The sequence below is a fragment of the Microtus pennsylvanicus genome, chromosome 4 (assembly GCF_037038515.1).
Source record: "Microtus pennsylvanicus isolate mMicPen1 chromosome 4, mMicPen1.hap1, whole genome shotgun sequence".
In the NCBI taxonomy this organism is placed as follows: Eukaryota; Metazoa; Chordata; class Mammalia; order Rodentia; family Cricetidae; genus Microtus; species Microtus pennsylvanicus.
The window spans coordinates 1,409,510-1,697,867 of record NC_134582.1 but is presented as its reverse complement, the minus strand read 5'-3'; positions in this window follow the sequence as shown (position 1 = coordinate 1,697,867).

Sequence of the window (288,358 nt, the reverse complement as noted above, 5' to 3'; positions counted from 1 at the left end):
CATATTTCACAGACTTGAATTTTCAATGTGGTAAATATCTCATGAAAAATTAGAAAATCTTGGGTTAGACAAGATAATGACTATGTAGCCTATGCTCAAAACCTTTCATTTTCTGGTATTTTGAAAATACAAACTCCTCTTATATATCTTACAGCATAGTGCCATGTTCACTAAATAAAATATCCTAGGACTCTATTCAAATAATTCTGTATTGTATCACACTCTTGCTTCTATTTCAGATAATCAATTATTTCACATTTTATTTACCTCATTACGATGGCTATTTTAATCTTAGTCATCATATTCATGAACAAATCTAAAATATCAAAGTCATTTTCATTCTCACACTTAACTGTCCTCTTGTTCATATGAGCTATAATCATTTATAAATTTTAGGCATAATCTGAAAAATAAAAAGGGGAAAAGTCTCTGGGCCCAGGCATAACAAAGAAACAAAACCAAAGCATAATTGTGGTGGGTTTGAAAGAAAATGGTTCCCATAGGGAGTGGCACCATTAGGAGGTGTGGCTTATTGGAATGGGTGTTGCCTTTAGCAGGGAAGTGTGTCACTGTTGAGGTTGGCTTTGAGGTCAGATATGCTCAAGCCATGCCCAGTGTCTCAGTTTACTTTCTGTTGTCTGCAGTTCAAAGATGTAGAATTCTCAGCTTCTTCTCCAGCACCTATCTGTCTGCTTGCCACTATGTCCCACCATGGTGATAATAGACGGAACCTCTGAACTATAAGCCACACAATTAGTTTTTGTTTATAAGGATTTCTATGGTCATGCTGTTTCTTCGCAGCAACAGAAACAATAGTTATTAGCTTTTTATAGTAAAAATATTAACTCTATTGTAACAATTCTACAAATTATAACATCACACAACAAGATTAAGGAAGCAACTCAAACAAATGCTTGCTTGATCTGAAAGCCGTTCTGTACAATAAGACTTGCCATTCTGAAATTACAGTGTGTCACCTAGAATTTCACTCTTTGACTGTTGGTTACTGCCTATTATGCTTTTAAAAGCTTACCTAACACAAAGAGAAAGACAGAGAGACAGACAGACAAACAGATAGACAGAGACAGATAAAGATAGAGAGACAAAGCAACATAAATACAGACAGAGGAGAGAAAAGTGGAGAGAAATTACATAGAAAACAGCTAGCACTACTATATACTACTCTTCCTCTTTCTTGGTCTTCTTAAAAGTTATACTATACCTATACTTAGAGTTTTTGGCCCAGAGACTTATGATTAATTATGGATGCTTAGCCTTCAGTTTGTTTGTTCCCAATCAGTTCTTATAAATTAAATTAACCAGTTTTTATTAATCTATATTCTTTCATGTGACTTTTTACCTTTCCTTAATTCTGTATGCTTGACTCTCTCCATGTCTTGCTGGCATCTCTCATATTTCTGGATTCATCTCCAATTTCTAGCTCTCCCTGGAAGTTCCACCTATTTCTCCTGCATAGCTATTGACCATTCAGCTCTTTATTAAACCAACCAAAAGGTTTCTTGTCAAAGACACAACTATCCATAACAATACTAAGTGATCAGCACATGGAAAGTCTAAGGGTAAATGAAAATGACACCTCTGAATCTTGAACTCATTATACAATGATTAAATAATCTTATAATTAAGTCACTTTTGGTAGAAAAAACTTCATAAATGAACAGTCTAATTTTGTAATTAAGTTAAACATTTTGGAGCTTAAAATATTCTCTAAATTAAGAAATACATTATTGATGACCAATTTTATTCTGAGGATAAATATTTTGAGTATTATTTATTTCACTTATAAGTACTATAATGATATATTCAGATAACTTTGTGAAATCTGTATGCCAATGGATATGTTTATTCCCACCTTCTATTGCTTCTCTTTGTTTTATTTTGAGTTATTCTTATAACCTATTTTCACTGAGCTCTGAAATTGAGAACAGTTATGTGTAATTTAATACAATTTAAACTGGACTGTCTTAGAACTAATGCTCAGAGATTTTCTGGTGAGATGAAATGAACCACAGATCAGTAAGTTATTCAGATAACCTTGGCTTGGGTATTCAAATTCATCAATGACATATCTTTAAACTCATGTGTAGACTGTATCTGTTTTGCTATACAGCTGTCATTATGTATCTTGGTATGGAGAAGGAACACAAAATAAAAGACTAAGTAACCAGAGTAATAGAAATCAAAGCCTGCTGTGTCCATTTAATGCCATTCATCACTCTCTTCCAGCCCATACACAGCACAGCACCCCTTACACCTCACTATTCCCACCAGATCATGCACCTCCTTGCATTCTTTAGGTTTCACTAGCTTTTTGCTGATGCTGGTATATTGCTTCATTAAAATAATAAACCTACTATTTTTATATAAAATCTCCCTTCAAAATGTAGAGTTATTTTTCTGTTAGCTTAATTAGATGTGGGAGAGTCAGAAAATAATTACTTGTTTTTACAGTACGTATATTACAATTTACCTCAAGAGAAGCCAGAGCAGGGTCAGTAGAAAAAGAGAGACTCTTAATGGGGGCTATTGATCTGAGGGATAATGTATTGATTAAAATAGACCTTTGAATCTGAGTTGCAAAGACACACTGTGTTCTAATTGCTCTAACCTTTGGAATCCTCCAATAGATAATAGTTCTGCACAAAGGTTAGAATAGGCTTTAGGAAGGAGTTACTGAATAAAATGTAACTAATGTGATCCAAGAAACTGCACAAGAACAAAATATCAAACTGTGTAGGTTTTCCTCAAAAGAAAAGGCAGGTGAGTAAAGTAAAATTAAATAATTAAAGTTGTGAACATCATCAAACACGTATCTTATTACTCTTAAGTGTTCAAACTACAATTACCAGAGACAGCAGCCTGATAATTCAGTGTTTTATCTATGTAATGCTGGCAACAGTGTGGAAGCCATTTATAAGCAAATTGACTACAGAATCTTTTTGTTAGCTTAATTGTTCAACAATACCCTGTTTAATATCTTGACATGTTTTAGAATCTTGAAATATTAATTCATTTAAATGACAAAACTGAGAAGGGCTCTCGTCAGTACTTTCAATATTGTTATTGTAAGGACATCAACTTGTAAAGAGGCTGAACTGAATTAAACAAATGATCAAGTTCTCACACAAAATGGCTACCTGCTGTCAGTCAGAGAGTGAGGTCAATGTCATCTAGATAAAATACAGAGGGTCCTTAAAGATCTGAGTGAGCCAGTGAAGAATTTCTGTGGTGGATGAGAGGGTAGAGGTGAATGGTCAATGAGATTTGAACATCTGTGCTTGATAATTGGTGATAATAGGTTAGGCTCCACTTTGAGAAAGGAGAATTACCCGAGAGTTGAAGGTCCAGGAAAGGGATTCTAGGAACCTGAGAAAGAAGTCCTTAGGTTGTAAACTAAGAGAAATCTGGGGTATGACTTATATCTCAAAGAGCATAAAAGTTACAGTTGAACTATCTGAGACAAATTACTCCAAGTTTGTCATTTGGGTCAGCTGTAGTTATTTCCTATAAGTATTTACCATGTAAAACATAAGTCACTGAGACAAAATTCCTGAGCAAAAAAAAAATACAGAAAGGAATTAATTTTTGTCTCATTGTTTAGATTTTTTGTAAATTCCAGCAGGAAAATCAGGGTGAATAGCCACTGTCTATGTGACAGATACTATTGATATCATGATGGTCCAGAAAACAGAGAAAGTAGGACCTGAACCAAGGACCAAGTAGGACCTTCAAAATCCCACCACTCTCTGTGCTGGTGGTCACTTAAGACAAATGAAAACTGAAACCACTAAGTTTGGATTCTGGCACCAGACAGGAGACAGATGTCTTTTCTAACAGTTAAGTTTTAGGATCACAAATTTACCAGAGTAATGTAGAGAAGGAAACAAAACAAAAAATCCTCTCACACAGAGATTATTAGAGATTGCATGCATGTCAAATTAAATATTAACAACTTAACACATACTATGGTTTTGTTCGCAAGAGACCTAGAGCAAGTCAGGTTGGCAGACTGTTGCTGTGATCTTTTAGACAGAATACCTGAGACAGAGAAATTAAGGAAATCCCAAATTTGCCAGACTCCTTAAAACAAAAGTCCCTTTGAAGCAAGGCAGGCTAAACATTCTCACTCCTCTCGGATGAGAAGACAAAAACCGCCCTTCTGATAAAAAAAAAAGTCTGAGGACTTAAACACAATGACACAAAGAAAAATCACTATTGTTTTTTTTCCTTCTACAGTGATATACATACTGATTATAAGTCTATGTTCTGGTGAATCAATATTCTGCAATCTTTAACAGTAATTGCTTTTTAATTTGTACTATTTCCCTTATTTGTTCGGAATGCTAGTTATCAAGAAAACTAGATCCTAGCTTTTGAAAATGATTGTAAAACTCTGAAGATGGTCAGCTGCAAGGTGGAAGGAAAAAGAGGAGACAAAGAATGAGCAATAACCTTACTAAGAGTTACATTCTTTATGTCCTTTGTGTAAACGTACCAATAAGAAGTCAAATGTCATTAATGTGCTACAAAGAAAGTCTGAATATCCATGAAAACCAAGAGACTTCAATAGCAGTTTCATTTTATTTTATTTTATTTTGGGTAAACTTTATTTTTTTTTTACTTTAGAATTAACTGCACTGAGGCAGGAGGGTCTCAAATTGAAACACTCTAGATTTAGTGGCTAGACCTTGATATAGAAAATAAGCAAGAAAGAAACAAAACAAAAAGAACAAACAAACCATGGAAATCATTTAACAGTATTTTGAATTATAGTTCATTTTCCTTGGGGTTTTTGTAAACCAAAGTATGATGGGAAATTTTAAATGTGAAGTGTTTTTCTAAAGCCATTTCCCTTTGGTATTTTCCCACCATTTGCATTCTTATATGTTTTCTGCTAGAATGATGTAGAATAAATGACTTTTTAATGCTGACAAGTATTTACGTTTCATTCCATAACGAATTGTTCAGTTTCTGTGACTTTGTAAGCTTTCTGTTGTTTCTGTTGCTGTTGCAATCCAACTTTTTCCATGATTTTCAGATACAGCACATGGCATTATTTCAAATTTTCTTATTTTTTCTGAGACTTGTTTTGTGTCAAAGTATGTCGTCAGTTTTGGAGAACGTTCTATGAGGTGCTGAGAAGACACTATGTTTTTGTGTTTGGGTGAAATGTTCTGTAAATGTCGGTTAGCCTGTTTGTTTATAACTTCAGTTAGCTCCAGCATTTCTCTCTATACATTTTATTTTGTCTGAATGACTCATCTGTTGGCAAGAGTTTGGGTATTCAAGTCTCTCACTATCAGTGTGTAAAGGTCAATATGTGATTTTAGCCTTAACAGTGATTCTTTATGAACTTGGTATTTAGTGCATAGACATTTGCTATTGCAATGTCCTCTTGGTGGACTTTTCTTTCAGTATGTCGTGTCCTTCCCTGTTTCTTCTGATTAGTTTTTGTTTGATGTCTATTTTGTCAGATATTAAAATGGCTACCCAGACTTGTTTCCTGTATGCATTTTTTAGGATATCTTTTTCCTTCATTTTTCTTTGAGGTGATATTTATCTTTGATGTTAAGGTATGTTTGTTGGATGGGGCAGAGGGATGGATCCTGTTGTTTTAATCCAATTTGTTGGACTGTGCCTTTTTATTAGGGAATTGAGATCATAGGTGTTGGGAGTTATCAATGCACAGTGTTGGTGGATTCTCATTATTTCACAGGAGTTATATAATACTAAAATACTTAAAAGCTATTATATAGTAAGTGAATATGTTTAGAAAATGTTAACTTTCAATATTTGAAAAAATTATTCAAAAAATATGTACAGCATTATAAAAACTTAATTCCAATATATAATGAAGACCAATGTTCATCTGCAGGAGTTTGAGCCACATTGTTTCTTGTGGTCATTCTTGCGAGAGCTGATTTTTTTTCTTTTGATCATCCACTCACCACACAGACATTTCTGTCCTGAGAGAAGCTACGTAACTTGTGTGCCAATCACACTAATTGCCAGAGCAATTTGATGAGTGAGCTGTGGCTGTTAGTCACCCATCTTCCAAACCATCAAAAAAGTATGTGCCATGGAAGAGTTCTTCTGACCCTCGTGAAAGCCTTTGATCATTGGTCAGCCTAAACCTTCTTTGATGCTTTCAGTGATGATAAATTTTTACAGGCAAATTCTAATCTCCGGTTTTAAATGGAGGACAACTTATTTTATCTAAACAGGATGAAAAATAAAAATATGAACAACCAACAAAATTAAACACTTGGTAAAACACACATATCTGACACTTTTTAAGAATGCATTTAACAGTAACTAAATGGTTATGTGTAAATTGACAGACAAATGCAAATCAGTTTTAATAATAAAAAATAAATAAATAAAACCAAATCCATCGCACTATTTACTTTTTAGCATTTGAAATCATTCCAGCAATGAGAGGGTCTGAAAATAAGATAAATTTAAAGGTCGTCTTCACTTTAACATCTAGAAATTTATGGTTTATTAGTGTGTTTTAAGCAGGGAGTGGGTTATTAAGCGTCTGTGGAATCTATTAAGGAGGCATGTGTTAGGAAATAATGCATATACTCTAAAAGAACTCCTAAATGCCACATCATGTTCTTGCAGAGTGTGGGGCAGCTTTTTAATAGCCCAATGGTGACAGTGCATATGCATCTAAGGACAATGCACACGCAGAAGAAGCTAATTAACATGGAACACTAATTAGTCCCTCAGTATTTAGCAATGAAGTATCAGCAGCTGTCTTGGATGCCATATGCTAATTAGCATTAATAAACTTCAGAAATAATTGTCTCCATTGTTCTGTGTCATAATACTCCCTCTAATTGTACTTTGGAGAGCATTGCCTATAAATGGTAGCAAGTATTACATAGCATGGCTTGAAGTTTAATGAGCAATTTTCTGTGACTTGTGGCATTAGAAGAGAATATATACAGGAAAGAGAAAAGATTAATGCCAAATTTTAAAGTCCATAATTAAGTTGTTGGCTGGTACCTGTGTCTCTAGCTATTCAAATATTTAGATGAGATTGCTTCTTTGGCTCCAGATTCTTTTTAAGACAATAAAAATGTGAATCATATTCAAGATGTTCTGAATCACTGCCTCAGCCAGTTCACCGCACTTGTTTCAAAGTCTGGCTTCCTTCTTAGATACCATCTGTATCACCACACTGAATGGCGGGAAGTTAGGGGAGAAAGCAAGGCTTCACGTCTTCTGATGTTGGCTAAGCCAATCAGAATGTTTCAAATTAAATTAATTTTAAAATGATATGTAAAACATAAATTGTTCATTTTGTGCACATCATGTAGCACTTACATTCATTAACACACTGAATGCTAAATCAGGGGAACACATTTATTTCCTCATCCACCTATTTTTTATCATCATTAAAAATCCTTTCTTCTAGCTTTTTTAAATACATAGTATATTACTATTACCTACCTTCACCCTAATAGACAGTTACAGAAAAGGGCTTTCTACTCCTCACTATAAGTTTCCTTGTGCAAATGCCGATTCTAAAGGACAATTCACAAAAGTTAAAAAAAAAAGAATTCAAGTTTAGAAAGTAATTCGAATGCAAATTCAATGTATTTTCTGACCATTAAAGATAAAAAGGCAACTATTTAGTTTATATTTATATTCAGGATGAAGTATTTAAGCCATAAATAAAACTGAGGTTTGCCTTGAGGCTCTTAATCTTTATCAAGGAAAGAGTTTGTTATTTAGAGGCCAACCCAATTAAACAATTTCTTGATAGCCTTACAGAAACAAAATATTCATGAATGTATGTATTAAAAGCAAGTATTTATTTCTAAAATGTAGTCTGTCTTCAGTCTTTTTTGTAACCTATTTAACTCTATTGCCTTAACTGATGTTTCTGCTGGCAAAAGTTAGTTGGGGCTTTTATTCTTGCTACTTTTATACTAAAAACTGAATGTATAACTAACATTTTCTTAGCAAACATTCACATGTCATTCCTGATCAGTTGTTTATCTGCATATTTAGAAATTTCTATTATAAAATTGTCATTTTCAAATACTGTCTACTTTTAAACAATTATTCACAGTTTTGTTTAATGAACACATAAACATGAATTAATCAACATCAGTAGTGTTAAGTGAGTCTCCTTGTGAGTCAAGATGTAAATGATATAAGCAAGTATGGAGACCTTCAGAAATACCAAATAAATTCAACTGCTCATTAAGGGAGGTTACTGACTGTACATCTGTGAGTGTCTGAGGAATGATTTCATCTGACCTCTCAGATATGAGAAACACGTGACTTAACAGTGTAGAGCAGCTTCCCAATACCTTTTTAGTACTTAGAAATGACTAAATAAAATAAAAACCTAGACATCAACAATGAGAGAAAAAGGGGTTGATAATTCATTGTGACTAAAGCCTTTTTCCATCTTAGTTACTTTACAGAATCATATTTTGCATGGCTACATTGTATGGTTAAATCTACATTTTCATGACGGTAAAGAATTTTAATTTGAAAAACATAATAAGTCATAAATTTGAATTTGTACATATTTAGAAGTCATCGCATGATATTTTAATGAGTACATACTACATAATGTATATGGATCAACACGTATTGCTCATCTCTTCATGCTGAAAACTTTCAAGCTCCTTTTCTCTACGTGTTTTCTTTGCTTTCTTCGACACAGTCTCAGTATGTTGCCTTGTAGACCAGCTAGCCTCCAATTCACAGACACCTACTTGCTGGAATTAAAGGTACATGCCACCACAACTGTCCCTTCTAATTTTATAAAATATCTATATCGCATTATCATTGTCTCTATTGCTCTGCTATACAAGAACAAATCAAGAATGCCTTTTCCCAAATAACTTCCATTTCCTTACGCTCTTCTTTCTTTCTCCAGTCTCTGGCAGCCATCATTCTACTTTCAACTTCTAAGAATCGATGTTTAGTAAGTTCACAGTGAATGAATGCACGCTCTCTATGACTAATTAATATCAATTAGCATAAAGGCTTCAGTTTCTTCCATGTTCTTGTGAAAGGATCCCATTCATTTGTTTGGAAAATGAGTGTTCTGCTGTGTCTATGGGCCAAGTTTTCTTTATTAATTCAATTGATGAGCATACTGGTTGCTTCCAACTCTTACCTGCAGTAAATGTTTCAATAATGTTATAACTACAGGAATATTTTCAATATATTCATTTCATAAACTTTGGCACACCCAAGAGAGGGATGTTAAAATACTAGAAGAAACTCTATAAGTTTGCTTTCCATAAGTTCTTTACTAATTTACCTTCCCAGAGATGCTGTAAAAGTTTTTCCTCTTTGGCACGTTCTCATTAGTTCTCATGTTTTCCATCTTCTTGATGCTATCCATTCCTTCTAGATATGGAATATCTAGAAAGATAGATTTTAGAAATCAAGTAAAGAGATTTCTTGAGATTTGGGTTTCCATCATGCTCATTGAAGTTGCATCATTTTTCTTATAACTGTTGACCAATCACATATCTTCTGGGAGATTTCTCTATAAGTATAATTACAAGTGTTTCCTCCCAACTTATTGGTTGTCTATTTATTGTGGTATTTGTTTCCTTTACAGTTTGGAAGCTTTTTGGTTTGAGATAATCCTTTATGTTTATTTTTTGTTTAGTTTCCAATGCTCTAAGATCTTGAAAACAAAATAACTTGGGGAGAAAAAGAGAAAAAGAAAGGTTAAGAATACTTACTGCTCTTACAGAGGACCCAAGTTGAGTTACCAACTCCCATATGAAAACTCACAACTGTTCACTGCAATTGAGAGGATCTGATGCACCTTTTTTATTCTTGAGGCCACTGGAAGCATACAGTGTATACATACACACACATATACTAGAAGCATATTTTATTTTAATTTTTCTCTATAATATGTGTGTGTGTGTGAATATACAGGTAAACATTTATACAAAATAAAAGCAAACATTTTAAAAATAATACATACTGACCATTCAAAATCCTGAAACATTTCATTTGTGTTCCTATAGTATTTACGGAATTCCAGCACTTATACTTAAGGTTTTAATCCACTTTCACTGTGACCAATGTAGATAGAAATATAACATTTCCAGATAACAGAATTGAAATGATAAGCACTTTAATATTATACATCAGCTTATCTCTTTCTCGTACTAGAATAAATTCATCATGTTCAAGTCCCTTGGTGACATCACCGTGGCACTGCTCAGTTTTTCAAGGGAAAGGCTTAGCAGCCTCTATCACAACTAAGTCAGAATATAATAATGTTTCCCTGAACTTATAAATACCAACTAGCTGGAGTCACGCCCGAGCTATTAACTTGTAAAATGCGTTGCTTCCTGGAGAGAATAGATGAAATTCTGCGACATAAGAATTAAATGAAAGGACTACTAAGGTAAGAAGGGAGTCTACTGGGAGACAGAACGCCTGAACTGAGAATATTTAATCTCATGTAATGTAGGTCCTTTGAGCTTTATACATATGCTATCAAAAAAGCATTTTGAGCTACAATTCACACGTATTCTTAAAATTAATTTTTAAGTCACATAACAATTAAACTGCTAAGGGATTTTGTTTTCATTACAAGTAGAATATATCTTATACACTACAATAATACACAGAAAAAGCAAAGCTAACACTTTATTAGACCTTATAAGAAAATCAAGTATACAAATGTTTGTAATCCCAAAAATGAATTTTTCTGTTGAAATATTTTATTCTGTCAGTGTTTAAATAAGAACAGAAATTGTCATGGATTTTTATAAAACAATAATTTATTTTCTAAAAATATAGAACAGAAATTGTAGTTATTCTTTATATGATCTTCGAAGGCATTAACACTCAAAATACATGAAATAATATATCTCAAGTAAAATCACCCTACTGTTTATACACTGTGCTTCAGCAATTACGGAAAAATAAAACCTTGCAAAGTGAAATCTACATTCAAGTAAGACAATAAAATATTTGTCAGAAAATTAGAATACACATTTTTCGTAATCATTGTAAAAACCCCTGTTCTCCAATAAAACTAAAACTAAACAGAATGTATGCATGATTTCTTACGTGTATTAAGCAACTCAATGTGCTCTGACATAACGAAAACTTTATTTTTAACATTTATTTAGGTTTTAAAGGTTTATTATTTATACACTCAAAACAGGTTTTGAAAACATATTTATGAAATCAAGGAACTCTAATGTATGTGTGTGTGTATTTAAATGTCATGAAATAAGAGAACCAACATTTTTGAGATTATTAGCAATATTTTTTTAAATTCACAACATAATAAATTATTAAATCCATGATTATTGTACCTAAGCAATACCTGAATGAGAAGGCTGTGTATAAAAAAAGTATCAGAGAGAAGCAGCCAAAGGGCAGTAGACAGTCAGAGCATTTTGGCCTAAGTATTAAATAAAAGGGTCACTTTGTCTTTGTTCTTTTGTTATATTTTTTGAAGTAATAATTTAACTACATTATTTCTTCCACCTCCCTTTCCTCGCCAAACTCCTCCCATGTATTCCCATTGCTGTTTCTCTGATTAATGGCTACTTTTCAATTGCTGTTTCATGTGTTATTAAAAGAAGGCTCAATAACTAATCCAAACCGCTATTTAAATGTCTTTAATATCAATTGACAGTTTGCTACTGAACAACATTAAGTGTCAAGGATGACATCATCACCAGAATTAGTATTTTGTGTGGTCTTTAAAATGTTTTTTAAAGTATTAGTAAAAAGAAATGGTATGGATGTCTGTGAAACTCTTTCATATACATATCCTAGTAACCACTCTACTTTCGTTGTCTTGCTTTAATTGTCAGTATTTTATTATTATCATTATTATTAAAAATTATCGCTTTTAAAAGTAACATAGGAAACATCACCACTCCCTAAGGGACTATTGGCAATCAGTGGTTTTGAAGGAGGGAGGATAAACCATTTATTCAATGATATAAACAATAATATGCTGCATCTGCTCCAGCACATAACCCAACATCCATATCTTAGTTAGTTAAGGTTTCAATTGCTGTGAAGAGACACCGTGATCACAGCAACTCTTATAAGGAAAACAATTCACTGGAGTGGCTTACTTACAGTTTTAAAGTTTCAGTACATGCAGGCAGACATGGTGCTGGAGAAGTAACTGAGAGTCCTACATCTTGTAGGCAACAGAACTTGACTGAGACATTGGGCGGTATCCTGAACATGGAAAACTTCAAAGCCTGCCTATGCAGTGATACCCTTCCTCCAACAAGTTTGAACCCACTCCAGCAAAACCACACTTCTTATAGTGCCACTTCCTGTGAAATTATGGGGCCAATTACATTCATACTACCACATTTCAATTTCAGAAGTTTATTCCATTGTTATCATAGTGGGGAGCATGGCAGACATAGTGCTGGAGGCATATTTGAGAGTCCTACATTTTTCAAACAAGAGGAATTGGGCTGAGATACTGGGTGGTGTCCTGAAGAATAGGAAATTTCAAAGTCTGTCCTCATAGTTCCACACTTCCTCCAGCAAGTCTACACTAACCCCAACAAAGCCACAACTCCTAATAGTCCCACTACCTACAAAATTATTACAATTACATTCAGACTTCCACAACCCACATCTAACAATAAACTCTAATTAAACTCACAGCAAAAGATAGGCAATTAGGAGGGAGACATGGTGAAAGTGCTTCAGTGAGAGAGGGATTATTAGAAAAGAGGAAAGGGGCGAGTAAAATAATGAAATCAATCAGTAAAAGAAAGACATAAAGGTGAACAAGAATGCACTTTTTAATTGAAAAAACACATGCAAAAAGTATCCTTTTTTGCAATGAAAAGTTAAAGTTAGCACCCAGGTTTGAGTCCTTGGCTAATTTAAGTGGAGCCATGATTATTCTGCGTGAAAAAGCCTCTCCACTTACTCTACCCATGGCCTTATGTCCATTCCATCCTCAACATCAACTTTATTTTCTACTGTTTAAACAAAAATGAATCTTTTCCAAGACTGAACCAAAAACCAATCCTAAGGACTAAAGCTAAGGTACTTTAAACAATACATAAATAATTACTGCATAGCATTAACGCTTAAAAAATAAGTGTTTGTGAGTCTATATTGTTATAGAAATATAATCAATTAAAGAACACGAAGGAAGTAGGTGTCATGCCCAGGGAATATTTCTAAATAATAAATAGAAAAAGACTAAGAAAATAGCAAATTATCATTATACTTCAGTAATATTTGCTGCAGGTAATTTCTGTGCATTAGTATGTAAGCTTAATTCAATGGACAAAACTTTAATGATATTCAAGCAAATTTGCATAGCTTCAAGGTATTTTCTCCAGGATAATAATCTTAATTACTAATATATCCAAGTTCCTTACCATTTTCCTCTTTCGGGTAAGTAATTCTTGGTATCTTCTAGTTAAAGAAATAGAGTATAGGTGATCAAATATAGAAACATTACACTAGAAGAAACTAATAAAAAGAAAGTATTTCCATCAATTGATCATAATTGTCAAACTAGGAAAGAGTTAAATATATAGATTTTTTCCTTGATCATATGATGTATAAAAAAACACCTGTGTATGGCATTTTGAATCAAAAATATTAACCTAACCACAGGAAATCACAAGAAAGTTCAGAAAAAAAAACACTGAACTGTATTTTATAAAACACTAAGTAAATATTCATCACCAAACATAAAACATAACCAGTGAAAATCCAGATGTGTTCTTTGCTTCTGTGGAATAATCCTCATGCACTCATGTACATTGCAAAGGTTTGTCAGTCAGGTCGGTTTAATAAAACACTTCTTGGCCAGTAGCCAGGAAGGAAGTACATAGGTGGGGAGACCAAACGAAAAATTCTGGGAAGAAGAAGAGCAAAGAAGGGAAGCCTTCCAGAGGAAGCAAGATGAGAATGTCGTACTGAGAAAGGTACCAAGCCATGTGACAAAGCATAGAAATATGGGATAATTAAGTGTAAAAGTTAGCTAGCAACAAGTCTGAGCTTTCAGCTGAGCATTTATGTGTAATATTAAGCCTTTGAGTCAATTATTTTGGAAGCTGTCAAAAGCCAAAAGGTATTTGGGAACAGGTGGTCAGGACAGGAAATAACTGATAACACTTTGCCAGTTGTTTTGGTTGGAACTCACTACAGAAGAAGATCCAAGGGAATGAATATTTAGAATTTAAGTTCTTAGTAATATTTACTTTCACTTTTTATATGTATGAGTGTGTGTATGGTGTGTGTGTGTGTGTGTGTGTGTGTGTATGTGTTTGTATTTCTGTACATGAAAATGTCTGAAGATAACAGGAAGGCATTCCACGACCCAGAGTTACATGTGATTACTAGCTGCCCTGAAATGTCACTGAGAAGTAAACTTGGGTCCTCCAAACGAACAGTATATATTGTTAAACACGGAGCCATCTTGTCACCCCTTAAAATATTCTGTTAATTTAAAAAACTCCATTTTTGGTGATATAATTCATTGTCTCTCAGAATTAAAAATTTGTGACATTAATTATCTCTTAAGAGTTAAAATATTGTGACAGTAATTCATATAGATAAAAAGTTCTCTGCATTTTTGTGTCTATGGAGGTAGAAGTAGGGTGGCTAAGAATTTTTATTAGGAAAATATATACTCTATTATTTAAAGTTTCCAGCCAATCTTTATTTTAGGATGTCTTAATGGATCCTTAAAAAGCATTATGTTTTTATTTTACAGCAATGTTAACTAATTTTTATTTTTTTAATTATAAAATCTTCTCCCATTATATATTTTTAAACAGTATTCCTATAATTAACACTTTTCCATAAATAAGTAATATCAAGTCTACTATATTGGTTATTGTTATCCCAACAAACTTAAGTGTCTCATTTTTAATATAAAAATCAAGTCAGTCTAAATATATCACATGCAGTCTATCATGATAGCTTCACACTAGAATGCTATCCACTTCTTTCTAACAAGAAGGTTACTAAAGAAATGACATTTCCCCATTCTACATTTTAGTAAATCTACTAATAGTTTCATTCTATTAAATCAGTATTTATGTAAATAGAAATGATATATACTAAAAAATGAAAAGAAATATATATATATATATTAATATATCAATACAATTGAGTATTCTTTATTTTCAATTCAAATGAATATTTACATATTTAGTTCATAAATGAGTGTACTGCTATGGACATTCTAACAGTGCATCCATAACTAGTTGTCATTATCATTTTCATTATTATTGTCAATAGTACTAGTATTTATCCTATGCTTTCCCAGAAGATAAATACTTCTCTCTATTTGTTTACCACCTCCCTTCATTCATCTCTCTGTATCAAATCTACTTCTCCACTTAGTTATCAGGTTGCTAATTATTCCTTATATTGCTGGTAAAATCTTTTTACTTGTTTTGTAATCCTTTATATAGTTTGATTGGTAAACACTGTGTGTGTGTGCAAAAGAAAGAAAGAAAGAGAAGGAGACAGAGAAAGAAGATGGGAAAATGAAGAAAGAGGGAAGAAAGGGGGTGATAAGGAAAGGATAAATAGAGAAAATGAGAGACAGGAGATGTGGAAGAGTACAGGAGAATGAGATCTCTTTCATGTGCAAAGATCAGCCACTTTGAAAATAATGAAATCAACAGAAACTAGGTGGAACCTGTAGATAGAAGAGGAACATTAATTAGAAGTTTTCTATCAGTGACTAGGTTTTTCTAATAGTTTTCTAAATTTTATCAACACTGAGATTGAGTTTTTAAATGGTTTTCAAGGAAAAGAAAACACTGTCATACAGACAAATAATACACATTCATGTTATGTGTTCTGGTCTGGAATATTTACAGCCTGTCCTCTGTTTTTCTCTCTTTGTAACCAATACACATTTATTGTCCCAGGTTTTCTGCAGAGGAACTCTACATGGCAGTGTCTCCATACAGCAGGTACAGTCACAGAAGTGGTTCAGCTGATGTATCATCTTGAGATTCTAAAAGATTTCACTGAAGCTCACTCAAGTCATAGGACCCGGGTCCTGTGGCTGTGGGCTGAAAGTATTTCCTGATGTTTCTTGTTGCCTGGGAAAAATTATCACCTCCTCACAACACATGTAGCTCCATGTGATTGCCTGAGTAATTCACAACATTGGATTAATCCTTCAAAGCTAAAAGAGTCTTTGGTTCTGATGCAGAGTGCAGGGATGAATAAATGTAGACAAGAATTACAAATGTACGTATTTGTCTGTGAATCTGACCAACTCTTAAAATCATAATTATGTCATCACAACTTTACCATTTCATGTTCTATCTAAAAATGTTACTGTGTTTTAAGATAAAGACTCAAATTTAACAAGGTCTATATTCAGTATAGACCTTGTGATGGCTAATATTGATTGTCACCTTTACAGAATATAGAATCTTTGGATTTATTGTTGAAGAATTATAACAAATTGCTCAGTTGAGGTGGAAAACTCACTCTAATGTGGGCACAACATTTCATTGGCTGGGATATAGCTGAATAAAAAGGAGAAAACTGTAAGCATTAATTTTTATCTGCTGCTGGACTGCATATGGTATCTGACCAAATACCTCCCCAAACTCCAGTCATAACTTAGCCTCAATAACACACAGGTTGTACCTGTACCCTGGAACTGTGATACAAAATAAGCCTCTTATTGTTTAAGTTGTCCTCATCAGAGTTTTGTTAACAGCAATTATACATGTGACTAACACATTGGTATTCCCAACAAAAAGAAGAAATCAGCGCACAGACAGACACAGAGGTATGAATAAAAGAAAATACTACTATAGGCAACAAAATGTCGGGTCTCAAAAGAAAATTACCATGACTTCTTTCTCAGTTGTGGCCCCTAACTTGTTGGAAAGTGAAGAAGTAGTGTTGTTGAAGCCCTTCAGCTGTGTTGCTTTTGTACAAATCCTTAGCAGGTTTCACTCACTCAAACACATTGTTTCATGTCAATCTCATTACAAGATCTGTCACAAAGTTCTTGAATGATTACTTTAAATCCCTAAATCACATGCAAGAATTATAGCCTCATCCCATTCCCGGTGACTCCACCAAAATATGTCTCAAAGTGGTTGGATATCTGGTCTCCTTCAGCTATCAGTTTGTCCATTTGCACCATGATGAGCCTGTGGGATTAGGAGAGTGCACCTTGAGTATTTACAGAAACTGCGTCCCATTCTTCAGATACCAATCTCATTCAGTGCTGCGAAAAAATCACAGTTCTCTTCCATTACTACTTTACAACTCAGATTTTAGAGGCATTAGAAAAGTCTAGAGACGTCAATAGCATCTAGGATGCCAACGCCTCCTGAAGCTGAACATTCGGCTGAATTTCAAATGTAGAATCAAAAAGCATGGAACTTTGCTAGTTTTCCTGGCAATAATTGAATTATAATACATTATAAATGACATTATGAGAAGAAGAAAATATAGTAAAGCACTAATAATCTGAAACTGAGGATTATTTATTATTTCCCAGGACTCCTGAAGATTCTTATTATTTATATTCATAATTAAAAGCTATTTCTTTGGAAGATCCAGATTCTCTTGCGATAAACAGTGCTACGCTGCTGAAAAGGCGACAAAGTATTCAACTTGGTATTTATTTTGCTGAAAAGGCAACAAAGTATCCAACTTGCCGGCCACGTGTAGAGCAGCCTGAGTGTGCCCTGTCTCTCGTGGGTCCAATAGACAGGATCTGCAGCTCAGATACACTCAGGATTCTCAACACCCACTCTTCTCAATGCATCTCAGGCCCATTCCAGCTGTTCGAAGTTAACAGCTCCTTAATATAAATGATGAGACCAGCTGTGCATCTTTTCTGAAGTTCCTACACAGAATGCTGCCCTGGTAAAAGGGTTAGCTATCAGAACCATGGCAGTAATGAGCTGACTGGTATTTCCCTGCCTTATAGTGAAGTAGAGTTTTTCAAATGATGCTGACTTTTAACTGTTTTGCACGTAATTAATGTATCCGTGGATATTACAAACATCTAGTGAGAACAGGGATGATTTGCTTTTAAAATAAAAGAGTGAATTTAAAACTTAAATTTAAAATAGTGAATTTGTAAACAAACATACTTTTGTGATGGCATTGTTACCAGCCTGAACAAAACACCAGACACACAATTGTATGTGCTCAGTGTCTCAATCACAATGAATGAATTGGAAAGGACTATGCATTTTTTTTCTCAGATTTATCTTTGCGTTATTATTGAGGGAAGCATTGTTATCAGAATTATGTAAAGAAAAACTTATGAGAGTAGAGTTTTTCCTTACAATGCATGTCTAGCACTTCTTTGGCTTAAAATAGGATTTTAAATTTTATTTGAGTTCAAAATATATTTAAATTTGTTAAAGTTCATTAAGCTTATTAAAGATATTTGAGTTTAAATGTATTTGAATTTAAAATAAGGTAAGCTTTGCAAGATAACAAGTCGTATGTAAGAACATGTTCTTGAGATTGATGGTAGGATCACAAAACAGTAATGATTTTACTTCATTCATTGTTCTCAGTATCTTCCAGAGACAAGTAAATTAGAGAACAAGTGATTTTGTGGTTACACATAGGGTCTCGAATGCAGTCGTTGCTGTAATAATATCTTTACTCACAAATTTTGCAATAGTGAAGGCACCTGCACATAATCACTTGAATAAATAACATTTTCAAAATGGCAAAGTATACATGTTTACATTGATATTATTAATTATAATACAGAAAATATTTGGAAAGCAAATAAATTGTCATACCCATGGTTTCACATTTATTTCCTATATATAGGTTGAATATTCTCCATACTCTTGTGTAAAGATATGCCGTGTTTTCCAAAAATGTACAATAGAGGAAATTTTTATGACTTCTATACCTAAGGGCTTACAGTTGTGAAAATACTTGTATTCAATATCATTTAATATTCTATATATTTGAGGACTTACTTATACGTGAAATTGAAATCAAAAAGTGTGTTTTTGTTTTTCTCATCTCAAGGGTTGTAATTCAATTAATGCCTATTTAGGTGGATGATTCCCAATTCCTGGGCCTTTGAGGGTAATTTCTTATGTTTTGTTATGAAATTTCTCCACAGGTTTATACTTGCAGTGGCAAAATCTGGGTGAATTTAGCAGCAATGAAAAAGAGGTTAGTAGCTTAATAAGCAGCACGCTGGAAAATTCCTTGGCTAATGAAGAACCTGCTGTGTCTGAAGTTCTACAGACTAGGGACCATCCTGCTTGGTATGCAAATCCCTGACCTCCCTGTTTGTGCTCTGTCTTTCAATTATAACAAAATGCACTGTCCTTCTTGGAAAATAATACAAATTAAAATAAGTGTTAGGAAAATAGAACTGTGCTAATGTGTAATCATTGGATTTGATTATTTTCTTTGTTTAAAAATGTTTATACTTTATCAAGTTTTAGTAATATACATATATATATGTTAAATTTAGCCTCAGATTGTAAAGATTTTATCAACTTCTTCATATATCTGGCTGTAAGTCTGTATGGATATGCTGATGAAATATTGCAGAGTACAGTGTTCATCTTTTTAAAAATTAATTATGTCTAGTCTTTGTGATATAATCATGGTTAGAAAAAATCCTCAGGATTTGTTGGTATGGAAGGTCCTTCTGTCTATGTGTTGCTTTTATTGGTTAATGAATAAAGGAACTGCTTTGAGCCTATGGCAGGGAAGAACAGAACTAGGCAGGAAAAGCTGGGCTGCATGCTGGGAGAAAGAAGGGCAGAGTCAGAGAGGCGCCATGTTGCTGCTGCCAGAGACAGATGTGCTGAAACTTTGCTGGTAGGCCACGACCTCATGGTGATTCACAGATTAATGGAGATGGGCTAAATTAAGATATAAGAGTTATCCAATAAGAAGCTAGAGCTAATGGGTCAAGTAGTGATTTGATTACTACAGTTTCTGCATGATTATTTCAGGTCTAAGCTGGCTGGGTGTCTGAGAACCAACAAGCTCCCTTCTTGAACAATTTGTTGCTTATGAAAGAACAGAGTTGTGATTGAGTCATGACACTGAAGTCTACTAACCAGGACCATCATGGGCTTTAGTTTGAAAAGAGAAGTCAAAGTGAAATTTAAAAAAAAAAAAAAAAGGAAAGCAGAGGGAAATGCTGAATCTCACATTATCAATATTCTGTGTATTCACCTGGTTACTGAAGTCTTCTACCACAAATGTCCTTACAGACTCCGCAATTGTTCTAATGGTTAGCTAAGCATGCGATGATTGACAAATAAGGATGATTTTACTTACTAAACATTTAAAACATTCAGTAAAGCATGATTATCCTGACTGCAATCTTTTCTGTAGCCAAACTGATCTAGTATTAAAATATTTTACAGTTGCCTTTTGTGAAACATTATTTTCAGTGTTCCTTTCATTAAATGCCTAGTAGATATGCTGTTTCATGATAGATTTTACTTTGAGAAGTTATTCAATTTAGTACAAGTACTTTTATGAGCTCAGAAGCAAACAAATTAGCCTATCAGTTTCCAGAAAGGTCCAGATTTTCTAATTAAAATTTTAAAAATGTTGAACATGGAATGTATTTGATCGTGTAATTTTTACATCAATGTTAAACTGTAACCCATTATTCCCTACTGGAATTAAATTATTTGGTAGGCTAACAGATGGAGAGATAAGGTGAAATATACATTGTCATAGGCGGTAGGTTTCAAATCAAGTATTACAATCTGTTTAAATTGAAAATCGGTGTATTAAAGTTAGTTTTTGTTTAATCTTTCAAAATGAATTATTTATTCATTAATTACCTAAGTAAGATCTGCAGTTTCCAATTCAATCAGAGTGAATGACTCAAAATGTTCTTCACTTGCGCTGGGGTCAGGATGAGCAGATTCCACTTTTATCTTTATTAAGTTAATTAAACAAAAGAAATTCCCCAATCCATGTCATTATCAGGAAAAAAATAGATTAACCATCCCCAAGTTTAAATGAGCTCGTTTTTAAAAGCTCTATCAGCAATATAACATAATAATCTATCTTATTTAATTTGTCATAGCTAGCTAATTGATAGGTGCCTAAAGTTAAAATGTGGCCATCTTGCAGAAAAGTAGAGTGGATTTTCTACTAAGACAAACATACCAATTCGATTACCTGCCCTAATGAGAAAATGTGTTCTTCTGACTTAACATTCACAGGAACTCTTCTAGATAATCAACTTGATTTCAGCTTGGCAGATAATTGAGTCTCTCTCTCTTTCTCTCTCTCTCTCTCTCTCTCTCTCTCTCTCTCTCTCTTCTTTATGACTTGCCATCTTTTTTGCCTTTGTCTCTTTAAAAAGATCTTGAATTCCACACATATTAAGAATATACTTAGCCGGGCAGTAGGGGCACACACCTTTAATCCCAGCACTCAGGAGGCAGAAACAGGCAGATCTCTGCGAGTTCAACACCAGCCTGGTCTACAGAGTGAGTTCCAGGACAGGCACCAAAACTACACAGAGAATCCCTGACTTGAAAAAACAAAAAAACAAAGAAAAAAGAATATACTTACAATGATCCAGTTGCCCTCACCATTATTTAATTTAACCACTTTTTAATTTTGAAAACTTATTTTTACATTTATTCTTTTTATTTTTAATTTTTTGTTTACAATTTTAATTAAAAAGAACTAAGATCTAATAGTAATTCTGATCACCCTGACACAAATGCAAGTAAAGAACCCCAAGTCATAAGCCTTATGATAAGCATTGTGTCTTATGTACCACACATAACACCTTTCTGCTCCTTTAGCCATGGAGTCTACCATCTGTTAACATGTGTATGTGATTGTTGACACATAGACCAACTACAGTACCAAGCCCATTGCACTATGGAGCCGCTCAAACCTTCCACCTACCAATACAAATAATTTCTTACTGCTTACTGTCATTTACAACCAAGGTGAAATAGCTAATCCAGTTCTATAAATCTGACCATCTTTCTAACTACCTGCAGTAGAGTTTTCTAGGTAAGTGTGTTGCTGAAATGTCCTCCCAGGCTGACACATAAATGATATCTACCCCTTTAAGGTTGCAATGACAAACTGAGGTACAATTTCATCAAAGCCAGTTTGGGAAAAATTAATAAGTTGATTGGTCTTAACTTCAAGAGCATATGCTGTGTGGCAGACTTTTCCATGAGAAATGAGGCATAAAATCCAGAAAAGAGAACATACTCCCGTTAAATAGTAACAGTTGTACCAATGTCCAATTGTGTGAACAAATAAATACTTTGTTATTTGAGTTACTAACAAGAATATGGGTTGGCCGTGCGGTGGTGGCACACGCCTTTAATCCCAGCACGCAGGAGGCAGAGGAAGGCGGATCTTTGTGAGTTCGAAGCCAGCCTGGTCTACAAGAGCTAGTTTCAGGACAGAAACCAAAAGCTACGGAGAAACCCTGTCTCGAAAAAAAAAGAATATGGGTTGGGTTGATGTTACTTACAAGGAGCAGGAACCCTTCAGCTCTCCATACAGCCTCCAGACAGCTCCAGAAACTAGACATTTTTTTCTTTTGCATCATGTGGCTGTTAGATCCCAGCAACTGTGTACTTTCATTTGAACAGTTAGTAGGGATCCTCAAGATCTTTCAATCTTCTTTCAAAGATGATATACGATCTTTTGTTTAACTTCTGTTTACTAACCAAGGCTCCTGAGGCTCCCATTCTTTTCCTAGGGATTAAAAAAGCCCCAAATCATTGATCTTACTTGGCAAAAACTGTAGATGTGGAAGAGGTCAGTAATGCTGGTCTCTTCTTAATCACAGATGGTTTTTGTACCCATTTTGTGTGTATTTATCTCTGTAGTAGTTTTCTTTTTTCTATAGGGTCACTAGTTATATCAGATCAAAACTCCAGCTTTGTCAAGTGGTACCTTTTTAATATTAATGAATATCTGCAGCTATCTACTTTTAGATAAGGTTACTTTGTGAACTTCACATAGTTAGGATTTCAGTATACCTTTTGGGAAAACACAATTGAATCCATAGCAGATCCTTGAATAATTAATAATTAGATAAATAATACAGCAGTATATAAGTATTGGTTTAAAATATTTAGTATCTCACACAAATACAGTGTCTCTCTTTCAATGAATGGGAGGCAGATATAGCATGTTCCTTATGCGAGTAAAAGTAGACCTTTATAAATACAGACACTACAATACCAGCACAGGAGGGAGTCCTGGGTTTAAAAGTCAAGAGCTCAGTGTATCTTTGTTCCTAGCCTACTGCTCTTTGGATGATATTTTTTTTTTGAGATTATCCTGAGCCTCACACTCTGTGGAAGCCATCAGTGAGCCATGGTAGTATCCAATATGAGACTCCTTGCTGCTCTGAGGTCAACTAGTGCAGATATTACATTTCCTTCTTGCTAGTAAGCGAGGAACAATTATACTATGTGCAGAGGCAGATTTACTGTGAAACTAATGAAGATTAAGCTTCAGGGCCTTCCAATTGCATGGAGTCCTTCCAAGGACCTGTACCTAATTTAGTTTTAGTGACATTATATGCATTTTTTAAAAGATTACTCCCCAGATCACAAAAGCTTCAGGCCCTCACAAAATTTGGATGTACATTTGGACAAATTTTAAGGATGACCAATTAATTATCTTACATTTTGATTGGCAGGAGTTTTATTCTCCAGAAACGGTAAAACAGCTCAACAGAAATGGTAAAGTGAAAATAACACAGTATGCACTTGCATGGCTGTAATCAGAGGTGCAGCTCCAACAGAACACTAGCCTCTAAGGATTTTAGTGAACTGGAATGGAGCCACTGCTAGTTCCTGAAACAAGCACACGCAACATGGGAGGCTAGAGATTGGAGAACCCTTCACGGTTTCTGTGGTATTACAACGGAGAAAATGTGAACTTTAAATTCCTGAACAGTTGTTCAGGTCAGGTCTAGAAATCAAGGATAGAGGCAATTTCAACAAGAACAGAAAAGAAGATGCAAGGAGATGAATCTTATTACTGTGAGAGCTACTGGGAGATAGAGAAAATACCACACAAACACTTTAGGCGGTAAAGCTGTCAGCTAACTTAGGATCAAGTTAGGGGATAAAGTTATTGCTGATTTTTAAGTTATATGTGTGTGTATATATATGTATATATAGTCACATAATATATTTTGATCATAGCTTTCCCTTCCTCAGATCCTTCCCGATAATAACTATCGTTTCTTCCCCTCTTTCTTTAAAAACAAACAGGCAATCCAAAATGGGAGGAGAAAGAGAAAAGCACAAAAAGTGCAGTGGTGGTGGCTCACACCTTTAATCCCAGCACTCAAGAGGCAGAGGCAGTGGCAGGCAAATCTCAGTGAGTTTGAGGCAGGCTGGTCTACAAGAGCTAGTTCCAGGACAGGCTCCAAATCTACAGAGAAAATGTCTCAAAAAAAAAAAACTGGAATGCATAATATACTTGCAAGATCTAGCATGATGAAAAATTCCCAACCATAGGAATAAGAAACAAAGTTCATTCTGTGTTGGTCATCTGTTGCTGGACATGAGCCCCAACCTTAAGTGTGGTTGATACACTCAGTCAGACTACATTGGAGAAAACTGATTTTGTCTTTGTAAGCAGAAGTCATTGGAGAAAGGGTCTTGCCTAAGAATGAGAACCTATGTCTATTTTCCCTGGAAAATTTCTAGTTTCAACACTAGAACTCATTCCAGATTGATCCAGTGCAGGCCCTGTGCATACTGCCACAATCCCTGTGTGTTCATATGTGGGTCAGTCCTGTTGTGTTTGGAAGGCAGTTTCTTTGGAGTCACCCATCCTCTCTGGCTCTTGCAGTCTTTCCATATCCTCTTCCTTGTAGCTCCCTGAGCCCTGAGGGGAGAGGTCTGAGGAAGACATTCCATTTAGGACTGGGTCTTCCAAAAATCTGTCAGTCTCTGCACATTGCTACATTGTATTATCCCCATCTACTTCTAGATGAAGCATCTCTGCTTGATTTTATGTCTGAAGTGTTTTCTGCATTTTCTTTGGCATCTCACTCCAGGTGGAGTTTGTTTCCCTTAAAGTATTAATTTTATTAGGGAATATTTGATAAACTACGTCTTCTTGGAACTGAAATAGTAAGTGTAAAAAAGTAGAATTTCATATTTGAGTATGAAGAGAAACTCTTTCTGCAGGAGATAATGCTCAAGAAACCTTCTCCATTTGTTCCCACCAATCATTCAGCTCTCTCTGTTTATCTAGTGAGTTCCCTCCCTGTTTCTGATTTGTTATTCACCACAGTGTCACCATCCTTGCCTGATCTTCAACCCTGGCACTATATATCAAGACTTTGTTCCAAACACTGAAGGTCCCCAATTGGATCCTTCATCCATACTGTGATCCACTCCCAGTTTTGGCAAAGGTCTCTTTAATCTTCTCTTGTTACAGTAAACTGTCCCTCAAGTGCAACTCTGAGACTTAACGTTTTTTGTATTTTAGCCAATCTCCAATTCCTACTGAGGAGCAAAGAGATTTCATAGTTTACTTACATGTGTGAAACTGAGGCAGAAATTAGAACTAGCTTAATTATCTGCCTTATTTTCCTTTGAACTTTAGTGCTTTATGTAGAATATTTTACATGATTAATGGTTTCCATTTTTTATTTTTCCTACAGGATAGTCATTTCATAAAAGAGCCAGAATAGAACTGCTTATTCCAGTAGGGACCAGTATTCACACTGCCACTTCCGTCGGCTTCTAAGGGACACACGGGCATACTTTTTGCAAGGCAAAGTGCTTATTAGTCTTTATATGAATTGAACTGCTTACCCAGCATCAACATTATTACCTAAGTAGGAACAGATTTTTATCCTCAGTTTTTTTTCATAGATAACATTAGTGATTTAAATGTGTCCCTTCATTTTCACTTCTCCATTAAGTGTATTTTTGGAATTTTGTAAGTCTCATTTGAATTTTCTTGATTATTCATATCATATGCCACCATTTATATTGAGTAAGAAAGTTTTATAAGACAAATTGCTACTTTGAAGTTTAACAGTTCTAAAATGGAATTATAGATAAAATGTTTTCACAAACTGTGCTTTTAATTTCAAAGTTTCATTTTAATAAAATACTCAATGCTCAATTCCATAGTACTCCTGTACTATTCCTCAAGTTTCCTCCTTGAGACTGCATACCCATCTTAGTTTCTCTTTTAGTAATGTTAGTTACAGACACCAATCAAAAACATTATTGTATTTTTATATTCTGTACAAAAGTTCAAATTTGTGAGGGATGTCTATAATTTCACTCTAAATTTCTGAGCATCTTCTGAGAGCTTCAGTTCCACAAGCTCCTGGGTAAAGGAGGTGTTGCCTAATTTCCAATGTTAATTTGAAGTCTGGAACAATTCCTGGATAACAGTAGCTCCTTAATAAACTTGGTCAGTGGTTAAAAGTCAAAGGTAGTCTGAGCAGTTAGTATTGGAAACGTTTGCAAACAACTTAATTTCAACTCCACTCTTGAAATTTCTGGTTTCTTTTTCATAGCCACATCAAAACATGAAGCACACATCAATAGCCTGAATCTGGGGAGAATTTTACAGATCATGAGAGAACGAATGCCACAAAAAAAACTCTTAAATTTTTTCTAAGAAATACAATCAATAGAATCTTTCAGTAGAATACTCAGTAGAATCTATTCCATGAGTGTTTATGTGAGCTTCCAGCCATCAGATATTTTCACTGACTTCTATAAGAGATGAGAATTCTGGGGGGACCCAAAGCTTTGCTGAATTCTAAAACACGAAAACTCACTGTAAACACACACTCATATAACCTCTTAAAATATAAACCATCTACTGAAGTAAGAGATACTTGTGAAGTAATAAATTAATTTTCTTTTATATAAACAGACATAGATGCTAATTATACTTTTGTTTTTAACATTGCCGCAAAAATTCTGAAGGTTTCACTACAAAGAAATGATGAATAGTTATGAATCTGGTATCCTTACACTTATTCTAGGATTGCACTGTGTATATGTTTTTAAAAGAATCATATGATTCTTTTTAAGTATATACATTTAATGTACTAATTAGAATTAAATATAAAAGGGTGGGTGGAAAATACAGTCTTAATGACTTCAAGGTGCTATATAGCAGATTAAAATTCTTTGTGTTTGGAATTACAACACCCACACATGACAAAAGAATTAATTATGGATTTAGTTTCAAATAAGAATATCTGCTCCTATTTAAAAAGAAACGGTTTAGGCAAAATGAAAAGCTGCTTGCTCATTTGAAGAACTTTCCTAACTGGCTTTTGTGTGTCAGTGGGATTCAACCTGAACAGTTACGTGGATTAACCCTAAAGCCACGTGTGCTCCGCTTTGAAACTGATATGTAGGTAGACTTCAAACAGTTTAGCACTGAAGAAACACACAGGTTGCTCTTCTCCTGCATTGAATCCTATACCCAAAAGAATTGAATGCAATCATACAGGAATAGAACACACTGGATCTTGGTGTATAATTTTAGTATCACAGTAAAGTCTAGAAAACCTACATTAATCTTATTACCTGTCCCAATGAATACCCTATTTACACAAGTTTGAAATGAAAAGTCACTTTTAACTGACAAAATATCTATCTGGAAGAAAGTTATGAAGAGGAAAGCTTGGCGTGCATAAAAAAGTCACTTTGAAATAATGGGAAACAGATGGATAGAACCAAGGATGAGCAGTAACAGAAGAAAGAATGGAGTGATTTTACAAAATCCACTCATGTTTTAGAACTGTTTGGCTTAGAGTTGGTTTTCAAGTTAAGTGTATTGGTAACAGAAGCAAGTATATTTTAACTTTTAAGCAATTTTTAAGGTCAATGCTGTCATCTGCTGCAGAATAATGAGACTTAATAAACCATTTTTATATTTGACAATAGAAAAAACCATTGTCAGTGCCTGCTAACTTAATTTCAAATGAAGAAGGCAGATAGTACCTTTACTACAATTGCCTTTGGGGACCACCCAGTTAGGGGTTTTCCCTGATCAAAATGTAATTTAAAAATTTAGTGGATTCCAAATTAGAATGGATGTTAAATATGGATATTCTTGTTAAAATGTATACAGCTTGCAAAAATGATTGTTGAGTCATGTCTGTCTATAAGTTAGTATGTGTAGCTTCTAGGCACAGAAATAGCTAAATTATGGCTCATAGTTATGATTATGAGAGTATTATATTAAGATGTGTTCATTAGGAGATTAATAAACATTGAATAAATGTATTGCATTTTCTTTATACATTTTTCGACTGAGGGGCATCTAGGCTGTTTTCAGGTTCTGACAGTTATGAATAATGGTGCTATGAACATAGTTGAGAAAGTGTCCTCATAGTATTATTGAGCATCCTTTAAATATATGTCCAAGACTGATAATGTTTGGTCTTGAGGTAGAATTATTCCCAGTTTTCTGAGAAACCACCATACTGTTCTGCAAAGTGGTTATACAAGTTTACACTCCCACTAGTATTAGAGGAGTCTTCCTCCAACATAAATTGTCATCATTGTTTTTAAGCCTAGCCTTCTGACAGATGTAATATGGTTTATCAGAGTTGTTTTGATTTGCATTTCCCTGATGACTAAGGATGTTGAGCAATTCCTTAAATGTCTGTTGTGAATTCTTTGTTCAGATATGCACCCTGTTTTTATTGGATTACTTAGTATTTTGATATCTAATTTCTTGAGTTCTTTATATATTTTGGAGATCAGCCCTCTGTCAAATGTGGGGTTGGTGAAGATCTTTTTTCATTCTGTAGGCTGCTGTTTGGAGAAATGTGGTACCTTTGCACAATGGAGTATTAATCAGCTGTAAGAAAAATGATATCATGAAATTGACAGTCAAATCAATGGTCCTGGGAAAAAAATGAGTAGGGTAACCCAAACCTCATAATCAGCATAAGCATACCAAACTCCTCACTATTCATCATCATTTCTTTGTAGTGAAATCTTCAGAATCTCTGCAGCAATAATGAGAAGATATGATAGGATCTATGTCTGTTTATATAAAAGAAAATTAATTTATTACCCCACAATTATTCATTACTTCAATAGATGTTTTATATTTTAAGAAAGATAAACACAGTATGTACTCACTCATAAGTGGATATTCCATGTAAAATAAATGATAACTAGTCAGGCGGTGGTGGAGCACACCTTTAATCTCAGCACTCAAGAGGCAGAGGCACGAGGTTCTCTGTGAGTTCAAGGCCAGACTGATTTACAAGAGCAATTTCCAGAACAGGCTCCAAAGCTACAGAGAAACCCTGTCTTGAAAAAACAAACAAAAAAAAAAACCAAAAAACATTACACAAAGTAAATGATAATCACTTTAAAACCCACAGCTGGATAACAAGGAGGACCCTACACGAGCATGGATCACACTAGGAAGAGGAGCTAGATGAGAACTCCTGGGAAAATTGAGGTCAGGGAGTATAAGGGAGTGGATAGGAGATGGGAATATGAGGGAATGCGATGGGTGATTTGGGGAAGGAATGGAGTTAGGGAACAATATTTTTGGTTTTTGTTTGTTTGTTTGTTTTTGCGAAAGGGTTTCTCTGTGTAAAAGCCCTAGTTGTCCTGGAACTAGCTCTTGTATACCAGGCAAAGTTCAAACTCACAAAGATCTGTCTACTTCTGCCTCCCGAATGCTAGGATTAAAGGCATGCGCCACGACCATCCAGTGCCACCACCATCTAGCCCAAAGAGCTATCTTGACAAAAGGGTCCACTGTGCAGTTAGGGAGAAACTGGTGCTAGGGAAATTCCCATGAACTCATGATAATGACCTCACATAAGAATACTAGCAATAGTGGAGAGGGTGCCTGAACTGGCCTTCACCTTTAATCAGATTGTTGACTCCCCTAATTGCCATCATAGAACCTTTATCCAAAACTGATGGAAACAGATGCAGGGATTCACAGCTAAGCAATGGGCAGACATCTGAGAGTCCAGATGAAGAGAAGAAAGAGGGATTACATGAGCAAAGGGGGCTCAAGATCACAAAGAATAACTCACAGAGACATCTCTGAATGAAGGTGACAGTTGTGTAGACTGGTCTCTTTGTGGGGGCCCCCAAAAGTGGGACCAGGATCTATCCCTGATGTATAGCTGGCTTTTTGGAACCCATTCACTTTGGTGTGTCCCTTGCTTAGCCTTGATGCATGCTGAAGTGGCTTGGTCCTGCCTCAGCTTAATGTGCCAGGTTTCGTTGACTTCCATGGTAGGCCTTACTCTTTCTAGGAAGTATATGGGGGAAGTGGGAGGAGGGAAGGGAGGGAGAATTATGATTGGTATGTAAGATGGATAAAATATATTTTTAAAAAAGAATAAAATCAAAAAAAAATGTTGAGTCAGAGTCAGCTCAGGGACAGATCATACAGATACTTTCTCTGGTAATCATCAAACTCACTAGCATCTACTGCTCATCCAGTAATGTTCCAAATAAATATTCAGCCTGTTGATTAATGCTGGTTATGATTTTCCTTTAACGGTGTAAAGAAGGATGAATTATGGCATACTCTGATGTTGTAAAGGGGTATATGATGAGGGATTTGATAAAGAATTTTTTTCTTTGGGAAGCTGGCAGAATTCTGTACTTGTTGCAAGGCATTGGTTATAAAAGAGTGGGTGGAAGATAAAAGATATAAAAAAAACATAATGGAAACAATATTGACTTCAAGTTATAAGAAGTGTGTCTTCATCCCCAGATGTAGATTGGTGGATGAACCATGGGTTTTCTAAGCAAAGAAGAGCAGTTTATTGTGTAGATACCCCCAGCAAAATATGTGGTTTGGGAGTAAGTAAAGAAGCCAGGAGACACCAATAAATCACCATTGTGAAAGTCAGAAGGCAACTTGAAAGTGAAAGTTGCATGATTCTTCATACTAAGCAATTGTGAACTAGGTCAAACCCACACACACAAAAAAAAGGAGTTTTGTAATAGCTGGGAAAAAGATTACATACTTACCAGGGAGTCAATGATTAATTATGTTAATTACATTTATTAATATAATCCTGGGGCATCTTCAAAGTTACATTCTTGGGAATTCAATACCTGGAGAAAATCAGAACTAGCTATTATTACATAACTTTAAAATGAAATACTGAAAGGAGACATATATTGCTTCATATATTTAAACTAAAATAAATGAAACTCAAATTGCTTCTCAATAAACAACAGAACCATAGTTATAATCAACATAAGGGCAGAAGAGGAAGGTTGAGGAGAACTTGAGGGAATGGGATAGTCAAGATGAAGGAAGGACAGAGATGAGAACAAGGAAAGAGATATCTTGATTAAGGGAGCCATTATAGCGTTAGCAGAAACCTGATATTAGAGAAATTGCCAGAAATCCACAAGGATGACCCTGGCTAAGAACGTAAGCAAGAGAGGAGAGGGTCCCGATCTTGACTTGCCCTGTAGTGAGACTGGTCTTAAATATCACCATAGAACCTTCATCCAACAAAAAATGGAAACAGAGGCAGAGATCCACATCAGAGAACTGGACTAAGCTCCCAAAGTCCAGTTGAAAGTTGGGAGAAATAAGAGTATGAGCAAAGAGGTCAAGACCATGATGGGTTTACCCACTGAAACAGTTTACCTGAGCTAATAGGAGCTCACCAACTCCAGGTGGACTAGGAAGGAACAAGCATAGGAACAAACTAGTTGCTCTGAATGTAATTGGCAGTTGCATGTTTGGGGCAGACTGAAGGGTCACTGGTAGTGACACAAGGATTTATCCCTACTTCCTTTAGTGGCTTTTGGGGATCCTATTCTCTTTGGATGATACCTCGCTCAGCCTAGATATAGTAAAGAGGGGCTTGGACCTTCCACAAATCAGTGTGTCTTACCCTCTCTGATGATGGGATGGTGTGAGATGGGAAAATGTATGGAGGGAATAGGAGGAGAGGAAGGAATGGGAACTTGGATGGTATTTTTTAAAAATCTAATGAATAAAAAAAAACTTTAAAAAGCTACATTTTATGTCCTTTATCAAATTTGAAAGAAATTATTCTTATTGGCCAGGAAAACTCAAGGAGAACTTATTATTTCTATTCTGTATTATGGTAGATATTTATATATTCCCTAGATAATTGCTGAGAAAATGATAACTTCTAATACATTTATTACTTTCAAAAATAAACAATACAAAACCACTTCTTTTTTTTGTTTTTGTATTGTCCTATTTTTACTGTTTTCTCAAATCATCCCATAAAGAGAACATTAAATTTCATCTATAAAAAAATTCCTCTCTTAGACACTAATACTGAGTTGTGTAAGGTATTTCTTTCAAGTCTACCAGAAATTATTCTGCCTACTTCCCTCTCTACTTATACCCTGAAGAAATATATATATATATACATATATATATATATATTCCCCTTATGTCCTTTGTCATAACAAAATTTTTGTTGAAAAATATCTGTGGCATATATGACTGGAATATTCCTTTAGAATTGTGCCCACATGCACACATGGGATAAAGTCTAGTTGATCAAAGTTTCTTAATGGTAAGCAAACCTTGGAAGTAAATGAGCATTTCTAGAGTCATGTAATTCTTTTAAATTTCTGATTGCTCCTTATCTAGCGACTTGCTTTATTGTTGTATTCTCAGAACTTACATAACTCAGCATCAAAAGAGTAACTCCTAAAATCTAGAGAAAGTTCATAAGGACATGCTCCTTGAGATCCACCCTTGTCATCTGTTAGTCAGTGTGGTGTTTAATCTTGACGGTGAACTAGAAAACATCTGTAATTGATTGAGAAACTTTCTTCTTATTAAGTCTGTGAGGGTTTTAGGAAAGGAGTAAGGGAGAAAGCAAACCCTGTTTCATAATCTACAGCACTTTCCAATGTGTAGCTCAGGAATAAAGCAGGTTATGAGGAAGAGGCTGTCTACTGGCCTTGCCTTCCTGCTGCTATTGTTATCAGTGTTGCTCCCATGCATCATTGACTTCACATTCCATTTTCTTTGGCCCTGAAACATAAACTGAAGAACAGAAACCTGAGTGTTCTAAGCTTTCAACACCAGCTGGGGCTGCAGAGGAACCCAACAATTTAGATCGAGCTGTTACTGACATTACAATCTCTCTAAGGAACAGATAGATATTTTTGTAATACACAGCTCTTATCCAATCATATGAGGTTACTTTAGACAATACTCTTTCTCTCAATATCCTCCTCTACTTCTCTTTCTACTCCTTCATCCTTCTTCCTCATATAGAAAGGATGGTAATTATGATGGTTTGAATGAGAAATGTCCCATTTAGTTTTGGGCATTTGAATACTTGGTCTCAAATTGGTAGCACTGCTTAGGAAGGTTTAAGTAGTACAGTCTTAATTTTGGAAATATGCCACTGAGGGCAGGCTTTGAGAATAAAAGCCTCTGGCCACTTCAGGTTTACTTTCTGTGATTCATATCTGAATTGGATGGTATGAGCTCTTAGCTTCTCGTTTCTATCACCCTGTCTGCTACCAGCTATCTTGCTTCCAAACCATTACCCTGTGGTACTATAAGTCTAAATAAATTCTTTCTTACATAAGATTATTTTACTTTTATCACAGCAATAGAAAATTAACTAGCATGAAGTTGGTACCAGAAATTGGGCTACTGCTGTAAACAGAGACTGTGCTTTTGTTTCCCAGCCATCCAGACCAGAATAATCAACAAAACTTTATTAATTACAACACTGTTTGGCTGATGGCTCAGAAACATTTCTAGCTAGCTATTACATCTTAAATTAACCAATTTCTATTAATCTGCATATCACCACAAGGCTGTGGCTTACAGGTAAGGTTCCGGCACCTTTCTCCTTCAGCAGCTATATGGCATCTGCCTGATTCTTCCTTCTGTCTCCCTGCATTCAGTTTAGTTTTCCTGCCTACCTACATTCTGTCTTGAAATAAGCCAAAGCAGTTTCTTTAGTAACTAATGGTAATAAAATGTATTCATAGCGTGTAGATGGGAGTCTTACATCAACTACTATTTAAAAAACTGACCATGTTTGTTTGTTTGTGTTCGTTTGTTTTTTAATGTGGAAGAAATTAGAACTTTCACCTGAAACGTTAATTGAATGTTGTAAACAGAGCATACTGTGCCATTCTAGTAGAGCAATTTGTACGATAGAGGTCCAACTCAAGAGGTTTTAGAAAGAAGCCTGGGTGGATGAAAAAAGAGAATAGAAAGAAATAAGATTCAGAAATACTAGCAACTGGCCTGGAGGACATTTTCTTATGTTATTGCAAAGAATCTGGTCCCCCTCTTCATGTGTCCTCAGAAACTTTCTGAGACTAAATTTAAAAGTAATGGAGTAGTTTATTTACGAAAAGAAATTTTAAGACAGCATGACACTCAGTCAGCAGTGTTGTTACTGATAATGTTTATTCATGTCTACAATGAAAAAGGACAAGTGTGGCAGGAAAAAGACAGAATGTGTAGATTGGAGATAAAGAGAACACCAAGGAACTTAATACCGGAGCCAAGTCCTCTGCTTGAAGAGATGCTGGGGTTGTTTATGACATTATCACCATTAAGGAGAGGCCTTCTCTGCACTAGGGTAAAGGGGAAGTTGCCCTCAGCATAAGACGTCCTGTAACTGAAATTGGAAAAGGGAGCCAAAGGTGCTTTCTGCTCACAGAAAGGAACTAGATAAAAGTGCCTTTCATGGTGTGATTCATGGGGTTTGGGTCCTTCTGAATTAGCAATATAGGCCATGTGGTCCTATCTTTAGAGGCATGAAGGGTACCTTTGCTGTGTCAGAGAGGTACTGAAGCCAGGAACATATGGCCAGTAAATCCCTTAATCCTATGAGAGGATAGGAGGGCCTAAGAGGTCATTGTGGGAAACAGCTGAATTGAAGTCTGGGTTGCTGTGGAGAACACAAGTTAATGGAGATGCCAAAGCAGTGGAGGTTCTGCCAAAGAGACCAATGCATATAGCACTGGAGATAGCACAAGAGAGAGATGTATGCTGGAGCAGAGCCGCTTAACCTCCTCAACATAGATCACGAAGTTCCAGAATTTGATGTTTGTTTTCCTGAGTTTTGAACTTGCTTTCAGACAGTATTTCCTTACTATGTTCATATCCTTCCTCTTTGAGATTTTATAATAATATATATATATATATCAATAAAATAATATTATAATATATTAGGTTATAAAATATATGTTAATAACATTATATATCTTATATAATATATACATTATTATAAAATTCCAAATATATATTGCCTTAATCTCAGGGAGGATTTTGAATTTTGTACTTGGTATTGACATCGTGAAATATCATGGGGATATTAGAGATCAGACTACATCTTTTTTACATTATGATATGGCCATGTCATCTGAGGGCTAGGCAGTGGTGTGTTGTGTTTGGAGAGAAAAATGTCTCTCATAGTCTGAGGCATTGAAATTCTTGGTCCCCAGTTGGTGGGATATACCTCATTGCTTTGATATTTTGACATTAAATATTTCCAAAGCTATGCATTTCCTGTCAAGGCAATTCAAGATTTCCATTTTGTTTTAATCATCATAGAGTTTGTTGAGCCAGTTTACTATGTAATATACATATCTATCTAGCCTCCTACTATATTATCATGGTTTGACCCAGTTTGTCCCACAAAATGAGTGCCAGTGACATATTGAAGAGAATTTTTGGTCATTGTGTTCCACAGTCACGTTTGGAGAGATTTAGCAGTACAGCTATGTTACAGGAATGACTATGGGTCGGAGTTTGAGATTAAAAGTCTTTATACCAGTGTCATCTCACCCTTTTTGCTTTGTGCCTGAGCCTGAAGAGGAGCTCTTAGGTTATTTATCCGGTCACCATGCTCCTGCTTGCTTCTCTCTTCCCCATGCGATGAAATCATCTCTCTAGAGCTGTAAGCCCAAATAAACTCTTCTATGAGCTTCAATGATAAGTTTGTATCACAAAAATAGAACGTAAAGACAGTGGTATAGTATTTGTGTTTTAGTAAATAAAGCTTGCCTGAAGATCAGAATGCATGCAACTGCATTAGTCAGCCATACAAAAACCCAAAGACAGATATTGGGGTTCAAGTTGAAGATCAGAAGAGCAAAGCAGCCAGCCACTGGCTCATACCTCTACCTCAGACCAAAATGGGTGATCCTGTCTCCACAAATCCTCAGACTGAGACTGAACTTGACACTTGTCTCCTCTCTAGTGCTGGAATTAAAGGCATGCGCCACCACTGCCCAGCCTCTATTGCTAACTAGCTTGGCTGCTGGGACTGAAGGTGTGTGCCACCACTGCCTGGCCTGTATTGTGGGGGGAAAGAAATAGGGGGAGGAGAGGCAGAGTAGATATATCTATTAACAACATCTATAAAGCTAGAAAGGATAATAGGATCCATAACCTTTAGGCTAGGTGTTGTAGTATGAAAACAACTTCATAATGAACACTGACCTCTACAGGCTCAGTAACCGCAAAAAGATGGTTTGGAATCTGGTAGTCCTAATCCATGTTGTTTTGGCAACTTATCAAATGTTGGCATGACATAGTTTAGCTGGATCCATTCTGGAGAGCTGCATTCAGTGAATTGGGAAGACAGGGATATTTTGACCTGTATAATCTTGTCTTCATTGAAGATTTGTAGCCATAACTTCCCCAGTACATACAAGAACTATAGAACAGAGTTGTTTATTTTGAGTGTTAGTAAAGCATTATAAAGAGAAGTCCATGCCACTTTACTTCAGTCTGAGGCAAAGTAAGGGGATCAATATCAACATGGAGACCATGTCACTTGCAGCTTTCAAACTGATAAAGCAGTCATCACACACAAGGCTCAGTATTTAAATTTCAGCGAAGGCATTTTCAGGCTATGACAATTTCCAATGCCAATATCAGGCACTGATAGGAGTTTCTTGCAGTAAAACCTGAATGGCAGAGAGAATTCTCAGTGTTGAACTTTCTGAGCTTTAATAAGACATTATGTTTGGGTGAGGCAACCAACCTCAATATGTTCTATAGAGCTTATATAGATGACCAGTCACATAAATGATGTCTTAGCCTAAATATTTAAAGGATTTGAAGGAAGGAATAACAGTCAACTGTGATTAGTTTCTCTGAGAAAAATTTATATGACATTTACATGTATATCTGTGATTAAGATTGGGTAGCAACTACGAAAGAGAAAAAGCCCAGGAATTTAAACATAACTCTCTCTGCCCAACTGTAGGTACCTACATTTTCCTCTACTTTAGGGAAGTAAAATAGAAAGTCAGGTACAGAAATCATTGTCCTAGAATTTTCTTTTGTAATATTTCCATCATACTAGAAAAGAAGCAAAGACACAGGGCAAATCATACTCTATTTTAGAGGTCTCTCTTTCTCACATCCACCTTACCATTTGCTCCTTGGATGTTTTAAAAAATGGCAAGATTGGTTTTGAAAAGGAGGAAAATGAGTGCTTTTTTAGCTTGATATGCTTAGATAACAAACAATGGATTTTATATTAATCCAAAGGTACTTTACACTGAATGAATAAAACATTTGATCTCTATATTCACTGTAAAAATGAATTCTTCCATGAAAGTAATACACGATCACCATCTCAGTTATTACACGTAGCCACTATAATTACAGTTATCTTTTGGAGAATTACTCACTATCTCTTCCCAAACTGCTGTGCTCAAAAATCTTTATAAGCACTCTTTCAGAAATAAAATGTAGTTTCTGTCTGGTATAACAGGTAGTCACTTTTGTTAGGAATGGCATGGCAGATGCCAAAATAAAAATTCAATTATGAATAAAAAATTTTATCTTCTTTATCTTATAACTTCTATTTGATCATGCAATTTGGCCGATGTACTAATGTGATTATAAACACTACAAATTGTGCATTTTAAAGTGCTGATTAAGTGGCTACTCCATGAAAGGACTTTGTAATTCATTTTGCAACAGAGCTCCTTTTCCTAATTAAAATAAAATGAAGTGAATTGACAAAGTTTGCGGAATACTTTATTGGTAAATGTTCCATCAGTCATATCACTAAATGAATTTTAAAAAATTACACTCTGTCATAAAATTTTATTCATTTACAAAGAATATCATTAATGTAGAACTTAACCTTCAATACTTTATGAGAAATTATATTAAAGGAATCAAAAACACTTAGGACTAGATTTTGTGGGTAATATGAAGCTAAATCTTAAGCAGGAAATATGTGAAAAAGTTAGTTTTTGGAATTACTTTTTCCATGTCAATCTTACATGCTACGCTGGATTTTGTGTTCCCTTTCATTTTAATTACTTTTTTCATAGCACAAAATATATAATATCAGTATAGCATCAAAACTCTAAATCATAAACTTTGAGGTCAAAATACACTTTGAAAACAACATTCACCAAGTTGAAAACTCATGAGAATACAGTGGACAAAACACTGATTGCAAGTTCCGAGTGAAATAGGCATCTGTACAAAAGAGATATAAAGTGTGGAGAAATTACATAAGTTCCCCAAGGCTTTAATTTCCTTACCTTACAAGACTGAAATATTAAAAGCAGGTCACAGCCATGTAAGTTGAAGAATTTTCTAGGACAAGTTAGTTATTGCTAAGATGAAAATATTAAGCAAATGGGAGAAAAGTGAAAACACCTGGGATATCATTTTCTGACAGTCACTAACACCATTAACACTAATTAATTAGTAGTGGTCCAAATCTAAACAACACTAGAATCATTAATAGTGGGGTAAGACAATGTGCAACATTTGAAAGCTCACATACTCATTTTCCAAAGGCAGCTCTGGGGAAGGAGGAGTAATATTAGTACAGTGTATGCTCTTGTAAACATACTAAAGAAGGACCTCCCTGGAGATGACTCTACTTTCCGGAGAGTCCTTACTGGTGAATATTTTTAGCCAGAGATTCCTGGAATCTTACAATAAAAAACAATCCAATAACAAAACTACCTACAAAAAAAAGTAAATTTAATCTGAAGTATTATAATTATTATGAAAATACTAAACAAATATCAAGTAATTCAGGTGTATATGTACAAGTAGTGATGGTGCTTGATAAAATATTTCCTATGAGTACATTAAAGGGCCAAATGCGGAATAAAAACATTCGTGCTAAAGGTAAACAGAAGTTGCAAAACAAAGTGCAGAGCAGCTGGAGGAATATTGACCTCTTTAAGCTCGTGACTCCAATTTTCTATAAACTTACAAGCCTGAACTGACAAACTGATAACCTCTGTTATCTCAAATGCCTTGATGAAAGTAATTTTCTAGACAAATACTTCATAAAATTCCTAAGTGCTTATACTCATTATTGCCAATTACCATCTACAACTATTTGGTCACCTTTTGAGATAGGATTCTGGAAAACATATTTGCTAATTAATATTCTGATAGTGCTATTTTAATTATTCAGTTACAGTATGATTAAAGCAATGCAAATAGAACTCCAGACTCAAATTCATGTGAAACACTGCATCCATGTATGTCTTTACTGAGACACTCTTGATTTAATCCCCTCCATTCATGTCTACTAGCCATGGTGACCTAGCTTTCTGATATCTTCACTCCTCCACTAAAACATGAACCATATAATCCTGGAAGTCTCCAGTGAAGGATTCTTGTTTGTGTCATTGCATATTTGAATGTTATCAAGAATTTAACAAACTTAATGCCTAGTAAACCCGAGAAGAGATGAAAACTTAGAGAAAAATGAAATTACTATGTCAACAGTTACCATATGCTCAAAAGCAACATGGGAAAAGTCAAGCATGCCACAAGAAATGTTTCCAATTAATTTGAATGTAAATAAAATAAAATATGGATATTATTGATAAAATACTAACACTATCGCTAGGAGTCTTATTTGGGGCCATCTTGGAAACTTTCCAACCCACCCAACCCAATCACTCATTTCCACCCTCGAACCCCAATTTAACCAGATCTCTTCTATTTCCATTTCCCAGGAAAAATCCAAGCATCTTCTTTGGGCCCTCCTGTGCCATGCTTTGTTGATATCATGGCAGGCCTGCCCCTTCCTGAATGGAGACAGGAAGAATGGATGGTAGGATGGGGGTGGGGAGGTAGGTAGAAGGGAGATAGTGGGAGGAAGCAGGAAATACAATGATCATTATGGAAGATAAATAAAAATAAGAATAAGAATGCTAAGACTTTCCCACTCACCAGTTGACAGAGATGTGAACTTTTTTCATAATCCTGGTTCAGATACAGAGCCCTGTGGGGCAGTAGATTCAACAACAGTACACACTATTCTCAGAGTTAACAGTATTCCTTCTGGTCCTTGGTAGTCCAATATCCTATCACCACATAGCAACTTCACATTCCTCTTATTGTACTTCCTGAGACCAAATCTCCAGTGTTTCAGTCTCTCTGTGTGTATGTACACTTGTGTGCCTGTGTGGACTTATGAAAAAAGAAAAGTGAATATTGCTTTGAACTTTTCATTTAAAGTTGTCTACCCATTAACAGACCAAATAATCCAACAAAAATGGGGTAAATATTTAAATGAAGAATTCTCAATAAAGGAATCTCAAATGGCTGCAGAACAAACACTTAAAGAAAAGTTTACATCCTTTCTTAACCATCAGGTAAATTCAAATCAAAGTGAATCTGAGATTCCATCTTACACCTGTCAGAATGGCGAAGATCTATAACACAAATGACAGTTCATGCTAACAAGGATGTGGACCAGGGGAGATTTCTCCATTGCTTCTGGGAGGGCAGACTCGTGCAACTTCTATGGAAATCAATATGGCAACCCTTAAGAAAATGATGAATAGATCCACCTAAAGACCCAGCTATGTCAGTCTTAGACATTTGCCAAAGGATACTGCATCCTCCGTCAAGGACACTTGCTCAACTATATTCATATCTGCTTTACTCATTACAGCCAGAAACAGAAAAAGAAAAAAATAAATAAACCCTAGAAAGCCCTCAACCAAAGAATGGATCTTAAAAAAAAAATGTGGTATACTTAGTTGTTAAAAACAATGACATCAGGAAATTTGTGGGCAAATGGATGGAACTAAAAAAAAAAAAATTATCCAGAGTGAGATAATCCAGACTCAGGAAGGAAAATATGGTTTGTGTTCACTTATAAGTAGTTATTAGCTGTTACAGAAATGATAATAATGACCAAAAAACCAGAAAGGCCATGTAACAAGGAGGGCTATAAGGGAGATGCTTGGGTCTCCCTGAGGAAAAAAAAATAGGAATAGATTTGTGGGTGAACTGGGGGCAAGCAGAATTGGGAGCAGGAGAGATCAGGTTAGTGGTGGGCATAGAGGGAGAGATTATGAAAAGAGAGAACTGGAATTAGAGGTCATTTGGGGGAGTAATTTGGAAACCCAGTGCAGTAGAAACTCACAGAAATCTATTGGGTTACCGTAATGAGGACTCCTATAATGAAATCTCCAGAGCCTGAACTGGCAATCTTCTTTAACCAGGTAACTTCCAGTAGTGGAAATTGATTATCATCACAGCTACAAACATTTCCTCTACACTCTGCCCTGCCTTCTAGATGTGCAGGGACAAAGGAGGCACAGATCTTGTAGTAATGGCCAACTAATACCTGCTCTTATTTGAGAGTCACACCACAAAAGGCAACTCATGTTTGAAGCTGTCTGGATGACCACAGTCTGGATAGCCCAGTGACCTAGATTCGAAAGAGAAGTTAATAAAATGTGTCCTACTGCTTTTCTGCTATATATTCCATAGCTAGGTGTCTTGCCCAATTGTCACCAGAGAGATTTCCTTTGGCAACTGATAGAGCAGATGAAGAGACCCATAGCCAAACACTAGGCATAGAGAATGCCCAAGTTGGAGATCTTCATTGGGTCCCTTCCCTCCGAGCTTGAGGAACCCGATGGAAGTGGGACAGGAAGAATTGTATGTACCAGAGGAGTCAAGGACACAAGAAGAAGATGACCTGCAGAATGAACTAAATGACTGAGAAGCAGCAATTACAGATACTTCATAAATCTGCATGAGGTTATCTGCATATGTGTTATTGTTGTGTAGCTTGGTGTTTTGTGGGAATCCTAACTGTTGGGGAGGGAATGTCTCTGACTCTTTTGCTTGTTGTTGGGACACTTTTTCTCCTACTGGGATGCCTAACCAAGCCCTGATAGAGAGTTTGTGTCTAGTTATATCATAAATTGTTATGATATTTTAGCATATATTTATTTAATATAATATAATAATAGCATATATATTTAACTTGTTATGCTCTCCGGAGGCCCATTGTTTTCTGAAGGGAACTAAACTCAACTTGGAAAGGAATGGGTAATTTGAATTACAAGTTATTGTCTACTATCAAGGTAAGTCAAAGCAGAAAATCAATGCTGAACTCTAGAGGCAGGAATCAAAGTGGTGGTAGAGAAATTCAGCTTATTGAGTCACTCCTCTGCGTTGCTCAGTTGCTTTCTTATATATCCCAGGTGTAGCTGCTCACAGCAGGCCAGGCCCTTCCTCATTAATCATTAGATAAGAAAATGGCCCACGTATGTGCCTGCAGGACATTCCAATGGAAGTAATTATCTAATTGAAGTCATTCTAGTTTTGTTGAGTTGACAATAAACTAACAGCACAATATCTAATGTACACACACTACCCCACCACTACTCTAGATGAAAAGGATTGAGCTATTTCCCATCATTTTTGCCAAACTTCAAGCTTATAGTGAGACTGAATGGGTTGAAAATGAGCTCACCACACATCCATGATCTTACTGTGGGCCTCACCATCATAAACTGTATCTCCCACAAAAGACAGTTGTGAATGCTAAGAAGTGCATTTGGCAAGTGTTATGTGGCAAGCAGTATTTGTTACTTCTACGTGGATCACTAAGGGAAATCTTAAGCCTGCTTTTTGGATGCTCTTTGGTGGTATTTAAAGAACTTTCCCTTCTGTAAAGGTGAGCAAAGAAAACCCTTTATAAACTCCTTTAGAAAGTGTTTTCTCGTTGCAGAAGAGACAGAATTGTGTGAGTCTACAATAGCTTGGAAATTAATATCCATGTTTCATATTGCTTTTTTCTCATCCATGCATACACTTCTTTTATTCAGAAGTATTCCCCAGAGAATTATCCATGTTGCTCTTGGGAACAATATAGCATTTATATTCCTTGCAGAGTAGCGGGCCAGGGTGTAGATGTACCACAGTTTGTGAAAACATTCTCCGCTAGAAGGAAACAAAGACTGTTTTAGTTGTACCTATGTTGAATAAAGCTATGTTAATGTCATTGCCATTTTCATACAAAGATATATTGTTCATATAGTAGTTCATATAGTAAGCATGTACTTAGCGATATAAGAACAATAAGTTCTCTTTCAACATGGCTGTATAATCTGACATTCCCGCTAGTGATGCACTAAGGTTCTTTTATCTCGTCACACTTTCTCCATCAGTTGTAGGTCAACGGTTCACTGTTGGTCTTCCTTGTGTTTTTCTACGCGGCTGTGGGTACATTTATACTCTCATCTGTATAAATTATTTAACATTTTCTGATCGTTAGAAGTTAACATTTTTCAAAAGGAGTGAAAACTACTTGTAAGTGTCCAAATTTACTATTCATTTAGATGAGGGTTCTGCTTTATAAGTTCTGCATCTCACTAACAGGTATCTTGTTAGTTTTATTCATGTTCATTTTAAAAGTTACATAGTAAATAAGTTAGTGAGATACATAATTATGAAAATGTATCTAGTTTCTTCCTTAATACAGCATGGTAACCAACACAGGAACTGTGTTTTAGCAAAAATCCAAGCATATTAGCTTCTTTAGTCAGTGTTTTTCAGGGGTGGCTAGAAAACTCTTCAGTGTTTACCTCTCAGACAGCCTCAGTCTTCACTATGTAGTCATCGTTTTCACTTCCTTTCTTCCTCTAGTTCCCCTTCCCACAATACCGAGTGCTTAATAGTCTGTAAATATTTAATATATATATAAACAAATTTAAAAGCAACATTATTCTCACATAAGCCATTGCCTGTATCCAAGTAGCTTTGTTTTTAAAACATTGTTTTTAAAAAATGAAAGCCTAGGTACTTCAAAATTATGTAAGAGATAGGTATTTATATCTTATAGAAACTTGAAATTTAGACACTTCTGTCTCCATATTTCCCATGAGGATATATCTGTGACTCGTTTAACTTTCAACCCAGAGAATATAGAGAATCTTATCTCACTGCTGAGATAAAAACAACTCATAAAGAGAAACGAGCTAGGAAAGAATCAAAAGAAAGTAGTAGAATGAGGACAAAATAATCAGATAATTTTTCTGTCATCTAAAGTCTGTATTTGCAAGCTTTGCAAGCATTTGTGGGTATTTATGGTTTATCGGCAGTTTAGGTTAATAGAAAATTCCATGCTTATATAGGAATTGATCTTACAAAAATAAAAAATAGAAGATGATTTTTATTATATTCAAATTTCCAAATTTCCATGGGCTGAAATATAAATGCTTGATTTTCAAGTTTAGTTGTTCTTCAACTTATATGTATGCCTGTCTACAAATTTACTGTGTGGCTTTCAAACTTAAGAGAAATGCTTCACTAGATACAGTACATGGCAAGTGATGTGGGATTCCCCTCTGTGTGCTGTGAATACGTTTTTATGCCATTGGTTAATAAAGAAGCTGTTTTGACTTATAGCAAGGCAGAATATAGCAACTTGGGAATTCCACGCAAAGATAGAAGAGGAAAGAAGGTGGAGTCAGGGAGATGCCGTGTAAATGCAGAAGGAGATAATAAGGCATAAACACCACTAGGACCAAAAAATAAGAGATCAAAGAGAAAATAAATACAGTCACAAATGAGAAATTAGTATGGTCTATTATCACTTGCCTGATACTTGAGGATTCTGAAGAACACTAGGAGATAAAAGGTGAGAAGGGGCTAAGAAGGCTAACCAAAAACAAGAGGTCACAATGGAGTGATGTGGGATTCCCATCTGTAGGCCATGAATATGTCTCATTTCCATAGGTTTCAAAAGAAGCTGCTTCATCCTGTGGCACGGCAGGATAGAGCTAGGCAGGAAAACTAAACTGAGTGCAGGGAGAAAGAAGATTAAGTCAAAGAGACACCATGTAGCTGACAAAGGAGAAGGATGCCAGAATCTACCGGTAAAGCCCAGCCTCGTGGTAATACACAGATTAATAGAAATGGGTTAATTTAAGATGTAAGAGCTAGCTAGCGATACACTTGAGCCATTGGCCAAACAATGTTGTAATTAATATAATTTCTGTGTGATTATTCAGGTCTGGGTGGCTTGGAAATGTAGGTGCGGTCTCCTTTTACAGGCAAGCTTCCTGGTTCCAAGGAACCTTGAAAGTAATATTTGCCTTTCCTTTAGAAGTCAGCTTTCCATACTCAGAGTTTCTCTATAGGACAGTGATATCTATACAAAGTGGGTAAAATTCCTCATAATAAACTACAATCTTAGAATTGAAGGTATATGATCAGTTACTAACAGATCTCTTCCTTGACTGATGAGGCAAACTATACTCAGGGATTAATTACAGTTTGATCTTAGTATTACACATCCTGAGATACAGATATAATGAATATCATTCTAAGTCATTAAACATCAGACTTGTATCATATCAGCTGTCACATGATCATCTGTACTTCTAACATGTATTAGAAAAGGCTTTTAAAATGACAAGAAAAAACATGTGCATATCTCTAACTATTGCCAAACATGTGGTAAACATCCTTAGCTCATTCCCCCTAAATTATAAATACAGAATATTAATATTTTGTTGGAAATATTGGCAGCATGGACAGAGAGAGGTATGAACAGATATCAATAAAAAATAGTGGTCACATGAATATGTTTCAGAAGTTACTCATATTAGAGAACAGATGATGTACTGGGAATTTACAAAGGATTCCATTTTTTTCACATAGATGAAGCAGAAAGATAGTACAAATAATATTTAAAATTGTAGAAAAACCATGCTATATTTTGACAGTCTCAGAAAGTTTGTTAATTTTAACTGCAAGATCCTGTACTAGTACAGGATATCTCATTTCTGAAGGTGGATGAAGAATTTAAAGTACGTGAAAATCATGGTTTGGGTTGTATCTATTAACACACAGAACACAGATTTTCATATATAAGTAGTAAGAAACCCTAATAATGCGATTAGTACAATGTCTTTTAAAGTAAGAGTATGTCTGTATGCTGTAATATTGTTTACTCTCAGGGACCATAACCAAAGGGATAAGCATCTCTACAAAGTCTTGAGGGTCAACTGCAATAAATAAGAACATGTTTAGAAATAAAACTTTATTACAGATGTCATAAAGACTACTGTGCATTGATTGAAATAAATTGCATGTGGCAATAACCTATAACATGTTAGTAGACAATTTGCCTCTTTGTCAATAGAAAATTTACTTTGTAATTGTTATGCTGAAATTTTAGATTCAATTAGTGATAAAGACTTCCATAATGTTATTATATTCCATTTACCCAGATTCATTCAAAGCCAATTATATTGTATAAGGTGAGGATTTGGTATTAGACTCAGTATTTTGAAGTGCAAGTGCACAGATTATACAAAATTGAGATACACATGCCACATTTTATCTTTTCATTCAAAAAGGATTAGTATAAAGAAAAACCATATATATGTGTGTATATGTACATATATATGTATGCATATATGTGCATGTATATGTGTATATGTATAAATGTGTGTATATATGTGTGTCCACCATTAAGAACTGAATATATATTTTTCCTTTCAATAAGTAGGAATTACCCTTTCTTAAAATACAATACTTACAATACAAGACTTAAAAATACTAGGTAAAAAGTTGGAATGCAGTTCAGTGGTAAGAGTATTTGTGGTAATTACATAAACCTCTGGGTTTGAGCTCCAGCACAATGAAAATATAAATGCATAATCTAATGTATATACTGCTTGAAGATCCTAAATTTTTCTAAATTTCCTTAGATTGTATTTCAAATACTTACAGAGTCTTTATAAGAAATAAAGTTGTTAAAGTAGAATAAAGAATGGTCTGTGATGGCCCACATGTTTTTGATGCCAGCTCTCTCTATCTATAGAACATATAGTCTAGAAACAGGGCGATATATCACACTTACCTGAGAAAAGTATTTTATTGATACTGGCAGAGTCCTCAAAAGTCTTGAAACTCTGTTTATTTTGGGCAGAAAGAGCTTAACAAGCATCCCTGAAACATTGTGTCTCCTCTAACCAGCTCTTCTTTCTGGGTTTATAGATTTAATGACTCATTTAATAAAAACAACCTAACTATCCAAGCATAGTTAAGCCATATATCACTTGAAGTCCCTTGACCACAGGGATGATGCAAACTGTCTTACAAATAGGAATGAATTTGACCATTTCTTGCAAACTGAGCCTCCTATGGTACAAAAGCTTGTTAAGGGATACATAATAAATTTATTTCTTATCTTGGGCGTTTTCTAAATATTCTGTTCTCCAGTCTTATTATCCCAAGAAAACATTTTTTGTTGTTTTTATTTTTTTTGTGTGGTAAATCTGAAAATACAAGGCACAAGATTACTAAGTATTAACTAGGTTGGAAAAAGTGACTCACCTAAGCAAGAAAAAAAAATAAGAAATGAATTTGAGGAAGTTAATAGGAAAATGAACATATACAATGAGCAAATCATCTTAGGGGAGTAATACTGGTGCTAGTGGAGTAAAAAATAAAGGCTTGCACAAATTTGTGCAATGACAAAATAAGCTTTTTAAGATCAAAAAGAAGATATTTATTAAAAAGGGATCTACTCTCAAAAGTGACAATGAACCCCTTGAGTAAGTGTATTCTGGGGCTTCTGCTCACAGAGTTACTTGTTACAGTTGGTGTGGTTCTCTGTTTTATAATAATTTATATGTTCTCATTTCTCACTATATGTGCCCCTTCCCATGTTGTATCTTATTTTTCTCATGTGCACTCCCAATTATGAAAAGATATAAGATGGTAAATAGGGGGGTCTCCATTAAAGTTCACTTGAAGTACATATTTCACTTTGTGATATATGAACCCATAACTAGTTTAGATTGGCTTGGCTTTTCTCATCTTTCTACAGGATAAATTGTGAATATAAATTATAAACATTAACTGTCTAAGTTTGATTACTATTAGGCAATAAAATACTGAAAGCACTATTGTCTAAAGAGAGATGCACAGGTAGCTGGACACAGGTGGGGCTTGGAGGGGGCTAGGGAAGTGGTCTGATGCATTTAAAGAGAAGTATATGAGTGTTTAGAGCATAAAGATGAGGAAACCAATCTGCCAAGGAACTTATTAGAAGACAAGGGTGTGCATAACACAAATTGTACAGAGTCTCTGCTTACTAATGTGTGTAAGAGCCTCTGAGTGTGGCTACTTAGGAGTATCTATTAAAATTATGCATATTTAAGTGAGTTGGGACTCCAATTTCGCTAGTATCTTGTAGAGCTCTGGAAATAACACTTAAAGATGGAATGTTCACCAGGACATGAATGGAATTCTCTTAAATGTGATAACTTCAAAAGCCTCAGTGTGGAAGAACAGAGGGGACCCCCACTCTCATGCCATTTCGTAGGTTGTAATTTTTTTATAGAACTGATTAGGCTAGGATGAGTTGGTAAATTTTGAATAGGAGATATGGAGTAATTATGACATATTCCAGACTTTGAATAACAGATGTTTGTTCCATAAAATGAAAAGTAAGACAAAGTTCAACTGGCTTTTGTATCACTGGTGAAGGACTTAAAATGTTGGGTTAGAAACCTTGTTTCTGTCCACAGCTGTCTAGGTAACCCAGAAAGAACCAGGTAACATCTTCGGGCTTTACCTGTGGTGTCTCACTATTAGACTACTCATTTTGACATCTGAAGGTCTGTTAGAGAATAAAATGAATTATTTTTCAAATTGTCTTGAAGAAAGCTAAGTGTTGTACAAATCTGAGTTATCAAACCTCAAGCAAAAAGTTGAAGCTGATGAAGGAGGCAGAGATGAGTATTGAATTTTTATGAGAACACTCTGAAATTTATACAACCAAAATTAAAAGTCAAAATTACTACAAATTATTCTCTCAGTGAAAACTCTAGAATGATTCTAAGTAAATTTTGCCAATCAGTCCAACAGAGAAACCTCGAGGAACATTTTACATGCAAACCTCAACAAGAGAGTACGATGAAATTTAGTATTCCGAGGGAATTCTGTGATGAAACAAAGATAACCATAGCCTGGTAGGCACGTGTGCAATAAATCATCAGGGAGACATGTGATGAGCTGGACTTTCTTCACTGAAGGCCAAAATCAAAGTACAAATGAAGTAAAAATAAGACTATAACCCTGACATATGAATATGAAAAGGAGTATATGTCAAGGAAAATCATAACAAACCCATCATTGCGGGAGCCAAATAAAACAGTGGGGAAAAGGCAATAGTAAGATAATTTTTTAGGAAGATTTTCTTTTTCAAAAAAATCAAAAAGTGAGAAAAATGTGTTTTCACAGACAAAATAACCCATGCAAGCACTGAGGCAGTGGCAATAATTTTTTCCAGACGAGAGAATACTTCCTTTCTTTGCTCTTTCTCGTCTGATTCAATATCCTGGAACATCTAAAGACCTGTTTAATATTCAGCAGGGCTCCACTATTAATTTTCAGCCACAAAACCTTCGTCAAAGATCTTTGTCCATCATTATGAAAATGTTTTCTAGGCCAAATACTGGCTTCAAAGGCACTGTCAAAATATTGTTACAAGGCATGTAGTCTGTTAGAAATATTCCCTAATATAAGCATTTTAAGCTTTATTATTTTAGATCATATATCTTATAGAAAAAAATTCTGCTACAAAAATGTGGATCTAAAACTTCATATAGCAGTAACACATAGACATAGCATGATTTTGTGGAATTTTTTTCTACTAATTTGTAAAACAAATTCCAGAAAAAGTATGGAATACTCTTAAGGAAAAGTTTTAATATTAACAGTTTCTGGATGAATGGGTGTGTAGATAGATGATTTAAAACATACTGGGATACATGGCAGGGTGAGTAAAAGTTTGTATTGATAGATGAATGGATGGATAAATTGGTTGGTTGAATCAATAGCTAGGTGCATGAATCAATATTTAAATTATATATTATATTATAATAATATCATATAACTATTTGCTTTTGGGTATGATTGAAGAAGTGCTGTGGAGAGAAAAAGTTAACATGGTAGCTTGTTATGTTCTACAGGATGACCTGTCTTACCTCCTGTACATTTTTTCCTTTTGTATAAAGTGGGATTTGTTGGAATAGTATCAGAAGATCCCTGGACCCTGGTTCAGAATGTTCCTTGAAGTTCAGTGCCAGAGCGCTTGTTGGGTGTCATCACAAATACCCTCAGTGCCCAAGGACTGCTTGACCAGCCTAGTGTTCTCAGTGACTCTGTGCACATTGATTTCTCTCCAGCACCAGAACATGGAAGAGGACTAGTTTCTTGGAGTGAAATATTTTTTCACTTCAAATGAAGACCAATAGCAAATAACATAAAATAAAAACAAATGCATTTGATATTACCCAAAATGCCCTATCCCTACAAAGTGAAAAGAATTCCAAGGAAGATCCATGTATTCATAGATATCCTGGCATAGGGGGTTATGCAGATTATGTGAAAGTTCATTTATTCTTTCTGCTCCCACATACAAGTATACTTTCCTGCAGAGACAATAAAACTATAGAAAAAATTTCAGATATTAAAAGAAATAAAAAAACATATATATAATAGTATGAGTAAAAATTGAACTCATATAGGAATATATGTTCAACATATTTATTTCTCCAAAACTTTGTGACTCAATATATGGAAATTTATACCAGCATGCTCATTTCCACAATCTAGTGCCATAATTATATAATTAGTCTTTAGTGTCATTGAAATTTTATGAGGACATTGGCAATGCAAAGAAATTCCTTCAAAACCAGTTTTCGAAATATCAAACCAAGTCATAGAGGTAGTTAAATATGTAGAGAGGTGGAATATTTTGGATCCATTGCCAAATCATCTTGGACTACTTTTAGCCCCGTTAAGAGTTATTCACTGTTCTCACCTCTGAGTTTGACCTAACAGGTTTGTGACAATAATATGATATCTTTGGGCTATATTAACAGACTGCTACATTCCGAGATCCAAAACCTAAAAATTCTTATCAAAGTATCTCAAACTTACAGTAGATGTTTCCTCACTTTTCTATAAACTGACTGATAACCCCATCAGTGCATTTAAAATGGATTGTGATTAGAGCTTTCTGTTATGTTGTAAATAAAATAACTTCATGAAACATTGAAATATGATGTTTGAACTAAGCCAAGTCTGTTTCCAAGCAATGCCTACTTACATCTCACTCTAGAATAAACCCTCTTGTAATCCATTTGAAATAAGAGCTGTGAGGTGTGTGGAGACTATGCACCTTTAAATCTGGTTTTAAGCTTCTGACATGTATAGCGTGTAAACTTTGATTTTCTAGGTTGTAGTACATATAGCCATTGAGTTAATGTGCAACATATGGCAAGGAAAAATGGAAGACTATGGAATCCTTAATGACCGGTTATTGACTATATGATTTTCTGATCATTCATTCTTCTGAACATCATTCTTTTTACTCTATAAAATAGTAGCCAATAATATCTGTCCCTGAGATGTTTAGACAGCAGCAATTAATGTCTCTATTAAAGTGCCTGGAAGACATTGTATAAAGCTTCAGATTTCAAGTGTTTGCCAGTTTTTCATGACACATTTTTTATGGCTATTCCAGAACACAAGCACAAAGCAGAAATTGATTTGTCCCATGCAAGGAACAATATGCTGAGACTCTTGAACAGAAAAAAGATTCTGGAAGTGTAGAAGCCAGAAAAAAATACGCGGATCCAAGAGCTACACAGTGTATTACTTTAGAGGAACAGATAAAGGTGTTTAGCTTAATTAACTCTTCATGAAATGGAAAACCACCAGAGAATTTTAAACACAGCAAGAATCTAATTTAACACACATTTAACAAGGCTTCTCTGGCTTCTATATGCAAATTAAATTCTTAGCTTAGCAAGTTAAGAAGCATATGAAGTTGTCCAAAAACTAGAGAAGAAGCTACAGGGGATAGGATGTACAAGCTGGAAGACATGGAGGAGAAGAAAGAGGAAGACGTATCAACAAAAACAAATTATATTTTAAATAGTAAAGGAACCTAATACATTGACTAAATCTGTCCATACATTAGATGTATTTGATTTTCAAGAACAAAGCACACAGGATTAATATATCATACCGGATAACTGAAAAACGATTTTGAAATCCTGGATTCCCGTGAACTGAGATGGAGGGATCTGAAAGTTTTATTATAAAGCAGAAAACAAAAAGTTCTTTTGAGAATATCTTTTTCAAACGATATTGATAATTAGAACACACACACTGAGAATGAGAGAGAAAGAGACAAAGACAGAGAAGGACACTTGACTAACTCTTTCGAGATCTCCACTACAATGCCAACTGTTTTTGTTTACTATAATTTGGAGTTTGGTGTTTCCTCAATGCTGCCAGTCGTGAACTTCAAACTTTGACTAAAGTGAAGCCCCCCACACCTTCCAAGAGTTGAGAGAACACCTTTCAGAACATGCACATTGATCTTTCACAGTCTAGGCAACAAGTCTTGCAAACTACTTCTATCCCACAACAGTCCCTTGATCCATTCTCGGGTCACATTGGCTTATTTCATTTAAGTCAATGACTTTGGTTATTATTTTTTCTTGATAGAGAGAAAAACAGATTCTCTGCTGAGATATCCCAAAGAGGGCTTTGCTGTGATGTTCACTGGGGCATGCAGGTAAGACCCTGAGCTCTGCCTCTGCAAAGCCACACAGTTACTGCCACCATGGTTGCCACCAGCAGGGCCTTTCCATGTAAGGTAATAATGCACTGCTTCCTGGGTAGCCACAGGACTAAATGAGTTCTGTGGCCGCCTACTGACTCTGAAGTCTTTGCCTTTCAACTCCATAAATATTAAGCTAAAGTCAGTAAATAAATACTAGCCTGTGATAGATTTAACCATTTGATAATTTTAATTATTTGAACTATTACATACATTGGTTGGCATCTGCCAAGGAAGAGTATCAAGAAACACCACCTTAAAAAAAACTCGATGTATTTACTGGGGGCTGTGGACCATGCCTATGTTCCCAGTGGCTGGGAGATGTGGGAATAACACCTTGAAAAACAAACAAACAAAAACATATACAAAACTATCAGTTCTTCTGCATGGTCTTATACTTAATTTACTTCTAGTAGTTCTTATGATTGATATCACAAAGTCTTTATACTCAATGGTCATCTGACTGATATTGTGGAGAAAATTACTGATCATCGTGCATCCCCATAACTGTGCAAAGTCATGGAAAATGTTAGAAAATTAGGTCATCAGAATTTGTCTCCATGTTTAACATTTAAAGAGAAAAATTTAACCTAAATATTTTGAGATAAGATAAATTATCCAATTACTCTTAGTCAAATTAGGCAATTTTACAATATCTGTCATTTGTTTATGTTTTGCATATCACACTGTGAAAGTGCTCAGCATTAAACAGTAGCAACATATAGTGAAAAGACCAACAATAAAACTAGATTTTTAAAAAAACTAAAAGATGTATAATTTTACCAGATGAAAGCACAAACAGCTCAGGGAAAAACGAAAGTGATATCTTCTCATTGATGACTTACTTTTTATGCCTGAGTAAGTGAGGAGACGAGAGACTTAATATAAAGAATCCTGTTGTGCAACTGAAAGTTAATGACATTTACAAAGAAGACATCAATGTGATTGAAATTGGAAGGAATAAAAGTGATATTTTAAGGGGAAAAAGACTAATAAAATCCGAGCTGCCTACAGCAGAGCTATTATTTTCTGTTCACGTAAGAACAGAACCAGGATGCGAAGGGTAAGGTAAAAAGGTTGTCTTAAGGGTGGCCGTCACGTTAGTGTCGCTGTGTAGCCTTTTTCTCCCCACAGTAACTCTGTAAGGGTAATTAGGAACTTGAAGGATGATCTTTAAGGCAAAGATGACATCATCTTTTTGCAATATTAAAGCTGTGCCGGTGGCCAAGTCCTTTAATAACAACTCATCTTTCTTTTTAAATTGTCAACAAAAATCAAAGCTATGAAGTAAAACCAAAAATAGAAATAATGTTTTTTAGCATTCAATTATCCACTGCTTGTCCAGTCTCACATACAGCATTAAAAATCTTAGCCATTTTTAACTGAACATCATTAAGTATGAATACTGGATGACTCCCAGAATTAACATATAACATTTCAGATTGAAAGACCGTATATACGTGGTTAAGCAATGAGTCAGAAAGCAGTCAATTTCTTTTAATTTATTTATTTTTCCATTAAAAAAAATTTACACTTCCTCCCTTCTTCTCATTCCCTTCAGGCTCCTCAACTCACCCCCCACCCCTGCTTGAGAGAGGGCAGGGAACCCTGCCCTGTGGGAGGTCCAAGGCCCTCTCCCCCTACATCCAGGCCTAGGAAACTGCATCCAAATAGACTAGGGTCCCAAAAAGCCGGTACATGCAGAGAAACAAGACCCAGTGCCCTTATCAATGGCTTCTCAGTCAGCTCCCATTGTCAACATATGGCTTACTATATATTTCTCTAATTTGGTAGATAGGATATATCCAAATTATTTTTAAGTTAATGTAGAAGAAAAATACATTTTTGTTTGTTAGTGACTTTATCAATGTATAAATGAAAAACAATACACATTATATATATGTGGATATATGGATATATAAATAGATATATAGTATATATGAAGGGATATATAATTGTTTTATGTATAAATACATAAAATGTATATTTTTGTAAAAGTTCTTTTCTAAAGTCTTTACAGTCTCCCACATATTAATTTACACAGATAATTGAAGCTGAAAATAAATATAATTTACTTCTTTCCAAACAAAGATTCTTCAGGTTGAGCTAAAGGTTAAATGAAATATTAAATGATGGTTCAGATTGTATTCACAACAAACTATTTTTCCATTTAATTTGTTTCTGCTTTCCACATATAGCTTCATTCTCAGTCTTAAATTTCTTATTATGTCTTACTAAATAAAGTTGTAACTGATTCATGGATCCTGGTTGGGATGAAACAGCATTTGAACCACGTAGAATAACTAAGGAGCATAGCCACAACGAGAGAATTTTCACTTCAATAAATTCCTCATTGATCTTGGGAGGTGACTGTCTACAGGTGGCAGCTTCAGGTTAAAATTTGAGAAACAAACACTGCAGGGAGGGTATTAATCATTACGGAATTAAGTCATTGAAAGGATAAAATGCCCAAAAAGTTGTCAAATTAAGGATTGGGGTGAATGCAGTAAAATGTATGTGGGGCTGGTGGAATAACTCTCATATCTTATTATTGCAATTGGAGTTACCTTATTCAATTTAAAGAACAATAATGCAGCAAGCTCCATCACAGAATCATATCAGCACTGTGTATATCAGGCATAAACCTGTATATGTACTGCAGTACCCTACAAACCTGCAACACAGGATTGCTGTCTTAAAGACAGTGGGTCAGGCAGCAAATAATCTCAGATGGACTGTAGCAGTCAATGTCTAAAAATACTCACTGCCTATTTGCAGTTGGGCTAAAAATAAAGGATAAAATACGTGTAGTCAGGACTTACAATTACTTTTAGTTTTGCATGTATGTAGTTGTATATGAGGATATGTACGTGTGTGTGTGTGTGTGCAAATGTCTGTGGAATCATAAAGAGGAGACACCAAAATTCCTGGAGCTGGAGTTATATGGTTTGTGAGCAGTTCTACAAGGTTGATGGAAACATAATTTTAGACCTGTTCTATCTCTCCAGTCCCCTATCAGGAAGCAGAAAAGGTACTGTTTAATTATGAAGTAGAGTATTTGCTTTTATGTTAAAAAAAAATTGGACAAGCCTTCTTCTGAGGAGTGCATAGGGGGTGCATTGGGTGCAAGGTAGCTGGAGTGGGAGGTGAAAAGCAAGAGGTAACTGGGTTTGGTATGTAAAATGAGAAAAGATTGCTTTTAAAAAACAAATAAGTAAAAATAAAAAATGCCATAAAAATATTCTTTTAAAAATTTTAGAGAAAAATAGGAAGGATGATGTCAATCATTTTTCAGGCTTATTTTGTTGAAAGCGCTAAGAAGTGTATTGCTTTAGGAAAACCTTTTGTGGATAATATAGTTTTAAACAAATTAAATATTTTAAAGTTTTAGTAAATATTCCTCTTTTTAAATATATCTGAATGTTTTGACAGAACTAAAACATTCTGAGAGAAACTACCATATGCATAACAATGACATAAAATCACTAATAGAATATTGTAATAGCTGTGGGACACAATCAATTATCAACTACAAATTAAACTACTAAGTGGATTTTTTTAGCGATACATTTCTTGAAGGTTTGTTCGTTGTAGCAATCTATTATATTTTGACTTCCCATAATATAAAGTCTATTTTTCAAACTCATGCAAGGTACTTACTGATTTATCTCCAAAGTTATAAGGAAATTACTTGCTATATTTTAACCTTAATTCAGAAATTAGTAAAAGAAAGACATTAACATCAAAGAAATAGAATTTGTGAGTAGTTAATAAATTATCAATTGGTTTTGATTGCATAATGTATTCTCAGAATATCACAGTAGATGTAGGAGGATTGGGAGTTCAAATTCATTTTCAACTATACCGTGGGTTTAGGGCCTGTTTGGGCTACATGAGACCATGTACTCATTAGATGAGAGAGAGAGAGAGAGCGAGAGAGCGAGAGCGAGAGAGAGAGAGAGAGAGAGAGAGAGAGAGAGAGAGAGAGAGAGAGAGAAGAGGGAGGATGAATATGAAAACAAGGATTGAAACCAATTTAGTAACTTTCAGGTTGGTATAGTTGCATAAACCTTGACAAATATCATTTTTGAATATGCTATTTAATGCCCTGAATTCCAATTTAAAATGTCAACAACTGGCCTATAATATATCATAAGGATAGTGAATCTTGATTACAATTCTTCAGAATTGTCAACAGACTTTTGAGTTTTTTCATCCAAGTCATACAGAAACCAATGACAGAGAGGTAAGTCTTACAAAAGGTCTGTTTCTTTTAGAAGTACAGCCTGTTATATTACATTGTATTGTATTGTATTACATTATATTATATATTATACAGCATCACTCTGGAAAGCTATTAATTCTGAAATTTGTAATTATAAGGGATTTGCAAAACTCAGTCTTTCTAATAACTTCTGAAGCATATTGACTATAAACACATTTTCTTCTTATTTTACTTACCTGAAAGTGTTTATTTGAGAACATTCAATATTTAACTACTATTTTTTTAACTAAATCTCCATAGGGAAAACAAAATATGACTCAAAGGACCTAATTAGATCCAAGCTCTTTCAATAACTTCACATGCCTATGTAAAGAAAGCCTAATTTCCCTAGGGCTAAACTTACATATAATAGAACAGATTTTGGTGCATTCATCAATGTGAAATTCTCAGTTTACAACTCTGTTGCTCTAGGTTGGGACGATGGTTGAACAGTTAGGAGCGCACGCTGTTCTTGCACAGGACCTAAGCTTGCTTCACAGCAAGTGTCAGGAGGCTCACAGCTGCTTGTCACTCCAGCTCCAGGGCATCTGGTTCCCTTTCAGGATTCCACCAGCACCTGTGTTCAGATATGCAATATCAACCCTCACACAAATAATTATAAATAAGTAAATCTTTAAAATACTGTTATATAAACATATAGAAATAAGTTGTAGTAGAATAAGCTTTCAAGAAACCAGCCCAGAATCTCTTCTCCAATCAAGGTTGATGGTAAATATAAAACCATAAGGAAAGCAAAAGTTCAGGAAGTAGGTAGACTAAAATTTTCAAAGAAATAAAAATAGCAAGTGAGATAAATGGACACACAGGTTAGAGAGAGACACTAATAGATACACTATAACTTGCTGAGATCAAAATGTGCCAAGTAGTGTACATTTTGTAATTTGTATTGCTGCTGAAGACTCGATTTTCCTTTTGATCCAAGTTTTTATTCTATAAGTTAGTGATAGGTCCTCACCTCAAGTAGGTTTAGAAATGAAAGCCTGTATGCAAACCAACTAGTCCGATTCTGAACCACATATTTTTATTGCTTTGAGATCCATCAGCTCCCTTTCTATCCTTTAGAATTTTTTTAAACCAAAATTAACGAATAAATTGTCACTCAAGGAAAATATTTATAGGCTAATTAATGTTCATTGCAATATATTTCTAAGCAACCAATTAAATGCTACATAAAATCAAGCAGAGAGTGCTGAGCTCTTGGAACTCAGCATCCTCTCCCCTGGACAGCAGCCACAGCTGGTATCTGCAGTGAAATCCCCAGTTCCTGAGCAATTAGATTACATAAATTATCTATGCACGTGCCAGAGAGTCTGTAAAATGTGCGTTTTAATGAGGCATATAAGGCGTGCACACTATCATAGTGAGCATTAGCAGGGTAATTCATATTTAAACACCGTGCTTTTGATTTTTTAATCAGGAAAGCTCTTGTCTTTAGTTCATATAGTCATTTTTCTGCCTGTCTCTGCTTGCTGAGAATTTTCATGATCTCTTCCATGAGCTGTTAAAGTAAAACCTCATTTCATTTAGTGTTTTTTTTTTTCATCTGTGGTCTCATTACCACCTGCATCACAATGATTCAGTGTTCTTGTTGATAATGCTGCTTTGTCAACTTCAAGGAGACACTAAATGTTATTCTCAGGGAGGTGAGTTTAAAAAAATATTTTTAAACAAACCCTTGATGTGTGTTCTATGTAGAATCAGGATTCTTTCAATGTGCTACAGCGAGAGAGACAATGAACCAAGAATTCTAAAACCTTTGCATGTCTGAGCAAGGTGATTGTTTAAATGTGAGCAGGGTGAGTCATGTGGCCACACCAAGCAGCACTTCTTAGACATGAAAAATTAAATGCCCACAGTGGACAACTAGAAGCCATACATGTGTAACTGTCAATTTGAGTGTATTTTTCTTTTCTTTTTTTTTTTTTTTTTTTTTTTGGTTTTTCGAGACAGGGTTTCTCTGTGGTTTTGGAGCCTGTCCTGGAACTAGCTCTTGTAGACCAGGCTGGTCTCGAACTCACAGAGATCCGCCTGCCTCTGCCTCCCGAGTGCTGGGATTAAAGGCGTGCGCCACCACCGCCCGGCTGTATTTTTCATTTAGAAGGAAGTCTGGGTGAAATATAAGTTTGTTTTGCATGGAAGTGTTTAATTGTCCCAGTCGGTGAATATATTCTACATAAGCATTTGAGATTGTTCCACACTAGTGAAAGATGAAGAAGTCAGGGAGCAATGTTTATCTGCACGCTGTCCATTGCGTGTTCTGTGTTCACTTGAATAGCCCACACACTCATCGGAAGCAAGAGGGGGAAAACTGTCTCTTTTAGAATGGAGTTGTGGGAGAAATGGAGGAGTGAAGAGAAAAGGGAAAAGGTTGTTTTAGAAGCTGAAGGCACTTTAAAACACCATTGTTTTTGGTGTGGATCACTTGATATTGGATAACCAACAGGTGTGACCTTCTACGGGAAAGACTTTTTACTGCCCTCAGCATCCCTTAGCTGCCTACAGTTCTTTGTAAAGGGTTAAACAATGAGATTGGTAGTATACACACCATGAAATCCTTGGGCATATTTTAAACTTTAAAATTGCTTTGTTTGTATAGATCATTAATACATATATCTTAGGGCTTAGTTTTATTAAGAGCTAATTACTTTCTCCTGACTCCTCTGGGAAAGACCCCTCTCTCTCACACACACATACACAGACATACACACATGCAAGCACACACTCACACATTTATACATTGTACTCTGAAAAGTATATAATGCATGATTGCATACATAGTGGCAAGGGTGATGACTCAGATGCCAGAAAGGAGCCTAGTCATAGTGACTAGTTCTTAGGAAGAATATAATGAAGCCTAGTGGTCCCAGCAGGGCTCTGCAGAAGTGGTCTCTTCTACTGGCGATGCTTTGCTGTTGTTATTTTATGAAGAACATAGTAGAGTTTCTGCAATATTAACATTACACCTTGGCCATTTAGAGACCAACATGAATTCGGGAAAAAAAATCAGAAATAGAAAAGCCAAGTTATCCAAATGGGAAGTCCAAGGAAACTGTATGGGTGAATATGTCTGGGCTTGTGATGACCAGGGAGATTTATAAAATGTCTAACTAGGAAATTTTAAATTTGCAATTAACCAAGAATTTCATGGAACATATGTTAACAATTAGACTTGTAACCTTACTCAGACCCAGAAATTTTATATCAATGCATTTGCTTGCCAAACTAAACTAATAAACCATTTCTTTAATTTCTCACCTTCTTTATAATAACTGTGTAAAGAAGATACTTTCCAAACATATGAAGTGAATTGAGGGTTGAGGCATTACTACTCTGAGCATGATGCTTCAACTCACTCAGACTTAGAATGCATACACACTAAAATGCATCAAAAATAAATGTGTATTAGGAATCTATAAGAAAAGTGACTTAAACTTGTAAAATATACATGTACATCCACTACATTTCCATTAGTGTATAAAAATGAGAGTTGAAGGCTGTTCAGCTTTAAGGAGTCTCAAGCCAGAAGATGCCTCCTTATTGAATACTCATCATTATTGCAATAGATTATATCGTAAGATACTTTTATCAGGCCGATTTCTAAATGTAGAACCTTACGTTAGGTTGTGCTGAAGAAAGAAAAGAAGCAAGACTGATGTGGGATTCCCCTCTCTAAGCTGTGAATACCATTGGTTAAAAAAGAAACTGTTTTGGACCTGCACAGGGAATAGATGTAGGCCAGGAAAACTAAGCTGAGTGCTGGGAGAAAGAAGGCGGAGTCAGAGAGAAGCCATGAAGCTGCTGCCAGAGACATATGTGCTGAAACTTTACTGGTAGGCCATGACCTCGTGGTGATGCACAGATTAATTGAGATGGGTTAAGTTAAGATATAAAAGTTAGTCAATAAGAAGCTAAAGTTAATGGGCCAAGTTTCTGTGTGATTATTTTGGGGCTGAGTTGTTGAGCAGCCAGCAACCAACAAGTGGCCTCCTCCAACATAAGACTTGGGCCAATAACATCTAGAAGCACAAACTGTAAAATAATTTAACCTCAGCTGCAGTAGAATCATAACTCAGAGTCATATTAAATGATTTGGCATAAAACATCTAAATAATCAGTTCATGTTCAACTTTTAATAAAATCTCCAGCATAATCTTCATAAATACCCAATGTATACATGTTATTTCCAGCATTCACAATAATAGGACATATATATATATATATATATATATATATATATATATATATATATGATTCCCACTTTATTATTTCTCAAGAGCTGTTATATAGCAAACAAGAAGAGGGCTGGGAGGCAGGATGCTATAATTCTGGTCTGGAGATATCCCTAGCTGATAAGAAAATACTGAGGTTCTGTGATTGTTAACTAACAAAGGAAATGCTAATTGCTTCTAAATCTGTGGCTTGCAAGTCTCACTAGGTTAATTTCCTAGGTCCAGAACTTGCCCTGTAAAGGTGAATATTTTACTTGACTTGTGAATTTAAGATAAACAAAATATAGGTTTCAAAATACAGGTCTTTGCTTCTGGCACAGAAATTGTAGAGTACTAAATTCCTTAAAAGACTAGATGAGAGCTTTAAACCCACATCCACACTTCTGACAATGCTGCACATAGGGCCAAATAATCAATCCATTTGCCAGCAAAGACATCTGTGAGCAACATATCTGATCATTCCCTATGCAGGCAAAATAACACTGCCACAAGCGCCACCCACCAGTACTTCAGTGCCATGTTTAACAATTCAGTAACAGATAAGAGGGGGGTGACCCAAAATCTTTTATTAAGAAAATTCAAGGTAAAAGGATGAGAATAATGTTCTAAATTGAAATAGGATTTAGTATGTCTGTGTTCTTTGTAAACATTATCAACGAGAAATCTCAGTGAGAAAAAAGCAAAATAATCCAATGATTATTTATTCATTAATTAAGGCCAATTTTCACACTCCAACCCAGCCACTCTCTGTTCCTCTTCCCATCGGATGGCTATGAGAATCATGTATGGACTCCACAGCATCATTGAACATCTCCTTTCCCTGGGGGAAAATGGCTCTGTGGAAGTGCTCCACAGCAAAAGAAACACAGCCTGTTCTCACTGTCTTGCTTGTTTGCTGACGTGTATATATTTTAACTCTCTATTTTACTACCAAACACACTACCCATGGGTTTGGAGAGCATCTCTGCCTTCACATTCTGCAGAAAATTGTGTCTCACCAATAAATGTACTGTTTAGCAAATGAAATGAGTCAATGGCCAACATGCATGAAATTTGTTGTGTTATACTTGCAATCTATCATCTAAAGCAGTTGACCTGGTATGGTGTCAGAATGAACTTCTGAATGAACTTTGTATCTCACCAGCTAAGGAAGCCCATTGTACACCAAGAATAGATTTTCTAGGATGTAGTATATGCATGCATTCAGCAAGAACTGTGCGATGCTATTCCTCACATGGTCAATATCTATGGATTAAGGTATTTCAGGATATAAACACAATAAAAATGGTCTTTCCCTCTATTTGAACTAGAAAACACTTCACTTAATGGTGTGTGCTGATCAAGAAACTTTAGTTCCCAAGGGAATAATGCCTTCATCAAGAAACCCAGCAAGAGCTGTGTTAATCTATATGTCAAGATGAGTATCTGGACCTAATTGGTGATAAACCAATAGACAAGAGAATATTGTTAAAGTTATCTGCAGTTATTAAAGAGTACCCTGTCTGAGGTTAGTTAGAAACTCTAAATAAATGGAAATTCAGTTGCTGTTACATAGTAAATAGTAAAACTGGCATAGATTCCCTTTGTACAGTATTTAGAATGTTATACTATGATAAAAATTAATGGAAAGTTATAATATAAACATGCAGGTACACTGTAGTTTGACCCAAAATCTTTATTCATGAATGTTCAAGTCATACACCAAACAGAGCCACAAATGCTGGCTATGTGCTAAAATAAATTTGAATAGATTTTGAAGATATATATGTATTATATGTATGTATATGCCTTAGATGGTAAAGGCAGCCTTCACAAAGATAATGACCTGAATATGGTCCCCAGGGCTCACAATTTGTCTTTTGATCTTCACATGTTCACCCCATTATACAAACAGAAATTAAAAGAGAAACGTAAAATAAAATACATACTTACATGTTTCTAATGACCGATTTTTTTAACCTTTCAAATATCCTACTCTATTAAAGATTTCTCTCATTCCTAATCCATGCCATATTTTCTATGCTGTTCAATATATAGAGAGCTAATTCCTTTGTTAGGCATGCAAGTACAGACAAAGAACATATAGGCATAACTGACATCAGGCAACAGAGAGGCTACGGTCTAGTAACCACAGAGTATAGACGGATGGAAGACATGACAGAAGTAGAGAATTCAGATTTTAACATTGCTCCTGATCAAACTACTCCACTAGAAAGTGCTTTTCTTTCTTTCCTTAATTTCACAGCAATGCAGTTTGGTGCCCTCTAAGGTTATGTTTGTTTGTGTGTGTTGTTTTAATTAATTAATTTTTTAAAAACACAATCTTTTCTCATTTTATATACAAATCCCAGTTCCCACACCCTCTGCTCCTCCTCCTGATCCCTCTATTTTCCACCGACCCCACCCACATCTACTCCTCAGAGAGGATAAGGCTTTGCACAGGGAAGTCAACAAAGTCTAACACCATTTTGAGGCAGTACCAAGGCCCTCCACACTATACCTAGGCTGAGCAAGCTAATTATCCCTCCAAAGAGAATGGGATCCAAAAAGTCAGTACAGGAACTAGGAATAAATCCTGGTCTCACTGCCAGTGTTCCCACAGACTTCCCAGCGATACAACTCTTTGGTCCTATGCAGGTTCCCCATTGTCAGTCCTGATTCAATGAGTTTCCCTTCACTCAGGTAAGCTGATTCAGTGGGTAGTCCCAACAAGGTCTTGACCCCTTTGCTCATTTCTCCTCCCCCTCTTTAACTAGACTTTGAGAGCTCAAACCAGTGCTAGCTGTGAATCTCTCTGCATCTGCTTCCATCAGTTGCTGGATGAAGGTTCTATGATGACAATCTGATTACATGGGAAGGACAGTTTGTGCACTCTATCCACTATTGCTTAGGGTCTTAATTGAGGTCATCCTTGTGGATTCCTGGGAATCTTTTTAGTGTCAGATTTCTTACTAGCCCCATAATGGCTCCCTCAGTCAAGATTGCTGTTTTCCCAAGGGATATCTAAATTGTTTCCAGGTTCTGGCTATTATAAATAATGTTGCTAAGTAACGAGCACAGTTGAGCAATGTCAGTGTAGTATGACTGAGCATCCTTTGGGTATATGTCAAGAGAGGTATTGCTGAGTTTTGAGATATTTTGATTTCCAGTTTTCTGAGAAACTACCATATTGATTTCCAAAGTGGCTGCAACAGCTTCACTCTCACCAACAATGCAGGAGTGTTCCCCTTACTCTGCATTCTCTCTAGCATAAGCTATCATTGGTGGCTTTGATCTTAGCCATTCTGACTAATGTGAGATGGTATCTCAGTATTGTTTTGATTTGCATTTCCCTGATGTCTAAGGATATTGAGCAATTAGTCCCTTAAGTGTCTTTCAGTTATTTGAGATTCTTCTGTTGATAATTCTCTGTTTAGATCTGCACCCCATTTTTTTAATTGGTTTATTTGTTACTTGATGTCTAATTTCTTGAGTTCTCTATATACTTTAGAGATCAGTCCTCTGTCTCATGTGGTGTTGGTGAAGATCTTTTCCTATTGTGTAGGCTGCTGTTTTGTCTTATTGACTGTGTCTTGAGGTAATCTTTAATGTATTAACAGACACAGTCCCCATGTAATGTTTCCAAGTTTTCTTGCCCCTTCTCCTGAGGATCACTATGTGTAGCATATTATAATTATAATTGTAATCAAACAATTATGTTTGCAAGCAACACAAAATTCAGAGAGGATGAGAATTGTCTTCATTTTCCTTCCTTTAAAGAGAAAAGATGAATAGGTAAGATGTTACCCTAAGAGTATTTCCTTCAGGTGTGAGGTTGAGACATCACAGAATTAACAAAATGTGGGGAAATGTTTAAAAGCTTTGGGGAAAAATCCTGATTTTAAAAAAAAAAAGCAACTCATTTATGGGTGAGGAAATGAGGAAAGTACTCATCTGTGTGACTCTTCTTACAGATCCTCCACTGTTGTAGAATGAGACCTAGGAAAAAAGGAGACTGGTACTGTGTCTGGGCCTTTATCCCAACAAGTGCTATAACCTAGGTCTCCTGAGCTGCCCTGAACTCAACATCTACCTTCCGTGTCTCAGTCTGTAAGAAGGAATAAAGTGCTTTGTCAGAGAGAAATGTGTTCATTTCAGAGACATAAACCAATATAGGGGAGATAGGATAGGAAAGCTGGAGAAAACAGAGTAAGTGATGTGTGGATATTCTGAGTTACAAACCTTAGAAGAGAAGAGATGGTTTTGACAAAAAGTTAATGAGGCATAGTGGGCACCTGAGTTAGAATCACTGTGGGTGGCACAGCTAAGTGAGACAGTTTGAGATGAAAAGGCTGTCCATAAGGAAAACCAGCAATATGAGCAGGAGAGAAGACATGTTAAGTTGGTTTTGTTCTATATAAATTAATATTTAATATTCTATATAAATATTTAATAGAGTTCTAGCCATATTGCTTGAATTATTTAAAAAAGAAGTGAAATAAATGTGAGGGTTACACATTTCAAAAATGGTAACATAAGCCAGTGAAATGCCAGGCAATCGTGTGATGAAAAGGGCTGCAATCACTGAGTATCATGGAGAAAGAGAGAGGAAGTAGAATAGGAACTAATTATTAATGGCTAACTTGCACAATAAGCCTGCATTTATACCCACCCAGAATTTATGAATAATTTGCAAACTAAAGAAGAAACCAATGAGAATGAGTGTTGTGATATTTCTAGGACAATTCAGAGAAATGTTTCAAATTATTTTTATTAGTTGCTGTCTCACTGGTTTTTTAATGTGTGCCATAAAGAAAACCATGGCAAGATTATATTCAGTATTTTTGTTTATGTCTCCTGATGATATTACTTGGAAATCTTTGATTAAAACCAGTAATCAAAGGCACCACTAATGGACTAAGCGTTTAGATGATTGTGGGCTTATTATAATAGAGCTATATTTTTAAACTGATAACGTTGTATATATGAATTCCTCTAAAGAGGCATACAGAAATAATATCTTTAACATTTTAGCATAGTATAATGCATCGTCCATAAATAACTGTTAAATGCAATACTTTAAAATCGTAATTATGAGGCATTTAGAAAATGCATTTTATTTTAACCGTTTTAACTTAAAAATATCTGAAACCTTTATAGAATTTGAGTATAAAACAGTTTCAGTCAATAATGCCCATTCAAAGTGGGAATTACTTGCTGAAGGAGCTACATTTAGCAATTTATGCAGAGGCTTTAGGTCTGTGCTACCCTAAGTGGCATTTCTCTTACTGTACTTTAATTCACATTTACTTAAATCCTGAGTAAGATTTAAATAAGAAACTATCTGTCTGTTAAACACAAGTCTTGTGAGTTTTGAGAAAACATTAATCCAAGAATCCTTCCTTGGTGTTCTGGTTTCGGCGAATCTTTACATAACTTTAATCTGCTACTTATTTTCAGTCATATTCTGTCAGCAATATGGGAAAGACTGAAGTCCCGTGTTATCAGCTTTCTTCATTATGATAAAATAGACTACGATTATTGAGTACTGAGGAGAAGTAGGAAGTAGAATGGGAACTGATTATTAATAACCGGTTTCCAAAATAAGCCTTCCTGCTACCCTCACATGAGATTTATCAATAACTTGTTTCCGTCTTGTCAACTTGAAAAACTAAACTACTACAGTTCTTCCAGAACCTTTCCTCAGATGTTCTACAATGAATTCGATGATAGATGTTATTGTTAAAGGGGTTGACTTTTTATTTACATGTCTGTTTTATTTTAAGGCTTTATTTATTTATTTGAGTAGGCATATTTTATTAACTTTTTATCACTGAAATATATTTTCTGGGGAACAATTGCTATGTGCTGGAGGGAAGTTTTTACTTTGACTCACTATCTCACAGGGTTCAAAACATCATTCTTTCATCCTTTTTGTTCTGGGTGATAAACAAAGCTCTTGATCATATAGCTAGGAAGCAAAGAGCAGGGAACAAAATACATCCTTTCTAGTCCACACTCTGCTTCCTCCAAGTAGATCATACTTCCTAGTTTCCAGACCCATCATACTCTGGATGGGGCAGTACCTGCCACCCAATGAGAGCTGAAGTTATGGACATTATTTATGGACAGTCAATTATCCAGAAAGGCTTGGGCCTGTTTTCTGTATAGTGTAACCTCACTTTCTACACGGTCCAGTTCTCATTTGTGATCCTCACGTGCACCCCAGACACTCATCTGAATGAGGAAGGCAGGAAGGAACACATATTTAGTTTTTTGCCTTTTGTTTTTTTTTTTAATCCTATCAATGATTTCCACTTGCAAACTTTCAAATCACCTACTATTTCCTTTCTCTGGTACCCAGCCAGCCAGCGCACAGTGTATCTTAGGCCGAGACTTAGATTGCCAAAATATAGGTGATCTTGCTCTTCTAGCCCAAGACCAACCCACACAATTTGAGGCCTGCACCATAAAGGACTTAATATTTAATATTAAAATTATATTTTAATATTCTGAAAACTTCCATTGAAATATATATTAAAGAATGCTTTTTAAGAAACCAGACGAAAACCAGGGTGTTTCTGTGACTGTGGTTGTTGTTCCCACCCAGGTGAATGTGGAATGGAGCCAGATGCTGACACAGTTGGGCATCTTTCCACAAGGTTTCCACCTCAGAACTCAGACCAGTTCAGGACTTAACATGCAAAGCTAACCAAGGATTGAATATTATGGGTATATTATTGAACAAATGGGAGGACCCAGAGAACATTGCATATGTGAACTGACCCGACATCTAGGACTGGATGTAACATTTTAAGAAAAGAAATGTTTTTTTTTCTAGCTTCATTTATGATTTATCTAGAATCCCTTTAGCCAAATTATATCAAATTTATGGAAATATATATATATATATATATACTTGTATATTCTTATGAGCTGCAAAGATACTGAAAATTCTGTCAAGAAACTATTCTCCCAATATGTTGGAATACACTAATCTGATTCACATAATGAGTTTCTACACACACATGCATGCAGCCACACGCACAGAAACATATAATGAAGAAAAAAAGGAAAAGCCACAAAATTAATAACATTATTTCAAGTAGAATCCTTTTATTTAGCACTTTGATATTTACGCATATTCATGCAATTATGCTATTTCAAATAAATTAACAAAACCAATAATATTAGATCAAAGAGCAAGGTCTAGTTTTCAGGACTCTTTTAGTTTTAATTTTACTTTTCAGAATGCTGTGTGTATGTGTGTTTTGCCTTCATCTATAGCTGTGCAACGCCCTCTGTATGCCTAGTGTCTGTGGAGGAAAAAAAAGTGTGAGATCATCTGTAACTGGAGTGAGCCACCTGTGGGTGCTAGGAATTTAACCTGTGTATTCTGGAAGAAAAGCCAGTGCTCTTCAACTTTTGAGTCCTCTCTCTAGCCCTTCTCAGGAGAATATCTTTAAAGTTTAACTTTAAACAATGGATAATTTTAGTTTAATTAGACTTTCTCAAACACGATGTCTTAGTTACCCTTTTATTGCTGGGAAGCAACACCATGTTTAACATATCTCTTACAAAAGAAGACATTTAACTGGGACCTCCTGATAATTTTAGAGGGTTAGTCTGTGGTCTTCAGGACAGGGAGCAGATATGCATGGTACTGGAGCAGTAGCTGAGAGTTTTATATCCTGATTCCCACCCTGGGCCTATCATGGGCTTCTGAAATCTCGAATCCCACCCCAGTGACACACTTCTTCTAACAAGGCCACACCTATTCCAACAAGGCCACAACTCCTAATCTTTCCTATACAATTCCATAACTGGAGACCAAGCATTCAAATATATGAGCCTATAGGTGCAATCCTCATTCAAACCGCTGTAGTGATTTAATAGTATATATTTAGAATTAATTTATCTGTATATTACGTTTCTGGTAAAATTCCTAGAGTGGCCAATTAGCTGTGTTAGTTTATATTTAGCAACCAGGCATGGTGGTGTGTGCCTGTAATCTCATTGCCTGAGAAATGGCAGAAGGAGATTCAAGTTCTTGACTACAGAACAAATTAGCTTGAGCTACATGACTCCGTGTCTCTAATCAATGATGGTGATCATAATAACATATTTAAAGAGAAGAAACAATCTTGATCAGATATCAACATCAATGTAGTTGAAAAATTGTTTTAGGTTGTAGTACATTAATTAGAATAGCTATATTTTTATACATTTTAGCTTTCACTGTTCTCTTATTTTCATAGGTTCAATATTTTACCAATACATTGTACAAAAATAAGAGAAAGAAAAAAAGAATAGAATTTAATTGACCAATGTACTCATCACCAAATGATGTTTGGGACGGACAGGAATGGAGAGTTCACAGCTTGAGCATGATTATAATTCTCCATCTCCTGAATCACATGGTCAGGTTGAGGATAATACTTTTGCTTTCTTACTTCTTGGCACTAGATAAGCACTTTGTACGAGGGTTCATTAGGTATTCCCCATGAAAAGATGTTGCATTTCCTTAGTATCTCAAAATGTAATCCCACTTGGTTAGAAATATTCTTTCCAGAATTAATGAGGTTAGAAATGAGATCATTAGCATAAGTAGCAACCCAAGATAACTGATGTTTTAGGAAAATGGGAAACTTTAAACACAGAGCACACAGAGAGAACATTGGCTGATGATGAGATGCTGAGAGCAGAGATGGGGCTCGCAAACTGGGTGTACCCAAGAGAGCCCACCTGAAGTTCCTACCAACATGTTTAAAAGGAGTCTTGATTGATGACTTTACTTGTTCAGTTTACATATAAACTTCAGAAAATTGTCACCACCCTGGAATACAGTATTGATGGTCATGATCTCATATTTTAACTCCAGAATAAACTAGTTCCTGTACCCTATGAAATGAGTGCTGTGTTCCTGCTTTGAGAACCAACACATACGTGGCACATCTCTTTTCCTACAACTGGTTTTATTTATTTGTATTTGCATTTTACCATTTTATCTGGTTATTGCAGCTAAATGTTAATCAACTTTATCTCCATTTTGAAAAATGCAACTTGTATTTGTTTGTTTTATTACATTTATTTGTGTGAGGCACTTTCCCCTTGGATTCCAAGGCTGATTTTGAATGCTGGATCTTTCTACCTTAGCTTCCAGATTGTTGTGATTTTAACAGCAAAAACCTTTACTTCTGTTGACTTACCACATTCTTTCTTTATTTTCACTTATGTCTGCTCTTATTCTTATTAATTCTTCCCTTCTACTTTTCGGTTTCATTTCCCCATTTTAATATTTAAAATTGATTTTATATTTTTGTATGCATTCACCTGATTTTGCATATACTTCACTTCATGATTGGGTAATATTTGTACATTTTCTTTTTCCTAACTTAGCCACTATGTATCTCTTTTCTACTTTCTTATTGGCAGTTCATTCATATAAAGAATTTCAGGGTTTAGTTTGTTTTAATTTCCTAAGTCCTTGAAGTTCATTGTTATGCATTGTTAATAATTATGACATATTTTTGTTTCCATTTCAAATATTCCAACAGTTAAAGAATTTAATTATTGCATAAAACTATTTTAGCCTGAGAACCACATGTAAATGTATTATATTTTCTAAAAATAGTTATCATTACAATGAAATATTTATGCAAGGCTGCTTCTGCTTTTTTGGAACATTGATGACCATGGTTAATTTTCTGTGTGGACTTAGCTGATATAAGGTAGTAAATAAAACAATATTTATATGTGGGTACTTTGAGATTGCTTCTGGAAGAGATAAACATTTGAATCAATACTCTAATTAAAGAAGAATATCTTCTATGCGAGCAATCAACTTCCAATGCATTGGGGGTTTAAATGGGAAAAAGAAAGGTTGAGTGTTTTGTCTTCTGGGTCTGGACAATCAGGTCATTTGGTTTCTGGGGCCTGTGTACTTAGAATGAAGTACACCAGTCACTTCTTGGGGTTTCCGCCTTGCAAAAGCAGGCTAGTGAGGCTGTTGGCAGTGCAAGATCTTGTAAGCCTGCTCCTATAGTAAATTCTCCTACTGGGGTTTGTGTGCATGCTCTGGGTTCTGTTTGTCCAGAGAATCTTGACTCAAATCTTGTCGTTGCTGAGTATTTCAATGTCTGTGAGAAAAGATTCAGTGTAAGGACACATGAATACATCTGGATTTGATAGGCCCTTCTTAAATTTATTTGATGGTAGGGCTTTTATTTAAGTACTATCTTTTATACTTTTATAAATTTTATAAATTTATTTTCCAACTAATATAACTTCAAAACTTTAGGTAAAACTCAACAGTGTCTTAAATGGAAGTGAAAGAAACATATCATTTCTGATGCTGATAATGAAAGAATATTATTGTGTAACAGCCATTCTAGTATTAAAACATTAAGTGTGCACGTTGAATTTGAAAAAAATCATATGAGAGAATATTTTTAAATTAATATATTCTCTTTATAAACTCGCTTCTATACCAAAACAATAAACATTACAAAGTATCAAGCTTAGAAGCACAGGCAAGAGACTAAATTGCAGATAGAAACTCTTAGCGGAGGCCTGAGAGTGCTTTATTAATTAATGTATTATTTAAACATGATTACATGTGTGTGAGATCTAGAACTCTAAAATTTAATGCTACTATTTTGATCTATTTTATGCCTTTATCTTTTCAAAATTACTTTATGTGCTCTGCACTTTTTAGACATGGAAAGAACATCAACATGGTGGCTATCTTTAAATTATTGGAAGTGAATAATTATCTTCACAAAATAGAAAATGTGTAAATTTAGCTCCTCTCTTGATTATGTCATTTGACAATCATCTCATTATTCATGGGGATTAAGAGAGCATGGGACTGTTACTCATGTCTTTTATTTCTTCTATTCTGTAAATGTCATCTGTTTTCATCAAAGTAGATTATTGGATGTAACAATGTGCAGAATAGATACAAGGAACAAAATCACAACCCATGTTGCCACATTTCCTATAATATGACAGTTATGAGAACGAAATATATGTTTGTATATTTGTGTGTAGTGTGTCAAACTCTACTCCACATGAATGCCTATATTGTAGAACCAACAAAAATAAACCTACAAACCATTGATTAACGACTTGTCATACAAATATGAGTGCCTATATTTGATCTTCTGATGTATGTAAGCAACTATGAGCAGTTATCAGCAATCACAGGACTCAAGCATTGAAAATGGAGAGATTATTCACTGGATCTTGCTGGTCAGTTAGTTAAAACCAGTGAGCTTCAGGATCAATAAGAGACCATCTTTCTAAAATGTTTAGGTAGGCAGCTATTGACAAAGACACTAGTCACTTATGGCATTTAGGTTCATGTACATTTATGCACAAAAAGCCCAACATCTGACTTTGTGAACATACATGCAAAAATTAAAATTAAAAAATAAAGAAAATTGAATTTATATCTTTAAAGATAGACAGCACTATAGAAATGATAAAATATAGGTTCACATATAAATGAATAAAGTTAAAATGCCTAAATAATCACATCATTTACTATAGCAGCTACCAGGGATGATATTATTAGGAAGTAATAGTAGATAACATATCAGTCATGGATGAGCCATGTATTTTGGTCTTGGTTTCACGGCTGCTATTAACAATAGTTGTCTGTCTCCGATCAACCTAAGCCTTCATGTTTATTCACCATCTCTGAAAGCAACATGAAAGGACTGGCTGGGTGCTATGCCATGCTGATTACTTCCTTTGACCTACCTTCACCTCAGGGGCTGATTCTTTAAAACAGGAGTGCTCCTTTTTACTGCTGTGAGTGTCAGCTAAGAAGGGTTTAGAGGTCTGAGCCTCCATGGTGTCTCTATTTCTCAGTGATTTCTTTCTTAATATTATCTATTTTTCCTTCCTTGGACTTCTTTAACTTGTAAATTTAGGTTCAGTGTTGGACAAACAATTGGTATCATGATTTGCAAAACATTGTTCTTTTAGAAATCTGGATGGTATATAATTATCATTTTGGTTCTCAGGGAGTCAAACATGAAATTAAAGTCGTTCTTGCCTGTGAGGTAAAAAAAAAAAAAAAGGTGACTTGAGAGAGAACTGAAAAGAAGAAGAATTTGTTGGAAGGGAAAGATACAAAACAACAATGGGGGGAGAGGCTTGAATCAAAGTTTGTAATGTGTGTGTATGAAGTTATAAAATAGTAAATTTGTTGATTAATTTTAAGATCTATGCAACACAGTACTGTATCTGGCTATTGTCTAGTCTGTTAATAGAATTTCAGCCTAAGTCTCTTTATGACCAGAGCTAAACCTGTAGTGGGGGATGGGCTGATTAGCTGCTTTATTGCTCATTAGAGATCATCAGCTGCCTCCTTACTGAGGAGGAAGGAACTCTAACAACTCTCAGGGAAGAGACTATTTTCTTGCTTATCACTTGCAGTTAACTGTATTCTGGTTCCCACTTGCATATCAGTATTTTAAGTAATAGACACCAAATATAAATAAAGATAAGCAAAATGTTTAAATTTACAGGTTTACTCATTCAAAATCTGAAAGATATTGTGTATTCAGCAATTATTCAGATAATGTAACTAACATTTTTGCTTTCCTCTTCACACCTCTCTGTGGTATCGAACAATACGATCACATATAACTAACCATTTACATAGCTAAAATCAAGCTTGGCTGTTACTTGTAAGTGATGGGGTATCAAGTCTAATGAAGAGTTCTACCAAACTCTTCATAAGCAATTCCTATTATGTGAAACATTGACTTACACAAAGAAAAAAGCACTGTGTTCAAATAAGAACAGGCTCACATATGTGTCTTTGTAACCAAGTGGAAGGCAATAGAAGATAGGATTATGATTGATCAGCTCTTCAGTTGAACTTAGGGCTCATCAGACAAAAAGGATAGCATGTCTGTAACTGGGAACCCAACGGACTACTCAGTACTAATAAAATCATGTTTATTGGCTGAGAGTCTACAATGTCTATCATTAAACCAGCATAATCTTTAACAAAAATCTGTATGCATTTGCCCTTATACCTAAAGTTAAGTATAGTTTCCACCACTGATGAAGAAAATTTCTCTTTGCAACAAGTAGAGATTCTCTTTGCAACAGGTGGAAATTCTTACATAAACCAATCAAAATGCAGAGTGGTGGAGCCCAGTCCCAGAGGATACACCTACAAAATACTCCTGTATGAAAGACTCAGAAAACATTGCATAAGAGGGAGAGGAAAGATTGTAAGACCCAGAAGACCTAAGAATTTGCTGAACATTTGTGCCTCCTAGTAACATCAGAAGAGACACTTGTAAGCTCTCCCAACCCTGACCAACCAAGTGTGAGCTGCACAGGGATGACACCAACAGACACGCCAAACTGGATGAGGAAAAACCCATGGGGCCTCAGCTTACACAAGAACTACTGGCAGCTGAGGAAAGCTGGAGCCACGTAAGTAGGTGGTCAGACCAATTGGTTGTCCAGTGCCAAATGACCAGCCTTGCAAACATACATACAAGCAATGTTATATGAAATCAACAGGTTATATTTAGAAATATATGTATATTCAAAAACAACAATTAGTGAAAAAAGAGGCTATGAATTTGAAGGAGAGCAGTGATAGGTATGTGGGAAGGTTTCATAGACGGGAAGAGAAGGAAGAAATATTGTAATAAAATTATAATCTCAAATAAAATACAAAAACAGAAAAGCCAAAACCAGCATTTCTCTAGTTGGATGATTGGAATGGAAGTGAATATTTTTAATTAAGACCTACTGTAATCCAATTGTCAACAGTGTTCAGGATGGAGTCTCTGCTACATGGATATTTAGTCTAATTTAGCATGCTGTTTAACGTCTTTTGGCTAAAGATTTATAAACGTTAGTGTTTTAAACTCTTAAAAACTAAGCAGATTTGGTTCAGAGTCAAATACAGCTCTGTCATTAATTTAGAGTCCAGTCACACTGTCGGAGAGCTCCGTGCTTATTTATCTGTCTCCTTCATGGCCAATGATCCCTGGGACGTCTTGTCTCATTAGTATCCTCACCCTTTGGTAGTGGGCTTGGCAACTGGGAAGTGAACACTAAATGCTTGTTGCATAAAGAATAAAGAAACATCAGTGAAGAAGGAAACGGAGACAGGGAGATCAAAGCAGAGCTAAGGCAGAACCAAGCAAGCTGCTTATCTGCCAAGAGCCTCCTTCCCTCACAGAGCTCATAATTGGGGCTCCTGCATTGACTAGAATATGTGTTCTTTTCTTTGAAGTTATAGTTTAAAAAGGGCTTTTGTGTTAAACACATTTTATAATTTTCTGTAAGATAAATGTCTAAATTTGGTTTTGCTTGCTAATTTATGCCATATAAAAATAATAAAAATGCACAGTAAGTAAGATTAATTCTTGTTTCAGGCCCCTAAGACCACAGAATAAATAATAATAAAATATTTATAGTGCAATGAGCTTTTAGACTTAATCTAATTTTGATAGCTGAAGAAGGATACTGAAAGTAAACTGAAAATAACAGCTTAAAAATTGTCTCTGAAGGTTCAGTGTCAGAAAATTAGCTGGTATTTCCTGTTTGTCTTCAATAATCTTTGCAATTCTCTAAGCCTCCTAGATAGTTAAAAATTAATCTTGTCATAATTTTCACAGTGTTAATACCTTCATATAAAGTTTAATTTTATATATGCATGTTATGATTACATGATTTATAAGGAGTCTTAAGTGAAAGATAAATTTCTCAAACCAAGCAAAAGTTTAGTATGTGATGCTTGAAAGGTCAAGACCATGACTATACAAAATGCAGATGCTCGTCAACCTGATGAATTTATTGAAAGATGCCAGAGATCTTGTCAACGTTTGATAAGACTTTAAGTTGTAAAGATACACTTTCTAAATGTAACATAGAACACAGTATGCTGTAGAACTCTTGGTGCCATCCTTGTAATCATGGCTGGCTGGGAGTAATATAGCTCCCTACTTCTTCCAGCACAGCCAGAGTACATGTCCTTATCTACACAGCCACAAAGTTACTGCTGCTGCCCAGGACAGTCACAGAGTAGGGACTGTGTGTAACCAATGACTACATTGCTATAGAGTGGCAGAATGCATACAATTGTCTAGGGAATAAATAAAAACTTAAAGTATATTTTCTTCTGAACATACATTATTTCTCAACATTTTAGAGTCAAAATCTTCTAGAACAATCTTATGCCAAGAAGTCTGCAGAGAAGGACATGAGACAACAAGAATGGATTCTTCCTTAACAGATGAAATGATGGAGAAGAACAGAGGTAAGAAGGGCTTAGAAAAAGACTAGAGGGTGTGGCTAATTTATTGCTTCCCCTGTGGCATTCACAGGGACATTGTAAGTGTGGAGAATCCTTTGCCCTCTTTAATCAGGCAGGAAGCAGGATGATAAAACCACATAGCCACAAATACTTCAGAGAGCAGAATTGAAGATCTAGAAGATTGTTTTTTGGCCTTGAACTTTAGCTAAGAAAACATCAGCAATTACATTGCTAGATTTAAAATTTGTGCAGCCCAGGCACTTGGCATTTCTCTTCCTGCCTAGGAACTGTGGTACTTTGCCTATCTTGGGATCACACCTTAGGACTATGGGAGGAAAGCAACTGTTTTATTAATTTTTTTCAGCTAGCAAAAGAAATATTATGTTGAGTTTGATTTAATCATGGAGAATCTTTTAAAATGGGAGCATTTTGAAATGGTGAAATCTGTCCTTTCAAGAAAAAAAAAGTCAATTTATTGTGTCAGAGAGCAGCATCTGGAAATAGTGAGCTATTTGGGAGACCTGTGCTCTCCACACCTTCAACTTAACATTTTGAAGAGTGCCTGAAACCACACATGAAACCATTGGCCCACTTTATACTGTTGCTTTAGGTTTCTGAGTGTCTGAGCAAAGTGTACTGACGGATTTCATTCATAGCTCAAACCAAAAGAAAGTACAAGAAACAAGCCTAGTTTATCAATCTGTCAATCATATAGTGATATGAGGTTGTTGCACATACACATTGGCTATAGTTTTGAGGAGATATGCCTGAGCCACAGTCCAGCACCTGACACATACAAATAACATACAGTATGGGTTTATATAAAGAATATCTTCAGAAATTAAAAAAGGAGTGAAATACAGGTACTTACTTACTACAACTTCAATAAACTATGAAGACAGAGTGAAAAGGAAAAAAAATATCACTCTCTATAACTCCCAAATCTTCAAATTCTTCCTTTATAAAATGTCCAGATTAGGGCAAGGTTTAGAGTTATAAACAGTGGTCTCCTATATCTATGCCAGAGATTGCAGAGACAAAAGAACAATGACTAAGATATAAATGGTTTCTTCATAAAGTGAAGCTGTTCTGAAATTGTGGTGATGGCTGCACAACTCTAGAAAAAATGGTAAAAAGCACTAAACTCTCCAGTTTAGGTAATACATATGTACAGCAATTCTTTTCTGTTATTAGTATTTCACATATGTAAAAAGTAATTTCATTAAAGTTGTGAAACATTACAGGCAGAACATGTTTATCATGAAGCTAGACAAAGTTTCTGCTCTTCAAGTTCACCCTGCTTTTGTTTCCTTCTTAGTTTTCATGCTTTCAAGAATCTGCAAGTCTTTCACATGGTCTAGACTCACCAGAGTCTAGGCCAATAGGAAATCCTTTCCCCACCCAGCCATGACAAAATTTTCTGTTTTTAATTCTAATCAATCAACTATATCTCATGAAGGATTATTCTATATTGGTCTACTTGTTGTTTGATTAACATTGGAAATAAATGAAAAAGATTGGGTGTAATCTGAGCTGAAAGAGGAAAAGAGACAGATGAGAAAAGGTTCTGAACATTGAAAGGATAGAAAGGAGGCAACTGAAGAAGACACGCTGGTGACTTCACCTCTTTTCTGAAATATTAGCCCACTTTCCTATGAAAGATGAGAGCTTTAAGGAGAAAAGTATGAGGATACATGATAAATCCAGCCCTAGGCTAAAGGAGAGAAGGTTGAACATGCATGCTTGGATTCTACATGCACATCTATTGCTGCCCACGTAGGTCCTCTTCTGAATCTCTGCTCTTACCTGTTGTATTTGAGGATTCAGGACACCTGCTATGCAGGGCTGCTGAAAAATGGTCTCTGTTCCTTGGTGTTCTGAGCATTGTCAAGCCAGGCCTGTTGGCAGTATATAAATTGGAAGCCAAGCATTTATTTTTCTACTTTGGTCCAATCTGTGTATCCAATATTTGTATTTTTAAAAAACTACCTAATGTACGAATCATCTCTTTATTTTTATTCTCTCTTTGTTTTTAGACAAGGTCACACTTTGATCTATGTATGGTCTAGAACTGACGAAGAATCCACACTGACCTAAAACTCAGGACAGTACTCCTTTCTCAGTCTCCCCAGTGCTAGGGTCAAAAACAGATACCACTATACCAAACTTCCCTGTTTTCTAACATGACAAATTCAGAATTTATTCATGAAGGTCTTAGAAGGTCATGAATGTCACAAATATTACAAGAACCATGACTACAACTTAAAAAATATAAATTAAAAGTATTTTGTTTGATACACAAAAAGCAAAATTTACACATATGCACATGATGATGCTTTGAGACACCCATAGATTATGTACTATTTAAGATGGGCTAAGCATAGCTATATTCTCAAACATTTATCATTTCTGTATAGTGTAAACTTCCAGAATCTCTTCTAGCCTTTGGAATACCTAACACACAATGCTTAGGTATAACTAGTAGGGCACGAGAATCCTTCCACCCTACTTTACTAACCTCCAACCATCCCCCATTCTACTATAAACTCCCGTAAGAGAAATACTTTTATATTTCTAAATGCGAGTAAACATTGGTATGAAGACGGTCTCTTCAACTAATGATTCTGTAAAGTCTGAGGATCTACAGTTAAGGAAGTAAAACTAGATACAAATCAGCTTGCAGAAAAAGATAAAACATTCAAAATTAATCAAACACCATAAAGTAATACCTGAAACATTGAGAATTTTAAAGAAAAATGGAAAGTACCTCAAAATAGGCAATGTTTCTGATAATGTCTCTAAAACATTATCAGAATTAGAAAACAATCCCCAGAATCTATTAATGGAGTTACATAAACTGTAAAAGGTTGAGCCCGATTAAGCAGCTTTCAAATCGTTTGCATTATCAGATTTCCTTCCCCTCACATTTATACGTCTGTCTGTATGCTCTGTATTCCTTTGCTGGCTTACTGACAATGTCAGATCCAAATCTGCCTTCACTCTTCATGACACACCTAACACCAGGAAACAACTTAAGCCTGGGAGTTACAACAAGATAAAGTTTAGGCCTGGAATTCAGGCTTTCTGTTATTATTAAGACCCTTCCACCAATTGTGTTGATGGGGACACCACACCTTCGCCTCTCTCCTTGGGCTTCTACCTCCAATGGATAGTCAGGTTCTGGTAACGAAGGGAACACAGTGTTCCAAAGGAAAACTGACTGATCAAAACAAAGTCATCTTGAAGCATTCTCAGGTGGTCCTGAATAAAAATTAGAGCATAGACGGCAAGAGAACTTCAGTGGAATTTAATAAACTGAGGCTAGAACCAGGATTTATCAGCTTGCTAGTTCAATGATGATGCTTTGTAGAACGCCAGCCTCCATGATCTTCAGAGGCAGAAGATAAAATGCTTGCGGTACCTCATTCTTCTTTTGAGGTTTTGGAGATTGGCTGAGCTGGCTTAGATGAGCAGTTCAGGAGATGTGTTCAGCTTCACTTGGTCCCTCCTTACAGGTTCACTTCATTCTGCTCCTATTTCAGGGCCATGGTAACACAGAGAGGCTTTAGAGTACATGAAACAGTCACAGAATAGTAAGTCCAACTGGCTAGACCATGTCAAATTTTGACATATCTGTTGAGCATCCCCCTGCCCATCAAGACAGCATCAGTGCAGCAGTGCGTAGGAGCAGCAGAGCTGAAAATTGATTGTTGTGCTGTATCAGTTACTGTTCTCTTTTCTGTGAACTAGATCTGATGAATGTAACTTAAGGACGAAGGATTTTTTCTGGCTCACAGTTGAGAATGGAGGCCACCGTGGTAGTGGAGCCTTTCTGATGAAAGGGGCAGCTCTAACTATGGGAGCAGGGATATAAAGAAATTGGTCATGTCGTATCCATGTCAACAATCTCTTGTTTAACATTTTTTTAAAAGTCTAGTTTGCGACTCCAATAAGTGGGATAGCAACACAAGCATTCAGGGAGCGTCTTCATTCCCTAGTTAAGCTTCTCTGGAAACACCCCTTAGGAAATATCCAGAGGCGTGTCTCCTAGGTGATTCCAAATCCAGTCACATTGACAGCGAAGATGAACTATCACGAGTTAATCTACAAAACAGGAGAATTTAAATTACATTATTTCCAATCATATCATATGAGAAATACATGTGTCCACTATATAAAGTGTATTAACTGGAAGAAAAGTTATCTATGGCTCATTCATCTCCAAATTGAATGCTGACTCAAAAACTTTAGAAACAGCAAACAAATCTGAAAAATGCCCAGCGGGAGGGGAATGGGAGGAGGGGAGGAAGTGTAAATATTTTAATGGAAAAAATAATAAATAAATAAATAAATAAATAAATGTATTGTTTAGATATAGTATTTAGCTTTGTTAATGAGACTTGATTACGAGATAGGAACTAGGTAAGTCAGATAAAATTTTTAATAGCTTGTTTTACTAGTAAGTGCGATTTTTCACATTTAAATATTTCTGGAAACAATTAATGAATCAATTTTATTTGATGGAAATAAGAAAAAACTTCCAATAAGTATTTCCACTACAAAACTGTAGGGATAAGTCCCGCCCCTTAGGGGGCGTGTTCGCCTCAGGCTAATGTCTGCCTATAAATTTGGCGAGCGTGCTCAGAGCTTCCTCTTCTACTCTCCTGGTCTCCGCAGGAACGGTGGTTCTGTAAGTCTATTTCTACATTAAAACTATATATATCTTTACAAACTGTCTGCATTCGTTTACGCCGCTACATTTTGGCGTCCAACGTCGGGCTATTTTGCCCCCGACTCAAGCGGGTAGCCCGCTAGCTAACACAGCACCCTCCTGGGTGCTGTTTTTCAGTTCGTGACTCCGGCCCCAGTGCCGAGTCCGAGACATACTCGGCCACACAGGCCCATTCTGCCTGCCTTGGCTAAGTTTTACAGCGGAACCCCACTGCCTGAATTAGCTGAAGCTTAAGTACCTGCGGTTTTGCAACAAAAGCTGCCACAGCGGCAGATTTGGTCTGACACAAAGTGACTTGGCAGGGCAGTGGTGGCGCACGCTTTTGATACCAGCACTTGGGAGGCAAGGGCAGGCGGATCTCTGTGAGTTTGAGGCCGGCCAGGCAGTGGTAGCACACGCCTTTAATCCCGGCACTTGGGAAGCAGAGGCAGACGGATCTCTGTGAGTTTGAGGCCGGCCAGGCAGGTAGCACACGCCTTTAATCCCAGCACTTGGGAAGCAGAGGCAGACGGATCTCTGTGAGTTTGAGGCCTGCCAGGCCGTGGTAGTGCACGCCTTTAATCCCAGCACTTGGGAGGCAGAGACAGGCGGATCTCTGTGAGTTCGAGGCCAGCCTGGTCTACAAGAGCTAGTTCTAGGACAGGCTCCAAAAACACAGAGACCAACAACTGGCAGGAACCGATCATTGCAGGTAAAAAATTTTTTTTCTTTTATAAATAAAATGTCTGAACACATTACTGTTCAAGAATTTAACAGTTTTTTTAATTGTACCATGTGGGAGATTTTACAAGAGGTGTCTATCACGCCACCTCTATGGATCCTTCTGGGATTCGTAGTTTTCATTGGCACCAAATGGTTTGATAATAGAAATATGATAAAGTCTTTACGAGACGAATCCAGGATTCTTAAGGCAGAGATAGAACGCTTAAAAACAATTGAGAATGATAACAATCTTCTCAAGAATCAGTTTGAAGTTCTTCAGACTGATAACAATCTTCTCAAGAATCAGTTTGAAGTTCTCCAGACTGATAACAATCTTCTCAAGAATCAGTTTGAAGTTCTCCAGACTGATAACAATCTTCTCAAGAATCAGTTTGGAGTTCTCCAGACTGATAACAATCTTCTCGAGAATCGGTTTGAAGTTCTCCAGGCTGATAACAATCTTCTCAAGAATCAGTTTGAGGCTCTCCAGGCTGATGTTAAGGAGAAATTCATTACTATGGAAGAGGGAACAGCTGATCTGGATCGTAAGGTTCAGTCCCTCTCTGTAGGAACTGAAACATTAGTGGCTGATATTAAGGAGAAATTCATTACTATGGAAGAGGGAACAGCTGATTTGGACAATAAGATTCAGTCCCTTTCTGTAGGAAATGAAACATTAACTGAGAGAATCAAAACTGCTGAATGTGACAATTGGATTTTGTCTAAAGCTTATGACAAATTGATGGAAAGAGTGTCAATACAAGAAGGCACAGTTTATGCCATAAAAATTATGTCCAAAGATAAGATGTTATCTCTAACGGACAAACTTCATACTTTAGAATCCTCAATGAAGGCTTTGGAACATAATTCTGGACAGGAGATTCAGACATTGCAGAAGGCAATAGTGAATAGAATTGAAAAGATTGAGGAATTTCTAAATTCTGATGAAGAAGAGCAAAGGGTAGAAGGGCAAATTTTAACTACATCTGTGGGTAAATCTCTCCGGGACAATTTCCACAAAGCTCTACCGACAGCTCTACCTGCCTTTCCAGTAATAACAACAGAGAAGGTGGTTGGTTCCAGAAACCCTAGGGTCATCAAGGAGGATACATGGGAGCCTGTCCGTATGAATGACCTCAAGGAAATTAAACAGGCTGTCATGACTTTTGGGATGCAAGCCTCTTTTGTTAAAGAGATGCTAAGATCTTGGGCCACGACAAACAAAGCAACCCCCTTGGACTGGCTCCAGCTGAGCTCTGCAGTACTTGAGAGTGGACCACAATTGAAATGGCAATGCTTATTCAGGCAAGAGGCTAAACTCTTAGAACAGCAGGAAAAAACAAAGGGAATTGACATTTCCCTAGATAAAATTCTAGGTGAAGGGCTCTTTTCCGACCCTCAGGAACAAGCTAATTTGGATGAAAACACACTCTCCATGTGTACTACAGCAGCCTTAAGGGCTTGGGACAGGGTACAAGACCCAGGACAGAGAATAGAATCATTTGTCAGAGTTAAACAGGGTCAGAGAGAACCCTTTAGTGACTTTTTACAAAGATTAACTAAGGCTGTACAAATAGGGATATCTGACCCAGAAGCAAGACGTATAATGATTGAGTCTTTGGCTTATGAAAATGCAAATGTGGAATGCAAAAGGATTTTGGGGCCTTTAAAGCTCAGATCAGCGCCTTTGGAAGAATGGGTCTTGCATACACTCAATGTTGATACATTTGATTATGGCACTGAAGCATGGGTAGAAGAAGCAATTTCCAATGGTAAAAGGAGACACCAGAATACCAAATGTTTTAATTGTGGCAAAATGGGTCATATGAAAAGGAATTGTAGACAACGGATTTTCAGAAATAATAATAATAATAATGCATCTTTCAGAAATAATAATAATAATGCATCTTCTAGAAATAACAGAAATAGGAGGACTCAGCCTTCAGGTTTATGTAGAAGATGTGGAAAAGGCAGACATTGGACGAATGAATGCAGGTCTACAAGAGATAGACAAGGCAACCTGATACAGTCGGGAAACGTGAGAGGGGGGGCCTCACAGGCCCCCATGGCAAACATGGTTCAGTCATATCCAGTTTCTGCAGAGAACGTGCCTCATCAGGACAATTAGGAAGCCCCATGCCTACTGTTACAAGCAATAATGATCAGAAAGATAAGTTACGTGTGTTTTGGCAAACTTCTATAAATGATCAAAGACCTAAACTGAGAGTGTGTGTAAATGGCATTTTTATTACTGGCCTGCTGGACACAGGTGCTGATGTAAGTATCATTACCCCAGAATCTTGGCATCCGTATTGGCCTCTTCAGAATGTAAATGTTCAGCTCCTGGGAATTGGAACCCTATCTCGAGTAAGGCAGAGCACGAGATGGGTTGAATGTATAGGGCCAGAGGGACAAATAGGAAAATTAAAGCCATATGTAGCCAATATCGCAATGAATTTATGGGGTCGTGACCTATTACAACAATGGAATACCGAAATTAACATTCCTGCTACTTCTAGAGCCTATAGTTCTGAGAATAATATTAAAAGATATTACAAACGGAGAAAACCGGCCATTCGGGCTGTACAAGAACAAGCAATTGATGTCCCTTCAGAGATACCAACATCCTTGCCTCTAAAATGGTTGACTGAGAAACCAATATGGACAAAGCAATGGCCTTTAGCTGAGGAAAAGTTACAGGCTTTAGAACAGCTGGTACAAGAACAATTAGATGCTGGACATATAGAAGAATCTACCAGCCCTTGGAATTCTCCTGTATTTGTGGTTAAGAAAAAATCAGGTAAATGGAGAATGGTGACAGATCTCAGGGCCATCAACAAGGTTATTCAACCTATGGGCCCTCTGCAATCTGGAATTCCTTTGCCCTCTTTATTACCAAAAGGATGGCCTCTCATAGTTATTGATTTAAAGGATTGTTTTTTCACTATACCTTTGCAAAAAGAAGATAGAGAAAAATTTGCCTTCACAGTGCCTACTTATAACAATTCTCAACCTTCGAGGAGGTACCACTGGACCGTTCTCCCCCAGGGTATGTTAAATAGCCCCTCCCTGTGCCAATATTTTGTGAACCAACCATTGCAAATAATACGCAAGAAATTTCCCAAATCTATAGTATACCATTACATGGACGACATCTTGTTATCCGATTCAAACATGGATACCTTGAACAGACTGTTTGAAGAAATAAAGATACTTTTACCTAAATGGGGATTGCAAATCGCTCCTGAAAAGATTCAGAAGGGAGATTCTGTTAATTATTTAGGTTATAAAATAGGTTTGCAAAAAATTAAGACACAAAAAGCACAAATTAGGAGAGATCGCCTACGGACTCTTAATGACTTTCAAAGACTGTTAGGAGACATTTCCAGTCTACGACCAGCTATTGGAATAACACCTGATCTAATAATTCATTTGAACAAAACCTTGGATGGTGATAAAGATTTAAACAGTCCCAGAGAATTAACAGCTGAAGCAGAAAAGGAACTGACAATGATTGAGGAAAAACTACAACAGGCACATGTGGACAGGGTGAATCCAGAGCTCGATTGTATTCTTGTCATACTACCATCAAAAATTTCTCCTACAGGAATTTTAATGCAGAGAGATGATATTATTTTGGAATGGATCTTTTTACCACATAAACCAAGTAAGAAACTGAAAACTTATGTGGAAAAAGTCTCTGAGTTAATTATAAAAGGCAAGCTGAGACTTCGTCAACTAGCAGGCATAGACCCAGCAGAAATTATAGTGCCCTTCACTGCTGATGAACTAAAGAAATTATGGGAAGATAATGAACCATGGCAAAGAGCTTGTGCTAATTTTTTGGGAGACATTAATAACAACTATCCAAAAAGCAAGCGGCTTAACTTCATAAAGAGAACTTCTTGGAATCTTCCTCGAATCGTCCGTGATGCTCCAATAACTGGAGCCCGTACATTCTATACTGATGCCAATAAATCAGGGAAGGCAGGTTACAAATCAGAAGACTTGGATAAGGTGGAACAAAGTCCGTATAATTCTGTCCAGAAGGCAGAATTATATGCCATTCTTATGGTGCTAAGGGATTTTAAAGAACCTATTAATATAGTCACTGATTCACAATACGCAGAAAGAGTTATTTTACATATTGAAACTGCTGAATTTATACCTGATGATACTGAACTAACCTCATTGTTTCTCCAGGTTCAAGATTTGATCAGGAACAGGCTTTGCCCTATGTACATAACACACATCCGATCCCATACGGGTCTGCCAGGTCCTCTAGCACAAGGTAATGCAGAAATTGATCAATTACTGATTGGTAGTGTGCTACAAGCCTCTGAATTTCATAAAAAACATCATGTTAATAGCAAAGGTTTGAAGAAAGAGTTTTCAATTACATGGCAACAAGCTAAGGAGATTGTAAAGAAATGCCCTACTTGCTCTTTCTATAACCAAACGCCACTGCCTGCAGGGGCTAATCCAAAGGGCACCCAAAGGAATGAAATCTGGCAGATGGATGTGTTCCACTTTGCAGAATTTGGCAAATTAAAATATGTTCATCACACCATTGACACTTATTCAGGCTTTCAGTGGGCAACTGCTTTAAGTTCAGAAAAAGCTGATTCAGTAATCACTCATTTATTAGAAGTCATGGCTATCATGGGTATACCTACCCAAATAAAAACGGACAATGGTCCTGCTTATGTTTCTAGGAAAATGAAACGGTTTTTTGATTATTACAATATCAAGCATGTTACAGGTATACCATACAATCCTACAGGTCAAGCAGTCATAGAAAGATCAAATCGAACTATAAAAGATATGTTGAACAAACAGAAAGGGGTGGAAAACACCCCCAGAAATAGGCTACATAATGCTTTGTTAACCTTGAATTTTCTCAACGCTAATGAGAAAGGAACAACGGCTGCAGAAAGACATTGGATAATGGAAAAGTCTACTGAACTAAAACAACCAGTTTATTTCAAGGATGTGCTGACCTCACAATGGAAGCCAGGATATGTGCTACGTTGGGGAAGGGGTTTTGCTCTTATCTCCACAGGTGAGGAAAAATTGTGGATACCATCAAAATTAATAAAGGTTCGGTTTGAAGAAGAGAAGCCACTTGGAACAGATAAATAAAAATTCTTTCATAAGGATGGCGAACATACTGATGGTAAGAAATACAGATAGGTTGGAGGCAGGGTTCTTTTCTTATCTCCACAGGAAAATACTCATCTTTAAAGAAATTGAGGGACCCTGAATATTTAATTACTGATGGATGGACACATTTTGTAAGTATTAATTTTTATTTATATATCTTATTAAACATTTCTTTATAAATATATAGAGCTGGTTTTGAAGTTGGACTCTGGCTCAGTCCCTCTCCAATTCCAAGCCTGTTAGTAAGAGAAAAACCCAGAGTTTCTGGAGTTTCTGTCTCATGTCAAGAGCCATGATATGGGACAGAAAGAAATATGAGTTTAGAAAACATCCTTGCTTTTCTTCATATCTATCATACTTTTCATTGAATATATATATCATGCCTTTTATTGAATATATATATGTATGAATATATATGTCTATAAGATTAATGTTTAAGTTTTTCACAATGAATAATGAGTTTTTCCCGAAGTGACATTTGAAGTTTCCAGGAAGAAGATGGGGCCCCACAACAACAACTCTACCTGGTTGAGATGACGTCATGATACTGATAGCACTACTACAAGACCTGTTTTGGATACCAGCTGCACAAGACGATCCCAACTTGGTTAGCTGAAATGGTGCACATCTTATACAACATTCTGGCCAGACCTCCACAAAATACTCAGAGACTATTTGCAATTTTAAAAGACATTGATCTTGAAATTTAACCATCATTTTACTTTCACAGGATCCCCCAGAAAGAACGTCGCCCCCATGACAGCTGGAAGTAATTCTAGAGGACGACGTCCCCTCTCCCAGTAAAGTTTACCCCTGGGTTTAGGGACATCATTTAGGGGTTGGGAGGTTGGGGGAGGAATTTTATAAGCTCAGGGATCATTTTGAAAAAAAAAAAAAAAAAAGAGGGAATGATGGGATTATAGATTTATAATTGTGAGTTACTGCTTTTAGACAAATATATTGGTATCAATTCTTGTATATTGAAACAAAGTTAAATTATATTGACTATTGTATGCATGTATGTTTCTATGTCTGTTTAAAACATTTTTATGTATTGACATATATTGTATTGATATATATATTGTATACATTTACCATATTGCAATGTACATTTCTACCTCTGATTAAGATACTTATATAATGTTTGTGCATTGATATATATTTACCATATTGCAATGTATATTTGTACAGTGTTTATATTTGGAGGTCATTATCCTCATTTGTTACACAGTTGTTTATTGTCTTAGTCTTTAAGTTAGATAGATATTGAGAATTATATAGATAAATAGTCATCTAAGTTTGTCATTTATAATCAGACTAATCAGGTTCTTTAGATATATAGAAATTATACTCAGTATAGATAGATAATCTTCAACCTCTTCAAAGAGCTGTAGAAAATGGCCTTTAATCTAACTCAGAGTTTCGTGATAGTGAGACACAATTGCTCCTGGCAACACCACTCCATTCCCGAGAGAATGTTGAGCACCAAAGACACTCCACCTGGAGCCTTTCCTTTTGGCAGAACTGGCCTTTGGGCAAAGAAATGCCTATACCTCAACCACTGACACAGATACAGAGCGTGCATCAAAAGATAAAACAGGACTGTCATATCCTGCCAAGACAGGGTAAGATAGTTTTGAAAAGTTCCTTGCCTTTAATAATGGTATGTCAGTTATGTTAGGCCTTAGCCAAAATTGGTTGACTCAACATTGCAAACGAGACTTTGGGTGATTGCCCAGGTAGTCAGTTGTCTGTCAATTGTTGCACATTTTGGATATATCTCGTTTGTTGAGTAGTGTTTATTCCCTTCTCAGATCTTTGACTGAGTTGAAGATTATATAATTGTAGTTACTCTTTACATTATTTGGACTCCTTGAGATAGAATGTTTAGCAAAGCTTTTGTTCTCAATATTGTTTGTTATATTTATTATTTGTTGTTATTGTATGTAGTTGTATTTGGTTTAGTTCTGTCTTATTTAGACAAAAAGGGGAGATGTAGGGATAAGTCCCGCCCCTTAGGGGGCGTGTTCGCCTCAGGCTAATGTCTGCCTATAAATTTGGCGAGCGTGCTCAGAGCTTCCTCTTCTACTCTCCTGGTCTCCGCGGGAACGGTGGTTCTGTAAGTCTATTTCTACATTAAAACTATATATATCTTTACAAACTGTCTGCATTCGTTTACGCCGCTACACAAAACAGTTTCCATTTGTTAAAAATTTAATATCCACATTGTTTCCTACAATCTCTTAATGAAAACATTACAGATATTGTCAGACTACTAACATTTACCTGCCTATAACTTGCTCTCTGTCTAGAAAATGCTTAGTCAGTTTTCTGACTAATTTTTTTAATGTTATTCGTATTTGGCAACTGTTTGACAAAGCTGCCTTCCTCATTATGGAAACTCTTCTTGTAAGAAGAAGTCAACTGCAGCAAATGGGCTTATTGAATTATCCAGCTCACCAATTATATAGTATAAAATTATTCATCCTCATATAATTTGATTGAGAAAAATCATTTATCTCTTGCAAGTGTGTAACATTTGATATTAGGCCGCAAGAATGCTGCAGTTGTAAAGAGACTATAGTTAAACTTTTAAAATGCATTTGAACACTGAATTATTGCCAATTTTTGCATACACTATGTTAAAATAGAAAAGGTCAGGCTCTAAGTAATTGCTCCTCTGAGTCCACTTCTCTCAACACTTAAAAAGCATCATTTAAGTTGTTGAACTGCAAAGTGACTATCAGTTGCTACTGTTGGCTGTGCAGGTTCTGTAATCTCATCTTTATTATAGTTCAATGTTTATAAATCAATGACTTCAGAATTTTTTCTAATAAAATCAGCATAATTTAATTGGAAGTTGATGCGGTTATCATTATCATAGGTATACACACCAGAGGCACTGTGACAGAAGGTTTGTAGGGACCAGGCTGATACTCAGCTTTGTCCTTCATCATGCTTCATTTAGCATTATTAATTCCCAGTCTGTCCATATTCCTTTGTATCTTTCCATACTTAAAGACTCTGCTTGATGTAGTCAAAAATTGCTTTTCTGTTATAGTTAACCAAATGAATCTAAATAGGCTATCAACAAAAGTGGATATTCTAATAAAAGTGAGGCTCTCCACTACCATTGTCAGGCAAAACAGTTTAAATTTTGTTATTTGGTCTTTCTCCGTAGATCTCTTCTGAGTAGTGTATTATTCAGATAAGAGTTAAGAAGGAGCCAGGCAGTGGTGGTACACACCATTAATCTGATTGCCAGGGAGGCAGAAGCAAGCAGAACTCTGTGAGTTCAGGCCAACCTGCACTGCAATAGCTATTTCTGGGACAAGGCTCCAAACTACAGAGAAACCCTGTCTCAGAATAAAAGAAAAAAGAAAAAAAAGTGTTGAGAAGAATTATAACCACTCCACTACACAAAATTTACTTATCTACATTTTTCCTATCAGTCAGTCAATCTATTCAAGTTACTCCATATTATGTTTCCCTAATATTTAATCAATTTTCTCCTTTTTAATATTTTTCTTTTAATTCTGCCACCAGGAAATTCAAATGTCAAACAACCAAAATATTATTTAATTTAGTATATGCCATCTTCTAGAGCAATAGTACTCAGCCATCCTAAAGCTGCAATTTAAATAGAGTTCCCCAACCATGAAATTCTTTTCCTTACTACATCATAACTAATTTTGCTACTGTTATTCATTGTAATGTAAATATTTGCATTTTCCATTGGTCTTACATGACCTCTGTGAAAGGGTCATTTGACCCCTCAAGAGTGTCATGACCCTTGGGTTGAGAACTACTGCTCTAGAGAAGCTGAATAATATATACACATGTATATTCATGTATTTATGTTCCTAGTATTTGTTTTTGTTAATGTCTTAAGGCTCTTCTTTAGCGGTTTTAAACATATATATATATATATATATATATATATATATATATATATATATAATTCATTCTTATTTTCTCTTTCCATGCTCACAATAGAGTTGCTTTTGAAAATATATACAAAAAGAGAGAGAGGAAACAGACCTCAATAGAGTTTTCAGAAATTATAGTCTTATGTGAAACATATGCATCAGCACAGCCAACATCTGAAAATGACATTGATAGGAAAACAAAGGAATCAGGATAAGTTCATAGATTTGCTTAAACATGCAAAATTCGAAATAGTCAGCTTTATTCTAACTATTTTTAAATGATTTTATTTATGGATTAACTTTAATATTTGTTTAGTAAAAGAAAACTTATTCATACAAATCATCAAGATGAGAGCTTGAAAAGGGCCATAGGCCAATAGAATGTTAACATGTATGAGGTAAAAGTGAATTTTCATTTATAATACTAAATAAAGATTTCAAATGAGTTTTACTGAAACTTGGCAAGCAGATTCTGAAACAATTAAGAAAACGGGGCCAGGAAATATCAAGAGCATCTCAAAGAACACAGTGTGGCTGTTTGAGGGCCAGGTTTCTAAAACACAAAATATTCTACTAGCATGCTATTTAATGGTCCATGTTATTAGTTACATAAAATAATTTATTAGTTAAAATAGAAATAAGCATATAGAGACATTTTTCTCCTATAATTGCTTACATATTGAGGAAAAGAAACAAATCTCACTGTTAACTAGTGCAGCTGTCTAGGGATAGAATCGAGCTCTGTTATTATTGCTGCTTCCAATGTCAAGAGAAGGGACCACAACCATGAGGCCAAGTTTCCCATCATACCATTACCAACACAATCATTGTTGGGACCCACAGATCCATTTCTCTAAAAATAATGTTCAAGCTTATTTTTTAAAAATCATTAAGAAATCTAAACGATTCATACACATACCTCCAATGATATTGTATGCTAATGTCCATAATTATATCTCATGAAACATTCAATAGCTTCTTATATAATGCTGTCACCACAGTTATTATTCAGATGATAGAACCCATCTAATAGTATTTCCTTTCTGTAAACTCTAGTGACAATAATTAACTTCTTGTAGGTGATAGTGACTGTAAAATAAACACTCCATAGGAGTCAGTTATCATAACGATATGTGACACGATTTGTTTGGCACTCACTCAATTTCACTGTGTAAATGACATTACCCTCCTAACATCATTTAGTGAATAGATCCAGCTACTGTGGTATTTGACATTTGGCCAACAGTGAATGTTAAGACATTTCTCTAAGTAATTCAACATAAATTAATTATCTGGGGAACTGATAGCATCACAGAACTGAATATTGGCCATGAGAAGTTGATAAGGGTATTGGTTTCTTGGGAATCACTTTCATAGAGGGTTGTAGTAAGGGTCATTTTTGCCGTGTGCTACCAGCTTATGTGAAACTCTTACCAGGTTATACTCCAATATCCCCATAACCAGATCTAGAGATGATGAGAGAAGAAAGATGGCTTAGTGGAATTTTACATAGAACTAAGATGATCAGTGAATGACTGGGTAGACTTTAAGGCTCTCAGGTCAAGGTGGCTGGGGGGCAGATATGAGTAAACTCTCTAGTATCAAGAAGTAACCATAACCAGATAGTCTTTCTTTTGTAATCTACCATATGAAACAGGCTCATGGATGTGGATTTAAAGATGCTTGGATAAGAAAAAAGAAAGAAGAAATCGATAAACAGTACATTTCTCACATTTTCCATTCCTCACATGTATAGGCTTTTAGGTAGGACAACTTGGTGTATAATAATAATAAAGAAAGAAAAAGAAGACCTGACTTTGAGAGGGAGCAAGGGAGGGGACACGCAAAAGAGGTGAAATAGAAAAGGGGGAAAGGGTATAAATATAATACAAAAAGAAACCTAGAAAATACTTTAAACAGTTTTTTTTTACACTCAGAAATGCGTAAAAAGTCAATATATGGGATACATTATCTGAAAAGAAATCTGATAATGAAGAAAAAAATTTAACCCCGGAGCAAGGCATTAAACAGTTTTAAGTGTGTACTTACTAAGGAAATGTAACTTAGTATGGACGTATCTTAAAATCATTACATTACTTAAATCACATATAAAATATGTGTTAAATATAGACCAAATGTTTTAATCGTGAAAAGCATTTGAATAGCTTCAATCTGAGTTAATAAGAGAAACTGGGATGAGCCGAGTGGCTCCTGCAATCCTTGCTACTCTAGAGGCTGAAGGGAGAGTTTCACAAGTTTTATGCCCTATCTGGACTATAAATGCAAGAGCAATCTGAATGATACCATAAGACCCTTTCTCAAAAAACAGAAGGAGAAAAATAGCTATTATTGTCTGGTGCTGATTTAGACTGTCTGTGTTTTTGGTAAGATTTATTAAGATGCACAATCATAGAATTCTTGCTGATGGCACGAAATTAGACCAAAATCCATACACTTTAATACCTTATTCTGATTCCCCTAAGAACTTTGAATCTTACTTTTTCCCAATCCTTCTGATTGAAAAGTATCATGGACTCTAAGACATGCACTAAGCCGTACTACAAAATGTAATAAGCCCACTGTCAACAACATAGAAAACTGTATAAAGTAATAATTTATTTTGTGGTTATAGAACTGCATAGTCTCTCCTAAAATACACTTTTTCCTTTTAATTTTTTAATTATTAAGTTGTTAAGACATAGGAAAATTTTCTGGAGTTTTATTAGAAATGAATTTCACAGCTGATAATTATTACTAATTGTTAATATTTTTATTTTTATTACTATTTTATCTAAAATATTATGTTTTAGTTGTATCCCTCCCTACTATGGTTTTATAAATAAAATGTTAATGTCTCTCTGGATATCGAAACTTTTTAATGTAACTGAATATGTTTAATATTAAGGATTTAGAGATATAATGTGGTTCAGTGATTTAGTTCAAAAGATTTAATTCATTTAAATGAAACTTTTTGGGAATCTGAAGCCAAGAACAGGAGATCAAATTTAGCCTGAGAGACTATTTCTCAAAAAATAAAAGCAAACAAAGAAACAAAGAGAAAACAGTAAGTATTACTGAAAAAAAAGAGTGTATTTTTCTAAGTAGTTGATTAACTTTTGCATTCTCTTTAGTATGGAGACATAATAACACTTTTTTTAAAAAAAATCAAGAATTTTGTTTCCCTCAACAATTTTATGTTCCCTCATACCTTGTTACCTTTTCCTTTCTTTCCTCTAACTATTGTCAAGAGGGGGTGGGTTGTAGAGAAAAAGAGAGTATTAAGATGAAGACATCGCTAAATGTGGATGCAGAGTATAAATAAATGAAATTAAATTGTATTGCAAATTCTATCTTCTGAAATTGTCTGAGCCAGGGGTAGTGAAAGTTTAATACATATGATTCATTCATTGATGAGAACTCAGAGCTATTTATATTTAGTACGTTTGCCAGTTAGTAGTCTGCACTAACAACTAACCATTGCAAAAAGAAGCGTATCTGACCAAAATCTATAGGTATTTAAACAAATATTTAGAATTCAAGCTGAAAACATGCACATGTATAAAAACAACTGCATTAGGTTTCCTAAGATCTCCGGTCGTCAAAGACTTTTGATCTTGATAGGTGAAACACCACCTTATGCAGCAGGTAGGATGGGACAAGTCCTCAGCAGCTGCCAAGTTGTGTATAGGACTCAGACTGGAGAGAAGAATGTGCCCTGCAGATGAATGCCTGCCTTGCTCCTCTTGGGTATAGATCCCAGGCATGAGCCCTTGTCCTGGGGTTTCAGCCTGAGGCTTCTCTACTCCGGTGTTGCTGACCTCCTGAATATTTGCTGAGCTTGTCAGACAGATGACCTTTAAGCTCTGACCAGGATGTTCACCCCATAACCTTCCACTTAGGAAGATTTTCTACCATGAAGAAATTTTGTTTCATCTCCTGAATTGCCTTAGGGTGCCTGCTAGCAGCTTTTAGTCTCACGCTTTACTCAAAAACTCTTATTTGGCCTAGAGTGAGGCATTTCATTTCTCACTCGTATTTTTTCCCTTATAGTTTTATTATATTTCATCTCTTACTTCATTTCCCACTCTTAAAAATACACATGAAGAGTATCTCACTGGTGATCCAACACACAAATAAGTAGGCATCAGTAATATTTTATGTGGTTAGGCCTAAATATCAAATTAATTTCTTACTTAATCTCAAGAGTTCTTTTGGATACGCATGACAATATTCTAAGGACACACATAGTTCAACACCTATGAATCATGTCAACATATTGATAAATTACACTATTTAAAAGTTTGATTCTTTATCACTTCTGCATGTGTCCTGAAACTTTTTATTCAATCCTTTTTTTTTTTACTATCAAAGCCTACATTATTCAAAACCATACCTTCTGAAAACTGTCACAAAAACTTTTTAAGGATTTAGCCAGAAAGTGTTGCCCTGTTCCAAACCAAATGAAACAGCAGCATTCACAACCTCAGGACTCAGTCTATACATTCTCCTAGTCAAGTGTTTTTAGGCAATCTTTTCCAAATAACTTCCATTGGGATATTTTCAAACCACACCGTTCACAACCCTTTAGTGTCATTGTATTAATTATGTAGCATATGCCAAGGGAAGCAGGATAATATAGTATAGGTAAAGTAAAGGCAGAGAAGTGAAAATACTGAGTGAGGAGTATAGGTATATTACAAAAACCAATGAGTAGAAAGGATAACTATCCCAAAGGAAGGGAGTATTAAAACCCATATGGATACCCAGTATCTAAAAACCTATCTTCCAAAAATTATAGGGTTAGAAGAACATATGAGATGAAAGAAGATGGAATACTAAGGTCTAAAACATTAAAAAGGGAGTGGTCCCATGCAGGAGGTATGGGTAGAAGAAGCAAAATTAAGGACTAAACAAAAGTAGAAACCTATTAATAAACTAATCTTCAAATGGAACTACTTTTTACAAAGAGGTCTAATGGAAATATCCTACATGAGTAGATAATGTTAGTCTCATAAAACATAAATTATTACATGCAAATGTGAGTACAAAGCATAAGATAACTCCCTACAAGTTATTGCTCAGGGAAGGGCAGAGGTTTCCAAAGTAACACAGACTATTACTTTTACCTTTAGTTACCTCCATAACTATATGGTAAGATCCTATTGGTGAAGACACCACACACTTCAAATGCAAGGCATAGAGGAATCAATCACAAACCAACCAGGAAAACTTCTCCCTGATACCTAACTTCATAGCTTCAGAAGTACCATGCAGGATGATGGAGACAAAAGACATTTATGGTCCTACCCAGTGTTAGGCCTATATACTGCAGTACTTGCATGCCAGGAAAGGTTTGCCCACTAGGGAAACTAAGGCATAACTGTTATAAAGTGACTGTGTTTTGATTGAATTTGAGGACTGCTCCACAGGAGTTAATTTCATGCCCAGTACTGCAATGCTGGTCAACAGTCCAGGCATAGAGAGGTGATAGGCATAAGACAGAACCTTCTGTGGTTATTTGCTAAATTGTGAAAATATCTAGGGGCCTTCTAAGTATTTACATTTTTGGCTATAACAAAGCAGTTCTCTGTCTTAGTCATGGAAACATGAGTACTCATTTCTAAACTGCAACAAGGCATGGGGAGCACTGAAAAGGAGAAAAGAGTAAGAGCCAGAGAATGGGAAGACTTGCTATTAGATAATATTCCTGGATATTACATGTACATTTCATGCTGCAACTTACAGCATCTAGTGCACTTGCATGAAATCAAGCCAGCCAGCCAAAATTCAACATAGATCATGTATACGAACTCCAAAGCCCACCTTATTAAGGAGCTGTTGACAACTGATATTTGCTTGTAAGAGAAGACTGATGTGTGTGTGTGTGTGTGTGTGTGTGTGTGTGTGTGTGTGTGTGTGTGTCTGTTGAGGATATAGAAGTCAATAAGACTCCTGATCCAATGGATAGTCCCATGTACATATGGGTGACACTAACTGAATATGTAAATTATTTTAAAAAATACATGAAGTTAGGAGGTGACCATATTTGGGGAGATGTTTTTGGAGACGGAGGAAGGCAATGTAGAGTGAATATGATCATATTTCATTATATACATGTATGAAATTCTCAATAACAAAGAAAAATGTTTAAAAAATAAGGTGAAGCCTTTACCTTTTCAAATGTTCTCTATAATTCATCCAGTCTGACCTAACTCCTAACAGTCTGACTCTTCTGTTGTCTTTCTCCTTACACTGCATGCCATGATGAAGCTTTTACTTTTCATATTATAACTTTCCAGGCTCGTCCTGCCTTAGGACATTAGAACTAATTGTTTATTTGCTCAAAGTACTTACATACATGAAGGTCTGAGCTCAAATTATTGGTGTGTTTGAAAACTTCCCTTAAAAACCAGGATAAACACTGTGATACATCTGATGTATGGAACCTGCAGAAGATCATTTTATTGGTATTGGTCTTCAAAGTCCATAGCATCTCCAGGCTGAATAGTTTTATGTCAACTTGACTTAAGCTAAAGAACAGAACTTCAAATAAGAAAATGCATTCATAAAACCAAACCAGGCTATAGACAAGCCGATAGGGCGTTTTGTTAATTAGAGATTGATGGGGGAAGGGCCATCCCATGTGAGTGGTGCCATCCCTGGGCTGGTGGTCCTGGGTTCTTTATAAATGCAGGATGCGCAATCCAAGGGAAGAAAGCCAGTAAACAGCACTCCTCCAGGAGTAACTACACTAGCTCTTGCCTTCAGCTGTGTGAGTTCCTGTCCTGACTTCCTTCCGTGATGGACTATAGATGGATTATAGCAATAGAAATCCTAACTAAGTCAAACTCTTTGGGAATATGATACATATCTAAATTTTAAATGATTCCCCATGGAATCTTTTCAACTACATTGAAACTTGAATGAGAATGATCCCCATAGGCTCCTATCTTTGAATATTTGCCCCCTCAGTTATTGAAACCATTTAGGAAGAATTAGTCAGCAAGCCCCCCAATTAAATGCTTCATCTTATAAATGCCTTGGTCATGGTGTTTCATCACAGCCATAGGACTATAACTAAGGCAAACTATAAAAGAAGAACAACACAAATACACAAGAATCCAGTTTGCCATAAAATCCAAGGAGAGAATACAAGCTTCCGAGGACTTCCAAAGAAAATTATGGTACACAAAGAAAAATGTATGGCTCAATAGAGTCAATAAAAACAAAAATAAACACCATTGACTTTCTTTTGAATTTCTGAAATGTAGAAGAGTGAAAACACTAGGAGGTCTCTAGGAAGACTCCAGTGTCTCCAGGGAAAGAATCCTTCCTTCTTGTTCCAGTATTGCTGACCACCTAGGGTCTCCTTGACTTGCAGGTGCATCCTTATAAAAGCTCCCCCATCACCACACGATCTTCTTCCTGTATGTGACTTGTGCCTTTCAGCTTTGTTATAGTAACATCCATGATAGAACAATAACCTACCCTAATGCAATATGATCTCATTTTTACTTAATACGAGTTTATAAGATACTATTTCCAAAGATGACCTCATTGTGGGGAGTTAGTACCTAAATAGATATCTTTTCTGTAGGATGAAATTCTATCCACTGGCCAGAGTTTGCTAGAACCAGTCACATTTGTGGACAAACACAAAGAAGAACCTATGATCTATTTAGTCATGAGTTGTTGAGTTTAAAACAAAGCCAGGTTATGTAAATCTTTTTACTATGATTCACTCAGCTTTTCAGGTGGGGAAATTGAGGTTGTGAGATTTATTTTCATCTTTTATCACTGGGATTTTACTGCCTATTATAAAATAAAAAAATCTTGTAAATTATTTGGATCTACTGGTGTCCCTTCAATAAAAATATAAAGTGCTATGCTTATTAAAGTAACACTCTTGATTTTTATAAATGTCTTTTTCTTTAGAAGTAGCAAACACTGCCAGTAAAACCTTTATTAAAATAACAAGCAATTTTCAAAGATGACACTTGAATTCTTCTCCATTAGAGATTTTTTTCATTCTCAACTCTATTTAAGAGCCAGGCTGGTGAAAAAGCAGACACTTGGAAATGACTTTCCTGTGCTGTGAACATGAGGGAGTTAGAGTGTGCTGCAAGAACAGGAAATGCATCTGCTCGTGCTGAGGACTTCAGTGCATTTTTACAAAATACGTTCTGCTTTAGAAATGTAACTGCATTATATTTTTGAAAAAATATACTTCCTTATTTCTACTTTCTGCTCATGGGAAAGTGTGTTTCCTGGAGTTGGATCAAGGACTGAAGCACAAACGTAGAGATGAGATTGCATATTGAAGAAGTGGAGTTGAACAAATACCTTTTACCATATGTTTTTAGTTAAATGACATCATTCTACATTTTTACATGTTCTGTTTTGCATATCTGTGATTTTTTTCATAATCTGCTATCTCTCTTTTCTTGTTCATACACTAATCACTACCAATACTGCATATAAAACATGTCAATAATGTAGCATGTGTCATCAGAAATTTTTTACAGATTATAGTATTGTCTATTATTCATGCAAACACAAACACATATTTCATTATAGTTATAAAAATAAAGTGTATTTGGGTCCATAATTGTGAATTACCTCTTCTTAATTATTCATATACAGTAAAACTTCTAACCGAACAGCCAAAACGAACATGCTGCTGCTGAGTTTCCTATACAACTTTTATCCCCTCTTTCCCTTTTTCCTCCTTCCTTTTCTTCTTTCTACTCTTTCTTTTCTAATTAAATACGTTTTTATAAGTTTTAAAACCTTATCTGTATTTTAGTAGTAACTATATATATATATGTGTGTGTGTGTGTGTATGTGTGTGTTTGTGTGTGTATACATATGTATGTGTATATGTATATATATATATATATGTATACATGCATGCTATATATTAGTAGCTTCTGTGGTTTCACAGTTACTGATAGACAAGTGGAAATTTTCAAAAAATCACTAGTTTCAACTATCTTTGGAAGTAATATAGATTTATAATGATTCTAACTCATCGTTATTTAGAGTTACTAATCTCTTACAGTGTTTAACTGAGAAAATCGCCCATGCTTGTGCTTGGCTTGTAGACAAGATCTGATAGTTAAAAGGGTTTGTTTGTTTTTCCAGAGAACCCAAGTTCAATACTCAGCAGACATGAAAAGTGGCTTACGATTACCTTTAACTCCTCTTCTAAGATATCTGCAACCATTTTGCGGCCTCTGTAGGCATTTTCATATGCACACACACATAAATAAAAATAGTCTAAAATAAAAAATAAAACCTAATGTGGATATTTACCTATATAAAAAGAGAGTATACAATTTACAATATGCAACTTAGAATGATCTATAATTTCTACTATACTCTGTGGTGCTCTGAGGAATATTCCTCACGATAAAGGGGAGCTCTGTATGGAGCTCAATGTCTAGATGATATGTGTATCTTCTCTGGGATCAAATGATTTTGTGGGATATGATATGTAAAGATTATGGGAATCAAGACTTAGCATGAGTTATGAATCTAGGGAACATTTTACTTTAGTCATAGCAACAAAGTAAATATTCTTTCACCTTTTAGAAAAACTACATGCAGAATGTTCAACTCAGTAAAAATGCTCACAATCTGTAATTCAGTGATTCTGATTCAGATGTTACACCATAGCAATATCCCACACAGTACTCATGGGACATCAGAATTTCAAATGTTAACTCCTAGTTAGGAGACATGAGTTCATTCCAGTACTATGTGAGAAAAGCCAAAGGTGTTGGTAGTGGTGTGGTGTGTGATTTTTGTTTGTGTTCACACAAAGTTTGCCTAGTGATCAGAGGACAAATTTAGTCACAAGTTAACCAAAGAAACTGGGAAGTGATGGCTTGTGCCTTTAATCCCTGCACTTTGGAGATAGGAACTGATGAGGTGAAACTGAGACAAGACCTGAGCCTTTCTGTGTGGAGAAAGGAGATTTATAGGAAACAACTGGAGGCTGTTCCCAGTTCTCTGATCTTATAAGTTTTACTCCAATGTCTGACTCATGGATTTTGTTTTTGTTTTTGTTTTTCGAGACAGGGTTTCTCTGTAGGTTTAGAGCCTGTCCTGGAACCAGGCTGGCCTTGAACTCACAGAGATCGGCCTGTCTCTGCCTCCTGTGACTTATGGATTTTTATTGATTAACGTTAATTAGATTAACACTTCAGTGGTGGTTGTTTTTGTTGTTTAAAACAATGTTACAGAAACACCATGTAAAGACGTCCCACTGTTTCTGAGTCCAGTCATTTTTGAAGGGTAGGATGCTTTGCTTTGTTTTGTTTCACTTTAAAAAAATAAAAGATTAAGAATATAAGAACAAAACCTGAAAACTCACTAAGAAATATTAGAGTATGTATTTCAATGTTTTTAAAGAAAGGACCTTGAAGGATTTTGTTAAATCATTTAAAGTACACATTTTATCAAATTTCCTGTCACAGGCATAAGAGTCACCGTAGGAGCACCACTCTAAACCACCTCAAGCTACCTGTGCTGTGTCTGATGTGAAAGAAAACATGCAGGACCCTAGAGTGATCTTATCAGTTCCTACATTCTCAATGGAATCTGGGATATGGATAATTGCTTTTCAGCTTGGCACAACTTACTGTTCTTGTTTCAACCACCAAGACATTGAAGTTAACACTGAAACTGGACTGCAGAACTCAGTTTATTTCAAAATCTTAGTTTTTTTCAATAAAATATTTAAATTTAATATATATATTTATTTCCATCATTTATAAATAGATGTTTTGAAAGACACATATTCATTTATATCATTTATTGTTATAAAGGTTCATCACTTCTATTTTAAGTAAGATAGTACACAGCAAACATAAGCCCATTTTTTAAAACAATTGTGGACTGTCTGCCTTAGGTGTTTGTTCACAGTCCCATGGTGCTGATAGCAATAACCCATCCACACATGGCTAATTTCCATAGACAGAACAATTTAAGAATTTGTACATTAAAATAAAATTGATGTGTTGTTTCCTAGTTACTATCTTAAAACACTGAAGATTTAAATAAATCAGTAGATTGATTGATTTTTTTCCCACATAAACAGAGAATTGCAAACACTCATGCAGTCGGTGCAGTACTAAAATTAAAATAATATTATTCCCAGACCATGTAATAATGCTTTAACCATATGTTTGTGAAAACAAGCATGATCTTGTTTTCACATAAGAACAGTTTCACTTTAACTTCCTCAAGTTTGCATAGCAAGGACTGAGACCCATTGAAATGGGACCACTCTGCTCCCGCTCAGATGGAAGATTCATTGATCTATTTTGGCAATGAGACATATAATGAGGTAGGGAAAGACTCACAAAACTCAGAGCTTTGAAGCATATGCAGCTGCATATTAATGATCGCATCTGTTATGCTTTGCCTAGAGTTCTCTCTGTCTGCAGAAAGTTGCATAACCGCTGTCAAGAGATTTAAAAGGCTTCCATTAATTTGCGACGGCAGCAATTAGCAGGAATGGTGCTAAGGCAGGCTGGATCTCAAGCTGTCATTCCTGCCCATTTTTATTTACGGTTTTATTAGTGTGCACTGTCATTTGCTTAAAAGCATTAATTAAAACACACACTCATATGAACAATTCGGGGGGATCTTTTTCTTTTAAAATGTCATTTTATGCCCTCGAATTGGTCGCAAGTGAAATATACATGACCTTGTAAAGATAGGAATGAAATGTCGAATCACACATTAGAAGACTGTAAAAGCATTACAGATAATAGTTGCTGAAGTCATGGAAAGAGCAAATTCTTGGGATAAAAGGATGATGCAATACTCATAATGTAAAGGAAACATACAAACCAGTAGTCAGGAGATCAGACCTGAAGCTCTTGGCTTCTAGAAAGTGTGTTATGATAGAAAACCATTTTCCTAGCAGTTATTAATTTTCCCTTTGACAGAAAATATGAGGTTGAATTAGAAAATAGTTTCACATATGCCTACCTTTATCCTCAATAATTATGATATTCATAAATCCCAAAATGATTCTGTTTCCTACTCTTGAAATTAATGAATTTCTAGGACTCTTTCATTCCAATATTTTAGCACTGATAACAGCATTAAGTGCTTTTATTTTTTTCAAAAAATCCCTCCCCCCACACACACACTAAGGACATCATGGTATCTCCTCCTCAATTACTTCTTAAGGATGAGAAAAAATGTTCAGAGCCTAACTTGGTTGTCCTGAGGGAACAGCAGAAACAGCTGCAGTAATAGAAACTCAAACTTAAAATGAGAAAGACAAAGTGGTTTATCTGTCTCATGTTGTCAGAGGCCAGGAGGTGGCTCGCTCCTGGCCTTGGATGATATTTTAAATAATATCAGGGCCTAAGGCAGAGTTCAAGTTTTTGTAATTCTCCACTAAGGCACCGAGAAAGAGAAATAAGTTAGAAAAAATGGCTAGGTCAGACAGAGAGCTTTTTGCTAAAATCCAGACATGTCACTGACCCATGTACAGTTATGAAATTTCTTGCATCTGTAATAGGACCTAGGAGATATGAAAAAGTTGAAACTGGATGAAAAGTTCTTATAATTTTCATATGCAAGTATGCCTATGACTTTGTATAGAGGATAAAATTAATTGATTTAATATGCAGTAATATAATCTATTTTGGAACATAACATTTTATAGCTTTATTATATCCACATTAAGATTAAGATTAAAATCCTCACTAGACATAATAGAATCTTATTTATCAATGGAAACCTCAACACTCTAAGTTCATTTATTTTGTTAAAAAGCGGACACTCGCTCAACTGTGTTCATAGCAGCTTTATTCATAATAGCCAGAAACTGGAAACAACCTAGATGGCCATCAGCTGAAGAATGGATAAAACCTGACAGAGTATTACTCAGCTGCTAAAAACCATAACGGCATCATGAAATTTGCCAGCAAAATAAGTGGAACTAGAAAAGATCATCCTGAGTGAGGTAACCCAGACACAAAAAGACAAACATGGTTAAATATTTGCTTACAAGTAGACATTATCCATAAAGTAAATAATAACTATGTGTCAATCCACAGAAGCTAACAAGAAGGACTCAAGGAAGGACTCATGATCTCCCTGTGAAGTTGAAATGGAATAGACATCACTATTTCTTATAACTTACATTAGCCCATAATTCTTGTCTGAGTTATCCAGGTGGCTTGGTTCCTTTTTTGGTGAGGCAGTCACATCTCGCTTCCTCTGAGGCTGGGTCACGACTGCGGACTGCACTTCCCTCTTCCCAGAATTGTCTGCCCTGCCTCTACTTCCTGCCTGGTCACCCCATATCTACTTCCTGCTTGGTCATCCTGACTCTGCTTCCTGCCTAGCTAATGGCGAGTCAGCATTTATTGAGAATATAAGTGACGGGGTACAGACCATTGTCCCTAATGTTTGTCTAGTGGGCCAATCAGTTTATAACTAATGTAGATTTTTGTGTGATTACTTTGGGGTAAACTGCTGTGGGACCTGGTGGGACCTAAAACCTCAGTCAACAGAAGTGTTCAGGGAATGCTGTGGAAGATGGGTAAGAAAGATTTTGGGAGCCAGAGAGGTCAAGGATACCACAAGAAAACCCACAGAATGAACTAAACTTGGCTTTAGGGCTCACCGAGACTAAACCGGCAACCGGAGATTGACATAGGCCCTCTCCACATATGTTACAGGTATGTAGCTTGACCTCACGGGACTCCTAACAATAGGAGCTGAGATTGTCTCTGGCTCTGTTTTCTGCTTTCGGGACCCTTCCCTCCTGGGTCGATTATCCAGTATTAATGGGAAAAGAGGTAGTACTGCAACTTGATATGCCATGTACACTGGCTTGGGGCCGGGGTCTGGATGCATGTGGACATGTGAACAGGAGGGAAAGATGGGGGAAAGAGCTGAGAGAAAGATGGACAGAGCACTTGAAGAGACAACTGGACTCGGAGTCCATGTTATACATAGAAGGCCCGCCCTTTTCTGAAAAGAGGAGAGGTTTAAGGGAAGGAGCTGAAATTATTTATTTATTTAAGGAAACACAAATAGAATAATATTTTAAAACCAGAACGGTTATATTTATTATCTTCCATTTCAAATGTATGAAACTCTGGTGTGGCAGATCCATTTATCCACTATCTGTAGCTCTGAAATTTCAGTTTTGTAAGGTATTGGATGTTCAATAAAGAATTAATTGTTGAATGAATAAACCTTTGTAAATATTATCTTGTAAGCATCTGCCTCACCTCCTTGGAGTTGATAAGGAAGTAGCTGTTTTTGTTTTTGTTGTTGTTGTTGTTTTTTTTTTTTGCTTTCTTCAATTAAAGACTTTTGGGTCTACTACAGATCACGGTTACTCAGCACCTACGATAGCAATGCTCTGTCTACTCACAATGGTAAAGCCAGATCCTTACGAGAGGAAATTCTTATTTTAAAAAAACCCACTTCCTTTGTTTTCCAGAGGAGAAAATGAATTCTCCTCACAAATTCTCTGAAAGACCCACATCTGAAACAAGACTGCATATTGAAGGCATTAACACATTGGCATTGCCGATAAAACTAGAAGGCATGAGAGAGGATCAAAACACAGTTTCAGAATCTCTATGTTGCAGGGCCTCCTTCCAAAAGCCAAACAGCTAGTTCATTAGCAGAACCTCATTGGTTTCACTGCAGTCTAAGGACCAATGCTTCAGGTGAGATGTCTGACTCACTAACTAATTATGTGGTTCTATCTATTCTATCTTTTAGAAGGACTTGGGAAACTATTGTTCATTTTTTTTAAGTTAACACCAAGCACAATTACTTTAAAATGCTTTTTGAAATAATACCAAGATATGTGCAACATTGTGTTAGCTATACATATTCACCTGCAAGCATTAACTCATTGCTCTTTTACACTGCTGATTAATTCATAGAATAAATACAAAACTTAGATTGATGATTCTGCATTTTACAAAGTGTCCATGTCCAGTTACTGGAAATTATACTCTACAGTATAAATTTGGTTGACAGCTTAATAGGATATTGGTAAGTTTAAATGTATTTGTTCAGTTGGTTTCCCATGTGGATAATATTAATTATGCAGAACTTGGACATAGAAACAAGTCTTCACAGAAATAGTAATAAAGAGTGGATTTTATCTGTTAGGGTTGAATATAGCATCTGTGAGTCTGGAGTCAAAGGAAAGTTTCCAGGTAGTGCAGATGGAAGAGTAAGTCCTTTAAAATCTGCATCATTTTAATGAAGTGTATTTAATATTGCACAGTCCTTTTTAAACATAATGAAAAGAGATATACTACTTCAACTTTCTAAAATGTAAAATACATTTGCTCTAGACTTATTTACTGTGCAACCTCTTTTAGTATTTTGTTTGGTTTTGTTTTTTCTATACAGGGTTTCTCTATGTAGCTTTGGCACCTGTCCTGGAACTAGCTCTTGTAGCTCTTTTCTTCTGTACCAGCCTGCCTTTCAGGAGCCTGGTTAACAATCTTGACCAGTTAAGAATGCCAGTCTTTCTGGAATATCAACACTTACCGCACACCGTGCCCCCGTGTCTGCACTCTGTGCGCTATTACCCAGTTACCGAGCTTCAGGCAAGGGGCTGGAGGTTAAAATACACAAACATACACAGACAGAGAGACACCGACACAGGTCATCCTTGAATTCCCCAAGAATGCCCCTTTATTGTGTTCAGGGGCATATAGAGATAGCCATGCCCCAGCCAAACCCACCAGAAACCACTCTCCTGCCATCAGGAACTCCTGAAGGTCTCCTGCTCAGAGCAGCTGTAGGCACTCAGATCAGCGGATTACAAGAAATTCAGGATCTGGGGTTCCACTGCTCCCAACAAACACTCAGCATTTAATTGTTCAATCACACCAGTTTTCCTATCCTATCCATGCCTTTCCAACAATGTCTTTCAAGTTTCTCTCATTCTTTCCACTCCAGGTGATAGCCTATTTTTATTTAATTATAGTTGGTACAATCATATGTATTTGTATAGAAATATGTATAAATAAACCTGCTGATTCAATTCTTGTTTATGTGTATGCTCTGCATTGGCAAGCAATAAGAGGGCTCATCTCTGGGGAGGTTAAGTTTTGAGTAGTCATCTGAAGTTCTTTATCATTGGTAGGGTCCCGTTTCTACATTGACATGTTCATTGTTATTGTTCAGGTACTATTTATGCAGTCATATCTAGGAAAGACTGTCTCACAGAATAATTCTTTAGATTCTAGATTTTACAATCTTTCTGCCTCATCTTCCAAAATGTTCTCTGAACCATTGATGCAGGAGCCACAATATGATGTTTGCATTGGGGCTGGGATCCTGACAATTTGTTGATCTCTGCATTGTGACCATGTGTGGTCTTCTGTGATGGATTACACAAGGCTGCGTTGACGAAGAGTAGTGACTACACTTATCAATATGTATAAAGATAAGATTCAAAGTGCAGTAAGGAATTTTGCTCAGCTAGCAAAGTTTCAGGAGTCGATTATTTTCTAAGGTCCATGATCTCACTAAACCTGAAATACCTAGCCAGGTTTCCAGTACTAGAAATGACTTTCCTTCTATTGAGTGGGTCTGAACTCCAACCAGACAGCCATTTGTTGCTATTGACATGTGAGTGCTACTTATTGTACTTTCATGCATATCTTGTCATGTGGTTAATGTCTTGGTTTATAGATGTCAAAGCTGGGTAGGATTGTTATATTTTAATTTCTAGCTTTGGAAAAATTGAATAGTATTTTCCAGAACCATTGACACTAGACTACAAAAAAAATGTTCAGGTTAGATTCACCTCAGATTATATTACTCCTGTGTTCTAAGTGTGTTGTGTCTTCTGCCATACTGTTTCACCTTCAGTCCCTGGGAGGCAACCAAAGTGTCAAAGATAATCTATAATGTTAGGGAAGTCACCCTGACAATTAGGAGTTCTTTTCCCATTTATTATGGGTTAGGTGGTTAGTCAGTAGTTCTTATGCAGAACACTGACGATGCAAATTAGTTTACCTTCCTTTAAGATGTGTGTTTTTATATGTATGTATATGTATATATTATTCCTTGAGTTTTTACCAAATAGCCTTCGTGTTATTTGCTTCTACTCTCTTTCTATATTGAATCTTTCCTTCCTCCCCAATTTGAGTCCCTTCCCAATTATTCTGTTTCTCATTTCAATTATTCCATCTGCAATCTGCTATTTGTCTCCTAACACACCTGCCCCTTTATGATCTCTTTATACTTTCTTGTATCTATGATTACTCTATGTTGTACACTCACATCTGAGGATATTGAGGTGGAAACTGTAAATGAGAGAGAGCATGTATGTGGCATCTGTCTTTCTGGGTCTGGGTTATATTTCTCAGTATAATCTTTTTTAGGTTCATACACTTAGCTACAAATTTGATGATTTAATTTACAACTAAATAGTCTTCCATTGTGCATATGTACCACATTTCCATCATCTAGTCATATGTGAAAGAAAACTTAGGTTATTGTGAATGGTGTGACAATGAGTATTTCTCAGCAGTATCTGTGAAATAAGATGCTGAGTGTTTAAAGCACATGTCAAGGAGTGGTATATCTGTACTTTGTAAAGAAAACAATCTGTCATTCTCTTACTGCTTCTCTTAGAATCATATGAGTTAAACAATTAATCATAATAGATACAGGGATACATGACTATTCTCATCTAAGTTAGGCTTCCATGGAAAGAATGGAATCACAAAACTTTTATTAAGATATTAGCTTTCTCATTTTTATTAAGCATTGAAAACATTTTTGAATGCATTGAGTTCAAATAAGTAGTTTTATATAAATCTAGTAGAAATGAATTTACCACCTTCACTATTAAGGTCAAAATATAGTAAACATCTTTGCAAGCGCGTCATTCACATGAAATGAATGTTCATTTATTTTAATGTCAGTTTATATTTTGAGTGTTAATTCCTGGTCCTAAAGCTTTAGAAAAAAATTGTGAATCCTCCGTACTTTGAAACTAAGAAATATTTGATGGAGTCAATGCATCAAAATAATCATCCTTTATAGATATCTTTTTCCTGTCTTCGTTAAGCCTTACATATAGATTTTCAAATAACACCGTGTAGGTGAAACTTTATAACTGACTGTCCACGGTGGAAAAACAATTTCGTTGATTTAGCATTAGAAATGAGAACATAAAAATGAGGCTTTAAATTTATTACTATTTATATTTTATTGCTTTTAATTTTAACTGAAAAATGCAACTAATCATATATGATTTTTTTTCAGTAATTCAGCAGATGTAATAAAATAAAATAAAATGTGGTGTCAGCATGGTTTGTGCCCTGACAGACTACTTTCCCTAAAATTCTCAATTAAGGTCCCTCTGGGGTGAGCTGCTTTGAAGCACAATATTGCAGTTCGCCCTTGCTGTCTCTACTAAAGATATTTCTTAAAGTTAACTAACACTTTTTGCTTTGTAGCACTGTGTAGGAATACAGAAGGGCCAAAATCTTGAGATGTGTCAAATTACTTTTAGAAATAATGACTTGTTGCCATGGTAACTTTGAACCTAACGAATCCATCTCAAGATCTCAGTTCAGGTATAAAATGAACTGCACAGGAAATTTTAAAATAGTGACTCAGTTGCCTGTCTCAAGATATGTTTCATATTCTTTATTCTCCTTTAAATGTTAGGCAACAGAATATTATTTGGAAAATGAACCCTTGGCTCACATAAAATATTTTTTCTACAACTAGGAATTAATTTTAATATAAGGCATTTGTAGTATTGTCTTGGTAAGCTTTAGACACATCTCTTTTTTACATTTATTTTATTTTATTTATATGCATATGTGTGAGGCTGCATCAGTATATTCCATGTTTGTGGGTATTTTCAGAGCCCAGAAAAGGGTGTTGGAACCCCACAGCTGGAGTTACAGGTGGCAGTGAGCCACCTGGCAAGGTTGACACAGGAACAGAACTAATGTCCTATGGAAGAACAGCAAGTATTCCTAACTGCTGAACCCTCAATCTCCATAAAATATACCTTTCTTAAAACTATTTTTCCTAGGTACCTAACAAGAATAGGCACTTTCTGTAAAACAAGTGTTTTATGTAATATATATATGTGTGTGTGTGTGTATGTGTGTGTGTGTAGTTATATCTATACATGTATATGAAAGTACATGTAATTTAGAGTGTTAATTGAGTTATGAACAATAATTCAGAATTGAATAAAGGAGAGATGAGTTGACAAAGTACTATCTACTAATGTCTGGAGAATGAGACTGATGTCTATCTAACCGGGAAACAACTGGCTAAAATATATCTGTTTGAAGCAGTACAAGCAGGGTGTTCGCTGTGCATGCTCAAGAAAACAACACAAGATGGAAAACAATGTGCAACAGCCAACACAGCAGCATAAATCTCCCAGGCCCTGCTCCTACAGGTTGTGAGCTCTATGCGCTGTTTTTCTAATGGTAAAATTAACTCTTACTGAAATGATCAGCAAGTGTTGTGGCATGTCATAGAATTATTTAATTATCCAAAACGATTTCTGATATAAAATTCTAAACAAGCAGCTAGAATTCTTTATTGGCAAAGCATGAAGCTAGAGTGAAAATTAAATGCAAAAATACTTTAAGAACAAATAATATGAAAATCCTTCTGCCCTGAAAATTCTGGCAAATGTCTCCTTTGTGTAGCCAATAGCAAGTAAACACCAATCCTGTATCTCCCAAGAGACAGCCATCAGGATGTTCCAGCCACCACCAATTCCGCATAATTAGTCCAGAGAGCTTCAGCAGGGCCTCGTGGGTCATGTGGGAGGCCAGACATTCACTTATCTCAGTAGTTAAAGCTTCAACATCACACTGGGTTTTAGAAACGTAAGAACAAGACAACATTAACTTTCATTGCCCAGATGTAACATTCTTGTTTGCTTCAATGTTTGCACTAAAAAGTTCAAGCTAGAAAAGTTCTAACTAAACACACCACACAAGAATTCTTACAACTTCAGAGCAAGGTTCAAATCCTGAGCCACAAGTGCTCTGTTTTTCGAGTTATTCTCTTCTAATAAGCAATGAAACTTTTTATTATTTTTCACATTATATTAGATTCCATTTATATTTTGATGAATAGACACACTGAGCCAAGTGTGAATTGGCTGCATGTTTTGCTCTGCACATTCATCTTTTCTTGTTTAATCTCACATCCTGGAATATAGACTATAAAATGTATTATTATTACATGTCACCTCTAAACACAATAGCACACTACAATTGTCTTCAGCATAACTGTAGCTCTAAGATAATGCCATTGATAAGCTTTTATTCTGTTTTCAGTGAAGATAGATTCTTCCCTTATGCAATACATCCTAACCAGAGATTACCCTCCACCTGCTCTAGCTACTCCATATCTCAGCTCTCTATGAGATCCATTCCCACACCCTTTGCCTTTTCAGAAAAAGGAAGAACTCATTTTTCATATTATACTATAATTACATGATTTCTTTTTATTCCCTTCCTCCAAACCTTCCCATATGCTTCTACTTGCTCTTTTTCTTTTCCTTTTTTTTTCCTTTTTCTTTTTGGTTTTTCAAGACAGGGTTTCTCTGTAGCTTTGGAGCCTACAGAGAACTTGCTTTGTAGACCAGGCTGGCCTTGAACTCACAGAAATCCGCCTGCCTTTGCCTCCAGAGTGCTGGGATTAAAGGCGTGTGCCACCACCGTCCAGCTCTACTTGCTCGTTTTCAAACTAATGAAACCCTTTTCACATTGTCATTACATGTATGTGTGTGTGCGTATGTGTACGGAATATATACATACATACATGATGTATAATGTGTTTATGTGTATTGTAAACATATATTCCTAATTATAACATGCTCAGACTGTATAATGTTATTGCATGCATGTTTCCAGGGCTGACCATTTGGTATGGGATAAACAACTGATATGATCTCCTCTGAAGAAGACTATTTCCCCTCCTTCAGCATTCCTTAGTGGCCTGTAATTGTTGTATATTGTTGAGGCCTTGTGGGCTTTCCCCTGTATGCTTTGGAGTATCTATTGTTGTTTTCCTTGTTCTGCTCATGCCTAGGCAGTTATATTGATGAAACTTTATGGGTGTAGTTTTTCAGGTTCCTAGGAGGTACAGTCTCACTTCAAACTCTCTGATATGTTGGCTCTTACAGTCTTTGTGCCCTCTGTTCAGCAATGTCCCTTGACTGGGACTGAGCTCCACACCTCTGCATGTTGCTTGGTGGTGCCTTTTTGTAGTGGTCTCTGTTCATTGCAAAGAGGGAGAAAATACTATTGCAAGAGAAGATATGTATCATCTTATTGAAACTTAGAGCTGGTAGAGAGAAGCATGGAAATGGTATATAGGAAAAGGAAAGAAAATGCTAGTTATATATATTGCCTATGTGTGGAAAATCTGACAAATTCACAAAAAAAACTTTTGAAAATAGTTATAAGTAAAAATAGTGTTAACAAGTAAATTAGATTTTCAGAATAGTAATTGAGCATAAAACATTAATTATATATTCCAGCATTTCAGCATTTAAAAAGTTTAAATAATGAACTTTATGATAATTAAAATTGAACCTCCACAAAAAAGAAAAATTTAGGGGGCTCAGGATATATCTTCTCTGGTTGAGTACTTGCCTAATCTGATGAGGCCCTGGGTTTGATTTGTGGCACTGCATACACCTAGGGTGCAGGTGCACTTCTGTAAAGCTAACGTTTGGGAAGTGGTAGCAGGTGAATCAGAAAGCCAAGTTTAGCCCCAGCTATGTAGAAAGTTCAAGTACAGCCTGGACTACTACCACCGTTTTTTAAATAAATAAGTAAATAAATAATAGAAAGAAAAAGGAAAGGAAAAATGTAAATGCATGCTAACAGGGTATAAGTAGCTTACATATTCTTAAAACTAAGACATTTGTGATGAAATAACAAAGAGTATGTATTGAGGAGATATCTAATATAGTTTAAAATGATAAGACCCATCTTTGTTAATAAATCATTTTCAATAAATGCAAGCTATTTTATTCATAAAACACAAACCGACAAAACTGTTTTTCAAAATACCATTAGACAATAAGAGATAAACCGAACACTCAGTAAAAAATATTCACACATGTAATTTTTAAATTTGTTATTTATAACTTTAATAAAAAACAGTTGAAAATGATACAAATTAAATTTGACCTCACAGGAATGACGTAAATATCCAAATTTTAGTTGAGTAAATTTCTTATTAAAGAAAATAATATATACAACAAATGATGCAAATAATCACTCAAAAGAAAGTTTGTTAGCATTTGTTATCATTGAACACAAATGATAGTGAAATATGGCTATGCACTGTGGAAATTGAAGATGTACAAAATACTGGAAACAATTTGTTTGTTGGATTTGGAGTGACGCACTCTCCTGTTTGTTGCGGATGGACATTTGGGATGGATAGTCTATTTGGAGAAGAAATCTGAATCAACACAGTTAAACCGAGGCAGTATATGAGTCAACATTTAAAACATTTAAGTTTTGGTTCTACGAAGATTTCAGTACATGTCTACTAAGTAACCAAATATAAATATTGGTAGCACATTGCCCATATTTGCTAAAGCCTGTAACAAAGCAAAATATCCTTCAAATGGGAAGGAAAAATGGTATCTGTGTGATAAAAATCTATTTGGCAACATAGAGAATGAGGTATGGTTCACCTGGCCTGCAATAGCATTTTATGAAATACTACTCTCAGTTGGAGATAAGATTTCTAGTTCCTAGCCGGGCGGTGGTGGCGCACGCCTTTAATCCCAGCACTTGGGAGGCAGAGGCAGGCGGATCTCTGTGAGTTCGAGACCAGCCCGGTCTACAAGAGCTAGTTCCAGGACAGGCTCCAAAACCACAGAGAAACCCTGTCTCGAAAAAACCAAAAAAAAAAAAATATTTCTAGTTCCTCATCACCTGAAACATACCATATATGATCTTAACACTGTGCTGTTAGCTGTCTATAATATGAAAGTCATCACAAGTCTTCCAACATAGCAACATTTCTTGAGAGAGAAAATGTTTGGAGGAGATTGAATGGCAAGTAAGGGTTCTTACCACTGTGCCATCTCCCCTTCCTGGGAGGACAAATTTCTCTATTGATAGATGATGGCACAGCCAGCCACACCTGGACTTGGCTGTGCCGTTGGCTGGGAATTCTCCCCTTAGCAATGCTCAAGCTGCCTTTTTGTTGGTATCCACTTGAATAAGTCTTAGTCACTAAGTCTTTTTCAGGTCACCCTGTGGGAGGTTTATAGGGTTCTCTGGATTTCATGATATTATGGGGGAGAGCTTATGGTAGTGGCTTCTTATTTCACTCCCTGTAGAGTGGTTTGACTGCCATTTACCTTGCTCCAGAGTGTTAGATAATTGCACAGGATGTCTGGCCATCACTAGGTAATTTTGCATAATCTGTTTCACATTGCCTGTGGGTCCCTGAAGGTTTTTGGTGTCTTTGCTTATGGGCATTCTCCTCTTTTCTGTGGTTGGTGGTTGCAGAATTCTCACTTTATGATGCGGGCTTAGTTTGTCATTGCCTTTATTAATCTACCATTCCATATTAGCATATTTATTCTCTGACATTCTGTTGATTACGGTAACCCTGAATTGCATTTACATATTCCTTGCCTGTTTTTGACATTATATATCAGACTTATTTTTATCATATTTATGGAAGAAAGGTTGGTTATCCATACTCTGACATTTTCAAAACTCCAGAGAAAGTGCGAATGCTAAAATGATTTTAAACAATTGACTAGGATAGTATGAACAAAAGAACTATGCCAAAGTAACCAAACGTGAATGCTTGTTTGCACCAGGTACTGAAGGACATGGGGAGAGGGCACAATCAAATGCACTGCCAGAAGGGGCTTCTGATGGGATTGTAAGAACAATAGTTTAAAGATATGTGCAGGAACATCATTATACAGTCATTGCCTGGAGTTTCCCTCATGATGACATAGATTAAAACATCTGTAATTGCATTGTATGTGTGCTAAAGTTAAACTGAAAAGAAAATTGGTCAGAGAAATGTGTGCCAGATTTCTCAGCATAAAAAAAAAATCACAAAAAGCAAGACAGAGGACAGGAGAAATCCACTCTTGAGCCATATCATGGGGTTGGAGCTCAAAGTTCTGTGTTCTCATGTTTATCTCCCTGTCCCATAGTGCTTGACCCCCAGGAGTGTGTGTGTGTGTGTGTGTGTGTGTGCATGTATGCGTGCATGCTTCCCACATTATCACTTTAGTTGTTTAGCAGTGAAAAGTAATTTTAAATATGTCTAGATCACTTTCCTTAACATTGTGCACTTGAGTAATATATTTCATCCTTAAGTAACCTATTAAAAATTGAATCCTACATGCCAGCATTTAACTTTGGAAAGTTACTTTTGTGTACCTTATGTTGATAGTTGTAGGATGAAGGTGGTGTGAGTAGTTCCCAATTCATCCTCTTCTTTAAAAGGGATAGGATTAAAGTTCATCCTACTGAAGGTGATGTTTTTCAGTTTTGTCGGGAAATGTTTTAAAAGGCAAAAGGAACTTTCTATCACTAAAGCAGTCGCAATGTGGAACTAAGGCCATCTTGTTATAAAACATGCCTTTAATGCTTTATCAGCCAGTGCGATTGGGCCCACGGGATGAATCTCTACATTCTCCCACTCAGACGGCAAACACTGTTGAAAGTTGTTTCGCTCTGTAGAATGTCTGCTGCCTTGCTTAAAAAACTCAATACCCATTTAGAGATATAAAAACAGAAATGTGTGTGTGTGTGTATGTGTGTGTGTGTACACTGGTTTTCTTTTTTTAATTATTTTTTTTATTTTATGTTTATTGGTGTGAGGGTCAGATGCCCTGGAACTGGAGTTACAGACAGTTGTGAGCTGCCATGTGGGTGCTGGGAATTGAACTCAGGTCGTCTGGAAGAGCGGCCAGTGCTCTTAACCGCTGAGCCATCGCTCCAGCCACACACTGGTTTTCATATTACACACAGAGCCCTAGAGGACAGTACCTTATATTTTACTTTCCCCATCACCTATCAGTTAGTGAGGAAACTACTTGTCAGGCCTTAAGTACTTGGAGAAGAAACATGTCAATTTCTATTTATACCATAGTCTCCCTTAGAACAAGTAGGTCCATGACACTAGAGATATTTTGAAAGCCATTCTTTGTGGAATAGGAACAACCCTGTAGATACATCAGATGGTATGTTAATACCATGGAAAATCATGGTGTGTGTGGTGCCCCTAACCGATGTGATCCTGAGTAGAAATCAAAGTGCTCTGTTCATGAAACTATTCATACAACATCAACACCACTGTTAGTCAATAGTTCAATAGTCACCAGTCTTTATTTGAGTGTTTTTAGAACAAGTTCTCACTATGTAGCCTGGTTATTCTTGAACTTACTATGTAGTGCAGATGGTCACCACCTTGCAGTGATCCTCCTGCCTCGGGTGCTGGGATTACAGACTATGTTATCACTCCTAGGTCTTCACAATTTCTTTTGTTAGCAGACAATGCATACATTTGAAATCCGCATTGTGTCACTTTCACAGACACTGTTTGGCTCGGCCGTTCAGGATGGTATTATACCCCAATTAGTGTCAAAGGAACACACACAAAAAGAAAAATAAGATGTTTCAGAGACTCGGATTGAATTAGCTGAGAGGAGCGCACATTTCTGGTATCTTTACACATTGCTGATCCACGCACACTGCTCCTGGGTGTGGGGTCCAGATGATGGTGGCTTCACACATGGGAGCATCATCTTGTCCGTGTCATGAAATATGCTACATCCATAATATATAACATAGATATGAATGTCAGGATTTCAATGCATGTTCTTCCTAAACACCCTGCTCCTAGAACTCGGCGAGGGTGGAATGTGTGTGGAATTTTGTGGAGGGGTCAGAGTCAGTCAGAGATAATCATTTTAAAATGCTCATTAACACACGAGCCATCTGCTGCTGAGCAATTTGAGTGAAAAGTGAAGCTCGTATTTCCTGTTTTCTGTTTATTTAGCTGCAGCACATTTGTCCTGTCGTCTGAGACAGTGAAGCAGCTATATTTAGGAAGAAAACATTAGGTCAAGGTCTTATGGAAAGAGGGAAAGCGATGCTAAGTGAGGTAAAATCATTTTCATTAAATTGAAAGATATCTATTATTATCTAAAGTTTATCATTTTATAATTTTGCTCACTTGAAAATTATTGTATTTGATGAAAAAGAAAACTCTGGGTTTTTCTATAATTTATTTCTTTCTAAAAATATTTATGTTTTAATATTTGCTTCTGCTGTTCTTATTTTTTCTCGCATTCTTTGCATTCTATGTTTTTGTGATCATGTCTTTTCTTCTAGACTTCTTATTTAGTTATGATATGTGGTGATATGATATGAAAAAAATCTTATCACTTTTATAAAATTAGCTTAATATGTTCTTTTACTAGAATTAAAATAGGTAATAATTACTGGACTATTAATTGACTGGGCTTCTGGAATATGGTCAAGGTGGGTTTTTTCCTTATTAATTACCTTTCTGAATATTTTTAAACATCATCTGTGATGGCTATTATTGACTGTCAATGACTGCATTTTGAAATTAACTAAAACCCAAGTGACTGGGCCCATCTGTGAGTGATTTTTTTTTATTAATTAAATAATTTGAAGTTTGCAGATCCACTTTAAAAATGCATATTTTAAGGTGGGAGTTTTCACCTTTAATCTAAGCCACACCTCGGCCACAAACCTTAAGGAAATAAAAGGATGCTTGGTTTCTTTTCTTGCTTGCTCGGGCTTTTGCTGGCAAGTTCGTTTGTTCACTGATATTAGGGCCCTTTTTGGGGATTCTGGCATACTCTAGCAGCTAGCTGAGATATCCAGTCTCATGGACTAAACAGCTAGTGGATCTTTGGACTTGTTCATTGGTAGATAGCCATTATTGGACTAGCTGGACCACAGTCTGTAAGCTACTCTAATAAACCCTTTTTATACACTGCAATAAATCCCTATTTATAGATTCATTTTATATAGATTCACACTATGTCGATTTTCCCAGAGAACCTTGTCTATTACATCATCTATTTCCAAAAATGACTTTTTAATTCTCACTTAGAAACTGTCACAATGTACTGACAGATACATAGTTCCCATGTTGGACAATATGATAAGCATGTAAATCAATCCTTGGGAGACTTTCCTCTGTGTAACTTCTGTTCTCATTGGAGTCTCATCTACAGACTGTAAAAATGGTCCCATGCTACTCTTGCTTTGATTCAGCAGCAAAACTTGGGGATTAACAAACTCAGATGGATTCCCATCCAGTAGAGCTGAAGTTTGCATTGTACTCTTGGGAGTATGTATCGGTCTACAAATGTCGAGTGGTAAGACAACTGGCTTCCATTCCCTTTCCTTAGGCTAATGTGAGGCTTCCCTTTGATCCCTAGTTTAGGGGCAGACCAGTATTTGTTGTTGAGTGGGTTTAGAAACCTTCAAGTGATGTAGAGAAGAATAGGCTTCTTGCCTTATGTACGCCCAAGACCTGGCTTTTGTTTTTTCTTTTCTATATTTAAGGTTTAAAAATTAGATCCTATTACCAAGGCAAATTTACTCCAAAGTGTCAAAATCCACCGCAGGAAGCCTATTGTAGTCCTACAGGTTTTCTTCTGATGCTTCCAAGTTTATAAGAATGTTTAAATATTTGTCCCATTTTATCTGTCCTTCCTTTATAATCTTTAGTTCTAGTCCTACATAAGCTGAACTTTTAATTACTACCGCATATATTTTATGTATCTATTCTTGGATCCAGTTTTATTCTGTATTGTCAGCAACCTACTATTTTTAGGCACATATTTCATGAAAACAAAAAAACAAGAAAGAATTTTCAGTTAAGAAAATCTAAAAGGATAAAATTGCTAACTTTTATTGTATAGGATTGTTTTGGCTATCCTGGGTTTTTTGTTTTTCCATATAAAGTTGATTATTGTCCTCTCCAGATCTGTGAAGAATTTTGATGGGATCTTGATGGGGATTGCATTGAATCTATAAATTGCCTTTGGTAGAATTGCCATTTTTACTATGTTGATCCTCCCAATCCAAGAGCAAGGGATGTCCATCCATTTTTTGGTATCCTCTTCAATTTCTTTCTTCAATGCCTTAAAGTTCTTGTCAAATAGATCTTTCACTTCCTTGGTTAGATTTACCCCAAGATATTTTATGCTGTTTGTGGCTATCGTGAATGGAGAAGCTTCTCTGATTTCCCTCTCTGCTTCCATATCCTTTGTGTATAAGAGGGCTGATGAGACACCAAGGACAATGGCACGGGGTTTTGATCCTACTTAATGTACTGGCTTTGTGGGAGCCTAGCCAGTTTGAATGTTCACCTTCCTTGATATGGACGGAGGGGGGAGGACCTAGGACTTACCACTGGGCAGGGAACCCTGACTGCTCTTTGGACTGGAGAGGGAGAAGGAGAGGAGTGGGGGAAGGGGGAGGGAAATGGGAGGCTCAGAGGAGGTGGAATTTTTTTTATTCTCCTTTTATCAATAAAAAAAAAAATTGCTAACTTTTTTCACTCTCCATAGACCGTACTATAGAAATGCAGTTCTAAATTTTTACCAAAGACTTTGAATGCCAACAACATGGATTTGACTTTTAACTTTTGTACTATGTGACAGATTAATCTTGGTAATTATAATTTGGTAAAAGTAAATAAAATTTAAAAGCCTTTTCTGTATCTTAAAACTATTTCCATAGAAAATGTTACAAAACTGTGTTTCTTTCACTTACAATGGTTTGAAACTCAGCTTAAAAATCCCAGGGAATTTTGAAAGGACTAGAACTTTTCTTTTTTTTTTTTTTTTTTTTTTTTTTTTTTATGAATGAAGCTGTGACATTTAATTGAGAGAACACAACACACCAGACTCAGGAGTTAGAAACATCACAATACAAACAGCATAGAGCAACAAAGTCACTGCCACCGTACCCCAGAGATATATGTGACCTTTTACAGGTGACGATAGTGTGTTTAATTATGCTGGCATCATCTCAGAGACAAATGGGCCTCTTTGAAATAAGACTCAAAGCACAGTAGGAACTCACTGGTGCAGGGAAAAGACAGAAAAGACTGGAAATACATTTCAGAAAATAAACGTAGGTGTGAGGGCATCTCTGTCTGCTGGCCCTGTCTTCAAAGTGTCTGTATTGTCACTTCCCCCCAGGCCTGCATCAGGAACTTTCTCTTCTCTTTAATAAGCAAAACTCACACCCAGGCTGCTTCTTTGCATGGTGATAGGAACTAGAACTTTTCAAAGTTATTCTCAGGCTCTATTTCCTGACTGACTATAAACATGCTCTTTTTCTTTAACATAAAAGGTAAAACATCAACAAGTTAAAACATCAAAAGCTGTGAATATATGACGTGTGGTGTGATAGTATGAGTTATGGTTTTAAGTTTTAACAAAGAGAGACATTTTGTGAAAGGGTTCAAGAGACTGCATTCAGAAACAAGAGTCACCGTTCCCTTAACAGATAGTATGTGGATCAGCTGTGCACATCCACACTGATTCATTCGATTTTACAATTATCTAATAAGTGGGTAATGTAGTCTGCATTGTCAACAGTTGGCAGTTAAGACAAAAAGGCACAGAGCCATTTAGCAACCCGTACAGGCCAGCATACAAATTTTATAAATAAGATTATATAAGGATTGAAATTTAAGTAAAGTAACTCATTTAGTAAAGGAAACGTATGTGCCCCATTTGATCTCTCAGATATCAAATTCTAAAGTAAGTCTCTTGCTTATACGATATGTATATTACATGTAATATATAATATTACACATATAAATATATATAGTAACTATATATATATAATTCTAATGGCACACTAGTATTTTGCTTTTATAGTTAAATTATCATTATCTCCATCAACATCACCATCATCGTCTTATGTATGTGATGTGTATAAGTTACTTCAAGAACCAAAGCGCATGAGTGCAGTCAGAAGATAACTTTGGTTAGTTGATTCTTCTCCTTTACATGGTTTCAGGAACTCAGCCCAAGTTATCAGGGGTGCACAGTAAGTGTGGAGTTGAGCTGTTGTACTGGCTCAAAATACCAATACTTTGCTAATTAATAAATTAATTAATGTTACACATTATTAATAAAGGTAATACAGATAACAGATACCATGTACATGAAACTTAGTCTCTTTTCTCTATATCCTTTTCCTCGTGGGTTTTAGAGTCACTGTGGACCTGAGTGATAAAACAATATGTCTTGATAAATAAATCTCTTGTAATTAGCTTCAGTGTAATTTCTCTGTTTAAATATCATATAGAGTCATTGTTAGTTTATCATAACAGGAAGTCAAGATAGCAATGTGTGTTTTCCGCAAGTCATGACATTAATTCCAAATTTCTTTAAGTTCAGCAAAATAATTTTAATAGTCTTTCCTCATGAGCACAAACATTTCTACATACAAATAGAATCCTTGATGAAAAAGCTAATTATTTTATATTGATTTTTTTCCTGTTAATGTAATGGAAACTTCAGCTGTTTGGGAAAATGCTGATCTTTCTCATATACAATACAATTGCAACAATTTTATCAAATATGTAGAAAACAGAACTCTATATAATATTATCACAAACATATTAAAATGTGATATTGACAAATTCAGGACAATTCTTTTATTAGGTGCTTCTCAAAGAGAAAGAGAGAGAGACACCTGCTTATTTACTGTTTTTTATTGTCAAACTACAATGATGCTGTGGCCAGGGGATCTTAAACTGAAAATCAAGCAGCAAGGAGGTGTGTGTGTGTGCATGTGTGTATGTATGTTGTGTGGCCATGTTCATGTGTATATGCTCAATCAATCCATTTTTCTCTTTTGTTGCATAATTTTATCTTTGTTTTTATTTTTATCTAGTCAATTAGAATATATATGTTTATCCATTCCTGGTATCTAATTTCAAGGCCATAAACAATATATTTGAACATAAATTATTCTAATTATAAACAGCAGGAATGAACCATTGTTTCTTATTTTCCACTCATATGGGATGAATTATTCAGATCCATTTTCTTTACTTTCTCATCTAGAATCACTATTTTATGAATGATGTTTTTGATAATAAAAGCAAAAGAGAAAAATTGATGTTTTCTGCAATGATCAAATCATTAAGATTTTTCATTTTTATTGTTTTATGGTATTAGTTTCTTTTAAAGCCTTTCAGTCATGATTCATTGCATTTTTATAAAATTAATATACTATAAAATATAACCTCATTAATAATTCCCTTTAATTATTATTCCTCATAATTTTTATTAAAAAATTGTGAGATTTTTTTCAAAGAAAACAAACTATTTTTATTTTACATACCAATCCCAGTTCCCACTTTCTCCCTTCCTCCCATTCCCTCCACTTACTTTCCCAATTCCTTATCCACTCCTCAGAGAAGCTAAGGCACATTGCTTTGGGAAAGGTTCAAGGCCCTCCCTACTATATCTAGGCTGAGCAAGGTAATTGTTCAAAGTACAATTAGTAGAGATAAATCCTGGAGCCACTACCAATGTCCCCTCAATTTGCCCCAGCCATGCAACTATCAACCACATTCAGAGGGACTAGTTTGTTCCTTTGCTTATTCCTTCCTAGTCCCGCTGGTGTTGGTGAGCTCCCCTTAGCTCAGATGGACTGTACCCAGCATGGTGTTTGCTCATATTCTCATTCCTCTCACTCTTCAATTGGACTCTGGGAGGTCAGTCCATTGCTCTGATGCGGGTCTCTGCCTCTGTTTTCGTTAGTTGCTGGATAAAGGTCCTATGGTGATATTTAAGATATTCATACAGTGCAAGTCAAGATTGGGACCCCTCTCCTCTTTTGCATAGGGTCTCTGCTGGGGTCATCCTTGTAGATTCCTGGGAATTTCTCTAGAGCAAGGTTTCTTGCTAACTCCATAATGGCTCCCTCAATCAAGGTACCAGAAAATGGAAAGATCTCCCATATTCTTGGGTAAGTTGTGTTGGGGGCAGTGAGATCCCAGATCCTGAATTTCTTGTAAACAACTTGTTTTCCCCTTATCTGAGTGCCTACAGCTGCTCTGAGCAAGAGACATTCAGGAGTTCCTGATGGCAGGAGAGTGGTTTCTGGTGGGTTTGGCTGGGGCGTGGCTAACTCTATATAATCTGCCCCTGAACACAATAAAGGGACATTCTTGGGGAATTCAAGGATTACCCGTGTCGCTGTCTCTCTGTCTGTATGTGTCTGTGTATTTTAACCTCCAGCCCCCTTACCCAAAGCTCGCGAACTGGGTGCCAGTGCACAGAGCGCAGACACGGGGGTGCAGTGCCTGGCAAGTTGAATCAACATAATAAAAATGGCAATCATACCAAAATCAATCTATAGATTCAACGCAATCCCCATCAAAATCCCAAAGCAATTCTTCACAGACCTTGAAAGAGCAATAATCAACTTCGTCTGGAAAAAGAAAACAAAGCAAAACAAAAAAGCAGGATAGCCAAAACAATCCCGTACAATAAAGGAACTTCTGGATGCATCCCCATCCCTGACATCAAGCTCTATTACAGAGCTACAGTAATTGAAACAGCTTGATATTGGCACAAAAAAAAAGTGGTTGACCAATGGAATCTAACCAAAGACCCACATCAGACAAAGGACTGATCTACAAAATATATAAAGAACTCAAGAAATTAGACATCTAAATTTCAAATAACTCAATTTAAAAATGGGGTACAGAACCAAACAGAGAATTCTCAACAGTAGAATATAGGATTCTTACATCTTGATTCCTGTATTGGATATGTTTTCTTTGTTTTTCCCTAACAATATCAAACTAAGACTGTATTCTTGTTTTTACGTAAAATGTTTGTTCTATTTGTAGAAATCAAGGAAATCTCATTTTAATATTACATTTCATTCTGAAATATATTGAGATTTACATTAAATATTACATTGTTCAAAGAAAACAATTGAATTTTAAGAAACTATAAAGATATTAGTTGGTCAGTGTTCACATCACTAAACATTATTATTGATTTGTGCAGAGTGAATGGATAAAGTCACCACTCCATGTGAGAATGGTGTCCTAACAAAGTCTAGATATTATATTGGATATTGTTATTTAGTAATAGGTACAGCATGTAATATGCGAACAGAGCCTTCTTAAAAATAGTGGTTTGACACCCATGTATTCTGGAATACCATTCTGTAATTTAGTAAGTACCAAATTATTAAGAAAATATGAAAAGATAGACTGAGCAATAGTACTTGTTCTAAATGTCCCCTGGTGATAGCCAGGGGAAGTTTTTAGATCATAAATTACAAGACATCAGTGTTTGAATGTAATGTAATCAACCTAATCATGCTATTAAAAACATTTTGGAGTGTCATATCAAATTCGTTTCTTAATCTGTGAATGTCATTCACCTACACACATGAACACTAACTAATGTGTTCATGCAATGCATTTGTCACATCTTACTGCTTTAATGAAAGCAACTTTGATTTTTAGCTCACAGTTCCAGAAGATAGAGCACATTGTCCCCGAGAAGGTACTCTGGCCATAGCTGGTTACATCTCATCCTAATCCAAAGCACAGAGCAATGACTGGGTGTGTTTCACCTGCTTTCCCTTTTCTATTCAGTATATTGTTATACCCTGTGGAATGATATTTAATTTAGAGTGGGTCATCCCATTAAAATTAATTTAATCTCTACATTTTCTTGCCCAAAGAATTGTTTCCATTCTGATTTTAAATGCCATTTAAATTACCAATCTAAATCAAAACAATCTTTACCACAATGACACGGTATCATAATTTTGAAAAGCTGTAAAATGCAGGATACATATATAATATCACCTACTACATGCATCAAAATATCAAATTTCTCTCATAACTAATCAGCACAAATCATAAGATAGTCTCCAAAAACATGATTGTGCTTACTTTATTTTCTAGAAGCTTTGATTATTTCGTATTTATTATTTGATTATTTAATGATTATTAAGCTGTTAGGTGATATTTATTCGCTAAAAAAAACTAGCATCTTAATGCATGTTATTATACAGATATTTTTCCAGTCTCTGCTCGAACCCTGTGAAGTTTAATATGAAGGAAATTACTCCAAAAGTGCTTCTGATAATATATTTCTATAAACTCTAAAAGGGTTTTGCTTGCGCATTTGACACTATTTTGGTGAGTTAAGAATTTCTATAGAGTTGTATGTTTTATTTTTATCCAGACACTTGTGTGCTATTTCTGGAAAAATTATTCATTTAAGGGTATCAACTAGGGGCTCACTCCTTTTTTCTCGGCTATCGGACATCTTCTGTTTCCAAAATATAGTGAACATTGCTATTTAGACTCCAGTGATTCTTCTTTAGTTTGTGTAAGTTTGTGGCTATTGCTTCTTATTTCCCTGAGAGTTTGAACTCTGTGGCTTCGTCATTTCATATGCTAAGATACTTTGTTGAAGAATGCTTCTTCTTGTGGTAGATGAGCACATTGATCACTTTACAGATGAAGAAAGGTGACGTTTTTGTGTGATTTTAGTGACACCCAGTGCACTTTTGTCCAATACTTAACAGAGATTGTGTTTCTTTGGAATTCTCCATGTAGACCACAGGATGCACTGGTCACTTCCTTCCAGGAGTTTTAGAAAGCTGCCTGATCTGCAGAATGTGAGACTGATCTTAAATTCACATATTTGCAGTCCTTAGCTCCTGAAGACTCCAGGTAAAGATAATCTATATGTTCAATGTTGCTCAAGCCTCCATTTTATCATGAGTTTTGCAGAGTTCAGAGACCCTGTTCTGGAAACAATCCTGGGTACTCAGCCTCTCTCCGCCTTCACTTCCACTTCAAGAAACCCTCGAGAGAAAAAAAAAATCTGCAGAACTTCAATATTGTTACAAAATACTTTATTGTTAAATACTTTATTTAGAATCAAATAGACTGTTTATGTAATTTTCAATCTGAATTCAAATTATTTAACTAGTAAAACAAAAACAAAACTATAAAATTCCTAATAATGTTCTAACAAAGTGTTACACAAGACCATTAGAGATAAAAAATAAACCTGCATCCAAAACTTTAAAATAAGTAAACAGGTATAAAAGGTACTACCTGTTCCTGAAAAGGAAAATCAATTATGAAGATATATTTTCAAATTCAAAATTTATAAGTACATGAAGTAAAATTTTAATGAAACCCATAAAAAAATGTGTTAGTAGAAAGCATTAAAGATAGCCTCAGAGGCACCAAAATGCATCATTGTCAAATTAGGGAAAGAAAACAAAGCACTTCCCTTGGATTAATTTGACCAAGAGTATGGTAAATTTGAATTTCCTGCTTCTTTGTCTGTGTCTTCTCCTGAAGTCTCTAGTTTGTCTGTAATCTTTCTGTTGCATGTCTATCTCTAAACATTCTGCCTGGTGTCTGTTACCCTGTCTTCTGTAGTCTCTGGTTTGTCTGTAATCTTTCTGTTGTATGTCAATCTATAGACATTCTGCCTGGTGTCTGCGAATCAGTCTTGTTACTAACAAAGAGTTTTGTTCTGCATTTGCTGAACAGCATAGAAAGCATTGCATGGGGAAAAATTGATGGGATAATTTTTAAAAATATTTAATAGTATTATAGAATGTTGAGTGATTTACTCCAACTGACCCAAAGTACTTAGTACTCAAAACAACTTTTATCAAGGAGGTTTTGTGGTATTTCCAACATATGTTAAATTCACCAAATGACTATCCTAAGATACATGCATAACCCCTTCATTGCCCTGTGGCTCCTGGCTGTAAACAAAAACAAAATTTAAGATTAAAGCTATGCCTTGCCTTTGGATTGTAAACCCTGAATAGGTGGGAAGTCCACTCTGTTGTATTGCTCTCTTAAAGCTAAGTTAAGCAAACAGAATAAATACCAAACTTTGTTAAGGGATTTCAATATATACTAACTCAACTGAGGTGTCTAGCAAAATTCTGGTCTCTTTGGGTTTTGGAGATATGTACATAAAAATATCAACAAAAATGTTTTGGCTATTAACAACTTGATATTACTAAATACATTGATGAGCATTATTGACCCAGTCTGAGATCCTATACTAGACAGCAACAGACCAAATCAAAATAGCATCTCCCATGATAAAGTTCCACATCACTCATTAGAATCTCAGTTTTTTTATCCAGCTTTCCAAGAAATTAGGAGAGATAATATCAAGATTTCCAAAATGGATAATTTTAAACAATGTAAAGCTGAAGTGATGTTAATAAATTCACATTTTATATATTAAAATGGGTCTTCTTTCCCAATACAGCTGTTTGTCATGTTCCATGGAGATGTTTCCAATCTTTACATGAGTGGCAGCTATTATCCGAGTAATGAATTAGTAATACAACTTAACTGGTCTTTAAACCAATTTAATTTCAATTACTTTTTAATAGTAAAAGACTTATAATTAGATAGAGAGGAAAAAGAATAGCAGTGGTAAGAGAAAGAGAAGGAGGACCACAAAATAGAAAATTAGCATCTATAAGCTCACAACGAATATAGAGTGCTCATAGCTAATAGAGGCATTGTCCAACTAACCAATAGAAAAAAAAACAGATAACAGAACATAATGGTGATGAGAAGGGAGGAGGGAAAGAAAGGAAGATAAGGATGAGGAGGAGATTGGCCAAAGAGGAAGAACACAAAAAGGAGGAAGAGGGAGAAAAGGAGCATTGTCCATATTGGTGCCTTTTCAGGATTTAGGAAACAGGCGTTAAAAGGGCAGAAAGAAAGGCATGAACCTGCATATGAGGTTCCAGTTAGGCATAATTATGTTCAACTGATTTTTTAAAATGGTAACTACAAGAGAGTGAGCATAACTAAATGAACTACCCCAGTAGGAGTTTAGGCAATATGGGGCCAGAACCAAAGATTTTAGAGGAATAATATTAGCAACTGGAATATAGGTGGTTCCTTGTGACTTTTATGACAAAGGATGTTGAAGGCGTAAGTCACAAACAATGCCACACCAGTTTGGAATTATGATTAATAGGGTGGTATTTATTTAAAGGGGAAAAAACTTACAGATCACTGTCAGCCCTCTGCGTAACCAGGAAGGAAGTCAAGTCACTGGCGGAGCAGGAAGTGAAGAGAGAGAGGAGAGGGAAGTGGCCGCATTTTTAAAGGGAGAGAGACCACGCCCCAAGGGGCTGGTATCTCAGCGGCGATAGGCTGGAGGAGTGGGAGGACCTCCCGTAACACCTCCCCCTTTTGTTTAAATAAGAGAGTTCTAAACCTACTATGAAATTATATACAATAAGTACAAATATCCTATTCTAACTAGCTTAGGTCTTGTATAATAAATAACTTGGCCAAGTCATGAGAGAAAAGTAACTACATCTATATAGTCTTCAACCCCATCAAAGATCTGAGAAGGGAAATAATGTTACCTGGTTAATTAGGAAGTTCAATAAAACAACTTCCAAAACATGCAACAAATCACAGAGACAACTAGCTACCTAGGCAATCACCCAAAGTCACATTAGCAGCATTGAAGCAACCAACTTTGGCTAAGGCCTAACATAACTGACACACCATTTTCAAAGGCAAGCAACTTTTCAAAACTATCTTACCCTGTCTTGGCAGGATAAGACAGCCCTGTTTTATCCATTGATGCATGATCTGTATCTTTGTCAGTGGTTGAGGTATGGGCATTTCTTTGCCCCAAGGCCAGTTCTGCCAAAAGGAAAGGCTCCAGGTGGAGTGTCTTTGGTGCTCAACATTCTCTCGGGAATAGAGTGGTGTTGCCAGGAGCAATTGTGTCTCACTACCACAAAACTCTGAGTTAGATTAAAGGCCATTTTCTACAGCTCTTTGAAGAAGTTGAAGACTATCTATCTATACTGAGTATAATCTCTATATATCTAAAGAACCTGATTAGTCTAATTATAAATGACAAACTTAGATGACTATTAGTCTATATAATTCTCAATACTATCTAACTTAAAGATTAAGACAATAAACAACTGTGAAACAAATGAGGACAATGACCTCCAAATATAAACAATGTACAAATATACATTGCAGTAGGTAAATATATATCAATACACAAACATTATATAAGTATCTTAATCAGAGGTAGAAATGTACACAGCAATATGGTAAATGTATACAATACAATATATGTCAATACATAAAAATGTTTTAAACAAGGTAGAAACATGCATGCATACAATAGTCAATATAATTTAACTTTGTATCAATATACAAGAATCTATACCAATATATTTGTCTAAAAACAGTAACTCACAATTACAAATCTATTATCCCATCATCCCTCTTTTTTTTTTTTCAAAATGATCCCTGAGCTTATAAAATTCCTCCCCCAACCCTCAATCGTATACTAATTATAATCAACCCCTAAATGATGTCCCTAAACCCAAGGGCAAACTTTACTGGGAAAGGGGATGTCGTCCTCTAGAATTACTTCCAGCTGTCATGGGGGCGACGTTCTTTCTGGGGGATCCTGTGAAAGTAAAATGATGGTTAAATTTCAAGATCAATGTCTTTTAAAATTGCCAATAGTCTCTGAGTATTTAGTGCAGGTCTGGCCAAAATGTTGTATAAGATGTGTACCATTTCAGCTAACCAAGTTGGAACTGTCTTGTGCAGCTGGTACCCAAAGCAGGTCTTGTTGTAGCGCTATCAGTATCATGACGTCATATCAACCAGGTGGAGTTGTTGTTATGGGGCCCCATCTTCTTCCTGGAAACTTCAAATGTCACTTCAGGAAAAACTCATTGTTCATTATGAAAAACTTAAGCATTAATCATATAGACACACACATATATATATATATATATATTCAATGAAAGACATGATAGATATATTCAATGAAAAGTATGATAGATATGAAGAAAAGCAAAGATGTTTTCTAAACTCATATTTCTTTCTGTCCCACATCATGGCTCTTGACATGAGACAGAAACTCCAGAAACTCTGGGTTTTTCTCTTACTAACAGGCTTGGAATTGGAGAGGGACTGAGCCAGAGTCCAACTTCAAAACCAGCTTTATAAATTTAGAAATATGGTTTAATATTACTTACACAACCCATTCAGTTTTCTTGATATTTCCTATCGGGCAGGTATTTTTCCATCTGTCAGTATCCAAACATCCAGGGTCCCTTGAATTTCTCAAAGATGAGTGTTTTCCTGTGGAGATAAGAACAGAACCCTGCCCCCATTCTATATGTTTTTCTTACCACCTGTATGAATATCATCATTGTGGATGAGTTGTCATTTCTCCTTTCCAAGAGGTTTCTCCTCTTCAAATCGAAACTTTATTAATTTTGATGGTATCCACAATTTTTCTTCTCCTGTGGAAACAAGAGCAAAACCCCTTCCCCAACGTAGCACATCTCCTGGCTTCCACTGAGAGGTCAGCACATCTTTGAAATAAATCGGTTGATTTAGTTCAGCAGACTTTTCCATTATCCAATGTCTCTCTGCTGCTGTCGTTCCTTTCTCATTAGCGTTAAGAAAATTCAAGGTTAATAAAGCATTATGTAATCTATTTCTGGGGGTATTTTCGGTCCCTTTCTGTTTGTTCAGCATATCCTTTATAGTACGATTTGATCTTTCTATAACTGCCTGACCTGTAGGATTATTTGGTATACCTGTAATGTGTTTTATATTATAATAATCAAAAAAGCGTTTCATTTTCTTAGATACATATGCTGGACCATTATCTGTCTTTATTTGCGCAGGTATACCCATGATGGCCATAACTTCCAATAAATGTGTGATTACTGAATCAGCCTTTTCTGAGCTCAGGGCAGTAGCCCATTGAAACCCTGAATACGTGTCTATGGTGTGGTGTACATATTTTAATTTACCAAATTCTATAAAGTGGAACACATCCATCTGCCAGATTTCATTTCTCTTAGTGCCCTTTGGGTTACTCCCTGCAGGCAACGGTGTTTGATTATAGAAAGAACAAGTAGGACATCTCTTTATAATGTCCTTAGCTTGTTGCCAAGTAATGGAAAATTCTTTCTTTAGGCCTTTACTATTGACATGATGCTTCTTATGAAATTCTGAGGCCTGCAACACACTTCCAATCAATAATTGATCAATCTCAGCGTTGCCTTGGGCTAGAGGACCAGGCAGACCTGTATGGGAACGGATGTGTGTTATGTACATTGGACAAAGCCTGTTCCTGATTATGTCTTGTACCTGGATAAACAATGAAGTCAACTCTGTGTCATCTGGTATAAATTCAGCGGTTTCAATATGCAAGATAACTCTTTCTGCATATTGTGAATCTGTAACTATATTAAGAGGTTCTTTAAAATCCCTTAGCACCATAAGAATGGCATATAATTCTGCCTTCTGGACAGAATTATAAGGGCTTTGTTCCACCTTACTCAATTCATCTGACTTGTAACCTGCTTTCCCTGATTTATTTGCATCAGTATAGAATGTACGGGCTCCAGTTATTGGAGCATCACGTACAATTCTAGGAAGAATCCAAGAAGTTCTTTTTATAAGGTTAAGTCTACCACTTTTGGGATAGTTGCTATTAATTTCTCCCAAAAAATTAGCACAAGCTCTTTGCCACGGTTCATTGTCTTCCCATAACTTTTTTATTTCTTCTGTAGTAAAAGGCACTATAATTTCTGCTGGGTCTATACCTGCTAGTTGACGAAGTCTCAGCTTACCTTTTATAATTAATTCAGAGACTTTTTCCACATAAGTTTTTAATTTTTTACTTGGTTTATTAGGTATAAATATCCACTCTAAAATAATATCTTCCCTCTGCATTAGAATCCCTGTAGGAGAAATTCTGGAAGGCAATATGACTAGGATGCAGCTAAGATTTGGGTTCACCCTATCCACATGTGCCTCCTGTAATTTTTCCTCAATCATTGTCAGTTCCTTTTCTGCTTCAGCTGTCAGTTTTCTTGGACTATTCAAATCTTTATCACCATCTAAGGTTTTGTTTAAATGAACTATTAGATCAGGTGTTATCCCAACAGCTGGTCGTAGACTGGAAATGTCTCCTAACAATCTTTGGAAGTCATTAAGAGTCTTTAAGCGGTCTCTCCTAATTTGTGCCTTTTGCGTTTTAATTTTCTCTAACCCTATTCTGTAACCTAGGTAATTAATAGAATTTCCTCTTTGAATCTTTTCAGGGGCAATTTGTAATCCCCACCTAGGCAAGACTTTCTTTACTTCTTCAAACATCCTTTCTAAAGTATCTTTATTTGAATCAGATAACAAGATGTCATCCATGTAATGATAAATAATGGACTTGGGGAATTGTTTACGAATTATTTCCAATGGCTTACTTACAAAATATTGGCACAGTGTAGGACTATTGAGCATACCCTGTGGGAGGACAGTCCATTGATATCTCCTATTGGGCTGAGAATTATTATAAGTAGGCACTGTGAAGGCAAATTTTTCTCTATCCTTTTCTTGTAACGGTATAGTGAAAAAACAATCTTTCAAATCAATAACTATAAGAGGCCATCCTTTTGGTAACAGAGAAGGCAAAGGAATTCCAGATTGTAGTGAGCCCATAGGTTGAATTACTTTGTTGACAGCTCTTAGATCTGTCACCATTCTCCATTTACCAGATTTCTTTTTTACAACAAACACAGGAGAATTCCAAGGGCTGGTTGATTCTTCAATGTGGTGAGCATCTAGTTGCTCCTGCACCAGCTGTTCCAATGCCTGTAGTTTATCTTCAGCTAGAGGCCACTGTTTGATCCATATTGGCTTCTCAGTTAGCCATTTTAAAGGTAGGGCTGTTGGTACCTCTAAAGGTTTGGTATTTGCTGTATGTTCTTGTACAGCCTGAATGGCTAGTGACCTTTTTCCATAATACCTCATCATATACTTCCCAGAATTATGAGTTCCTGGAACTACAGGAATGTTAATCTGGGTATTCCATTGCTGTAGCAGGTCACGGCCCCATAAATTTATGGCAATATTGGCTATATATGGCCTTAGTCTTCCTATTTGCCCTTCGGGCCCTATGCATTCAACCCATCTTGTGCTTTGTTTTACACGAGATAGGGTTCCAATTCCCAGGAACTGAACATCTACCTCTTGAAGAGGCCAATTCGGATGCCAAGATTCTGGGGTAATGATACTTACATCCGCACCTGTGTCTAATAAGCCTTCAATAAAAGTGCCATTTATACAGACTCTTAGCTTTGGTCTTTGATCATTAATAGAAGTCTGCCAAAATATACGTTTACTCTGTCCAACTGGGTTTTTTGACTCATCCTCCACATGGATTTCATCATTTAGACCAGTATTACTTTTTACAGCAGAAATTGGAGCTTTTAATTTTCTTGGTGAGGCACGTTCTCCACTGTGACTGGGAATGACTGGGCCACTGTTGGCTTGGGGGCCTGCGAGAGGCCCCTCAAGGAGTTTCCCGACGGTATCGGGTTGCCTTGTTTGTCTGTTGTTGACCTGCATTCATTGGACCAATGTCGGCCTTTACCGCATCTCCTACATATACCTGAAGGCCTAGGTCTCCTATCTTTGTCATTCCCAGAGGAGATAATATTCCTAGAAATTCTGTGCCTGCAATCCCTTTTCAGATGTCCTAATTTACCACAATTAAAACACCTGGCAGTTTGATGTCTCCTCATTGCTGTGGAAATCGCTTCTCCTACCCAAGATTCATCGTTATAGCTAAACGTCTCAACATTCATCGTATGCTGAATCCATTCATCCATAGGTGCTGATCTAGACTTTAAAGGCCCAATTATCTTTTTGCATTCTATGTTTGCATTCTCAAAAGCTAGAGATTCAAGAAGTATTCGTCTAGCTTCTGGGTCTTTTACCCCTATGTCCAGAGCCTTAATTAATCTTTGCAAAAAGTCAATAAAGGGTTCTCTCTGTCCCTGCCTAATTCTGGTATATGATTCAACCCTTTTTGCTGGATCTTGTATCCTATTCCAAGCATTTAAAGCTGCTTGGTGACATAGACACAGTACTTCATCATCATAAAGAGCTTGGACCTGTGGATCAGCATATTCTCCTGCACCAAGAATTTGGTCTTGGGAAACCTCAATACCTTTTGCTCTTCCTTGCTGTTCCATATGTTTGGATTCTTCTCTGAAATAAATTCCAAACATCAAGGAAGGTCCATTATCTAAAACTGCAGACACTAACTGATGGAAATCATGGGGGGTAGCTCTAGCATTAGAAGCCCAAGTCCTTATCATTTCCTTTACGTATGCAGAGTGCAAGCCAAAATTAACAATAGCTTGCTTAATTTCTTTTAGATCATTCATTGCTATTGGCGTCCATCTAGCTTCTCTGACTCCCTTTGAGCCTTTAGAAGTTGACGCTTTGTCAGAATTAAGTATAGGGTATGCTGCTAAAACCTTTGGTAAGCCAGTTCTAATAGCTGGTGTTGGCATTGTATCCTGTCCTTGTGCCTTATTACTCTGTTCACCAGCTCCAATCATTTCTTCAATCATTTCAAGTCTTTTTATTATTGTCTCTTTTGAATCCTTAATCTCCTGACCTGTATGAGTTTCTAGTAAAGATTGTATGGTTCTTAGGAGTGCCATGATCTTCCTAAATGATAGAATATGCAAAAGAATACTAAAACCTAGTAACCAGTAAATTAAGTTATCCCCATAGTCATATAAACCTTGCATGATATAACCCATTGTATTGGTAACCAGAACAGTAAAATTCGCGTTGGAAACGGGAACTGCCATATTACCTATTATCCAGCAGGTGGCGCTGTTGCCAAGTCTCGACGAAAACACGGTCCTGTTTCAGAGTCCGCCTAGTATTTGTTAAAAACTGGAAAATGTAAGTTGCTCAACAAAGTAAATGTAATTAAATCAATTCCAGAGATGGAACCAGAAACCAGAATCCAGGGGTAGAGAAGAGCAACCTGGAACCCGCTTATGCCTCCACGTGACAGAGTCACCCTGAGGGGTTGCAGCTTTCAGCAACCGCGTGCTCTGGTTCGCGCCACTTAAGAGCTGTGCTTGCAAGGGAGATTTAAAAACGACTCAGAAAAGAGCAAACCAGGCGGGCAGAGACTACGCGGGCCTGTGGAGTTTAAATCCACAGGCAGCGGCTGAGGAAGCAAGGGCTCCCGCCAAGCTGAACAAGCGCCCGCCAAGCCGAACTTGCGGCCGCCAAGCCGAACTCGCGGCTGCGAGCCGGGAGAGGTTCTAAAACCAAACGTTGGGCGCCAAATGAAGGCGTAAGTCACAAACAATGCCACACCAGTTTGGAATTATGATTAATAGGGTGGTATTTATTTAAAGGGGAAAAAACTTACAGATCACTGTCAGCCCTCTGCGTAACCAGGAAGGAAGTCAAGTCACTGGCGGAGCAGGAAGTGAAGAGAGAGAGGAGAGGGAAGTGGCCGCATTTTTAAAGGGAGAGAGACCACGCCCCAAGGGGCTGGTATCTCAGCGGCGATAGGCTGGAGGAGTGGGAGGACCTCCCGTAACAGGATGTGACTGCTTTCTGTCCTATTCCTGGGGGTTTGCTTAAGGCTAAATTGAAAAGTAATGGACTAAATTCTTTGAGAGAGGAGATTTCAATATAATTTATTATTGATTTTGCAACATGGTTAATAGCAATCATTCTTAAGCAGGCCTACAAGCTAATGGGGCAAAGAGAAACACAAAATTCAAAATTTGAAGAGAAAGGGGGAATGAAGAAATTTACTGTCAGAGCCAAGGCTTGTACTGAAAGAAGTAGAATTAAGGAGAAGCCTGACCTGAAATACTGAAGGGGGAGGGCCCTCAGGACAAAACCCTGGACAGCCAGACTTTGAACTTTAAAAAGAATAGATAGACCTAAGGAAGTTGATCCTCCTAAAGAGCAAAACCAAATGGACGTTTCTGTAAATGTGATTCCAGAGACCACCCAAGTGGTGAAGTAAACATCCTCAGTGTTTGCCATAGGATTCTGGCTTGAAATTCATGAAGGTTATGAGAGAAAACAGGTTACAGAAGGTTTCCTGTTGTTGTGGTGACCTGCTGAAGCCAGGTATAAGGCCAGCAGCTTCTGGGCCCTCATTTCATCATAATATAATCATAAGCGCAATTAAACTCTTTCTTGCATATGTTTCCTTAGTCATGGCAGTTTCTCACAGAAACATGAAGTAACTAATATAGGTGGCATCTACTTTTATAGCTTATTGTTTGATTTACAAATTTTAAAATAATTTTTTGAATTTCCCTTTTAACATATCCCATATTAAAAAATACCCCTATAGCTCTGTTATAGGCCCAAAGCAGTTCCTTTATTAACCAATGATATTCAAAGCATACAATGTAGAATCCCATATCACTTCCACTTTTCTGTTTAAATTATCAAAGAATAATTACAGTTACAATATTTATACCTACTTTATCCATTATCATAAATAAAGAAAACTACAATTATAACTGTATATACTTCAACTCTATTAAAGACTCCAGAAAGATATAATATTACCTAAATAAACAGGATACATTATAAGTAATTTCCACAGCTCTAGAATTGGCAGAGACATCTCGCTGCCTGGACAGCCACCCAAAGTTCTTCTGTACCATTGGGGAATCCGTCTTCAGCCTACAGGCCCATAGTATCCAGCAGACTTTTCCATAAAGCTCCTGCATGGAAATTTCAAAGACAGTTCTACCTATATTGGAAGTTTGTCAATCACTTTCTTCTGTATCCTGCAGAATGTCTAGCTGACTCCTTCATGAAGCAGAAACCCCAAAGGATCATCTCATCTTTAGTCAACTTCAGCAATCATTTATCTGTGGGTCATACATGTCCAGTTCATCAAGCAGTCCAGGCAAGAACAATTTCTTGCCCAAATGGCTATTCAACTCCATAAGGAGACTCTTCGATGCCCATCTTACTCTTAAAATAATTGGTGCTGCCAGCAGCAGATTTGTCTCATTGTCATGAAAATTCCTAAGTTCTTAAAACATTTTAAATGCCAAATTCTGAAGGTCTCTGAAAGATTTGAAGAATATCTATCTAACTGAAATATATCTCTATATATCTAGAAACCCTAACTGACTAGAAGCTTGACTACTATAGATGACTCACTATTAACCTATATTTCTTAATTATACATTACATTTTTGAATGACCTACACAATCATAATACCTTAATCAAGATCAGAAATACATATACACAGTATAACAAAATTGAAAACCAAGATCTTTAACAATGCAAATCTCTATAACATATCCTCCTTTAAATGTAAAGAAACATTTATAAACAATATTTGAGAATTTGGGCATAGTTCTCTGGACTACTTGCTGCTGATTGGGGGCACTGTTAATCATATATTTAATAGTGTATCCTGTGTGCTAGATTCATCTTGGTCAGCAGCTGGACAAAGAAATTTTTGGGATTGTTCACAGTGACCTTTTAGGGGATCTTGGTGAATCAAAGCACATTAGACTGAAATGAATCCATAGGTTCTCATCCTCTGTGGAAACAAAAGAAGCTCTTTTCTAAAGTAACATATCCTTAGACCCATATTTTGAGGTCAAGATACCTTTATAAGATACATGCTAGTTTAGCTTAGCAACCCATACAATGAAATGTCTCTCTGTACTTGGCTCCTTCACAGTCAAAAAATTCAAAGAAAACACAATAAATTACATAATCCAGACTCTCTGTGAATTTTATATCATTACATGGCTTATTTTTCTTTACTCCTTTTAATCTATGACCATCTGTACTCTGTCTCTTTAAAGACTTTACCTTTAAAAAAAAACCTTTACTCCTAATACCATTTATAAATATTAGCTCTATACAAATTCAAATCAAAAATTGTAGGACCAAAATTGCAAATCTCTTAGAAGAAAACCAGGCAAGACTCTCACATAATTGGACTTAGTAAATATTTCTTGTATATAAGATGAAAAGCATAGATATCTAGAAGAAAAATATGATAAATTGGACATTCTAAAAAAATGTGCCAAATTTCAGCACAACATCAATAAAAGTTTAAACAAAACAAATAATTTTTACAAATCACATATCAGATCAGGAAAGTAAGAATTATCTATTTATAATTTCTAATGTTCAATAACAAAATTAGACAACTTGTTAAAAAATAGAAGAGAAGGGCTCCAGCATCAGTAAGTGCCCATGACAGTGTAGAGGCACTGTAACCCTTTGTCCCACTGGAAGTAGCAGAATGCTGAGGCTGCAGGTCCCTAGGACGGGAGAAAAGGGATCATAAAAATTCCAGTTTGAATTTCTTTAATGATGTTTTGCTGCCAGCAATAGGCAGTAAGTTTCCATTTCTTTGTGGCTTTTGTCTGTCCAGCAGTTTCTATTTTTCAGAAATATGGCTCATTTTTTTTCTGGCATGCAGTAGTCTCTCTGTGCTATTATAACACAAAGTACAAAGGTAGTCAGAGTGCCTACACTTATCACATCCAATAAAAATTCAGTTGTTCTGTCCTAGCAGACAAAATCTGAGACTCAAACCCTACCACAGAAGGAGCAGAGAAACAACAGAAAGGAAGAAGACAGGAAATCACCAGTTAACACCCTAAACCCAAATAAAAACCCAATTGCCCTTAGAGTTAGTGATCTCCATAGCTCTGGGGACCTTTGTCCATGCAAGAGTCTGTAGTGCTTGTTAGGAAGCCTCACTTTCATAGTGCAATGACAGCTTTATTGTATTTTAAATTTTTAAAACAAAGAATATCAGTGGGGACGCTTAGCCAGAGAGGAAAATAGGCCAATCAGTCCTGAAAAATACATGTACCACCATTTATTGGTTCCACATCTAGACACATGCCAAGAGTAATTGATAATAAGATCTGGAATGCTGTGGAACGCTCTTAAGCCAATAGCATTTAAGATACTGACCCACTTTGGGCATGGTCTCAAGTACTATATATGCAGATGAAAAGTGGGGCGGGGGGGGGGTCTTGGCTGCTGGATTCAGTTTCAGGTCCTTGCATTCACAGAGGACTGTGGAACATTGCTCTTTCTGTAAGGTTATCCCCAGATAAATAAATCTTTTTAATATCCCATTCTGGACAGTTGTGAAACTCTTTTATACACCTACAAAATGATGCACCAAAAGGGGGCAACTACATCCACATAAGACCTCAGGGAGCTTGGGAAGGGATTCTAGACACAAAAGATTCTGCCACTTGGCAGCAGCATTTTCTCAAGTGGGCTCTGTTTCCTTTAAGAGAAGACTTCCTGACCCAGTGTTAGCAGCAAAAACTGCACAGCTTCTTTAAGAGAAGGCTTCCCAGTTCATTCTGGTAGCAAGAATGGCTCTAAATATTTTGGGAAGTACCTCTATGTAGCACTTAAATGGGATCTCTGAGTAGTGTGTGACAAATTGCTTAATGGACACATAGACCCACTCCATTCCTCAAACTGGGACAGTGAGCATGACTCACAGAGGTGGTGAACATGCCTCTGCCCTGTTGTACTGGTCAGAGCAAACAGGCTGGGCTGGAAAGTTGGTCCTAGCCATTTCCACTTAGCATTTTTAAGAAAGGCACTCCTAATCAGAAAATGATTACAGATATGCAATAAAGACAGAACCAGACCCCCTCACACACACACACACACACACACACACACACACACACACACACACCAAAATAAAACTCTGAATGGGTCACAGCGTTGGATAAATGTACATGGGCTTAAGAGAGAGGAAAGAAAGAATATAGTCATAGATTAAAGGAGTAAGGAGTAAAGATAATAAAATAAATGTTAAAAAGTAATAGAGAAAAAGCCACATAAAATGGGAAATACACAGAGTCTGAATTCTGTATATTATTGTATATTCTTTGAATTTTTGACTGTGAATGCGTTAAGTACAGAGCGATATTTCATTGTATGGGCTCCTAAACTAAACCAACATACATATTTTAAAGGTATCTTGGTTTCACAATTTGAGTCAAAGAATATGTTACTTTGGTTCTGCTTTTTTTCCACGGAGAATGAGAACCTATGGATTCCTTCTTGGCTAATATGGAACAATACCCCCTGAAAGGTCTCCATGAACCCTAAAAATACTTTGTCCAACAAACACCAGGAAGCAGTTTGGAGAAAACAATGTCCAAATTCCCAAAATTATTGTTTAAAAATGTTGTTTTCATTTAAAGAGGGGATATGATATGGAAATAAATAATTTACGTTGAAAAGGATTTGGATTGTTGATACCAATTTAAGGTCAATTTTACTATATGTTTATTTCTACTCTTGCTTAAGGTATTGTGTTTGTGCACCACCTCATTTAAAATTGTAATGTATAATTTAGAATTACAGCTGAATATAGCCATTTAATATAGTCAAACTTGTAGTCATGTTATTTAGGTTTTCTAGATGTACAGAAATATAATTTAGATAGATAGGTATTTTTCAATTCTTTCAAAGACCTAGAGAATATGGCATTTAAAATGGTTTAAGAAGTTAGACTCTGCTGGGTTGTGGTACATGTCTTTAATCGCAGCAGGTGGATCTCTATGAGTTCAAGGCCATCTTGTTCTACAAAAGCTCATTCTAGGACAGACTCCAAAGCAAAACAGAGATACCTCATCTCAGAAGAAGAAGAAGAAGAAGAAGAAGAAGAAGAAGAAGAAGAAGAAGAAGAAGAAGAAGAAGAAGAAGAAGAAGAAGAAGAAGAAGAAGTTAGACTTTTCTCAACAGTGAGACATGTCTGCTTCATGCATTTTCGTTATGTAAGAGTCTCATGCTTTGCTATCTTTTCTGAGTTTAAATTATTCTACTTTATATTACAAACAAAACACTCAGGAAACTGTCTTTTTTAATTATGCTACATTTTTGTTATCCCTTGAAATAGAGAATTTGAATATTTATATCTATAGTAATTGTTGCTTTAATCAATCTATATTTTTCATGAGTTTTATAATTACTAAATCCCTTTTTATAAATATTTAGACTGAATATTTCATTTATTTCCATTTTCAGCTCATCTGTTAGTTGTAGTCTCTAATTAGAGGTTAGAATAATCTAGTTAGTATATTGAAGTCATTTTGGTAGTTTATGTATTAACTCATAATTAGGGAAGTTCCTGATATATTTCACTGTTCTTGTTAGTGCCATGACCTCAGACTCTGAGTTCAGGTTCTGCCATGCAAGGAGCTAAAGTGAGAGGACAAATGGACTGGAAGGAACTCCTAAGCAAACAATGTGGGACCTTCTCCATATGCCCAACTAAACTACTTACTGGAGTTCTTTGTTACATGGGTAATTTCTCTTGGGTTCTTGTTTCCAAAAATAAAATTTAAGTTTCCATAAAGTATATTTTCTAAATATATTATAAATAATGATAACCTAGAAGTGAAAAGTTAGTATTAGAATCCATATGGACTTGTATAGTATGTAATATAGCTCATTAGTTTACAAAAGAACAAAAAATTAAAAATTAATAATTAATTTATTGAAAACTCTTTTTATGGGCTCTCAAATATTCATTGAAATAATTATAGAACTCTGCAACACAGCCTTTTCTTGTATTTTAAGCTCTTTATTAGTATTTTTAACGCATGGCATGTAAATTCATGGCAAGTATAAGTTAAAAATAAAAAGCTTAATTCTCCTAGTTAAAATCAGAGAAGACCTTCTGCAGCCCTTTTGTTCCTAGCGCATTAACTTTACAAAACTCGTTAATTGAAGGCACTTTGTCTGCCTCTTTGAAATGTATGTAAACCTTTTAAAATGTTAACTAAGCCTTTTGTCAGCTTTAAGACCCAAGAATGGCTTTCTCAAATACATTAGAGCCATCCTATTGAAATGCAATCATCAAGACAAATAGAGCCACATTCCTGGAGGCTAGTCAAGGGAACTTGGTATCCTGACCTCTAGTTTCACTCCTGGAAACCGATGAAATTGACTGTGCATGTGTTATTTATGTAAACTGAAGTACAAGCCTTGGATTATGGACATGTGTCACCCCATTGCTCCTTCACGGTTAAAATAACAAATGTCTGTAAACTTGCATAATTAGTATTGATCAAGCACTTTCAAAATAATGTTTTCCAATACTATTCAGAGCATTGCTTTCAATTTAATATGGATGTCAACATATATTCATGCATAACAACAGACTGATGATTCAATAGTGATTACAGACAAGTTCAAGGTGTTTATGAATTTAAACTAATAAACGTACCGGAAAGACCCAAATATTTGAAGTTAAAATACTAGTAGCAGAGGTGAAACTAAAGTCAGAACTGAAAGTACAATTTGTTAGCATCCAGACACATCCGGCCCTGCCCCTTGGGGAAACCTTGTAGAGTGCCTTACCCCTGTGTCATCCCTGGCAGTATCCAGTCACTATAAAAGGAAAAAGTCAAGCTACTTCTTCTACCTCTTTTTCCTCTGCCGAATCTTTCTCTCTCTGTATCTCTCTCTCCCTCTTTCTCTTTCCCTACCTCTTTCTCCCCTCTCTTTTTCCTTCCCCCTCTTCCTTCTCTTCCCTGATTAAAACTCCCCAAGTAAGTTCTGTCTGCCTGGCACGTCTGTCTGTCTCACCTGCCACGGGACTCCTGGACCTGCCAATGTCCTTCTCGTGTAAAATCACAAGAGAATTTACACAGATGTGTTGACAACATGTGGGGTTACTGCTAAGAAAACTGAAAGAATGTATGAAATGCTTAGAACTCCAAAGTTTCTATTGTATTCTTCAACATATGTCATATGTACATTGTGTTTAGTAGAAGAATGGGCTATTTAACCAAATAAAGAACCTCACAGATGAAATAACGAGTACAGAGTCAAGAGTGTGCTTTTAAAAAGTCTCACTAAATAAACAAAGTTCAATAAAATAAGAATCTGTCTAAACACAAAGGATGACCCTCACCCATTCTTTCTATTGATGAGCTTCTCTCAGCAATGAGAAACTAATAAACATCTATTTAAACTGATACTAAAAATGCCTATTTAAGTTGGTAGAGAAAAGATGAAAATATGTTACGTTTATTGATGACATTAATAGGCACAAAACAATAATGATGTTATACATATGGGTATGATTGGCACTCCTCTCTGGGTGGTATATTGAAAACTCACACTACTATCCTTTGAATAGTCTATGTAAGACACGATCACTCCAAGAAGATGAAGGATCATTCATAGTCTATGATAATCAAGGTTGCAGAAACAGTAAATTAGTATTATTTATATAAGCTAATTTAAGATTATATTAGACAAAATCCTTTCCCAAGAACAATTCCTGTAATCTATACTCCCTAAATTGAGTTCTTTATATTTGTAATATATTTCATATTAAAAATAAAGACCAACCTTATGGTTTCTACATTTAATGTAAAACCCATATTTAGTTTTTTTAAATTGTGTCTTTCTTTGAAATTCTATTGATTATGTGTTACTCTTAGTATAAATTTGGGAGGCAAAGCTGTGTAAGAAATATATGTTACTCAATTTTTATCACTATAATAAAGCAGCTAAAGCAATTAACTTCAAAAGAAGAAATGATATTCTGTGTCAAAAAAACTCTATTTATGATTGAAAACACTTTGTTTAGGCATTAGTAGACACAAGATATGTTTATTTTGGGTCATCAATATATGCATACATACTAAACTATATTTTTTTAGTATGAGAAACATATATCTGCTTAAAATGTATCATCATTTATACTCAATGGATACCTTAGAACCCATCTCTTTGGGCTTTAAATTACATTATACATCAAAGAAACCTTGAAAAAATGACTAATGTCAATCTTGAAATAGAAAATAGATTCTAGAATACATGATACCAAACAACAAATATGTACTTGAAGATTAATGAGCAGATGCTTATAAGACACAAGGACACAGGAGACAGACTCTTAAGACTAACCACTAACCAAATCTGCATTATAACAAAAAGAAGACAATTCTAATCCAGCTATTAATGTAAACATATACTGAACACTACCTATTAACTGGTGTTTTTCTAGCAATGAGAAAATGTAAGCTTAATGTAACAGCAGAAGTCAGTGTATACAGAATCACTATAATTATAAAACACCTGTTATCACATCAATGATATTTTAAAAATCACAAATTTGTAGTAAAATTGCAGATGGAATTTTGAGGAAAAGTGCAGTTTTGTCATTATCTGAATGTGTCACGGCACAATTCACTATTTATAAAGAACAATATTTACCTTTCAATGGTCAGAGATGATACTCACTACTTTGACAAAGGTGACATCACAGTGAGTTGACTGAATTGATCTTATACCTCAGGAAACAATCACTCCAAAGAATACAATGTCCATTCTGTTCATTCTGCCACATACAAAGAAATATTAAATTGCTCCTAAGAGAGGGAGAAACAGTTGAAATAGTTTTCTTTAGGAATGGGGATCACTTGGCATTGGAAAACTTATAAGGGTAAAAGATCAATTATAATCTGCTGAGATCTTCTACTGTTATTCATATGTATCTGGACAAGAGCATTTAGTGTGTGTGTGTGTGTGTGTGTGTGTCTGTGTGTGTCTGTGTGTGTGTGTGTGTGTGTCTACCAACATACTTTTTGCATGAATTTCAGTTTAATATTATTAAAGTAAAAACGTTAAAGTTAACTTTATATATCATTATAAGACCTACTAAGCTATAGGTTAAATGCTCAAGTATACTGTTAATAGTTTAACCATTTTATTATCCCAAAACTATGTCATTTTCACTTAAAAATCCCATTTTTAAGCACCTTTAAGCTTAATCTCATTTTCAATTTTTTTTTTTTTTTTTGGTTTTTCGAGACAGGGTTTCTCTGTAGCTTTGGTGCCTGTCCTAGAATTAGCTCTTGTAGACCAGGCTGGCCTCGAACTCCCAGAGATCCACCTGTCTTTGCCTCCTGAGTGCTGGGATTAAAGGTGTGTGCCACCACCGCCCTGCTCATTTTCAATTTTAATTGCCCAGAGCAACAAGAGAGCCTCTCTCTCTTCTCATTCCTGGGGATGTGAGGGACTATTTTACAGTTATTTTCAGTGTCTATCAATCACGCACCAATAGGAGACTCTCGTTATTATCTAAAAACATAGACATTGACTTTTAAATTAATATCTAAAAATGTATAGTCAATCACTTAAACTTCTCAAGAGAGAATTTTCACATGTTGAAGTTACTTGCCCCCAAGAAGGTTTTAGTTAAATAGACACTATATTTACAAGAGGAGAAAGCCTTACAATTTAAATAACGCAGTTAAGGGTAATAACATGCTAAAGAAACAAGAACTACTATTTTAATATATTTGTGTGTTAATGAGAGAAGTAATGATTAAAAACTGTAAGACTGTTCATTTGTGGTGCCATTTTATTTTATATTGTCTTCAAAATTAAATGAAAAGTAATTTCTTTGTCACATTTATTTTAATGTGCATCTTAGCTTAATGAATACTAAATATGATTAACCTAAGTTTATGAGACTGACTGGCTGGCTGACCATATTTCCACAGAGGCTGACTTTTCCTCACATTGTAATCATTACTGCATCAAATCCTCTGAGATACATTTAAACAAGGGTTCCTTTCATTTTAATTATTGGCTATCAACATAATTTGCATAATATTAAATCACTGTATATAATAAAAAAGAGTTATATTTCTCAGCAAAAACTACTTCAGCGAGGCTTGAGTTTAATTACCACATGAAGGCTAATAAAATTTGAAGCACTTTTTTTTTTTGTGGTTCAAGGCTTATAAAAAACAACTGTACACATAGTTTTTCTTCTCCACCCAAGATAAACCAATATTTAATGGAGAGTCAATAACCTTATAATGAAAATTGATCAAAATCAATAGTATGCAGACATTTGATGATGATGCTAGACACCTTCTCCGAAGCACTCACTGACCACATCGTGTCCCTCTGGTCACAAGTTATTGGGAACACATCTTGAAAAGCACAGTGAGGCACAATAAATGCATGCAGACGCCTGGTGATTCAGACTGAATTTATTCACCTCCTGCTTGTGACCATTTGGCAGCTTTGTGAAAGTTCTCCCCTGGACTAGCTCTCCGAAGCCAGGCTATTAAACTGCTAATTAAAGAAGGTACACAGAAGACATGAACACTAGGAGTCTAGGGTAATTGGCTACAAAGAAGACAAGGCTGGGACACGTCACTTTGTCTGCTCCTCCTGATTAGTCTCTAATTCGAATACCAATATTTCACTGCACGCCACCGTGCTCTGGGAGAGGTATCTGCCTCTCTCCGTTGATGGATGCCTCTTGTGTGCAAAGGGAAAAATAGCAATTTTGTTTTATAGTTAATCCTCTGACACCCCTAGGAGCAACAGGGAAGTCCACATAACCCTTCCTGTTCATCCTGATATGCCTTATTAAAGATGACAAAAACGGAGGGAGAGAAAAAAATATAATGAAACAAATAAGTAACCCTGTGTGAAAGAAGTCACCCACCAAGCCCACCATGAAGCAAAGGTAATTATATTTCAAGTGCTTATATGAACTGATAAAGCAAATCAAAACACTGTGTCTATTTCTCATCTGTTTTGCCGTAAATGAAATATGTAAAAATAGGACTAAAGAGGGAAAGAAAGACACAAAGGGTGTGGATCTGTTTGCAAAAGCTTTGAAGAGTATTCTATATGCGAGACGCCCAACTTCTGCCATCTCATTTAGTCCAAATAGTGGCTCAAGGAAATTGGATATTGTTTTCTTGTCATTAGCAATTGACTTACCAATGTACATAGAATATATGATAAAATACTCAGTGAGCTCACATCTTTTATTTTTTTTTTAAAGTGAGATTCATAGATCTCCATCTCATTTTTAACTATACCATCAAAACAACATTGACTATCTCATTCCGTCTAGAGTGCTGGATAGTCGGTACACACTGGCACTTGATCCTGGGCTTTTATGCACATGTTATGAGCACCCTATAACTGAGATAGCTATTGTTCCCCAGGCCTCGTGAATTTCTGTTTTTAACTATAAGGAAATTGAAGGTCAGGGCAGAAGTGGCTGTTCTAAAAGTACCACAACCAGTTAATTATATTTTAAAATCTAATGCTAACTGCTATTAATAACAACTTCATACTATTTAGACTATACCAAGAATGGTTAATAATGTTCATGAAGACAACAATACTTTCAGGATACTAATTGCCATTATTCCATTTCAATAATTTTATAATTAAAATGAATATGGTGCCATGGATTAAAGCATGAAATTAGGGCTTGGAAATTGTAGAACTCAGACCTAACACAATAAATATTGTTCAACACAATAGATATTGGAGAACATTGATCAGAAGAAAGAATTCCTTATACAGGGGCCTGCCCACCCCAGGCCTTAATGAGAGTATTCAAACTCACTGTCTTTTCGCTGAGATTGCATCTTGGTATTAGCCCTGGCTGGCTTGTACTCACTATGTAGAGCAGACAGACTTACAACAATAGAGGCTAGCTACTTGTTTACTTTGAACATCCTTGACTTTGTAAAACTGCAACTTTGAAAACAAATCTGCTTTTAAAGATGTTTAAAAACAACTTTTGAGATTAAATGCTTCAAATTAATATTATGGAATTTATATACACATACATTGTGTGTGTGTGTGTGTGTGTGTGTGTGTGTGTGTGTGTGTGTATGTGTGTGTGTGTATGTGTGTGTGTGTATGTGTGTGTGTGTATGTATGTGTGTGTATGTGTGTGTGTGTGTGTATGTGTGTGTGTGTATCCTTAATGTCATTCAATTAGCTTAAAGGAATGAATTGGTAATGGTGCAATAAGGAAGGTTTTTTTGTATGTTGGAACATGTAGATTCTCTGTAATTTGCAGCAATCTCTCATTGCTACCCATTGAAAATGGAAACAATATTTTCTATTTTAAAAATAATTGAGTACTAAAATAGATAACTTTAAATGTCTAGCACAGGGTTGCCAAAAGTTAAAAGTTATGAAAAATTGTAGACATCATTAGGCCTGTATGCCTAGTAATAATTGATCCATTCATTATTATCTTGGAACAAGTCTGTTCACTGTCTTGAGAATACAGGTACAGTCTTTGAATTTCACTATTAAATATAGAGATATTCTTATTAAAAGTATCAAGACAAGCTACATCTAATTCAAATCCTTTTTCTACTTAAGAATCCTTTAGGGCAGTCACAGCTTTGAAAGAACGCTGACCCAGATGTCTTTAAAGTCTTCAATAACAAACACATGGTCCTTAGCCCAGATGTAGCTGAGCAGCAACAATAAGGTTATTTTTTGGAAGTCACTTCCCTGCTTTCGTTTAAATTGGACTCCTTCCCTTTTTGCTATATTTGCATGGATTCACCTGTTTTGCTTAGGCAAGACTGTTCGACCACGAACAATTCATTCAATCAGCTACAGCATTACACTGGGCAAAAGCCAGCCATTCACTTACTATGGGCCAGTGAGTAAATTGTTGGTATTTTGTGAACAAGTACTTTATTTTGATTTGATCCACTGATGTGTAAAATTATTCATGGCAGGTATAAAATAAAGCCTTTATTTTATATTCCAAATGTGAAAGAAGCAATTTACACTTGATAATGCCATACCATATTACGCCTTCTACATAGGATAGCAAAAACTTGATAATGGTTTACTCAGGCAATTAATGAAAGTGAGGAGTTCTGCTTTTCTTTAATTGGTTAGCATTATTGAATTTTCTCAAATATTGACCTAATGCCTTTTATGGAACTTTCCTGACTTCATATAACGTTTAAAATATACTTAGAATACTTAGATTTGGTGGTTTGATGCAGAAACAAGGTCTTATTTAGCAGTAGCAGAACGCTGCAGAAAACTTGGTATGTGGCTTTGAAACTTGAACATTTAATCTTCCTGTCACCGCTTACCAAGTTTAAGAATTAAAGACATTTAGTGATTGACTAAATATCACTAGAGTTAAATTTTAAAATTAGTCTAAATTATGAGGCATTTATAGTATTTATACTGTGCATTAAGTTATAGTTATTTCGTTTTTATTTATCCATTTAATTAGAAACTTTGGAGCTTCTTGTAAAGCACAACCTGTCTCTGCTGTGACTTGCTTCTGGTCTCCTGATTTTAGTGCCTGCAAATTGTTCTTCCGTGTTCCCATCCTATATTTTAGCAATATCTATCTAAGTGCTTTGACCTTCAGAATGTCATTTGCTTTCTTCCTCATTGAAGCTCTGGTCCACCTTCCCTGGCATTGCTTCCCCTCAGTACCTTTCTAGTTCTCTGCCATCTTCCCTCCTGCGTGATCTTTCCTTCCAAGTTCTCATTACTGGCAGTCTCCTTCATTTTGTTCATCTTTCCTCTTTATTTCACCCCTAACCATTTCATCTCCATCACCAAACTATATTGATGTCTGAGACACCTGAGCCCTGAACACTTTGTTTCTGACTAACTGCTGCCACGTTACCAAGGGTGTTTCTTAAGTGGTGAGACTTCATTGCAGACTAGTCACTTGAAATGTGGGTACGGCCATTATTCAGTTACACATTTTAAGAAACCTTTATCTGGATTATCTCAGGCTCACAGCAACTAATGTTTGCCCCATATGAACATGACTCTAACAGGAGATTGATGCATATGTTTCGTTGATGGAATCTATATGTATTTAGAATTTTTGATTCTACTAGATTTTTGTTACATCTCTTCTGCTATTCAAAGGATTTTACTCCACATTTTGCATAAGTCTAGGAATATTAATATACATGCCCTTTTGATAAATTATTAGCCTGGTTTCATTAATTCTGCATATAATGTCTAGATATCTCATGAACTTAGAGTTTGAGGTGGTTTGAAAGATAATGGCCTCCAAAGGGAGTGGCACTATCAGTAGGTGTGACCTTTTGGAGTAAGTGTGGTCTTGTTAGAGGAAGTGTGTCTCTGTGAAGATGGGCTTTGAGGTCTCATATATGCTCAAGATACTGCCAAGTATCTCAGAACACTTCTTGTTGTCTGCAAGATGTAGAACTCTCAGCTACTTCTCCAGCACCATGTATGCCTGCACACTGTCATGTCCCACCATGATGATAATGGACTGAACCTCTGGACTTTAAGACACCCCAGTTAAATGTTTTCCTTTATAAGAGTTGCCACGGTCATGGTGTCTCCTCAAAGCATTGGAAACCCTAAGACAGAAGTGTTTCTCATCTTTCCAGTTGGTGTCATTTTAAAAATGATAGTCTTGTGAACTCTCAAAGATTTAGTCTCTGATATTCACAGTAGTTGATATGATATCATTGGTCTCTTATCACTGAGTGAAATTTAAGCAATAAGTTCTATTATTTAACCTCATTTTAAATTAAAAACTTGCTTCCTTTCTATAATATAAATTTTTGAAATTATAACAAAATTACTTTATTTCCCCTTTCCCTTTCCTCCATCTAACACCTCCCATGTCGCTTCCTGCTGTCTCTCAAATTCATGTGCCTAGTTTCACTAAAGTTAATGCTCTATAAAAATGTATCAACTAAGAGAATAATACGATTTGTTATGTATTGAGATTTAGAAACTTCAATTGTTGATATGCATGTTAAATTTGAGAAAATTTAATAAGAAATGCAAAATATTTTAGATACTTCTGATTCATACCCTAGATGATTTTAATGCTGAAATTCTTAAGCCATTCTGAATGAAAATAAAAGTTATAGCTGAGCTCACAATCAAACAGAATTCTGCCCTTCTCAATACTCTTTTAGATGGGCTTCTTATTCAAAGGAATGCTGGTTTTTCTTTTATGAGACGTTTGTCTGACAAGGAGATAGATTGCCACCACTGGCCAGGTCTTACAAGGAATAGAATTTCTGTCCAAAGTAGGTTCTCACCCACACTGTACATTAACTTGCCCTCAATGACATTAAAATCCTCAGTAGCAACTAATAGGGTCAATTTTGTTTTTTATTGTTATTGTGTTTATCTTATTAAATGCTCAATCTTGGCAGATTAAATTGATAGCTCATAGCTTTTGTATGTCAAGAAACTAAAAATTATTATACCAAATAGGATTTCTTATTATTTATTGTAAAGTTCCCACATTCCTATGTTGGATAACAATGAATGCACACCAATGACTGCATGGAGTTATTATTTGAATTTGCATTTTAAGTGTTTTCATATACAAAACCATAAAGCTAGCCAATCAAATGATATTTATATTGAAAACAATGAAAGAATTCAATTTGTAATCTTTTGTGTGTAAGACTGTCCAAATGACTTTTGGGTTTAATTAAAATTTTCCTTGTAGAGATCTATGATAGTGGTGTAATTTAGTTCACAGTGGTAATTTAGAGAAGGAAGAAATATTATTAGTAATTAATTTTAAAGCTATTTCTTCCAGTGTCTTTATTTACAACCCCTTTAACTCTTTATTCAGAAATTACCTTTTCTGAGGTAGTGTAGAATGGGATAAATAATTCTATGTAAATAGTTTTGCTTTCCTTAATAAAAAGTACTTTCATTGTTTAAAACGTTTGTTTCATTTCAGACAATCGCAAGTGTGATCCAAACTTACTTAATGTCTACATTTAATATATATATATATATATATATATATATATATATATATATATCCATCTTTAAAAGTTAATTGAATATGTTATAGAATTGAAAATCTATGCAAATATCAGTAAAATTTTAAAAAAATAAATGAATGCATGAAGATTGTTTTGTAGATTTTTTAATGCAGGAATAGAAGTAGGGTTGTTATACAGGTTTCCCTAGAGGAACAAAACTAATAGAATAAATATACACTGTGAAAGGGTAATTTTTGAATTGGATTTCAGAATAAGGTCTCTGTAGTTCAATAATCACTGCTATCATACTTCAGTAGCAGAGAACTGGTAACTAGTTAGTTTACTAGTTGTATGCCTCATTAGTCCCAATTGGATGCTGCTGGGCTTGTGGATTCCTAAATAGCATGGAAGGCTGAAAGAAATGCTCTCTGATGCTAACAAATGAGGTCAGTAGCAGTGGTAGAGGTAGCAACAGGGTAGCTAGAACTCTTCAGTTAGAGGAGAAAGCAAGCAGTCAAAATACAATACAGCTTTTCCCTTAGACTTTGCCACATCTGAGCTTCTATGGGAAGGTGACACCCACTCTGAGAAAAAAAATCGTCTCTTCTGTGTTCTTCCTTTCATGAAATACTCCTACAGACCTAACCAGAGGTGCCTGTCTTAGTTGATTCCACATCCAATAGAGTTGCCAACAAAAATTACTTATAATATAGGGCAATTCATTCCAAGATATTATGAAGTATATAAAAAACATATCATATTCAAAGTTACAGAGTAAAAGAAGTAAAGATAATGGAAATACTGTTTCTCTAAGCCTAATATCCAAGGGAATGAAAACAAATAATAGAAGATGATGAATAGAGATGCAGAACGGGCAAAATCTGTAAAAACCAACCGAAATATTTGACTTTCTTGACTTCAACAGCAAGCTTCAAAGAAACTCTACAAAACAAACAGCTAAATCATGTAATAGTCTTGATAATCATTTTTAGTTATAAGCCAAAGGCATGTAATTCATTAGTGCAAGGAAAGTGTGTTAATTATTATATTTGGATTGACAAATAAAGGCAAAAGTGTTGTAAACCACAACTAATAGTGATGTAAAACCTAGTGATTTGAGTGAAGTATATGACACTTTTACCACATATAAATATTAGGTTATTTTGGAGGTGAATAGCATTTCAATATAGTATTTATTTAACAACACTTATTTTTATGTACTGTGTAGCTACTCACCTTTAGTAATTTATAATTATCTGGTTTCAAAAGAATATCAATATATTATAGTGGTAAACATTAGATCACTCTCATTTCCACACTTGCTATGACTGGAATTTGATCTCAAACTTCAATATTTGTATTATTACAAAAGTATAAAGGTGTGATGAAAATGAAATTAAACTTCATGGATTATTTTGATGATAACCTTTTCCCCCAATGAAACAATGTGATAAAATAACAAATGAATCCTCCAAGAATATCAAAGTAAACACATTATTATTCATTCACATAGCAGACAAAAGGGGTTATTGATTGCTTAATTGTCTTGGATTAGTTAAGGGACAGTGAGTCACTATTCCCTCACTGGTTTGTCATGAGAACAGAGATCCACCACCACAGATGTTTCTCATCCTTCTTCTGCGCTTTCAGCAAGACTGGAGGAACTTCTTTTATGCCCAAATGTCCCATGGTAGCTTCATGGATAGTTTTTATTTCTAATTGGCTTCTGAGGAACAGCATGGCACAGATAACCCCGTAGTCCAGGCATGAAAATGACATCAAGTGCCATTCTGGAATATCAAGATGGCACTGGAAGGAGATCTTCCAAATCAAGACTGTGGTCTTTATAACTGTTGCTACATCTCAGCAGTATTTTGAGAAGTGCTGACCCCAGACAGAGCACAGGCAGTTGATAACAACCTTCTCTTTCACTGTGTTTGTGGTGGATAGGAGAATAGACAGCCGGGAAGCTGGATAGTAGCTATTCCTAACCATTTTCAGGACAGTGACAGAAGAATTGTTGAGATCAGCAACAGCAGCTTCAGCAGCCTCAGAATTAGCAAGAGAAGCTGCCCTTCCAAGATCTGCTCTTAAATCACCAAAATCTAGTGTCTTGGGCAGCAAGTTCCCTCCCATCTCTCAGAGGGAGAACCACTGTGATCAAAGTAACAGAGAAACAGCAAGCCCTCAGATGCAGCTTGAGCCATGGGAAGTGGCAGTTAGACCTCCATCAACACATTTTGACATGAGAAGCATGGAAGGATGGTGATAGCTGTATATGCTCGCCAGCCAGAGAGACAGAGAGAGAGAGAGAGAGAGAGAGAGAGAGAGAGAGAGAGAGAGAGAGAGAGAGAGGGAGAGGGAGAGAGAGAGAGAGAGAGAGAGAGAGAGAGAGAGAGAGAGAGAGAGAGAGAGAGAGAGAGAGAGAGAGAGCCTGTCAAAAGACAACTGAAGGCTTACCAGAGGCTGTTTTGGGACCCATCCTGAAATGCTCAAGCTTTAGGAGTTGGGGGCCAGGGCTGGAGAGCAGAAGTTTCAGAATCTTCTGTAAAACCCTAACACTCAACAAGAAGGACCCAGTATCCCATGAACAGTTCCTTGTGATGTTCTGCACCTGAGAAAAGGATACTCATGCATGAAGAACTATAATTTGATCCTAGCCATAAGATTAGATCACTACTTCTTCTAAGTGGGGCTTTCTCCATATTGACCTGATCTGCTCTCATTGTATGGGCTCTGGAGAAGGCTGTGGGTGTGGCATCAAGGGAGTTATGCCCCCAAAGACACTTTTGACTAAACGTAATAAACTGAGAGGTTGAGAAGGAGAAGCTTGTTCTCTTGATTTACCTAGAGTTTGTTTTTAGTCTTTCAGGATACTATTCAGTTGTTACAGATTTTGTTTTTGTTAAATGTCAAAACAAAACATAGTTACTCCATTTTCTATTCTGTGAAGTTTGGAAAGGAATTGGCTGGGGATGCAAGAGAGAATCAGTGGACCTGGGATGAGGCTGAGAAGGTCTCTGTAAATACTAACCTTATTTTAGTTCTGTAGCTCTGTTTCTCACTAATTGTTCTTCTTAATTGAAAGTATCAATAAAGGATGTGGGGTTTGTGCTGAAAAAGCCAAGAAAGAGTAATGCTCAGGGCTGCACAATTTGGGCAAGTTCCCACTATAGCCACCTGCTGTCAATTTGGCTTTTAATGTATCTGTGCTTGTTCTCTTTGTAAGTTATCACACAACATGGATGCATTAGAAACACACAACAATTCTAGTTTGTGTGCACTTAAACCTAGGTCTCAGAATCTGGAGCAAAAGTCAATGAAGGAAAAGTTTGCAATCAAAATTGAGCATCTTTCTGTGGTTTTTAAAACTATGTGTATGAAATTAAAGTATTTTCATGACTAAAATAAATATAATTTAAATAATATGCATATACACCTCTGTTTATATACATACATACTGTCAGTGACAACTTTGAGCAGTTATTATTTTATAATTTTAAGCAGACTATTCAGGAAAATTGAGCATATCTTAGCACAACTAACAGATCACTAGCATCTTCTAATGCAGATTATTTAAAATGGACCTCACCATATCCCTTGACAGTGTTTGAGTCTATTTTTATGTTTTTTTTATAAAGAATAATATTCTTATTCTTTGAGAATTTAATGTATGTGTACAATGTATTTTGATCATATTCGCCCCATTCTTCCCTCTATTGTCTCCCAGATTCATCCCTACCTCCCATTCCCTTCACAACTTCTTATTCTCTTTTTCTTTCTTTTTTTAATTTATTTATTTATTAAAGATTTCTGTCTCTTCCCCGCCACTGCCTCCCATTTCCCTCCCCTTCCCCAATCAAGGATGAAGAAAGTATGGAATATATACATATTTTTATGTTTTACTTAATTGTATTTATTCTTTTTCACATTACTTATTTTGTTTATATGTGTCTTTTGAAACAAGGTATCACTAAGTCCTAGATGCTATAGTTTGCCATCTGCTCTGACCTCCTGCCTACAACTTCTAGGTACTAGTTTAGAGAATGTACCATAATGCTCTGACTCTCATTAATTGTTAATTTTGGTTGTCTGTCATAGAGCTAACACCTCAAATAAGGTAAAAAGAAATATATATATTGATTTCACTACTACTGGTTGATCAGGTTTATTCAAACCCTTTCCACTTGTTTTCTCTTCATAAAGGTCAAACAGGAACTTTGCAAAATGCAATCATGTGTATTTTCAATATTCATTCACAGAGAAAAGAGGAAAGAAGAAATGAATGGAGGAATGGAGGTTTCCTTTTCCATCCCCCTTTCCAACCAAGTAATAAAAACAATACCTGCGTACCATTCTCTAAGGCATCCTCATCTTTTCCCCACCACCTTCCTGCTTAAAGGAGCAAACAGCATCCTTTACTGCCTGGAGCCTGGACAGACCCATGATCCCCTTCACAATTATTTGATGTAATTCCAGCAGGAATCAACACTGCAGGGAAAAAATACTTCACACCCAATACTGACAAGAGTAAATATGAAGGAATTTTCTTTAATTAAAAAGAGTGAAAACACCATGAACTCCAACTTGAACTTCAATATTATAAAATAAAATCACAATACTGTCCCCCTCAGCTACATCATCTTACATAAATGTAAAGAAAAAATTCACTAAGTCCCCAGCTTTTGAATTTTTAGAAGAAAATTTCCAGGGACAGCTGGATATCCTAACCAGTGCCTACTATCCACTAAACAGGTAGCAGCCATTGGCTATGCACTAAACAGGTGGGAACCATTGACTTTCCACTGAACAGGTAGCAGCAGACATTCCACTAAAGAGGAAGCAACCACTGATGCTGCACATCACAAACATCCTAAATGTAGCTAATCTGGGGACAGAAAGTATGGGAGATATTTCCAAATTTTACATAGCTTCTTTCTCTTCTACTGAACACAGATTTCCATACTTCTGTCAACAGCTTGATTTCTACTTAGTGTCACCATCAAAGAGTTAATTAAGTCTTGCTCCCAATGTCTGCCAGATGAGTGGCCTTGCTTGGCAACAGGTCCCATACACTTTGCTCAGAGACCCTTACTTTTGAACATCCTTTGTTATATTCTTCTGATTCAGGCGCCAACTCTGCTAACTGCAATCTACTCCAGTCCATGCTATACATTTCTCAGCCTTCTCTTACTAAGGAAAGGATGGGGAAAAAGTTACCACCAAGAATATTTCTGTAATGAAGCAGTAAACCAAGGCAACAGAACCAGTTCTGCCCAGTGGAAGCCACTTATTCATTCAGTATTGTAGTCATAGGAAAAAGGAGAAGCTGAAGATGCAAACTTTTTGCAATAATTTGACCAAATATGCTATTTATAATATAAACTGTAAAATGCTTTTAAGATAACTTTCCTTATCTAACATTATACAGTAACTTCAACCTACAAAACAACTATATTTTCTAAGAAACAACTAAATCAATTACAAAATTTACTACAAATTTCTGTTGAATGTTTTAAGTCAGAAATTAACCGAGATAAACATCACAGTCATTGGCCATCTTGTGCTTGGTGGCTCTTATAAAACTCTTATACATTTATTTACTGTGTTGATAAAGTTCAGAGAACTCAGTCCTCTCCTTCACCATGTATCCAGGGATCAAACTCGGGTCATCAGGCTACTTGCAACTGTCATTATTCTCCTGTCCATGTCTTTGGCCTGACAGATGGAGTGTTTTCTGTGAATATGCCTCACACTTATGTATTCTGATATTTTAAAAATTAAGAAAATGATAAGGCAAGCCTAATTATACTGAGCTTCTGGGTTTTAAAAGTAAGAAAATCCTACTGTTCCTCTGAGCTTTATTGGAATAGATAGAACTACATTCACATTTAAATTTCAAGCTGACAGCAAAATGTGTCTCCTTAAAAATATCCTTTTACATGGATCCTGTTTAAAACCTCACTCTGTCCTCAGAGCTACATGTGTATGTGTTGAGTGTCGGGCTGGAGAGATGTTTAAGAGCATTAATGGCCCTTGAAAAAAATCTGAACACATTTCTTAACACCCACGTGGTACCTCACAACTGCCTGTAACTCTAGTTCCAAGAAGTCTGAGACCTTCTTCTGACTTTCCTGAATCTAGCATGCGTGTGGCACCCAGAAACTCATGCAGGCCATAAATCTTTTACAAGGGTAAAAAAGTAAAATTCAACTTTTATGAATAGTTTTATGGTTCTAAAATAAAATTATCTAATTTTAAAACGATTATCAAAGTTTATTAATTTAATTTGGTAACATATCTGATATTCTCTATTATATATTATGTTATATTATATTATATATATATATTATATAAAAAGGATTTCGAAAGATTATAAATTTAATTTAGTAATAGGTCGTTGATATTCTCTATGTATATTCTAGGATATTACACTCTCCTACAAGTTCCTGCCTGTTGATGTCATATGCATTATCATCATAATATTTCTTACCATTAGTTCAGTTATCTTTCTATGAAATTTTGCATAGAATAATTACTGATCTCCCATAATAACTTGGGCTAAAATGTTCCAAGCAGAGTGGATAATGAGAACATAAATTTTTTGTGTGTATTTTCTTTCAAGGTCAGAATCTGTCATGTAAAATGATGCATATCAGTTTTTCTTAGGGTCATGATTAGAACACAAAAGTCAATGAGAAAACTGCAGCTTTTGTGTTTCATATTAAGTGGGACCAGTAACTGGTACATTCATGGTTCATAAGACTATAAATGGTTGGTACAGGGTTAGGATCCATCTGATAAATACTTAGTGAAACAGAATGCGCAAGCAGTAGGTATGTTACTGAACCGGGTAAATATAAGTAAATAAACCACTGAATCCAGAGATGAGAATATTTTAACACAGTTAATGAAGAGACACAATTTCAAAGGTTTATAAAATCATGCTTTAGGTCAAAAAAATTTAGTGGATGTTTCCACATTGTTAATGTATTTTAGAAACTTCATTTTAAGGAAAAATTTAAAATCAAAACAAATATAAAAACTTTACACAGGAGCTCTGAGATAAGGCCCTTAGTGGGATCCACGAGGGGGGAAATTCATTAGTGTGAGTTAAGGAAGTTGGCCCTTCTCTTCCTGTTAACAATTTTTTTTTCACATTCTGCTTTTGATCATTGCTAACAGAATTCATTTGTGCTGTTTCCTTTAATGTTCCTTTGCCTCATCCCATCTATTCCTCTAACTAAGGAAGATTTCAGGTTTTAAAATAAAGCCTTGAGAGAGCAAGGGCCAAGCAGATTGATAACTAAGCGGGATGCCTTATTAGCAGAAGCAGAAAACATTGTTGAAACCAAAACATTCCTGCAAAGATTTCAGGGTTCATTTTTTTTCTCCTTAGAAAGTTACTTCTACTTTGTTGGCTAAATTGCTCTCTTGCTGACTGAAGAATATCCTCATTAGTATGAAGCTATAAAATATTAACAGAAGAATTATTCTTTCTTTGGAATAAGATACCTTGAATAATTCACTCAATATATGTACAAATTTATTTTTGTTCAGTTCATTGGAGAAACTGTCCATTTTCCCAAATAGGAAAGCATGGAGAATAAACTATAACAACATAAAACAACCAATAGTTCACCACAGAACAGCTTATATTTCACTAAAGCAGGCATTCTTATTGATACCCTTGACCATAAAGTTGCATGAACATCATTACTCCCTAAACAGTTGCAAGACCTGCTCTATCTTTCACAAGGGATACACAATATTAAAGCGCTTAAACAACACTCATTTTCCCCCTGAGTTGTCAAGTATGTATTTGTATGCATAAATTATCTCCACTGTTAAGGAAAATACCTTAAGATCCATCATATTTGGGAGTATGACACATTCTTTACCAAACAAGATGGCAAAGGATACTCAGCAAAATATTTTCCAATTTGTAATTTGTTCCACAATACACACCACCTGGGACATAGCACACATTTGGAGGACAGGATGACTTGAAATAATCAGTTCTGGAGATCGAACTCCTAACATCAGGATTGACAGAAAGTGTTGTTACCTTCTGAGAAATCTCCAGGGTTCCATGAATTACTTTCTTTAATAAACGTTGTTCATGCAGGAATTAAAGAGTAAACATGGTTTGTCTAATCAATTCATTGTACAGAAGAGAAATACCTTCACAGACTCAGTCTATCCACGGAAATCACATTAGAAACAACAGCTACTTATCACAAGCTTTCGCTAAAACTACTTAAGAAAAGAGTTCAAAAGATTTTAAATTATTTTAAGTTATGACTGCCAAGAATTACTCTGTATGTAATAGACTAAATGAAATGAAATAACAAAAAATTTCCTACTAAATGTTTTGAAATTATCTCATCATTCTTGGAACACGTAAGTTACTTACTAGGGAAAGAAATTGCTTTTTTTAAATAGCATATTTAGGGTTTTGAAAAACATTCTAAAACACAAATATTAAAGGAAGTAACTTTCATTGCATATTACTATCTTGAATGAGCAGACAGCTGCTTCCTGGGAGACTGAGTTCAAAGGCTAGAAATGCAATTTTATAGGATGCATGGCTGTGTGGTGGGAGTCTTTACAGTTAGGGCCATTACTTACAAACCATCATTGCAGGAAGGGAAGGGCAGAATAAACAGTCGGAATTATCTAATAGGCTGTAGAAAGGGGGTGTCGGCTGTGTAAGAGGGGGTGTTTCAAGCCTCAGGAACATAATTCATACATGTAAGAAGTGCAAAACAATAGTAAGTCAGCGCTCACCGTTTTAAAGTGATGAGCAACTGAATACGTTAAGTTGAACGAACAGATTGAGATGCAGATACCATTTAATTCTAGCACAGCTCATCATAAAATAAATCACACTATTAAAACAGACCTGACACGATCCTGAAATCAAAAACATAGACTGAGCTCACAGATAAAGTGTTATCCTCAAGGCTGACGGAGAAATAACTGTGAACGATCATGATGATGGAGGATGTCTCGGTCTATCTATCACTAGTGTTCTGATTCAGTGAACTCAGGTCTATAGATTATTTATCCTTACAAATTGACATTTCAAACATATTTCACTCTCATTTCTTTCTCCCTCCCTGCCTTTTCTCTTCTAACATATCCACTGCTCTAGATTGGTTGTTCTATCCCAGATTCAGAGGCTTAGAATGTGTCGTGTTTATCTTCACGATAAGGAAGACATGCTGCTGCAGGTTGCATGAGTTAAGGAGTTCTATTAGTCAAGCTGAAGCATGTGGACTTATTGGTTGGATAGAGGATGATGAGGGTACAGAAGGTCAAGCGGAAGTCCCTGATATCCATCACAAGCCTCAAAACAGACACTGTAACAATAATTCCAATTATCTTTTCCAGTTATAGTGAGATTTTTATGATCTGCGGTATAGAATGATCCTAATATACAAAGAGTTTGTATATTCATAAATTTAAGTAATTTAGTAGAAAAGCAATTAAGATATCATTAGGTGGCACAGGTTGATAAATGAAAGATACCCACTTGCTTCCCTTTATGTTCATGGGTAAACAACTTAGCCACAGAGGTAAAGAGCAAGGTCAGGGAGTCAGCCAGACCTGTCCACAACACCATACCCTACTTTGAAAAACAAGGACCAGAATGTCAACCCCATAGATTTTCCTTGTGGAGTTTAATTCCAAAGTGTCGACACTAAGAAGATTTCAGTTTTTCACTATAAATGAGTACTATCATTAAAGAAATGGCAATTTAAACTTCATGCAAATTATTCAAATGTCTATAGCCTGGAAGAAACACCAAGGATATGCAAATACAAATGATTATATTGCCAATATAAATAATTACTTTGGTATCATTAAGTGTCCAAAGGAAAGTGTCAGACATTGTAGATGTGGTCCTTATGTGCTCCCTGCCACTTTGTGGCTGCAGCATAGCCCCCTTCTGTTTATGGTTAATACAACCAATATATACATAAGCATAAATCCATATTTTAAAGATACAGAAACACTTAAGACTTTAAAATTGAGATAATTTAAATGGAATCACTCTCTCCAATTCACTAATAAGAACATGTGGTCTTTTAAAATAAATTACTTGCTTTACAATAATTTTAAAATCTGAGTGAAAACTTCAAGATGAATATTATAGTATTGTATGTATGCTGTGTATCAAGAAAGATTATCTCCTTCTGTGATTTTTGGAGATGAATGTTATTATATTCCCTTTAGGCATACTTTTTTGTGTTTATCAATGCTTAATAAAATATTAATCACAAGGAAAGAAAGTTTTCGTCTGAAGTCGATTTTCATGCACCATACCGAGCAGTCTGGACTCATAATACAAACGATTTGACACTGCATTAATGAAGGCACTGTTGGCTGAACCCTTGTTGCAGCGAGTTAAGTGAAAGCTGAGTTCCAAAGAGACTTTGACTCTGGCGATTCTCTTTAAGCTTGGTGAAATGTGTTCCCATTAAAGTCAGCAACATCTTTCAGCGGGCACACTATGGCCAATTACACTTCCCCTTGTTGTTTAAGGATAGAATTGTAAAGACAGTCTAATAGCATTGCTTCTTCTTAGCCATTAAGTTTGCCCAGAAAGTTGACATGAGGAGATGCTTTCCGATATTTCAATAAAACTTTCTGAAATTTGGAGAGCTAAAAAGAAATGTATTTAGTGCTTTCATTTCTTTTCTCATTAGCATGGTTGGTTAAGCTGCAGACACCAGAGCAAACTACCCTAATCCAAAACTCTTTCTTGGTTCTTTCTTTCTTCTTAGTCATGTGGCCTAATGCAAGTGGTTAAACTAGTTCAGGCTTCAGTTTCCTTACCTGTGTGGACACAATCTCCTGCAAAGGCTTCCTGGTTAGAATTTCAGTGCTGTGGAGAGATTAGAGTGTTCTATGGTTGTTTCTCGCCAACTCCGTGGTTGAACTAATATCATATGACTGATTAAACAACAACAACAACAAAAACCGTTTTGAATTTTACTAATTTACCAGACTGCTTGCTTAAACCTACCCAAAATTCATACAACAATCTGGCCCTATAGAAAAGCTCCCCCATCTTGATATAACCACCACTCTGATGTACCCAACAATATATTTTAAACATTTCTTGATTCATCATTTTCTTTGTTCTGTAAAACTATAAAAATTCATGAAACAGCTTCCACATTGAAACATAGAATTTGCAATAATCTAAATTTCTGTACCCATGCCATGGTTACTTAAAATGGCTCCAATATAAACTATCTTATTTCCTTTAAGATGAGAGCTGTGCTTCTTGTGTTGTCATCCGTGAGATATGTTTAATAGTCAATTATCACAGAAATAAAATCATTCTATTCAGGAAATGATTAACAGTGAACTGCAAGTGCCAGAATCTTGTGTAATGGAACTTTGTAAGTGATGTTTATTCCAAAGATTAATGCTCATAGTGTTTACGAAGGACTTTGTTTGTGTTAGAACTTATTTGTAAGCTCAAATAGATGGTTAGACAAAAATAATGTAGTTTCCTCATAGAACTTGTAGTTTTATAACGAAGTGGCCAAAAATATATAAAATAATACCTAAAATACACATAAAATGTAAATGAGAAATTCTAATTAGAAAAATAAAGCTAGAGTCAAGAGAGGTGTTGAAGGTGCTGAAGACAGGAGACCCTTTACGTGTTGGTGAGTTGCTGCTAATTACCAGAAGTAAATAAACCTGTTACTCAGGCTAGGGACTTTGCAATCTTATTGGCTTCCTTAGTTGATCCCTTAGAGATCTGCTCTCCAGCAGGTCCTGGAAGTAGATTTGGAAGTGAAGGAAAGGAATGGAGTAGCTTTTCTACCTTGTTTGCTTCCTGCAGTCTTCCTAATTCTGTGTTGTCTTCCCAACCTTACTTGATCCCCTCAGAAATATAGGACCAAGTAGAAGCCGTTGAGCCCAGTTTCGACTTTCCCCCACCAAAACTGCAAAACAAGTCTCATAAATACCCATGTTTCTAGAGAAGTGCTCCTTCTTGCCTGATGTGTCCTCGGGAGATGTGCTCCCAGCAGGGCCACAGTCGTCTTCTTCACCCAGGCTGACACCATGATCAACAGTTAGGTCCTTGCCTGTGTAACCAGGAAACATCAGAAATGGCTGTCTCCAGTCTGTGAACAGCTAACATTACAGTTCCTTCCTCCTTTAGCCCAGCACTCCTCGCACTAGATAGTCCTTTCAGTTTCTGGATCTTTAAAACCTTAGTTTGATTATTTTTGTAATTGAACACTTTATTCATATTTTCTATTACTTTTGAGATTATAATATATATTATTTCTCTCTTATCTTTTCTCCCACCTGATGGAGGAAGGTCATTGGCTAATAAAGGAACTGCCTTGGCCCATTTCATTGGTTAGAAGATAGGTGGGAGGAGTAAACAGAACAAAACGCTGGGAGGAAGAGGAAGTGAGGTCAGACAGCTCTCCTCTAGGGAGCAGACGCCTCAGAGAGAGACACCAGGCTCCCGGCTCCTGGGCAGAGGCACCCGATGAAGCAAGCCCCCAGGTCAGACATGCTGAATCTTTCCTGGTAAGACCGGTGCTCACAGTTTATTAGAGATGGGTTGATCGGTATATCAGAATTAGCCAGTAAGGGCCAGAGCTAAAGGGCCAAGCAGTGATTAAATGAATACAGTTTGTGTGTTGTTATTTTGGGGCAAAAGCTAGCCGAGCAGGCAGCTGGGGTGTTGGGGACGCAGCCCCACCGCTCGTATTACTACACCCACCAAAACTGCCTGTATACACCTCCCTAATTCAGGGTCTCTTTTTTATTAATTGCTGTTACATTTCTCTCTCTCTCTCTCTCTCTCTCTCTCTCTCTCTCTCTCTCTCTTTCTCTGTCTCTCTCTTTCTCTGTCTCTTTCTCTGTCTGTCTCTCTACATATAAGTATGTATGTGTATACATATACATTTATATACACATTTATATTCCTATATGTAACATTCTCAGCCTGTATATGTTATTTGTATGTATATTTTTAGGGCTGATAATTTGGTATAACCCACTGCTCTCCCCCAGGGAAGATCATTTCTGCTACTTTCAGCATCCCTTACTTATCTCAAGTTCTTTGTGTAGTGTTGGGCTTGGTGATGTTTCCCATGCCCACTTTGGCTTGTTCATTGGTAACATCCTTGTTCAATTCATGTTCATCCAGCCAGACTGATGAGACTTCGTGGTTATAGTTTCTGACAGGAGTAGGAGACACAGGCAACTTCACTAAAATTCTATACCTAGCTAACGCTACTTCTATTAAATGCTACATACAATTTGAAGGACAAGGAAGGTTCTCTTTGAGTAAAGACCTAAAAGAAAAGAGAGAATACACTATACAGAAATAGAGAGAAGACCATGCCATACTTCACTAAGTTCTTCATGAAAAAAAAAAAAAAACAAAACCAAAAAACAAAAAAACCTGTGATGGATCTGGGTCTAACATGTGCACAGAAAATACAATGTGTTTCTGAAGAAGAGTATACAAGGGTCAACTGAAATCTGAGAGCTGCAAAGTGCAAAGGTCACATTGAAGAAGGTCACCTAAACACAGTGACCCAAGGTGTTGTTTGAAGAGGATTATTATTCTCAGCTAAGATCAGCACTTGGGAATGCTCTGGGCAGGCCAAGTGATCACCTTCTGTATAATTCAGTTACTCATGTTAGCTCAGACTTCCGGTGGGTTTTGAAGAATGCAAGCTTATTGTATGAATATATGAACAGCCCAAGATTCTCTTTTAACTACTCCCTTGAGGAGAATATATATATGCTTGCTAAAAATTATAATGTTTCTTAACTTACCATGAATTATTTAGCAGCACTACATAATGAATATGGTAAAGCATTCATGAGTTTTTGCAGTAAATTTAATAAAATTGAAAGCACATAACAGCTCCAATAAATTTATCTCGAATTGTATCTACTATCAATAATTGTTTAGATGTCTAAGCAAAATTTGGATTTCTCATCATTTTAAGGAAAATTACTAGGACATTAGAAGTATAACAAATTAAAGATCATTAGTCTTTGACCCTAAGGGTTTGTTTATTATGTGTGTTCTTGAAATGGAAGAGGAATATAGAAAAAGCAAATGAAAATGAAAATCACAGACATAATCTGATGTGGGAGTGTCATATATCAATCTGTTGATTTCATTAGCTAAGCAATAAAGAAACTGCTAGGCCCATTGGATAGGCCCACCCTTAGGTGGGAGGAGTAACAGAACAGAACGCTGGGAGGAAGAGGAAGTGAGGTCAGACCCGACAGCTCTCCTCTTGGGAGCAGACGCAGGAGAGACGCCATGCTACCTGCTCCAGGGAAGACGCACGCTATGAAGCTCTAACCCAGGATGGACTTAGGCTAGAATCTTCCCGGTAAGACCGGTGCTCACAGATTGTTAGAGATGGGTTGATTGGGATATCAGAATTAGCCAGTAAGGGCTAGAGCTAAGGGCCAAGCAGTTTATAAAAGAATACAGTGTCCGTGTAATTATTTCGGGGCATAAGCTAGCCGAGCTGGGCAGGCGGCTGGGACGCAGCCCAGCCGCCGCTCCTATTACTACAAATGGCGCCCAACGTGGGGCTAAACCCACTTAAAAAACCTGAGAAGGCTTAAAAATAAGGGAGAGAGAGTTTAACACAGATTTTTGCTGTTTGTTGGTGGCGTGCTGTAGAGAGATTTCCTGATTCAGCAAGAGCAGCAGAAAAAAAGCTTCGTTATTTTAAAGCGCGGCTTCCTGGGGCTGTGCCACCAGTGCAAACTCTGGCTTTATGTTTGTGTTCCCACTTGGGATCGGAAGGAGAGTTCTCTGAGACCTTGACGATGACTCAGAGCTCCCCGCCTGCTCCTGGGCAGAAGGCAGAATCAGGCTTAGGCAGGCGGAAGAGCATGGCGGATTCCTGCCACCATACAGGGACGTGTTTTCAGACTGCGCAGTGCTCTGCGTGTCAGATTTGGATGTAACTTGGATGAAAAGAATTTCTGTGCTGCATGCCCAGTCTCAGAATTAAAGTGCTGAGTGCCACTCCTACCTGGTGGCCCCAGAGCTAGCACAAAATGGTACGTCCTCCATTTTGAAATTTTCCTGACTCAGCAGCAGGAACAAACCTGTGTTGTTTTAAAATGCCGGCTTTCTGGGCCATCCTGCCAGGGCAAACTCTGACTGTTTGAGGCAGGAGGGCCAGCTACCGAGAGAGGACTTGAGTGTTGTCTGTTGTAGCTTGCTGGCTGGCAGGGACCTTGCAGCCAGTACCTCAGCCATGAGGCTGGAAAGCTAAGGAATGGGCTGGATCCAGCCGTCAAAGCCACGCCTTTAGTCCTACTGAGATTACTTGGTAAATTAAAGATTCATGTGGTCAGAAAAAGAGAGATATACAGTAAGGAGAGATTCAAAGACAGAGAAAATTACTGAATGGTTTACTGTGTGTTAAAAATATATGCAAGCTAAAAGTTGAAGTTCTTAAAGTAAAAAAGAAAAGGAAGAGAGTTGTTGTGTGTCCTAGAACACACCTTTAATCCCAACACTTGGGAGGCAGAGGGAGATAGACCTCTGTGACTTCAAGGTGTGGTAGCACACGCCTTTAATCCCAGTGCCTAGAAGGCAGAGACGAACAGATCTCTGTGAGTTCAAGGTGTAGTAGCAAACACCTTTAATCCCAATGCCTGGGAGGCAGAGACAGGCGGATCTCTGAGAGTTCAAAGACAGCCTGGTCCACAGATATACGCTCAAAAAGCAAAAAGTTAACTTAGGAATGTCTCAGCTTAGATTCTTAAGCACCTAGTGATTTAAAGGCGCAAATCAAAAGTGCTCCTGGATAGTAAAAAATTGTAGATTCACAATAGGACAGATTCAGACCACTAAATGAGTCACACTGTTGGATGAATGTACGTTGGCTTGGGAGAGAGAAGAAAAAGAATATAGAGAATAAAGTTAATGGTTTAAAAAGAAAAAAGTAAAAGTAAAGTCTTTAAAGAGACAGAGTACAGATAGTTATAGATATAAATAAAAATAAGCCGCGTAAAGATGGAAAATTCACAGAGAGTCTGGATTATGTACATTGTGTTTTCTTTAAAATTTTTGACTGTGAAGGAGCTAAGTACAGAGAGACATTTCATTACATGGGCTGCCAAGCTAAACCAGAATGGATATAAGGGTATTACGATTTCAGAATTTGGGTCTAAGGATATGATGCTTTGGAGAGAGTCTTCTTTTGTTTTCACAGAGGATGAGACTCTATGGATTTCTTCTATTCCGATTTGGTATGATGGACCACGTCCTCCTGAAGGGTGGCTGTGAACATCTTCAGAAAATTGCTTTGCTCAACTGCCAACTGAGATAAACCTGGCACACAGGTTACACCCTAAATAATCTGATTAACGACGCCCCCATTCAGCAGGAAGCAGTTTGGAGAGAAAAAACTGCGCCCATGTTCCCAAATATAGTTTATAAATGTTCTTTTACATTTAAAGGGGGAAATGATATAGGTATAAATAATTTGTATTGATAGAGATTTACGGTCAATTTTGTTATATGTATAAATGTTTCTGATGTAACTTTTACTTGATAACTGTTTTGTTATATGTAATTTTGCTATGTTAAGGTTAAAGCCTTCCTTTTTTTGTTTAAACAGAAAAAGGGGAAGTGATGTGGGAGTGTCATATATCAATCTGTTGATTTCATTAGCTAAGCAATAAAGAAACTGCTAGGCCCATTGGATAGGCCCACCCTTAGGTGGGAGGAGTAACAGAACAGAACGCTGGGAGGAAGAGGAAGTGAGGTCAGACCCGACAGCTCTCCTCTTGGGAGCAGACGCAGGAGAGACGCCATGCTACCTGCTCCAGGGAAGACGCACGCTATGAAGCTCTAACCCAGGATGGACTTAGGCTAGAATCTTCCCGGTAAGACCGGTGCTCACAGATTGTTAGAGATGGGTTGATTGGGATATCAGAATTAGCCAGTAAGGGCTAGAGCTAAGGGCCAAGCAGTTTATAAAAGAATACAGTGTCCGTGTAATTATTTCGGGGCATAAGCTAGCCGAGCTGGGCAGGCGGCTGGGACGCAGCCCAGCCGCCGCTCCTATTACTACAATAATCAGATTATTACCAAGTCCTAGCCTGCCCATGAAGTGCTATTATTCTGCGTATATTAATGTTCTTTCTGTCAAATTTAAAACCTCTTAACTTCATTTAAAACACTAAATGTAAATGAATAAAAATGTAAAAAATATAAATTTGTTGTTTCAGGAAAAATTGAAATATTTAAAATGTGAAAAATATTTCTTTTGAAAGCAGAAGTAATACTGTAATTTAAGATTTGTTCACAACATTTGATTGTTTGTCTTCCCCTAAGACCTAGAAGTGGAATAAAATTTGACTACATAAAACATGGCAGAAACCAAAATATAGGTAAGATTTTTAATGGAAACTAATAATATTTAATCAATCAGTTAACCATAGAAAACTAATAAATCCTATCTCTCAGGCATTCTTTATGTTTAGAAGAATATTTGGAATCTTGTAAAATTTAGCAGACATTCCTGTTCATGTGAGAAAATTCCAATTATAAATCAATTCATTGATTCTGGTTATCTAAAAAAATTATTAAGTAGTACCCAAAAGAAATGTATATTTGTTTTCAATAAAATATAAAATGAGAAATTTTGTCACACTAAATCTAGTATTCAGATTCTGACAAAATCCTTCCTTTCATTCCAAAATAATTGATTTAAAAGATTTAATTGGGGAGAAGAGTGGGAGGAGAGGGAGAAGAGTGGGAGGAGGGGGAGGGAAAGGGGAGGCTGGGAGGAGGTGGAAATTTGTTTTTTTTTTCTTTATTCTTCTTTTATCAATAAAAAAATGTTAAAAAAAAGATCATCAGACTAAAACAAGACTCCTCTTATGCACAAAAAAAAAAGATTTAATTGATTTAAAATGTAAATAGTGGATTTTAAAAAAGGAATGGCTTTTTTTTGAATAATTGGAATATGAGAATTTTGCTTAAGGGACAGTTTTTTTGGTTGATGAGAAAACTTAAAAACTACTTTCTATGAAATAACGCATGGAATTAAGGTCATTTCAATTATCTAGATTTTGTAGGCTTTTGTTTGTTTTTATCTCATTTGCAACAAATGAAAGCTTTTCTTGCACCTGAACATGCTTCAGAATATGGGAACAACCTATCAATGATGCCTGTTAGTTTAGGGAAACACAGAGAGGGACTAGGATTTTCATGTGTCACACAGCACATTCTCACATACAGCCCAGTCTTTTGAGTCCTGGGCATGCTCAGAATACATAGCTTTGTACAGTCAGTGCCAGCTAACTATTCTGTTCAGAAAAATGGACTGTCTATAGCTATTAACTATTGACAGATTCTGTGGGACAGACAGTCATTCAGTATACATGGGTTGAGCCTCCAATGGCAGCTCCGAACCTACTGTCGCTTGCCAGCCTGGTTTAAACTCAGTGGGTCAGAAGGGGTGGTTGACAACGAGGGACGAAAATGGAAGAAGCTAGAGTTGGAATTATTAGAATGCATTATACATCTGTGAAATTTTCAAATAATGCATTATTGAAAATTATATTTAAAATTTTAAAATAAATTCTCTTTGTCTTTGGTCTTGATTCTGAAATAAGAGGGGTAGAAAATATAAACAGAGCAAGATGGGTTAAAATAAACATTGTTTGTTAGATTTTTGCATTGAACTGAATGTAACTGCACCCTTGCTCTTCACCACTGCAATCATAAAATGTTTAAGTTGTTTTTTATGTTATAGAAGACAACAGTTAAGACAATGGGCTTTCAAGAGACCTTGGTTATTTTTTTTTAATGTAATGAAATTTTCAAAGACTGGAATTCTTAAAAAATCGATTCTGTTTCATAATGTGATATTAACAGAATTTCTTGTACTCATACAAGTGTAGTATATTTGTGTACCATATTGACAAGAGGTAAGCTTGTGATGGCCAAACTTGTTTGTCAGTTTGACATGTCCTGGAACAGGAAACTGCCTAGCTCAGATTGACCTGCAGGCATATCTAAAGAGTGTTTTCTTGAATGATGATTGTTGTAGGAATGTCTGGCCCATTGGAGCAATGACACCCTTGGGCCACCCTTTCCCAAATTGGGAAAGAAAAGCCATCTTTGTATGAGCAGGAGGAAGCAAACCAGCAAGCAACACTCCTTGAAGGTCTCTTCTCCAGTCCTGGCTTACACATCCTTGCCTTTAGTTACTGCGACAATCTGCTCTCCAGATTGTCACTTAGAAGCATAAGAGCATAAAATAAATGTTTGATTTTTTTAAAAAATAGAGAACTCTAGAAAACAATAAAAGACATTTACTATTTTTTCCTTGAATAGAGTTTATTTTTATTTCACAGTTTTGACAACAAACATAACAATAAAATGCTGTTTCTATACGATATATAAAAGATATACATTATGCATACATATATTTATATACTTAAATATTTGCATGTATACGTATGTGCAGGTTTAGGTATACTATATATATATGTATGTGTATATGTGTATGTTTATGTATAGGTTTGTATAGTTTAGAAATCCATTTTAACCTTTTTTTCTATTCTGAATAACTAAGGATTTTGGGAATTGGCGGATACTCTACTTAATTGGAATTTCTAGATAATCTTTTCCTCAGAAATGCAAAAAATATTAACATTTAAAAAGAGATCAGGTATTTGATTTTTAAATCAAGATGAAGAATGGATTGAAGGATTTATTAGAAAACAAGATATTGGATATTTAGTTTTACATTGTTCTAAGTACTGTTAGTACTTGGAAAGTACTTAGAAACTCAATGGAAAACTAAATATTCTAAATTTAACATGATATATATTTTAAACTCTGAAATTGAAATAATTTCAAAATAAAATACAAGAATAATCTTTGTTGTCTTTCTCTGTCAGGGATTATTCTACCCTATTTCTGTGACGGCAAGAACTGAAAGGTCAGATCTATATTTTCTATATTCTTGTGAACAGGGTCCCAGGTTAGAGTCTGAAATGACAGACAGTTAAACAAATGCCTCATTACATATGGCATCAGTTCTGTTCATTGCAGGAAAGAAATATTCATAATTATCTGGGAAACTTTGTGTCCTCAGGCTGTAAAGCATCTATATTCTGATAGTTCTCTGTATCATATATATCGTAAGGAAAGAGTGTTAAGCTATTTTGAGGAATGTAACAGACATTCCAACCCATTTTATTTTGTTCTTAGATACAGTGAGAAGTAAAGTTTAATGAGCATAAAAAATGGCAGGGTGCTTCATCTTATGGTGCCATGACCTTGAGTTTCTTCCCAGGAGTAAGACTGTTGACAACAGAAAAAGAAATACTGATTTAGGCATGAAAATGAAATCTGCAAAGAAATAAACAATAGCAGCAGCATAAATAAGCTTGGATTTTTCTTCTTTATAATACAGTTTTACCAAGAGACAACGTATGAATTAAATATTATCATTGAATTTCAAATTAGAAATAACTAATTTACCTACTTTGGAAACTTTCATGTCACCTTTTGGGACAATGGAAGCTAGTTTTGAAAACATAAATATAAGTAACATAATACTGATTGTGCAAAATGTATTTATGTTTTTAGGAATATATATGTATATACACATATATATGTATAGATAACAACAATTAATTTTTAAAAAGTTATGATTTGAACAAGAGCAAGTGGGATGTATGGGAGAATATGGAGGAAGGAAAAGGAATGGCAAATGATGCAATTATATTATAATCTCAAAAAAGGAACCTTTACAACATAAGTTTATTTATTAAAACCCGCATATTGTACATACAAAAAAAATCCAAGGACTGAAATGATAAGATAAATAGATGAATTAGTTGGATTTTGGAAATATGGAAGAAGAGCTACAGCAGTGATTGTTAATTTCTCTTTTAAATACACGTGTAAGCATAGCTGCGTGTGTGAGTGCAAGCCCACATGCTCGCCACAGCTCACAGATGCATCCCAGTTTCTCCTTCTACTTTGTTGAAACCACTGTCACTACATAAGCCAAGCCACCTGCTCAGTAAGCTCCTGGGGGTCTCCTGTCTCTGCCTCCCATCTCCTTTAAAGCGTTGAGGGACACAGCAGAACACTACCACATCTGGCTTTCTATGGGCTAAAGGTATTTAAATTTAGATCCCTACATTTGTGCAGCAAATGTTTAATATACTAAGTAATCTCCTCAACTTCATTTTTCTCTCTGAAAATAAAGACAACTATTCTTTTTTTTAAAAAGATAGAAATGGCAAATTATTTATAGAAGATAATATTGAGAGACAGAAAATTTTAAATCTAGTGATAACAAGTCATTTTCAAATGTTTAATTTCCATGATCTATGTTCATGGTGAGATACGCCTCAAGAATGAGGATAATAAAAGGCATTGTTCTGTTCAGAGGGGAAACCTTAAGAAAATATATGACCAGCAAACAGTTGTGAGGGATGAATAAGAAAGTTCTCTGAATAATTAGAAGCTGATGCCTAGGAGAGACTAGGATTCACAGAACGAAAACCATAGAATAGAATCAGGGCAGTTAAAACAATAACAACACTTTACCTCTTAACTTTCTAAGTTCAAGTAGCAGCTCAGATGCTGGTATTTTTAAGTTTATAATATGTTGTGTGTCTCCTTTATCATTAAATAGTAGGTTTTTATATCTCTCTTTAATCTTAAATTTTAATTATTATGTTCTCTTTAACAGGATAATTCTTACAGTCTAGTCATTTTAAGCCCTGACTAGTCTTAGGCGTCATATGCCTTCCAATGTCACTATCACACACATCTTCATAACTCGTTAAGTGTAGTGGGAAGAGTGGGTAATGTGCTGCATGGTAATGTGAAGTTCGTGTATACTGAGTATTATAAGTGTCCAGACAACATTCTGAAGAATGGAATGGTGGTACCAGTGAATATAGCCATGATAGGTTCTTCAGTCTCCCAGGAGCGCAGTATTGGTATTGACTAATTCTATCCTGTTTTCTGATCTAATAAATTCAAAATAATATGTCATGTTTTCCATTTGTATTTATTTCACTAAACACTTCAAAATTACCACCAAATTAAGCATAATTTCTTAAGCTTATCTTTAAGAACTTCATCTGAATGTTATATATCCATTTGTATTTGTGTGTATATATTTGTGTACTTGTCTTTGTGCGTGTGAGTGTAGATGTGCACACACATATGTGTGCTTGTGTATGTAATGACCAGGGGATAACATTCTTTGTCTTCCTCAGTCACTTTCTGCCTTAACTTTTTAGACAGGGTCTCTCAGAGAACTTGGTCACAGGTGGCCTGTACTGATTGACCAAAGAGCTGCAGGTTTTTTGCCTCTCTAGTTGAATGTTGTGTAGCTTTTATAACTTTCCACAGAAAATACCCTGAGACCTAGTCACATACTTCTCAGGTTGGGGACTTCCCAGGAAAAGTAAAAGAAATCAAGTGATCATGACCACGCTCTTTGTTTGGTGGACATCTATGTAAACTGACTAATGGTATTTGTTGAAATGGCATGCTTTCTGCTGTTTTAAGATGTTTAGTGGGTTACTAGATCAGGATTACTTATAAGTCATTACAGTATGAATTAGAGAATCCCCAGCTCCTGGACAAGACCAGAGGAATTTTTGGGCTTTCAAGAGATAAAAGGATATAAACACCCTTCACTGTTTGAGAAAACTATGAACTCATGCCTGCAGAGTTCTCCTACCATCCTTAGCTTCCTTTGATACTATGAGAATGAGCAAGAAATTACCCAGGATGCCACTGAGAGCTGCCTCATCTGTACTCCAGATTGTCTACTGGCTTGGAATCAGTTAAGTTTGAAGTAGCGTATGAACTTGAAGCCCAATTTGGCAACCAAATGTTGCCTGATATTAATTGTTAGCTCATAAGATTATGTCCCCACAGTTTTTCTGTTACTTTTATGACATGGAACATCACATTATTTATCTATATTTTATATCACACTGTGCACTAATCAATCTATATTTGATCTATTAATTCAAAGTATTGTATAATATCTTTTAATTTTACATAGATAATAGACAGATATTGATAAGTAGATATGAGTCTTCATTTTTGACTCTATTGGATTATTTATATACTATCTGGAAAATACAGGCTATTTTATTCAAGGCTTGGTAAGTGAGGGATTAGTCACAAAACAAATACTACATGTTCTTTAATTCCCTTTTATTGGTAATTGACTTGACTGATTTTGGATACTTGTTCTCAAATGAATAGAGTTATTTAATAAGTCATTTGAAATTTTCTTAGGTTTTCATTCATAGATCATAGATTGAGTTTATAACTTTAGTGTAGTTTCTAGTATTTGACTATTTTAAAAATCAGGTAATTTTAAATTAATTATTAATGCTGTGATGGTTATTTTTTATTGTCAACCTAACATAAGATAGGTTCATTTTGGAAGAAGGAACTTTAGTTGAGAAAATACTTCCATCAGACTGGCTGTAGGCAAGAATGGAGGGCCTTTTTTTGATTATCGATGGATGTGGGAGGTTGCCGTCCACAGTGAGAGTACCACTCCTTGGCTGGAGGTCCTTATTTCTAGGAAGCAGGCTGAGGAGAAAAGCCAATAAGTAACATTTCCTCATGATCTCTGCTTCAGTGCCTGCATCATGTTTTTGCTTTGATTTTCTGTACTGACTTCCTTTTCTGATGGACTGTGATCAGGCACATAAGCAGAATAAATTTCTTCCCCACAGCAGTAGAATCCTATATATGTCATCCTTATAAATAGTTTTATGCCTTTTTGAATGTTCTTTTTTATTTTTATCTTTTTTCTGTTGTTTTCTAAAATGAATAGCCATTCTGTCTTGATGGGGGAGTGTCATATATCAATCTGTTGATTTCATTGGCTAAGCAATAAAGAAACTGCTAGGCCCATTGGATAGGTCCACCCTTAGGTGGGTGGAGTAAACAGAACAGAATGCCGGGAGGAAGAGGAAGTGAGGTCAGACTCCACAGCTCTTCTCTCGGGAGCAGACGCAGGAGAGACGCCATGCTACCTGCTCCAGGGAAGACGCACACCATGCCCCAGCTCCGACCCAGGATGGACTTAGGCTAGAATCTTCCCGGTAAGCGCACCTAGGGGCGCTACACAGATGATTAGAAATGGGCCAAAGCAGTGTTTAAAAGAATACAGTATCTGTGTAATTATTTCGGGGCATAAGCTAGCCGGGCAGGCGGCTGGGGTTTTGGGGACATAGCCCTGCCGCCGCTCATATTACTACACTGTCTTGATTCTTATTCTTTTTATTTAATAGTTTTCAGTATAATATTAAATATAACACTGACAACCTACCTTCATTTAGTCCTTTGGGGTATCTATGTTTGAAGTGTATGTTAATGTCCATGTGGGAATGTGTTCTTGTATATATGTACATAGGGAGTCTAAATATTGATGTCTGGTGCCTTTCTCAATTACTTATCTCTTCTTTTTAAGAATTACATTATTTGTTATTAAAGCTTAAAGAATTTGGATTTTATGATTGTCACATATTAAAATACAGTTTGGCATATCAATCAATAAAGATAATATGTTGGAAGGGCAGACCAATGCTGAGCTAATTTATTTATTTGCAAAATCATCTCCAACATAATTTGATTAGAAGAAAAACATTTCTGAGTGAATGGTTCAGGGAAAACTGGGCAACAAATAGAAAATTAAGTAAATATTAATATTATTTCATATCAAACAAGAATTAATTTTAGATGAATTGTGTGCCTAAATATAACAATTAAAAATCACATCTAGAAGACAATACAGGGGATACATTTTGGAATAACAACTTATTTCTTGGATCAAACACAGAAAACAACATAAAAATTGATGAACAAATTAATTTCAACTAAACGATTAATGTTTATTCACTGTCAATGGTACTGACAACATAAAAACAAAGTATCAGACTGCCATATACTTAGTGAGAAAATATAGTTTGTCTCTAGTCAAAGACAGGAAACATATATTTAGTGATTACAATATTTTTAAATTTTGTTTTGTTTTGTATATATGGATATTTTGCCTATATGAGTGTCTACACACCACATTCACTCCCTGTGCTTGCAGAAGCATGCCTTCAAGTGTAACTACACACCATGTTCACTCCTGGAGCCTGCAGAAGCATGCCTTCATGTGTGACTACACACCATGTTCACTGCTGGAGCCTGCAGAAGCATGCCTTCATGTGTGACTGCACACCATGTTCACTCCTCCTGCAGCCTGCAGAAGCATACTTTCATGTGTGACTGCACACCATGTTCACTCCTCCTGGAGCCTGCAGTAGCATGCCTTCATGTGTGACTGCACACCATGTTCACTCCTGGAGCCTGCAGAAGCATGCCTTCATGTGTGACTACACACCATGTTCACTGCTGGAGCCTGCAGTAGCATGCCTTCATGTGTGACTACACACCATGTTCACTCCTCCTGCAGCCTGCAGAAGCATGCCTTCATGTGTGACTGCACACCATGTTCACTGCTGGAGCCTGCAGAAGCATGCCTTCATGTGTGACTGCACACCATGTTCACTCCTGGAGCCTGCAGAAGCATGCCTTCATGTGTGACTACACATCATGTTCACTGCTGGAGCCTGCAGTAGCATGCCTTCATGTGTGACTGCACATCATGTTCACTGCTGGGGCCTTGGGAAGCAAAAAGAAGGCATCAGATTCCCTGGACATGGAGTTGCTGATGACTGCGACCTTCCATGTGGGTTCTGGGATTGAAACTGTCTCCTCCAGAAGAGTAAAACAGTTCTTTTGTTTCTTGGAACATCTCTCAAGACACACATTTTTTTTTTAAAAAATTAGAAATAAGATTATTTAAAAGATAAATTTATATCCATCATTCATAAGAGCATTTAATACTGCTGATAACCTTTAATCAACAGAAAACTGAAAATTAAGAAAACACACATTCAGGTCTGGGCACAGTATGGATAGCTCAGCAATTGGGTCATAGAACACTTGCCTAATGTAAACAAGGCCTTGGGCTCAATATGCAGACCCTTACATATACATAGAGAGAAGACAAATAAAAGACACTGCACATTCTCTGCGTTATCTGAATTTATAGTCTATTAATACCAAATTTTAGGAAGACTGTGAAGTTACTGAAATCTCTGACTGTGATGTTTCACAATGGTATAGTTATATGGAAATCTCTCTGAAAATTTAGCTCAGTCTTGCCTGTACTGCTACCCAGAAGTTCCCTTTTAGTGAGAAAGCCTATTCAGAAAATATGACAAAATAGCATCTATTGGTGATGTATTCATAGCATCTTCAAGTTGGACAAAGTCAAATGTCCATCAAGATACGAAAAGAAAAACTTGTGGCTTGTTTTAATAATGTAGCATGATCAAGCAGTAAAAATATAAACTATGATGCATAAGACAATATGAATAAATATCATATATACAGTGTGTAAAATATTCTTCAACAGAATGGCATACCATTTACAGTTGAAGAATAAGCTAAGCATATGTGATAGAAAACAGAACGCTGGAGGCATGTTAAATGAACCCAACTAATTTTTAGCATGTCAAGCTGAGCACAAATTATAATAGCTAAAACAAAATGAATAAAAAAAATATATTCTTGTTAAGAAAGAAAAGAAAACAGAATTCTGGTTTTATGTTCTTATTGCAAGACAACCTCAGTTATCAGAAATTCCCAGAGAGCAGAAATGCTCTACATTAACTTTGGTGAGAGGTGTTTGTGTGTCCCCCAAATTATCAAACTACAAGCAATTGTGCATAACAAACAAATGTACTTTGGTAGGACAATAACACAGCACCCAGTGAATACCAGTCTTGTCAGGTTAACCTGACCTCTTCATATGCCAGTTCCAGACATTCATCAGTCTCTCCAGAGAGGTTTCATACTACTGTGGTTATTGGTTCATATCAGAAATTCACCATGACTTCCGTGGTTTCTCCAACTTTAATTTTGAGAGATTATACTATCCTAAGAAAAGTCACACATATTAAATATTATTTTTCACAAGGAATATAGAAACTAAGTATTCTTTTAAGTCTAGGCTTGTTCTGGAGCAAACAGTTTGTAAGTATTTAAAGCTCAAACTATATCATTCTAGATGTTAGTATTTCTAATTTTACATTGTTTGAGACATACAAAGTATTCCTTTATTTTTTATGCCAAATTATTGCCATTAATTTTATGGCAAACATTAATCATCAATTGCATACCCCAAGGCAGAGATAGGAATTATTCATAATTATAACCAGAGTCCTAGGTTAAGTCTCATAGTATTACATATCTGTGATAAGATATCCTAAACACATTGTTTGTTGTGGGGAGGCCTGGGCATAATTATACATGTGTAAAAATCATATCAAGACAGATTTTCCCATTGCCTTTGATATTTGAGGGACAGAATATTTACTCTTAAGAAATTAAAATTATATTAAAATTTAAATTATATAGAAATTTTGTGAAAGCAAGACATGAAAGAATAAAAGCAAATATTTCAAGACGGAATTAGATATGTTTCGTAGAGACATAAGAAATTTTATATCACTGGGGTGGGGCTGCTACTTCCATGTGGTCTTGGACAGTCATGCTTCAAAACTTTTCTCCTGTAATTTCTTAGCAGAAAGTAGTCAAGATCTTAGAAGCAGAAAGATACATAAATCTGCAAGGATGTAGAAAGATCATATATATTTCAAAATAATTCATTGTGTTCCTTGTTTTATTAAATTTCCTGAAGTTAGTTTTCTTAAGGAGAGGCCTCTGAATGTGCCTTTAAGAATATCCATGTTCTCTTAGTGAGCCTATTCTTATACTCTTTTCACTCATAATGAATTTTGATATTTGGTGATTGCTAAGAGTCTTGGCAGCTGAAAAAATCCCTGTGGGGTTTGACAGAGCTTAAGAAAAACCAGATACCTGGGGAAAGTGAACTACTACCTACAGACCTTGCCAGAAAATCGATGGCCACCTAAAACCACCTAAGTCACTTCCCAGTTGAAGAGATGAGACAGAATCTACATTCCCCTGTCCTGTCTCTCAACATTGCTGTGTGCATAGAAGCTTCTCACATGGAGATTCTACAAGGATATTTCTGCATCTGTCAGTGAGGTAGGTACAGTTCTGTTCTATAGTCCCCACATTATCAATTCCCTCCACCTCATCTGTGTGACAGAGCCTCACTCTGTATCTGACTGCCAGGGGAGCTTTCAGCCTTCAGCTTGATGAGTTTGTCAAAAACCATGGCACATGTAAACCGCATGTTCTCAGGGAGATGCACTGGAGGCTGCACCATTTGAAAACCATGTTTTCACAGTTCCTGGTAGAATGGATTCATCTCTTCTACAGTTGTGGTTTTGATAGTCTTTGTACAAAAGGGATAGACAGACCTAACATAATGGCAGAATTTTGTTGCAGTCAGTTTCAAACCACTAAAATTTTAGGATAGTTAATAATGTGCTAGGCATTGTTTCTTAAAACTTACCCAGTATCACTTTTAAGTCCTCACCAACAAAAGCTGGGAAGCAAATCTTATTTTATGGATGAGAGTAGCCATGCCAGGGAACCTTTATGTTTTATTCAAAGTAAAGAGGACTGGTGAGATGGTTCGGTGGATAAAGCCTGCCTGACAAGTCTGAGGACATGCATTCAATTCTTATAGTTGACATAATAGAAGAGAGAAAGGTCACAGAAAACGTTATCAGGACCAGGAGTGATTAGACCAACAAAGGGAAGAATATGGGCACCTGTCAGTTGTTTGCATGACTTACTAATCTCTTCTAGAACTACTCAAACTAGCTACAAATATCAGTCCCCTGTCTCATGCATTGTTCAGCTACAACCTAACCTCATGACCAATGTCTCCAGGAATATGTAGCTCATGTCAAAATATTATAATCAAACAGACTTTGCCTCATGGCTCTCTGTTGGTGTTCAGGCTCTATCAATATCCCAGCAGCGGACCGAGAACTGTTTGTCCAAGGAAAGATGCTGAGTTCTGTAGAAGGCAGAGCTCAAACTCTGCAGGTTTTCTCCACATTATGCCATTCATATTCAAGCACCACCACATTTCTTGATCAAACTGTCTATTCTCAGAGTTCCTCGAGTCACAGCTTGAAGTACATTCCTTTTCCTTCTCTTGCTTTAGGCCCCATTCAAAACTTGAAAGCATCAGTTAATCCAATAGAAGTGCCACAAGAGTAATATTTAAGAATGTAAGAGATTGTGACAGCCAGTGCATTGCATATGAACTGATCCCTTGAGTGTAATACCCCAAGTAAGCTGCCAGTGATACCCCAAGTAAACTGTCAGTGAATAAATCATCAGAATGAGATTTATGTTGTACACAAATGTAGAAATGGGATTACCCTGCACTTCAAATGGAAGACTGGAAAGTGTTTTACAACAAAATTAAATAAAAACACTACCGATTTTTATGTTTTAAGAAAAATTACCAGCTCTTACATAGCCAAATATCAAATATTACAAGAGATTGATATTAATTTGGCTTCAAAATGCTTAAGTATTTAATTGTTAATTGTTTCAACTAGGCCTATTTTGGTTTTCAATGCTTAATTTAAGCATTTTGCAATTTCTTATTATAGTGTGCTACTGTTTTATGATTTTCTTTTAGTATTATTTTTAATATCATAAACATGCCACTATGATATTTATCTAACTTTTATCACTTTATAAGTGTGAAGGCTTAAAATGATATTTTAAAATTTCAACCTGAATGAAGAATGAAGATAATAAATACTAAAATCTTGAAAAATCCAATTACAATGGAGCTAATAGCAGATTAGAAAACCATTCTTTTCTAATTTTTCAGTCCTGCTTTGGTCAATATTAATATTTAGCTAATTAGCTGAACAATTTATTGAGTTAAAAATAAGGCAGACAATTTCTGTAGTCATTCTTCTGTGAATAGCAACTGTTGTAAGATGAGCTCCAAATTAGATAGAGCAAATTTAAAAGGCAGCTTAAAGCAATTTTGCTTCACTATGAAGGTATCACAAGAGTAATGAATAGAAACCCACACCAAGTGCTGACCAGTGGAGGTGATGCATAATGCAGGTCCAAAATTTGCATATACGGCCCATGCATGTCTACTCTTCCTGCTTGCATGAGGCAAACAATCTGAACAAGGGGTACCCATCATGCCTTGTTGCTGCTCACTATACAGTGAGTGGATCAACATGATGGCAGGTTGACATTTGGGCACATATTCAGAGTTGTGACCTTTAAACTAAGGAGACTGAACTTTTAGATTGAATGTGCCTTCTTAAGTTGGAGATTGTCCTTGATACTGAAGTGTTAGAATCTGGGAGTGGCCTGCATGATTCCCAATAAAACACTTGAGTATAAAATGAGGTCTCTGGATGTGGATTCAACCAACTCGAAAATCCCTTGAAACCTAGTATTCTTTCCAAAATAAATTTTACTGACAATTTTACCTTAGAACTCCATAATTACCGAAATAGGACTTCGGTAGGTACTGGCTGATATGGTTCCTGCCACAGGGGTCTTAGCTATTTAGAGGAGCCCTTCCCTGAGCTGTTCTAGTTGTAGACAAGTCCCTCTAGTTTCTCTCATGAGAAACTTGCAAAGATTCCCTGGCCTTGAGAATTGTGAAGGACTTAGAGGATTCAGACTTTAGGTGTTACAGTTGAGGAATTTCGTTATACTTATAACTCATCACTTCCTGACTTTCAGTATTATGGAAAGATGTGGGGGCGATGTCATAGGGAGAAATGGCTTCATTATACATGTGTTTCTCCTTGCCACTAACATTACTTTTTAGCTTTTTCCTGAAATCAACTCCGGTTTTTAGTATTGACGTTCTCAGACAATCCATTGAGAAAATTTCTGTGTCTCATATGTTATGAGTAGAATTAGCAGTTATAGACTATAAAGCAAGGGTCACTGTAGTCCTCATACATAACCAATCTCTAGTCTGGGGTAAGATGTATATATTCTCGTTACCGCAGGAGCTACCATACAGTACAACCATCTCTCACTTGTAATTTTTCATATATTATTAACATTAGGAGAAATCAAACTTCTCTCTCTCTCTCTCTCTCTCTCTCTCTCTCTCTCTCTCTCTCTGTGTGTGTGTGTGTGTGTGTGTGTGTGTGTGTGTGTGTATGTGTGTGTGTAAGGAAATGGAGCTTGTGCCTAAAGACTGCTCCACCAATCTATCATGGAGCTGTGCATTTGTTTTTTGGTCTAGTTTTGAAATGTGGTCTGTTCTAAGGCCAGCAAATGTGGTATAATAATCTCCCACAGTGCTCTGCCCTCATCAGCTTCCTCATCGCAGGAGTTACATGTATGCCCAGCTTACATAGGCACTAGAGATTTGAACTTAGATTCTTTTGCTTTCATGCTATTGTTCTTATCCACTAAGATGTCTCTCCATTCACAAGCTTCTTTTATTAAAGAGAATTCGGTTCAGACCTTGGAAATATAGACAATAAAAGACATTTTTCTTCACCCAAAGTTTATAATCTTGATGGGAGAGAATAGAAAACAACAATAGTTTCTACTTGGCTGTGTCTTCCATTATTGTCATTACCTCATTGTCTACAGAAGCACGTGCATGCATTGCTGGCTGCAACAAGTTTGGGGATCCATTCCACATTCAGGGAACAAAGAACCAGAGAAATGGTCCATATGACCACTTAACTTTATGTTATTCTGTCTAAGGTAAAACAAATTCCCTTTTGTTGCTTAGTCTAAATAAATGTCCACCATCACCAGAAATAGCAATGCCATTTTGCTTTTCCTGTGACCAATGTTATAAGACTTTGGTTATAATATTACTTGAAGTACAAACATTTTCCCCATGAAAGATTATTTTAACATTTTATTATATTTTTAATTTTTTTCTTTTTACTCATTCTTCTCTCATACAATCTATTCTGACTGAAACCTCCCCTTCCTCTGCTCCTCACAGTTCCCCATTCCATGCTCCCTCTCCTCTGAATCTACTGCTCCTTCATTTCCTTTCAGAGAAGAGTAGGTCTCCCAGGAATGTCAATCAAATGCAGCATAACAAAGTCAATAAACTAGGCACAAATCCTCATATCAAGCTTGGATGTGGCAACACATTAGGAGGAAAAGGGTCTCAAGACCAGGTAAAAGAGTCAGCAATATCCCCACCCCCACTGTTAGGCATACCACAAAGGCCCAAGCAGAGGACCTAGTACAGAGTCATGCAGGCTCCGTGGCTTCTGCTTCAGTGTTTGTGAAACAAGATGTTCCTTGCATAGTTGGTTATTTGGGCCATGTTCTTATGGTGCACCTTACCTCTCTGGCTCCTACAGTCCTGTGCCCCCACCCCTCCTCCGCCTTTATTCTGTGATGAAGTTACAGTTACCTACGGGTCTCAAGATCAGTACCATTAACCATATAGCATCGTCGACAATTTTCAGGGTCCTTTCTCAAAGCAACTCAAATTTTTCTTAATCACTAGCTGCTGAGTTAATCTTGGGTCCAGATTATGAAACTTGATCTTATTTCCTGCAGTCTATTGTCAGCTTCCTGAAATTCAGCTTTTAAATTATCTCTGATTAAATAAATCCAGAAGTTCCCTAATCAACTATACAGCCATTTGATTCCTGGGAACACATATGAACTATCTACAATAAATCCTCTGCAGCTATAGCACACTGACTGACCCTGAATCCTTATTCCTATTGTAGGAAGAGGGACGTAATGAATATCTTAACAAGTGCTGCAGTTTGCTGCTGAACTTACCCTGCTTCCTTCTTGGTTCTAATTATCCCAAGTTCCATTGGAAACACTGTTTCACAGAAGCTTTTTCTCTTGAAAGCCTTGACCTACAGAAGAAAATGAGGCAAGGTCATCAGGACTGCTAGTTGAAAGCCTGAAATGACCTTCTTGTGACTTTACTGAGGGATTTGTTCTCCAGGCTTCCCATGAACCACTTCCATGGTAAGTTTACTTGACCACCATGAATAGTTTTATAAAAAACATATGCAACAAATTAGATTGTTTTTATTTTCTTTTTTTAAAAGCTTCTCAGCCTAATTCTGAATTACTTGTTTTACTTACCACCAACACAGCTATGTTTAAACCTCAGGAATTGTCTTAGAACCCTAGCATGGTTAATTCCAAGTGCACTTACAGAATAATGAGTTGGAAAAAACAGGGGAGTAACCCTGTGTTAGCAACTCATCTCCATTGTGCTAAACATAAAATTGACACCCCAAAGGAGTCCACATTTTATTCTTTAGGACTTCAAACAAACCTATATATTCACCTGTAAGGCATTAGAGATTTTTGAAGTGTTAAACTGAAGAACTTGAGATGGGAGAGTGTCAGATGGCAAATGTGGACATACAGAGACCCCCAAGGAGGTCAGAGCTGGTATAGGATATGAAGAATGAAGTATAAGTTGCAGTTATCCATGGAAGGAACTACAAGTCAAAGAAATTGGGGCTGCAGAAGGCAAGTTTATAGATTCTTCAGCTAAAGAATGAATGTAGCTCCGCCAAGCTTTTAGGCTCCTGATTTACAAAATAGCAACATAATAAATCTGTTAACTTGAAAGTACTGTATTTGTGGCGACTTGTTACGATAGCAAAAATATAGACTAACTTGCCTATTTATTTTTAAATTACTCTTTCTTCAGAGTAACTTACTCTACATCATTCCACATGTTTATATTTAGTTACCATCAAATAGAATTATCTAGGTCTGAAATCATGAGCTCTGTGGAGCTTAAAGGTCTCTGCTTAGGGAATTTGAATGCAATGGAAGAGTCCTGAGTGAAGTTTATGTAATCTTGCTAGATACTGTTCAACTGACACCATCACCCTGGCATACTTAGGCAAGGCATACTAAGCTAAGAACATACGCATACACACTCCAATACGTACACACACATGCTAAAATCTTATGCATTTTTTGAAGAGCAGTCCAGATTCCCTGCTCTGCGGGAAGTCCAAGGTCCTCCCACTTCTATCCAGGTCCAAGAGTGTGAGCATCCAAACAGGTTAGGCTCCCACAAAGCCAGTTTATGTATTAGGATCGAAACCTAGTGCCATTGTCCTTGGCTTCTCATCAGCCTTCATTGTCCGTCACGTTCAGAAAGTCCGTTTCATCCCATGCTTATTCAGTCCCAGTCCCGCTGGCCTTGGTGAACTTCCAATAGATCAGTTCCACTGTCACAGTGGGTGGGTGCACCCCTCGTGGTCCTGACTTCCTTGCTCATGTTCTCCCTCCTTCTGCTCCTCATTTGGATCTTAAGAGCTCAGTCCAGTGCTCCTATTTGGGTCTCTGTCTCTATCTCGATCCATCGCAGGTGAAGGTTCTAAGGTGATGTGCAAGATATTCATCAGTATGGCTATAGGATAGGGTCATTTCAGGTTCCCTCTCCTCAGTTGCCCAAGGTACTATCTAGCTAGGTATCAAGATCACATTTTTCCATTTATACAACTAATTGTGAAAAAATTAATTGGAGACATTTACAGTCTTTTCTGTAACTTCAAGAGAAAATGCTTTCTGTTACTCTGGTCACAGGAACTCTGTAAATGTCTAATAAGTTTTACATTAGTACTTACCTTCCCTGAACTTATTTATCTGATATAAGCCAACAATATAATTTCAATTCTAGTGTCTGGTTTTCATGTAGTAATTTTAACTACCTGTAAGTGGACAAAAAATTTGTACTAATATATCCAAATTAAAAAACACATTAAAAGCAATGATAAAATATGTTTTGTATTTTTTGCTGTTTAACACAACCTTTTTAAAATTTATGCATATTTGACCTGTATATATATGTACATATATATATTATACAATCTGATTTAGATATTAATGGAAAATTGGCTAACTTACAGAAATTAACAGGTTGTATTTCTCATGAACACTGATTCAAAATTTTAAGTGAAATATTAAGAAATGGCTTGTTAAGTTGATGGCTACTTAACCAAAGGAGTCAATGTTCAAAGTTTCATAGAAGCTCTACTTTTACATTTTCAATTTCCCGCTGCAATTATTGGGAAATAATATTTACAATGCAAATGCTAAAAGATGAATAAGTATTTTGATAGTTCAACCTAGGAAAAACCACAGACAAACTCATAAAAATATTTTTAACATTACTAGGTATTGAGTAAATTTAAAGCAGAATCACATGAAATGCTTTGTAGTTAATAGTGAACACATACATGTGGGCACATGGACACACACACATGAACTTAATTAGAAAACTGTAACCTGGATTAAGAACTACTATAGAAAGATAATTTTTCAGGCTTTCATACATTTTATCATTTATTTCTCATGTGATTCATTAGTCACAGCTCCAAATATTTGCTTAAGGAAATGACAACTTCAATTGGTACAAAGTCGTATGCATATATATTCACAGCATTTTTATATTATATTTATTTTATATACAATCACCCCAGACTGTAAATAACTAAAATGGCCTTTAGCAGTCAGTTGGATTAATATCAAACACTGCAATACAGAGCTCCCAAGAAACACAAATGTGTGAACTAAAAAATGAATATATCTCAGAAAAATTACACTAATTAAAGATCATCACAGACAACATACCGCCTAATTTTATTTATTTTTTAATCGTGGGGGGGGGAAGCAGATGCCGAACGTGTGAAGTATAGGAGAGTGTGAAGTAGAGGATACAAACATCTGTGTTGATGTTGGTCACGCTACATTTTATTATATTAGTATAATAGTAATTGATATTTGTGTAAAATTTATGAAGCTACACAAAAAGACAGGTAAATTTTACTTTGTGCAGATTACATATCTCAACATTAAGCAAGAACAGGAAAGAAACTGCTTAGCAGTAACCATAAAATAAAGTGAGAACATAAATCTAAATATACTAATAAAGAAATATTCAAATTGACATTTGAAAAGACACAGATTTTCAAACATCCTTGCTGAGGCAGCTCAGCTGATGTTGCTCCCTAGAACTCAAGGAAGGAGAGATTCAATCCTGAAATTTTCCCTCTGACCCCCAGAAGCATGCAGCACTGACAAACACATATATCACACACATACATGTAGCAAAAACGATAAAATTTTAAAATTAAAAGATTCTTAGAGTAGTGTCAAAAGATGAAATTATATGGAATTTAAAGCTCAAATTGCCTTCTATTTGCAATTCTATTTTTTGTGTGAGTTTTTAAATATTGCTATGCATACCCATGTATGGGTTGTATACATAACCATGATAGGCAAGTATTTTATTACTGAGTCTCACCCAACCCCAATTTACAATTTTAGCATGCAGCATCTTATTCCATAAAATAATAGTGATTGTGGTCTGAGCACAGAAATTGAGTTTTATAAGCAACAAACAGTAAAGAAAACAGAGACAGGGGATACAAGTCATGGATGGTTTCAAAATTATCCTCTTTATATATTTACAGAAGACCTGTGCTTAGGACACTGTGTCAGGTGACAGGAAGTCACTGTGTAATAAATTAGCTTTGTAGAAAATTCAGTTTTGTTGCCTGACCCATAATATCAAGGATATGTTTGGTCTAAGAGTCTGGGCACAGAATGATGGGCTAGTAGAAAACAATGATCTCCCCAAAAGGTTGATAAGATCTGATAAACTTGTAAATTCCTCTTTGTACCCTTATCCACAATTTTTCTTTGAAGGTAAGATACATCAAGTTTGATATAAATGCTTGAAATGAGGTAACATTCAAGTAATTACCAAGAAAAAATGACTTTAATAACACCAAAATTCCTAGTTAAATACATTTTCATGAAAAGATTGTTATCAAAATTGGAAATGCCAGCTGGGCCGTGGTGGCACACGCCTTTAATCCCAGCACTCTGGAGGCAGAGGCAGGATGATCTCTGTGAGTTTGAGGCCAGCCTGGTCTACAAGAGCTAGCTCCAGGACAGCCAGGGCTACAGAGAACCCCTGTCTCGAAAAAAGCAAAACAGACAAACAAACAAGAAAAATTGGAAATGCCTCATGTATCCCCACAGGGGACTTTCAAATGTTTATTTTTCTTTAAATTACATTTGTTGGGGGAGGAGGGTTTGCAGAGGGTGCTGGGTGTTCGCATGACCCAGAACACTTGCGGAGGTCAGTAGACAATTTGGAGGGTTCAGATCTCTTTCCATCATGTGGATCTCACAGAATCATTAGACTTAATACCAAGCATCCTTGCTCAGAGTCACCTCACTGGTCAAAATATTTCTAAATATAAAGGCCAAATAAAGACAATTTTGAAAAGAAAACATCAATATTTATTATACCTATTTATATTGTCAAATGGTAACAATATTCTTTCTAATATCTTTCAACTTAAAAATAAAATACAGTTAAAAAGAAAAAATGCAAAAATATAAAACTTAAAAACTTCAGGGATTCTTACTTAACCTCTAAAGATTTGCATGTGCCCTTTAATGTCTGTGCCTGTTACTAGTCTACACAATTTTGTTTGAACATCTTCTTCATTGAACATTTGCTTACACATGCATATATACAGACACAGTTCAGTATCTTAAGTTAATGTGTACAATGACTAAATTTTTTTTTTCTTTAGCAAACTAATGAATATAAATACTAGGGAAACTGCTATTCCTCTGGCAACTACAGCACAAGGTCCCTGGGCTTATACCAGATATCAAGCGATGGTACAGATTTAAAAATAGAAATAAATATAGGTGATTTCAGAATAATGAATAATCGTTAGCTACCTGGAGCTGTAGGAAGCATTAAGTTTGTATAAGTAAACAGAGATCTTAAGTCAGGTGTGGTTATTTAAGTCTTAAAGCTTAAGATTGCTTTCGCCCGAGATTTACATAATATAGGTGAGTGTTTAATAAACAAGAAGTAGTTATGTGTCAAATGAAATTTGTTTTATATCTTTATATATGGCTGTAGTCCAATCATTGTGCTTGTTTTGTTTCACTGAAGAAAGTAAGAGAAATATGTCAGGTCTGAATGCTGTCATTTCTCATGAAAAATAATGAGTAACTAAAAGAAAACAGTGTAAAGTGTAAAATGTCAATGCTTAAAAAAATGTGAACAGAAAAGGACAATGGTAGAGAGGGAATGCCTGGACCATCACTTGGCAGGGAAGCTTGGAGGCAGAAGTTGCTCTTTGGGCATCACCAGCATGTGTTCCAGAGCAGTGAGCATGCGCAGAAGGGCCTTAAGCAGCATGCCCTTGTGAATGTGTGTGTGGAGCGGGGGTGGGAATGGGGATAATAGAAGGAGTTCCGTGAGTCTGTAGGACCTAAAAACAATCAGTGCTGATCGTTGTGGAGCACCCAAGAGAAGCAGCTTAGCCACGCGCCCTCCTCCAGTGATTGCTCTACACATCACATCTGCTGATGTTCGAATGAACACCTGTGTTGTCCTTTGTCAAATAGGAGACTCCATAACCGGTTAATAAGCTGATTTTAAACTCTATCAGGGGAAAAAATTCAGTTTTCTGACAGCAAATTAACAGAATTGCTTTTTAGCTCAACTTGGCTGAGACACTCAGTAGTCAACAGTAAGATTGTCCTAAGGAAGACTAAAGATCAAGAGTAGGTGGATTCAGTTAAGAACTCCCACGACCCTCCAGTGATTGTGGAAACAGACCCCACTGCAAGGAATACTAGTAAACATAGGAGCATATGGTCTATGAATCGTAAAGCAGCGCTGAGACTCTATGTGACCCAGGAAAGAAGGTGATGGTTTAATGTTTTAGTATAATTTTTTTTATCGCCTTTGTTAAACTACTAAAATGTAATTTAGGTTGAGTAGTCTCTAGTGCCCTGGTTTCCTACACAAACAAACCAAAACCCTAAAATGCAAAATGGCAAAACAAGACTTCAGCTTAACCAGCAAGAAACTACGAACTAACCTTTAAGTGGGTCAGGACTTTGGCCTGAATAAGCCTAGTGTTCTACTTTAGCCTCTCACAAGTTTTAATTTGTTTTGTTTTTTAACTTTTACTTCTGTGTAAATTGCACAAATGCACACACACACATAGTGTGGGATAATATGAGATGAGGTCTGGTGAAGCGGGTGATCTGGATTTGATTATAATTTGTGGGGGAGATTTTAAGAGTAAGAAAAATGTTCTATGAGGTAAATATAGTAACTATATTTACAACTATAAAGCACAAAATGATAAACCAAGGAGTGAGTATAAATTTGAAAAACAAATGTAATAATTCTTTTTATGAGGACTTTGAGACATGTCTGATCTTTCAACTAAACATCTTGAATGGAAAGGAACCCATTATAGAAAGGAGCAGAAAATCCCCAGAAAGGACCATTTGCTCCCAGTTCGTAATTGTTGAATATTCAGCCAGATTTTGACTCTTCCCATTGATTAGCACCCATTTATCTGAATTAGCCTGATTTAGTCTGTGCTCCTTTCAACCAACACTTTTTATTAAAGAACACCAACTTAAAAAAAAAATCTCTGGCAACTGCATTTCTTTAGTCCCCTCCAAAACTCTTTGTATCCCTCAGGCACAACTGAAATGAAATACAGTCAGTCAGTGAGGTGGAATTCTGAAGCCAGAATCACAATGATTTGATTTTAATCTCCTTAAAAATGATTAAGGTAATATGACAATAAATCATGAATTAAAAATAAATTGTATCCCAAGTAATGAAGTATGTAATAACGTCTGATTTCAGTCTCTGTGAAATGCATTTACAGTGAGAGCGGTGTCTGCCACACTCCTCATAACTCTCTGTACGGGCAGACTAACGCATGCTCTCTCGAGACAGTTTGTCAAGGAGATGAAAGACATGGCTCTTAGAAACTGCGTCTTGAAGGAACAGAAGGCTTCTGCTATATTTTCCTGGTACTTTGTATAATCACAAAACTGTCTGTGTCAATTCATATGGTTCTTTACTTCATTTAAAATACTTAGTTCTCCTTTGTTTATGCCTTACCATGCTCCTCTCTTATTGAAATAGTTAATGATTTCCCCCAAAGTTCTTAAAGAGGATGCTAAGATAATGATGAAGAAAGAAATTTAGATTTTTCTTACTGCCTACATATATTTTATGTATTTTTTCAACACAATTTTTTGATTATTTTGATTCAGTAAACATCTGCCAAACCTCAAGTTAACAATCAACCTATAAAGCTTATTGCTATAAATAGTGCTTTATGCTACAGAGTTTAAGGAACCCAAGGGGAGAAAAATAGGACAGAGACTATGTCCTAGATAAGCTTAGATCTAAAGCTCATGAAACTGCTGGATAATATTTAAGTGCCGTAGTTGTATAACACTGACAATGTAGGGAAGGAACAGCCATGTGGCCAGAGAATTCAGGAGAGCTCATCAGAAGGAACAGAATCAAATCTGCCTATTCAGAGGTTATCAGTAGAATACCATTAAGATATAAAACCTTAGGGTTTATTGGGCCATATAATTCTGTTCTCTGTCATTAGCATTCCATCTATCCAACATTTATTAAACATGGCACAGAAGGCCTTTTCCAAAATCACGAAGGGCATGAGCTACATAGATGTAAAATGACTACTACTTTTATCGACAGAGGATGGGAAATATGTCTAGAAGTAGAAATACTTTGTTCACATAAGGAATACAGACAGATAAGCCACACAAAAGGGTGGTGGTGTTTCCACTGAGTCATGTGCTGGGTATTGTGTTTCTTAATTGGGCTATTTTTCATATAGGAATGTTTCTTTTAAATTTTGACTTGGTGATACTGTTAATGAAAATCATATTGCATTTGATAATAAAGCCGCTGGGAGAAGCCAACTTTTGACCTAAAAATGAGGAGATCAAACATAGAAAAAGTTTAATCATATAATACACACACATAAAGGAATATAACACTGTTTAATTACAAAATGCCTATCCTATAATGTCACAATAATTTTACAAAAATACTAACACAGAAACTCCTCATTGGGGACAGTAGACCAGATACCAACAATTCTTGTATACACAAGGCTAACTTACATAGATTATGTACAGGGAAGTTTCTCTTGCCAAAATATTTAGTTGAAAGGTTAACCATATGCTTATGTAACGATGCAAGCTTCCTGTTTTTATCATCTCCAAACGTTCCTGGACCTATAAGGAAGCATGATAACTTACAGTAGAAACACAGAATGAAGAACTCTGTGCCTCTTTGCTTACCTCTAGTCTTTATGCCCAAAGGTCAAAACATTCTAGCGCAGACCTAATTGTAAAGATATATTCAACCCTTGGCAAGGGCGAAATAAACTACATGTTCCTCATGTCACAACATACATAGTATGGTTGTGTCTCATCACGTGACTAAGTTCACAGACATGCAAACCAAATTTTCATCCATTAACTGACTAAACCAGGGTAGGTAGGCTTTGTCCAAGTCTATTTTAAAGTCCATGACTACACAACAGGAACAAGAGCCACTTAAGGAAATATTTACTAAAATCATTTGCTGAAAAATTAACTAAGTTTAGACTTGATCACTGATTAAATTAGAATTTAAACTAATCTGTATCTTTAGTTGTTATCATGTAAAATGTTATAGGTACAAATAGTACAGGGTAACGAGTCTCATACTTCTACCCATGTAGAATGGAATTGAATAATTAGTAAGAGGGTGTTAAATAGTGGAACACATATTTCTCATTGACAGAATCAGAATTTATTAGCAAGCAGTAAATAAGGCTGGAGTATTCCATAGAGTTATACAAATTAGAGTTGGAGACACTAGGATGAACTCATGTTTGGATTACTAACAATAAAACTATTTTATATGGGTGTTTATATGGTTGTATTATATATACATATCATTACTTTTTCAGTAAGACGAGAAAGCCTAGAAACCATGATAGCCTCATGGTGATAGATACTTTACTAAACAATTTTCGTTTATAATATTTTCTATTGAATAAATTGTGGCTTCTTGAAGTAATATAGAAAAAAGTAGACAAAAATAAAGTGAATTTGAATATTACAAATTTTAGTCATTAGTATGTAAATATTGGTTTATTAGGAATTCGCTTGTAGAAAGCTAATGATTATTATGAGGGAAAATTGTGATGAGGGAAATTTTAGTGCTATTTTCAGATATTTTCTATAAAACCTGAAATGGGTCTAAAATAAAAAGTTAGACAATGATTCAAATGAAGAAAGTATATAAGAAAAAGTATTGACATACTTGAGTGACGGAAATAAAAGGATTTAAAAACACCTATCTTTTAGCTAATGCCAAAAAGTGGGAAATAGTCCATTATATGACATAATGCTGAAAGAACAGTTTGAACAATTTCCTTTTCACCATTCAGCTAGATTTACTTTTATATAAATTTGTTTTTATATGTTTGTTATCTGTTTTTAATGATGAGCGGACTGCTCAGTTCAAGATGGATACCTTCAAGAAAGCAAATCTGTGACTCAAACAATCATGGTAAGCAAGGAAATGCTTGTAGTAATTTGGGTCATCATAAGTATATAACCGACCTAGAAAATAGAAGATAAATTTAAATGTAATATCGTTATTATTTTAATGTGTGCTGTATATTTGTGTAAAAGAAATTACAAAGAAGAAATGTAACTGAAATTAGACATACATTGGCACATATTTCTAATACACACTGAAAAGATTTAGAATTTCCCATTAAGTTTCTGGTAGGCTTTTCATTTTATATTCTACCAACAAAAAGTTCTGGGTTTATATCCCTAGCTTCCATTCTGTGCATTTCTTAAGAGTTAAGTCTGGTGGGTGGGTTCCATTATACTTATCTCCCAATATAGAAAGCAAATGCCTAATTTGTAAGTATTTACAATGCTTATTTCAAAGCTGGGAATCATAACATAATTGAATCCTTCATTTTCAGATGGCTAACTTGTCTTTTGGAAAGTTAACAAAAGATAGTTAATTATCAAAGATTGAGATAGAAAGGGTGCTATTTAAACATAAATAGTACTTCCCAAACAGGAAATCAGGAGGAATAGATAGATGATTGGGCAAAATTCTGTTCCCTTCATTACTAAAATTACAAATTTTGATTAGTGGAAAAAAGAGAAAGAAATCAGTCTATTGGGGTCCTTAGATAGAGCAGGTTCTTGCATAGGTAAGTACTTTCAACACAGTGAACTCACACCATGAAAGTTTGGGGATAGGAGATAAATCTGTGCAAACATAAGAGCAAACATCTCTTGTGGAAGACTAAACTGAATTTATTTCAGGGTCACTCAGGAGAATTTAGACAAGAACTGAAAACAATGGAAGGTATATCATTCATATATATATATATATATATATATATATATATATATATATATATGTATTTATATATATAAAACTCCAGCAAGAGATCCAGTGTTTGAAGGGCATGTTTGGTTCTATTTCTGGTCCTGCAATGGAAGAAATCAGATTCACCCTTGCTTTCTGGGAGTAGGATTGTATTTGGAAAGCTGACAGATTTATGGGGAGAAATCCCTATTCCCAGGCACTGGCACAGTGAGTCCAGAAATACCTTGTTGTGTGCTTGGTGCAGCCTCCCCTACCATATACCAATGTCTTCTGTTGACTGACAAAGCAGTGACATCACTCTGAAGCTGTGGTACACAAATGGATTCTCCATAAGTTTGGTAATATTTTCCATGGATTGATAAAGCAGAGTTATATCTCCCTCTCCTCAGTGCACAACGCAGTGTTATAGTTCCTACTGAAGCACACAGAGTGGCACATGAGTTTCATCACAAACGACATTGAGGATGTTTGAGGCAGTGGTCCACCTGTTTGAGAGCAACAAGGTAAATAGGAACCAGGGTACAGAGTCTTGGTTTATCCAACACAGATGTTGAGAAAGACAGACATGTTTTTTAGTTACTGTACAACGTAACCCTTGAAGTTGCAGTAATGACTGTAGGAATTCTGGTATCGACTCTTTTTTGAAAGTATATTATATGTATTATAAGTGCCCCAAGATCTTCAGCAGTGTTGACTCGGCTTTTTAATTGTTCTGTTTCAGTTTTTCTTAATGAAAACTTTGTAACTTGATCTCCATCCATTGTTCTTATTTTTATTTTTCTCTTGTGCTAAGGATAGAAACTAAAGGCTCTTGGTACATGGTAGTGGATGAGCTACATACTCTCCTACTCTTGTTCTGGAACAAGAAATGAAGGGTCAGCTAGCCTAAATAGACACAAAGGGTAATGAAAGGCAATATTAAGCAATTGGTATTTTTTAAACAACAGATGAAATCACATAACTTTTATGTTTTCTTCAGCTATGTAGTTAAATATTATTATGTAGATTTAGAACAGATATATTTACAAGACTTTGTGGAAAGAGAATAATTACAGGATAAATGAATATTATTGACTAGAAGGCTCTCTGCTTCCTTTATAGCATGAAAACGAAAATATTTTATGACATTTAAATATGCATATTTTAGAAAATATAAACACTAAAATATTTTGCTATTAAAACATAATTAATGAGGCTAGGAAAGCAGTTCAGTGGTAAAATCATTTGCTGTGAAAGGGTAAATATGTGAATTCAGATATCCAGGGCCCAAGTATGACTGAATACCTATGATACCTGGGGATAAGGGCTTCTGGGATTCAGAGATAAAGAATCCTCAGAAAATGATGGCTAGCTAGACTAGCTCAATTGGTGAACTCTGGAATCAAGCAAGTGATCTTGTTTCAATATATAAGATGAAGAGATATCAAGATAGAAATCCAATGTCAACCATCAACCTCTCCTCTCACTCTTACACATATGCAGACACACACTGACATGTCTGCAAACATATGCATACCCATGATGCATGTCACATACACAAACATGGTTATTGAGGTGCATTAATTATTTGTATGATCAAAACATCTAACAAAACTTTTAAAGGGAAGTGTTATTTATTTTACTCATGATCTATGAGTGTTTTGTCAATGACTAATTGACTCCAGATACTTGTGAAAACATCATGATATGGAGCACATGAAGAGGAATTTCTTCATATATGTTGGACAAGAAGAAAAGAAAGAGAGAACAAGTCAGGAACAGGATGCCACAAATAACCCCAAGGTCTCACTACTCTCAGTGACCGGCTTTCTCCAGTGAGGCATTCACTTCTGAAACTCCCAACATGATGAAGCCAGCTGGGATCCTAGGATCTAACATGTGTTCTCTGTGCAGGGTTACTTCCTATTCAAACTATAGCATGATATTTAGAGAACACAATTGTATTTATTTTACATTCATTTCAATAAAAATAAACACATATCACAGTGTTACATGTAATAGATATATAAGATGGTATTTAACTGACTATTTATTTATATTTGCATTTTAAAAATCTCATTTTCATCCATAGTGGACTCTGTCTTCCCGCATAAGTGTCATTGCTGCAAGTACATGTAGAGTAATATACAGAAAATTCCTTGCTCATTCTGGGATTCACTTTCTTTGCCACTTTCACTTTCTTTGCCCCAAAACAACTCATAGGACAAAAATAAAAGTGAATCAAAACATATGCATAAACATAACAAATAGCAAGTAAACAGTAGTCATGATGTTAATTAAAGCCAGAAAACTATTAACTCTGAATTACTGAGAGCCTACATGATAACCTTAGACCACAAAGGTACCAAATAAAAAAGACAACAGTAGGCAATTTCTGTTGACTAGCTATCAGGGAGAAATGATTCTTTATGTTAGAAAATGCAAAATTATATAAACATTAGATGTCAAATATTTTTGTTTTGATCTTTTCCTGCACTTTTAACCTTTGCTGAAAGGAAACCTAATCACTCAACATAAACTACTTGAAATATGTTTCTCTTCCACAATAAATTCTAGTGGAGATAGATATAGCAATAATAACTGTATTCTACTGCTCTGAGGAGCAATTTTCTTCTCCATGACAGCAAACATTGACTATTTTAAGATTATGACTACATTTTAAATTTATGTTTACATTACTGTCTACAGAATTCAAGATGTGATGCCTGCTTTTAGCAGCAAGATCCTTTGATGGATATAAATGGTGGCCAACAGATTATGACTCATAAGGAAGGACTGACAGCCCACTTAAGTCCATGATTCACAGGATTTCACTCTTCTGACAGAGCTCAAAAAAAAAAAGAAAGACTGAAGATGTTAGTAAGAATAAGTCACCATTTCTATTTGGATAAATGCAGTGTGGGAGTACTTGAGTGATTCCATTCCACTCAGGGCTTACGTATTCCTCTCTTCTTGTTGGTAGGCACTGGCAAGAATTGGAAATGCATCTGAAGGGAATTTTAAAACTTGGGTGATGAAAAAAAAGATTTCAGAAGAACAGGGACAGCTTCAAAAATACTGCCATGGCTCATCCACATTTCACACTAAATTACTCAGTTTTCAGCTCAGGCTTCTTATTAACTCTTATAACTTACATTAAGCCATAATTCTTGTCTCTATTAGCCACGTGGCTTGGTAACTTTTATCATCAAAGTATTCTCATTTTGCTTCCTCTGTATCTAGGTTCAGACTCAGCTTTTTCTCTTCCCAGAATTATCTACTTCCTACTTGGTCACCCTGCCTATACTTCCTGCCTGGCTACTGGCCAATCAGCATTTTATTAAAACAATACAAATGACAAATCCTTACAGGGTATAAGATCATTGTCCCACAGCAGTGGAGATCCGCCTGCCTCTGCCTCCCGAGTACTGGGATTAAAGGCGTGTGCCACCACTGTCCAGATATATATAAATATTTATATACATATGAAAACCAATATATATTACATAACATTTTCCTATCATTAACACATCGGTACCTCTCATATTTGTAACAGGAAAGAAGTGGTACTAATATTAAGACTACTTTAGGAAAGATTATTTGTTTTTTAGTATTTCATACATGAGTACTGTATTGCCATTATTTCACCCCTCTCTTTCCTAGGCCCCCTTACATGTATTTTCCTCTTCTTTTCAAATTCTTGACTTCTTTAAGAGGGAGGGAGGAAGGAGGGAGAGAGAGAGTGGGAGACGGAGAGAGAGGGGGAGGATATTGTTACACATATTTAGTACATGTGTTTCAGGATAAAAATCGGGGATTGGATAAACTGGAGAAGACTGAATGTCCCTCTCTCAGCAATCATCAATTACTTAGTGTTTCCTCTAGAGGCAAGACCTCGAGGGATTTGTCCCATCTATATTAGCATGTCAGCTAGTGGTGTCACCATGCCAGTCTTGCTTGGGTTGCCATATTGTTTAGATTTCATGGGAGCAGCTTTCCTGCTAGCCTCTGCCTACCAATCAGCACCCTAGTCAGCTGTCACTCTCAGTCCTTCTGGACCCTCTTCTATAATCGTCCGCGAGACTTAGCTGTACGGGTGTGCCCACTGGGAATGGGCACCGCACTGTTACTTATTCTCTACATTTTGGCCTATTGTAGTTATCTGTAGGATCTTCTGATGCATAAGTGATCAACGTTCTACTTACCTGTGGATAGAAGTATGCATGATAAAGCTAGGAAATACATTGTTTAAGAAAACGACAGTAGTAGGTGTTCTTCCAGCTCTATGACCTGAACTATGGCAAGGTTTTCAGTACCAGGCATGAATTATCTCTAATTGAGTGGGTCTTAATTTCAATTAGTTCACTGTTAGTTACTTCCAATTTATATATTCCATTATTACACTCTAAGGGATATCTTACTACTGGTTACTATAGTGCTCCTTAGTCTCTACTTCTTTATAGAAATACTGGCTTTTCCAACTTAGCAGTATTTGTGGCAATTTCTGTTACTGTGAGAGCAATTCTTCAGGGAGGATACACACAGACAAGTTCCAGATAAATTTTCAAGTCCTGTTTACAAACTGTGTCAAGACTTCAGCAATAGTGTCTTTACCTTCAAGTTCCTGGAAGTAATGAAGTTCAATAACAACAGCCTATATTGGGGTGGGTTCTATTGTTTCTGATACTCCTGATAAACAAGAGTAAAAGAGGTTTCTCTTGCTTGGTGCTGGAGTTTTGTTAGAAAGTCAATGACTTTTGAGGAGAAAATTATCACACGAAGTGACACAGTTTCATTTAAAACGTATCTCAGATGACTTCCAGTTACCACTTCATAGCATGTGTACCCCACTGTGGTCTCTAAAACTGATTTTCAGTGTTGACTTTGTATTCTGACACTTTCCTTTAAATGTTGACAATTTGTCCAAATTTTATGGTGGAATTTTAAGGATTCGTTATGTTTGAAATATTATCCAGAACAGAAACCTAATAATTTTGATTGTGGAGTTGAAGCCACTGATATTTAAATACTTATTATTGAATGGTATGTGTTGATTGTAGTAATTGGATTGTTTATTTTCTTTTATGTTTTTAATATTACTTACAGCCTCTTTATTTTCCATAGACTCCTGGCTATGCTTATTCCTTTGTTTAATCTGAGTATCACTTCCAATATTCTCCAGAGGGGTGGCTAGGCATTTTTTAACATAAAAATAAATTCCACATTTATTACAGAATTAACAATGAAAAGAATTCAAGTTATTTTCCTTTCAAAGTCATATCTTTCTGTTTACCATAAATTTATTATTGTTATAATTTATTTTATTTTTTATTTTTGAGATTATAACTTAATTATAAGATTTCTCCCATCCCTTCTCTTCCCTTCCTCAAACTCTCCCATCTAACACTCACTGCTTATTCAAAATAACGACATCTTACCTATTAATTGTTATTATATGCATATATATTTGCAAATTTACATTAATCAGCCTATGTAATAATACTTGTATTATGTTTTCAGACTGAGTATTTACCTATTGATGTGTTCTACCCTGGGGAAGGCTTCCTCTGCCATTCCCACCTTTCCTTGGTGGCATACAGTTTTTGTGTCGGCTGGGGACTCCTGGGCTTTCCTGTGTCTGGTTTGGCACGGCCATTGGTGTCATTCTTGTTCAACTAATGTTTTGACAATCGTGTTTATTAGATCTTATTGTGAAGCTTCTGATATTACTGGAAGGCACCACATGAGACACAATTTCACAACAAACTCCATGGTTCTTACTCTTTCCATACTCTCTTCTAGAATGTTCCCCAACATAGTTATGGGACTATTTTGTAGATATATCTATCTGAATTGGGCTCCAAAACTCTTTTATTATTGTTCTCTGTCTGTTGCAAAGAGAAAGATCAATCTCCGAGGGCATGGATTCTTTTGTTATTTTTTGGTTTCTTTTATATGTGAGGGTATGTCTGTGTGTGCATGTGTATGTTTCTTCTTTCAGTGTTCAACATTCTTTTTTGGCTCTGCATGATTAGTGTTTTAAATGTTAAATGCTAAGGGGAATTCTTTTTTGACCATGTATATTAAGTGTATTAAGTGTGTATTTCATCTATCTGTATGGCTATATCTTTTCTTAGTTTGAGAAAGTATTTTTCTCCTATGACCTTGTTGAAGATCTTATTCATACTATTGACCAATCATTCTTCTTCATCTTTTCCTGTAATTCAGGTTTTGGTTTTTGTGGTATGTATCAGAATTCTTATATGATATATTATATAATATATAATGTTTCTTGGTCTTTTCTCATTTGTTCTGATTCCTCTCCACTATCTTCAAGGCCAGATAGTCTGTCTTCTACTTTATCTATTCAGCTTGTAAGATTGTGGCTGGAGTTCTAGGTACTGTTAGACATGTCATCTGAGAACTAAGAGCCAACCTTAGGTTCTCTAAGAGAACAGTTCCTGCTCCTATTCACAGAGTAACCTGGCCTCTGCAAAGTATTATTTTCAAATACCATCACCTAAGAATTTCCTTTTCTCATCCATTCAGCATCCTATTTACTACTGTCATTTAAATCTGTTGCTTGTGATTACTTAAAGTAGAAAAATTTTAAGTATCATTATTTTGTTTATTGGCATTTTGCTGATATAAATAGGAGACTTTGTAAAAGTTAATATTTTTCCAAAAATGTAGATAAATAAACAATATTTATAGGATCTGAAATTTGTTTTCCTTATCACATTTTGTACAGTATCCAAAAGTAAGTTAAGACTGTGGAAACTGAGTGGAGAGAGAAAAATACATTTATATGAGCAGAGAGAGAAAAATGCATTTATGTGAGCAGGAAGAGAAAAATCCAAAAATTGGGCAGAAACTAGCGGCATAAAAGTTTGAATAGGGAAAAAGAAGGAAGACAGGTAAGGGAAAGGGATTTGGGGAGGGAGGACAATCAAAATTACAGATTTATGAAGAAACATACAGAAACCTATTACAATATAAACTGGATAAAATATAATAAAATTTCAAAATAGACATACCCCATATAAGCAACATTTGCAACTACTTCTGGGTCATCTCCAACAAGAATAAAAGGATGTCATACCTACCAAGAGAACAAGCAAGGATAAATTGCAAGAATAACTTTTCCATCAGCTAAGAAACTTGCTTAGGGTTGCACAGTGAAGGTTTGGAAAGCTGGGATCCAGACTTCAAGAGTCAAATGCCAGAATGATACTCTCAATCGTGTGTATTATAGAATACCAGCTTCTAATAGAGCCACTTTCAACAACGATGTTAAATTCTAACACCTAAGTTTGGATTAATCTAGATGATGTCTAAAGTCATTCTGCAAACAAAATAAGTTTATTTACCATCATACTATATTAAGTAAACTACCATGCTCTCTCAATAGACTTTATCATTCTCCGATTGAAAATTAAATTTATAATAAATATACTTATTTCATATAAAAAACAAGCCAGGATCTATGGGGCTATTTCTCGCAACAGATAAGTAGATATTCTTCCTGGTCCCCAGGAAAATTCAGAGCCTTTGATGGAAAAAATCACTGATAGGACTCTGGTTTACTTTGGAGTGCTCTATGGTTATACCAAAGACATCAATAATTTTCCTTATAATCCATAGAAGACATGGCAATAAACCCAGGTGATTTTTCTGGAGTGAGAGGTCATGAAATCTGTTTTAGAGTCATCTTTGAATTGTGTTTTTATTTATTCCAGGTTCTTCGCATTTCAACATTATTCCCTTTAGTAGGATTCAGGCTACTTTTTTCTCAGCCTAAACTAATTCATTAATCATTTCACTGTGGAGGTTCCTGACAGCCTTTCAGTCGTTTATCACAGTACCTGAGACAAATGGCTAGCTTGCTGTCAACAAACTTGATTTCTTAACTCATCAAAGGAAAATGCTTTGTAATAGCACTTCTTGCTTAGACATCATGGTGACAATCTTTTTGTGGATTAGTGTGAGTATAAGCTCTCTCTCTCTCTCTCTCTCTCTCTCTCTCTCTCTCTGTGTGTGTGTGTGTGTGTGTGTGTGTGTGTGTGTGTGTGTGGTGTGAAATTTTGTGTTCATGAAACAGTAGATCTCAGATCTACTTTAGCCTGCTCAAGAAAGTTCCTTGGAATTTTTATTCTCTTTATGAATCTTGCAACAAAAATTCCAGGATATTATTTTGTTTCAATTACTTATATTTGGTGTATTGAAAGCTGTATATTCATAATCATGAGCTCAGGTTGCATGTGTATTAAAAGAAATATAAAACTACCTGCTGAGAATGCTAAAGGAAGCTTTCCATAACTCGTGAATTACTCAAACTTCCAACTCTGCCTACATGTTTTTGTATGCAACTTCAAGAGACTAAAGGAATTCCTATTTCTTATTTGTTACAGCTAGCAATTACTATGTCAATCTATCATTCGAATCAAGCTGTTTTAACACCAGCTAAAGCAAAGAAGATTAGTGCTTAAAGAAGTTTCTGTATCATAAAGAACAATGTTTTATAAATTAAATGTACATATCTCCTTTAACACTGATATGAACATCTTAGAGTCCTTTTACACAGCTGTGCATGAATTCTGTATTCATCAGTTTTCTATTGCATTCATAAAATGCCATGAATAAGGCAACTATTAAGAACAAATGCTTAATTGGGTTCACAGTTTAGAATTTATGTTTGTTGAACAAAGACATGAGAAAAGGAAGAGTTGAAAGCTCCTTGATGTGGGATTTGCCTCTGTGTGCTACGAATATGTTTTATTACCATTGGTTATTAAAGAAGGTGTTTTGGGCAATGGCTTAGTAGAGTAAAGCCAGGCAGGGAATCTGAAAAGATATAGGAAGAAAGTAAGCAGAATTGAGAAAAGCCATGTAACTGCCAAAGGAGAAAGACACTAGCCGCTAACCAGAATCTTACCAGTACACCACAGCCTCGTGGCCATACACAGATTAATAGAAATGGGTTCATTTAAGATGTAAGACTTAGCTAGAAATATGCCTAAGCTATTGGCTTAGCTGTTGTAATTAATATAGTTTTTGTGTTAATATTTGGGTCTGGGAAGCTGGGAAATGAGCAAGCAGCCTATAGCTCCTATCTCAAAAATGCAAGCAGAAGATAAGAGAGACAGAATGGAATGGATGAGTCTTTTTGACACCTCAAAACCAGACCCCAGTGTTTCAACAAAGCCACACCTCCTACCCTTCCCAAGCAGTTCCAGCAACTGGAGACCGAGTATTCAAACATGTGAGCCTATAGGAGCCATTCTCATTCAAACCATGGATCCCATGTGATTTTAGTCATATCATAATACAAACAGTAATTAGACCTACTTCAAAAGTCCCTAAGTCTTTCTGTCTTAAGGATGTTTCAAAGTTCAGTTTCTTCTACGGCTTAAGCCAACTATTAACTTCTATAAAATCAGAAAGCAAACTACATACTTACAACATACAATGACACATAATATATACTACCATTTCAAAAATGAGAAATTTGGTATAGTAAGGAAACACTGAAACAAGGGAAGACCAAAACCTAGCAAAGAACACTTTCAGTTTTATTCCTTTATATCCCTGCCAAAGTGATTAGTTGTTACACACTCCCATCTTTGCTACCTATTATATACATCTTACCCTTAGTCTGATTGATTCTACTCCATGTGTTCAGATTTTCTTGTTTGAAATCCGTGTCTTTAACATGATGGGTGTCTAAGCAACACAGGCTTCCCTTACAGCTTCATGCAATGGCTTTTCAGAGACCTTTACCCTTTCAGGACCTTTGTGTAGGGACTGCCCTGCATAGTTTGTACTCTGTGGATTTCTCAGCAGTTAAGGAGAGCCACTCCCAGTTTTTTTGTCTTGCAAGGTCCTACTAGGATGATCCATTAAAGACTGGGGCCATGCATAAGGGATTTAACTTATTTTCTAGTCCACGGATTCAATGCCATCCTCATTATACATGCATGCACATACACACACACACACACACACACACACACACACACACACACACGTTATTCACAGCAATAGCATGCTTCCAAGTATCAGCTTTTTTATTAGTTACTTTTCTATTGCTGTGATAAAATACCATGACCAAGAAAACTCACAAAATAAATCATTTAATTGGATTATAGCTTCAGAGGGTGAGAGTCCATGATGGTGAATTTCAAACATAGTGGCAGAAAACTCACATAAATACTGAGTATAAATCTTTTATTTTACTATATCACACTTAGCATCATCATAAACAAAAACAAAAACAAGTGATTGTTCAACTCTATATTTGGTAGCATAGAATCCTAAACAGTACAATTTTTTAAAGATTATATAACATATTTATGGATTATTTAATTGATAGGTGTGTGTGTGTGTTTGTGTGAGTGAGTGAGTGTGTATGCAACTGTACATGTTCAGAGGAGCTCTCAGCATCAATCACTATGCCTAAAGATAACTTTAAAGGCAAACAAAAGAATGTGTTTTATGCCCCAGGGGGTTTAATGCTAGATTTTCAAGAATTTCTTGTCCCCATTGCATTAGTGACTCTTTTCCCTCACCCTGGAATGTTGGTGGTCACACATATCCAGCTCCGTCCTGTCTCTCCTCACCCCCACCTCTTCACACATGGGCATGCCTCATATTTATCAGCATCCTCTTTCTTCTAGGATAGTCTCAATCTTGCCTACATAGATGGTGATCTCTAATTTTCTTATGCAAGCTTAATTAAGTTCTTCCAACCCCAATTGTTTTTTCCCCACTGTATAAACCTTTGTGACTAAGCCAAGCAGATGAATTTATCAATAAAAAACTAGCTTTTAATTTGTCTACATTGTATGCTAAAACTCTTATTATCCATTTAAATATCTTTTTTCCCTATCCCAGAAAACACTTGATAAACTTCAGATGTTTCTCATTAGCAGTCTTCATTCTTACACCCAATTACCGTATGTTAAAGAATACAGTATTTTCCATTTACAAATGCTTAACACCACACCAGTTAGCACTATTCACTGGTTTTGATTTTATCTTTTACTCCCAAATATTTTATTTATTATTCTTACTCTCAATTAAGAAGGCATATTTTAATTCTAAACATGTATCTCTGTATTAATTTCTCTTTATCTTGGTATTGTATGTCATTTTTTTCCTATGAGTCCTATTCTCAAACTCACAGTAAATGCCTCACTGGGTTTATAGCTCAAACAAACTGCCCCAGGCATACTATGATTTAGCCTGTTGTGGCTGAGAGATTTAGCTGATTATATAGTTATATTTGAAGTTTTTAACTATCCAATTTTGTTTCCTTTGGTCTCTAATTTATAACTATGTGATGGATTGATTCCTTATGAACATATGTTCTTAAGATTAACAAATCAGAGCTGGGCAGTGGTGTCCCATGCTTTAATCCCACCATTTGGGAGGAAGAGGCAGGCAGCTCTCAATCATTTCAAGACCAGCCTGCTCTACAAAGTGAGTTCCAGGATAGCCAGGACTGTTACAGACAGAAACCTGTTTGGAAAAAACAAAGATTAACAAGTCAGTTGATGTAATCAAGCAATCCAAGTTCTAAAATAAAGGATTTATAAACACACCTACAATAACTTTTTAATTTCTAGAAGTTTGTGTAACTGTTTTGTTTTGCTATTGCATCTCACTGCAATTGGACTCATCATTCTTTTACATTAAATATTCAGAAAGATTGTGAGAGGGATATATGTTGCTATAAAAATGTAGTCCTGCTAGCATTTAGAATTCTTAAAATTATGTTTTTTTTTTAAATTTGATACAAGTATAACATTTTTGGCTAGAGCATATGTGTGTGAATGTATTTGTATACATTCACATATAAAACTATAAAAGATGCTTATATATATGATCTGAAAATATAGTTCATAAAATTTGAGATTTTTTAAGTTGGTAATAGTGTTTAAATACAAAACTGCTTTTATAAAGGTTCATAAATAATAAAATCAAACTTTTAAAATATAGTATGGTTTTAAGTATTTATATAGATTTTAAGCTTAGTAATTGCTTATAAAATTAGAATATGTAAATAAGACCAAGCAGGATCACATTCATAAAGATAGATGTATTTAATTAGTATCTATTGTAGAGGAACAGTAGGGTCAAAATATGACTTATCAATTGGAAATGTCATCTTGTTGGATTTTAGAATCACTACGAGAGGAGACAATAATCTCTATATGTCTGTAATGGAGTTTTCAGATTGGGTTTATTGAGATAGGAAAACCCACTCTAAAGCTAAACAACCTCGTTACAGTATGGACTGAAAATCCAGACAGAATAAAAAGGAGAAAGCAAGTTGAATACCAGCAGCCATTCTTTTGCTTCCTTAATAGTTGCAATATGACCTGTTGTCCTAAGTTCCTGCTGCCTTGATTTCCTCACCATGAACTGTTCCCTCACATTATGAGCGATGGCAAATTTTCTTTCTGAAGTTGTTTTTGTCCAGTGTTTCCTGAAAGCAAGAAGAAAAGCAACTTTTGCAAACTACAATTCGAGGCTGATATGATACAGCATATAGCAGGCCAAGAACAGAACTTTTGATGTCACTCTTAATCAACCATTTAGGTACACTTGAAGTTCCATCTCTAAGGGGCATATCATACTCTGAGAGTACACTAGCTCAATTCTCAGCCTGCAGGATCTTCTGTAACTTTTCTAGTACCTACATAAATGTAAACATATCTGCACACACACAGAGAAACATACATATACATAAATAAAACTAAGATAGATCTTCAAAAATGAACACAAATATGTAGCCAATTGAATTATCAACATTGCATTTAACAGTCTCTCATTCTTTGCACCATAAACTAAGCATAAACGTCCACTCTTACCATCCTCATACTGAAGTCCTCTGCAGATTCAAACTGTTTGGTCTTTGCAGTATTTCCTATTATTTTTCATAAGGTTTTCCCTTTTTGGAGTGGAAAACATAACCCAATTTTCTGCAATAAGAAGTAAGTTTTCAAACGAATGCTATTGCATTCATTGCTACTGGCTAATGACTAGGTAATATGAAGTCAAATTTATTTCATGAAGGGATCATTAAAATCTTTAATAAAACCACTGCTAACTATACTAATCATAAAACAATAAAAGCTGGTCATATGCTGCTACTCCAATCAATAAACTCAAATCCAGCTTTAAAGAGTTTGATAGAAAAAAATGGTTTTTGGCTCAGTGTAAATTTATCCACTCATCTCTGTAAATGCCCACCCACAAAAGACAAGGGGATTTCTGACTGAAATGTGTAAAAAGCCAGTCTATTGGCAAATCATCTTTCAAATAAAAATTCATAAAGAGAGCATATGCACTATAAATCAAGAGCTTAGAACATAAGGGTTTCACTGTTTGATTTTGACAAAACAATATGCTTGAGTTTTCTAATGCCTAATTAACACCTTTGATCAATGGCATTTTCATACAATAGTGCCTCGTTCTGTGAACGCTAATGGTATAGTAGATATGTTTGATCAGTATTAAAGAAGCCGATTTAATCTATTTCCAGTAATTTGAAGGGTATTATTTTAATTTCTACTGCTCTCTTTCCACAGCTTTGTGGATTCGAATGTATAATTTGCTGGATTTCCCCATCTGTCTTTCATAAACACAGCACTAAAGAATATTAATTAACATAGAGTAAAACTAAGAGTCATAATAATAAAAGAGGTAGTTTTAAATTGATGGTATCACCAGCTTCAACATGGATATTATCCTAACAAAACAGAATACCTGGGCAGGAGGAACTTAAGAATGATTTATCTTTCATAAGGGACAAGTTTGGCCTTAGAGGTAGAAGTTCACTGAAGATCAACCTTATATTGAAATCAGGAATCCCAAATTCTTCAGAAAGAGCAGCTAAAATCTTTAATCTAGAGATAAAATGTCAGTGAAACCCTTCAGAATTGATCTGGTAGCTCTCTAAGCAAGCACTGATGCCTGAGAATGGATGTGTTTGGCATGATAAAAAATCTCACAGAGCAGAGAAGCTGTGATTCTGAAAGGCTTGCCTTTTCTTATGAATGGAACAGACATATGAAATGAATGAATCAAGTGTAAAGAATTGCTATGATTCCAGGATTCAAGCAGCAGAGTGTGAGTCTGCCTTAAAATAACAGGATTTTTTTTTAATTACCTGTCTGTATAGACATCCAATATGGTGATTTGCTTTGGGTGGAGCCTGCTAGAGTTATGGCTGAGATTTGGGTCATTGAAATCCCTATAAAACCCATATTAAAACTCAACACTTAGTGCAATGCTACTAAGATGTAAGACCTGAGTTAGAATTGTTTGCCATCAGAATTAGGATTAGTGTCCTTACAAGGTTTAGATTGAAGGGGGTACCCTCTCCTGTGGTTTCACCTTCTACAGTATGAGAAGACAGCAAATCCCTTTGAAGACTGCAGCCTCTAATTCAGATTTTCCAGCTGTCAGAATTATAAGAAAAAGATAAATGCTATTGCATCATATTACTTATAAAAATGAATATTAATTACTCATTGGTTGTATTTTGTTACAGCAGTGCCAATGGGCTGAGATAATGGCTGTCTTCCTTTACTTTTAAAAGTGACAAATATCAAGAGGTCTCCAGTGAGATCCCAAGATGGCCAGTAGGGGTTCTCAGAAAACCATCCTCCTATAACTCTGAGATATTGATGAAATGGTTGCAAGAAATGCCTTACTCACTTTTAAACGTCTTAGTGGATTCTGTTAATCTCCAAAGGAATATCTGTGACTATGGTTTCAGTAACTCTGCAGAGAATATTGGAAAGTGTAGAACTCCTTTAGAAAATATGCTGGACCTTCCCCAGTCCAGAATATAATAGCTGAATCACTTTTTGTATTATTATTATTTTATCTTTTTTATTAATTAATTAATTATTTAATTTTACATTCCAACCACAGCCTCTCCTCCCTCCACTCTCCCATCCCTATGCTACCTTCCATAAGGCAGTTTAATATGCCATACTTTACTGCTGCCCCAGGGGAAGCATACCAATTTTGAATCACTCTTTTTAATTTTGTATTTTTTTATTGAGCTATATATTTTTTTCCATTCCCTCCCTTCCTCTCCCCTCCCTTTCTACCCTCTCCCATGGTCCCCATGCTCCCAACTTACTCAGGAGATCTTGTCTTTTTCTACTTCCTACATAGATTATATCCATGTATGTCTCTCTAGATAGCATATCTAGGTTCTCTGGAATTATGAATTATAGGCTGGTTTTTCTTAGTTTTATGTCTAAAAGCCACTTATGAGTGAGCACATATGATATTTGTCTTTCTTGATCTGGGTTACCTCACTCAATATGATGTTTTCTAGATCCATCCATTTGTCCACAAATTTCAAGATGCCATTATTTTTTTCTGTCGTGTAGTACTCTATTGTATAAATCTACCACATTTCCCTTATTCTGCTAGAACTTCGAGTATTATATTGAATAGATATGGAGAGAGGGGACCCAGTTATTCTAATCTCGGGCATATACCCAAAAGATGCTCAATCATACCACAAGGAGACTTGCTCATCTATGTTCATAGCAGTATTCATAATAGCCAGAGCCTGGGGACAACTTGATGGCCCTTAACTAAAGAATAGATAAAGAGAATGTGGTATATTTACACAATGGAGTAATACTCAGCTGTAAAAACAACGGCATCATGAAATTTGTAGGCAAATGAATGGAACTAGAAAAAAATCATCCTGAGTTAGGTATTCCACACTGAGAAAGACAAATATGGTAGGTACTCACTCATAAATCAACAATAAGTATAAAGTAAGGGATAACCAAGCTATAATCCACAGACCTAGAGAGACGAGGTAACTTCATTCCACACCCAATATCCCTACAAAGGGTAGGTAACAAGGAGGGCCCAAAGAGGGATGAATGGATTATTTCCCTAGGAGGGGAAAACAGAAGAGATCTCCTGGGCAAAATGGGAATAGGACCAAGATGGAGAGGGATGGGAAAATGAGAGATCATATTGGGTGGGTTGGGGTGGGACAGAGGGAAAGAATAATTAATGAGATCTCTTGATAGTTTGGGGCTAAGGGAGAAATCTGGTTCCAGGGAAACTTCTAGGAATCCACAAGGGTGAACCCCAGTTAAGACTCCTAGTAATAGTGAAGAGGGTGCCTAAACTGGTCATATTCTGCAATCAGATTCATGACCACCCTAATTGTCATCAAAGAGCCTTCATCCAGTAACTGATGTAAGCAGATGCAGAGATCCACAGCCAAGCACTGGGTCAAGCTCCAGAAGTCCTGTCGAAGAGAGGCAGGAAAAATTGTACAATACAGGGGTACTAAAGTCATGACTGAGAAACCCACAGCATTAGCTGACCAGAGTTCGTAGGAGCTCAAGGAGTCTGGACCATAGCTAGGGAGGCTTCATGGGATAGACCTGGGCCCTCTGCATGTGTGTGACAGTTTTGTAGCTTGGTCTCTTTTTGGAACTCCTAGTAGTGGGATCAGGATCTATTTTTGGAGATTAACCCATGCCTAGACTTGAAGCGGGGGGAGGAGCTTTTTCTTGACTCAATTTCATGTACCATATTCTGCTCACACCCATTGAAGGCCTGTCCCTTTCTGGAGAGCCTGAGGAGGAGGTGATGACGGACAGGAGTCAGGAGGAATGTGACAGGAGAGAAGAGTGGAAAAAGAGGGAGGGGAGAGTGTGATCTGGATTAAAGTAAGTGAAAATTAATTAATAAAAAAGAAGAAATGTCAGATCTATTACAAGACCTGAAACCTCAGTCAAGCAAGCATTTACAAAGACCGCAGAAATCCTCAGAAGAGTCAAGATATAGTCCTCCCTTTTACTTCTTGTATAGCAATATCTCAGTCTCACCTGAAGACTTGATCCCTCATCTAAGAGACAGATAGACTTTCTTTCCTGCTATTTGTCAGTTTTATGAAGAGCTCAAAATGGCCTTTAAGCAGTTTCAACTTTCAATTCAGAATAGCTGTGACTATATTCATTACTAAAAAAATAAATCTTTGAACAACAGGACTTCCAAATGACATCATGAAATAAAAAAAAAACAAAGCTTCCTCAAGTTACTGAAAAGATCATTCTCTTCCCCCATGTCTGTACATTATGACTCTGGAAAAGAAACAACAAAATATTAAATAATTTATTTTTCAAGTATCCAAGATACCATCAGAGCTAGGACCCTAACAGCTCCATTTGCTTTTTAAGTAGATGTTAACATTCTATAAAATCAGTAGCTACTAGATCCCTGAAATCTAAATAGAGTAGGAAATCAATGATATAGATGAACTGGCTCAAAATACAGTCTATTAGAATTAAACTTTGCAGATCTATGAATAAGACATATAGCCCACACATAGAGTGACACCCAAAGATGTGCTGAGAATTGCAATGCACTTCCTTAGACAGCTTGTGTTTATCCTAGGAATAAAAAAGAGGTATTAGTTATCCACCACTGCATAAAAATTAGTCCAAGCCTGTACTAGCTGGTTTTGTCAACTTGATACAAACATAGACACAGCTGAAATGAGGGAATTGTAATTGCTTGTCTGTGATTCCTAGCTCCAAATCTTCAGATGTGATCATACAACATTGAGCAACTATGGAAACTAAGTAAAGATAACCCCTCACCAAAGAAGTTTCTCTTGCAGCAAATGGAGAACATCACAGAAAAATCACAACAAGACATATTGCAGAAATTAAGAGATTATCGGAACCCAGTCCCAGTGGATATATCTGCAGCTTCTGCATCTATGGCTCAGGAAACATCAAGGAAGAGGGGTCAGAAACATAACGAGAACCAGAATCTGAGGAAGTCTTTTGTAAATCAGTCTCTCCTGGAAATGGCTCCACAAATAAGTTCTGAACAAGGAAGGGCACTAACGTTAGACCTGGTCATGCAGAAGGTGAAATAGATCTCATGAGGTCCTGCCTCTAGACAAGGACCTGTTGTAGGTAACTAATGATTGCTGCGAAGGAATTAGCCTCTCCCAGTAACGAACCCCCTGATTCAGTTATCCAGTTCAAAATGGTCAATCCCAAAATCATATATGCTCAAACAAGAAAAAGTGGACTCAGCAGGCTACTTTTATTACTTTGTTATATATACATACATATTTATACAACAATAATAATCAATGTAAAAGAGAAATTTTGAAAGTTGGGTTGACATGAAAGAATTGAAAGGAGATGGGGTGGGTGAAGGAAAAGAAGGGGAATGTGATGTAATTATTTTTTAACTAAACTATATTTTTAAAAAGTGACCATAGCAAATTAAAAAAAAAATCTGTGTGGATTCAAAATCCATATATATAAGCAAATTAATGGTCCATAGATTATCCTTGGATTTGGATAGCAGTTACAAAATTGGTAACCTAAAATGGATTTACACATAACAATTAATAAAAACTTTCATAAAAATCTCTTGAATGATACTTTGAATGGCTACAAACGACAGTGCAACTTACCTCAGAAAAAAATCCATACATTTTAAATGTAAAGTCAGGAATATAAATGATATAACATACAGAGAAAAGGATGAGAAAAAATACTTCCATGAGATTTGCTGCTAGGCAAGTCTTTAAGGCACTTCTCTGAGTAACGATCGATATGGAAAGGCACCATTTACTATGGGTGGTGCCATGCCTCAGCAGATGGCCCTGGCTGTATATAAAATTTGGATAATTCACCCATTATGAATTAGCCAGTAAGAAGAATTTCTGCTGAATTGGACTCTGCTTCAGCTTCTGACTCCAGGTTTCTGCCTTGTGTTCGTAATTGGCCTTTTCTTTGTGTTGGATTACCACTGTAAACTCAAATAGACCCTTTCCTCCTTAGTTACTTTTGGTCATGATGTTTATTGCGGCAATAGAAACCCTAACTAAGACAGACATTTAACAGCTTGAATATCTGCTCCCTCAAACAGTTGCAGCATGCCATACACTGAAGCTTCTTACAAAACTGTCATCCAATGACTAGGTTCCTTCTAGCTCTTCCCAAGTACAGATGCTCCCAAATTATGATGGCTTGGTGTCTATGTTATTCCTGTGATAAAACAACATGACCAAAATCAACTTGTTGAGTAAAGGATTATTTTCAATCTCAGTTCCATGTAACAGTTTATCATCAAAATCAATGAAGGCAACAGACAAAACTGGACAGGGATCTGGAGGCAGGAGCCTATGCAGAGGGTGCTGCTTACTGGCTTGCTCATCACGGCTTGCTCAGTCTGCTTTTTTATAGAAGCCAGGACTACCAGACCAGTAATGACCGACTCCACCCACAATGGGTGGATCGTTACACATCAATCACTAATTAAGAAAATGCCTGCAGACTTGCCTACAGCCTGATCTTAATGGAGGCATTTTGGTTTTTTTTTCTTTTTGAAAAATTCAAGATCATTTTTCTATTTCAATTTACTCTTCTTATTTTATATAGGCTTACAGATCCTTTTTAAACAAATATTCTTTATTTATTATTTTTGTTAAATTTATTTATTATTTTATATCCTGACTGGAGTTTCTCATCCCTCCTCCCCTCCCATTCTCTTCCCACCTTCCTTCTGCCCCACCCCAACTCCACTTCTCCTCTGTTTCTATTCAGAAAGGGGCATGCCTCCCATGGGTGGCAACAATGCATGGTAAATCAAGTTGAGGCAGTACTAAGTTTCTTTCCTCATGTTAAGGCTTGGTAAGACAAATCAGTATGAGGAATAGGTTCCCAAAAGCCTGCCAGAGCATCAGAGATAGGCCTTGCTTCCAATGGTAGGAGTCCAAAGGGAAAGAGAAAGGATAGTACAAACCAGAGCGGGGGCCTCAAAGTCATTAAAAGGAAATTCACAGACACAACTAACCTGGGCTCATAGGAGCTCACAGACACAGTCTGACAACTAAAGAGACCACATGGGAATGACCTAGGCCCATGTGTGACAGCTGTACAGTCTGGAGGCATTTTCTTTAGTGAGGCTCTCTCCTCTCAGGCTACCTCAGTTTGGGTCAAGTTGACATGAAACTAGCCATCACACTTGACTTATGATTTTCTAACTTCATAATGGCATAAAATCAATATGTACACAGTAGTGAGTTTTGAATTTTGGCATTTTGGCATGCTAGTGATACGTGTTACAGACTCATGCACAATGCTACAGTGGGTTACAGGTTCTCATCAGTCACCTGACCATAAGTGTACACAGCAATGCTCCACAGTATTGCTGATTTACAAGCTATAATGCTCGATACCTGGATGCGTTAAATGCATTTTAAATGCTGTTATTTTCCATTCACAAAAGCTTCATTAAAATATGTAGTTATAAATTATAGACATCCATATTAAGGTATATTCATGGTAGTATCAGAATCTCTATCAATTATCCACTACAATATATCAAATATATCACATTTTAACACCTTAAATTGTATTTATTTTCTTATGTTTCCTGTGGTAAGAACCTAGCTATGTGTTAACCAGGTAACTTATACTCTTACATTTGAATACAAACCTTACGTGGAGTTAAGGTCAATCAATGCTTGTGTCTGCTAGTAAGATTCAGGTTTTATCCAGATAGGCATAGGAGACACCTTATTCTTTGTTATGAAATCACTACAGGTGGCTATTCACAATTTAGCATATTCCACATCCACAGATAACTGAAAAAATGAATAAAAGGATAAAAAAGAGGGAAAGGAGAAAGAAGAAAAACATTATATGTCATACAACTTACCACCCAGTTATAATTTCCAAGAGCCATTTCATTTATCAGAAGTTGTTGTTTGAGGTCTCCTGTGTGGATGGACCAAGCCCAGGATCTCTTTAGGGTATTTCTCATTGTCGATAGCCATAGCATGAGTGCTAGAATGGAGTCATTACTGCCCTCTGCTGAACACTCATGGAAAATTTGTGTCCTGAGTTCTCAACAGGCCAGGAATAAGATTTATCAATGTGTCGCTTCCACTTGGCCCTTTCGTTGCTACAGCCTCTCTATTTTCATCTTCTTTAAAAATTGACACGCATTAACTACTATCTTTAAAGTCACCTTAATTGGTATCATAATCCCTGCTCTGTCTTTTAAGTCTATTACTCCTACAAAGCCTACATCTTAAATTTTGTTCCAGCATCTCTCTCAGAGAGGTTGTAACGTAAGTGACAGTTGTATGGAGCCTCGTGGATTACTGTTTGGTCTCCACTAGCAGTCAAAATCAAGCCCTAAGAACATGTTTCAAGCAGAAATAGGGCATTGCTTCACTTGAAAGCTCTGGAGATGTGTTCCTGATACCTTTCTCCTCTAATAACTATCATCATACATGTGCCAGGACTGCAGTCAGGCTGCAATGACCTTTCCAATGTAGCCTGCAGAATCAATTGATAAACAGACACAATGGTGGTTTGTCTCTTGCGTTAGAGAGATAAATGGATGTATTCAAAGACAGTAGATTCCCAGAAATGTACCAAAGTCCCTGATATGCTGTAAGATTTATCTTGCCCCCTTAGCCTGTGTCTTTCTAAGGCATCTTCTATATATGCTATTTCCTGCTCACTAGATATGAATAGTTTAATACTATTACTTTAATTGTTTTACTTGCCAGACGTATGTCAACATAGTCAAGACATTTCTGGACTTTATTATACATAGGATATGAAGGGATGACAAGGTTCTGTGGTTGTTCTTCTAAAGGAATCCATTTTTTCCCTTTCAGAAGCACACTGCATTGTCTTCTTTTTAAACTGAAAATAGTAGAGCAAAAAACATTGGCAAGATGAACAGCTGAACCATGGATGCCAGAGGCTATATAGATGTTATAGCATACAGATAAACTTCCAGAAACTCGGCTACAATTAATAACACCATCTGATTAAGTTTGCAATAATTTCCTGTCATTCTCACTGATCCATCTGGCTCTTGCCGTGACCAAACAAGCAATTTAAAAGTGGGATGTGGTAGGAAGCACAATCTTGCATCTACAAAGTGTTTGAAAATAACATTAATCTCTTCCTTTTCCTGATGGACCTGATTTTACTTTTGGCTCCTTGCCTTGACAAAGCATAGTCACACATCCAAGGACTTCTTGTCCTTCTCCACCTTAAAAGTATGTGCCCCAGAGGTCAAGGGATTAATTTGAGGTTGTCAGTTGCTACATATGTTCACACTAGGCAGTGAAGAGTCCTCAGTTCATATTGGCAATATTGTTTCTTGTTGCACATACTCTTGGATCAGTCCTTCGCTAACTGCCTGTGATTCCTACAATGGAATAAAATTCCTGCTCTGTGGGCTGGAGATAAGCCTCAGTGGATAAGAGTACATATTGCTCTTGCAGAGGATCAGAGGATTGTTTTCCCAACACCCACACCAGCTGGTTCACAACTGCCTGTAATTACAGATTCCTGAGATCTGCTGTCCTCTTCTTATCTTCATGGCACTGGCATGTATATGCTTATACTAACAGACACATACACACATACACGCAAACACACACAATTATAACTTTGGATCTAGTGACTATGAAAGGCAGTAGAATTAATAGGAAACGGTACTTGGATAAGGCTGGAGAGATGGTTCATTTCGTAAAGTGCTCATGTTGTAATGTGTGAACCTGGGCTTGACCTCCAGCATGCTTCCCCTATCACAAACACACAGTCACAGTGGCACATGCCTATAATTTCATTACTGGGCACTTGAAGACAGGAGGATCACTGGAGCTTGCTGGCCAGCTAGTGTAGCAAGATTGACAGGTTCAGGTAGAGTGAGAGACTTTATATAAAAAACCAAAGTGGAGAGTGATTGATGAAGATGCTCAGCATCAGCCTCTGGCTTCCACAAGTATCTGAGCATGTGCCCTTACTGACACAAACGTGCACACACAGGGAGATGCTTGGAGTCCCTTATAAAATGTGTCCCAGTTATAGTTTGGGTTGGTTTTAGAGGGTTTGGAGAGCTTCGGGTGTGGCTCCTTTTGGACATGTATTACTGTCCTTCCAACTGGTGTGATCTTTGATTACGTAATGGAATATTTGGCTCTTCCATCCTGACATTCAGGTCCTTTATTTATTCCCCATATGTAAAGGTGTAAGTGCCATGGCAACTGACTATCTCAGCGCCTGGCCTCCCAGCTGCATCTGCATACTGCACTGCCTGTATCAACAAAGAAGGTAGTCAATCATATGTATCTCCTTTGCACCTTTCACTGAGAAACTTTCCTCTCTTTTAGTTTCTTATTGTAGTGATCAATGGAGTCTGTATAATAAATATTCAAAACTACAGACCATAATGTGTAGTTACAGAATAAAAGAAGTAAGTGAGGACTGTGTTTCTCATTTGCATAGTCCTGTTGACTATATTAATCTCTATTTCTCTACTTATAGGAATAAGATATACAGTCACAGTCATCAAGGAGAATATGCTAAAAATAGGAAGGTTTCTGAATGAAATATTTAAGGGGGAATTCTTCTGCAGATGCAAGGTGACAGGTAATAAAACATTGGTTCAAAGATTTGTACCCAGAAAGCCTGCATTCAAATGCATCTCTGGAGAATGCTAATTGTATGAAATTGAGACTTATTGTCCCCTCAATATCTTTAAAAATGAGGACAAAATACAACCTACCCTATTGTGTTCTGCTAGAGAATAGAAGAGTTGGTGCAATTTTAGGTCCACAGTTAATAAAACAATTAAAATTGTAACTATTATCAGAACTCTTCAAAAAGTTTTTGTTGTTTGTTCACTAAAGCTTATACTGGCTAGCTTTAATTGTCAGCTCAACACCAGCTAGAATTACATGGAAAGAGTCTTAATGAGGAGTTACCTAGATTAGTTTGGACTCTAGTCTCTTCAGTGAATTGTCTCTATGTTAAATGAGGTGAGAGTACCTCCCCTGAATGGGAATGCCATAACTTTTGTGCTGGGCCAATAGCTGTGTAAGAATTAAGAAGGCTATCTGTGCATAAGTAGCAAGCAGAGATCCCTGTAGTTTGAATTCTAACTGATCTTAATAATCAAAACCTGGAGTGAGATGGGGGCAGGGTGAAGGTGAGAGATCAGAGAAGTAGAACAGCCAGCCACTAGTTCTTACCTCTATGAAATCCTCAGACTGAATGGGGTATCCTGTCTTAGACTGAATGCCTTCTCTACAAAACCTCAGACTGACTCCTGAGCTCTTGTCTCCTCCTGCCTTATATTCCTCTCTCCACCCAGCCATATCACTTCCTGTAATCCACCTGGAATTAAAGGTATAAACCACCACCACTTGGCTCTGTTTCTCTTCTAGGCTAATTGAATTTCAAGTAGCCTATGGTGGCCTTGAACTCACAGAGATTCATCTGTCTCTGTCTATATCTCCTGAGTGCTGGGTTTAAAGGTGTGTGTTACCACTTCCTGGCCTCCATTTCTAACTAGTGTGTTCTTGTAAGAAACCCCAATAAACTCTTTGGTTCACTAAGACAAACTTTGGATGAAACCATTCCTCTGCTCTAGCATGGTTGCCCTATCTTGGTGGGTAAATGTTTATTCATCTTTATTGGAACATTCTGTGTAGCCTTAAACTCTGTCAATGAAAATCTGATAGGAAAACAGCAAAGTGGAATCCACTATTTTGGTACTCTCTTGCTTATCTCTTCTTGTGTCTTTATCATATGCAGAAGGCAAAAGTTTAGGTGTAAGAGCAAAGCACTTTGTGGGAAGGTCCTGTCCTTGTGACCCATTGCATTCCTATACATCTGTGGGTTATATTATAATGGAAGCTGAGCAAGCCAAGAAGAGCAAGACAGAAAGCAGCTTCTCTCCATAATCCTTGCCTCTGTTTCTGCTTGAATTCCTGTCCTCAAATCCCTCAGTGGTTGATGGTACTGGACCTTTTAAACAAATTGCTGTGAATCAGTCCTTTCCTCTACAAGAAGGTGATGGTCATGATGCTTATCACATACATAGAAAGCAAAGGAGGACAGTGTTAACATTCTTCCGTTAATTCAGGATTTGTGTTATTAGTGGAATAACAGTTGCTAACTGTTCCAGTTGTTATGATCACTGCATAAAAAATAAAGCCCTTAATCTCATCAAGGGACCTGGGAAATATTGGACATTTGGTGTCTTTTTTTTCTGTTAGTTTCTGGTTATTTTCAACCAACTCATTTTATTTATCTACAGTAGTAATGAAGTTTTAACATGATGAAGTTTTATCTTCTGCTTTAATCACTAACTATTGGATTGAAAATTAAGAATATCAAATCTAACACTTGAGTAATTTTGGTGTCAACCTTTTTTGAATAAAGCACTCAGGAATAATTTTATGGTGGATTTTAAAAGAAATAGAGAAATACTTATTAGAAATATAAATTTTTCAGTTGTTATCATGGTTATAGAAAACTACCTATGAATAATCATTTGATTTTAAATGAATTAAAACCAAGAAAAATATTATAAAAGTGTTAGCTGTAATACTTTCTGAGTATCCTAACTGCATATATATATACATACATATATATATCAGTTTCTCCATCTAAATTCACAATATTTTTGGAATTGGTCACTTTAATGTTTATGCTGGATATAATTTAATTGTAATTAGTTTAATAATTTATTTAATTAAATGTCTTAATTTTTAATTTAATATTTACAAAATTCTTCCACTTAATCACATATATCATAATAAAATGTTGATAGCATCATATGTATATGCGATATATCTGACATACTTTATCACAAAAATAAGCAGAAGTTTTAGATAGTTAAAATTCAAAACAGCTCATGTCTGTGAGCCTGCTACTGAACACCACAAGAGATACAGAAGACAGAGAAGATTAACCCCTGTGTCAAGTGCCTCCCACATGATGACGTGGTTCTAACAAGGAGAACAAGGCTTATTTTCACTAAAATTGACAGGATGATTTTAGAACAATACATGTCTACTCGTTAGGCACAAAACCTGGGTACAGATTTCAACTCCGCATTTTGCTGGTGGCCACCATAATATAGTTACTTAATCACCTGTGTGGACTCCTCAATGGTATTATGGTTTAAACCTGAGGTGCATTATTTCATCACTGACATATATTTGAAAGCTTGAAAAGTGATCAAGTTAAAAGGATTACCTTTGTGTTTTATTTTCTTCTGTGGGGTTATGCAATTTGTACACCTCATTTGTGTACTTGTTAAGTGTGCCATGTTTGAAACCAATGAACATTATTGCCATCCTAAATTCTGCCAGCCTTTTTGTGTGCAAGTACAGATATTATTGCCAACAAAAACAGGTGCAGTCTCTGCTCATCTGAAAATATTTACTTCCACCTCATCCAGCCAAGAAATGGCACCAATTGTGAAATCCTCCTTCCATGTTCTTTACTTAACCATAGTGTATAAATCAACACATTACTCTCTATAAAATAATTCTGAAGAAATAATCAGGTGAACTCTATAAAACCCATGGTTTGCATCATCTCACATATGCACCCACTATTAATTTTAACATTGATTGTTCTACAAACAAGGAGAAAGCAAGAATAAAATAGCACTTTGGGTATACATACATAATATTCTAGTAAGGTAGCTAAATATCTTTGAAAATAAATAGCATAGATTATTGACAGTTCTCTATACTTATAAATGTAAAAAAAGTGGGAAACACAAACATAAAACCTCCCCTGAACTGATAAAAAAACTGTCTATCTTTGACAATTGATAATACTGTGTCTCATAAATATGCACAAATAGTATATATCAATTAAATATTGTTCCCTACAGTTGTCTGTTTTATCTACTGCTTATTGGAACACAGAAGTAAATTAGATAAGGACTGTGTCTTTGTTCCGAGTATTCCAAAAATAGCCTAAGCAATAAAATATAAGAGAATAAAATGTGAATTTTCAAATTTCATTTTATTTCCTGTCAGAAGTATCTATCCTGGATTTGATGGGTTTTTTCTTGCTACCAGTACTTCCATATTTCAAAATCATCTTACTGCATATGTAGATGACTGCAAATTCCTTACATATCAATTTATAAGATTTTTTCAGTATTAAATACTTTTACACGTTGTTTTTTGAATAAATGATATAATTTTGAAATTTATTTAATTTTGAAAAATCAATATAATTTATTAATTAGCTCATTCATTGCTAGTAGTAGTAGCTGTTGTTCTGTTAATAAATAATGCAACTGTCCTGTTATGTATCACTGAATTGCTTATCCACACCTTATAGCACAACTCTTGGTTAGTAATCAAGATAAACTTTAAATTCTCTAGATATTGCTGATTTTTCTTGCTGAGAATAGCTTCATCTCACCATCTGTGGATAAAAGAAGCTCTTGTCTTCTTTTTAATCATAACCAACATATGGTATTTAGCCATAAATATCAGGTAGACGATTTAATTCTCTCTCTCTCTCTCTCTCTCTCTCTCTCTCTCTCTCTCTCTCTCTCTCTCTCTCTCTCTCTCTCTCTCTCTCTCACACACACACACACACACACACACACACACGAGAATTCTTCTGCAACTGATTATAAGCTCATAACTTTGGCCTAGCCTCCACTAGGTTGAAGATTTTCATCGTAAAACGATTTATAGACATAAAACACATCTGATCTAAAGTGTGTGTGTGTCTTTGTTTGTGTTTGTGTGTGCATACATGTTTATGTAACCTACAGTTTCTTGAGGAAATCCTGTACAGGGAAAAGATTTAAGAATCCGATGAAACAGTGTGCACTTTGGATGATGATGGCTGGACCAAAATAAGCACAGAGGCACAGAGGCTGACATGCTAACATCACTCATATGTGTGCTGAACATACAAATTCTAAAGGCTTTTTATGTGTAATTGTGACCTCCTAGGATTTTCACTACAATACATTCTTTTGCGACAGTAAAAGAACATTTAAATGAAAATACCTGAGTAAGAAAAACACTAAATAAATTGAGACTTTTTGATGTTTTTCACATTAATCGTCTAAAGTAGGGTGCGAATTAGTTTTTCATGACAGAGGCATGAACTGGAACATCTATTGGAAAGGGAGGAAGGATGACTCAGAATGGGAAAGGATGGAGCAGGAGACTTTGCAGATGATTTGAGCAATTGACCAAGGCAATAATGATTTCTGATTTATTGGGAAACAATTAAAATGCTATGAAACAAACACATTATTTTAATTAAAAATTTATTATGGAGAGTATGACTTTCGATGGAATGCAGTGATTCTGATTTCTAACTTCCTTACCAAGAAAGCATTTTATATTGAGATTATAAGCTTTTTAACCCATCATAAAGCTCTCTCTCAATTATATCATTGTTTATAATTGCTATTTTACTTGTTTCGGAGACTGGACTTTGCTAATGAGATCGTTTTGAATATCCAGGTCTCTCTGCACCATGCTTCCTTTTCATCCTGGGCTTGGTATAAACTTGCTTTTTATTTGTACTGCCCTCTGACACTTCAATTTTCTGTTTGCTTTTTAAATCCTAGCTAATTAGAGCATTTCACACTCTTCATGATAAAGAAGTTCTTGCACAGGGCATGTAATTAGAATATCTGATGACAAGAGCTGGGATTTTTAACACCCCAGGGTTGAAAGATCATACCTCAGAGCAACATCTTCCCCCAGGATGTTTTGCATTGGAGCAATTAACCTCCTGTTCAGGACACGGCCCACTATTCATCTCCTAACATCCCTTCGCTAGGATTATTTCAAAGTCTGCTCTTTTATCGCCTTTTATCAAACATACTGAACCCTTAGGTCAAAGTAAAAAGGCCCAGAGAGAAAGCCTCATCATCGTGCAGAAATGATCATAGTGCCTTTTATTAGAAATGTATCACCTAAAGCTTCCAAATTGCCTTTTGCCCCTACATAAAATTGCTACACTTATGTTTGATTATAGTATTAAAGTTATTTCCTCAGTAAATTATACTATTGCATGTTTATAAACACTTGTAGATACACACACACACACACACACATGCACAAATATACTCATGCACACATCCTATACCTAGTGAGTCACAGAGACTGTGAGAATCAAGTCTTCATAAGTGTAGAGCCAGGACAGAAAAGGATATCCCCAGGCTCTTGCCCTGCATCAGACTGTTTTCTCATTCCTTCTTCAAGGATTTCAGTTAATTGTTATATAACAAAGGTACCTTTCATGGTAAGTTTTGCAATTTGTGTGTTATATGTGCCGTCACGTAAAATAGTGAGGGAATATATAATAAAGTGACCCACATGTCATGTACATGTCATAGATGCTACTCGGGGAACTGTTTCTCAAGAAGATTATGTGAGCCCAAGAGTTGGACACTAGCCTTGAAAATATACCGAGAGATCATCTCAAACAATCAATGAATAAGGATGTGGACACCGGTAGGATTCATGAGTTCTGGGGAATAGCTCTGTAATTATATACATATGGGCAGAACTAACTAGAATTGGTGGGTTATCATAAAATAAAAAGACGTGAAGTTAGGGTCAGGACTACTGGAAGAATATGAGAGAAACGGAGAATGAAAGATATATATATATATATATATATATATATATATATATATATATATATATATATATTAGCCTATTTTATGGCATTGATACATGAAATTCTTAAAAAATAATAAAGAACAAATATTAGAAAGACAATATATAGACAGCAGATGAGATGAAGACTTAGCAAGCTGCTACCACTACAAACCGTATCCAAAAGGGGAACACATACGGCATGTTGACAGAGACATTACATTCCCAGCTTCTTAAGGACATGGGAGACACTTCAGAGAATTGGAAATCTGTATCACCTGAGTTGTTGGCGGGTAAGCAGAAGATCATTGGACAGACAGAAGAGGAGGAGCTGTGGGACTGAGAAGGACTTTTGTTTTGTTTTGTTTTTCGAGTCAGGTTTCTCACTGTAACCCTAGGTATCTCAGAACTAGTCCTTGTAGACCAGGCTGGCCTCAAACTCACAGAGATCAACCTGCCTCTGCCTCCTCAGTGCTGGGAATAAAGGCGTGAACCACCACCGTACAGCACTAAGAAGGTATTTATACTTGGTAATACAGTCAGACAAGATTATACTCAGAATCCAGCTTTGTTCTTTATGATTAGACTGAAGATCCAGGTGAAGGATAAAGAAATATGGTCATCTAGACAGTTAACAAGGCAGGAAAATATGCCTTCTGTTCACAGGCAGTGATAAATTTTGGAAGCCTCAGAACGAAGGACAAAAGAGATACATCAAATTTTACTCTGTATATAGTCATTGTGAGGAACATCCATACTATTTTCCAGAATGGCTATATAAATTCACACTCCACACAGCACCGTACAGACTTCCTTTTTCTTTACATACTGCCCACCCTTTCTGTCTTCCACATTTTAGGGAATAACAAACATAATCAGTAGTGAGGTGATATCTCATTATGGACTTTTGCTTTTATTTCTCTGGTGGCTGTAGATGATTTGCACTTTTATATAAAATTTCAATCAATAGACAAAGACTTAAAATATGTGATATATGTATATACATATTATATATTATTCAGCCATAAAAATAAAGGGAATGTTCTTTTTGGCATTAATAAGTGTGAACCTAAATGATACTATGCTAAGTAAAATAAACCAGGCATAGGGATAAAAATACTTTACAATGTACTCATGCATGTAATAAAAAAAAAATTGAATCCATAGACAGGGCATCAATAGGGTATCCACTTATCCCACCAGATAACACTGATCTCTTGCTTCAGCTTTCTGAGGTAGAAGATCATTAGGTCTTGTGTGTGCACCCCCACGCCCCACCAACCACAATATCATTTTTGTGTGACAGAGATAGGTTAATTCTGTCAGTCCCACTAACCAGAATAATATAGAGGTAATTGAGCCAAGGATTAACTGTAAATCAGCGTCAAAGTTATTCCTTCTAGCTATTAGGTGCCATAAGTCTTCAGGGGCAATCACTTCACAATGAATCATCATCCCATAAGCTGAACGTGAAAAACCAAGCCATCATTTCACTTAGAATTGCATACAGTGCAGTGCTCTTGCGAGATGAGCAAAGAAGCGAGCAACCTGAAGCATACAGATGCACAGATGCAAGTGTTTGTAATCTCAGAGAATTATGACTCAGTTATTTCAATTTCAAAATCCCTGTTGTTAATACTTCTGATAAAGCCAGCTCAGACCCAAAGTTTATACCATTGCCAAAGTCAGTCATCATTGTAGTTATGAACGAACTCTGGTGAAAAACAGCAAAACCGAGTTCCTTACTTCCCACATAGTTTCTCCGTTTTCATTATCTGTGCTTCTAAAGTTGAGTCCAACTCTCTGAAGCCTAAGGGGCAGCTCTGCTTTTATTGCTCCTTCACACGATGCCAACAGCCAGCTGAAATGCCCCACAGTACCATAATCCAAAGATTTTATCACCTCTTCTATCATCAAAATTTATCTTTCACATCCAGACTCCTGTGGTTCATCTTATTAATTAATTTCGTCAAAGCCTTCATGGTTTATTTAGGCTTAATTCGTTATCACTGCCAGTAACGTTCCCACTCACTGGGGATTTATTGGTTGAGCCCAGAGAATGAGCCATGTGAGTCTTTACGGACCTGCAGAAAGAAAACCACAGGAAAAGACTCAGCGGGGCAGCTGAAGCTTGTTTTCCTAAACTTACCGTAAATTTGTGGTTGTCTAGTCTGCAGAGGTTTGTGCAGAGGCTACACCTGAGTTGCTTTCTCCTGCAAGAAGACTCCCTGCAAGTGGAATCCATGAGTTTGTGGTTTGTGTCTTCAGGGAGAATTTAGCAATTTCAGAAAGAATGGATTCAGAACCACCTAAGTTTTTAAAACCCTTAATGGAAATCATTGACAAGTTATAGGCATTTTAACACTGGGAAAGTGCCAGGAGAAGGTAATTGAAATGTAAATTATAAGTACAAATGGTCACATAAAAAAAGGGTTTATTTTAAATTTCATAACAGCCCAATGTACAGTTATAAATTTGTGAGTAAAATCAAAAAGTTCCCCTTACCTGCTGCTCCTGGTTGGGGGACCAAGCATAGCTGATGGCTTTATTATCTCTCTCCTGAGAGTGTGCCAGATGTTAGAGTCAGTACCGCACAAAGTGCCCTCTTGGATTGTTGCCTCTGAATTAAGAGAAAGCAGCATAAAATGAACCACCAAGACATGGTTTCGCGGTTTCCCAGAACCGTAAAGCTTAGAATTCCATGACTGCAGCTCCTGGTTTAGTTCCCTCCTTAAGTCCATCAAGTTCTTAACTATTTCATAACTAAATTGCAAAATATACATTTCCCTAGTATGATAGTCTTATTAAAAATTTTATAGATAAGATTTCTGTTGAGTCATTTAAATAATTTGCTACATTGTAATTATACCCTGTATCCAGGCTACTGGATGCTTTCTGTAAAGATCAGGCAGTAAAATCTTAGTTGGTGGGCCAACTAATCAATCCCACCATCGCAGCGTTAAAGCAATTGAGGAAACAGGTGGCGATGGATATGGCGTCACTCCAATAACATTAGTCATAGGTCTGTACTTGATAATGCTCCCTCTGTGTTGCGGGAGGTCCTCCCACTCCTCCAGCCTATCGCCGCTGAGATACCAGCCCCTTGGGGCGTGGTCTCTCTCCCTTTAAAAAAAGCGGCCACTTCCCTCTCCTCGCTCTCTTCACTTCCTGCTCCGCTGGCGACTAGACTCCTGGTTGCGTTGCATAGAGGGCTGTTGCCTGGGACAGTGATCTGTAAGTTTTTTCCCCTTTAAATAAATATCACCCTATTAATCGTAATCCCAAATTGGTGTGGCATTGTTTGTGACTTACGCCTTCATTTTGGCACCCAACGTTTGGTTTTAGAACCTCTCCCGGCTCGCAGCCGCGAGTTCGGCTTGGCGGCCGCAAGTTCGGCTTGGCGGCCGCAAGTTCGGCTTGGCGGGAGCCCTTGCTTCCTTAGCCGCTGCCTGTGCCTTGCAGCGGCGGCCTTGGCCTCCCGTGGTTTGCTCTTTTCTGAGTCGTTTTTAAATCTCCCTTGCAAGCACAGCTCTTAAGTGGCGTGAACCAGAGCACACGGTTGCTGAAAGCTGCAACCCCTCAGGGTGACTCTGTCACGTGGAGGCATAAGCAGCTTCCAGATTGCTCTTCTCTACCCCTGGATTCTGGGTTTCTGGTTCCATCTCTGGAATTGATTTAATTACATTTACTTTGTTGAGAAACTTGCGTTTTCCAGTTTTTAACATCTACTAAGGCACTGAAACAGGACCATGTTTTCATCGCGATTCTGCAACAGCGCCACCTGCTGGACAATAGGTAATATGGCAATTTTCGTTTCTAACGCAAATTTTACTGCTTTGTTTTCACTAATACAATGGATTAGTAATTTTGTATTTACTAATACAATGAATTACATCATACAAGGTCTATATGATTATGGGAATACCTTAATTTGCTTGTTACTAGGCTTCAGTTTTCTTTTCCATATTCTATCATTAAGGAAGAATATGGCACTCCTAAGAATGATAGAATCTTTACGAACTAATAATGAACAACTAATTGACAGGATTAAAATTATTGAAAATCAGAGGTTATCTGAACAAGTGGATACTATGACAGACAAAATTGATTCCATATCCAAGGGTATTAGAAAGTTACCTGAAAGGGTTCAGGCTATTGAATTTGACCTTCAGAGTTTATCACAAAGTTTTGATAAGGTAACAGACAGAATGTACCTCCAAGATGGGAATCTACATGATATACAAGAAAAGTCTAAGGAGGACATGTTATCTTTGAAGGAAAAAATTAAAGCTTTGGAATCACAGGTGCAGAATGGGGACCAAAAAATTGATACCTCAGTGAAATCACTGGAAATATATACAGGTCAAGAGATTCAGGATTTAAGAGAGACAATGATAAAAAGATTTGAAAAGATTGGAGAAATTATTGCAGCTGGTGAACAGAGTAAGGAGGCACAAGGACAGGATACAATGCCTCCACCAGCTATTAGAACTGGCTTACCCAGGGTTCTAGCGACATACCCTATACTTGATTCTGACAAAGCGTCAACTTCTAAAGGCTCAAAGGGAGTCAGAGAAGCTAGATGGACACCAATAGCAATGAATGATCTGAAAGAAATTAAGCAAGCTGTTGTTAATTTTGGCTTGCACAATGCATATGTAAAGGAAATGATAAAGACTTGGGCTTCTAATGCTAGAGCTATCCCCCATGATTTCCATCAGTTAGTGTCTGCAGTTTTAGATAAGGGACCTTCCTTGATGTTTGGAATTTATTTCAGAGAAGAATCCAAACATATGGAACAGCAAGGAAGAGCAAAAGGTATTGAGGTTTCCCAAGATCAAATTCTTGGTGCAGGAGAATATGCTGATCCACAGGTCCAAGCTCTTTATGACGATGAAGTACTGTGTCTATGTCACCAAGCAGCTTTAAATGCTTTGAATAGGATACAAGATCCAGCAAAAAGGGTTGAATCATATACCAGAATTAGGCAGGGACAGAGAGAACCCTTTATTGACTTTTTGCAAAGATTGATTAAGGCTCTGGACATAGGGGTAACAGACCCAGAATCTAGACGAATACTTCTTGAATCTCTAGCTTTTGAGAATGCAAACATAGAATGCAAAAAGATAATTGGGCCTTTAAAGTCTAGATCAGCACCTATGGATGAATGGATTCAGCATACGATGAATGTTGAGACGTTTAGCTATAATGATGAATCTTGGGTAGGAGAAGTGATTTCCAAAGCAATGAGGAGACATCAAACTGCCAGGTGTTTTAATTGTGGTAAATTAGGACATTTTCAAAGGGATTGCAGGCAAAGAATTTCTAGGAATAATATCTCTTCTGGGAATGACAAAAATAGGAGACCTCGGCCTTCAGGTATATGTAGGAGATGTGGTAAAGGCAGGCATTGGTCCAACGAATGTAGGTCAACAACAGATAGACGGGGCAATCCGATATCATCGGGAAACTCCATGGGGGGCCTCTCGCAGGCCCCCAAGCCAACAGTGGCCCAGTCATTCCCAGTCACAGTGGAGAATGTGCCTCACCAAGAAAATTAAAAGCTCCAATTTCTGCTGTAAAAAGTAATACTGGTCTAAATGATGAATTACGTGTGGAGGATGAGTCAAAAAACCCAGTAGGACAGAGTAAACGTATATTTTGGCAGACTTCTATTAATGATCAAAGACCAAAGCTAAGAGTCTGTATAAATGGCACTTTTATTGAAGGCTTATTAGACACAGGTGCGGATGTAAGTATCATTACCCCAGAATCTTGGCATCCGAATTGGCCTCTTCAAGAGGTAGATGTTCAGTTCCTAGGAATTGGAACCCTATCTCGTGTAAAACAAAGCACAAGATGGGTTGAATGCATAGGGCCCGAAGGGCAAATAGGAAGACTAAGGCCATATATAGCCAATATTGCCATAAATTTATGGGGCCGTGACCTGCTACAGCAATGGAATACCCAGATTAACATTCCTGTATTTCCAGGAATTCATAATTCGGGGAAGGATATGATGAGGTATTATGGAAAAAGGTCACCAGCCATTCAGGCTGTACAAGAACATACAGCAAATACCAAACCTTTAGAGGTACCAACAGCCCTACCTTTAAAATGGCTAACTGAGAAGCCAATATGGATCAAACAGTGGCCTCTAGCTGAAGATAAACTACAGGCATTGGAACAGCTGGTGCAAGAGCAACTAGATGCTCACCATATTGAAGAATCAACCAGCCCTTGGAATTCTCCTGTGTTTGTTGTAAAAAAGAAATCTGGTAAATGGAGAATGGTGACAGATCTAAGAGCTGTCAACAAAGTAATTCAACCTATGGGCCCACTACAGTCTGGAATTCCTTTGCCTTCTCTGTTACCAAAAGGATGGCCTCTTATAGTTATTGATTTGAAAGATTGTTTTTTCACTATACCGTTACAAGAAAAGGATAGAGAAAAATTTGCCTTCACAGTGCCTACTTATAATAATTCTCAGCCTAATAAGAGATATCAGTGGACGGTCCTCCCACAGGGTATGCTCAATAGTCCTACACTGTGCCAATATTTTGTAAGTAAGCCATTGGAAATAATTCGTAAACAATTCCCCAAATCCATCATTTATCATTACATGGATGACATCTTGTTATCTGATTCAAATAAAGATACTTTAGAAAGGATGTTTGAAGAAGTAAAGAAAGTCTTGCCTAGGTGGGGATTACAAATTGCCCCTGAAAAGATTCAAAGAGGAAACTCTATTAATTACCTAGGTTACAGAATAGGGTTAGAGAAAATTAAAACGCAAAAGGCACAAATTAGGAGAGACCGCTTAAAGACTCTTAATGACTTCCAAAGATTGTTAGGAGACATTTCCAGTCTACGACCAGCTGTTGGTATAACACCTGATCTAGTAGTTCATTTAAACAAAACCTTAGATGGTGATAAAGATTTGAATAGTCCAAGAGAACTGACAGCTGAAGCAGAAAAGGAACTGACAATGATTGAGGAAAAATTACAGGAGGCACATGTGGATAGGGTGAACCCAAATCTTAGCTGCATCCTAGTCATATTGCCTTCCAGAATTTCTCCTACAGGGATTCTAATGCAGAGGGAAGATATTATTTTAGAGTGGATATTTATACCTAATAAACCAAGTAAAAAATTAAAAACTTATGTGGAAAAAGTCTCTGAATTAATTATAAAAGGTAAGCTGAGACTTCGTCAACTAGCAGGTATAGACCCAGCAGAAATTATAGTGCCTTTTACTACTGAAGAAATAAAAAAGTTATGGGAAGACAATGAACCGTGGCAAAGAGCTTGTGCTAATTTTTTGGGAGAAATTAATAGCAACTATCCCAAAAGTGGTAGACTTAACCTCATAAAAAGAACTTCTTGGATTCTTCCTAGAATTGTACGTGATGCTCCAATAACTGGAGCCCGTACTTTCTATACTGATGCAAATAAATCAGGGAAAGCAGGTTACAAGTCAGATGAATTGAGTAAGGTGGAACAAAGCCCTTATAATTCTGTCCAGAAGGCAGAATTATATGCCATCCTTATGGTGCTAAGGGATTTTAAAGAACCTCTTAATATAGTTACAGATTCACAATATGCAGAAAGAGTTATCTTGCATATTGAGACAGCTGAATTTATACCAGATGACACAGAGTTGACTTCATTGTTTATCCAGGTACAAGACATAATCAGGAACAGGCTTTGTCCGATGTACATAACACACATCCGGTCCCATACAGGTCTGCCTGGTCCTCTAGCCCAAGGCAATGCTGAGATTGATCAATTATTGATTGGAAGTGTGTTGCAGGCCTCAGAATTTCATAAGAAGCATCATGTCAATAGTAAAGGCCTAAAGAAAGAATTTTCCATTACTTGGCAACAAGCTAAGGACATTATAAAGAGATGTCCTACTTGTTCTTTCTATAATCAAACACCGTTGCCTGCAGGGAGTAACCCAAAGGGCACTAAGAGAAATGAAATCTGGCAGATGGATGTGTTCCACTTTATGGAATTTGGTAAATTAAAATATGTACACCACACCATAGACACGTATTCAGGTTTTCAATGGGCTACTGCCCTGAGCTCAGAAAAGGCTGATTCAGTAATCACACATTTATTGGAAGTTATGGCCATCATGGGTATACCTGCACAAATAAAGACAGATAATGGTCCAGCATATGTATCTAAGAAAATGAAATGCTTTTTTGATTATTATAATATAAAACACATTACAGGTATACCAAACAATCCTACAGGTCAGGCAGTTATAGAAAGATCAAATCGTACTATAAAGGATATGCTGAACAAACAGAAAGGGACCGAAAATACCCCCAGAAATAGATTACATAATGCTTTATTAACCTTGAATTTTCTCAACGCTAATGAGAAAGGAACGACAGCAGCAGAAAGACATTGGATAATGGAAAAGTCTGCTGAACTAAATCAACCGATTTATTTCAAAGATGTGCTGACCTCTCAATGGAAGCCAGGAGATGTGCTACGTTGGGGAAGGGGTTTTGCTCTTGTTTCCACAGGAGAAGAAAAATTGTGGATACCATCAAAATTAATAAAGTTTCGATTTGAAGAGGAGAAACCTCTTGGAAAGGAGAAATGACAACTCATCCACAATGATGATATTCATACAGGTGGTAAGAAAAACATATAGAATGGGGGCAGGGTTCTGTTCTTATCTCCACAGGAAAACACTCATCTTTGAGAAATTCAAGGGACCCTGGATATTTGGATACTGACAGATGGAAAAATACCTGCCCAATAGGAAATATCAAGAAAACTGAAAGGGTTGTGTAAGTAATATTAAACCATATTTCTAAATTTATAAAGCTGGTTTTGAAGTTGGACTCTGGCTCAGTCCTTCTCCAATTCCAAGCCTGTTAGTAAGAGAAAAACCCAGAGTTTCTGGAGTTTCTGTCTCATGTCAAGAGCCATGATATGGGACAGAAAGAAATATGAGTTTAGAAAACATCTTTGCTTTTCTTCATATCTATCATACTTTTCGTTGAACATATCTATCATGCCTTTCAGTGAATATGTATATATATGTCTATATATGTCTATATGATTAATGTTTAAGTTTTTCACAATGAACAATGAGTTTTTCCTGAAGTGACATTTGAAGTTTCCAGGAAGAAGATGGGGCCCCATAACAACAACTCCACCTGGTTGATATGACGTCATGATACTGATAGCGCTACAACAAGACCTGCTTTGGGTACCAGCTGCACAAGACAGTTCCAACTTGGTTAGCTGAAATGGTGCACATCTTGTACAACATTCTGGCCAGACCTGCACAAAATACTCAGAGACTATTTGCAATTTTAAAAGACATTGATCTTGAAATTTAACCATCATTTTACTTTCACAGGATCCCCCAGAAAGAACGTCGCCCCTATGACAGCTGGAAGTAATTCTAGAGGACAACGTCCCCTCTCCCAGTAAAGTTTGCCCTTGGGTTTAGGGACATCATTTAGGGGTTGATTATAATTAGTATACGATTGAGGGTTGGGGGAGGAATTTTATAAGCTCAGGGATCATTTTGAAAAAAAAAAGAGGGATGATGGGATAATAGATTTGTAATTGTGAGTTACTGTTGTTAGACAAATATATTGATATAGATTCTTGTATATTGATACAAAGTTAAATTGTATTGACTATTGTATGCATTCATGTTTCTACCTCTGTTTAAAACATTTTTTATGTATTGACATATATTGTATTGATATATATTGTATATATTTACCATATTGCAGTGTACATTTCTACCTCTGATTAAGATACTTATATAATGTTTGTGTATTGATATATATTTACCTACTGCAATGTATATTTGTACATTGTTTATATTTGGAGGTCATTGTCCTCATTTGTTTCACAGTCGTTTATTGTCTTAGTCTTTAAGTTAGATAGATATTGAGAATTATATAGACTAATAGTCATCTAAGTTTGTCATTTATAATTAGACTAATCAGGTTCTTTAGATATATAGAGATTATACTCAGTATAGATAGATAATCTTCAACTTCTTCAAAGAGCTGTAGAAAATGGCCTTTAATCTAACTCAGAGTTTTGTGGTAGTGAGACACAATTGCTCCTGGCAACACCACTCTATTCCCGAGAGAATGTTGAGCACCAAAGACACTCCACCTGGAGCATTTCCTTTTGGCAGAACTGGCCTTGGGGCAAAGAAATGCCCATACCTCAACCACTGACAAAGATACAGAGCGTGCATCAATGGATAAAACAGGGCTGTCTTATCCTGCCAAGACAGGGTAAGATAGTTTTGAAAGTTGCTTGCCTTTGAAAATGGTGTGTCAGTTATGTTAGGCCTTAGCCAAAGTTGGTTGCTTCAACGCTGCTAATGTGACTTTGGGTGATTGCCTAGGTAGCTAGTTGTCTCTGTGATTTGATGCATGTTTTGGAAGTTGTTTTACTGAACTTCCTAATTACCCAGGTAACATTATTTCCCTTCTCAGATCTTTGATGGGGTTGAAGACTATATAAATGTAGTTACTTTCTCTCATGACTTGGCCAAGTTATTTATTATACAAGACCTAAGCTAGTTAGAATAGGATATTTGTACTTATTGTATATAATTTCATAGTAGGTTTAGAACTCTCTTATTTAAACAGAAGGGGGAGGTGTTGCGGGAGGTCCTCCCACTCCTCCAGCCTATCGCCGCTGAGATACCAGCCCCTTGGGGCGTGGTCTCTCTCCCTTTAAAAAAAGCGGCCACTTCCCTCTCCTCGCTCTCTTCACTTCCTGCTCCGCTGGCGACTAGACTCCTGGTTGCGTTGCATAGAGGGCTGTTGCCTGGGACAGTGATCTGTAAGTTTTTTCCCCTTTAAATAAATATCACCCTATTAATCGTAATCCCAAATTGGTGTGGCATTGTTTGTGACTTACGCCTTCACCTCTGTATAGTGATTTTAAAGAATCCAGTAATATTTACGAATAATAACAAACAGGGTAGATTAAGCCATTGGCTAAATGATGAGGCTCCCTTTATGCCGTGATTTTAAGGAAGTTCACATTCATGTCTTCCAAGTTGCTTTGCTCATAGTTGGTGCGTAAGATGTGCTGTGATTGAAATGGTTCAGCAAATGACTTTGAAAGTATAATTTATTTAATTTGATGATAAGTGGCAATAAACATAACACAATCTTATAGAAAATAAATAGCTTGAAGACCACTTTATTCTTTTATAATATGAGAAAATATCAAAGTGTTCCTTTTGAGATTCTATTTCCAAAGAACTTTCCATTTGTTTGAGAACATGCAAAATATGTTTTATTTCTATAATCATTTAAATACATTATTCACATGTCTTTATGAATAGGAATTAATATCTTACATTAATATTATGCTTTTCTATATGGAAAATAAAGTCATACAAAAGCAATTAAAGCCGGGCGGTGGTGGCGCACGCCTTTAATCCCAGCACTCGGGAGGCAGAGGCAGACGGATCTCTGTGAGTTCGAGACCAGCCTGGTCTACAAGAGCTAGTTCCAGGACAGGCTCCAAAACCACAGAGAAACCCTGTCTCGAAAAACCAAAAAAAAAAAAAAAAGCAATTAAAATATTTCAAAAGCATATCTACATTGACAAAATACTTATAGAGTTAATACTCAAATATTGATTGCTAATAATGAATTGTGAATACTGAAATTTAAAGTAGCCATATAAATATTTTAAGCGCAGTTAGAATTAAATTTGTCTATTGTTTTCACTTGATGCTATGTTGTTAGTGAAAATTAGCTCTTATGTTAAAGCTTATTAAGTTTTGCTGTCTGTTTGCTGACACTGACTCATTCCACTTGCTAAAGATGATGCCTGTTGCATTTTTAAATATTGCATTAACCCCCAAAGATTTAACTATCATCCTATCTTGACTTTGTAAATTAGGTAGCCTGAAACAAAATGAAGTGAAAATGACACATTTTCAAAATTATGTTTCTAATGTGACTAGAATTACATAATTTGCCCTCTCTCATTCTTCCCTCAGCCCCTCCAGGCACCTTCATCCCAATTCTTTTCATGTTCTCCTTCATTCAAATTTGTAGAATCTTTGTCTTCGATCATTTTTACAGATGTGTGTGTGTCTGTATGGGAGCACGTGTGTGTGTAAATGTGTAAGCACAACCTGCTGAGTTTTCTTCTGTTGTTTGTGTGTGTATCGTTTCAGGGTGGAAACTCTACGCTGGACAGCCAAGAGGAGGCTCATCCCGCGGGGAGGTGAATTCTCCCAGCAGTCATAGTTGGTGGTAGTTTTTTGTCTAGGGGTGGGACCTGAGAAATGTTCCCTCTTGCATGTTATTGTGTCCACAGATACTACCATTCTTCTGGTTTTGTTTAATTTTACCACAGACATCCTTATGTTCTGGCTCTTATAGTCTTCTGATCCCTCTCCCTTGATGTTCTCAGAGCCATAGATGCAGGTGCTGTGTTGCAGATGTTCCCGTTGAGGCTAGAATCCCCAAGATCCGCTGATCTCTGCATGGTGTCCAGTTGTGTTTTTCTGTGATTGTAACCCATTTTTTTGTAATAAGAAGCTTCTTCAATGAGGGGTGGTTGCTATACTTGTCTATAAACATAGGCATAAGATTCTGGTAACACTTTTGAAAGAAATAAGGCGTTCAAAATAGGATAATTGCTTCCTCTGAGTGTTCCTTTTGCTAGACTGTGCTTGGAGGCTTTCGTGGAGATCAACCGGACAGCACAGAGCTGTTTAAGGATGTGCTTTGCCTTCCTGGCATGTTAGAGTATCTCTAGGCAGATTTTGATAAATATTTCAAGAGCTTCATGCCTGTAAGAGTCCTCTCCAGATTTGGTGTTGATGAAATTATCTGCTGCCTGAATTTTTTGACACTTTTCTCAGATATTTGTAGACACATTCTCAAATCATAAAGCCTAGTCATTAGGATGACTTCCTCCTGCCTATCAGAATAAAAGAATAGGATATGCTTGGATAGCATGCCGTAGCCCAAACTTATTTTTCAATAAGAAAAATTATAATTATCAATATTATTCATAAACTACTTCATTTTGGTTTATGCTACTTAGTTTTTACTTTAGAGGGGAAAATTCTTCCAAAGAACCCCAAATATGTCTCCTCATCAAATGAGTGACTTCCTGTTGCTTACTATGAGTGTGTTGGAAGGAGTGCTCTAAGCTACCTAATGCCCCTTCCCAAGAAGAGCCCTCTCCTTGTTCTCTAGCCAAACATCATCCAGCCATTCGATCCCTTGCTCATGACATCATGATACTGATTGCAGTCATGATGAGTCTTTTCATTATGAGTAAAAGTTTCTTTCTTTAAATTCATCTGTAATTATTTTAACTCAAAACAGTGGACATCAGTAAAACAATGAACTTAACTTTAGAAAGACTGAGTCTCCTTTGTCCCTTGTCTTTTAAGTCCTTAAGTATTTGCCATGGAGCATTTCTCCTAGCAGTCTTTTGTGTTCCTCATCAGTCTTTTCAGAATCCAGTAAAAATGTTCTACATTAAATTTATTTCCTTATTTATGTGTGTTTGGGGGGAGTAGGTATGGCCATACATGTGGAAGTCAAAGGAATGTGGGAGTTGGTTCTCTTCTTTTAGCAAGTGACTTCTGGAGACTGAACTCAACTTGTAAGACTTGACAAGAGTATCTTTGCCAACTTTTGGGCATCTCACTGACCCAGAAGTGCTCTGTTGTTTATCTATTGATTTGAAAACATTCAGATTTTCGAGATTACACAATATATAATATCATGGCATACCTCAGCAAATACATTTGACAGACAAGCACATTCAGCTCACATATTTATTAAACAAAAGAAGTCCATAGTCAATTATTGAAAATAGTTAAATTAATGACAAGTTTACAGGTATTTATATTATTAAAGATCTGTGGCCGGGCGGTGGTGGCGCACACCTTTAATCCCAGCACTCGGGAGTCAGAGGGAGGTGGATCTCTGTGAGTTCAAGGCCAGCCTGGTCTACAAGAGCTAGTTCCAGGACAGGAACCAAAAGCTACGGAGAAACCCTGTCTCAAAAATCAAAAAAAAAAAAAAGAAAAGAAAAAAAAGATTTGTGAATTTTTCTTGCCATTTTTCCATATATGTCTTATAAATACTTTAATTACATATACACTATGAAATTATTAGTATATCTTACTATTATCAAGATTATCTACAATATCTTAAATATTTATTTTTATGTTAAAAGAATTTTTTCACTAAATTTCATAACTAAAAAACAAAAATATTTTAGTATGAGAAGACATAAAGATAATTTTCAATTTTGGGACTAAAGTTTAGACAGATATACTGTCTGGTCTGCAAGTATAAGAACCTGATTTCAAACCCCAATAACCACATCAAAAGCCAAGCAAGGTGAAGTACATATGTAATCCTAGGGCTGGGAGGTGAAAACACAAGAGAATTCCTTGGAACTCAGTCACCAATCTGCCTATTCTACTTTATAAGCCCCAGGTCCTGCTGGGAGATATCTCAAAAATCAAAGAATGTATCTCAGACTTCCAAATCTCTCTCTCTCTCTCTCTCTCTCTCTCTCTCTCTCTCTCTCTCTCTCTCCCTCCCTCCCTCCCTCCCTCCCTCACTCCCTCTCTCTCTCTCTCTCTCTCTCTCTCTCTCTCACACACACACACACACACACACACACACACATACACACACTAAAAAGTGCTTGTTTTGAGAAGTAAGTAAAGGAATGAGGTTTAGGAACACAACAGAAAATAATACCTGTGGAATCTAGAAAATGAATTAAAACATGAAGCTTACATATTTAGTGAACTGTGAAACAAATATTTGAAGAAAATAATTTGTCTAGAACCTTAAATTAGCTTTACAACTTTTTTTTCAGATTTTTTTTAAATTACTGATCATACATACAAAGTGATTTGACATGAGGTTTGCCACTTGTAAATCATCCACTCATTAATAATTAGCTCCTGCTTCATTACAGTTCCTTTAGCCCAGTGTCAATATGGAGCAGAAAATATCAGCCTCACCCACTTACCTTGGAAAGTGGCAGAGCAACAAGGAGGGAAGGATCCAGCTCCTTCCATAATCTCATGAGGCACAGACACCTGTGTCAGTCTGTAAAACTCACTCTAAGCTGCTGCCTCTCAAGCTGCCATTCTTTTTGGCTACATTACAGCAATTTTGACTTTACCTCACCTCACCAACTATCTAAAAGTCAGCTTCCATCACGGTTTTCTTCCTTGGGTAAGAACTGTTCGATTTGATATTATTGTTGTCGTTTCAGAAAAGGAAGCCTTTAAACCTAGTTGTTTCTGGTTCATATCCTCTTGCAGATCTTACTACCTGTATATTCCTGAAAATGGACAGAGCATGAACATTTTAAGGAAACTACTCTTTTGCTCTTCCATCGTTCAGGGTCACACACCAAACTTGACATATGAGCTTGGAGTATAAATTTATAGCACATTTTTCAAGGCATTCACTGTCAATTCAGCTACATTGCTATTTTCGACTGTTTTATGATGTCAATTTTTCTCCGTCTGACACTCTAGTGGATTCTAACACACACACATTCAGTGAGGAAGTCCAAACACCAAAGAAATACTGGACTATCAATCAAGTAACAAACACTGAGTTCCTACTAGGGGAGCATTACTCTGGTGGGTGAGAATGATACAGAGAAATATAAAACATGACTCCTGACATAAAAGAGTATGGGAATTTGGGAGGATACATACACATACGGAGATAGAGACATACACTCAAACTCACACATGTACACACACATGCACCAACACATGCATATATACATACACAAATACCCACACATTAATCAGCAAAAAAAAAACATGTACAGAAACACACACTTTCACAGAAACACAAACACACATGCACACCCATATACATGCATGCATGCATACAAATGCATGTGACACAAAGACACACGTGCACACAAATAATATTGCTACCAAGCATATAATAATTTCCACTAAGTTCGTAGGAATTATTTAATGGTAATATTTTAAAGCAAAACTAATGCAAAAGCATAACGATTCTTACATACACTGCTACAACCCCAGATACATGCCAGTTCTTTATATGTGTGGCCCTATTCCAGATAGCTATATATTATTCTGTAAATATAACTTCAATTTTTCTCATCTGTGTATAATATATTGTCATCTGTATAGGCTATATTTTTTAAACTTTCTTTTAGATTTTTAAATCTTTTTTTCCCAAGGTTTAAGTCTTCCAAGTCATTAAGGTATGCTCTGAAATAAAATCATGACAGAGACTAAAGCACAAGAAAAACCATGATTCATGTAGATGTTTCCAGGAAATCTAAATGCGAGAGAATGAAGGAGGGATGTCATTCTGTTGACTGTCCTTCTAAAAACGTGTCTAACCATAATGAACTGGAATTGACTGTTCAGAGTTTACTTATTTGCCCAGAACAGCTTTAGAGTTTGTCAGTAAAATGAACTTGTGTCAGAATTGAAATAAAAAAGATTGGGCCATTATTTCCTGTAGGGAGTTAAAGGCAGATGTGTGGGGACAGGCTGTGTCCTAGTGGGATCCTGGGGTGCTTTAAGCAACTGCATTCTTCACTGTTGCAGACTGAGAGAGTTATTGAGGATTCCCAGAAATTATTTCACATAATCACTACTTTTGAGGTCACATTTATCCATATCCCTTCCCACCTTCTAGCTGAGGTCTCTTTGAAGACTTTCCTGAACTTAAGGAGCTATTTCTTTGACCTTACCTCTTCCGAACCTGCCACATTGTGTAATCCTATTTCCTAGTCTAAAACTCCAGTCCTTGTACTACACCATATAATAACTCTGTTGTCCTGGCTGAATCTCAATGGCCACAGATAAGAATTCTCAGGTAAGCATACTCCTCCAGGCAACCACCCGCTAAAGAAAATTAGAAGACAATGCATATTTGCACCAAATTCCCAAAGCAACAGGTCACTTAAAAAATAAAAATTAAAAAAGATGTGACAGTTGCTGATTCTAGGACCTGAAAAAACAAAGTCAAATACGATTTCAGGGCATAAATTTGTGTTTAGTGTTATGCCCAAATCCGTGAAGTCCCCACAAAAGCAAAAAGGATACTGAGTCCCGTTTGTAAAAGCAAAGAGCTTTTATTTTAATCAAGCTTGCAAACTCGGTCTCTCCACATGTCCAACGTATTGGAATAAATGAAGAGCCCGGAGCTCAGGTAGAATTGGGTTTCTATAGTAGTAAAGGTGTGGGTGAGGGGTTTCTGAGGTTCAGGACTCCTGATTGGCTGACATTTGTCTAGGTGTCCCGGTGAGTGGGTTTTGGCAGGTGTTCCTATCTATAGCGGTTGGAATGCCAGGCATTTCCTTTGAATGGTCTGTTCTTGCGGGGAGGTCTGATAATCTTAGCTTGTGGTTACTCCTGCAACCAGGTATTGCCTCGGGGAAACTACTGAGACTGGGGCCTTTTATTAAATTTATCGATGGCCGAGTTCTATTCTGGCAGGTGATAATGGCTGGAAGTAAAGAACTTCCTTTGGATGACCTGCCCATTCTTAGCTTAACAAAGCTGGCCCCCACATTCAGAAGGTTCAGCAAACAATGCCTAAGAGGATGAAAAGTCAGACACCAAACCGAGCTTTAGAATGAAAACATGTCTAGGAAGAAGACTGAAGTGATTCGTGAAATATAGCAGGAGAAGGTAGTAGATAAGTCAGCTCTGCAGAAGAAATCAGAATATTTTGTAGAACCAGAGTAAAATGGATTAGTTAAAAAAAAAAAAAACAGCCACAATTATCTTGATAGGATTGGGAAAACTAGTATATGTGGAGAATTTGAATATTATTCTTTATATACTTCCTATACTAAAGAGCTTTTGGTTCTGCAACTCAGAAATGCCTCGTGTCAAGGTTTCAAGTTTCCATTTTAGATACACTTGTTCTTTGCTTAGTCTATCCATAAAATATCCTTTTAACTATCAAAACCTAAGTTGTATTGTCATACACTTTATCTAAGAACTGCCACAGGCAATTCAAATTACTGTCAGTGTCAAAGAGAGGAGCTAGAAGTACTGTCACAGTACCTGCTAAACTGCAGAGACTTCCGCACCAATCTGAAGGGGTTCTGTTCCTTGTCTGAACACACTGGTCAATACACAGTGGGGAATCAGTTTTATAAACCTTATAGGATGAGATCATCTTATAAACCTGATGTGTTGTGAATTTTTATCAAATTAAATACAGGAAAAAAATTTAACGTTGGAGGAAATACTTGGCAACTATACAAATAATCATTTCTATTTAGACTAAAGAAATACATAACTCAAAAGAAACAAAAAGTAACTTAATTTAAAAACAGATTAAAATCTTAAATAGTCTCTCATTTAAGTATGACATATAAATGACCAAAAATGTATGAGTAGATGATTAAAATCACTAATCATTAAATAACTTAAAATAAGATCTTTGTTGAACTATGTAGTAAGGAGGATTGTTGCCATCACAGAAAGTAAAAATAACATGTAAGTTATGGACATCAGAAATTTTATGTACCCTCAGTGGGATTGGAAGATGATAAAAACCACTATAGAAAAAAATGTCAGATTCTCAAAATACTAAAAAGGGAATTGCCATAAATCCTCCAAATAGAATGCTGTTCATTAGTAGTAGCATTAAAATATAGTCAAAAGTGACAATAGAGACTTTCTAAAGATTAAGGAATGACTCAAAAAATGTGGTCTGTGTAATAGAAAAATGAAATGGATTAATAAAAATGCTGCACGATCCCGGCGGTGACAGAAATGCTACAGGTCCCCAAGCAGTGACAGTGGGCCATGTGAGAGCAGCCAGTCCCAGGGTGGGACAGCTGCAGGTCGCCAAGTGGTGGCTGGTCCCAGGCAGGGAGACACTCTGTGGTGGGCAAGAGACAGAGACATGGATAGACATGCCATGCAGAGTGAAATTGGGTATTTATTCAGTGGGTTATGGGGGGAAGGAAGAAGGGAAGAAGAGCAGAGAGAGAGAGAGAGAGAGACAGACAGACAGACAGAAAGAGACAGAAGTCTACTATAGATATTCTCTATAATAAAAACATACACACATTTAAAAACATTTAAAAAGGGTTTAGATGAATTGATTCTGTTGCAGGCTGACAATACTCTTCTTACATCAATAGGCTAACAAATAAAAAACTCTAGTGCTATAATGTGTTACTTCTTTGGAGTTATTGACCAGTGAGGTCCCATATGTTATCTCTCCCACCAAATGTTACAGGCTATACTCCATGCTCTTGGTGACCTTTCAACATTTGGCAAAAGTCCTGAGAGGATCTCAAAAGACTTGGAGGAAAGAGTGAAGATGATCAAAATACATTGTATAAAATTCTCAAAGAACTAATAAGGATTTTTAGTAAAAGAATGGCATTTCAAGACATTGGACATATCTGGTGATTATAAAAACTTTGCAATCTAGCTTAAATACATAGACATTATGCCAAAGAAAGAAGCTAGTGGCAAAAAATGCAAATGGTGAGCTACATGATTACATCACCTGGGAACTCAGGTTGTCAAGTTAGAGGTATGGTAAGGGTTAATCCTGATTATCAGAGAGGGCAAGCAGGGAAAGGAAGAGCAATTTATTGGACTTTACAAGGCAAAAAGTTCTAGAAGTTTGGTTACACAGAAGTGTAATAGATACTTTACCAAAATTAAAGACAAAATGTTTTAGGTAGCTCCAATTTTTTGTGCTGCAAATAGTATAAGGTTCCCATTCAAGGCAAAGGGATCACAAAAAGTCTTCCCTCCAATAGCACATTGTGTCACCTAGTTTTTACATCCACTTGACACAAGCTAGAGACTTCTGTCTTAGCATTCTACTGCTGTCTGCTGTCATAAGACACCATGACCCTAGCAACTCTTACAAAAGAAAGTATTTAATTGGGGTTCACTTACATTTTAAGAATTTTGATGTCTTAATGTAAGTCAAATCAATCTTTTCCCCCACAGCTTGCTTCTGGTCCTGATGTTTCATTGCGACAATAGTAACTCTAACTAAGACACAGATTTTAATTAAGTTTATAATTTTGTATTGGATTGAACACATAGCTATATTCAGTCACATGGAGCAACATGTGGCAGGCCACAAATTTTGTAGAAGTGTTTTGGGATTACGTTTAGTGTGTGAGTGTGTGTGTATATACCTACAGAAGACAGGTGGGCCCATCAAATAATTCAGAACTTTTGTTTTAGGCATACTCTTATTTTGTGATTCATTTATTATTATTGGTGGGTCCCAAACTAAGGGATTCTGATGGAGCAGCAAGAGCTAAATCATCTTCAGCCCTGGCAATTTTTATGTTATATGATTTTCCCCCCTTTGGTTAGAAGCAATAAAACTGATTTACAAATTATCTTGGTTAGCATGTCAGGTTTTATAGTTTAAAGTGAAATGTTCCTGTTTTAGCTGCTTTTATCTTGCTGTGATAAGACACCATAACCAAGGCATCTTAAAAAAAGAAAGCATTTTTATGGAGTACAGGTCTTTTAAATATAACCTAATGATTCTTTGGATTTGCTCTGAATCCTTTGCCATGTTCCCCTTTTTGTTTCTTATGTTGATTTGTATATTCTCGCTATGCCTTTTAGTTAGTGTGGATAAAAGTTTATCTATTTTGTTGATTTTTCTGAAAGAACCAACTCTTTGTTGCATTGATTTTTTGTATTGTTCTCTTTGTTTCTTTTTAATTGATTTCAGGCCTCAGTTTGATTATTTCTGGTTATCTACTCCTCCTGGATGTATTTGCTTCTTTTTGTTCTAGAGCTTTCTGTTGTCCTGTTAAGTCTCTAGTATGAGATCTCTCCAAATTCTTCATGAAGACACTTTGTGTTATGAACTTTCCTCTTAGCACCACTTTCATTCTGTCCCATAAGTTTGGGTGTGTTGTGCATTCATTTTCATTAAATTCTAGGAACTCTTTCACATCTTTATTTCTTCCTTGCTCCAATAGTAACTCAGTAGAGAGTTGTTCAGTTTCCATGATTTTGTAGGCTTTCTGTTGTTTCTGTTGTTGTTGAAATACAGCGTTAACCCATGGTGGCCTCATTTTTTGTATATATTGAGGCTTGCTTTGAGGCCAAATGTATGGTCAATTTTGGAAAAGGTTCCATGAGATGCTGAGAAGAAGGAATGTTCTTTTGTGTTTGGGTGAAATGATTGTAAATATTTGTTAGGGCCATTTGCGTCATAACATCTGTTAGTTACGTTATTTCTAATTAGTTTCTGCCTGGATGACCTGTTCATTGCTGACAGCGGTGGTTAAAGTCTCCCACTATTACTGCAGTATTAAATGTGAGACTTAAGTTTCAGTAATGTTTCTTTTGTAAATCTGTGTGTCCTTATTATATTCAGAGCATAGATGTTCAGAATTGAGACAGTCTTCGTGGATTATTCCTTTGAAGGATATGAAATAATCCTTCTCCATCTTTTTTGATTAATTTTGTTTGAAAGCCTAATTTTTTTAGGTATTAGGATAACTACACCAGATTGCTTTTAGGTACATTTGATTGGAAAATCTTTTTCCAAGAAATGATAAATTTCTTTCTAGGTACCACCTATGACAGTTAAATTAAGATCACATAAACAGTTTAAATAGAATGATAACCCCTAAGGAAAAAAAGAAAGAAAGAAATTTTTCTTACAGAATTCTACCGGACTTTCAAAGAAGAACTAATACCAATACTCCTCAAATTATTTCTAAGATGTGACAAAGTAACCTTTTGCTCCTGCCTCCATATTCATCCATGTCATTATTCAGTCCTATTACATGTGCAGGGCATCCTTTTAAACTGTAAAACAATGCAAACCTTTTCTTCTTTAAGGCGCTTTGTGGTAGTTGGTTGCCTCAATGAGAAAAATGAAGACTAACTTAAAAGCAGCCTCATTTTATCGTAGCAAGAATGTGCTCTGCAGACGCTTGAACTTACTGATGGCCCTTTTTCTTCAGATACTACTATCAGTTCATCTTTTTAATGCAGTTTCAAAAATTTTACATTATTCGTAGTGATCATCACATTAAGATGAAGATAGCACACTTCTTACTTTTAGGGCTTTATAGGCAATACGTAAACAGACAAACCTAAGATCATAAATGCAAAGCAAATAAAGAAGGTATGAGAAGTTAAGTAATAGAAGAGTACAGGTAACACAAATAGCAGCTTAGTAATTGTCAAGAACACAATGAAAGAAAGCTTTGAAGGGTACTTATAACTGACATTTAACATGGGCATGGAAGCAAGGAAAGAGGGACAAGAGATGTTTAACAGAGAGGACAAAATCAAAGATAATTGAAACATAGAGTGAGCAAGGAACCATCTTTCCGCATTGCTGGGTTAGCAGTGTAAAAGAGAAGAAGACAAAACAGGATGACTTTGCAGCAAAGCATAAAATGGGGTGATGAGAGGCTTACATCTCCCTCTTAGAACTCTGGATGTAATGGAAATCCATTAGGTGTTTGCCTTGAGGTGGAAAGTTACTACCTTACTTTGGTGCAGACAAAAATCACACCAACAGTAGTGTAGGGTATGGCTTACAGGGTTAAGGATACAAAACAGGGATGGCATCAACTAGAAAAGCAAAGTCAAATCTTTTAGACTAAATAACTTAAAGTGCATTTATAACACAAATATGCATGTAGGACAAGGAAAAAACATTTACAGATATAAATATAAAACTTGGAGGCATTTATAGAATAAATTTACAGAATGTGATAGTTAACTGGAATGCTCTATAAAGAAGAGAAATCTAGTTTAGAACCTTCAACAAATGGAGTATAGTAGGTAAGTAAACCTGGAGAATGAGGAAAATGATTTTTTTCAGAAGTCCAAGAAGAAATAAGTTTTATATTGAGTTGAGCATGCAAATGTTATGAATGACTTAAATCTGCAACTATGCACCTCAAGGATAATATTAAGATTAGGATAAAGATTTTTAAATTGTATACCGATGGACAGCAAATGTTAACAGCAAAGATATAATAAATGAATTGCACAGAAAACTACAAGTCCTGGAATCTGTAGATATTTCTGCAAAGATAATAACATGAACAAAACTAAAAACATTCTCAATATTATAAATTATTTTTATCATTGAAAATAGAATTAATCTGTAGCATCCATCCAAATTCTTTGTTAGAATAGCTTGTTTTAAAAAGAAGGTAAAAATTTTATACAAATTTCTTAGTTAAAGACCAGGTGAAAGCAGGCAAAACACCAATGCACATAAAGTAAAATAAATCTTAAAGAAATCAGGTGAACATAGCAAAGGTTATAATGGTTGTTACCAATGGGCGGTCAGTTTAAGAATTTCTGGGTGCCTAGCAGTGCCACAGCAATACATTTGTATAACTTAAATACTAACTCACTCATGGTTCTTCCATCTCCTCTAACTGTATTTGAGATGGAGACCAACTCAGCGTCTTGTCTCTCATGCCTCACAGAGGAAAGCATTATTCTCAAAATTTTATGAACTGTTTACACCATGTGCTATTGCTATTTAAAACTGAGCTTATATATCTAAAATCTTTTGTAAGTTTTAACTGTGTTTACAATTTATTTAACAACTATGTTTGGCATAAATGAGTTTTTCTGCATTTCATCCATTGTACATATTCTTCATTGACATCATAATTTTGGACTCTAAAATAGGCTACATGAACATATTGGAACACAATGCTAGTGAAAATAGCCTTCTAGATAGGTTTCTACCCTTGAAAAGAGAACACTAGATGAGCAATTAATGAGGAAGGAAGAATACTTTTCTTTAGGGATTAACCGAATAATGGGCTGCCCAATCACAAGTTCTCAGTCACAAATACGTACGTAATTGTAATGCTAAGTAAATTCAACTTGGGTTTTTCACATCACATACACACACACATATTAGACACAGTACAAAAGAGAATTGGAAAGTATAAATTGGGTAAACTACCAGCAATGAAGAATTTATTCTGTAGGAAGTTCCAAGTGATACTGTTAATATATGCATGTATTTTAATGCATATATAACAGCAATACTGAAGAAAAATAATAAATTTGAGAGAAACTTCAGGGGACATGGGGAGTTTGGGGGGCTGAAGAGGTAGAAATAAAATAAATACAGTACTTACTTTTGATATTCTAAAAATAAATAAAAAATGGAAAGTTAAATTGGTCATATATGACACCTAAGTTTAATCCCTCCTTCTGAACATAAAATACAAACACTTCTGGTTTCTATAAAAATGACATTTCATAGGGAATTGCATATTATTCTCGAGTGATGTTGTCAGAGAGCTATGCCTCAGTAAATGCCTGATAGGTTTGTACATAAATGGGAAGGTAGATCGTCTAATATTGTAGTAATATGGGGCGGCGGGGCTTCGTCCCTGCGGGGCTTAGTCCCTAGCACCCCAGCCGCCTGCCCGGCTAGCTTATGCCCCTAAATAATTACACAGACACTGTATTCATTTAAACACTGCTTTGGCCCATTCCTATCTAGCCTCTTCTAGGCTAACTCTCGCACCTGGACTAGCCCATTTCTTATCATCTGTATAGCACCGGTCTTACCGGGAAGATTCTAGCCTAAGTCCATCCTGGGTCGGAGCTTCATAGCGTGCTTCTTCCCTGGAGCAGGTAGCATGGCTTCTCTCTGAAGTGTCTGCTCCGGAGAGCAGAGCTGTCGAGTCTGCCCTCACTTCCTCTTCCTCCCGGCATTCTGTTCTGTTTACTCCTCCCACCTATCTCCTAACCAATGAGAGCCAAGCAGCTTCTTTTATTTTAACCAATGACCTTCCTCCATCATAATATCACAGGGTAGACAACTGTGATTTTATCCTGATTCCTGTAAATGAAGATTAAATAATGACTCCGTCCACCACATAATTTCAAATTGCTTAAAAGTACGACAATATTCTATTTATTACCAGAGACATAGGTGAATTATTATTCCTTCATCAATCTTACAGATAAGAAAAGCTCTCTGGATGTGTAACAGGTCCATGAGCAACACAAGAACAGACGGAAGAGTAATTTAGGTATAAATGCTCTCAGTTTCGTGTCTCCCAACTGAGTGTGTGCATTTTAGATTTTCTCATCAGAAGGGGAAAGCTCTTCTGATCCCCAAGTTCCACCTTCGAAGAATCCATCAAAGAATTGAGAGGGGAAGCTGAAAGCTGCAGCTGAGATACTAAAATTCCTTTGCATTAAATGTGAGTTTATCAAGAATTACTGCAGCAGGTGCATAGGCCAAACAGGGAGATAGATATTATACAGTTGGACATGAGGAAGAGATCAAGAAAATGTTGCTATGTCTCAAATACAATGTATTCTGGAAGACTCGGAAACAATTTCCTAGCGCAACAAAAAACTTGAGGACAAATGTTCTGTGTAATGCTGGAAGGTGGTGGTAAGGGTTACTCTGAAGAAGAGAAATACAAACACAGTCCTAAAACTTCTTCCAAAGAACATAAATTGGAGAAATGGCACATAGAGTAAAAAGAAAACTTGCTGCATATATAAAGGGACGTGTGTTGGAACCACCATGACTCACATGAAACCAAGTGTATTAGTGTGGATCTGTAATTCAGAGTTCCTATGGTGATGACAGAGCACAAGAGGAAGATCTCTGAGAGCACATAGGCCAGCTAGCCTGGTGTAGGCTGTAGCCAAGGACAAAGGGACAAACCTTCTTTCAAACAAGTTGGAAAGGAAGGACCCAGGCCTGAAGTTGTCTTCTAAAGTCCACATACAGATTACAGATGTAGCATGTCTGTTTGCATTTGAACACACAGATACACATACAGAGAGAGAGAGAGAGAGAGAGAGAGAGAGAGAGAGAGAGAGAGAGAGAGAGGGAGGGAGGGAGGGAGGGAGGGAGGGAGGGAGGGAGGGAGGGATGGAGGGAGGAAGGGAGGGGGAGAGAACAGGAGGAGAAGGGAGGAGGAGAGGGAAGAGAGAGAGAGGAACGCACACACACAATTAAATGCATACTAATACAAAACAGTTGCAAACAAGGTGACTTCCTTGTTATGCTGCAAGACCTCAGGTAATTTGAATCAATTAATAGCTAAAGTGGAAATGAGAGGTTTTGTGGCCAGCAGGGAACTGTGGGAAAATGTCTTATTGATCCAGCGGATACTTCCTTCTCAGGGTTGATGTTCTGAGGCCTCACAGTGAGTGAGGGGATCATTGTGTGCTACTTCATTTAGTTTCTGTCCATTCCCATTTGATAACATTGAAACGTAGCAGGAGTGATTAATTGTCTGCCTTCCCATTTCGTCCTTGTTTACATTAAGGGTTTATGTAAAAATTAAAATGAGGATTGTGATAAAATCCTCATTTTGTGATAAAATATGTATGATTATCTGTCACACTGTACACAAAACCCCTCCTTCCACGGACTGCTGTTTTATGATTATTTTCCCTAATGTTCAATGTTAAAAAATAGAGAAATTTGTCATCAAGTTACAGATGTCTTTTCTGCAAATAGATTAAGTTTCTTTAGAAATGAAAAAGAAAGAACAAGAAAGAAGGAAGGAAAAAGGAAAGAAGAAAGGAATGAAGGAAGGATAGAACAAGAAAGACCTAGACGGGGTTGGCGAATAGCTTTAAAGTCTGTTGCAAGTCACATAAGGACAGACTGCTCTCTTTCATTACCATTTCACTTAAAGAGAATCTTTTCTGAAATAATAATGGGGTTGTTAAACCTAATTCTTTTGTGCTGCAGAATTTCAAATCCTCCATCTACCAGCCATCAAGCTACAGATCCTATTTAATACAGCTCGCATTAAGGCTAGAGGTTCCCAGGCTTCCCAGTCAAATGGTATCAAACCTAATATAAGAAATTGTTTGCTAGAGTGACAGTCAAGTAGCAACAATATGAGAATCGATTTCTACCCACCACAAAGTATTGCAAAAAAAAAAAAAATACTTGAATCCAACTGTTGGTGCACAGGTATTTTTTTAATATGATTTAGTATCAAATGTTATTTTAACTAAATATATCTTATATGAAATTTGTTTTGCAATTTATTTGGTACAGAAAAAAATAACAATCAACGATTGCATTTACATATGGATTTCTTTTATATTATTTCTTTAAAAAATTAGTATCATAGATAAATAAGCATTAAGCCCAAAGCAAGGAGGAATCCTTTTTAACAAAATAAGAAGGCATGTTCCCACCAAATTATTTAGTTTCAAATGAAAGGCAAACCAATATGTTACATGCACGTGTATGATACATAATTTATAATGATTTTAATTTGGGTTCATAAAAGAAAATATGAAAGTCGAAAGGGGACTTTTGGGGAAGAGGAGGCAAATTAGTTGCAAACAGTGGAAAAGAGTAGTGAGCGTAACCAGAATATATTGCCTATTTACGAAAATGAGATAGGAAACTGATTACATGTATTTAAGACACATACTAATAAAACTTTGGGAAAAGCATATGTTACTTTTCGCATTCTTTATTTAAATTGACTTACCAGCACTGGAGAGATGGCTCACCAGGAAAAAATACTTGCTGCTTTTCTAGAGGACCCGAGTCCAGATCTCAACAATGGTGGGAGGCTTACAGCCTGCAGCAGTGACCTCAGCTTCAGGGAACTCTACACCTTCTTCAGACTTCTTCAGACACCTGCACACAAAACGGAAAATAAACACATCTTTAAAAGTGACCAATGTTTTGGATGAATTTTTACCACAACTTAATGAATTATCAAGATAGGTAACAAGTTCCTGGTGGGAGCACAGCTTTGAGCCTTCCATCGAAGCCTGGTTCACAATGGGATAGACTTAGACTGTGAAGGACTATCTGGGATAGGTTATATAATCCCGAATATCGTTCTCAACAAAATATGTACATATGAACAACACTAAATGGATTTGGTAGTATGTGCAGAGGGAGCATGTGTGTGTGTGTGTGCGTGTGTGTGTGTGTGTGTGTAAAACGATAATTAAAGAAGATTGTGAATTTCAGAGGGACTTGCATTTACATGAGTAGAGGTAAAAGGTAGACAAGACAGGAGGGAATGATGTAAATACAGAACTCACATGAAATTTAAAAATAAAATTTGAAATTCATCATAGTTTGCTTGAAAGGTAGGATTCTCTCTCAATACCTGCATAAATACACGCTTATACAATTACTATATATGATACTCACATCTCTTCACATTTTGTTTAAACATAAAACAAGCCTGGCAGATGAACAGCATCAGAAAGGGAGTGGCGGGATTTCATTAGCAAAGCATGTTTGGATAATCTTATCGAGATTCGCTCCGGTAAGGCACTGCAAAATTCTGACTTCTAATGTTGAAGGGAATAGATCCTGGAAAACAACACAATTAACTACTTATCTTTAAATAATACCCAACTGAGTATTTGTAAACTAAGATGAAATGTTCACTCTGCGGTTAGGTGAACAACCATTTTTTATGTAAACAAAAGCAGAGCTTCTCAGTTTTTCACAGGTGTAATGTCATTTTGAAAGCACTGTGTTTCTCAGGGGCCATGGATAAAGGCACTACATCCATCTTTGTCAATTTCATAGAGGAGTCATTAGTGAAATGTCACCTTCTGAGGTTTTCACACCTTGAGTCGAGAAAGTTTTTAGTTTCAAAAATAGCAACAATAAAAACAGTATCTAATTGCAGCAGGCACTAAAACTGTGCCATAGACACATTTTGTCATTGTGAAAAACTTAAGCATGTCAATACTGCTGCTGTAACTGTTGCTGTCACTATTTTGTCATTGAGAATTCGCCTCAATTGTGTTCCTTCCTTAGTATTTTCAAAGGTCTCTACAATATTTCACTGTTGTTTCAAATGCAATTCATAGGCTCTGTTCCCTGAGGGATATATGCTGCATTACATTCACAAATGTTGATTTGAAATTGTTTTGTTTCTCTTCTAAAGCCATGATTTGAGAATTCCAAAACAGTTCTAGGGAGATCTTTATCCCCCACTCTTCTACATGACTTCAAAATAAGGAGCAAATTCAGAGGGTGAATAACTCTTCAACATCCTTAGCAAGATCCAGATATCTGTGTTTACAAACTTTTTGGCAGTTAAATCAGTTCTGAATACAGCATTTCAAGATGAAAACTGTTGCAGAGCGTAACTGAATTTGGTTCTCAGACAGCAATTTTCCCTTTCAAAGTAGTTTCAATAATTTAACCTAATTTCAAATATTTGAAAATGTATAAAATGGGAGAGAAAGCCTGTAATAGTCATAATCCTCTAAGTGTTTATTCTTGTTGAATGTCTATTTTCTTAGGCCATTGTTAATTATTCACTGGAGTCAGACCTATGGGAAAGCCACATGCAGTTGGCACTGATTTCATGTCTCTAGAAGTTTTGAAACACATAGTCGTAACCTACTTGCTGAGCTCATTTGGCAAGCCCAGTTCATCTGTTAGACAGACTGACCACCGAGAGAAGCTGTGAGACAGCTCTCGCTCTGAGACTATTGCAGTCTCATTGCAGGGAAGAAACATGAAAATCCTGGAAGCAGTGCTGAGAGGGTGGATGCAATGTGTGCTTTGGTTGTACAGCCCAGCCTCCTTTAGAGATACCATCATTTACTTCATGTTGCTGCAACAACTCATAGCTCCTGCCTTAAAACAAGTGTTTATTCTCCTATAGACTTCTGGTATCTAAAACCACCATGCTAAAATGAAGCTGTCGTCAGGGCTGCTCCTTTCTGAAACCTCCAACGATAGAATATTTATGCATTTGTTTATCTTCCGTAGAACACACACTCTGTGACTCCATCTTTCATCTTGCAAGCCAGGCATGCTGCAGCTTTCCTCTTTTCTGGGCTCTGGCCCATGTTAATGTCTTCAGCATTTGGATCACACACTTCTACAATCCTATTATAAGGACCAATTTGATGACATTGAACCACACAGAAATTTCATATGTAATTACTCATTTTGGGTTCCTTTGCTGCACCTTTAAAGTCCATTTATTCATATAAAATAATATTCACAGATATTGGTATTGTACTTATTAAGTGATGCATGATTAATAAAAACTCAGAGAGAGAAACTGGGATTCAACCTGAAGGTCAGAAAACCAAAACAGTCAGCCACTGGCTTTTACTTCTACCTCAGTGTGAAATGGGGCTCCTGCCTCCAAGAATCTCAGAATGAGAATGAGACTAAGAGCTGTCTCCTCCCGTTTTATAATCCTCTCTAGGACTGGGGTTAAAGGCATGCATCACTGGGATTAAAGGCATGCACCTCCTGGTTTCTATAGCAACTAGTGTGGCTACTGGGATTAAAGAAGTGCATTACCATTGCCTGGTCTGTAAGACTGACCAGTGGGGCTGTTTTACTCTCTGATCTTCAGGCAAATCTTATTTATTAAGATGCATATGAAATTACACTATAACAAAGTCCATTTATTGATATAAAATAATATTCACAGATATTGGAGATATTTGAAGAGAGAATATTCAACCAAGAATAGATACTATGAGTAATGTTTGCATACCTTGAAAGTTTTGCAGTTTGTAGTAATCCTTTGGAATTTCTGCAAGTCATTCACTTACCAGTCAGTCCCGTGTATCCTATGGAATCTTAAGAATTCTAAAATTAGAAATAAATGCATAATTTCTGTAAAATGAAACTATAATATAAATGGACTATATTACTGTTAATAATAACATGTTTGAATTTAAATGACCCATATTAGTTCTTCAAATTGCCCTCATAGACTCATTTGAGTATTAAACTATAATTTACAATTGGAGCTATATTACCATTTTGGGAAACCATATATATATATATATATATATATATATATATATATATATATACACACACACACACACACACACACACACATATATTGTTATATTCTGGCTATCAAAGATAACTTGTGGTAAAAGAAGTCCCTCACCACAAATTTGTGCCTAAGTCAGTATGCTTTGTTTAACTAATTTGCAACAAATCACAGTTATTTGATTGATGAGATGTGAGGTTCTGCACTTACCACTGCATGAAGTTTATATAATTCCTTTATTATTATTGAGGTTGAGTGCTGAAATTCTCTTGGTAGTATAAATTAATGAAATACTGCAGAGTTCTAATTGATGGCTTTCTCAGATGTCTTCATAAACTGTTATTATTCTGTCTGCAGAGGCTTGTAATCTCTGGGAATTTCATGGCATCTTCACTTCTTGAGACAGATGTTCTGAAATAATTTTCAATTATGCCTTGGTTTTTGGCAGTGAGAGTTAGATAGAAAAAAACAGTAAACAGGTTCTAATCTACTATCTCACTTCTATTGCGTCTTCCACTTGGAATCTGGAATATTGGAAGAGTTTCTATGGTAAGTCCTCTCCACTAGACACACCCTCAGATCACATTGACATATTCTTTTATCAAGGAATAAATTAGTTTGCATAGTCTGGGGAAATAAAATAGGTATTTTACATGCCTATTTACCCATCCAACCAACATTTGTCAAATTTGCATGTGAAAATTATACAGCAGTACATAAGGTAGAAGACAAATTTTTAAAAAGCAATTTTATTTCCTGAGAGAAGTTGAGATCTAATGAGTAAAAATCCCTGACCATTAAATAACATAATTAGTGTTATGATTCATATGAACAGGTTGTATTAAATGTGTACTCAAAAAGATCATTGAAATTCCACTTTTAATAAGGGAATTTCTTCTTGACAAATTGAGTTTTGAAGGGCTAACAGGAAAGGCACCCTCGGAAGGACAATCTCAGAAAAATCCAGGGGAAGGCGTGAGATGTCATGACATTTAGGGTTACCAAGGACTGTACCATCCTGCTTTGTGACAGGGAAGTATAGGGAAGCAGCAGTTACACAATAAGGGAGCTTGAAGACTTTACATTTTGAAGTGAGCCACCTTGATAACCTGCAGTACTCAAAACAGAGAGCTATAAAGTCTCAAGTTGCACATTAGAAGGTCAGTTCTGGTTCCTAGGGAGGGGTGTCAATTGACCAACTGGTATGTTCTGACCTTCCCTAGACTGGAACATATCTTGGAAGACTGAGTTGGATGGTAATTTAACCAGAGTGGTGAGACAGCTTAATTCTTCATAGGAGAAGGGAACAACTAAAGGTGTATGTACGATTCTTTTCGGTCTCTCCTTTCCAGGCTGCTAGTCTAAAGGTTACTGTATCTCTTTGAGAAGTTAGGACACTTCCTGGCTCTGTCTAGGGAGTATAACCATGTTCTTTGCTACCAGGATAACACTATCCATTGTCTTTGCCTTCCAAGAGCTGTTTAAATGGCTCCCTAAATCCTGCTGTGATTCTGCTTCTGCAATGTAAATGAACCACTTTATAGTCTGGCAATATGGTTACAGGAAATAATTTTACCCTCACAACAGAAAGATTAAGTATTGTTACATATATCTCAAAGACGAAGAGACCTTAATTCTGTTAGGTAATTTACTAAGGATTCAGTAACGGGGACAGACAGAAATGGCAAATGTCTCCTGGTATAGATGACCTTTTTTTTCTCTCAGGCTCTCCATGACAATGCACTGGAGGACTTCACATTCTCCCAGTGTGGGATTCCCCTCTGTATGCTGTGAATATGTTTTATTACCACTGGTAAATAAAGAAGCTGTTTTGCATTGGTTAATAAGGAAGGCCGGGCAGAATATAGCTAGGCAGGAGAACTAAATTGAATACAGTTGCGGTCAGGCAGACACCATGTAGCCACCTAACATGCACGATGTGAGGTAACAAATCATGACCCTCATAATAAAATATAAAATAATAGAAATGAATTAATTTAAGATGTAATAGTTAGCTAGGAATATGCCTGAGCCATTGGCTAACAGTCTTGTAATTAATACAGTTTTTTGTGTGATTACTTGGGTCTGGGTGCCTGGAAAAGGAAAGTGTTGTCCATTTACAGTCAACTGGGTGGGTATGTCTTCAAGAACATACCATTGGAACCTCAGGCATTACCACTAGACCATGGTAACAACGGATTTGAAAAAAATTGATCTTGTTTCCAATAAAACTGTGGACATCAGTAATGACATATTTAGCACCAGAATTAATTAATAAGCAAGGGTTCCATGTTAATCACTCCAGTTTGACCATACCCATGTTGTGTATACTTTTTTTGTTGTTTGTTTGTTTGTTTTGGAGACAGGGTTTCTCTGTAGTTTTGAATCCTGTCCTGGAACTAGCTTTGTAGACCACGCTCGTCTCGAACTCACAGAGATCTGCCTACCTCTGCCTCCCAAGTTCTGGGATTAAAGGCGTATGCCACCACCACCTGGCTTTGTATATACTTTTGATATCAAAATAAACTAGCAGCCGGGCAGTGGTGGCGCATGCCTTTGGTCCCAGCACTCAGGAGGCAGAGGCAGGTGGATCTCTGTGAGTTCGGGGCCGGCCTGGTCTGCAAGAGTTAGTTCCAGAACAGGAACCAAAAGCTGCGGAGAAACCCTGTCTCGAAAAATAAAATAAAATAAATAAATAAATAAATAAATAATAAGTAAATAAATAAACTAGCATATTTTGGAAATATGGTATATGTATTCCATCCTTAAAAATCATTCCCATGGGGAGTTTCTTATTGAAGGAAATGTTTTATTATTTGCATATGATATAAATTATGATACACAATTCACTTCTTCGGGAAGTAGTTTACAAACAGCAAAAAAAATAAAATAAAATAAAATAAAAACAAAGGTACTGTAAAGACCTATTTTTCCATTTCAGGCAAAGTTAGTACTATGTTTTCATTTAGCCAAGAGCTCAAAATCATTTAACTTGCATCACAGCCATTCATTTTCCCGTTTTATCCCAGTGTGGATACTGTAATGCAGTTCCTCACAGAATGCCAAACATATACTTTTTTGACTGCGAATAAACCAACTGACAGTTTTTCTCAGGCTCTAATATCTCTTTCTCATATTGTAATAGGTCTTGTCTCTGTCTTAAGTTATCTTCTCATCAGAACTCTTGGAAAGACATACAAAACATGCTTGAAACGCACAGGGCTGCAAACTAACTTAAAAAACAGATACAATGACACCTAGTGGTCTTGCAAAAACTGCCTTTATTTTCCAGAAGCTAGGCTGATTCAATGAATGTACAAAGAAAATAACTGTGAAAATTGAAGGATTTCAAGCTTAAAATTTGAAGCCGATGTTTTTCACTCTGTAAGAATGTATGCCCTCTACTTATTTAACTTGACATTCCACAGGGGACAAGTTGAACTAATTCCAGAATGATTTGTCTTCGTACAAATCTTTTGTATGCTGAAAGAATACATTTGAACTTGCAATATAAAAGAAAAGAGGAGGAAACATTCCACCAAAGCTTGTCTAATTTGAATTAATCAATGAGATATTACTTGACAAGCCAGTGGCTGATGGTGTTTAAAGCACCGATAATTGCAGAGCCTCTTCAAATTTCTTCTTCTCTTTTTTGGATTCAGGGCTATCACAGAAAGCTAAATGAAGTATTTCAGAGCCTTTGACTGCAACACTTACAAATAAACAAGTATCCCCCTTTCCCTAATCCTCTGAGAATTTAATGAATTTGAAAAACCAGACTCTCCAGGATAGTAGTTTAGGAGGTGTAGGTTACTTAAATGATGACAGTTTCATTGTAGAAGGGATTGTGCAATTTCCTATGTACCATACTAAAATGTCAAGTTCTATTGAAATAGCTGTTAAAGTTCTATTAAAATAGCTGTTAAGGATGACCTCAATAGTTTACTTTGCCTTCCCTTTGAAGGTACCTGCAATATTCACCTTGTGGCATTATAAGGGGAATGTAAACACAGGATACTAATTCTTAGTTCAAGCACATAGCCATCACATCAAATAGGGAAGATGTGCGGACTTTTGTTGTATGTAATATATCACAGAAAGAAAAGCACGTTTTAAACTTGGAATAAAATTTTACAAGGAAAAATGTAGAGCTTAAAAAAAATTTCACAAGGAAAATGAGAAAATTCTCCTAAATTTTGAGATCTGAGGTTTGTGGGAACTGGATATGCAGTGCTGGCTCTCTCCCTGTATCCTCTTGTGGCTGCCTGAGAAGTGGATGTCTGAGTCCTCCCCAACTGGAGCTCAGTACAAGCCTGAACCATTCTGAGATTCTCAATTCTTTATGATGTCATGCTGTTGATTCTGTCAAGCTTAAAAGTAATGTATATTATTTCTTATTTTTCTTTTAAATTAACTAAGCTATTACATTTTCTAATTTTATTAATATTCTAAATATACAAATCCACAAATATAAAAATTATTTTAAATTTCCAGGAAATGTTAAAACATATTCCGTTAGATATAAATAAATAAATAACTTAAAGCCTGCCATACATGAAAGGGATGTTGGGATCCATTTCTAAAGATTATTATCTTATATGGAATCATACTACAGTTAGCTACACAAAGGGAATTTTGTTGCCTATAGTGGCACATTTAGATATGTAGACAAAGGTTCACTACATTTAAACACATAGAATAGTAAGCTACGAACCCCACTGGAGCAAATCCAGGGTCAGATTAACAATAAACCTCTTTTAATTCTCTAGCTTCCCATGGTGAGTATACATAAAGCAGGACAAAAGGTCTTAATATAATCAGCTTATTATGTATTATATCTTAGAAAAGTAAAATGAGTTTTTCATTTTCATAGATGTTCGGGAGAAAGGAGGCACACATAGTACATTCTCAGGATGGGGAATCAGTTCTCTAAGTGTCTGATGAAGACAAAGGGCCTCCTCCAGTCTAGTCTGTTATAGCTCTCCATCAACAGCAAAGTCCCAGGACCTGGACCAAACCCTGTGTTCTCATTTTAAATCAGAAATGTGGAGAGAATTCGGAAGAGCAGCAGAATATTAGTCATGGAATGAAACCTCTAATCTCAAGTCACTCTGTTCCAGGCTTGTGCATCTTAGTGTAAACAGGAGAAGCAAATTTGCACATTACATTGTAATCTAAACATACTTGTTTAGAACAATGAAATTTGATTATTTTCTTAAGTGTAGTGTTAGATTCCAAACACTAAATAATGAAAGTCCATTCACAGTCATCCTTTTTGAAACCAGGAACTTTTCAGTTTTAATTTCACAAAGATTAATAGCTGCTTAAATATAGGGGCATAAGACACACAAAGAAATATGAATTCTGATACAAGAAGCTAAAATGTTCTGTTTCATACTGTTGCTAAACATAATATAAATAAAGTGAACAATCCTGGAGGTTGCTATTCTTGCAAACTCAATGAAAAAATACAAATGTATATTCCTAATAAGCTAAACTGGAAATCAAATTATTGTCTATAGTAAAGCTGCTAAACGGCCTTCTGGCTTAAAGGTGACGTAGGTGGGTAACACTGCGGTTCATGTGTCTCCATTCAGGATTATGTTCTAGCTCTTCCTGGAAACTTCAAATGTGTTTCTTTTGTTTGTTTCTTTGTTTTCTTGTTTAGTTTTTGTTGTTTTAAGCTTCATTTGAAACAAATATCTGTCAAGAGTACCAGTGTTCCCATTTTATAGATAACTCCAGTAATTCATTAGTCACTAGTTCGCTGATCAGAAAAGAGACATTTCTTTCTGAGAGTACGTACATATTTACATTCTATTTAGTCAAATAGATGTGAAAGTATTTATTCAATATATTTCAGCATAGTCCTACTTGTCTGAATCTACACACACAATGTTTGTAATCTATGATAAGCAACTCATGCTCATTGACTAAAGTTGACTGAGGCTATTATATTGGAACGATTATGAGAAAAAGGTGCAGAGTGAATAAAGGATATTATTTCAGGGAGTATTTCGTTAGGTTTTATGAAGTTTAGAGATTACAAATCCTAATAAATTATTTGATTTTAAACACTACTATGGCTAGGGCATTTGTAGCTTTGCTATTGAGAGACATGTACGCAAAGTACTGTGTCTAGAAGGAGCTGTAACTTCTAAAAGCTCAACCGCAAGTTATGCTATGACAAAATAAATGTCCTCTATTTCTTTGCTAGTTCGAAAGGTTGTTGCCCTATAAAACCACTCCAGAGCTCCTCTGTGTTCCTCCCACTGACTTCCACAAGGATTAAGACAGGATTCTTTCTCAGGAATGCTTCATCTATAGGGTGAAAATAAAACCACTCGAAATTATTTTAAAAACTTACTGATGATTAACTCATTGCTATAAATCACTGGTCTGCTATTCTACATCCATCCCAGGGAATGCGGCCAGAGGCAATTAACTCCAACTTTGCAACATCCTAACATGAAGCAAAGAGTCCTGAACATGGTATCCATAATGCTTAGTTGTTTCATATTTACCAAATGATAAATATCCAAAAGCCTCTCCTGGTCTTCAAGGAGGGATTTCTAGAAATCTGAGATTGTAAAAATTGTGTAAGATGATTTTCAGTTAAATATTAGGGTAATAAAAATTGCTTTCATTGAGGGTAATTCTGTACATCAAAAATGAATAATACCATTTGAAAAAAAGACAGAAGTTCATGTTTGTAATGTTTATAAGAAAATAGTTTGCAAACACAGCTCTTTCAAAACAAATAAACCTGTAATTCTATTACCCTATGTCATACTTGATAAAAGAGGAAAACAAGCTTCACTGATGATTCCCTATTGTTCTACTCTGTTTTCTAACGCACAGACTTGTGATTTTCCACTCATCCCCATACACCCCCTGAAACAGGATTTATCTCAGATAGATTTTCAGAAATCAAAATTGGAAGAACATCCCACTCTCTCTTAAGGACTGCTTTTTTGCTTTAGCAAATCATCCCTTTCTTTCTAGATTCTAACCCCGCAGGCTGCATTTCAGGAATAAGAACTGGCACAAGACTCAATGTTAACAAATTGTTCTATAGCTTGATTAGCATCAATACCTAGAAATTGTGAAAGGTTAAGACCTGGATATTTATGAAAACAAAGGAAACCAAAAAAATGGGAAGCAAAAATTGTGTGTATAAAACTGCGAATTGAGGAAACAACACTAGCATCTGTAACAGGAAAAGTACCAAAAGGCTCAATCATGGGTAACCCATATATGTTATATAGCTGCATATACTTTTTTTTGGCATAAAGTTAAACATTTATTAAAGGACAGAGGGGGAGGGGGAGGAGGAGGGAGAGGGAGAGGGAGAGAGAGAGAGAGAGAGAGAGAGAGAGAGCGAGCGAGAGAGAGAGAGCGAGAGCGAGAGCGAGAGCGAGAGAGAGAGAGAGAGAGAGAGAGAGAGAAATAGACAGATACACGTGTGCACAGGCCAGGGAGGGACGGGAAGAGAGAGTTTCCAGATGGGAGGAGTGGTCAGAGGTTGCTGGGAGTGGGCGTGGCTTGTCCCTTAAAGAGACAGAAAACCATAACATACTCTACATTCCAAGTAGGTATCTGTTTACTTATTTATCATCAATATGTATCTGCTGCTGCCTCAGGCTATCAAAGCTGTGAGGCTTCACTCTCAATGAAGGTTTCCCTACCCTCATGCCAGCAAGGCTGGTTGTGTTCACCAGAAACTTGTGGTGAAACTATTATGTCACCAAGATGCAGTGAGCAGAGGGAAGAAAGCCCGAGGTGAGAATATATCAAACTGTCTCACCTTACGTGATAGCACTTGTCTCAACATGTGCTTGCTGCTGACTGGCTTACACTTGCTGACATGTTTGTTTGGAACATCCTCCTCTCTGAACGAACACTTACATTCAATGCTATCATGCCCAGAAATTCTTCCTTTCTGTCCTTTAGATTGGAGTTCCTTCCGGCAGCAAATAATTTAACATTCTAAAAAAAGAAGCCTTTAATTTGGAGGTGTTAAGTCTTCAATAGGAGGAGATCTCATTTAATTTTTCTGATTTCTAAACATATTTACCAGGTCGAAGCAGAACGTTGCAGACATAATAAGCATAGTAAATGGTTGATTTAGTGACAGCGAAGAGAATAATGAGCGGTTTATTTGCACAATAAGATTATTCATGCAGCTTATCTACATTGTATTGACAAGCACTTAATGAATAGGAATCCACAGGAAAAAACCAAAATTGCTCCCTTGTTTGCAAATACTGTTGTTTACACAGGATTGAAAACAGTTTCCAGGGTAGAGGCCTTCTTTGCATATTTTATGTTCTCTTAAATTCTCATTCCTAATTTAAAAAGGTGAAATAAGTAGATTTTTCAACTTTATATCAGCTATTAACTTTTAAAACAAAGATTATAAATCTTATATATTCCTTATTTTGTATGTATTGAAAAGAGGTCTAAATGGCTACTGTTACATAGCCACAACATAGTTGTAAGAGGATATTTTTAATGTTTGAACTATCTCATCATTCACCTTTCTCCATAAACCTTTTCTACTACTTTATCTACAAAGCAGATTAAGAAATATAAAAATATAATCTTAAAATAATACTTCTATTGTGTACCTTTAGCAGATTAACCCACTATGAGATGATTTGGGGATTTTTCTGCATGATGTAATTTTCACATACACAATTATTTCTGATTATATCATAACTGTACAGAATATGCACCTTTACATAAGCTATATATTGCTAGGGAAGCAAAGCTTTCTAAAACTTTTATTCTTTAGTTTGATTATGTTTAATATTTGAGAATTGATCCTGAACTAATTTTAGAAAATTATCAATCAAATTTATTTACCATGCCTGTGTTTATAGGCATAAGCATTTCAAACAAAGGTCACACCTAGCTAAACTAAAAACTGAGATTTTATTTTAGGAATGATATATAATAAATTCACTTCTATCCCAGTTAAATGCCAAAATAACAAAGTCACATGGGAGTTCCAGAAGATATCTTTCTATTAAGATACCAGGTCCTCTGCATATATGTTGGGCTGTTTGTTAGCTTGGCAGTTTTGTGGGAGTCCTAACGGTGAAAGCAGGTGTGTCTCTGGCTCTTTGGCCTGTTCCTTAGATTCTTTTCCTCCTGTTGGGTTACCTTGCCCAGCTTTGATGGGAGAACTTTACCTTATCGTATTCTCTTCTGTCATATTTGGTTGCTTTCTCTTGGTAGCCTGCTCTTTCTGAAGGTAGAAGAAAGGGAGTGGATCTGTGGGAGAGGAGATGTGGGGGAATACTGGGAGGAGTGAATGGAGGGGAAACTGCAATCAGGAAGTACTCAATGAGAGAAGAATCTATTTTAAATTAAAAAGAGAGAATTTTCAGAGTTTGTAAAAAAGTTCAAAATGATTTTTAGCACAGGACAACATAAGTATTTAATGTGTAGCCCTCACACTCATCCCCCTCAAAGCAACATTACAAAATGTGAGTGAAAAATTAAAGCCAAAGTTATTCTTTAATGAAAGGGTTTAGTTACAGGGAGACCATTTGAGAGAATAAGAACACGGAGTGGAGGCATCTGAATTCCAGTGCCTAGCAAGCCGGGGACACACGTCCCATGGTACCAATAATGCAGGTACCAGACTACTAATCCACATCCTGCTCTAGCACTGATTGTACAAAACCAGCCTATGGTAAGGAGTTACGATGCCTCAGTGCCACAGGAAAAATGGCTGTGAATGTATTATTCAATATGGGATTTTGCTACTCACTCTGCTTGTTGCATGATAAAATACTTAAAAAGAAATATTTCTAGGAAGCTGTTGCTCATATTCACTGTAGGTCATCCGGTCTCCCTCAGTTAACCTCTTCTATGTAATTCCCCACAGGCACGCCCGAGGCTTCTCTCCTAGGTTACTGTATACCCTATCATGTTACTGATCAATGTTAGCCATCACAGTGATGTTATTTAAAGTGATATTTTTATCTCATGAGATAAAAGCATGTATACACATTATGCATCAACGTAAAATTCAAATGTCTTGCAAATTCTGGTAGTCAATTATGCCTCTATGTGAAAATCAAATGTCTCACAAATTTCGGTATTCAGTTTTCATTCATGCTAAGTAATTTTGACTAAGGTGACCCATCCGAGTGCTTTTATCTCATATTTATAAATCTGTTTTTATCAGAGTATTTACTTGGTTAGAACTAAAGTGAACAAAATGTGGGGCGGGCATCTTTTCTTTCCACATGTTAAGCAAGACAGAGTGAGTTAGAAGGAACTAGGTTGTGGTTGTCAGAGATGAACTCACTGGCTTGATGAGAGAATCATGGAGAGCCACCTCTTAGCGTGTTCTTAATGAGCTTAGAGAGAGAACAGAGGGGGAGGACCCACCCTTAAAATGGGTACACTTTCCAAGAAGCCCTTCAGACACAAAGACAGGAAAAAGTTCTCTGCTTCCTCTGTTTCTTCCTGTGCAAGTTGGTCCTGTGGCTGAAGGTGACTTCCTCTGCAGGTATTATACTAGAGCATCTCTGGATTGTTTCAACTATTTACTTATTTATTTATTTATTTATTTATTTATTTGCTTGCTTATTTGCTTGTCTCTAGCAGTCATGTGTCTGATTCATTGAAACTTTTTAATGCCCAACTGTAATCTTCTACTTAAAGCTAACAGTACCAACTCATTTGAAATGTATATGGGACACGTTTTCCTTTTTAAAAGAATGATCATGATCATTAATGGCACCTGAAAACTAGTGAAGGCTGTCCAGTGGAAGGTGAAAGAAGAAAATATCTGTTCTTGTTGCAAAGGAGGAAGACGTTGTTAGCAACAGTGCCCGTGTCCTTTCCCAAATTTAGAACTATGGATTTTGTCTCAATACAGCATAGTGTGGAGATAGAGGGATTCTATTCTAAATTTCATCCATAGGATGCGTAGACAAAATGGTCTGCCAAGGTATCCGAGTGGCTAATTTCTTTGACACTAGTGTGTATATGAGTATGTACAGGGTAGCAAAATTAGAGAAGCCAATAATTTCTTATTGTAAGAGATTATTCATTCACTTTTTGCCCTTCTTATTTCATCTATTTATATTAATTATTGTTGATGGAGTTAGAGAGATCAACCATCAAAGACTCAGGTTCACAACCAAAACAATAGTTTTTTTTTTATTTCTTAATACATAATAAAACCCAGCTACATTATTGAGAGTTCCAGGTTCCCAGAATTTGATTGAGACTGCTAAGGCATCCAGTTTTGTGGACTGAGCAGATAATAGAATCTCAAAGTAGAAGAAAACCATTGTTGGATTTTCATTGTATAAGCCAATCTCATGAATCCATTTCATAATATGTATTCTTTCTACTGGTTAATTGATCCAGAGTGTTCTTTCTAACACTGTTTCATGAAAGCCTAGCTGCTAGAAATGTTAATAAGACCATAGAATAAACAAAACATTGAGATTCATATTTTGGGCACTATCTTTGTTTCCTGTCTCTTTAAAATTTTTTAAATTGATTTTATTGAGATATACAGTTTTTTCTCTTCCCCTCCCTTCCTCTCCCCTCCCCTTCAACCCACTCCCATGGTCCCAATGATCCCAATTTACTCAGGAGATCTTGTACTTTTCTACTTCCCATGTAGATTAGATCCATGTATGTCTTTCTTAGGGTCCTCATTGTTGTCTAGGTTCTCTGGAATTGTGAATTGTGGATTGATTTTCTTTGCTTTGTGTCTAAGAGCCACTTATGAGTGAGTGTATATGATATTTGTCCTTCTGTGTCAGGGTTACCTCATTCAATATGATGTTTTCTAGCTCCATCCATTTGCCTGCAAATTTCAAGATGGCATTTTTTTCTGTTGTATAGTACTTCACTGTGTAAATGTACATTTTCCTTATCCATTCTTCAGTTTAGGGGAATTTAGGTTGTTTCAAGTTCTAGCTATGACAATGCCACTATGAATATAGTTGAGCACATGTCCTTGTGGTATGACTTATCATCCTTTGGATATGTACCTAAAAATGGTATTGCTGGGTCTTGAGGAAGGTTGTTAGATAATTTTCTGAGAAATTGCCATACTGATATCCAGAGGGCTGTACCAGTTTGCACTCTCACAAGCAATGCAGGAGTGTTTCCTTTACCCCAAATCCTCTCCAGCATAAGTTGTCATTAGTGTTTTTGATCTTGGCCATTCTTACAGGTGTAAGATGAAATCTCAGAGTTGTTTTGGTTTTAATTTCTCTGATGACTAAAAATTTTGAGTATTTCCTTAGTGTCTTTCAGCCATTTTAGATTCCTTTGTTGAGAGTTCTCTGTTTAGGTCTGTACCCCATTTTTTATTGGATTATTTGTTCTTTTGATGACCAATTTCTTGAGGTCTTTGTATATTTTGGAGATCAGCCCTCTGTTTGATGTGGGACCCTCAACATAAAGCCTACCATACTGAACCTTATAGAAGAGAAAGAGGGACGTACACGTGAACGCATTGGCACAGGGAACCACTTCCTAAATATAACCCCAGTAGCACAGACACTGAGAGAAACAAGTAATAAATGGGACCTGCTGAAACTGAGAAGTTTCTGTGAAGTAACAGACATGGTCAACAACACAAAACGACAGCCTGCAGAATGTTTCTTGTCTTTGATTCACGACTTACATTAACCACAATCCTTAGGACCTACCCGAAAGAAACTACTAGCCTGTTGTGCAACACCAGTGCCCCAGACTTGTACATATATTTTAGGTGAAAAACACAACCCACACTTACATCCTGAAGGATTTTCTGGACCAGAAATTTGAAGCTTTGGAGTATTGGTAATCTTCCAGAAACAATCTGGGATGAGGTAATGCATTTTAACCAAGGTATTGGAATTCATGTAGATGATCATGTGGAGGCAGAAGCAGACTTCTTCTACCTAAGCTTCACGGGATTGGAGCTAGAAAAAATTAGCTGTTTATAGCACAAGTTAATATAAGGTTGTTATTTCTGTTACCAAACTACTCTTATCTATTCTACTGGTTAAATATTTACATCATTTTGAACAGTTAAAGTCATATTAACAAGACTAAATTGCCATTAGTGGTTCTTTCTTGCCTTCTTGCATGTTCCAATTTTATGGGTATCAATACTGACCAGTGAGTAGATAGCTAAAACCAAATCAAACAATTCTTCTGTTGACATTTATTTATTGGTCAAATATATCCAATTTTTTTCTTACCCAGTTTTATAAAGTTTGTTTCTTGTTTGAAAGAGAATTTAAAAGAGAGCCTGTAGGGGTAAATGGGAGGGTGTGGAGGATGGAAAGAGAAAGGGAAATATTCTAATTAAATCATAATCTCAAAATCAGGTGAAAATTGATAATGAGGCATTTAACTCCAAAATGACCACCACCAGCAGTTCTGGATACAACCAATGCACATTGATATCTGGATGTTCATATCTCTTTACATATTAGATATTTCAGCCTAGGTTGATAAATACCAAAATGGGGAACTGAAAATAGGAGGGGTTAAATGAGTGTCTTTGTTAAATATCACTGGAATCACATAAAGTTTTTAATCTCTAAAAAAAACAATATTGACGAGGAGAATTATGTTGACTGCTCATCCTAATACCACTGAAAAGGTGTTTTATCCATCAAATTAACTGGTTTGTCATCACTCAGTTTATTTCAAGTATTTTTGCTGTAAAATCTAGCTAAAGCCATTCTGTGTTGAACCCTCTTCTACATCATCAGCATTCCCTCTTCTTTGTTGACTGTCCTTGAAACCAATCCCTGTAATTCTGCAACTCTATAGTCCTAAATTACTTCTAGCAAGGTAAAGAAAGGTCTCTTGGCACTTTAAACCCAACAGATGTATACCCTCCTGACTGGTTTTCAGATGATATTGTTAAATTAAAGATTTGTTACTATATAATCTATATAACGACTCTATATAATATTTTTAAATTGTGTGTAACATTAACATTACATCAACAGTGTTACTAAACTATGAACAGGTGCAATTTTTCTCCCCAGAAACACTTCAAATTCTATTTTCAGGAACTAGACTTCTGTTGCTATTTATCATATTCCCATGACTCAGAATCTAATATGATGAACAAATGCTCACTTAGAATATGCAATGATTAATATGGTCAAAAATTTCTAGTGATGTATCCATCAATTAAATTCCCACTCTATATGTATCCAGATATATTTTCACACAGAACTATATGTATGCATGTAATACAGTCTCTAATAGCTGTGTAATTGTAACTATTATACATATTTGTGACTATAATACTGAACTTTACTTATGTTCTACATGTTTGTGAATATAGAAACTACATATTATATATGAGTAAACATATATGAATTTGATACTATATACATTTTCTTTGGTATCATATGTTTCCATACATTTTTTTTCTGGATTTAGACATAATATAGAAGGTGATGTTTATTGAAATAAAAAATAGAAAAATAGACTGATGGCTTTCCTAATCACTCCTGCCATAATTTTAACACTAACACTAAACGAGCTGAAGTCCATCATCTGTGACGACGGCATGGAAAACTTACAATGTGCCTTTTAGTCAAAATCTTGAGATATTAACCTTTGGGAGTAACACTGCTAGTAAAGGTTATGACTCACCAGATATAATACCTTTAATTATCTTTCAAATATAATCATGTTTCCCATGTATGCCTCTTTTTCAAACCCGTAAATCATTATCTCCCTCGAAACATCCCCCAGTTCTTAGGGAGCAGCACTGCCTTAAGCCTGGCATCTACTGCTCTGCACCTGTAAGTTTCAAGCCAGTTAACTTTTAGCCCAGAAGAAATACAATATTCAATTTAATATATTTGTGAAAAATGCATGGAAGCCACAAGAAATTCCTGTGAGAGATGTAAATCTTTTTGGAGCATATTTCATAGTCCCTGAGCTGTGAGCACGTTTGAAGATATAGCAGCCTGGTGGAGGCAGGATGCAGCCCTTATTCACATCTGCCAGCTAATAGAAGGATAAAACGCTACAGCTGCCAGAGCAGGTATTAATCACTCGAAAGGGGGAAATTCTATTAATCTCTTGTGCATGCGCTGTTTATATATGAGTGTTATTTATGCATTGTATGGTATGTTTTGCTAAAATAACCCGGTCCTTGATAAGCCATGGGGAAGTTTTGTGACTGGAAATAATTTGTCCAATAATGTGAGTATAAGTGTCAGCATACATTAGGGACAGAAAAAGGCCAGTTGTGTTGTTAAATGCAAAGAAGCCGAACTGTAATTGAAATCTAAACTCTGGTTTTCCTTAAACAAGATGGTAAAGAAGGAGATCTAACGTTTCTCAGATATAGTTAAACTTTAAGTGTTCAACAGAAGCAATATTAAGCCATTTGTATAGAATTGAGCTAGGCTTTTAAAGCATTATTATGAAGGTATTTTAATTAATGTTAATTTCAGCAATTAAAATCTTAAGTAATGCTAATTTTTTTCAAAAGAAAACTACCAAAACCTGACAAGTTGTAACTATGCAGATGTTCCTCTGACCCAGCAGAAAGGGCATGCTGTTCTACCATGCTACTTGTAAGTAGCTGCTGTGGGTACTGCAGGAAGATCATTTCCTGTATCAGTGCTGTTGTGGATATTTTTGTTTTGTGTCTGAGAAGTATGGACAACCAGTTCCTCAAAAGACCAACAAGCTGTAGGGAAAAATGAGAAATGACTGTCAAATCTGACTCTCAGCAATTATAATTCTTCTTTTTCTTTTTTTAAAAATGTTTTCTTTTTATTTATTCTTCACTTAGACATTACATCCTGACCACAATTTCCCCTCCCTCCACTCCCAGTCCCCTCCCTCTTCTTCTCTCTCCCAGATCCAAGGTACCTCAGTTTCTCTTCAGACAAGAGAAGGCCCCCCAGGGATATCCACCCAACAGGGCATAGGAAGATGCAATAAGACTAGGAATACACCCTCATATCAAGACTGGACAAGACAACCCAGTAGGAGGAAAAGGGTGCCAAGAGGATGCAGAAGAGTTAAAGACAGGCCTCACTTCTACTATTCAGAATCACAACCTAAGAACGCTAAGCTACACAACCATAACATATATATGCAGAGGATCTAGGTCAGACCCGTACAGGCTCTCTGATTGCCAGTTCAGTTTCTGTGACCCTCTATGACCTTCCTTGATTCTGCGGGCTGTTTTCTTGTAGCCTTGACCAATCTGGCTCCTAAAACCCTTCCTATTTTTTCCCCACAAGATTCTACACACTCTACCTAATGTCTGGCTGTGGATCTCTGCCTCTGCTGCTATAACTTGATAGATGAAGCCTCTCTGGTGAAGATTATTCTAGGCTCTGGTCTAAAGTATAGCACAGTATCAATAAGAATCATTTCATTGACTTTTTTTTCTTTTTGTTAGTCTTCTTTGGATCTCTCCTAGGGAAGGAAAGAAAAGTACAAAGGGACCAAGAAGGTGGGGAACTTCAAAAGAAGACTGGCTCGATAGAGGAGATATAAAGTGGAAAATAGAAAAACAGGGACAGGAATCTACCCTGGGGAGGAAGGGCATCAATACAGAAGAAGGGAGAAGAGAAGAATTATACCAAGTTATCTTATAAAGTCTTGGAAACTTTATTATTTTTCCTAAAATTATATATGTGTGTGCATGTATAAGTATATATATATATATATATATGCTGTTTGAAGCATAGCAAGTCTTGCAAGCTACAAAGGAACTTTTCTAACGAGGCACACCTACAGGTAGAACACAATGTGCCCATTTGGCAGCGTTTGCAGTTGGTTAAAGCATCATGCAGGGTGAGACACAGTTTTGTTTCTTGTGGTTAATAGTTGCATCTGTTAGGGTCTGGGTTTTCATAATCAACTCACCAGTGAAAGTTAGATCAATACATTTTTTATTTCATAATATTCTATCTCTTGGGCTATACCAGGTTTTTCCATTTATCTTATGGCAACATAGCTTTTTAACTTATTAATAGTTGGCATTATTTATCCATTGTTCTTATATTTATCTCCATTAATTGCTTGAGGTATTGGCCCAGTTTTTAGAAATGAGGGAACTATGGGTTTCTATGATTCTTCCTCATTCCGTATTCCTAGACTGTTACCATCAACTCCTGATATCATGTATTTAATAACATTTCTCAAAAACTCTGTGGCTAAAATCATTCTTTCCAGAACAGTTATGCAACTATGTAATATTAAACTTCAAGACCGACTGCTACTCCTTCAGGCTAGCAATTGGTAGCCTTTGCCAAATGGGTCAGAGTCTCCATCATCTTGCCACAATGAAAGCCAATCATGCTATTCTTAGGACCTGTTCCCCAAAGAAGTCACACAGCTCCTGACGCTAGAAACCTAGCTAGTTTTCTGGAGCTAATGAGGTCATGAACTTCAGAATTCACTATTGACAATTTTGCTAAATCATTATGATTCCTAAGTATGTTTCCAATCATATCCTTAAACTTACAGATATAAATAGCAATCACATATCATCAAAGAAACTCCTCTTTATCCTAAATGAATATCATCACAGAAAATGTGATGGAGAGACAAATGGACTGTGGAAAGCCCAGCCCCAATGGATAGATCTGCATTATATTCCCTGTAATTATAGCTCAGGGGACATGGTAGAAGAGATAGAAATATTCTAACAGCAAAAGTACAACAAATAAAAAAAGAAAGAAATTTTCTGTAAAAGTCTTGCTTAGAAATGGCTGCACAAATAAGACCTGAACAAAAACTCCAACAAATGCAAAAGAAAGACTCAGTTGGCCTCAACCTGAGTTGCCTTTAGACCGTTTTCTCTTGACCTCATTTTTTTTCACCTTTCCATTGATTGTGGTTTTCACATCATGCAACATATCCTAATCCCCTTCATTTCCCCATCCCTTCCTATTTGCTCTCTTTCCTTGCAAACTTCCCACCACCCAAAATAAAATAAAACCTAAAAGTAAAACAGAAAGTAAAAACAAATAAAAGAAACAAAATCCCTGCATTGAAGCTGTAGTGTGACACAGTGAGTCATCACACAGTATATATAGACTTCAGTCCATATAGCTTTACTTGTGTTTGTTGCAATGAGTCATGGGCCTGGTACAAGGCCTCTGGCTTCTGCTATATCCTTGATACTGAGCCCTCAATGGCCCTCCTCTTGATAGCTTATTGTTGCCTTGTGCCATGGAAATCCTGCAACTTTGAATCTACAGTTTGGCCCCTTCCCGTGCTTCATAGATGAGGTGGATGTTGGTGTGGGCCAACTATAGACCTAGTTCTGGGTCTGAATGGTGGTAGCTGCGTTGGTCATCCTGCCAGATTTTCCTCATCACCATCAGGGCAAGGTCTCCCCCATTGCTTTAACTAGCTTCCCAATGTAGCAGAAAGCCAGGATCGAGTAGCTGGGCGAGTTCTCCTGCTCTCTTGGCTGGCTCACCTGCACCCATTTCAAGAGGACCAACTCTACTGTTTGGCCCTCCCGAGTGTCGCAGTTGATGGGGTGCAGGGTCAGCTTTCCTGCTTTCCCACCCTCTTGTCAACCTCCCCACACCCACACCAGCAGGGTCAGTTCCACTATGTTGCCCAGGTGAGGTGCAAGGCTCACTCTCCTGAGTGCTGCTGTCAGTCAGAGGCAGGGCCACTCCTCCCTATTGCTATCTGCCAATAAGGGGAGAGACCAAGTCTGTAGTCCTATCCTTACTGTATTTGGTGGCAACAGGAGCCAAGGACATCAACAGAGACCGAGGCTATGGCAGGGCCATGGACCCAGACATGGTCCTTGGCAGTGGTGCAGACCTGGTCAACGCCATGGCCCTAAGTGGCAGCCCAGGTCACTCAGATGTGTATGGCCCCAGTACACTTTTATGACCCTTGCACACTATTATGGCCCTAGGTGGCATCAAAGACCCCAGACATCAGTGTGGCCCTTGGTGGAAACAAGGACCATGGACATCAAATAAACCCCGAGTGTAGTTGGACCACGGACCCAGTTATGTTCCTTGCCAGAATCCTGGGCCAGATATCTTCATGGTCCTAGTTGGCAGTGCAGATTTCTCAAAATGGCATTGACCCAGTGACTGTATGGCCCTCAAAAGGCAACATGGCCTCAGGTAGCACCACAGGTCCTGGGCATCACATGGCCCTCTATGGCAACAGGAGCCTCAGACATCAATGGGCATCAATGCAGACTCTGACTGCAGTTGGGCCATGGACCCAGACCCAGACATCACCATGGCCGCTGGTGGCAAGCAGGTTACCCACGTCATTCTGCTTGTTCCTCACTTCCCTTGACTCTTCAGATCTGCCTTTCTGCTCCCCTCTCTTTCTCTTTCCCTCTCCTTCTCCCTCTACCCTGCTTACTTTCCATCTCCCTCTGTAATAGACTGTTATAAAGCACTTTGCTATAAACATTAGAAATTCACATATTGCTTTGCTTTGCTGAAATGCAAATCTTCCTCCAGGTTCCCTCCAATGTTATTTCCCAGGAATCTTGCACAGGCACTTAGGTTGTTGTACTACAGGTGACATTGGTTAGGGTGAGTTAGTTTAGTTGTGTTGCGCAGCAAAATATCTAGCTGAAATATCTAAAAACTGAAATATCTAGCAACCCAGGAATGAATTGTACAGCTATAAAAACTCAGAATTTTCACAGTTTGGTATTTGCTACAAGGTAACCACTGGAAACCCAGATACCACATGCTTATTTTAAACAACTGTTGAAGTGCAGTAGACCGTCTCTCTTTTTTGAAGCTATTAAAAAAACTAATTCAATACTCCTGCATATAACTTACTAGCTCAGACTTATCCATATAGCCATTGCATAATAGAATTGCAGCTATAAGATTTTGGTTTTCTCCTGGGTATCATCAAGCTAATTTTATGATTCTAATTTTAAAAAGTTATATTAGGTTTTATTAAAATTATATTAAGGCAAATAATGTCTGTTATATGACTACATTCAAAGCAAACTTGGTGAGACTTTAGATACTCCAAAGACTAAAGAACAATGGCAACTAGAATAATAAGTAATAGAAAGATGTTATAAAATTGAGACTATATATCCATTTATTTTTAAATTTTTTCATGCACAATAGATTGATCATATTTTTTCTCATCTCCAAACTCCTCCCAGATTCTCCCAAATCATCTCACACAGGTGATCTTATTTCTGTCTCTTAAAAAAAAATAAGCAACACAAAACCAAAAGCATCAACAAACAAGGAGCACATTTTTTATTGGCGAAGCACTCTTGAGAAAGGCACCTGCCCTGGAGTGTGCTTGAGATCATCAGTGTCATTCTGTTAAAGAAAACATATTTTTACTCTCCATGCGGTTTCAATTGCAAATACATTCTTGGTTTAGGGTATTACTTTGTGCTGACTTTCCTTTCTCTGTACTCAGACTTTGTCTGGCTTGAACTTGGTCAAGTCTTATGTCTGCTGTCACAGTCTGTGTCTGGAAAATGATCTTTCCTTGGAGATCCTCACCATCCACTCTCACAACATTTCTGCCTCCCCTCTACATAGATCCCTGAGCCTTAGAGATATTAGAACTGGGTACTCTGAAGTATCTAATTCCCTCCATATCATCAAGTTGAAAATCTGTGTTAATTTCATCTACTGCAAGGAAAAGTTTCTCTGATGAGAATTGAGTAATGAAGTGACCTATGGTTATAGCATATGTCATCAGAAGTTGTTTTATTTCTATCTTCATTCCCATAGGTACCATGACCTATCTAGTATCAGGATCTTGTCCATATCAACAGTGTTCTATATGGGTTTCAGCTCATGGAATGGACCTTAAATCTAATAAAATAGTGATCAGTAATTCCCATACCATTTGTGCCACCGTTGAAGTGGTAGATGTATATTGCATGTACATTTCTATTACAGATCACACACACACACACACACACACACATATATAACCTGCTTTAACAATATTTAGAAAATTGGAATCTTGAAAGGTCTATTCCATTTTCTATAGTTATTTCAGATTTTTTCCAAAAAGGTTATAAAAATATTAAGAATAAAGTTAATGAAATAATAGATTTGGTTTAATGGTGAAGTTATGAATATTTACAGTTATAATTAACTAATGTAGTTTATTACACAGCAAGCATGCTTTAATCGTGAACTTCAATACAGTTTCTATCTAAATTGGGAAATAAATAGTAAGAAAGGAGAAGATCAGCAAACTAAATATACAAATAAAAATGATATGAACATTCAATTGTCAGCCCTAATGAAAACAAGAAGGACATCAGACTAGCCGTGGGCATGTTGGTGATATAACCTAGACACAAAGTGGTCTTCTACTTTCAAAACACATTTAGATTTAGGGAACAAAATGTGCCAAACCTTGCTCAGATTCTGGTGTCACCCTCTGTCCTAAAGTTTCCTCAGATTATAGACAATCTCTGTGATTATTAACTTTAATTGTCTACTTGACACAACCCAGGATCATCAATGGAGAAAGTCTTAATAAAGAGGTTGTCTATACTAAATTAATTGATGTCAGGAGTCCACGTTTAGTGTGGGCAATACCATTCCATAGACAGGGGCTTCTGAACTGTTTATGAATGGAAGAATTGATTTGAGATTAAGCTAGCAAACAAGTGAGCATTATACAATTATTTTGTTCTGCTATTGACTGTGGATATGATATAACCAGATGTTTTCTATTGGGGTATTTCACCATAGCAATAGAAATGAGATCAGGACAATCCCTGATCTCAGCATACACATCTGTACTATTACACCTGGTCTCTAACCCTTTATCAAGATACTGGGCAAAAAGCTGCTACATTATTCCAACATGACTAAATTTTAAATTACATCCTGTGTGCATTCAAATAAGTTCACATTTGCAGGTTTGGGTGATTAAGACATCAGTTTTGGGGGCTTACAGTGCAGCCCTAGCCAGAAATCCTGTCTTTTACTGCTCTAAACATATCTTTGAAAAAAAAAAAGCACTCAGATTTTGAATCAGTGAGAAAATCAGTTTACAGGTTTAATATTCTGAGAAACCCAAATATACATAGTCAGAACTGAGAAACCTGAAAACCTTCAAAGTCACAAAGAGTACCTCGAAGGATATTATCTGTCATTCCTTTGCATTTTATAAGAAAAATGTGCCTCTCAAAAATATTGCTTCTTCAGGAAAATATATTGAAATTGAAACATAAAAATAAAGAAGAACTCATATGAGATATTATTGCAGGAAATTTGAAATCTGCCTCCCACATAAATATCTGAGGAAACAATTGAGTTTCTTTAACAAAAGTATAAATCCTCTGAAGTTTGGATCATATAATCTCAGGGAATGTTTTGTAGCCCTTGATAAGGAAATGCACTGCTAAAGAGAGTACACCAGGAAGGCGCGGATTGATACAAACACAATTTCTTGAGCCCCTGTGAGTTAGCACCATAAGAGCCTAATTCTACTACTTACTATAAAATAATACAATAAGAAATAGTTAAATGAACCCATATCCTTGTTTTAAAGAAAAGATTGGTGTCTACTTTATGCCTATTTCAGAATTACTTGTTAAATTACTTGTTAGTAATGAAATGAAAAAAAATAATTGAGTGCAGGCTTCTTTTCACTGTAGGCTAGTTACATTTGTCTATTATAGGAAGAAGGCCTTAACTGCTGTTTGTCTTTTATGGCTTCACTGTTGGGTTACGTGTTCACCTCACCACATAAAATTAAAGTAAAGGTGAGGCAATTAAACATTCCTACAGAGTCCTCAGTTGGTAAAATGCTTGCTTGCCTCTAGGGGATAAAGTGGAAACTGTGGGGTACACCTGAAATCCCAACACATGGAGTGGAGGCTGTAGTATAGATGGAAGTTTTTAACCCACGATTCCCACAGCCATTCAGTTCCAAAGAAACACACAGAAGCTTATATTAATTATATCATGATTATTATTAACTAGCTCTTACAACTTAATTAACCCTTAATTTTGGTCTATATTTAGTCACGTGGCTTGGTATTTTCTCTATAAGGCATTCTCCTCTCGCTTCCTCTGCATCTGGCTGATGACTGATTCTCTGCTTTTCCTCTCCCAGAATTCTTTTAGTCTGGTCACCCCACCGAAGAAGGACGCTTAAAAGAAATCCCACGTTAGCTCAGAACTGAGTAAAATAGAGGGTTATTTATTTAGGGATAGACTCACAGATCACAATCCTCTGCTGGGACAGGGAACAGCAACCGAATCCCGCACCAGGAAAAGAGGCCAGATATGCATCAGCATATACAGTATAAGAGGCCACACCCAAGTGGGCAGGTAACATAAATGGTACTGGATGTAAGAATTCCTACAGCACCCCACCTAGACTTCCTGTCTGGCTATTGGTCAGAGTTTTATTAAAGTAATACAAGTAAGAAATCTTTACAGTGTACAAAAGGATTATCCCACAGCCCTGTAGGATCAAAAATTCAGGGTTATCCTTGGCTACCTCGCAAGTTTGAGACCAGGCTAGGATATAAAAACCATGTAAATAAATATTATTTATTAAATGGCTATAAGGAATATCGTTAGAGTCTTTTAGAATCTCCATAAGCACATAGCGCTTGGCAAACCATGATGGAAGATCTCCGGAAAAAGGAATGAGAAAAAGTTGCCTGCGAAGGACCGTCTTCTTACAAGCTATCATAATAATAGCAAGGTGAATTGCTAGGCATAGAAGAAGCAAATGAGCAATCTGCGTACAGCTGCTTAGAAGAGCATTCTCATTAAGAGATGGATCTGATTAAGCAGAGTTAAAACTTAGAATCTGTGAAATAAAGTAATGTACTTATGCCAAAGTAGTCATACTTACTTGTCCATAAGCAATTGTTTCTTTTAAAAAGCAACCTATAATCGGGTATTCTTGACAAAAAAAAAAAGCAACACTTTATGACATCAGGATTTTTATTTATTTATTTTGCAAAACAGATTTAGATTCACTATGTAAAACTTTACAGTGCATTGCCATATAGTGGCTTAGTCACCAGGTGAAAGTCTAACGCTTCCATGTCTCTCTCTTCAGATTTCATACATCAGTAGTTCTCAACCTTTATAATGATGCAACCATTTAATAGAGTTCTTTATGTTGTAGTGACTTCAACCATAAAATCAATTTTCCTGTTACTTTATAACTACAATTTTACTAGTGTTATGAACTGCAATGCAAAGATCCGTGTTTTTCAATGGTCTTAGGTGACCCCTATGAAAGGGTGTGGGGGAGGTTGTCAGTGTGGGTGGCTTGCTTTATTTGTTTATGGTTAGTTTGGGGTTATTTTTTATTTGATGTAATTTTATTTTGTTTTTCTAGCTTTAGGGATTTTTGTTATTGCACTAGGTTTTTCTTCATTGAGAAAAAAATTAATGTTTGATATTTAGGGAGAGGTAGAGGACATGGAAGGACTTGGTGAAGGAGAAGAATATTGCCAAAACATACTTAAATTTAGAAATTGTTTTAAGTAATAAAAATTATAATAAAATAAATAATCAAAATGAAAAATAAAATTGGAGCCTGAAAACAAGGAAGCAAAGTGATATTTGGAGGCAGTTCACCCTACAATAGAAATGGAGTTAAGAGGTACTTAGAGAAACTAGACAGAGAGGGTTTGATCGCCGTGGGCTCAACAATCAGAGGAGAATGAACAATGCATTTCCTCAGTGCACAAAATCTACAGTTTACCTGTACTGCTCAGCAAAAACTATTTTCTGGGGGTAATTTATAATATATAGCTCGTACCATTGAAGAAATAGAATCAAGCATGAAGTCCGGTGAGCCAAAGGAGATAGGGTATCATGTAATGATGATTAAGTTCTCTAAAGCTGAGAGAATACTTTGAAAGTCATACATTACACTGAAGCCTGAAATTCTTGGGAGGTTTTCCTCACATAGAAAAACTTTTATTTTTGTTTCTGAGCCTATTAAGGAACTTCTAAATGATTCAAAGTTGCTGCCATTATCTTTTCAAACCTGCTATAATTTAGATAGTCTGGCATAAAGGGAAATGCCAAACAGTGTTGTAATTAATATAGTTTCTGTGTGATTATTTGCATCTGGGTGACCAGGAAAGGTAAGTGCAGTCTCTGGATACAACAGAGAACTCAAGAGTTCTGCAGCTTCTACTAGGAAATTGAAAGTTCAAACAGAAAAGGACATGAAGGGAAAATTCCTTGGTTAAATATGAGTGGCCAATGCTTTGGGAAGTGAACCAGATTATTGTGGAAGGCAACTAGACTTTAAGTGAAGAGTAAAAAAATATTGTTAAAATTCACTCAAGCAGGAAATGTTGGAACAAAATCCTACAACTATTCTTGTCATCCAAAACTGGCACATTTCAAAGTTTAAGGTATGGTCTTTCACTTTAGGCCTATTTGTTATGGAGTTTCATAATTAAATAATAGAACATGTTATACTATCAAATATATTCTCTAAAGCATGATGCCAAGAAAGGCAAACATCTTATGCCCACTAAACATTGAAATATGGTCCTAATGAATAAGGAACTTGTAGTGTGATTAATAAAACCCCAGAGACAGATATTGGGGTTCAACCTGAAGATGAGAAAGGCAAAGCAACCAGCCACTGCCTCTTATCTCTACCTCAGTCTGAAAACGGCAGTCCTGTTTCCAGGAATCCTCAGAATGAGACTGATACTGAAACATGTCCCCTCCTGTTTTATATTCCTCTCTACTGCTGGTGTTAAAGGCATGTGCCACTACCACCTGGCTTCTCTGGCGAACTAGTATGGCAACTGGGATTAAAAGTGTGTGTCACCACTGCCTGGTCTGCATGACTGATCAGTGCAGATGTTTTACTTTCTGATCTTCAGGCAAGTTTTATTTATGAAAATACAAATAAAATATCACTATAGGAGCTGATCTTCCGTTACACTTGTTACATTTCATCCAAAGAAGTTCAAATACTATTAGCCACGTTGCCAACACTTGCATTGACAACACAAAATTGCAAACTTCTGTAGTCACTAACACACCTATATAAGAGAAGCTCAATTAGTATGTAAATCTTACAGGTGGGATCAGTGACCAGGTAAGTGTCACATCCAAACCCCAGAATGTGATGTGCTAAAATGAGTCCTCCAAAGGCTCATGCTGGTCTGGAGGTGTTGTTTTAAATGTCACTTCAAACTGCTTCCCTCCTTCCCTCAGATGGTTTCAAGTACACAAAAGTCAAGAAATCATGTGAACTAGGCTCAGATGGGCTCCTTTCTCTTTTAATTCCTTCTTCCTCTCTTTCCTACTTGTTTTCAGTAGGAATTATATCAGATTAGGGGAGGACACGAGTAACAAATAATTCATCACTTTAATATATAGCTCATAGATAGAAATATTTATTTTGCTAAATTATTTTGCTTTTTCCATCATCTGTTCCAAATCAGAATTTAAAGGGTAATTTCTAAGAATGTTGTGAGGTTGACAAAATAGAAAATAATTGAAAGAAAACTCCAGTCATGAAAAATGCAGTCAGAGAGAGAGACTATCACAGCCTACCTACAAGATTAGCAGCTAATAAAGGAATCTAGTTATTCTTAAAGGAGTGCACAGGCAATTACAATGAAAGAATTATTAAATGTCTTCTGTCAATAACAACACTAAATTAAGCAAAAAATTGAAAACATAGTTGAGTACCTAACTCACAGAATCAGAATGTCACTTACTAAACTTCAATTTTCCATTCATCTTCAAAGGTGGTAAGATTTAGGATGCTTTGCTCAAGTGGATGGGGGAAATGAGTAAGAAGCCATAATGAATTAAACAAATATTTGTAGTAGCTATATAGGATATTTTTTTTATTTGAAGACAATTTTACTGCCTCCGTTTGATTGTGTTCACAGGAGCATACAGCTTGTTCTCACAGTCTGTCATAACTGAAACACGAGGGACACACTGCTATATGCTCCTTGGCACTACGTCTAATTAAAGGAAAAGCAATTTAATAGTAATGTTATGCACTGAAAGCTATCTATTATGCCTCAGCTTACGAGGCTTAACTGTCTTCATTCAGCTAGGTGACTTCTCACAGTTACTCTATATCTCTCTGTGGCAGTCTGTACTAGACTTTAAAAAATAATTTACTACTGTGTATCGTAATGACATTAACCTTCTAGACTTTCACCAATTTCTGCTAGAATCACCTTCTCCTCTGCACCCCTCGCCATTTCTTTCTGCCCCATTTTTCTGTTTTTAAGGAGACATCTCACAATGAATTCCTAGTCTTCTGCCTCCAGTCTTCCCACCGTGCATGATATTCTCTAGGGCTTGGATATAGGGGTTTATAATAAGTGCATTAACTAGAGATGGCTAACCCATGGTCAGTTGTTCTCTACATTTGGGCTGGTTGTTGTCTTCTGTAATGACCTCTTGTCTATTGTAAATAGAAGCTTCTTTGGTGATCGGGTGAGACCTATTCCTATATCTGGATATAAAAATAAGAATTTTGAATACAGTTCAAAAATATACTAATTTAGGAAAATAGCAGTACTATGATCTATTCTAGGTTCCATGGCCTCACCGGCCATTAATAATTATCTACGTTTACAGTACAAGACGCGAATTTCTTCCTATTGATCAGGACTCATGACAAATTAGGCAGCTGTTGTTTATTCCGATTACATAAGTGTTACTATTGTGCCATTTTAAATATCTTGTCATGCTTTCCATTGCTGTGGTTTGTAGGTTAAATATAACTGTTGACTAATTTTTCTCCATTGGTATCTTGCAATGCTCCTTCTGATACTATGTGATTTATTTCATGAGGAAAAGAATTCTGTGACAAATAAAGATTGATTACTCCAATTCCAATTGCCATTGTTAGGTTTTAATTATTTTTATCAGTTCTACAATTTTCTGTTAGCTATTTAAACCTCTTTCGTGCCATATGAATAATCATCGCATTATCACTCTGGCTTTGGTGCATAGTATAGATCTCAAATAACCTTTCAGTGGCTTATTAACTGAACGGGCACATTTAAGGAGCTAGTTAGGCAGTATTCTCCAAATGTCTCCTTGTTGTGTGCTTTACTGAAGAATATCCACTTAGTGGGAAATACGTTTTTAATAATTTACTGTGCATTATATATTGTGGAAGGTGCATGAAAGCAATAGTCTATTTTACTAGGAGATGTTATTTGAAAAAGAAGACAGATACAAAAATATAATTTTAAGACATGTACTACTAAAAATTATACCATTGATAACGTTTCTCAGGGAAACAGTGACTGATAAGCTGGAGACTAAATTAGGGGGAGTAGTAAGTGCTTGTCTTGAATAGGCATCATAAACAAAGAGAGTGTGGTGAGCATATGGAGAGAAACATGGAACAATAATGTACATTTGTAAGAGAACAGACAGTTAACACTATAAGACTGAGTAACAGTAGACATGGAGAAAAATATCAAGAAGAAAAGACGAAATATGCAGCCAAAGTCAAAGCCTATAGAGCTTATACAAACATATTCAAAACTTTCAGTGGTACAAAATGGGTGGATATTTTCCGAAGTGTTTATTCAAACTATTACAGGCTAGAATCCTCTGGATGCTAAAATCAAATAACCTTTTTAAAATTTACCGTACCACATATAAGGTTAGATAGTCACCATATGCATGAAATTATTGATCAAAGTTAGACAAAGAAATTTAACTTTGTATAACTATGAATTTCACAAGATGATTCTTGTGAACCAAGTGTGCATGCTAACATATACATACAACTTCTTCATTAGCTGTCCACATGATACAGGGAAATCCTTGCAAGAAGCACTGGACAGAAAATAAAGGGTCATTGTCATCAAATCCTATTTTACAAGAACAATTCTGAAACTAGAAATATAAAATTCAAAGAGAGTTTGTAACTAGAGGAGATTATTAAAATATCAACTAAAATTGGAAAGTTTAAATCTAAGTAGCAAAAGTGAGAGAAGATAAATAAAAATTTAATTGGGACATACTAAAGGAAAAAAAACTTGGCATTTTTTTGTGTGTAAAAGTTATAGAAATCGAAGAGTGTGTCTTTCCCAGCTTTCTATATTACTATAGCATTAATGGAAAGAAAAGTGAACATTATTAAAAATAAAATAAATTAAAATTAGCTTAAAGATACTGCAAGTTGTTTATTGAAACTATGCAATATGATATTGACATAGATTTTTTTCATTCAAACCACTTTTTGAGAATTTGATCTTATGCATATTTGCATATTCTGTGGTTTAATGTTGACTTGTATTAAATTTTAACTTTATGGTTTGCAAATACTTGAAAATATATATTTGCTTTTCAAAGAACAGGTGTTCTTTCATAAAATATTTAAGCATAGTAGATATCCAATAGCTGGGTTTGTATTGGTTATGTATCTATTTTTTTGTCCCAGCTTATCCAAAATAATTATGTCCAGCAAGTATCACAAACATATCTAAAGTTTCACACCCTCTTTCTTGTACATAATGATAAGGGTCAGGAAACCCAAATGGTTCCTCAGAAGAGAAAAGATAGAAAACTCTGCTCCCATCATTTCCATCTATTCTTGACCAAGTGACTCCTTCTCAGAAATAGGATCAAGCAAATGGCTCCAGAAGGCTGGACAAGTTCAGTCTCAAAGAAAAAGAAGTATTTACAACATCCCTGGCTCTTGTCTGGATTGTAAGACAGAAGACCCACATCTCCACCTCCCTGAATCTCCTGGGTGGAGTTTATTGAGCTGGGAAAGGAGACAAGGGTTTTGGAGGGGAGCAACAAGAATTCTTCAGATCTCAGCATTTCTTTTCAGAAACTAGGTAGTGTGTCCATTAAGGAATATAGATAGATAGACCAGAGAGTCACGATTGTTCGTCAAGTATGGAATCCTGGCAGGAGCCACAGGTAATGTATGCAGCTGCTTCAGTGGTCAGATGTGAATGGATTTCTGACAGAACCCTGAATGGAATCTCTCCTATTTAAAACATTTCTAACAGCAAATACAGACATGTGTACACAATCGCATCTATATTCCTCTATTATCTATATAAGAGGAAAAAGTTGTAAAATTTTGGAGAAAAATATGGATTGGAAAACTAGGAGATATGCGTAAATTTGAAAATTAAAAAGTCTCTGATACTTAACACAAATTATACTTTCAATGTATCCTAAAGAAATATTTTCACATTAATTTTAAAGGAAAATATTGTAGGTTCCAGGATAAGAAGGCCATCATTGAAAAAGAAATACAAACAATTTCTGAGAATTTTTAAACTATTTTCCCCAATTTCAGAAGTAATGATTTAAATAACAGGTAAGTCATAAAATGCTATTTTTTTCCACTCATGTTAGTGTAAATTCATGCCTGTATGGCTTGTACTCAATATTTACAATGTTACTGTATTCTGAATTTGTCTGTGTAATACATTTCCTGGTGAATTTTATAGCCTTGTGACGTTTTCTTCTTGCTCATTAACATCAATCTGAGAACTCCCTGTAGCATTCATGGTGGGGATACATTCTCTCTCCCCTGGTTTGGCTGTGAACGTCTTTCTCTCCTCCGAGTCTAAACGGCAGTTTTGCAGGGCAGACTGTTCACGGTGGACAGGTTTTTCCTTCCGTACACTGAAACTCCCCTGGGGTGTTTGCTTGACCAGGGGGATTCTGATATCAAGTGAATTGGAAAAGTATCATATGTTTTTCGCTTCCTTTCTCATTGCCCCCTGAATCCTTTCCTGGGCTGCCTAGGTCCTGCACTGATGTCCCTTCATAATTAATTGTAAATTGTAAGGTGAAATAAACCCTTTCTTCCTTGAGTTGCTTTTGGTCATAGTGTTTATCACAACAAAAACAAAATAAACCCAAACTAATATATAGTCTTTGCTTAAACCTTTGAAGGTGTGCTTTATATATGCCTTGGCATGCATTTGGTCAACTTGACTGATGACCTTCAGCTTTTCTGCCCAGGAATGGTGGTATTTTCCTGTGCTTGGAGTCTTTTACCTCATCTTGAAGAAGGATTCTTCCTCTTGAACTCCAGTAACACCTCATTGCTGCGCCCTTAATACTCTTTCAGAGTAAATCTAGACTTCAACCATTTCTCTCTCTCTCTCTGTTTTTCTCCTCGAAATGTTTATTTTCAAGCATCCTGACTTTCAAAATCACTCACTGCTTCTTCTGTTTTGATAATTCACCTGTCGATGTCTTCTGTCCCATTTTTAATTTCATCGAGTCTTTGAAGTTTGAGGATTTGTTAAATGCTCTTGTTATTAATTCTTTGAGAATGTCCTGCAATTATTTTGATCATATCTATTTTTCCTCAATCCTTCCAGCTCCACCTCCACCCATTTTTTGTTCCTTTTTAATTGTTGTTTTCTATGTTGTTTTTATATAAGATTATTGAATTATATCCTTACGTTTTCATGAAGTTCATTGAGTTTTCTCAAAATGACTCAATTGAATTTCCCAATTAAGAGTTCTCTACTATTGGTTATTGTGGTAATATCCTTTATTGTCAGTTTGACTACTCATGGAATTAGCTAAGCACAAGCAGCTGGGCACACCTGTGAGGGACTTTTATTGACTGCATCGCTTCAGGTTGAAGGACGATCCTAAATCTGGGACATATCTTCTCCTTATAGCCTATATAAAGGAAATGGAAGAAAAAAGCTTTTGTTTCTCCCTGCCTGCCCTCATTCTCACTGTGAAGTTTTCTTTCTGGTTGCTGAGCTATTCCTTCATTGGTATTAGAGTCTACTTTGGGATTCTGATGTCTACTGAAGCCCAGCTAGGACATACAGCTTTATGCAATGAACAACTATTGGATTTTTCATCAGGAGACAACCATTGTTGGTCTACCTGGACTACAGACTGTTTCACAAATAAATCATAAATCATATTTATATATATATATATGTGATTTATTATATACAATATAGATGATTTAATTTTATTTTATGTGTGTGGATATTTTGCTTGCATGTATGTTTTTGTACTATGGGTGTGCAGTAGTACCCTTGGAGGTCAGAAGAGGACATCTTCGGGGCCCTAGAATTTTGCAGTTACAGATTGTTTTTAGCTACCATGTAAGTGCTAGGAACCAAAACCAGGTCTCCTGCAAGAGCAGCAAGTGCTCTTAACTACAGAGCCATCACTCTAATCCTGTTTCCATTTGTTTTTTGACTTTTAGTAGAGATCATGGGTTCTTGAAAGCTGTTAGTACTTATTGGTCTCTGACATCATTTGGGCACTGAAGGATTTATTAGTTATTGAAGCATTTATTCCATTTTCTATGACCTAGCTTTAAGTCTGTCTTTCTAGAAATTCTAAACTGCTCACTTGTTTTCTCTGATACGGTTGTCACTTCAACTATTCCAGCAGTATGTGGATCTCTAGGACAAGGATAGGTGGGTATCCACTCAGTGTGTTGTAATTATTTCAATGCTGGAGAGCAATCAAAACTCAGTTTTTTTTTTTCAAACAACAAAGAGTATATCTACCCAGGGTTCCTCGTTCCTCCAGCCTTTCCCAAGTGGCTATGACAGAACTAGGTACCTTGTCCACGGTTATTGGTCTTGAATCAGGAACTATGCCTGTGGCTATGATATGTCTAGGGTCTAAGTGCTATGACTATAGTTTATGGTTTGAAGTTGAACACTATAAGATTTTTCTCTCCGGAGTCAAAACTGAACAACTAGTTTTATAGGCCACATCTTTAGCTATAATACTGCAAAGTGCTAGTCTCAGCCTATCATCTATACCAACATAGCCGTGATAGAATAGAAGACCTTAATGACAGTATTATTTAATGTATACAGATAC